Below are 248,658 nucleotides of genomic sequence, written 5' to 3'. Positions count from 1 at the left end.
GAATCAGGGAACGTTTGAGATTGAAAAGTTGTTCTGGCTACTTTCATCCAAATGCCTAATTTTCAAGGCAAGGAACCCGATGTCCAGGGAGATTTAAGTGGTTGGCTAGAACCGGATACGGGCAGAGCTGGAATGAGACCTGAATCCCTGTTAGGTGAAAAAGGTGCCTGTGAATAACCACCCCATGTGGTCTAACCTCAGATTTAGCAGAGTAGCTCAGGTTCTAAGATAACCAACCTCCAGCCGTTTCCTTAGAGGAGTGACCACTGCCGATGGACTGGAGTGGGGAAGAGAAACAAAGCTCCTTCTGAGAGGTTAGTTTATTCACTGGTGTCCATACAAAACTTTGACGCCTTAAACCAAAGTTCAACACAGAATCCACTTTTTAAATTATCACGCAGTTAAGTTAGAATCTTTTGTCAACTAGATAAGGCAAGAGACTGCTGCCATGAAAACATACGTTAAGCAATAATCATGCTGCCTGTTGTGCCAAATGGCAAGAAGAAAGGGGAAAAAGTGCATAGTTAAATAACATCTGCATCGATTATTTTCACCATGCAGGTTTATAAAAACCACGTTAAAGTTTTAATCCAAGTCAACATGGAGAACACTACAGTATTACGTGAACAGCTTTTTCAGATCTGGAATAACATACCTAGGAATAAACGTAAGCAAGGAGGCAAAAGCCCTGTACGCGGAAACTGTAAGAGATGGACGAAAGAAACCAAAGGCACAAAGACTGGAAAGATGTTCTGTGCTCACGGACTGGAAGAATAAATATTGTTAGAATGTGCATCCTATCCAAAGCAATCTACAGATTCAGTGCAATCCTATCAAAATTCTGATGGCAATTTTCGTAGAAACAGAACCTATAATCCTTAAATTTGGGTGGAACCACAAAAGACCCCCAAAGCAGTCTTAAGACAGAACAAAGCTGGGGGCGCCCCAGGTGGGCCAGTCAGTTAAAGCTTCTGACTTCAGCTCAGGTCACGATCTCATGGTTTGTGAGTTTGAGCCCCGCGTTGGGCCTGCTTGGGATTCTATGTGTCCGTCTCTCTGTCTCTGTTCCTTCCCTGCTTGTGCTCTCTCTCTCTTTCTCAGAAATGAGTAAACATTAAAAAAAATTTTTTTTAAATCAGTTGAGCAAATTTGAAAAAAAAAAAAAAAGAACAAAGCTGGAGGCATCACGGTTCCTGATTTCAAGCAATATTACAAAGCTATACTAATCAAAACTCTTTCAGATCTGCCTAATGCGTCTATAGTGTGCATTCATTGATGCTCTCCAGCATTTCTTGATCTCCTCCCAGACAAGCTGCTAGGTGCTAGAAAGACAAAGGCAAATCGGTTCCTGTCCTCAAAGAGCTCTTAGTCCAGGGGAGGAGGCAGACAAGAAAAGCAATGATCAGGGTACCATGATGAGTGAAATGATAAAATGATGCTCTATGGGAGCACAGAGAAGGGCAACTCAGCTAAAGGAAAGGGTTGGTGAAAACAATCAAGAAAGGCTTCCCTGAGAAAGGGACTCAAAGCTGTGTCTTCAAGCAGCTGAGTGGGGAAGGTGGAGAGAGAAGAATGAGCCAGAGGCAACAGACAGGGCAAGGAGCTAGGTGGTGCTTGTCATAAGTCAGAGCAGATGCAGTCAGAATGTAAGAATGATGGCCTGAACCCACATAGTAACAACTGGCACAGAAAGGAAGGGGACGAACAGAGAGAGATTTGGGAAAGAGAAGTGATGGGGCCTGATTGGATGTGGGGGGGAGGGGGGGAGAGGAGCCCAGGTTACGAGTGCCACCAACTGAGAGTAGGAATGGAGGAGAAGCAGTTATGTGGAAAATGATGATGCACTTTGAATCGTTCAGAATCTGAGGGGCCTCTGGTACATGCTGGAAGACTTGTCTCAAAGGCCATCAACAGAGAGATCTGGAATTATCATCATTTAGGTGGTGGTATGGATGAGCTCACCAAGAGCTGAGATCACCCACAAAAGGTAGCATGCTGTGGGGAAGCAAAGGCTTTGGACCCATCCAAACTCCATTGCCCACTCATTACTGGGTAACCTTAAACAAGTTTTAACATACCCCAAACTCAGTTTTCTCTCTCATCTATAAAAGAGGAATGATGATATTCATCTCCTAGGTTGTTATGAGGGTAAACAAGGGGTTTGTAAAGTAGCTAGCACAATGCCTGCTGACACCACCCAAGTCTTGGGGGCAGTGAATGTCACCTCCTGGAATTGTGCAGTACACAACCTGTTCAGCTGTACAGCATGGCCCTGTCCTGATACATAATAAGAGCTCGGTCAATGTTATTCATCTAAGGAAGGAAAATGGGAAGCAAAAAGAAAGGGATCAGAAGAGAACCCAAAGGAACACCAGGATTTAAAGGGTAGGTAAAAAAAAAAAAGAGCCCTCAAATAAGGGTGAGAAGGAACTACTTCTTTTAGACCACAAAAATAAATATCACATCTGAGAAGTAAAACCCAGCCACTACGATCTATAAAAATATTTTTTTCTGATCAGTAATGACACGATATTACAACCTGTCCACATGAGACAGCAGTCCTGTTGATATTCATAATAGAGAATCATTTCCTAGTCTGAATTACCTCCATAAAGAAAAAGCAAACAAAATGTTCACATTAACCGTAAGTAATCCAAACTGTGACAGGAACCTATTAGCTTGTCATATACCTGAAGTCATATAAAAGCAAAACCAAAATAAATTCAAAGCATATTCTCCCTACATATGACGCCAAAAATATATCTAGAAATAGAATGACTAGCTTTCTCAACATGTACATGTAAGATGCTACATAATAATATATACCATACTATATGTAGTATATAATAGATATATATTATATATTATAAAATGCACTGAGGTCCGACGTAAGAAGAGAATCAAATGGAATTTCTTTTCAAAAATTTCTTTAATTAATATAAAGAAAAATCGGGGTGCCTGGGTGGCTCAGTCGGTTGAGCGTCAGACTTCGGTTCAGGTCATGATCTCTCAGTTGGTGAGTTCGAGCCCCACATCGGGCTCTGTGCTGACAGCTCAGAGCCTAGACCCTGCTTCATATTCTGTCTCTGTCTCTCTCTCTGCCCCTCCCCTGCTCACTCTCTCTCTCTTTCTCTCTCAAATATAAATAAACATTTAAAAATTTAAAAAAAAATCAAGATTCACTTATGCAGCTGAAATTACTCTTCTGATATACCTTAGTAGGTAAATTAGTAACACATACCTTAGATGTGACACCTTAATTACATCCTGTGTTAAAACCTAAATTAAAGGAAAAGATTTGTTCTGTTTCAAAAAGTCAGATGAAAGAACACAAGTATTGAGAAACCAGCTTCTGCAATAAAGTGCAATTCTGTCCACAGGAAAACATTTAAGGCAAAGGTCACGGTGTCCTGCTGACAATTTGGCCATTTCTCCTTTCCAAACAGCTATAATTTTATTTGCATTTTTCTGGTGCATCTAATGGTGCTCATTTATACATTCAATCAACATTTACTGAAAGTATTGAGCACAGAACTAAGAGTGAGACACAATACAAAATAAGACTTAAGAACACTACAAAACAATATGATAGAGACTATTCCAGAGATACGCCCAGGATGATGTCCAATTGCCTCAGCCTTAATAACAGAAGTTTTCAAAAAGCTATAGACATGTCATTTGGTTCTACTTCATCCATACAAGAGCATCTCAACATCTCACACGCAGGTCAAAAGTAGCTGAGCCCCAACAAGAAAAATCTGACCAGAATAATCTCAATCCCATTGCCATTATGCCACGCAAGAACCCATCATGACTCGAGATGGGAGAGCTCAACCAGACAGCAAGACTCCAAAGGATTCAGTCGTTCAAGACTCTTAAACATCCCACCTACAACAACCACTAGCAAGCTGGGGTTATGGGCCAATGAGAAAATGGAATTCAGCCCTCTTGTTCATCACCTAACTGCAGAAATAATTACTGCATTAGCCCTGACTTAAGATTCTGCACTAGACGGGCGCCTGGGTGGCTCAGTCAGTTAAGCGTCTGACTCTTGATTTCAGCTCAGGTCATATCTCACAGTTCCTGGGATCAAGCTCCACATCGGGCTCCATGCTGACAGCACAGAGCCTGTTTGGTATTCTCTCTCTCTCTTTCTCAAAATAAATAAATAAACTTAAAAAAAAAGATTCTCCACTAGAAAGTGACAAAATAGCCTTGAGGATCCTCATATTTGCAAAGATTGCATTAATCCTTCTGATACTAACATCTCTTTCAAATTCCTACATATCAGTCAATGAAAAAAAAAATGCCAAGCAAAGTTCCCATAAGTCATCATCCCAGCCATTGTACTAGTTCAATGCCCCCTTTCCTCTTCCGACAAAATGGTGAATCATAAAGTCTCCAGTGGAACCAGAAGCCAGGTTGAACTAACACATACTATCATCTGCAGTAGATCAAAGAAACCAAAATTAAGGTTGTAGAAGTCATGGCTAGATGAATGCTGGATTGGGACATGTGGGTACCTTGAGGCGGAGGGCTCCTATTCTGTATCCTGCAAGAGAAAAACATCCCCTACACTTGGGAAGCCTATTTCCTCTCCACATCTACCACCTTACACCTGAAGTTCTCCGGATCTTTTTCAGCATATCTTCAGGGGGTATAACTTCCCAGAGCCCAGGCCACAGTACCATCCTCAGGAGGAGCGAGAGGAGCAGAAGGAGCGTCTCAAGGACTCTGCTAGGTACTAACAATTGTAGCAAAAACCATAGACTCTGTGCAACAATGTTTGCATGGCCAAAAGAATGGAATCTGAGAGATCCTTCTTACAAACCCACGTTCCTTAGGTGGATCCTTCCCATTCCCCTTGGACTCTGCAGTGGCATCATTGATGATGAAATACACGAAGATCAGTTTAAATAAGCAATCATCACGGTCATGTGGCAGGTCTTTGCAAAATGCTTCTTACCAAGGGCCTCTCAATAATTTTTAGACTCATGTGATGCCTGACGTACGTAACTATACTGATCTCATGGAATTACTAGTTACAAGTAATTAACGATCTTGTAAGGCCAGCAGTGAAGAAAATAATATACTGCCCAGAGTCCTCTCTGTTCAGATACATATACATTTTCTCTTTATTTCTCTTTATTTCTCTAGGGCACCTAGGGAGCACTCAATGATTTCTTTGTCTGTCTTCCTCAGTAGTCTGTCAGAAGTGTGCCATAGCATCTTTTCTTTCACTTTCCACTCACATCAGCCCCTCACTCACCATGTACTAAAGCTAACAGACTATGGTGTCTTATAAGTATTTTTCTCGGTGCTCATTTAATCACACTGTGTATGCGCTCTCTCCCTCCCTCTCTCTCTCTCTCTTACACACACACACCATTTATCTCAGTTCTGTGAAATGTCTATTCATATTCTTTGTCCATTTTCCTTTAGAATAGTTAATATTTTTCCTGTTTGTAGGAGCTCTTTGTAAATTATAGGTTTTGCCTGAAATATATTTTACAAACACTTTTTCCAAAAACAAAGCTGATGTGTTGACTTATTTTATGTTGCTACTTCTGTAAAAATGCTTTTTGAAGAGAGCCAAAGCATAAGAGACTCTTAAAAACTGAGAACAAACTGAGGGCTGATGGGGGGTGGGAGGGTGGGTGATGGGTATTGAGGAGGGCACCTTTTGGGATGAGCACTGGGTGTTGTACGGAAACCAATTTGACAATAAACTTCATATATTGAAAACAAATGCTTTTTGATTGTACATATTCGGATATGCACCCTTTTTTCTTAAATAGCTTCTGGGGTTCTCAGGGTTTTTTTTAATTAATTGAAGTACGGTTGACACATATTAGTTTCAGGTGCACAGCACAGCGATCTGACAAGTATATGCACTACAAAAAGCTCACCACAGTAAGTGCAGTTACCCTCAGTTACCATATTACAGTATAATGTTATTACAGTATAATTGACTATGTTCATCCCTGTGACTTCTTTACTTTGCAACTGGGAGTTTGTAGCTCTTAATCCCCTTCGCCTACTTTGCCCATCCTCACCTACCGCCCTCCCCTCTGGCAACCACCCGGTTGTTCTCTGTATTTAAGAGTCTGAGTTTTTCATCTGTTCATTTGTTTTTTAGATTTCACACATAAGCGAAATCATATGGTATTTGTCTTTCTTGTCTGACTCATGTCACTTAGCATTGTGCTCTCTAGATCTATCCATGCCATTGCAGATGGCAAGATTCTGTTCTTTTTTATGGCTGAGTAATATTCCATTGTGTGTATACACCACATCTGCTGTATCCATTCATTTATCAATGGACACTTAGGTTGCTTCTATATATTGGCTATTATAAACAATGGTGCAGTAAACAGAGGGGTGCATATCTTTTCAAATTAATGTTTTTATTTTCTTCAGGTGAACATCCAGAAATGGGATTACTGGGTTGCATGATATTTCTATTTTTAATTTTTTGAGGAACCTCAATACTATTTTCCACAGTGGCTGCACCAATTTACATTCCCATCAACAGGGCACAAGGGTTCCCTTTTCACGACATCCTCAACAACACTTGTTACTTCTTGTCTTTTCGATACCAGCCATTCTGACCGGTGTGATGAATCTGAGATCTCATGACCTTGTCGTGGTTTTGATTTGCATTTCCCTGATGAGTGATGTTGAGAATCTTTCCATGCATTTCCCTGATGAGTGATGTTGAGAATCTGGATGTCTTCTTTGGAAAAATGTCTACTCAGGTCCTCTGCCCGTTTTTTTTGGTGCTGAGTTGAAGAATTCTTTATATATTATACCTAATATTAGTTAATTAAATTAATGTATTAATAAATTAAACACATTAAATTAATGTATAATGTAATAAATTAAGGTTTCCCACGCTTTAGGTTATACATGTGTGCTTTCCTAGATATCCCTGTGAGATGTTTATGGATTCATTTTTTAGATCTGTCTTTAATCCATTAAGGAATTATCTTTAAATGGTATCAGTTCTGTTATACTTTAACCAGATAGAGAACTACCTATACCAGAACAACATATTAAGTAATCCAGTATTTCTCCAAGGAATTGGACGGCAACATGCATCAGATATTAAGTATAATGTTTTCTGTATTTTGCATTATCTATTCTGAATGATCTATCTCTGAATCTATTCTGTTCCAGTGGTCTATTTGTCATTTGCTAGGCCAATATTGTCTTGATTATAGTGACTTTATAATATCCTTTTTTTTAAATGTTTATTTATTTTTGAGAGAGAGAGATGGCATGAGCAGGGGAGGGGCAGAGAGAGAGGAAGACACAGAATCCGAAGCAGGCTCCAGGCTCTGAGCTGTCAGCACAGAGCTCGATGTAGGGCTTGAACTCACGGATCACAAGATCATGGCCTGAGCCAAAGTCAGACGCTTAACCAACCAACTGAGCCACCCAGGCACCCCATGACTTAATAATATTCTTATATTTCATACTCTTCCTAGTTTTCAATAGGGTATAATCAATATAAAACTTTATGATCATTTTATGCAATTTTTAAAAGACCCCTGTAGCTATTCTATTTTTGAACTGTGGGAAATTTATATATTATGTATATTTTTATGTTTTTATTATTTAAGGGAATGATTTTTCCATTTCGTGTAACTCATTACTTAGAAAAAAGCTTTCAATTTCTACATTTATCTCTCATCCAGCCATCTCTCTGAGTAGCGTATTAATCCTACTAGAGTGGCTGTTCTGTTTCTGATTTGGTCTCACTTTTGGGGGTATAGACACAGTCATCTCAGCAACAAGAATATGTGTTTTTTTTCTCTCTTCCATTCCAGTACATATGTCAGCAATATAATTTGTTGTCTTGTCGCATTTCCTACAACATTAAAGATGATGTAAATAAAAATGCTGGTCATAGGCATTCAACACTAGATCCTTATTTAATTGGTTTTAGCATCTCACAATATAAAGTTCGTTGTTGGTTTTACACAAATAATCTTTATTATGTCTAATAGTTCCCTTCTATGCCTCCTTAAGAGTTACATTAGGAATATACTGAATTCTACTTAGCAGATTTCTCAACAGCTAATATGCTCGTATTACTTGTCTTTTAGATTTTTGATACAGTGGATTCAGTGCTGCTGGATTTTCTTAAATAGAACCAAATTTGTAACCTGGAATAACACCTTCTTAATCACATTGTATTGTCTTATACTGATATCACAGGTATGCTGGCTTCACAAAGTGAGTTGGGGAGATAACATCTTTTTCTATGATCTGGAAGAGTTTAAGTTAACAGAGCAATTACCTGACTCTTAAAGACAGAATTTCTCATTCAAGCCAGGACACTGTAAGAATGAAACAAGATGCTAATAAATAGTTGACATCATATAACTTTTAAAATATATAGTGATGGACAAAACAGTTGGTTTCATTATATCGGCGGGCTGACAGAACGGTTCCATTCAAAAAACTGTTTTCAGAAATAAAACCTTAAACAAATAAAACAGCATGCTTATGAATACAAGCATTTAAAACAATTTTTAAACTTCTTTATATTAATTTATCTTAATTTTTAAGATGCGGCAAAGAAAATTAGTCTTGGTGCATATTCAAGTTCTTTAATCAGCTTGTTAGTAACACTGCATCATTGCTATTTTTACGAAAGATGTTATATTTTCATATACAATCTTTTTTTATTTTCTTAACAAAAATTCCTGCAATCTTGTGGCACCTGGGTGGCTCAGCCAGCTGAGTGACTTCAGCTCAGGTCACGACCTCACGGTTCATGAGTTCAAGCCCTGCGTCGGACTCACTGCGGTCAGTGCAAAGCCTGCTTAGGATTCGCTGTCTTCCTCTGTCTCTGCTCCTCCCCTACTCACACTCTCTCAGTAATGAATCAACATTTATTTAAAAAAAATTACTACAGGGGCGCCTGGGTGGCGCAGTCGGTTAAGCGTCCGACTTCTGCCCACGTCACGATCTCGCGGTCCGTGAGTTCGAGCCCCGCGTCGGGCTCTGGGCTGATGGCTCGGAGCCTGGAGCCTGTTTCCGATTCTGTGTCTCCCTCTCTCTCTGCCCCTCCCCTGTTCATGCTCTGTCTCTCTCTGTCCCAAAAAAAATAAATAAACGTTGAAAAAAAAATTACTACAATCTTCTTTAAAGGTACATTTCATAGTTAATATATTTGAAATTATTGACCCCTTCAATTGATTCCTCTCTGTAGACCATAATATTCTTAATCGAGAAGATAACTCGTCTTCAGTGCTCAAATACCTGGTAAGCTCAGAGAAAACTCTACTACATGAAGTATACTCTTAATTTTTATTTTCATATTGAGACCTACAAATATTTAAGCCACGGTATTTTAAAAGACACTGTATTTTTTGTTTGTCATACCTTTCTTTGAGAAATACAAAAAAAAATTCATCAGAATGAATTGTATCTACTTACGATTCTTTTTACTGTTCCATCAAAGTTAGATACCTTGAAAACACAAACTTTCTAAAATTCAATCTATTTTGAATTCTTGAGGACAACACAAGTGTATCCTATAAGAATAGTATTTGCATCAAAAGGATCTTTCCATCCACAATTCTAGATATCCCAAGTGCCACTACAAAATTTCAAAATTAAATCCTGCATACTGTGTTTGACTTCTTATCATTGACTTGGCTCAGTTCCTACCTTGTAAGGATAGATTCTAGTACCTTCCTGTTTGTGACCTTTTTTCCCATAATTGCAATTTGCAAAACTTCAAAACCTGAATATTTATTTTGCTTGTTTCATTAACTAGTACTTTGATTAAAAATCTCTAGGAGCACCTGAGTGGCTCAGCCAGTTAAGTGTCCAGCTCTTGGTTTTGGCTCAGGTCATGATCTCACGGTTCCTGAGTTCAAGACCCACGTGGAGCTCTGAGCTAACAGCGTGGAGCCTGCTTGGAATTCTCTATGTCCCTCTTTCTCTGCCCCTCTCCTGTTCTCATTCACTCTCTCTCTCACACAAAAATAAATGAGTAAACTTAAAAAAAAAATTCTAACTGGTTTCAAACAAAACACAACCCAAACGATTTCAAACAAAATACAACCCAAATTTAGAGGACTCCTCTGCAAAAAAACAAATGTCAATACAATCAATTAGGGCTGATTTACAAAGTAGTTCTGCAAACTATTTGTAAAATCTGATCGATATTGGGCTGCAAGGACAGAAAACCCATACTCGGCTTTATGACAAAAATATTCTGGTTCAACAACTTAGCGTATGAAGAAAAATATTTGTAAAACTTGGCTATTTCTTCTATTTCCCTTGCAGTTTGTTCAAAAGAGATAATGACTTCTCTGTGCAATTATATGTGCAAATGTCTGTCCCTCAGACTTCTCATTCTAGCAATTCCATTGTGTATACTCTGACATTGTGCCCCACTAACATGCTTATTTGTGTTCTCGCTGAAAAATAAATCATTATCGGCACTCCCAGGGGCTGAACGTGAGTATGGGGATTGACTCCAAAGAGGCACCAAGGAGCTTTTGCAGGGATGACAGTGACAGAAGCATTCTAAAACTGAATGGCAGGGATGGATGCACAACTGTACAAATTTACTGAAAATCTTCCAACTGTGCACTTAAAATGGGTAAAACTTCTGGTTTATAAATTTTACCTCAGTAAAGCTGTTAAAAAGATAAATTTCATTTTTTAAGGTTTATTTCTTTATTTTGAGAGAGAGAGAGTACAAGCAGGGGATGGACAGAGAGAGAGGGACAGAGAGAATCCCAAGCAGGCTCCGTTAGCAGCGTGGAGACTGATGTGGGACTTGATCCCACAAACCGCGAGATCCTGACCTGAGCCAAGATCAGGAGTCGGACGCTTAACCAACAGAGCTACCCAGGCGCCCCTAAATTTCATTTTTTGATGGTAAACTTTTTCAACAAATTTATAATAGAATTCACGGTAATATTAAACATGTAAACTTCCATGGAATGATTTTCCTAAAAGCTTTTCTGAATTATATGAAAATAATGAAACCATTCAGGTAAAAAAATTAACCGATTTTCTTTGTGAAGCATGTGGTAACATTTACATGAAACTGGCACAGTTGGTGTGTTAAATTCTCTTCTGCTGTCGGAGCCAACAGATCAACAGCAGTGACTTCACCTTTCATGTATGTGTAAGCAACCAAAGTTGAAAATGACTGGAATAGATTTAGAAGAGCCATGCTTCACGGAATAAAATTTAAGGACACGGGCTGAGGCTGCAGGTGTTAAATCTTGATCTTCGGGCAAAGTATTCTTAAAATAATTGCAAACTTGGGGCACCTGGGTGGCTCACTTGGTTGAGCGTCTGGCTCTCAGTTTCAGCTCGGGTCATGATCTCGCAGCTCATGGGTTCGAGCCCTGAGTAGGGCTCCATGCTGATGGTGTGGGTTTTGTCTCTCTCTCTCTCTCTCTCTCTCTCTTCCTCTGTCCCTCCCATGCTCATGCTCACTTGCTCACTCTCAAAATAATTTAAAAAGTAATAATAACTGCAAATTTTTAAAGTAGATATGGATGTTGCTTCAGTAGGTGTGTGAATTACACATTCATCCTTACCTTTCTTAAGAAACAGAAACCCAAAACTCAACTTTTCTTTAAACTTTGCACTTCTTTAGCTCATTTTCTGCAACGGGGGATTCTTCCAAAGCAAATTTCCAAGTTAGTAAACAACAAAACAGAGAGTTTTCGAGTTACACCGCACAAAAATGACGAAATCACCACCCGGAGAACATTCAGACTTCCCACACTTCACGCTGACCGCACCCAGGCCCAACCTGGCAGCTTCGTGCTCCTGTAGGCCACGGGGGCAGAGGGGAGGGGAGGCCACGGCGTCGCCGACCGGTAGGCCACATAGCCGGCAGGGCCAGCAGCCTTGAGGACCTTTCCCGCCAGCAGCAGGACTGGGATGAGTCAGTTGTCCTTAGCCACCACTGTAGGAGCATGTTTCATCTTGTTAGCAGGGGCTCTGCAAGCTGCTCTTTACAGAAAGATGTAAGTGAACTTGCATTTGGAGAGAACTAGGTGGGGGCGGGGGCGGGGGGCGGGGGGGGGGACATAGGGTTGTACGTAAGCATGCGTTAAGGTAAAAACACTTCACCACACGCACCACAGAGATCATACGAAAACCCGTTCTCATGAGGTCGAGGACCACTACCCCGTCTTATTTTAGTGACTGGGAAAATAATAAAGTCCAGAACCAATGCCAGGTGGGACAGGCCGAGCAGGCACAAACTGAGACTTCTGGTGATCTGGTTGAATTTTCTACACGATCCAATTTGGGTCACTTACGTTCTACTTCCAACACTGTCCATTTCTTCTATATTTTCAAATTTGTTTCTACAGAGTTCTGCACAGTTTCCACGTGTATTTCTTATAATTCTTTCCGACTCTCCTGCCACTGTGGCTGTGTCTGTTTCCTTGTTCCTAATCTTGTATATTTTTACTTTTTCCAATTTTTTGTCTTATTTAGCCTTTCTGCTTTTTTTCTATTCCATTAATGCCACTTTTAACTTTATCAGTACCTCTTTTTTTTTCTTTTTGAGGGAAGCAGGGGTTTTGTCAGGGTTGGTTTTTTTTTTTAAGTTTATTTATTCTGAGAGCGAGAGAGTACATGTGAGAGCAGGGAAGGGGCGAAGAAAGAGGGAGAGAGAGAGTTTCAAGCAGGCTCAGTTCCATCAGCGCAGACCCTGACACAGGGCTTGAACTCATGAACTGTGAGATCGTGACCTGAGCTGAAAGCAAGTCGGTCACTTGACCAACTGAACCACCCAGGTGCCCTGTCAGTCTTTTCCTCATGAATAATAATATATATTTACTGTTTTACAGGTTTTCCTTTGAGTAAATTTTTGGGTAATATGCCTTAAAAATTGAGTATACAAGTATAATTTTTATTGCTTTCTAAAGAATCACCATTTATTAGTTTTATTTTTGAGAGACAGAGAGAAAGAGAGTGAGAATGAGCAAGGGAGGGGCAGAGGAAGAGGGAGAGAGAGAATCTTAAGCAGATTCCACACCCAGCATAGAGCCTGATGCAGGGTTCTCTCCAACAACCATGCGATCACGACCTGAGCAGAAATCAAAAGTTGGAGGCTGAACTGACTGAGCCACCAAGGCAGCCCTGTACAATTTCTCTTTGATTTACTCTTTGATCAAAGGTTTATCTAGGAGAGTATGTCTTAGTTTCAAGTGGCATTTCGGGGGGGGGGGTCATATCTTTATTATTAATTTCCAATTTAATTTTTTTAAGGTTTATTTTTGAGAGAGACAGAGTGTGAGCGAAGGAGGGGCAGAGAGAGAGAGGGAGACACAGAATCCGAAGCAGGCCCCGGGATCCGAGCTCTCAGCACAGAGCCCAATGCGGGGCTTGAACTCATGAACCGCGAGATCATGACCTGAGCCGAAGTCGGACGCTTAACCGACTAAGTCTCCCAGGTGCCCCTATTAATTTCCAATTTAATTGGATTATAATTAGAGAATGTGATCTTAAAAATCTCTACTTTTTGTATTTGGTATGCTTTTGCTTTGTTTTTATCCAAGTGGGTTAATAAGTGTACTACTTAGTACACTTAGTACTCTAGTAACTAGAGCTTGGAAAATCGCACATCTCCAAAGAAATGCTCCCTTATATGTGTCTTGGTGATGTGCCCTGGTAGCCTGCCCTGCTCACCTAAAGACTAAACCCCAGTGACAATGGTCACGTCCCAGTGTCCCACTGCAAAACCATTCTAACTTGCCAATCTGGAACCATCACACCTCTAAGTAGAAAACAAGGCAATTAGTTATCTTTAACAGCCAGACGATTGTATCACTTTGGAATTTAATCAAAACAAACCAAAGGCATGCAGTGCTCCTGGATGGTGCCCAGCAAACATCTAGTTCAAGTTTTCGTTTTCCAACCTGGGATCTCAACTCCTCCCCAGCATAAGTAGGCACTGGGAGACACCAGACAAACCCTCTGCCCGCCTACAGATCCAGGAGGAAAACATATTTGTACATGTCAAGATTGGCTCGGCATGATTCACAGAAACCCTGAGGTGCCAAGGGGCTAGAACTATTTTTAAATGTAAGCAACTGTTAAAACAGGTAGTCCCACCAAGGCTTTGAAATGTCTGTACTCACATCAGATCGGCCCTGGTGATCTAAGACTCATACAATGAACACACAGAATAGAGGAAATCTTGTTTAAAATCACCAAGGAAATTCCAAGCTCTCACCAAAGAATTAGCGGATATTTCAACAAATATACTCTTGGAGACAGGGTGTTGGTTTGTTTTTTTTGTTTTTTTTGTTTTTTTGTTTTACAGTTTCTCCCAAAAGTTCATAAAGTGGAAGCTTCCTGAGGTCTGGCACCACTGGGGGAAGAAACACATTATACTGTTGAGCGCCTACTGTGTGTGCCAGGCAAGCTACTTTGTACTAAGTATTTTGCGTATATTATCTTTTTAAATTTTTTTTTAATGTTTACTTTTGAGAGAGAGAGAGAGAGAGAGACAGAGAGCATGAGTGGGGGAGGGGTAGAGAGAGAGGGAGACACAGAATTCGAAGCAGGATCCAGGCTCTGAGCTGTCAGCACAGAGCCCGACACAGGGCTGGAATTTACGAACCACAAGATCATGACCTGAGCCGAAGTCGGATGCTTAACCGACTGAGCCACCCAGGTGCCCCTATTATCTTTTGTATTTTCACAGTAGTCATTATAGAAAAATGTCTAAATTTAATCACATTTTTTTGGGGGGTGGTAGTATATTCTTTTTTTTTTTTTGCTTTTAATTTAATTTTTTATTTTTTTAAATTTACATCCAAATTAGTTAGCATATAGTGCAACGATGATTTCAGGAGTAGATTCCTTAGTGCCCCTTACCCATTTAGCCCATCCCCTCTCCCACAACCCCTCCTGTAACCCTCAGTTTGTTCTCCATATTTATGAGTCTCTTCTGTTTTGTCCCCCTCTCTGTTTTTATATTATTTTTGTTTCCCTTCCCTTATGCTCATCTGTTTTGTCTCTTAAAGTCCTCATATGAGTGAAGTCATATGATTTTTGTCTTTCTCTGACTAATTTCACTTAGCATAATACCCTCCAGTTCCATCCACATAGTTGCAAATGGCAATATTTCATTCTTTTTGATTGCCAAGTAATACTCCCTTGTATATATATACCACATCTTCTTTATCCATTCATCCATCAGTGGACATTTGGACTCTTTGCATACTTTGGCTATTGTTGATAGTGCTGCTATAAACATGGGGGTGCATGTGTCCCTTCAAAACAGCACACCTGTGTCCCATGGATAAATGCCTAGTAGTGCAATGGCTGGGTCGTAGGGTAGTTCTATTTTTAGTTTTTTGAGGAACCTCCATACTGTTTTCCAGAGTGGCTGCACCAGCTTACACTGCCATAATCACATTTTTTAAACATTTTTTCAAGTTTATTTGAGAGACAGACAGAGAGAGAGACAGAGACAGAGCACGAGCAGGGGAGTGGCAGAGAGAGGCAGAGAAAGAGAGAATCCAAAGCAGGCTTCACACTGTCAGCGCAGAGCCCAATGCAGGGCTCGAACTCACCAAGTGTGAGATCGTGACCTGAGCCGAAACCAAGATTTGGATGTCTACCAACTGAGCCACCCAGGTGCCCCTACACTTTAAGTTTATTTATTTATTGGGGGTGGGGGGGTAGGTGTGGAGAGAGAGAATCCTAAGCAGGCTCTGCACTGGCAGCATGGAGCCCAACATGGGGCTCAAGCTCATGAACCATGAGATCATGACCTGAGCCAAAATCAAGAGTCAGATGCTTAACCAACTGAGCCACCAGGTGCCCCTGTTTAATCACATTTTTAAATGATTAGTAGCTGATGTATCAGAAAAGCCTTGTTAAAATACTGATTCAGCTACAAAGTCTTCTCATGATATAAACTATTTAGGGTTATATTATGACTCCAATATTTTGTCAGGTAGAATCCCCTAAAACTTTTAAGATCTGTTTGTGATTTCAGCAGACTTTCATTTCGAACAGCGACCAGTATAGCCACCCAATTTACTTTGAAGTCGTCATTACAAAAATTAATTAAGTAGTAACTCATCTAATCCTTATGAGATCCAATCCCAGCTGGTATTATACCATCCATCAGTGCATCACAGAAGTAATTCTGGCCAATGACCTACGTGATTTTTTTTATTGGGCACAAAAGTCAAAGGAACGTATAACCTGCCTACCTTTTTAGATTCATCTTCTGCCCCTTTCACTTTGCATCTGTGTCCCAGCCACACAAAACTATTTTCAGGTGCTCCAAATCTCACATTCACTAATTCCTCTGGCTCTCCATGTGCCCATTTTCCCCCACCTCTCCCACCTGATGAACAGCTCCTCCATCCCCAAAATGTGACTCAAGGTATAACTTTTCTGGGACACACCCTCTCCATTTCCACTTGCCTCCTCCCCCATGAGGAGAGCTGGCCTCCTCTGGTTTTCCGTCCTTAGTACACACAATGCTCTTACCCTGAATGAAGCAACTCATTCGGCAAACTTTTATTTAGCTCCTATTGTCTACGGAGATCTTTATTAGGCGCTGGGAACACAAAAATAAACAAAACATGCAGTGTAGGAAAAGTCAGACACGTATACCAGGCAGGGCAGTGCCCCAGTGTTGTGCCATCCGGATCCCGGAAGGCGGCTTTGTGAACCCCGCCCTGCAGAACCCGGAGAGCCTGGGCAGAAATGTGGGGAGCCAACAGAGAGGGGGCTGGGCAAAAGGAACTGCATGAGCGAAAAGAGAGAGATGGATGGCAGATAAGCTCTACTGATGGCAGAAAAAATTTCTCCAGCCAAGGCATTCCATTAAAAATTAAAAACATTAAAAAAAAAACTTTAAAACTACTCATTTATAAACTTTCCAAGGGATAATAAAAGCAGTTAATCATCAGAGAAAGTCACCTCTAGCTTTATTCCTGATTGTTCAGACCCAGTGCTTTCTTAAACACAATGAGGCTCATTAGTAATCTGTTAAAACTTTCAGATTTTCTCTAAAGACAAAAAGGTGATTTTATGACTGCCCTGAGAAGCAGGAATGAATAAAGATAAATAGTGCAGTTGTGTGAGACAGTAATGCGGCCGACCGAGGAACAGGGCGAGGAAAGAAGACTCCTTCACCTCCCCGTGTAAAGGGGAGAGAGAACAAATCAAGACAAATGATAGAAACTTTGGTGCAAGGATCCTAGATCATTCTACTGGGATCAGGGGTCCTCCGGTCAATTTGGCTTCTTTTCCTATGACCTAATCTGCAAACATAAAGGCTGAAGTTCTCCTCCTCGGTGGTTATGTGGAAAATCACCAATCCCAAATCGTACCCTCTTTGACCCACAGAAGACAAAACTTTTCAGAGTCACCCATATTATGTTGTTGTTACATAAATTCTGAAAAACAAAACAAACAAAACACTTCCGATCTTTCCAACCTTTAATTTTTACGCATCCTCGTACAGGATGTTGTGCTACCTACCTGTGGCTACTAAAATCGGAGATGGGGAAGCAGAAATCAGAGCTCAAAAGAACACGATAAACTTTAGTGGCCGCCTGTCCTTTCCATGCTCATTGTTTCCATTCAACAGTTCAGACCAGTCAAGATGTTCTGTTGATATCACATCAACTTAGGCCTCTCATCCAAAAACATAATAAATGATCCAAATGAGCAGGATGCACACGTTGTGATCTACACCATGCCCTGATTTATGCAGGGCCTGGTTCTATACTGCGTTCAGAAATTCAGATGAAGGCGGAAATGACAAAGGCGTGGACAACGTACACCTTTTCTGCAGGGACTGAGCGAAAGGCATTGAGTACAATGCTCCAGGTTTAGAATAAACAAGTCTTTAAGCAAATTACTGCATGCCCATTATAAACTGGGTATAGAGGAAGGATAGTTCCAACCCCTGAAAACAAATCAGAACCTGTTACTACAGCAATGTTACCGCATCGGACACTCTCACAAACATCATCCCACTGAATACTCACAGTACCCTTTCAGTTGGCTTTATCATCCCCCTTTCATAGATGAGGAAATTGAGCACTGAAAATTGAACAGACTTCCCTGGGGTCAAACAGGCAGGTACCGGCCCAACATGGACGAGCGCCTAATAACCCGGTCAAGTGACTCTCTGCCAGTGCTCCTGCTTCCCAAAATAAAGTTACAGGTGAAATCAACCCCCCTTGTTTTCATACCAGGAACTTTTTTGTAAGGAAGACAAAAATAGAAGGTTTGTATAAAACATTTTAATTCTACTTCTTAAACATCTACTCAGGGCAAAAGGCCAGGTGTTTTGCCCGAGCAAACCAGACAATATTCCTATCTCAGTGGAAGCCCCATCTTAACCAAGAAGAAAGATAGCAAACATACATTGGGAAGAGAGTCCAACAACTCTGAGTACATTAATTGTCAGCATTGGCCTCCTGCAAGGAGGAGGAGGCAGGTTTCCTGGAAAAGTGAACAGTCAAAGTGTATGACTCAAAGACTATTTCAGTACAAGATCCTATTTCAACCCTGTTGTCCATCTGTTTGCTGAGAATGTAAAGTTGTCTGGGTCCAAGTCAGAGAAGGAGATGAAATCATCTACTAAAAACACTTATGCAGGATCCCCATGAAGGCACGTTGTGATTACACAACAACCAGAGGCCGGTGCCTGCCTTCCTGTTACCTGTCAGGGCTTCCGTGCAGTCACGATGCCTCACCCCAGGGAGGTTAAGTTCAGAGATTCAGCTAAACAAATGGGGAATGCTGTAGAATTCATCATGAATTTTTTGTAGGCTACTCGAGGGGGAAAAAAAAACTCAAAGAAGTACATGCAAGAAAGAAAAAGTTAATAAATATTGTACACACAGGCACTCACAACAATACCTATTTATCAAATGTGGCAGTCAGTCACTCTTCTCTCCCTGGTCCTCCTCCCCTGACTCCCTTATCCTTTTGAGAGGAGTCACTAAGGACATTAAACTCTCTACTCTCTACTCCTATCCTTCCTTTTGTGACATCTAGTACACCTGCATCTTTCAATACGTGGAGCCACCCTCAAGCCATCACTTGCATGCCTCCATGGTTTCTCTCTACCTCGTTTAGAGTGAGAGGAAGTGAAGGTTCCAGAGAATATCGAATTTTAGAGAAGTTCAGGAGAACTAGTATTCGGGAAGCTAATGAAGTCAAGGCTTTAGACACAAAAGAGTCCAGACCCCAATTTTAAGAGCAAGTAAATTATGAGATAATAATCAGCATTTCAGCTATGTTGTAGACCAAATGATCATTTATGGTATGGCTAGAAATGTAAACTACCAAGTATAATATCGTTTCCATAGTAAAATGAGTTCTAAGTTCTAAACAACTGACCCACAAACAAACTTTTGGAACACTTAGCATTCATTAGTTTGGGTCACTTACCAGAAAATATAACAATAAATTTTTCCCCTTGAGTTTCTCCTCACAGCTGCAGAAGAATATAGAAAGTATAGGTGTTATAACTGGGTGATTCTATTTGACCTCCTTCCTTAGAAGCTCCTTCAGTTGAGAAACGACCTGGACCATTTGTTCCTAAGAGCCCCAGGTGAATTTCTTCCCACTGTGCCCAATGAAAGTAACTGGACCCATTTCTAGATAGGTAGTGACTATAGGGGAAAGGGCTCTCAACATTATCTTAAAGAGATAATAAGGACAACAGGTTGGGAGAGGGTTTTATTCACTTTATATTGGCAAAGAAAGTCAGTAGTTTGCTGTACTGTAGCCCAGGGCAAAAGGTGAACTCCGATGGCAGATGATTTCTTCTGAGCAGATACTGCAACGGTACTCCTGTGTGAGTGAGTTGTGTGTGTGTGTGTGTGTGTGTGCGCGTGTGTATGTGTGTGTGGAAAGGCAATTAAGGTATAAGGAACAAGACTGGAGGGACAATAATGACGTGATGTACTTCAAAAGGGGGAAAAATTGACATGACAACACATCAGCCAAGTCTGTCATAGACTTCTTTTCTCTTCAAAGAGCTATAACCTTGGGTCAAACCTAGAGTAGAGGGACTCTTAGACTTCTCCATGTAATAATTAGAGTACCCAGAATGGGCTGTAGTCAAACCAGATGAGTGAGAAAAGACAAGAGTTAAACATTCCTACCAGTAAAGGATGTTGCCTTCAAATCCCAAGGCAGTCATGTCTGGACGATGTAATTCTGCCTCCTTGGTTAAAGCTGACTGGACCCAGAATAGATGTCTGTCTGCAGCAGAGCCAATCAGATTCTCTCTGCCAGGAATTCAGAATTCGGATTTAGGAACAGCTAATCTCTGCACTTGGTTGAAGCCGTGCCACAGCCATATTCTATCATCTATATGAGCTACAGAAAAACCCAGAGAAAGCACAATAAAGGAGATGCAATAGAGGAGGTAACGTAAGAGTCAGAGAAAGAATGATGGCTTTCCACTTCTCAGTTCCAGTTCCTTCCAGAAGCCACTTGCATTCCTATCTTTGAATTCCTCAAGACACTCCTGGTCCTTAAAGCAAATTGCCCGTTTTTGTTAAAGCTAGTTCAAATTTACTTCAGTTATTTAAAATCAGAAACACCTTGAGTAAACCACATTACCATAAAGTAAGTCAGTATCATGCTATGAAAAGAACATAGACTTTTGAATCTGCCAATGCAGTGTTCAGATCTTGGCTCTACTAAATACAAGCTGTCTCGTCGAGACTACATTTTCTAACCTCTTTGAGCCTTGATCTCCTCACCCAAAAAATACAGATAATGACTGCCATGTGTAGTTGTAAAAATCAGAAAACACATCTAGAGGGGCACCTGGGTGGCTCAGTCGATTAAGTGTCCAACTTCAAGCTCAGGTCATGGATTAAGTGTCCAACTTCAAGCTCAGGTCATGATCTCATGGTTCGTGGATTTGAGCCCCGCACCGGGCTCTGTGCTGACATCTCAGAGCCTGGAGCCTGCTTCAGATTCTGTCCCCCTCTCTCTCCGCCCCTCCACTGCTTGTGTTTTCTCTCTCCTTCCTTCCCTCCCCCCCCCAAAAATAAATAAATAAAACATTTTTTAAAAATATCTAGAACCTCTGGCATGTGGTAAATACAAATGAAATGATAACTCTTAGAATTCCTTGGGACAGTAGTCATGGTGGCTGTAATGGCATCACCATGGATATCTCAATAAGAAGGTTATATATAGAACTTATGAATACAGAAAAATGTTTTCCTTAAATTTTTCAGTTTACAGAATAATTCGATCCAAGGTTTTTTTTGTTTTTTGTTTTTTACTGGGATACTCCAGTATAGGCAAGTATAGCTTGATTTTAAAATACTTTTTAATGTATCATCTATTACAGATAACTTCTGTATTTATGGGGAAAGTCCTAAGGAAATCCCTCCAGGAACTCTTAACCACAGGATCACTTTTTTTTCTTTTTAAGTAAACTCTCCACCCAACATAGTCTGGAACTCATGACCCTGAGATCAATAGTCGCATGCTCTACCCACTGAGCCAGCCAGATGCCCCCACAGGATCATTTCTTTACCAATTCATCTTCTCCATCAGTTTACACAATAGAGAAATGGTTCTAATCCCTGTGGAAATCATAGACCCTTTTGAGAAAGGAGAAAGCTATGAGTTCTCCCTTTAGAAGATTCATGTCCATATGGAAAATGCTGCACATTTCCCAGTGTGCATAGTTTTGTGAATATCATGCATGAATCCCTAAGAACTGAACATTCCAATAAACCTCTTTACCTGGAATTTCTTTAAACAAGTCTGCATGTAAGGAGTCAGCATGTATCCCTAGATATACCCCCAGAGACAAGAGATAACTTGTATTAAGTACCCCTTCCACAACTCCCATGCTAATACCCTTACTGAAATGCAATAGAGCAGGTCCCCACTTGTCTGGGAGGGGGACTTGGATATTCCAAGGTCGTCTTTACATACTCTACCACAGCACTTACTCACCGTATTTTAAGCACTGATTTGCATGTCTCCCATCCTAAGCTGTGAATGAAGGCAGAAAATGTCTTTCATTTCTAGGATTATACTTCATATAGTAAATATTCAATACATGTAAAATAAATAAGCATATGGTATCTTATAAATACAAACTATGATTTGTGCTGATCTTTGATATGACTCAAGAAATAGAAAATTCAAGATAGTGTGGGAGCGCTTTGGTGGCTCAGTCAGGTAAGTGTCCGACTTCATACTGGCTCAGGTCGTGATCTCGTGGTCGTGGGATCCAGCCTCGAGTCAAGCTCCATACTCACTGGGCATGATGCTGCTTAAGATTCTCTCTCTTCCTCTCCCTCGGATCCTCCCCTGCTCTTGTGCTCTTTCTCTCTCTCTCAAAATAAATCAAACTTAAAACAAAATTCGAGATAGTGTGCAAGCAGTAAAAGGACTTCAATCCAGTTCAGAACATTCCCCAAAACATCATTTCTACAACCCTACTGGGGCTGAAGAAAGTTTCTGCTTGGTCGATTCTAGAGAATTAAATTTTTGGCAGTGGAGCTCTATCCAAGGCACAATTTCTGGTCTTCTTTCTCTTCTACTCTAACTCATTTGTAAATTATATACCACCATACACACAAACATGTGAGCACACACATGTACACAGCACAATTAAGTGTCGGATATTCATGGAATTGTCCTGCACCCCAATCAGCCAAAATATATTCACTTGTTGTTTCTTATATCTGTTAAGAGTAATGTAGCGGTAGCAATAAGAAGGAGAATTAGAATAGGGGCACCTGAGTGCCTCAGTCGATGAAGCATCTGACTCATGCTTTTGGCTCAGATCATGCTCTCACGGTTAGTGAGTTCGAGCCACACATCAGGCACTGTGCTGACAGTGTGGAGCCTGCCTGGGATATATTCTCACTCACTCTCACTCTCTCTCTCTCTCTCTCTCTCTCTCTCTCTCTCTCTCCCCCCCCCCTTGTAAAATAAATGAATAAGCTTTTTAAGAAAGAAGAATTAGAATATAGACATCTCAAGGCACTGCCCTCAATAAGATTTTGGATGAAAACCAAAAATAAACTAGAAACAAGTTAAAGATAGGTAATAGAAAACGTCAGCTTTATCTCTATATTATTATTGCCTTGAGTTGTAGATCATCTAGATACCACCTTCTTACTCAAACATAGCCTTTTATTCATTCATTCAACAAATACTGAGCAAATCCTTGTGTGGCAGGCACACTGCTAGACCCTAGGGATACAAAGGTAAACAAGAAAGCCAGAGAGCTTCACTTCACAAAGAGAGAACTGTCTTTCCTTTCTAGCAGAAAAGGTCATTTCTTAAAAGTGATCATAATAAAACGTTTGAGTGCCATGCTAAGAGATGCACAGATACTACAGAGGCACTTGGCTGGAGCCCAAATTTAGTCTAATTTGGAGCAATGGTTTCCAAGTGTGGTTCTCATAAAGGCAGCATCAGAGCTACCTGGTGGTTTTAACAAGACCTCTAGGTAATTCTGATTCACACCCTATCCCAGCACAGGTAAAGCGGATCATTGGTATTTTAACATGTCCCCAGGTGATTCTATTGTGGAGCCACAGTTGAGATACTGGTCCATGAGGGTGAGGAGAGACCTCCCTATGGAAATGACCTTTAAACTGGGACCTAGATATAAATAAGATCCAGGAAATACATACTAAAGTAAATAGAGTTATAAAATGAAAAACTGTTTCAAGGCAGAGAAAACTGCATATTTGAAGGGCAGAGGGCAAAAAAAAACCCTGGTGCATTTGAAGAATGTATAGAATTATTCAATGGGGCTGGATTATAGAGAAGTTAAGGAAGAGTGCTTTGAGATTAGACCAGATGATCGAGAAGGAATTTCCAGGCTTAAACATTGAACTAAAAACCCATGGGAAGCCTTTGTAAACAGCTTCACTTCACCAGATCTTTACTTTTTAAATAGCACCCCGACTGCAGTGTAGAAATTGGTTGAACAGAAGCGAAATTTAATATAGGTGCTTCTAGGTAAGAATCTGTTTCAGTAGTCCAGGTGAGAAATGAGACTGGTGGTAGCAATGGGGTTGGAGAAAAGTAAACAGCTTCACCATTATTAAGAAATACGATTGACTGGGGTGCCCGGGTGGCTCAGTTGGTTAAGCATCTGACTTTGGCTCAGTTCATGATCTCATGGTTCATGAGTCCGAGCCCTGCATTAGGCTTTGTGCTGACAGTTCGGAGCCTGGAGCCTACTTCAGATTCTTTGTCTCCCTCTCTCTCTGCTCCTCCCCTGCTCGCTCGCTCTCTCTCTCTCTCTCTCCCTTTCAAAAATAAACATTTAAAAAAAGTAGAATTGACAGAACTAGGGGATTAATAGAACTGAAAGTTCTGAACTCAGTACTTGAACTTGTTGTTTCTTATATCTGTTAAGAGTAATGAAAAGTTCAAGAACTCAGTGCTGACCTCCATGTTTCTGATAAGAGCAATTGGGTGGATAAAGCCAAGTTCATATTTAAGCACAATGAATTCAAGGTAGGATATACAAGTGAAAACAACTAGTAGGCTCTTGACAAGAGGTGTATGAAAATACCAATTTAGGAGTGTCTGCTTATTTATTGAAGCCATGGATGGTAACGGTATAATCTACAGAGTAATTCAAGTCTGAGGTGAAAAGGACTTAGAACCTAACCCCTTGGGGGCACTAGTGAATAAAAGAGAAAGAGATAACAAAGAAAAAAAATAGAGAAAGATAAAAAAAGAAATAGCCAGAGAGGTAGGAGGAAAACCAAGGGACCAAGCAAATGTAGTACCTGAAAGCCACAGTAAGAGAAAGTCCTGAGAAACCAAGAGAAGACTACAGAATCAAATGCTGATAAAAGCCGAAGCAAGGAAAAGACCAGGTGGTTCCACTGGATCAGTAACATTAAAAGTCAATATTGACTTCAATAAGACAAGTTTCAGAAAGTGGAAGGAATGAATGCTGCTTGGAATCGGCTGGAAAGCAAGCAAGAGGTTAGGAAACGGAGGTAGCAAGCAGGCAGCATGGTCAAGGTATCTGATTATAAAGATGAGATAAATTGGTACCCAGAGGCATGTGGAATTCATCGAATACTTTTTTTAATGCATGTTCAAGAGCAAATGTGAAAGAGAAGATCCTGGAGAGTGTAGGATAAATTACAGAAAAAGGCCACAGAGGAGATAGGAAGGGACTGCACACAAGTCCAAGAGTAGAACTAGCCTTAGGTAAGAAGGGGCACCTGTTCCTTAAACTCTGACCACCAGGTGAGATTCTGCAGTGGGGCACGCACATCTGTCCTCACTTTGATTCCAGGTTCTCATCAGGAAAGCAATTACAAACCCCGGAGTATTAGCAAATACTATTGGTTACAATTATGATGGGAATTGCTGAGAACAGGTCTAATTTGGAACTCAGAGAGATGTCAGAGCCGGTCCCCGGGTCAGACCAGCCAGATAGTGATCGAATTGGCCCAAGTTTGCCCAGGACTTTCCCTGTTTTAGTACCGAAATTCCTGTGTCCCGGAAAACTTCCCAGTCCCAGCAAACTGGAACAAACGATCAAACTAGACCGGTTTGAATGTTAGCAATATGTTACTTCTCCATAATAAGTCAATAAGCCTCTCAAACAATAAATTATCAAACTTACCTATTTATATTTTTAACCCAAATTACATCTGAGTTTGCTGCTTACAGGGTAAAGAATACGTACTCCTTTTTACTCCCTTCGTAGACCCTGTAAGAGGCAATGCTAATGATATAATTCCTTCGCTCTATTTCTGATCTCATTCTGTAAGAATGTGCAATGCCCTGGAGTACAAGTCCAGCTTATGGATCTGCTGGGATTTTTTGCCCTTTTAAGAAAACTAAGTGATGATTCAATGCAAAGTAAAAAAAAAAAAAATTGATCCACAACAGAAAGAAAGTATTTTATTCAGCCCTTAATAATTCAAATGTTTGCTCGTTTTGCTAACTGGATAGACTCTGGAGGGATAAATTACATTAGATACATAAATACACAAATATGAGGATGATTCAGCATTTTTATTACAGTACACAATATAATCTTGAAGGAGCCATAAAGTTAGGCTACTAATAAACCTAATGATTGCTGGGTGATGGGATAAGATACCAGAGCATTTTAAATAAGAGAGCAGAGGGGCGCCTGGGTGGCTCAGTCGGTGAAGCGTCTGACTTCGGCTCAGGTCATGATCTCACGGTCCGTGAGTTCGAGCCCCGCGTCGGGCTCTGTGCTGACAGCTCAGAGCCTGGAGCCTGTTTCCGATTCTGTGTCTCCCTCTCTCTGACCCTCCCCCGTTCATGCTCTGTCTCTCTCTGTCTCAAAAATAAATAAACATTAAATAAATAAATAAATAAGAGAGCAGAACTACATTAGGATAATCCAGCCTAAAAATAATTAGCTAAAATTAGAATGCTTTTACCAATATAAATTGCTAAATTCATACATTTAAGATAAACTGCTAAATGACAATTCACCACAAAATAACAGTCTGAAGAGGAGAGACTATTATGTACAAAACGTAGTGCTTTTTGGAAGTACTAATGTAGTGAGATTTCTAAAGTAATATATTTCCATTTTTCCAGCTTTATTAAGTATATGACATATAATATTGTATAAGTTTAAGGTGCATAATGTGTTGATTTGATACACTTATATATTGCTAAATGATTACCATGTAGCTTCTGCTAACATCTCCTCTAATTTACATAACCATTCCTTTTTTTTTATGGCAAGAGCATTAAAGATCTACTCTCTTAACAACTTTCAAGTATATAATACAATATTATTAACTATAATCACCATACTGTATATCAGATCCCCCAAACACATTCATTATGTGTGTGTGTGTGTGCGCGCGCGCGCGTGCACCTCACATCTCTATTCATTTATCCATGAATAGGCCGTGAGGTTGTTTCCGTAGCTTGGCTATTGTCAATGATGCTACATGGCAATGCAAATATCTCTTTGATATACTGTTTTCATTCCTTTCAATAGGCACCCAAGAGTGGGATTGTGGAATTATACGGTAGTTCTATTTTTAATTTTTTGAGGAAACTCCATACTGTTTCCATAGTGCCTGCACCATTTATATTCCCACCAACAGGGCACGAGGGTTGCCTTTTCTCCACATCCTCACCAACACTTGTTACTTGTCTGTGTGAGGACAGCCCTTCTAACTAGTGTGAGGTGACATTCCTTGTGGTTCTGATTTGCATTTCCCTGACAATGAGTGACGTTGAGCGCCTTTTCATGTATCTGTTGCCCATTTGTACATCTTCTTTGGAGAAATGTCTATTCAGTTCCTCTGCCCATTTTTTAATCAGACTGTTTTTAGGGTTTTTTTTTTTTTTTGGTTTTTATATGAGCTCTTATCAGATGCCTCGTTTGCAAATATTTTCTCCCATAGGTTGCCTTTTTTTTTTTTTTTTTTTTTTTTGCCATGAAGAAGCAGCTTCCCAGTTTGGTACAGCTCCACTTACTAATTTTTGTGTTTGTTGCTTGTGCTTCTGGTATCATATCCAGAAAGTCATTGCCATGACCAGTGACAAAGAACTTTTCTCCTATGTTTTCTTCTAGGACTTTGCGGGTTTTAGGTCTTGGGTTTAAATCTTTAATCTATTTCAAGCATGTAAGACAGGGGTCCAATTTCATTCTTCTGCACATGGATATCCTGTTTTCCCAAGTCCCTTATTGAAAACCCTATTATTTTCCAATTGAGTATTATTGACTCCCTTGTCAAATGTTGGCTGTACATGTGAAGGTTTATTTCTGGGCTGTTCTCTTCCACTGATCGATGTGTCTGTTTTTATAAAGCCCAGACCACATGGTTTGTAGTAAAGGTGTGAAGCAAGGGGGTGTGATGCCAGCGGTCTTGTTCCGCTTTCTCAGGACTGCTTTGGCTATTCAGGTCTTTTGCAGTTTCATACAAATTTCAGGATCTTTTTTTTAATTTCAGTGAAAAATGTCATTGGAATTTTGATAGGGATTTGAATCTATAGATGGCTTTGAAGAGGATGGACATTTTAACAGTATTAATTCTTCTGATCCCTGAACATAGGATATCTTTCCAGTTAGCTGTGTCTTCTTCAATTTCTTTCATCGAAGTCTTAAAGTTTTCAGTGTGAAGATCTTTCACCTCTCAGTTAAATTTATTCCTAAGTATTTTATTGTTTTTGGTGCTCTTGAGAATGAGATTGTTTTATTTCTTTTCATAGTTTATGGTTAGTGTATAGAAATGCAACTGATTTCTGTATGCTGATTTTGTATCCAGCAACTTTACTGAATTTGTTGCTAGTCCTATTTTTTGATGGACTCTTTATGATTTTCTGCATAGATAATTTTATTTCTTCCTATCCAAGAATTTTTATTGATTTATTTTTATTTATTTATTTTTTTTTTGCCTGATTGCTCTGGCTAGGACTTCCAACTATGTTAAATAGAAGTGTTAAGAATGAATGTCATTGTTACATTACTGAGCTTAGAGGAAAAGCTATCAGCTTTTCACTATTGAGTATGATGTTACCTGTGAAGCCGTCATATATGGCCTTTATTATGTTGAAGCACATTCCTTCTATACCTAATTTGGTGAAAGTCTTTATAATGAAAGGATGTTGCATTTTGTCAATTTCTGTGCATTGAGATTATAACTGATTTTTGTCTTTCATTCTATTACTGTGGTGTATCACATTGATTGATTTCTGTATGTTGAAACATCCCTGCATCCCAGGAATAAATCCCACTTGTTCATGTGGCTTTTAATGCACTGCTGAATTCAGTCTGCTCATATTTTGTTGATGATTTATGCATCTATATTCATCAAGGATTTGGGCCTGTGTTTTTTTTTTCTTGTAGTGTCCTTACCTGCCTTTGGTAGCAGGGTAATACTGGCCTCATAAAATGAGTTTGGGACATGCCTGACTAGCTCAATCGGTAAAGCATGTGACTCTTGGTCTCAGGGTTGTGAGTTCGATCTCAACGGTGGGTGTACAAATGACTTAAAAATAAAATCTTTAAGGGGCCCCTGGGTGGCTCAGTCGGTTAAGCGTTTGACTTCAGCTCAGGTCATGATCTCGTGGTCTGTGGGTTTGAGCTTCACATGGGGCTCTGTGCTGACAGCTCAGAGCCTGGAACCTGCTTCGGATTCTCTTATCGCCCTCTCTCTCTGCCCCTCCCCTGCTCACACTCTGTCTCTCTCTCTCAAAAATAAACATAAAAAATTTCTTTAACACTTTCTCACACCATTCACAAAAATAAACTCAGAATGGATAAAGGACCTGAATGTGAGGCAGGAAACCATGAAAACCCTAGAGGAGAAAGCAGGAAAAGACCTCTCTGACCTCAGTCATAGCAATTTCTTACTTGACACATCCCCAAAGGCAAGGGAATTAAAAGCAAAAATGAACTACTGGGACCTTATGAAGATAAAAAGCTTCTGCACAGCAAAGGAAACAACCAACAAAACTAAAAGGCAACCAACAGAATGGGAAAAGATATTTGCAAATGACATATCGGACAAAGGGTCAGTATCCAAAATCTATAAAGAGCTCACCAAACTCCACACCCGAAAAACAAATAACCCAGAGAAGAAATGGGCAGAAAACATGAATAGACACTTCTCTAAAGAAGACATCCAGATGGCCAACAGGCACATGAAAAGATGCTCAACGTCGCTCCTCATCAGGGCAATACAAATCAAAACCATACTCAGATATCACCTCATGCCAGTCAGAGTGGCCAAAATGAACAAATCAGGAGACTATAGATGCTGGTGAGGATGTGGAGAAACGGGAACCCTCTTGCACTGTTGGTGGGAATGCAAATTGGTGCAGCCGCTCTGGAAAACAGTGTGGAGGTTCCTCAAAAAATTAAAAATAGACCTACCCTATGACCCAGCAATAGCACTGCTAGGAATTTACCCAAGGGATAAAGTACAGAACCTGCTTGGAATTCTCTCTCTCTCCCTCTCTCTCTCTGCCCCTCCCCCACTTGCTCTGTGTCTCTCTCTCTCTCACTCAAAGGAAATAAACTTAAAAAAAAGAATAAAACACAGTATGTTAACTTTCTTCATCATTGATCACACACATCAACAATTGATCACACACACTGCTTGGTTATTCACTTCTCACTCTTGAATTTCTTGTTGAAAATTTATAGCAAATAACTCAGAAGAAATTGGGAGGAAGGGGAGTTTTGACATCCTCTTCGCCCCTGAAACTTCTCTTACCACAAGACAAAAACTGATCTTGCTGCTGACAAACACAAAGTCAGGAATATCAGTGACCTATATAAATCACTATCTTTATGGTATGAATTGTGAAATAAAACTAGGGGTCAGCAGTCTTATGACCTTGTAAAAAGGATCGGAACTAAACACTATAACAAGGGAGAATTCATTGTCAAATAGTTGTAACTGATATTCTGAGAAATTAGGTTGGGATTTTATCCCCATTAATTCCCCTCAGAGACCTAAGCATCAATAGCATTAATGGAAAATAAAAATCGAAAGCTGCCCTTGTTCTCCCTCAATCCAGCTCAGCTTTAAAGGAATGTATTTACCTCCCTGCACTCTGTTGCCAAATTCCTCGTAATCCCCAGGGGAAGCATGGTTAGATTTGGTAAAAGGAAAGGAAGTGTGGAGGGCTACAGTTTCACTCTTTCCTCAGAAATAAAGGCACATTGTGTAGCCATCACAGATACTGCATTGTGATGATGCTTTATGGGCTCTCGGAGTATGTCCATATCTGCATTATCATCCCAGTCCCCAAAACTGTTTCAAATTAGTTCTCTTTCAGATTATCCCTAGTATTGTTCCTTTCCCTAACAGAGCTACAGAAATAGAACAACTGCCCCAGTGATATCAGAAATCACAATTCTTGGGGTGCCTGGGTGGCTCAGTCGGTGGCATGTCCAACTTCGGCTCAGGTCAAGATCTCACAGTTTGTGAGTTCAAGCCCCACATCAGCCTTGGATCCTCTGTCCCCCTCTCTCTCTGCCCCTCCCCACCTGGTGCTCTGTCTCTCAAAAATAAATAAACATTCAAAAAAAAAGAGAAAGAAATCACAATTCTTAAAACACAGTAGTTACTTAGAGAGACAGAGTGTAAGTGAAGACAGTGGTTCCCAACCCCAGGTCACACATTAGAATCACCTAAGGGCGCTTTTTAAGAACAACACTTGTCTGTCTTTTTTGCCAGACCAATAAAATCAGAATCTCAGGGGGTAGGGCCCAGGCAGTAGTATATTTAAATACATTCCCTAGACAACTTTAATGGGTACCCAAGCTTCATTAAGAATCAGGTTTGGGGCACCTGGGCAGCTCAGTCGGTTGAGCATCCAACTTCAACTCAGGTCATGATCTCGTGCAGGTTGTAAGTTCAAGTCCCACATTGGGCTTGCTGCTGTCAGCCTGTCAGCGCATAGCCCCTTTCAGATCCTCTGTCCCCCTCTCTCTGCCCCTCCCCCATTTGCGCTTCACCAAAAATAAATAAATATTTTTTAAAAAAAGAATTCAGTTTGACAGCATATAAAAGAAAAAAATAGCAATATCTTAAGACAGAAGTGCGGGGCGCCTGGGTGGCGCAGTCGGTTAAGCGTCCGACTTCAGCCAGGTCACGATCTCGCGGTCCGGGAGTTCGAGCCCCGCGTCAGGCTGTGGGCTGATGGCTCAGAGCCTGGAGCCTGTTTCTGATTCTGTGTCTCCCTTTCTCTCTGCCCCTCCCCTGTTCATGCTCTGTCTCTCTCTGTCCCAAAAATAAATAAACGTTGAAAAAAAAAAATTAAAAAAATAAAAAAAATAAAAAAAAAAAAAGACAGAAGTGCTTGTTTTCTTCTGTATTAAAAATGGGTTTTTTGAAAGTCTGCCCATACTAGTACATGTATAACAGCTCCCTGGGTTCTCCGGGGCCTGCGCTCAATCTGTCTTCTTGCTCTATAATCCTAGGTTGGGCTTCTGTTTTCAAGATCACTTCCTGGTCCAAGATGGCTGCTGGCACTCCAGCCATCACATTCAAGACTAGAAGGGGGAGGGAAGGAGAAAGAGCAAAAGAATGTGTGCCCCCCTTTTTGAATGGCCTTTCTGGAATTTTCCAAACACTTACACTCTATGGGTAGGATATCATCATCATGTGGCCACACTTGGCTGGAATGGAGGCAGGCAAGCATAGTTTTTTGTGGGGGTTTTTTGTTTGTTTGTTTTATGTTTATTTTTGAGACAGAGAGAAACAGAATGTGAGTGGGGGAGGGGCAGAGAGAGAGGGAGACACAGAATCTGAAGCAGGCTCCAGGCTCTGAGCGGTCAGTACAGAGCCCGATGCGGGGCTCGAACTCACAACTATGAGATCATGACCTGAGCCGAAGTTGGATGCCCAACTGACTGAGCCACCCCGGTGTCCCAAGTGTAATTTTTAACAGGACTAAAGGTGTTTTTATTTTATTTTATTTTATTTTATTTAAATCCAAATTAGTTAAGGACTAAAGATTCTGTTGCTAAAAAAGAAGTTGCAAATGGAATTTGGGAAGGCAACTTGTAGACTCTGGCACAGCTGAATAAATCAACAACACAGCTCAGGCTCCCTACATTCCATCTTGCTCCCTTTTGCTTGAATCAACCTCACTGTTGTATGGCACTCCAAATTGTTACCGGCCTCAGAAGATGAAAGCGACAGGAAACACGAAGCTCTAACACTCCATTATCTTCCACCATGGTTGAATCAACTGAAGACACCAAACCACATGCACCAGCGGGGTCTGTTGTCTACGATGTCACAATGGAATCAGTTAGCTTCAGAGACTGGGCTTAAGATCAAGGGACATACATTCAGTGCACAATACCCATCCCCTTCTGGGTAAGGTACACATCAAGTCAGGTTTTTTTAACCCAAGCCTAGGCTAAAAATAGACACCGAGGTTCTTTTACATCACATTGAATAGCAGGTATACAAAGACGCAGTCACTCTTGAAATATAAATCACCCAATTTTCTTACATATATTTGACCTTGAGGCCATTCTTATAGACTTTGTGTGTGATCGAGCAGCTAAAGCAAGATGCTTTTCAATAATGGGCAGAACCATGTTGCACAGAAAGTAGGTCACCGCAAACTTCCTATTTTAGTGTCCCACTACCTACTTTATGCAGCTTGCCCTGAACTTCTCTCCTTATCCCATAACCACCTAGGCCCCCCCGTGGCCTCATGCTGCCCACAGCCTAGGGTCCCAAATCATAGCATCCTCATTGCAAACCGGCTGACTCCAAATCCCCCACCCCCAACTGCCAATTTTTCAGACCATCCTAGAGGACGTACACTATTGCTTCATGGTGACAGTGGCAGTGTTAGTAAGACAAACTGGAGAGCATATCCAGTGATGCCCCTTCTAGGTGATGCCTGCAGGAAATGTGTATCTATTTGAGACTCCTTTAAGGAGTATAATGAGCTGAATTGTGCCCCCCCACCCCCAACTCATATGTTGGTGTCTTAACCCCCCCAGTACCTCGAATGTGACGTTTGAAGACAGGATCTTGAAAAAGGTAATTAAGTTGAAACGAGGTCATTAGGGTGGGCCCTAATTAAATATAACTAGTGTCCTTATAAGACAAGATTAAGGCATACATAGGTACAGACAGAAGACCACATAAAAACACAGGGAGAAGATGGCCATCCATGGACTGAGGAGAGAAGCTTCAAAAATAAATCAACCCTGCTGACACCTTAATTTCAGACTTCTAGCTTCCAGAACTAAGAAGATTAATTTCTGTTGTTTAAGCCATGAACTCTGTCGTGGCAGGTCTAGCAAACAAATATGAGGGTGACTAAGTTTTTCAAATGGCACCAATTTTTGGATTGGTGTTAAGACCCACTGAAATCATACCAGTTACCAGTTATCTCCTTTGCATGCAGGCAGGCCTATACTGTCAACTACAAAGTCTTATATTTCTAATGGACCTTAAAAAAAAAAAAAATGGAGCACCTGCCTGGCTCAGTTGGTAAAGCATGTAACTCTTGATCTCAGGGTAATGAGTTTAAGCCCCATATTGGGCAGTAGAGTTGACTTTAATTTATTTTTTATGTTATTCTTTTTTTTTTTAATTTTTTTTCTTAACATTTATTTATTATTGAGAGAGAGAAAGAGACAGAGTGTGAGCAGGGGAGCAGCCGAGAGAGAGGGAGACACGGAATCTGAAGCAGCTCCAGGCTCTGAGCTGTCAGCACAGAGCCCGACGCTGGGTCTGAACTCACAAACTGCGAGATCATGACCTGAGCCGAAGTCGGGCGCTCAACCGACTGAGCCACCCAGGCGCCCCTATGTTTATTCATTTTTGAGAGAGAGAAAGAGACAGAGTGTGAGCAGGGGAGGGGCAGAGAGAGAGGGAGACACAGAATCCGAAGCAGTATCCAGGCTCTGAGCTGTCAGCACAGAGCCCAATGTGGAACTCAAACTTGTGAACGACAAGAACATGACCTGAGCCGAAGTCGGGTGCTTAACAACTGAGCCACCCAGGTGCCCCTAGAGTTGACTTCAAAAAAAAAATCTATAATTCGAGGGGTGCCTGGCTGGCTCAGTCAGGTAAGTATCCAACTCTTGACTTCGGTTCAGGTCATGATCTTGTGGTTTGTGGGTTTAAGCCCCACGTCAGCTCCACGCAGTGGTGCAGAGCCTGCTTGGGATTCTCTCTCTCTCCCTTTACCTCTCTGAAAAATAAACAAATAAACTTTAAAACAATCTATAATTTGAACAACAAAAGAAAGCAGTACTATGTTCTAGCACAAAGCATAAAATAGTCACTCATGAGTTCATACAGAGAGAAATAAATGGCTGAATGAATGAATGACGGAGAATAGTCCAATCTCCCATACAGAAGAATTCGAGATAATTGAGGTAGATACTCTGCCCTCAAGGAAATGGAGCATGACCCTGTAGTCCTTAATCGTGGATACTGCATAATAACTTCCTTCCAAGAGTACTTTAGGGAAAGGGGAAGAAGAGAATAACTTCCAAGTGGAGAAACCTCGCAAACACTACCTCAGCCTGGTAATCAAGGCCCATGTCAACAGTGAAAGGTCATGTTTATCTTATGCACCACTGACAGGATATGATGAGAATGATACCTTACTTCTGTCATCATCCGCCTAAAAACCCATAATGCCAGTTGATGTATGAGAAAAATATCCAACAACCCCCAAATCCCAATTGAAGGGTGATGTAAAAATACCTGATAGACCTTGGGGCACCTGGGTAGCTCAGTAGATTAAACATCCGACTTCGGCTCAGGTCATGATCTCATGAGTTCAAGCCCCGTGTCGGGCTCTGTGCTGACAGCTCAGAGCCTGGAGCCTGCTTCGGATTCTGTGTCTCCCTCTCTCTCTGCCCCTCACCTGCTTGCACTGTGTCTCGTCTCACAAATAAACAAACATTTAAAAAAAAAATACCTGATAGTCTTCAAAATTGTCAAGGTCATCAAAACCAATGAAAGTCTGGGGCGCCCAGGTGGCTTAGTCAGTTGAGCATCTGACTCTTGATTTCAGCTCAGGTCATGATCTCACAATTCGTGAGTTCAAGCCCCACATCAGGCTCAGCGCTGACAGCACAAAGCCTGCTTGGGATTCTCACTCTCTGCCTCTCCCATGCTCGCTCTATCAAAAATTTAAAAATTAAAAAATTAACCTTAAAAACAAGATAAGTCTGAGAAACTGTGCCAAGAGGAGCCTAAGGAGAGGTGAACACAAAATATAATGTGTATCTTGGATGAGATCCTAGAACAGAAAAGAGGACGGTAGGTAAAAGCTAAGGAAGGCTGAATAAAGTATAAACTTCAGGTAATTAAAAAAAATAATAATAACCTATAGACAAATGTGCCCTATAGACTTTCCACAAGTCCGATTCCTTTCTTCACCATCATGGAGATCCTCAGGACCTGCTGGAGTCCTGGCTGACTGCAGAGCAGGTGGAGGAAGGCAGCTCAGGCAGTTATAAAGGAGGAGAGAGCACTGCAGTCTATGTGCCACAATGGAGATCAGCCCCACACGGTGATCCGAGGCAACAGCATGGTGGGCATCAGTGCTGAAATTAAACAACAGCATACAACACAAAGGCAGGTCACCCGAAGAAGGTCCACTGGCCACCCATTCAGCGCCATTCCCTCGGTGAATTCTCGTCTGCCCTGGGTCAGCTCTCAGCCTTACAGGTTCAGCAACTATTCCATCAGTATCTTGAAGTCAAACTCAGGGATGCTGACTCATCCCAACTAAACATCAGTGAATATGATATAGAAAAACAAAATGCCACGTTGTCAGGCAAACCCAACATGCTGGGCTTGATGGGGTGTGGCCTGGGAGTCTGCATTTTTTTAAACTTTATTTATTTTGAGAGATAGAGTGTGAGCGGGGGATGGGCAGAAAAAGAGAGGGAGAGGGAGAGACAGAATCCCAAGCAGGCTCCACATGGTCAGCACAGAGCCCAACACAGGGCTTGAGATCACAAACTGTGAGATAATGACGTGAGCCAAGATTAAGAGTCAGACACTCAACTGACTGAGCCACCCGGATGCCCCAACAGTCTGCGTTTCTAACAAGCTCCCAGGTATGTCAATTCTCTTGGCCCATGGACCACATTCTGAACAGCAAGGGTGTATACAAGCTACAGAGGAAACCAAAGCATCAGATTTTATTGGTGAGCTGAATGTGAATAAATCAGATCATGGGAGAAGTTGACCACTTGACTCCTTAACGCCATCAGGCTTCGGCTGCCTGATGTGTCCATGGTAGAGAGAAACCCACTGTGATGCCCAGGGGTTGTTCATTATCCTTGGCAATTCGGCCTTTCCCCTGATGGGGTCTGCATAAGTACCACCTATTTACAGCTCCAGAGACCCTCCACACTTAATCCTCTCCTCCTACCTCCGGTGGGAGCAACAGATTCTTGACAGACGCAAATGACATGCCTGCCATTCATTTCTCAGCTGGTTTTGCAGACCTAGGAGCCATTCCCTCCAAAGGAACTTGATAAATCTTTGCACTGACCTCGTGTGTATCAATTTCCTAGTTCTCTCTCTAAAGAAATGTTACTTCTCTTCGTCTTGATGGAAAAGGGGAAACACCACACTTATCCTGTGGCCACAATAGAAAGGATTCTCATTCCTCAGCTATTTATGGAACCACAACTGCGTGCCAAGCACACGTTAGGCCCCAGGGACACAGTGGTGAGCAAAAGCAGACCAGATTCCAGCCCTCATGCCAGGTGGCCCTCTGAGGAAAGCAGTGGGCTTTCTGTCATCAGAACAGCTACACCAAACGTTTCACCTTACAAACTTCTACTTTCCCCTTTTGGCCAGCTTCAATCTCTTCAGACCCTCGGTTTTAACAGGCACTCCATGCCATACTACAAACCGCATTCAACAGCATCTTCCCTGGTTCCGTGGTCTGGCCTGTTACATCCACGTGGCCGTGCAAAAACCCCAAAATAACCTCCCATCAATTTCTGCCAGGTCAAAGCAAAGCATATTGGAAGAGACAACCATCCGGAAACCCTATCCCAGCCAAAGGAGAGCAGGCAATGAAAACTCATGGAACCACTTACAGTTTATGAATAAGCAAGTTTCTAACAGATTGCTCTAGCAAGGAAGTAATGATTCCATTTCGTTCATTCAGCCACTTCGACACATGCCTACCAAGGGAAAACCCTGCTCAGTGGGTGGTTCTCAAAGTCCAGCATGCAAAAGAATCATCTGGAAGGTCTGTTTCTAATGCAAATCCCAGGGTCTCACTCCCCCTATTCCCCTCTCACCCCACCTCCTCCTACTAGAGTCCCATGGTCGGATTCAGCAGGCTGGGCTAAGGCTTATAAATCTGCATTTTGAGAGCACCTAGGTGGCTCAGTCGGTTAACTGTGTGACTTTGGCTTAAGTCATGATCTCGCTGTTCGGGAGTTTGAGCTCCGCAGCGGTCTCTGTGCTGAGAGCTTGGAGCTTGGAGCCTGCTTCGGCTTCTGTCCCCATCTCTCTGCCCCTCCTCTGCTCATGCTCTGTCTCTCTTTCTCTTTCAAGTATAAAACATAAAAAACAAATTTAATAAAAAAATAAATCCACATCTTCAACACACACCCCAAAGATTCTGAGAAATAGTGACTTAAGTTTGATTCTCGATGTTAGTGGATTTCAACCGTGGTTCACATTCGATTTCTGTGAGAGGATTTAAAAGGAAAAAAGAAGAGTCCTCATGCCTGTACACCAAGACCCCAAAACAATCAAATCAGAAAGTCAAGCGTATGAGACACAGCCATCAATGTTTCCTCAAACTTTGGGGGTGATTATTTAGTGTTTCCAGGTGATACTGTATGTCTGGGCTGTTTGATATCAGATTCCAAGTCCCTCCCTGAAGATTCTGATTCAGCAGGTCTGTCTGGGGCAAGACCCTGAGTCTGTATGTCTAACAAGTGCCCTCCGGGTGATTTTTATACTGGGGTTTGAGAAATGAATCTATCTTAGCTGAGTCAGAAACTCTCAGCTCCCGGGAAGGCTGCTCCAATGGAGCTTTTGAGTACGGTTTTGGAGCCCTCATTCCATGCATCTATTGGCCTGGGTTTTCCCAAAGGTAGAGAGAGAGGAATTCATCTTACTTGATGCTTCCTAGCAATGAAAGCCCACTGCTTTGTACCACAGTGACCTCGTTAGCCTCACTTCTTACTAATATAGCACGATGTTTCTCCCACTTATTTAGACTATGTACCAGGAACGTGGTCTTAACAGCACCTAATATAGTAACTAATTTAATGTTCATGACAACGTCACGAAAAGGAACTCTTCTTAGTGCTAATCTACGAGTAAGGAAATTGAGGCATAGAGGTTAAGCAGATCACGTAAGCTCCCATATTCACCTGGAGGAGGAGTTTGGACCCAAATAGCTGAGAACCAAGGTCCACTCTCCCACCCATAATGCTGTAATGGCGCTCACCAAACAAGAGTTGAAGAGCCTACTTGCACATCACTTGCTGCCAGAAAGAGAGCACAGAAAGGATCAAATCAGGGAAGCTAATGTTGATTGAATCCCCACCTGTGTTCCAAGGGCTAGGCTAAGAGCTTCATGCATATCACTGCATCTAGTCCAAGACTCAGATATCATCCCTACTGTCACGGGCACACTAGGTATACTACCTTCCTCAATAGCGGGAAGTTAACACTTGAAGAGCATTGTGCAAAAACAACAACAACAACAACAACAAAAAAAACACATAAAGCAGCCAAAGAACGCTTCGAAGGGATTTGGCAGCCTGGACACCGAAGAATGAGCCATGGGAGGGAGTGGGAGGTGTTGGGCTAGAGGAAGCTGAGCGCAGGGTGACCAGGACTGGCTGTGGAAGGAGGAGGCGTGGGGAGCTTTGGCTCAGAGAAAGGACGGGGCTGCCTGAGGTCCTGGGAAGGGAGAAGAGTTTCATTCAGACATTCTGCTTCTCAGGGCAGATCTTAACAAGTCAGGACAAACGGTGAGGTCCATCCACTCAGAAATAACATGACACAACACTGCCTTTAAAGAGGAGCCGATGCCTCCAACTACTGCGAGGAAACACAGAGGCGATTTCTTCTGTCCTGCCTGAGACTTCTCCCTGCGTAGCAAGCGGTCCCGGAGGGAGAAAGGGGTGCAAATCCAGCGCCTTTAACCCTGAGAACTTTAAGGATTTGGCAAGTGGCACACGTTGCGTGTTTCTTGAGGGAAAACAGTGGCAAGGGGCTGCGAAGCACCACCTTTTTCCGACCTCTGTTCGGGGATATCACGTGATGCCAGTCCCAAGCAGCACATCTAAGAAGAGCCACGAGGAAATCTGCCTGGCCTCCTGGGTTCCAGACATCCAGTGCTACCTGCCAGGTCACAGGGCACACACTGAGGGAGGTCTTGGAACTCTGTGCTGAACAGCGGAACAGAAAGGGTCTAAAAGACACCGGGGCTCAGACACACAGACAAATTCCAGTGAGAGGTCCAGGAGGTCTGGTAAAGAACGTACCCAATGGCATGAGCATTCCAGATACACAGCTCGGATTCTAGAATATGAGCTAGTCAGTCTTTTTATGTGGGCTATGGACAGCCCTGACCTCACAGACATTAACTGGAGCTGAAAAAGGCAGGCAAACTTCTGCAGGTGAATGAATCCCACCCTTAACTGCAGCAGGGATGGAAATGCTAGGGTTTCCATGAAAGATGTGTTCCCATCAAGGCCAAGAACAAGCGAGTTAGGTACAAGACAGTCACAGAATCCCAGGAGTGAGGAGAGTAGATAAGGAGACAAAGTGTAATAAAGTCTACAAGAAGGTCCAAAGGACAAAAAAAGCAATGCAATGATTTTCATTGAAGGCAATAAACCACACGAATAAATGAACATTTAAGCAATGCTATCCTTCATTCCTGCTTCATTGAGCTCCCACCATGATTTGTCAGCAAGTTTGCAAAACAAGCATTACCAATAGGAAAAGAAAAAAGGAAAAAAAAAGCCTGATTGACTGACTGATTGAGGAGCTTATCATTTTTGGAAACTTCCACTATGTGTTTTATTTGCCCTGGGCAAGTAAAGCTGAGCAGACCACATGTGTCACGCAAACCAGAATTAATGGTTCAAGTTTTCTTGTATTTTTACTTCCCGGATCCAAGAAATAGTAGCTGAGGACATCTATAATTTAACATTGTTTCAAGGCAGACTGCACTCACATTTCCCATCTTTAATATGTTCCATTTAAAATCCATACCTACTGGGGAGCCTGGGTGGCTCAGTCGGTTGAGCGTCTGACTTTGGCTCAGGTCATGATCTCACAGTTTGTGGGTTCGAGCCCCACGTCGGGCTCTGCGCTGACGGCTCAGAGCCTGGAGCCTGCTTCGGATTCTCTGTCTCCTCTCTCTGTCCCTCTCCTGCTTGCTCTCTCTCTCTCTCTCTCAAAAATAAATAAACATTAAAAAAATTTAAAGGGGTGCCTGGGTGGCTCAGTCGGTTAAGCATCTGACTTCAGCTCAGGTCATGATCTCGCAGTTTGCGAGTTCGAGCCCCACGTCGGGCTCCGTGCTGACAGCTCGGAGCCTGGAGCCGGCTTCAGCTTCTGTGTCTCCCTCTTTCTCTGTCCCTCCCCCATTCATGATTTGTCTCTCTCTGTCAAAAATAAATAAAGATTAAAAAAATAGTAGTAAAATAAAATCCATACCTATTGTTTTCTCTTTGTGCATCGTAAGGTCATAATCTCCTTTATGCGCTGTCCTGAGAATGACTTCTTTATGGGCAAACCACGTACGGCCTGCTTGCAACCCACAAAGCCTTCGAAGCTGACCACACCACCAAATGTGTAGCACGTTCTCAGACACACCCAATGAAAGCCAGGCCTGTTGTTTCTAAGAATTATTTGTGCATGCCCATGAGCACAAATGAAGTGAATTCCCCCCGCCCCCGCCAAAAAATGTTTCGTAAACACCTATCAGCGTAAGGAAACGGCACACTGGACAAAAGCCTACGAGAGCAAACTGCACCGGCTATCATGGGGGCGGGGGGACTCTGTCTAGTGTTCTCACCCGCTATGCCTCATGTTCTGCATGGAATATCACAAAGCCTCCGCAAACGCTGGTGAGAAGAACGGAAGTCGCCTGAAGTAAAAACAGGATTTATGTGCATTTGTGAACCGTCCTTGCCTAAAACCGCAAATGAAGATTCGACTTTGATGAGGCTGTCAAGCAAACACTTACATGTCCCTCTACATTCACATTCACCTGGCACTGACCCCGTACTTGGCCGAAAGGAAGACACGTAGACAGCCATCTGACTTAACGAAACTGACGCTCATCTAGGAAGCTCTGCGGCCCAGCGTGGTGTTGGAACTCCCACCCAGTATCACGGAGTCATAAGGCACAGTCTCCTAGGAAATGTCTTGGTCTTTCTAAGACTCGTTTCTCTCATCAATGTGACAGGATTACCTTAAAAACTTCGTATGGAGGGGCAGGCTCAGTCGGTTGAGTGACTGACTTCTGCTCAGGTCATGATCTCACAGCTCGTGAGTTCGAGCCCCGAGTGGGGCTCTGTGCTGACAGCTCGGAGCCTGGAGCCTGCTTCGGATTCTGTGTCTCCCTCTCTCTCTACCCTTCCCTCACTCATGCCCTCTGTCTCTCAAAAATGAATAAATGTTAAAAAAAAATTTTTTTGGGGGGCGCGCCTGGGTGGCTCGGTCGGTTAAGCGTCCGACTTCAGCTCAGGTCATGATCTCACAGACCGTGAGTTCGAGCCCCGCGTCGGGCTCTGGGCTGATGATGGCTCAGAGCCTGGAGCCTGCTTCCGATTGATTCTGTGTCTCCCTCTCTGTCTGCCCCTCCCGCGTTCATGCTCTGTCTCTCTCTGTCTCAAAAATAAACGTAAAAAAAAAAAAAAAAAAAATTTTTTTTTAATTCCTATGGAAACTAAATATGGTTGACAGTAGCTAACGCTTATTGTTTATTTATTATTTGCCAGAACTGCACTAAATGATATGTACATCTTTCCTATATTTATGTCATATACATAGATAGTCTCATCTAATCCGCCCAACAACCCTGTGGTTATTGATTCCATTCTACGGATGAAGACATCTAGACAATTAGCTAGTTGGTCCAGGTCACATGTAGCAACCAGCAAAACCAGGATGGAAATGTAGGTAGTCTGGCCCCAAAGCCAGCGCCCCCAACCACTCTGCCATACGTGCATATGGGCCTGGATGTTCTCTAGGCCCAGAAGATAAAGTGACAATATCCGTTCTCACCCCTCAGGAGATGAGCTGGGTGTCTGGAGTACTAAAGGGATAATTTTTTTTTTAATGTTCATTTTTGAGAGAGAAAGTGTGAGCAGGGGAGGGGGAGAGAGGGGGACAGAGGATCCAAAGCAGGCTCCATGCTGACAGCAGACAGCCCAACGTGGGCCTCGAACTCACAATGAGATCGTGACCTGAGCCAAGGTCAGATGCTTAACTGACTGAGTCACTCAGGAGCCCCAAAGATAATTTTTAAGTTATATACCCTTATGTGTTCCTTGAACTTTACGAATATATTCCCTGTTCAGAAAAATAATATACTAAAAAGAGGTTTTTTGAACACTAAAATTGGTACAAGAGTCGACAAAAATCAGTAATAATACTATCCCTCATGTAAAGAGGGGAGTGTCCTTTCCACAATTTAAAACTTAAAGCACTATGAAGTCTTACAATCACACAAAGGCCCACCCAGGAGCCTGCTTAAAACACGCTGAAGTTTCTAAAATAATCATTGCGTTGATTCTTCAGGCCTCTTGTTTTCCACTCACAAAGGTTTCACTGACTGTGCCAGGAGGGCATCCCACGCAGGGCCTTTGCACTTGCCATTTTCCCTGCCAGGACCCTTCCTCTCCTGTTTATTCAGAGGCTCCTCCCTCACCTGCCTCCTTCAGGTCCACGCTCAAATATCATCTCAATCACACTCTTTAAAAAACTGCAATCCCTTTATCTGGTCCCCATAGCACAGATCCCCATCTGATGACACATTCTGTGTTTACGTATTTATTCTATTGTCTGTCTCCCAACCCAGACCCTTAGAAGGTCTTAGAAGGTCAGCTCCCTGAGAGTCGGGATTTTTGTCTCCTCAGTTCATTGCTATTTCCCCTGCTCTGAGAAGAGTAAGATAGGTAGACCTTCATTTAATTGTTTTAAAAATTTTTTTTCAACGTTTATCTATTTTGGGGACAGAGAGAGACAGAGCATGAACGGGGGAGGGGCAGAGAGAGAGGGAGACACAGAATCGGAAACAGGCTCCAGGCTCTGAGCCATCAGCCCAGAGCCCGACGCGGGGCTCGAACTCACGGAGTGCGAGATTGTGACCTGGCTGAAGTCGGACGCTTAACCGACTGCACCACCCAGGCACCCCTCATTTAATTGTTAAATGAAAAAATTGACTGCGGCCCATGGACTCTTCCTGTGTTGAACATTTTGAAATTCCTTTTTTTTTTTTTTTTAAGTTTATTTGCTTTGAGAGGGAAAGGGAAAGCACAAGCAGGAGATACACAGAGAGAGAGGGAGACAGAGAGAATTCCAAGCAGGCTCCACACTGTGAGTGCAGAGACCTATATGGGGCTCGATCCCACAAACTGTGAGATCATGACCTGAGCCCAAATCCAAAGTCAGATGCTTAACCAAATGAGCCACCCAGGCACCCCTAACATTTTGAAATTCTTAATTTAAGTACATATCACATTTATTTTACGGGGCTAGCTTCAACAAAGAGTGAGGACTGACCTACATAGAATTTTAAGAAAGTCCAAAGTGTCACAACGTCTACAAATTCATTCTTTGGGGTTTCTCTTCCAAAGCTCTTTTAAACTGGAAAAAGGGGTGTGTCACAGCAAGTTTGCTGATTTGAAGGGAGCTGGCAGAAGGGGAAATCCACAGAAGCTGAATTCAGACTGTGGGTCTCCGTGCCAACCTGTCCGGCAAGTTCCTTAACCATCCCACACCCAAGCTTCTTAACCAATAAAAAGTTGGTAATTGTAACAGTGCTTAACTTATAAACATGCTGTGAGGCTTACATTGGTTTCAGTGAGGGTAAGTTTAGGTATGAGCTAAGCCCTTGGTAAACTTAAAATGTAATATATGGGCTCAGAAAATTGGTAAACTGTTAAAATGTATTATATGTGCTAAGTAAATGTAACATAAAGAAACGTTCCTCTCCACCTTACCACCAAAACAGTAAAAATTAAGTGAAATTTAAAGAATAGAACAGAAAGTCAAATTTGATAGAAAATATAAACTTAAAATGTCACTTAAACAACTAATGTCAAGTCCCTGGGCTTTGCATTTTTAAGGATTCCAAAGCAAAGTAACAAAATCTAAAGAAAATAGTGCAGTGTGGCTGCCAAAGGGCACAAATTAAGAATTTGCAGATGAGAGAGAGGTGCCTGGGTGGCTCAGTGGGTTAAATATCTGACTCTTGATCTCAGCTCAGGTCTTGACCTCAGGGTCGTGAGTTCAAGCCCCGTGTTGGGGTCTGCACTGGGCATGAAGCCTACTTAAAAAAAAAAAAAAAAAAAACCGAGGGGCACCTGGGTAGCTCAGTCGATTAAGCGTCTGACTTTGTTTGGCTCAGATCATGATCTCATGGTTCATGAGTTCAAGCCCAGCGTCGGGCTCTGTACTGACAGCTCAGAGCCTGGAGCCTGCTTTGGATTCTGTGTCTCCCTTTGTCTCTAATCCCTACCCACTTGTGCTCTGTCTGTCTCTCTCTCTTTCTCTCAAAAGTAAACAAACATAAAAAAAATTTTTTTTAATTCCAGCAAGGGGAAAAAAAGAAGTTTTTAACATAGCACATTTTTTTTTTAACAGAGCACATTCTATCTGGTGTCCATTTGTAAGGAATGAACATGGGAGCCAACAAAACCATTTAACTTGCTTGTAACAACCTCCAGAAGCCACTCAGACAAAAACCCAGTGGAAACAAGCATTTACTGAACTTCAGTGAAGAAGCATCACTTGTTTGTTGATAAAATAAAAATGAATGAAAAATCTAAATTCTCAGGGCACCTGGGTAGGTTGAGCTCTGGAATAGTGATTTCAGCTCAGGTCGTGATCTCACTGTTCATGGGATCAAGCCCAGCATTGGGCTCTGCACCAACAGCAAAGAGCCTGCTTGGGATTCTCTCTCTCTGCCCTTCCCCCACTAGCGCACACATGCACTCTCTCTCTCAAACAAATAAACTTTAAAAAAATCAAAGTTTTCTTGCTGCCTTTTTTACCCTTGGAATGTTAAAAGTATACAATCTTGGGACGGGTACCTGGCTGGCTCAATTGGTGTAGTATGTGGCTTGTGATCTCAGGGTCGTGAGTTCTAGCCCCACATTGGTCTCAGAGATTATTTAAGGAACTTTTAAAAATAATAATAAGTATACGAGGGGTGCCTGGGTGCCTCGGTCGGTTAAGCGTCCGACTTCGGCTCAGGTCACAATCTCACGCTCCGTGAGTTCGAGCCCCGCGTCGGGCTCTGTGCTGACAGCTCAGAGCCTGGAGCCTGTTTCAGGTTCTGTGTCTCCCTCTCTCTCTGCCCCTCCCCTGGTCATGCTCTGTCTCTCTCTGTCTCAAAAATAAATAAACATTAAAAAAATAATAATAATAAGTATACGATCTTCTAGAAGCCAGTCAACCTTCCTTTAAAGGGTATGGAGGAACTGACAGATGTTCAACCATCATTAAATCCTTTATATTTTGCCTTACAAAAGCAGGGGCCTGTGAGACTGAGATCTGTGTGCCTGCACAACTCCCTCACTTTATAGAGACAGAAACTGATACAAGCAAGTTAAATGGTTTTGTTGGCTCCCATGTTCATTCCTTACAAATGGACACCAGACTCTGTTTCATTTAATGTGGAAATTACGTTCTTGAGGAGAAAATCACTTTCCTCTTTAGCCCAAAGGAATTAAAACACTGGATTAAAGGGTTAAATAAATAACCTGGATTACCTTCTTAGGGTTTTTCATCAGAGGCTTCTAAAGCTCCTTACTATTTCAGTCAGGGTTTTTCATTCTGAGGGGAAGGAATAGACTTTTTCTCCCTCACAAGTTGAAAATCCAGAGGCTTCTACTTTAACATATATTCAAGTTATGATTGTACATCTCCTTTGGGGTTGCCACTAGACCCTGTATATGTAAATGTAAGAGACTCATCCGAAACAATATTTTCTTACCTTTATTGTGACCGTACATAAAACCATCCCCATCTTGAAATGGCAAACTTTGACCCTCTTTTGGAGAGACATTCCTGCTTCAAAACTGAATGCATTATCCCTTTAACCTTCAAATCATTCAGTGATCGGCATCACATATACTGGAAGAAACGCCAATAAATTCAAAGCAAGATGATTTAACAGTAGTAAAACAACCATGGGGCACCTGGGTGGCTCAGCTGATTGGGCATCTGACTTCAGCTCAGGTCATGATCTCACCGTCTGTGGGTTCGAGCCCTGCATTGGGCTCTGTGCTGACAGCCCAGAGCCTGGAGCCTGCTTCCGATTCTGTGCCTTCCTCTCTCTCTGCACCTCCTCCGCTCGCTCTCTCTCTCTCTCTCTCAAAAATAAACATTAACAGGGGCGCCTGGGTGGCGCAGTCGGTTAAGCGTCTGACTTCAGCCAGGTCACGATCTCGCGGTCCGTGAGTTCGAGCCCCGCGTTGGGCTCTGGGCTGGTGGCTCAGAGCCTGGAGCCTGTTTCCGATTCTGTGTCTCCCTCTGTCTCTGCCCCTCCCCCGTTCATGCTCTGTCTCTCTCTGTCCCAAAAATAAATAAACGTTGAAAAAAAAATTAAAAAAAAAATAAATAAATAAACATTAACAAAAAAAATTTTTTAAGGAAAATTCCAGGGACACCTGGATGGCTCAGTCAATTGAGCATCTGACTTCGGCTCAGGTCATGATCTCACAGTTCATGGGTTCAAGCCCCACGTTGGGCTCTGTGCTGACAGCAAGGAGCCCGGAGCCTGGAGCCTGCTTCGGATTCTCTGTCTCCCTCTCTCTCTGCCCCTCCCCCACGCACACTCTGTCTCTCTTGCTCTATCAAAAATTTTAAAAAAATAAACATAAAAAATTAAAAAGAAAAAAAGAATAATAAAACAACCTACAGGAAGCAAATGATAAAACTAACATCCAGAGTGATAATTCCCAAGTGTTCATGTACCATTTTCAATTAAGAGTTTTCCTACTGACTCTGAGGAAAACCAGTGCTCTGTACCAGTTCTCCGGGAAGAAACTCACCCATAGGACGAGGCTTCAGAGAGGCCTAAACTGGCCCCAACTATCACAATGACACCTGCCAATGAACACAGCCTAGTATGTGCTAAGCATCCTACCATTTGTTATCCCACCAATCCAAATGCTAACCCTGCCAACTGCAATTATCATCCCCCCCACTTTTGAGATGACAGAGTCTCGAAGAGGTCACTCATTTGCCCCAAATCACCCAGATAATAGATTAAGGAGCCAGGATTTATATACCCTGCTCTTTCTGATGCTGAAGCCAGAATTCCTTCTCCTCTCCAGAAACATCATGTGACTTTTCTCCCCCACTAGCCTGAAACTTACGACTTTGGGCTCAGCAAACATCTCCAGAAAATGTCTTTGTTTTTATCTGAGGCAATGATACACTCTCTGGCTAATGCATTCACTCAGATGAGCATATCTGACCAACAACTGCTATCATCCAACAGAAAGTAGACCTGTAAGATGACGCCACAGGACAGGGAGGTTTTGCCTGTGCCGAAGAAAACAGGGAAATTTAAAGTTTTGGGGAGCTGGCTGGCCTCCAACAGCACGACCACGATTTCCAGATGGCAAGCCACCCCATCATAGGTGTCTTTTTCGTATTTGAATTAACAGAATGAATTACGGAGAGGTTTGGTCCAAGCCATTCTATGAAAAGAACTCTTCTGTAAATACATTTGGGGAAACTCACAAGTGAATATATCCAAGGCTATGGATGTGAAGAGACCCACAGAAGTTGCTGCTGATCCTTAAGGATTAGTTAAGGAACATTCAGAAGTTCCTGGTTGAGTTTTAACATTAAGTCTGAGGAGCTCATTCATTTCAGCAATATATTCAAGCGCATATTATGTGCCTGTGGCCAGATATGATTCCATCTACCATGTCCCCGGACTCCATCAGGTAAACCGGAAACGTCTTCCTCTTTGGCCGGAATAGTTCATGGACTGTCTTTGGGAGGGAACTTCTTGCTGTTTTGGTTCAAGCTGGGTAAGATGATGGATGGCCTGTGACTTCAGGGTTAAGGGAAGCGGAGTCTTTAAGCCCAGAGAGGACCCATGAGGCTGACGCAAAGTTGTTTCAGGGCTGGGAGGAGGAGCTGTCTCTCTTAGTCTGAGCGAGAAGTAGGGTGGGTGAGAAAAGCATCTAATGTTTTTGCTCAGAACACAGAATATTCCTTCAGAGCTGCTTCCCGCTTTGTTGTTTTTTTTTTTTTTTTTTCAACGTTTATTTATTTTTGGGACAGAGAGAGACAGAGCATGAACGGGCGAGGGGCAGAGAGAGAGGGAGACACAGAATCGGAAACAGGCTCCAGGCTCTGAGCCATCAGCCCAGAGCCCGACGCGGGGCTCGAACTCACGGACCGCGAGATCGTGACCTGGCTGAAGTCGGATGCTTAACCGACTGTGCCACCCAGGCGCCCCCCCGCTTTGTTTTTAAGAGTAAAAAAAGAAAACATGTAAATGGGGTATAGAAGCATGCTGGGAAAAAAATGGATAACATGTACATTTGAAAGAACAGATGTTTAATATCTCAGTTTCCCAAAGATTATGATTTCATACGGGCTTTTCAAGAAAGTATTGTTATACAGAAGCAGGACACGCTTATTTAACCAAGTACAAAGAAAATTCTTATCAGAGATGGTAAAGTTTAGGTGGAAAATTATCGCGGAAGCAATGACATACCTAGCAGATTTGACCAGGAGTAAATCACCCACCACCACCTTTCTCTATAGGACAAAACTATTTTCAGTAATAATTGTGAAAGGAAGCAAAAAAGGGGATGGCCAGAAAAGAGGCATACGCAGGAACACTCTTAGTGTACTTCACTCAATGTGTGTAATCATGCCCCCCAAAAATAAAGAATAAAAAGGAAAAGAAAGATAAGGGAGAAAAGTAATGGACCAATGCCCTTTAATTATTTTAATGTAGTTTGGAATAAAAAGGGAAAAGCTTATATTTATACATACGTCTATCTTTATATATGAAAAATAATGAATATTAATTTACCTATGCATAATATTACAGCAACCAAACAAGCTAATTTCAATAAAAATGAAGTGTCCAGGGCCACCTGGGTGGCATAGTCAGTTAAGCATCCAACTGTTGATCTCAGCTCAGGTCATGATCTCATGGTTTGTGCGTTTGAGGCCCACTGGGGGCTCTGCACTGACAGCATGGAGCCTGCTTGGGACTCTCTCTCTCCCTCTCTCTGCCCCTCCCCCACTTGTGCACGTGCACATGCTCTCTCTCTCTCTCTCCCTCTCTCAAAATAAGTAAACATTAAAAAAAATCTCCAGGGGCGCCTGGGTGGCGCAGTCGGTTAAGCGTCCGACTTCAGCCAGGTCACGATCTTGCGGTCCGTGAGTTCGAGCCCCGCATCAGGCTCTGGGCTGATGGCTCAGAGCCTGGAGCCTGTTTCTGATTCTGTGTCTCCCTCTCTCTCTGCCCCTCCCCCGTTCATGCTCTGTCTCTCTCTGTCCCAAAAATAAATAAACGTTGAAAAAAAAATTAAAAAAAAAAAAAAATCTCCAAAAAAAAAAAAAAAAGTGACGCGGATGCAGGTAGCTCAGTGTTTAAGTAGGAGTTCTCCAAATTAACTTCTACATAGAGACAATGTTTATTAAAAAAATAATACAAATACACTAATTTTCAGTTTACATAAATATTATTCAAATTCAATGATAACCACAGTGATTGTTTACAACTTAGGCCCACGGGGGCGCCTGGTGGCTCAGTTGGTTGAGCATCTGACTTCAGCCCAGATCATGATCTTGCGGCTCCTGAGTTCAAGCCCCACACCCTGCTTCAAATTTGGTCTCCCTCTCTCCTGCCCCTTCCCCCTCACCCTCTGTCTCTCTTTGTCTCTCTTTCTCTCTCTCTCTCATAAATAAATTTCAAAAAATTTAGAAAGAAGAACTTAGGCTAATAAAAGAGCTTTGTCAGGAAAGTATATTTTATCACTGACATTTAGAATTGCCATTACATGCGGATATTAAAAAGCAGACCAACTTTTAGTTGGTCTTTTTATTCTTTTCTAATTTTATAGAAAATGCATTCAATCCTTTCAGACACTATCCTCAGGAACACAGTTCCTGAGCTTGTACTGGACTCTTTACTCCCTATTATCACACTGGCCATCTTTTCTTAATTCCAGTAGACTGACCTGTATGACTGCCCCATCCTAAAGAAGACCCAATCCACTGTAAAGCTTCAAGAAACCTGACATCTGCTGGCAGCTGGATCATGCCACACTGTCTGTCTGCTCTCACACTCGTAGACCTGAGTGCCATCAAATGTGAGGTGCTAAGCTAAGACTGGGATCCTAGAATCAAAAGCAAGACTGTAAAAGAAGACACCTCACAGACTTAGGTAGTAGTCTTGTGAGCCCCAAGTATTTTTGCATGGCCCTGTTTCCTAGACAGGTATTTGATTTAATGACATTCAATCCATTGAACCTGAGTAACAGTTACCTCTGTGCAGGTCCTGTGCTAGATAGTAGGGGGGCTGGGCTGGGGCCTAAATATGAATGAAACAATCCCTGTTTAAAATGTTCACAGCCCAAAAGGGGAGACCGTAGGAACCCTGAGATAAAGATGACAACAGACAAGCGCCTGAGTGGCTCAGTCAGTTGGGCGTCTGGCTTCCGCTCAGGTCATGATCTCGCGGTTTGTGAGTTCGAGCCCCACGTCGGGCTCTGTGCTGACAGCTCGGAGCCTGGAGCCTGCTTCGGATTCTGTGTCTCCTTCTCTCTCTGCCCCTCCCCCACTTGCGCTCTGTCTCTCTCTATCAAAAATAAATAAATGTAAAAAAAATTAACAACAAAAAATGATGACAACAGAATAGTGGCTCTTGTACAATGGAAACACAAAGGAACGGGAGCTTGTCCTCTCGAGGGTCAGGGAAGGTGATGAAGAGCAGGGCTTAGAGGCCCTTGTTTCTTTATCTAAGAACATGACATGGTTTTGTTCTCTGTTTGCCATGCTGTGGGACTGGAGCTGATTCCTTCTCATGACTGCTTAAGCCAGAGCCCCTCCTTCGATAAGGCAAATGCTAGAATTCAATGGGGAAGTTGTCTGGTTTACAGGACTTGGAATCGCAGTAGAGATTTTGTGGCTTGGGGAGTCCCACATCGAGTCCCACCCGAAGTTCTCTAAGCAGCAAAAGGAAGAGAAACTACAGCTGAAATGACTCAAGAAGGAACCTGAGATAATTTAATCCTTTTCTGTGCTTCACTCTACTTCAGGTTTTTCTGATAACACAGTATGAAAACAGAGAACTGAATGGGCCCAACGGACTGAACCCAAAGAAAATGTCTCTCCAAAGTTCAGAGTGCACCCAAACATTACCAAATTAAAGAAAAAAAGTTTGTATAAAGAAAAAATGGGGAGGAAATGGGGTAGGAGGAAGAGACCATATAAAAGCCAAGATCCAAGGAAATGCTCATATCAAAGATGGCGGATCCCGCTCTTGCCAACTCTTCCTCTACGTTGACTGAGACTCAGCCCTCAGGTCCCAGCCCTGCTTCTCTCCACCGTGGATAAAAGGAAATTGTATATGGCGGGCCACTTCATTTCTCCCACCATCAGAAATGGCCCCTAAACAACTAAGTCTGGGATCTGGGAAGGTGGCACAACTTCCTTGCTTTTTAAGGAAAGTATCTCAAATTGTGGTTGGAGAAAAAAAAAATGGCTAAGCATTCTTTTTAAAGTTCAGAACAGTCTAAATTAAGGATTTGGGTGCACAAGAATTTAATCTGATTTTAAACTAAATTAGTCAAAGCTACTGCAAACCAGTTAACGGAGTTCCAGCAGAGGGAAACAGAGTGAAGGACAGAGACCTGAAAGCTTTTCTCTGCTTTCTCCACTAATGCCATTTTTCTCTTTGCCAACAGGAAGAGAAAACATAAATACTATATTGCACATTTAATATGCAAACCTGTCATTAGTTTTAAAATTACATTTCTTACCAGATGTAAATGTTATCACTCATTGCAAAATAAATTTACCCTCTTTAGGGGAGAAGGAAAATTGTTCCTTAGAGTGTTATGAAATGAAGTGATTTACATTCAACAGAGGTTTCACACACATAAACCAATCACAGTCACAGGACATGTAACAGGGAGGAATTCTTAAGACTGATTTAAGAGTCAACTTTTTTAAATGTCCTGACCTTTTCAAATAATTATTAAGTAACGATGTCTTCCTTATTAAACATTTTTAAAAGCCATGCTTAATCCAATTACTATCTCCACTAAGTTTTTCGGTCTGAAAAGAATCGCAAGTTTACAAAGGAGCAAGGTGGAGGGTACAAAAATCACATACACATAACACGAGAGTCTTTCTCGCAGGTCATACCAGCAGAAATTGGGCATACCTGAGCAAGTTTTAGAAACAAGAAAGTCCTGATGCCCGTGAGTTTGAATTCAAACTTAGAACATCTCTCCAATACTCAAACTAACGTCAAGATAACACAAGAGTCACTGTTTCAGGGGCACCTGGGTGGCCCAGCTGGTTAAGAGCCCAATTCTTGACTTCGGCTCAGGTCACGATCTCACGGTTCATGGTCTCCAGGCTGGAGTCAGACTCTGCTGTGCTGTCAGCACAGAGCCTGCTTGGGACTCTCTCTCGCCTTCTCTGCCCCTCCCCCACTCGCTCTGTCTCTCAAAATAAATAAATAAAAACAAATCATTGTTTCAAAATATGAAGAGAACATATATTTTTTAAAGTGATTTGTTTTCATGTTCTCATCAAAATCAAGACACAAGGGGTGCCTGGGTGGCTCAGTCTGTTGAGCGTCCGACTTCGACCTAGAAACCTCCTTCCTGTCTCCCCACATCCCTCAGGTCGTGATCTTATGTTTCAGGAGTTTGAGCCCCGCGTCGGGCTCTGTGCTGACAGCTCAGAGCCTGGAGCCTGCTTCGGATTCTGTGTCTCCCTCTCTCTCTCTCTGCCCCTCCCCTGCTCGGGCTCTGTCTCTTTCTCTCTCTCTCTCAAAAATAAACACTAAAAAAATTTTTTTTTAAAAATCGAAACACAAAAAGCAATGCCAATAATTACAGTACACGGTGAATACAACTTAAGGGAACAACTAACTTGTTTAACAAGAAACCAGTGAAAGGAAGGCTCTAGTGACACATACTTAATCACTCAAGGAAGATTCCATTGGTACACTAAATACTAAAACGCTACCCCAAGAACACAGTTCTTTCAAAGCCTTGACAATAAATAGTAACTTATGCCTCATACAAATTACGGGTAAGACCAGGGTGTTTGTAATAGCAACAGCAATTCTGCTGTTCAAAAATTTACAGGGACTATTGGTCCTGCAGGGTTAAAAAGAATGAGAAAGAGCTTAAGAAGGGGATTTTCAAGTGCATATAAAATGTGGTAAGGAACTGGAAGTTGGGACATGGAAAAACTGAAAGCGGTGAAGGTAATTCACTTACCAGGAAATGATAGAAAAATAATCAGCTCATTCAATGAAAACATAATGCAGAATTAGGTCAGCGACACAGACCTAGAAACCTCCTTCCTGTCTCCCTACATCCCTCAGTCAATGCTGGCTACCTTTTCACTTGCCAACCCAGTGCTAAAAAGCTAAGAAAGAACCACACCGAGGGGAGAGGAGGTCCCCCACTCCTACAAGAGTGTCCAAGTACGTAGGGGTGCCTGAGTGGCCCAGTCGGTTGAGTGTCCGACTCCGGCTCAGGTCACGATTTCATAGTTTGTGAGTTCGAGACCCGCATCGGGCTCTGTGCTGACAGCTCAGAGCCTGGAGCCTGCTTCAGATTCTGTGTCTCCTTCTCTCTCTCTGCCCCTCCCCAGCTTGCACTCTGTCTCTCAAAAATAAATAAACATTAAAAAAAAAACTGTCCAAGTACGTAACCTCTGCAGGAGCCTTTTCAAAGTCACGGCTGTAGAAATTTCGAGCCGGCAGTGAGCATGTGAGTACAGCTGAACAGAACGTCAACGTCCCCACAAAGACCTTCTGTTCTGCATTGCCCGTGACCCAGAGCCAGCCTTGGAAATTCTTCCATGTCTCCATCACCAGAGAGTCTGTGGAGGAGGGAGGGAGGTTGAAAACTCCAGCTCTTCCCGGGCCCTTTCAGGACTCCAGGTGGCCCAGGGACATCTGCTGCTTTGTGTGACAGCTACCGAGGGGATGGGGCCGTGTCCCATCTGGTCCTGGTTAAGACTAGCAAGAGTAAGGCTTGTTCTTCCCAAGTCCAGGTTCCTCTTCTCTAGCTTCCTTCCCTCCAGGGGCCCAAGGCTTTGATGGTGCGGGAACAAAGCTGCCATCCACATGCTCCCCAACGTCGGTCTTACTCTTCTCCCCACCAACTCCCCTCTGCAGACTTCAGTGGGGGTGACGCTGCTCTGCATTGGTTTTCCCCACCTTGACTGCCAGCTCTCTCTCTCTCGGTCAAATTGAGTCAATCTACTGGACTCTGGCTTCTAGGCAGTAAAGAGAAGGATTTGGGGGACAGGTGGGGGTGCGACTTGTGTCCCTGATGCCGGATCAATCTCACCACTTGCTGGCCTCAGGACATGGCAAGGAAGCACCGGATGAGGGCTTGGAACTTCGTGAAGGGCAAGTGCCCCTTTGCTCTGCTGTCTTCCACGGCCACCCAGGGTGGGCAAGCTCAGACCCCCTCATGCCACCTCCTTGTCAGGCTTCTACTTGTAACAAAGAAATGCAGTTCTGACACAGCCTTCCACAAGGATGAACCTTGAGCACACGACGCTAAATGTAAGAAGCCAAGTGCAAAAGGGCAAATATGGTACGGTCCCACCTCTGCGAGGTACCCGAAACAGGCAAATCCATGAGAAAGTAGAACAGAAGTTTCTACCAGGGGCTGGGGAGAAGAGGGGATGAGGAGTTTCTATTTGGGATGATTGAAAAGTTCTGGAAACAGGGGCACCTGGGTGGATCAGTCGGTTAAGCGTCCAACTCTTGGTTTGGGCTCACGGTTCATGGGATCGAGCCCCACGTTGGGCTCTGCACTGAGTATGAAGCCTGCTTAAGATTCTCTCTCTTCCCCTCCCCTGCCCCTCCACCCACTCTCTCTGTCTCTAAAATAAAAAAAAAAAATTAAAATTAAATGTTTTTAAAGGTCTGGAAATGGTGAATATACCTAATGCCATCAAATTTTGCACTTAAAAATGGTCAATCTGATGTTACGCATGCCTAATCACACCAAAAATTTAGAACAAAAAAAGGAAGAAGATTAACAAAGGGAGACAAGACAACCTCACACATACCTCCCCCCACTGCCCACCTCACCCATCCCTCACTGAAACCGGTGTCAGTCCGTTTGTCTTCTCTGGCTCCACTAGGGGTGGTCACATGTGTCAATCCAAGGAGGTTGGGCTGCAGAACAACACGCAGAGAGACGCGGAGAGGCTCTACTGTTTCCTGACTTGGTGTCAGGGCAGAGCTGTGCCGGGAGTTCAAGCAGTGTCTCCTATGTGCAGTGCAGTGGACCCCATTCTGGTTCCCCATGCTCCTTGATCCCAACCCTGAGCCAAATTCCCGAGGACTAAGTTAGTGGGTAACCTGGAACCCACATTCACATTTTCAGGTAAGCCTTGACGGGACCCAGGAAAACCCATCCTCAACCCTGAGTGTACTCCACTAGACTTGGGGGTCAGGGTTGGGACTCCCTTGGGCTAGGGACGCCTGGGTAACTCAGCTGACTAAGCATCCAACTCTTGGTTTTGGCTCAGTTTCGTGAGATCAAGCCCCACAACAGGCTCTGTGCTAACAGCATGGAACCTGCTTGGGATTCTCTCTCCCTCCCTCTCTGCCCCTCCCCAACTCACGTGCACACACGCTCTCTGTCTCTCTTGCTTGCTCAAAATAAACTAACTCAAAAAAAATTGGGCTAGGTGCTGAGAAAAAGTAGGAAGTGAGTTTTCCTCTTTCCTTCTTTACCATGTGCTTGTTATCTTTGTAACACAGTATTTAATCGCTTGTGAGACATTACTCACTAATTACTACGCTATGTAGCTGTAATGGTTAAGACAACATGTCCAAAGATTAAGCTCCTAGGCACTAAACGTGTGACCCTGGGCAGTCTCCTCAACTTCCGGAGCCTCAGTTTCCCCATCCATGCAGTGGAGATGATAATCTTGACTATGTCACAGCACTGTGATCATTAAATGTGCTACACATAAAAGGATGAGGAAGAATACCTAGCACACATCAAGCAAAGTAAGTCACTGTTCCGGTTATCTGAATCACTTTCTCACCCTCAATTCTCATTGCTCATTGCTGACGCGTGACAAGTTTTATTCCCAACATTAAACACCTTTCTCTTCTACAAAAGTAGAGGAACAGGATGCAAGAGGATGAACTGACACTGAATCCATTTCTCTAAGGTGTTTTCGTCACTGGTACTGTCGTGGCCAAAACTTCAGCCAGCCATCTGGCCCGTCATATTTAACTGAACTCGGCCATTTCTCTAAGTTCTCCAGAAAGACCCTTATTTTTAAATAAATGGGGGGGGCGGGGGAGTGGCGCCTGGGTGGCTCAGTCCCTTAAGCGTCCAACTCTTGAGTTCAGCTCAGGTCGTGATCTGACGGTTCGTGGGCTTGAGCCCCACGTCGGTCTCCATGCTGGGCGTGGGGCCTGCTTGAGAGTCTCTCTCTCCCTCTCTGCTCCCATCCCCCTACTTGTGCTCTAAAGTAAAATTCAAAAACAAATTTTTAATTAAAAAAAAAAAAAACCCTGGGGCGCCTGGGTGGCACAGTCGGTTAAGCGTCCGACTTCAGCCAGGTCACGATCTCGCGGTCCGTGAGTTCGAGCCCCGCGTCAGGCTCTGGGCTGATGGCTCGGAGCCTGGAGCCTGTTTCCGATTCTGTGTCTCCCTCTCTCTCTGCCCCTCCCCCGTTCATGCTCTGTCTCTCTCTGTCCCAAAAATAAATAAAAACGTTGAAAAAAAAAATTAAAAAAAAAAAAACAAAAAACCCTGTTGTGCTGTTTCAAAGGGACACATGCACCCGCATGTTTAGAGCAGCACTATCAACAATAGCCAAAGTATGCAAAGAGCCCAAATGTCCATCAATGGATGAATGGATAAAGAAGATGTGGTGTGTATATATATATATATATACACATACAATGGAGTATTACTGGGCAATCAAAAAGAATGAAATCTTGACATCTGCAACTAGGTGGATGGAACTGGAGGGTATTATGCTAAGTGAAATTAGTCAGAGAAGGACAAAAATCATATGACTTCACTCATGTGAGGACTTTAAGAGACGAAACAGATGAACATAAGGGAAGGGAAACAAAAATAATATAAAAACAGGGAGGGGGACAAAACAGAAGAGACTCATAAATATGGAGAACAAACTGAGGGTTACCAGAGGGGTTGTGGGAGGGGGGCTGGGCTAAATGGGTAAGGGACACTAAGGAATCTACTCCTGAAATTATTGTTGCACTCTATGCTAACAAATTTAGATGTAAATTAAAAAAAAAAAAAAAAAGACAAACCATCAGAAGAGATGTACCATGCAGTAAAGCAGTATCTGCTGATCACCAATAAAAGCTTGGGCTCCACTGTTAAAAAAAAAAAAAAAAAAAAAAACCTGTAGGATCCAAAACCGTAAGCAGAGGTGAGTGGAGATGAGGGCCACAGAGGAAGTGTTCTGTGGCAACATTTGAAACTCTGGCCCAGCTATTTCTGTCTCCACCCCGTTACACTTCCCAGTTCTGTGAGCTTCGAAATTCTCTTTTCTGCATACAGTTTGGACAAAAATGATCCTATTAAACATGACAGTGGAGGGGCACCTGGGTGGCTCAGTCAGTTAAGCATCCCAATCCTGATTTCGGCTCAGGTCATGATCTCGTGGTTCGTGGGTTCAAACAAGCCCCTTGTCAGAGATTCTATCTCTCTCTCTGCCCCCTCCCTCTCACATGTGTGTTCTCTCTCTCTCAAAATAAACTTAAAAAAAAAATGACAGTGGAAATACTGATATCCATTTGATTTCTCTCTTCCCCTGACATATTTATTTATTATTATTATTTCTGACATATTTTCCATGAAGAGCAACATGGTTAACTTGGGGATAAATGCCAAGGAAATAGTTGCACTCCTTCGAAAGCACATCTTGAGGGGCACCTGGCTGGCTCTGTCAGTAGAGCATGTGACTCTTGATGTCAGGGTTGTGAGCTCAAGCCCTACTTTGGGTATATAGAGCCTACCAAAAAGTTTTAAAAATATATTTTAAAAAATGGAAAGAAGGCATAGCTTGAACTGAAGCCAGCATGTTCATCAGACTATGAAATGTTAGAAGAACTAAGAGCTTTGCCCCCTACAGAGACTTCAGCCATTCCTTAACGTGTACCCTTCCCTCGGCCACCCTGCACAAAGGGGCTCAGGCTGCCTCCACTCACACCTGGGAAAGACTGCTGTCCATCTGGGGTACCTGTCTTTCCTTGGAAGACATCAGGCATGACCTCTTCGGTGAGGTCTTCTCCCGCTCATAGCCCAAACTCCCGGGGTTCCCACGGCATCCTCTTAGCATTTCTGATTTTCATCGTGGTTGATTTGTATGCCTGTTCTACCCACTATTCCTTAACGTGCTTGAGGGAAGAAACTTCCCCATTCATTCCCCTGTTCGCAGCACTGGGCACAAACCAGGTGCTCCAGACAGGGCTGATGAACGGATGGGCTGAGGCTTCCTGACACTGACCTCGTCAGCTTCCTCTGGTGGCCTCCCCGAACAGTCCGACACTTATTCACCTACCTTCCCCAGGTCTGTGGAGGGACACCACCACGGCCCCGCCTTGCCCCGCTCTCTGGTTCAGCCTCTCTGTCCTTTCCTCCCCCACTCTGCTTTTGCTCCCAAGGCGTTCACACATTGCGAGTCATCAAGAAATTGTCCAGCGATGCGAGTTCCCTTTGGAATCTCCTTAATTTTGCGTTCACCATCCCAGAACCATGAAAGGTAGGGAAACTTTGAAGATCTAAAACGAGTTATCATCCAGGAGTTACTGATGGTAAATGACCGTACACGTGAAGCATGAGCCCACAGACACACACCAACACATGCAAAAGATTACTGACAATTGTACAAATTTAGAAACATGCTAGGGGTCGCTTTTTTCTTTCCGTATAAGACAGGAGTGGTACTACTCCACCCACCAAATTATTTTCCTGCCAACAGAGATGCACATTGCTAACATTTCATCTTTCCATGCAAAGAGGACACCATTCAACATGTTTTAACTTTCTTATATTTTGTATTATTTATTAGAGAGAGAACAAGCTGGGAGGGGCAGAAAGATAAGGGGACAGAGGATCCATCTGGCACCTGATTGGCTCAGTCAGTAAAGCATCTGACTCTTGGTTTTGATTCAGGTCATGATCTTAAGGTTTAGGAGTTTGAGCCCCACATTGGGTTCTGTGCTGACAGCACAGAGCCTGCTTGGGATTCTCTCTCTCTCTCTCTCTCTCTCTCTCTCTCTCTGCCCCCTCTCCCACTTGTGCACCATTTCTCTCTCAAATAAAAAAGAAAACATTTTTTTAATCATTAAATAAAATTTTAAAAAGAAAGAAAGAGGCTTGGGAGTTATTTAGTTCAAGCCCATCACTTTACTAAGAAACAGACCCAGAAAGATTGTAAAATTTGCCCAAAGTCACAGACATGGGGACAGACCCCCAGGCTTGAGACCAGATGTCAGGTCAAATATTTTCTGTTTTCACTGTTTCCCTGAAGACCACAGGATTTGCCTTAATAATCCACCCTCACTTATCAACACTTATGATTAGAACAATGGGTGCCCCGTGTATCTCAGACAGTCACATTAGGTTCATCCATAAAGAAGGACAATGCTATAGCTGTTTTCAATAGCTATGTACCACTTCCTTTCCTACCCCGCCCCAAGAAAAAACAAACTCTCAGTTCGCGAGGGCAAACTGCAACCCTATCTTTAACCTTGATTTTCTTTTAAAGAACATTCTGGAGGAAAAAAAAAAAAAGAATATTCTGAAGTAAAACAAAAATCCTATGCACAACCACCAGCATCCAGGGAAGGGAGAAAACATACCATAACGTTTGTAATGAGTTTGTTTATGTTTTTGGAATATCAAAACTGCCTCATATTGATTTATCTAAGTTTTTACACATCATTCACTACTGAAATATATAACCTCATTCTGGAAGAGTGCTTCCTTGCGTAAATTAAAGCAAGATTCTTAATTAGTCTAAAGCGCCCTCTAGTGTTCCTATGTAAAAATTTCTTTTCAGATAAGGTGCCAATCTACCTAATAACGCCTAGGGTCCCTTTTTGGGAAGGGGTGGGAGAGGGGATCCTGGTTTAGGCCTATTTATTGTCCTGCCATCCTGTTTGGATATTTTTACTTTAATAGAGAATTACTATTAATAGCTACATTAAAAGAAGCTGAAATTGGCTGAGTAGCCCTCAACTTTGTATTTCCAAGCTTCCTCATGGTCTTGGCCAGTACTGTGTGGGGCACACGAGTATTGCTTTGAACTGAATGTTTGTGTCCTCCCAAAAGTCTTATGTTGAAGTCCTAATCCCCAGTGTGATGGTATTTGGAGGTGGGCCTTGAGGGAGGGAATCAGGTTTAGATGACGTCATGAGAGTAGAGCCCTCACGATGGGATTAGTGCCCTTACAGAAGGAGATCAGAGCACGCTCCGGCTCTCCTCTCACCCCCTCTCCTTCTCCCTGCTTCCACACATCAAGGAAAGGCCATGCGAGGACATCACGAGAAGATGGCCATCTGCAAACCAGGAAATGAGCTCTCACCAGATGCGGAATCTGCTGGCACATTGGTTTCGGACTTCCCAGTCTTTTGAACTGTGAGAAATACGTTTTTTATTGTTTAAGCCACCAGGTCTAGGGTATTGCGTTGTGGCACCCCGAGCTGCCTGAGACCAGCAGCGAACAGAGAGGTCAGTCTGACATGGGGTTAGACCAGCAATGACCCATCTCCATTTTCCCCAATCTCTCCCAAACACAGCGGAACAAACACTTCCTTTTCAGAACACGAGGCATTTGCTTACAAAAGAAAACACATTCAAAATGGACCAGCCGGGGACCGCTAACCCGGCTGGTCTCTGGCAGCAGCAAGAAAAGTGTGATCACTGCTTTCCCGTGCTGTTTGGGTCTGGCAGGCGGGTGTGACATGCCCACGCTGACGTGTGCAAGACGCATGAACTGCCAGGGCACGGCTGGCGGGGCCCGCGTGAAGGCGGGAAATTACGGTTTACGGGTGTGTGAGATGCTTGCAGGGAAAAGAGGACGAGCACGCTGCCTTAGAGCACAGAGACCAATCTGGACGCTTCTGCCGTGACGATGTGGTCATTTCTTAGGTGATGCAGGTCTACAAGTAATTGTGTTGTTTGGTGATGCTTTATGTTGCAACCAGCTCTTTGAGAAGCATTAAGCTCAAAAACGGAAGCTTATATTTAGTAAAATATTAAGTGTTAAGCTTCTTATTCTCAAGTAAGTTAATGATGGATGCAAAATTGCACAAAACTCGAAACAGTATGGTACCGGCACAAAAACAGACACACAGATCAATGGAACAGCATAGAGATGCTGGAAATGAACCTACTATATGGTCAATTCATCTTCAACAAAGGAACAAAGTATATCCAATGGAAAGAAGACAGTCTCTTCAACAAATGGTGTTAGGAAAACCGGACAGCGACATGCAGAAGCATGAAACTGGACTATTTTCTTATACCATACACAAAAATAAACTCAAAAGGGGTGAAAGGCCTAAATATGAAGCAGGAAACTATCAAAATCCTAGAAGAGAACACAGGCAGCAACCTCCGTGACCTTGGCCAGAGCAACTTCTTACTAGACACATCTCCAGAGGCAAAGGAAACACAAAAGCAAACATGAACTACTGGAACGTCATCAAGATAAAAAAGCTTCTGCACAGCAAAAGAAACAATCAACACAACTAAGAGGCAGCCTACGGAATGGGAGAAGATATTTGCAAATGACATATTGGATAAAGGGCTGGAATGCAAAATCTATGAAGACCTTATCAAACTTAACACCCCCAAATATATAATCCAGTTAAGAAACAGGTAGAAGACATGAACAGACATTTCTCCAAAGACGACATACAAATGGCTAACAGACACATGAAAAAAATACATCACTCATCATCAGGGAAATACAAATCAAAACCACAGTGAGATACCACCTCACACCTGTCAGAATGGCTAAAATTAACAACTCAGGCAACAACAGGTGTTGTCGAGGATGCGGAGAAAGAGGATCTCTTTTGCATTGTTGGTGGGAACGCAAGCTGGTGCAGCCACTCTGGAAAACAGTGTGGAGGTTCCCCCCAAAATTAAAAATAGAACTACCCTACGACCCAGCAACTGCACTACTAGGTATTTATCCAAGGGATACAGGTGTGCTGTTTCGAAGGGACACATGCACCCCAATGTTTATAGCAGTGCTATAAACATTTGGAAAGAGCCCAAATGTCCATCAATGGATGAATGGATAAAGAAGATGTGGGGTGTGTGTGTGTGTGTGTGTGTGTGTGTATACATACATACAATGGAGTATTACTCAGCCATCAAAAAGAATGAAATCTTGGGGCGCCTGGGTGGCTCAGTCGGTTGAGCGTCCGACTTCAGTTCAGGTCACGATCTCACGGTTCGTGAGTTCGAGCCCCACGTCAGGCTCTGGGCTGATGGCTCAGAGCCTGGAGCCTGCTTCCCATTCTGTGTCTCCCTCTCTCTCTGCCCCTCCCCCATTCATGCTCTGTCTCTCTCTGTCTCAAAAATAAATAAACATTAAAAAAAATAAAAAAAAATAAAAAGAATGAAATCTTGCCATTGGCAATGATGTGGTTGGAACTAGAGAGTACTACGCTAAGCGAAATATGTCCATTAGAGAAAGACAAATACCAAATGATTTCACTCATTTGTGGAGTTTAAGAAACAAAACAGATGAACATAGGGGAAGGGAAGGAAAAAATAAAATAAGATAAAGACAGAGAGGGAAGCAAACCATAAGGGACTCTTAAATACAGAGAACAAACTGAGGGTTGCTGGAGGGGTGTTGGGTGGAGGGAACGGGCTAGATGGGGGATGGGCATTAAGGGGGGCACTTGTTGGGCTGAGCACTGGGTGTTACACGTAAGCGAGGAATCACTAAATTCTACTCTTGAAACCAGTAGTACACTATATGTTAACTTGAATTTAAATAAAATATTGGAAGAAAAAAAGGGATGAAGAAAAAGAAACTGAACAAAATATCATCATGGACACCCCATACAGCATGGGGACAAAGTACAATCAATAACTGGGTGAAAACCCAAAAACGTAAATCTGAAGAAGCATTATACTGGACATCAAAAGTTAGTAGCCATCTTAAGAACCTTGTTCTTGTAGTTTATGATTTATCACATACAGCTATAAAAGGTGCTTGCATAACATACAGATCCAGGGAATGTTCTGCTAAATTGACTTTGCCAATAATTTCTTTGTGTGTTTACTTTTGAGAGAGAGAGAGAGAGGGAGAGAGAGAGAGAGAAAGCATGGGAGAGGGGGCAGAGAGAGGACAGAGGATCTGAAGGGGGCTTTGTGCTGACAGCAGAGAGCCCAATGCAGAGTTCAAACTCACAAACTGCGAGATCATGACTTGATCCAAAGTCAGATGCTTAACCAACTGAGTCACCCGGGCGCCCCAACTATGCTAACACTTTTATTTCAAGTTTTTGTGTTCATGTACAAAAAGGAAGCAAAAGCTATAATGTGTTGATAGTGAAAACAGAAGATTTTTATCAACAGTTCAATGTTGCTAACTTTATTATCAGTGTCATCAGGGTGGCTTCGCCTAGAAAGATCAATTAATTTTAACGGTTTGAATTTTTTGTCATGAAATCGAAGTAAAGCTTTTAGAAATTTAGTGTGTTTAAGGTGAAACATCTGACATTGTGAATCTTCCTGTAGATTTGTTTTAAAAGTTCAACATTAAGGGGCGCCTGGGTGGCGCAGTCGGTTAAGCGTCCGACTTCAGCCAGGTCACAATCTCGCGGTCCGTGAGTTCGAGCCCCGCGTCAGGCTCTGGGCTGATGGCTCGGAGCCTGGAGCCTGTTTCCGATTCTGTGTCTCCCTCTCTCTCTGCCTCTCGCCCGTTCGTGCTCTGTCTCTCTCTGTCCCAAAAATAAATAAACATTGAAAAAAAATTAAAAAAAAAATTATAAAAGTTCAACATTAAAAAATAAAAGTGTTGGGGCGCCTGGGGGGCTCAGTCGGTTAAGTGTCCGACTTCGGCTCAGGTCACGATCTCGCGGTTTGTGGGTTCAAGTCCCGTGTCGGGCTCTGTGCTGACAGCTCAGAGCCTAGAGCCTTCTTCAGATTCTGTGTCTGTCTCTCTCTGCCCCTTCCCCACTTGTGCTCTACCTCTATCAAAAATAAATAAATGGGGGCGCCTGGGTGGCGCAGTCGGTTAAGCGTCCGACTTCAGCCAGGTCACGATCTCGCGGTCCGGGAGTTCGAGCCCCGCGTCGGGCTCTGGGCTGATGGCTCAGAGCCTGGAGCCTGTTTCCGATTCTGTGTCTCCCTCTCTCTCTGCCCCTCCCCTGTTCATGCTCTGTCTCTCTCTGTCTCAGAAATAAACGTTAAAATTAAAAAAAAAAATAAATAAATAAATAAATAAATAAATGTAAAAAAAATTTTAAAAATTAAAGTGTTTTTTGGGGCACCTGAGTGGCTAAGTCGGTTGAGTGCCCGACTGTGGCTCAAGTCATGATCCTGCAGTTTGTGAGTTCAAGCCCCGCATCGGGCTCACTGCTGTCAGCGTGGAGCCCACTTTGGATCCTCTGTCCCCCTCTCTCTTCCTCCCCCACTCACACTTGCTCTCTCAAAAATAAAAAAATAAATAAAAATAAAAGTGTTTCTGAAGTGATAACAAATAATTTTAGTGGAGAATGTTGTCCATGGTAAAATCAATATTTTACTAAATTATCTCATTTAAAAAATTAAGATATGGAGAATTATAATTGGAATTGGCTACCATTGTAAACCTAAGTCATAATTTCACCCAAAGAAGTTGCAAATAGAAACTCTACTTGTCAAAATTTACAAGTTTTGAATATGCTGAGTAATTAAACTACATAATTTTTGTGATGAAGTGGCTGTCAAATTAAAAAAACAAAAAACAAAAACAGTACCATATGATCCAGCAATTCCACCTCCCAGAATATAACCAAAGAAAATGAAAATGCTAACTTGAAAAGATATCTGCACCCCTATGTTCACAGCAGCGTCATTTACAAGAGCCAAGACAGGGAAACAACCTAAGTGTCCATCAGACGACGGATGAATAAAGAAGATGTGGTATACATGTGCAAGAGAATATTATTTAGCCATGAAAAGAGGAAATCCTGTCATTTGTGAAAACATGTATAGACCCTGAGAGCATTATGCTAAATGAAATAAGTCAGTCAGAGAAAGACAAATACTGTATGATATCACTTAAGTGTGGAATCTTGGAAGGAAGGAAGGAAGGAAGGAAGGAAGGAAGGAAGGAAGGAAGGAAGGAAGGAAGACAGGGAGGGAGGGAGAGAGGAAGGAAGGAAGGAAAGAAGGAAAGGAGGGAGGGAGGGAGGGAGGGAGGGAGGAAGAAAGAAACTCATAGAAAAAGAGATCAGACCTGTGTTTACCAGAGGCAGATGGTAGGAGGAAAACAAAACATGGAGGGAAGTGGTCAAAGATACAAACTTCCAGTTATAAGATAAAGAAGTACTAGGGATGTAACATACAACATGATGACTAACATAACTGCTGTATGGCATACGGAAGATAAGAAAATAAATTGTGTTCTCATCAAAGGAGACATGTTTTTCCTTTTTTTTTTCTTTCTTTTTATTGTACCTATATTAGAAGATGGATGTTAGCTGGAACTGCTGTAATCATTTCACAACATACGGCAAATCAAACCTCCTGCTGTACACTTTAAGTTTATACTGTGATGTACGTCGATCGTCTCTCAGTAAAAGCGGGGGACAAACAAACACTTCACCACAGCAGTAACGAGACTTCTCTCCTTGCTGCTATCATCAAGTGGAATTCGGCAGTAAATCCATCTGCAATGTCCTGATGGTATTGAATTTTTTTTGTAAATGAACCCTCCAGTTTTGGGGTGCACTTTGTTCAAGATCAGCTAGAACTTTTCATCAAAGAATTCAAGGAGTACCCAAAATCTTTGGCTTCTTAAGCTTTTGGAGAATTATAATTATGGAAGAACAAAATGGGCCAAAAACAAAAAAGAGGGTGGCTCAGTCGGTTAAGCAGCCGACTTCATCTCAGGTCATGATCTCGCGGTCCGTGAGTTGGAGCCCCGCGTCAGGCTCTGTGCTGACAGCTCAGAGCCTGGAGCCTGTTTCAGATTCTGTGTCTCCCTCTCTCTGACCCTCCCCTGTTCATGCTCTGTCTCTCCCTGTCTCAGAAATAAATAAAAAAATGTTTAAAAAAAAAAAAAAAAAAAGACTCTGAAACCTCTCAATCCCAGGAAAGAAATAAGTGAAGAGATTAAATGATGAGCATTCAAATTATGCCCAAGATGTTATGTTAAAACTCCATCATTGCTCTTTGGAATAAATCCACTTGTGGAGAGAAATTTTTATAACGTCCACTGGAATGGAACAAAATCAAGAGGGCCTATGATTTCATACGATTTTATAGCATCTCAGTTTGGGGAAACATTAAAAGAAATCATATCTGCACACAACTTACTTGATGATTTTGTCTTCTAGAAATATTTGCCAAGGGACTCTAGAGAGGTGGGTGGGGGGATGGGCGAAATAGGTGACCGGGATTAAGAGTACACTTACAACGAGCCCTGAGTTAACATACCAAATTATTGAATCACTGTATTGTACACGTTGAAACTAATACAACACTGTAGGTTAACTATATAAGGATTAAAATTAAAAACTTAATAAAAAACGTACTCCAAGTGGAGGCCAAAAAATCAGTATCAAAAATCACATTTTATCTGATTACTTACACATTTTAATACAAAAATCTTACAAATGGGAGTACTCTCCATTTAGTAGAATTCACTTAGTTTTTACCAGATAACTCAGTTCTCCTAGAGAGATTATGGGTTTTTTTAAGATTGTTTTTAAGTAATCTCTATACCCAACATGGGACTTGAACCCACAGCCCCAAGATCAAGAATCACTCACTCCTCCAACTGAGCCAGCCAGGTGCCCAAGAGATTATGTTGCTTAAATAAAAACGTTATGGTTTACAGGTAAGAGTGAAATGAAGGTGTCAACAATTTTCAACTTTATTAACAACGTACTTCAAGAAATATTGCAGACATTAAGAATAATTAAAAACAGTATGTCCATAGTAAAAAATGATCATTCTTCACAAAAATGCCAGTGACCTGCACATTAAAGCCAGATAGGACTAAAAAACTGTTTAAGTAAGTGAATACGTAACAAAAATAATCATTCCACTTATTTTTCATGTTCAAATAAGATCATATGAAGGTTTTATTTTTTTATTTTGCTTTACTGCACCTGGATATTTATTTTTATTTTTTGGAAAGAATTGCATTTTAAAAAGTTTATAAATAGAACTATTCTAGAGGCCTATCCATATAAGACTAATTTATTGGTCAGTATATAAAAAACTTGTAAACTACATACAATATATACATCAATTATACAATATGTATCGTTTTAGCACCTCCTTTCATATTGTACTGATTTGAACAATAAGCTACCCTAAACACAGCTAGCATTAACCAAGAGCTTATTATTTATCAGTCACCGTGCTTTATCAGTTTATCACTTTAATCTTTACAAACACTGAAGGAGAGAGATTACTGCATTTTACCTGCATTCTTAAGTCTCCACTATGTTTTGCCCTGGACCTCCAGGTACCTCGTTCTACTGCCTGTCTCCCCACATTATGGGACACAGTGCTGGCCCACACAGAACATGCTTCCAACCAGTGAGTATGAACTGGGTTCCACTTTGACCTCTGAACCCATCAGCCATGTGGCCAAGGCTATGCATTTTCAGCATAGCAGCAACATTGAGGAGCCCAGACTCCAGCTGAAAACCCAAGCAATTAACTGTTCCCTAGGAACCTAGGAGAGTCACTTACCCCATGTCTTTCAAGGTGCTAGTGACTTCTGCATGTATGATCCTCAGTTCTGCCTTCAGTGATATCCTAGACACTAAAGGGGAAAACTATAATGTAAGACTCTTATATTAATGTGAATTAAATGGTATTTGACCTCAGACTTTACGGTCACTAAAATTACAAATTCTTTTTTTTTTTTTTTTAACGTTTATTTATTTCTGAGACAGGGAGAGACAGAGCATGAACAGGGGAGGGTCAGAGAGAGGGAGACACAGAATCTGAAACAGGCTCCAGGCTCTGAGCTGTCAGCACAGAGCCCGACGCGGGGCTCGAACTCACGGACCGCAAGATCATGACCTGAGCCGAAGTCGGACGCTTAACCGACTGAGCCACCCAGGCGCCCCTCTTTTTTTTTTTTAAGTTTATTTTTTTAATTTATTTTGAGAGAGAAATAGAGAGCAAGTGGGGGAGGGGCACAGAGAGAGGGGGAGAGAGAGAATCTCATGCGCGGTTCAACCCACAAACTGTGAGATCATGACCTGAACTGAAATCAAGAGGCGGACACTTAAGGACAGAGGCTGTCAGTTCACTTCCAGATTCCAACTCCCAGGGGTATATACGGATCCTGTATGTGGAAAATTTGAACAGATATTTACTGAATGAAGCACTAATATTTTAAAATTGTAGTAAGTGAGGAGGTGAAAATGGTATCTCACTTGTTTCACTTTGCATTTATTCAATAACTAATTAAAATGAATTGTTTTCATTAAAAAAAAAAGTCAGGTATTTAACCAACTGAGCCACCCAGGTGTCCCCAAATTACAAATTCTTTATAAGACCCTAGCTATCCTATAATATTGAAGATGCTATGAAAAGCAATAAAAGTTTAATTATGAGTTTAGTCATTCAATTTATCGCGTGTTACATATTCTACTCTCTTTAAGGGTCACTATTGAGACTGGAAAACTCTTCAAATAGGATTGTGTTTAACCAGGGTACTTATTTTTCTGATGCTTTCATTGTGTTTTAATTGTCTTAATCATGTTTTAGAGGTACAAAAGCTTTCTCTTTACAAAGAAAAAATAATAATAAAGACATCATTTAGTAGACAGTTAACAATATGTGCTACCAGATAATGAAAATATAGAAAGTACCTATTGAGTGGATTAAGCTAAGAATTTTTTTTAACCTACCAAGGATAATAGATTAAAATGTTGCCTAAAGCAAGAGATTTGATGTAGATTAGGTATACCCCAAAGTAGGGATGTGGTCAAACCTGAGACAAAGGTTTGATTGCAAATAGTTTATTAGGGAGGTACAGAATTGTAGAGCAGCAGAAAACATAAGATGAGTAATAACGGCAGGTTAAATCACGACTAGACGTTTACTCCACCAGGAAACTCAGAGACAAACACAGTCTCACAACCATCTCACTCAAAGGGTGAAGGAGCTGTACCCTAACTGCCATCAGCTATTGGTTCAGGGTTTCTCGGGGTTGGTATAAATTCCTCAGCATTTCCAGATACCTGCAGGTGAAAGTCTGAAGCCAGTGAAGTAAATGATAAGGTCTTAAAGGAAGTGGGCAGGGTGCTGACAATGTCTGCCATAGCCTTGTCAACATAAAATATATTCTCACATCAAGTAATTAGGCAAATACAAACACGCTAACTGCCTGCCCCCTCCCCACACCAAAACAAACATTCAAAATCTAACAGTGATGGGTTTTGTAAGCATTTATAGCCAAGGAAAATACCATAGTTCTAATTTTAAACACCTTTTCCCAAACAAAAATTCTTAGATTATCAAATAATTTAATATTATTATGTGAAAGGAACAGAAATAAAGATTTAATTTAAACTTCTATTGGGCTTTGTAGTTGCAAAAGATTTTCAGAAAATCCAGGAATTGGCCCTACCAGTATAGAACAAGGATTTCTCAGCCTAGTCAAATCCCAAACTAGTGTCAATGAATCACTTATTGATTGAGCTGGAGGTGAGTATAAACAACTAGAAACACAACTCAGCTGTGTATTTCAATGCTGTAAAGAAGGGAAGGACTTGCCCATGTGTTTTTTTTTAATCTCTTTTTTAAAGAGAAAAATCAGGGTTTTTCATTTGGTTTGTTGGTTGGTTGGTAATTTACAACAGTGCTCTACTCAAACACACACACACACACACACACACACACACACACACACACACACAGTAGTGAACAGAGTATGTTTCTCTGGGAAGCACACTGATATTAACGGTCTCTAAAGCATCCACATCTAGGCAGATGAACATTCTGAGTGCCACTTGAAGGAATGTACTTGTCTCTAGATACCAGATGGCAAGTCTACAATGCGTTGAAGAATTTCTCACCTAATTTTCACCGCTGCATATCACTCACCATTTTACATCCTTCCCCCCAACCCCCTGCAAAAAAACGACAAGCATTCCCATGGTCACATCCTGGGTGGATCTCAAAGAGTATTGCAAATAGCACATGCAGCTGTTAGCTTCTCCAAATACACAGTCCAAGGCATTTAAATGCCCAGTCTGCAGTGCTGGCAGTGAAAGACAAGAATAACAGTTACTTTTTTTTTAACCAAAGATAAATGCCATATTATGCCTGAAAAAGCCAGGGTCAGCCTAACTCTTCGGCAGAGAATAGCACCAATGTCAACGGAAGGAACCAGTTTCTGGGAAGGATGCACAGATTTGACTAATTGAAGGCCTTTTAAAGGGGAAACAACGTGGTTCTGTTAACATTTTGGAAAGAAAAGTATTGATTTCAACTTCTTTTTAAAATTCAGAACTAGGGGGCGCCTGGCTGGCTCAGTCAGTTAAGTGTCTGACTCTTGATTTCGGCTCAGGTCATGATCTCACAGTTTGTGACATCGAGCCCTGAATAGGGCTCTATGCTGTGCATGGAGCCTGCTTGGGATTCTCTCTCTCCCTCTCCCTCTGCCCCTCCGCTGTTCGTTCGTTCTCTCTCTCTCAAAATAAATAAATTGAAAAAAAATAAAATTAAGAACTAGATTTTAAGTGTATACAATAAAATGTTAGCTCTGGGTTTTCCCTGGTGATGGAATTACAGTGGTTTTCATGTTCTTCCTTGCATACTTAGGTATCACTTAATTTTTTGACTTTTACAGTCAGGAAAAAATTGTGTAAGCTATACTGACTTTGAAAAAAATGAGGAAAAGACAAAATAAGTAGAGACAAGAGGTGGGAGAAGAGAAAAAAGGAGGAGAAGGGATGTGAATTCCTCCTCCATTCATTCGACAAAGAATTCTTTAGTCAGACGCCTTGCTAGGGCACGGCAACTACAGATTGCGGTTGTGGTCGTTAGGAAACAAGTCAGGTGCTAAGACCAGGGGCAGACCGTGCTACACGTGGAACAGTGAAAGAAAGCCTGTCTGAAGAAATATAAGGGGTTGGTTGAGCATCCAACTTTGGCTCAGGTCACCATGTCACAGTTTGTTGAGTTCAAGCCCCACATCAGGACCTCTGGGGTCAGTGCAGAGCCTGCTTCGGATCCTCTGTCCCTCTCTCTGCCCCTTCCCCACTTGGACTCTCTCTCAAAAAATAAACAAACATTAAAAAAAAAGAAGAAGAAAGAAAAGAAAAGAAAACGCTTAAGCTAAGCTCCCAAAGAATCAAAGCTAACCCTGTGAAAAATAGTGGGGAAATAGGTTTCTGGTGCAGGAAAACCTTGGTGACCCCTGGCTGACGGGTGGGGCTGAAATTCAGAAGAGGCACAGCGAATGGAGGGGGCAGATGAGAGAAAGAAGCAAGCACCAATCCCCTCAGGCACCTGAAAGCCCAAGATAAGGAATTTGTATTTTAATGTCAGTACAGAGAAAGCCATTAAAGGATGTGAAGCAGGGGAGAGAAGGCTTCCGGTCACATTTTATCTTCAGCCCACTCACAACCCTGAGGTAAGACCTGAGCTGAGATCAAGAGTCAGGTGCTTAACTGACTGAGCCACCCAGGGGCCCCTGGTTTACATTTGAAATTGGCTGTTCTCACTGCCCCGTGGATTGGATGGGAGACAAGAGGCCCGTTGCTGTTGTACTGGGAGGACTAATGCCACTTTCACCCCTGCATTTGCCCCCTACCAAAATTCCCGGCAGCCTTAGACACTACCCACCAGGCAACCCTGCCCCCCAAAAGTGTAATAATCCTATTCACAGCTCCCAGACATCCCCGCAATAGTCAGCCCAAACCCATGAACCCATCCAAATCAATGGCCCCAGTTTCTAGGGGTCCAGACACACGGGCCTCTCCTACCTCCTGCCCTGTAGCAACCATGTGCTCTCCTCCAGCAGGATGAAGCCCAACTCCCCCGTAATCACTATCCTCCTTTTCTTTTTTAATTTTATTTTGAGAGAGAGAGAGAGAGAGAGAGAGAATCCCAAGCAGGTTCCATACTCAGCACAGAGCCAGATGTGGGGCTTGATCCCGCAAACTTGAGATCAGGACCTGAGCTGAAATCCGAGGTCAGACACTTAACCGATGGAGCCACCCAGGTGCCCCCATAATCACTACCTTCTTTATTCCTCTACTCACCTCCTAGTCCAAACTCATGCCACATTCCGTATTCCCGGCACTAGGTGTGCCACAGTGTTTTCTCTGCAAATAATCTTATTTCATGGATTATAAAATACTGGGGTTGAAAAGGACTTTAGAAATACTCAATTTCAACCTGCAGGTTTTTAGGACAAGGAAATAAGCCTGCTATGATTGAAAGACTTTTCCAAGGTCTCAAAGGTTAGGATTTCTGGGTTTTTTTTAATGTTTATTTATTTTTTGAGACAGAATATGAGCGAGGGTGGGGGGGTGGAGGGGGAGGCAGAGAAAGAGGGGTACAGAGGATCCCAAGCAGGCTCCAGGCTCTGCGCTGAAAGCAGTGAGCCCGATGTGGGGCTTGAACTCACGAACCATGAGATCATGACCTGAGCCAAAGTCAGACACTCAACCGACGGAGCCAGCCAGATGCCCCTAGGATTTCTGGCTTCTTACTTAGAGTTCCTTACAGGATTTCAAAGCATTTTTTTACAAAAGGAACACTTGGCAAGTGCTTCATGTTTCACGGAATGCTTCCATACACCCACCTTATAGAATCATTAGTAATAGAAATAAACGGTCATCCGAGTGTGAATACTGTATATCCAAGTAATAGATACAAATGGTAATCCAGGGGTGCCTGCCTGGCTCAGTCAGAAAAGCACGTGACCCTTGATGTCGGGGTCCTGTGTTCTAGCCCCATATTGGGCATAGAGAATACTAAAAGAAAAATAAATAAACTTTAAAACATAAAAAGAGGGGCATGTGGGTGGCTCAGTCGGTTAAGCATCCGACTTCGGTTCAGGTCATGATCTCACAGTCCGTGGGTCCGAGCCCCACAGAGGGCTCTGTGCTGAAAGCTTAGAGCTCGGAGCCTGCTTCATATTCTCTGTCTCCCTCTCTCTCTGCCCTCTCCCGCTCACACTCTCTCTCAAAAATAAACATTAAAAAAAATTTAAAGAAAAAGAAAATAAATGGTAATCCAAGTTCAAGTATATATGAAAATAATAGACACAAATTGGAGGCGGAGAAAGATGAAGGGCTGAGAGAGAAACTCAGCCAGGCTCAGACACAGGACTTCTGGCTCCAGGCACAGCAGAAGCTACAAAAAATGTCCCCATTGTTTGATACAATTAGTCCCGGGGCAAAGTTAGAGGTTTCCTATTTCTGCTCATTTTTATTGGTTCATTATACTTTTGTGTGCATTAGTTTTACAGGTCTTCTGAAGATCAGACTTGCTTACTGTTTAAGGAGGGACTTTGTCCAATATTGGGAGTTTATTTGCAATGAGGGTAAGGGCTTCCAAGAAGAGGTAAGGTTTAAAGAACAAAGAAAAGGAAGAAAAGAGATGCGAACTTTGCCAACTTACGATTTAGGCTAGGGTTAGATGTGAACGCAGACCCCATGCCCTTACGGCAAATACCATCGCCAAAAGATGCTCTCTAAAATTAGCCTTATGTTAAGTGAAGCTTACCACAATTCCAACATAGTAAAAGAACGTGGATGGTTTCATAAAGTTCGTTACTAAAGGATCTGGACGATATACAAGTTGGATTATGTGTACTAGGTTTTTTCAGTATTTGAGGTTTAGAATTTCAAATCCGATGTCAAAAAAAAAAAAATTCTGAGTGACAAAAAAAATACGTCCTTGATGGCTCTGCGGGACGTGGAAGAGATCACTGGTTCAGGGTAAATGTATTTTGGAATGCCTTGCATCCTGATGCTACAATTAGTTCTATTCTTGTTCTGAAAGTGGAAAGGGGGTCAGGGGCCCCACATAACTGACACTTCGCGGCAGCAGCTGATTCGAGCTGGGCACCCGACGCTCACCCAGGAGGAACGGCTCACTCTTGACCTCAGAACTCAACAGAGACACGTTTTTTACAGATCACGCATGCAACAATTACTGCTTCCTTGCTCTTCGAATTTGCTTCCATTTTGAGGAGCCCAAACATTTTTCTCCCAAGTATCAAACCTTATTATCAACCTCCCCTGAGGGTACGGAGGTACAGTTACTTAAGTGCGTTGCAGAACCTCTCAGGTGTGAATGAAAAATAAATCCGCACTTAACCTCAGACGCTAAATGCTGTAAGAATATAGCTCATTCCCTTGTGAAGAGTTGGTGAGCTAAGAGAAATCACAGAGGTCTATTAACTGGAAGTCCAGAGTAATGTAATTGTTAGGATTTTCCTTTTTTCCACATTTTATAGAGAAGTAGCTGACATACCTCACTGAATAAGTTGAAGGTAGACAGCATCATGGTTTGATTTACATATATTATGAAATGATTACCCCAGTAGATTCAGTTACATCCATCACCTCCTAATATTATCCACTGGACTTGGAGAACATGGCTGATCACAAGTCAAGCAAACAACAGTACTTGCTTTCAGAAGGCTAAGAAAGCACGTCTAAAACAGCAAGTGTTCCACCAAAAATAATGGTGCAAAATGCACATATCTCTCATGCCATCAAATCTGAACATATTTCAGGACATCTTCTGTGTATTGCATTCCATCCAGTTTACTCTCCTCTCCAGTTAAGCCACCCAAGTTGTGACATGTGGATTCTGGCTTAGCTGAGTTGAGTGCTGTGAGCCCGGTGGCAGAGAAGAGTCAGTAAAATACCTCACCCTTGCATACTTTTCATACTTATGGAGAGACCCCAAGATTGTGGCTCATAAACATACAGAAAACTTACAGTGCATTGCCTTGGACTTGGGGGCTGATGCATTCCTCAGAGTCCACTGAAATCTGAAGGCACTGAATCACCTTGCTGACACTGCACCTCACTGTATCTAACGGTTAAGGTCAGGTAAGAGGACTGACCAACGATGATACCATGCTACTAAAATCGGTCTTCTCCAGCTTTTAAAAGCACTGAATGGTGCTTTTGTACATGAGACTTAAAGCTCAGTATGCGTTCTTGTGACTGAGTAATGTTTGTATATGTGTTCTTTTTATTTCTTTGAGTAAATGCACGGAGCTAAGATATTTAATGCGCTGAGCTACACATTTAAGATTCAGATAAAAGCAAAAAATGAAAGTGGTTTAGGGGCGCCTGGGTGGCGCAGTCGGTTAAGCGTCCGACTTCAGCCAGGTCACGATCTCGCGGTCCGGGAGTTCGAGCCCCGCGTCAGGCTCTGGGCTGATGGCTCAGAGCCTGGAGCCTGTTTCCGATTCTGTGTCTCCCTCTCTCTCTGCCCCTCCCCCGTTCATGCTCTGTCTCTCTCTGTCCCAAAAATAAATAAACGTTGAAAAAAAAATTAAAAAAAAAAAAAAGAAAGTGGTTTAGGAATACAAAACAGGTAACACTAGTCAAAACGTCACACCTCTGCTTTCTTCAAAATTGAGTTTTGCGTAAAGAGCATTTTATTTGCCATTGAATTGAAAAAAGTGCCAGGAGCTCTGTGCCATTCCGTTGGCTTACATTTTTAGGCAATTTCTGATTCTTAGAAGTATATTTTACAACCAAAAGAATGACAGTCATTGTGAGTAACTTTCTTCGTTATTATATGTCCCTGAGATCAAAGAATATCATGTGACAATACTAAGTGTATTCACTTGCAACACACACAAAAATAATAAATAAAAATGAACAAACCAGAACGTTGCGTATATGAAAGAAAACCGCAAACTGCCTTTCATAGATCCCTTCGACCCTTTACCAATCCAGAAGTACAGCAACGAAATCAACATATCTTGGGCACCTCCCAGAGGCCAGCGGCTATGGCTTTATGGTTCTGTGACCCACCTACTTTCGGCTCTGGGAAAACAAAAGTCAAAAGTGAGCGCAAGAAACCAGGGACGGTTTCCGTCATTAAGGAGCCTGGCAACCGATCCTGAAGGCTTTGTCATGTGAGCCTTCCAACCAAACTGACTGCAGAGCAACCTGAAGATTTGAGAGCTGAACCTTTAGATGGACCCACTGTTGCACTCCCATCAAAATGAGAGGGTAATGCTCACCTACCAATAATTTCCCAAAGTCCTAGAACTAAGGGAAAACAAGGCAAATCGGATAAAGTTGACAGATCTCATGCCGTCTCTGTAAGAAATTGGAGAGACTGAGAAAACGCATCAGGCCAGATAGACATATAGTTGCATTATACCCTGGGAAACGTTTTCTTGAGTGTCAAAGAAGAAAAAAGTTCTTAAATACAAGGAAAGTAATTTAAATATCAGAAAAACCTGGAAAATGCATTTTTGAAAACACATGGGTGGCACTTACAAAAGAAGGAAGTAGGGCTCTGAGAACACAATATAGCATATTCCAAAATGGTTCAAGATTTGGATGATCTAAGCATCATTTACTCCTTGAATTGTTGTTATTTTTGAGATATACTTAGATCTCATTCTTATGTTTTAAAATTGTGTTTAAGATTCCCAGCCCAAGGGACACCTGGGTGGCTCAGTCGGTTTAGCATCTGACTCTTGATTTCGGCTCAGGTCATGCTCTCACGGTTTGTGAGTTCCAGTCCCTCATCAGGCTCTGTGCTGACTGTGCAGAGCCTACTTAGGATTCTCTCTCTCCCTCTCTCCGCCCCTTCCCCACATGTGCCTTTGCTCTCTCAAAATAAATAAACTTTAAGAAAATTTTTTTAAAAAATCCCTAACCCAAAATAGTTAGCCAGCATGTTACTGATTTCCTGGAATCACAGATCAACAGAGCTAGAAAGTTGTTCAGGATGATATAGTTCAACGTCTATTTATAGATGAGTGTCCAGAGACCCAAACAAGATAAAGGTCATGCAGTGACAATATGAAAACTAGGACCCAGCTTTCCTGATTCTTGGTTTAATTTACTGAATCTTCGTTGTGATTTAAAGTGACAATTATTCAAAAAATTTTGAGATTGGTTGCAGCTGTCATTCCCTGCATAGATTGCTACCCAAGTGATTCAAAAAACCAAAGTGGTGAATCAAGATAATGCTACAGAAACATCCATCCATGAAAGAAAGAAAGAAAGAAAGAAAGAAAGAAAGAAAGAAAGAAAGAAAGAAAGAAAGAAAGAAAGAAAGAAAGAAAAAAGAAAAGAATCCCTTGATAAGCAAAAAAATCATGTCGCTGTTTTTGCCCTAAATTGTCACATGTGTTGCCTAAATTCTTCATTCCCCTTTAATGCTATATCCTAAATTAGAAGCATTGTCTTCCTTAAAAGAAGACACCCCTTAGGAGGTTTGTACCCAGGGTTTCCAAATAAGCCCCCAAGCTCAGTGGCTTAAAACAAAAAGGGTTTTTACATTAGGTCACAGGAATAAAAGGTACAGCACAGAGAACACAGTCAGCAAGGGTCTTGTAATCCTGTTGTATGGTGACAGAGGGTAGCTACAGCGTGGTGAGCAATGCATAATGTGTTGACTTGCGGAATCACTATGTTGCATTCTTCAAACTAATGTAACCTTGTGTGCCAATTATCCTCAGATAAAAGTAATTTTTTTAAAAGGTTTTCCCACTCATGCGAAATGACCACTCCCGTTCAGCAGTGGGGTGCTGCACATCGTTATCACTCAGGGACACAGACCAATGGGACTGCTACCACAGACCCATTTCCACAGGGTTTTATACCACGGATTAAATGCTCCCTCTCAGAAGCAATATGCAATTCTGCTGGCAAATCATTGGTGACACTGGTCACATGAACGCACCCAACCACGAGGGGGGGCCGGGGGAGGGCTCAGGAAATGCAATATTGAAGGCAGAAAGCCAGAAATATTTGGAGAAGAGCATGACTACCACACTCCATTTTTTTTATGTTTGTTTATTTTTGAGAAAGAGGGAGCACCATGGGGGGGAGGGACAGAGAGACAGGGGGACAGAGGATCTGAAGCGGCCTCTGCACTGACAAGAGAGAAGCCGATGCGGGGCTCAAACTCACAAACCATGAGATCATGACCTGAGCCAGAGTCGGACACTTAACCGACTGAACCACCCAGGTGCCCCCACATTCTGTATTTCTGAAAAGTGAAAAACTGGAGACTGATCTTCTCTGAATATACGAATTTATTAAGTACCTAAACTTTTTAATCAAAAGCAGAAAGAAGCTACAAAGAATGTCACTAAGCATCACAAACCTTCAGCAATGGCCTTTGTTCAACACCCGCCCCGCCCCCCCCAACCAATGACCCTGGAAAGCCACATCAGTTTGCTGACTTGTAAAATAAGCAGATGGGAAAAGGTGATTTCAGAGGTCTCATCCAGCCTTATGCAACCCACAACGCTGATTAAGTTAGTGAGGATGTACAGGAAGACTGTTCACTGGTTGCATTAGCAATACTAAAATCAAGATCTATTCTCCTGAAGATCCAACATTCAAACACAGAAGCCTGTTTCAAAAAACCATACAAAAACGGTGATCACTTGGTTGCTTTTCCTTTTTTTTTTTTTTTTTTTTTGGTTTTGTTTTGTTGTCTTTTTCAAATAGTCACAAAAGTAGAAAATCTCACTTTGCTCAAGGAATTATGGCATGTACCTTGCGTAGCATTTGCCCCAAGGATCCTACACCAACATTTAGGAATAGTTTCAGTAACCAAAGCAAAAATTTTCTGTTCATTTGAGAGCTGACTATACTATGCTTAAATGCACTTTCTTCTTGTTACTTCTCCCTGCTTATATCTGTGCCTTTTCCTACAGGGTCGAGAAAATTCTAAATTCTACAAGGCAACAATGTAGCATTATACTTCAGCTGGCAACATTTTACCTGAACCAAGGTCACTCTGTTCAACGAGTTGAGGAGATAGACATTCATATTTACTCCCTGTCATTAAGAATATTAACAGAAAAAAAAATTCGTTTTACATAATACAGAAAGAGGAGTATAAACTCCTCTTTGTGAAAGGAAAATGTAAAATCAGAAATATAACTCCCTTTAGAAAGTGAATCTGTTTTAATAAAAGGCAGATTATAAAGCAAGCCACTGAAACCATAATACTTCATTTGAATCCCACATTATTAAATATCTTGATCTCTGCCGTTAAGAAAGCTGGGTTTGGGGGGCGCCTGGGTGACTCGGTCAGTGAAGCATCCGACTTCGGCTCAGATCATGATCTTGGGGTTGGTGGGTTCAAGCCCTGCATCAGGCTCTGTGCTGACAGCTCAGAGCCTGGAGCTTTCTTCAGATTCTGTGTCTCCCTCCCTTTCTGTCTGTCTTTCTCTCAAAAACAAACATTAAAAAAAAAAAATTAAGAAAGCTGGATTTGCAGCCTAATGAATGAAAACAGAGCCCTGGTAAGCTACTGATCAACTAAGGAGGATGGTCTCAACGAACATTATAATCAGCTATGCTCTTTTCTCTTCCACAAATGATAGACTCTTCCATGTGCTTTTTTCCACCTATCCAATGTAAGCAAAAGATATCCTTGCTTCCCCTTTGTCTCCAGGAGCCTGCTTTATCTACCAGCAAAAATAAACTTTTATATTCCCATAAACCTCAAGATTTGTGAAATCATGTTTCACAGTCACTAAAGATGACCACAGGGGGACATGATGGCAAGTCATAAATCGTACATGCTGGTAATCACTTGGGACATATATGAATGTAACATAAATATAGAGGGTCTAAAGAAATTCTCTTCCTGCTGGAGCAAAGTCTTGGTCCCACAGACACCATACAGACTTCAGTGTGCCTCCCGGCATTGAACCCTGCAGTTCGCTCTGTCTCCCCCTCCTGCAGCTGTTTGCAACCAACTTGAATTATTATCATTAAAGCGCTTCTCACGATTTCTGAACCCAAAGCACAGTGCGCAGCATTGTTCATTCATCTACGTTACGGAAAAAGAGATTTGTTTTGAAAATAAAAGTCTACCTAAAGACCCAGGTCATTAAATCAGAATTGCAAGTTGTTAGTGGTGAAATAGGAACTCAGAAAGAACTGGAGAAATCAGTGAGGCTCACATTTTCTAACTACCTACATTAACCGAGACAATCTTAAATTAGAAGCATTTGTCTCCCTTCCAAGAAAACTCTCTCATCGCCACAATTAAGGGGTTAGACCAGAGAAAGGATTTCTTAACCAGAAAAGTACATCAGATTACCCCAGGAAACGCTCCAAACACACAAACCCATCCACAACTCAGACCTACGAAATCAGAAGGCAGCACGTAGGTTTTGAAAATGTTCCACAAAAGGATTCAGTTATACGCCTTTGGTCTGTAAATTCTAACCTCCACAGTCCCTTGCAGCTAGCTCTAAACTCTATGTGAATAAGCGGAGCCAATGAGGAGAGAGCTCCACAGAGTTGAATCAATAAGGCTCTGCAAGCAATCATGATTTATTGATTACCTGGTGGCATCGCTGGGAAAGAGAAACTCCACCTGTCTCCATGTTGAGCTGCCCTTACAGCAAAGGTTCTGATGCTAGATTTGCATTTCACTGATAGTCTGAGTAGACAAGGGGAATACACTCTGGCCCAAGTGCAAATTCTTGCTTCTTCATTAGTAGCTGGGCAACTACCCCTGCACTGGTTAGTAAACTTAAACCTCAGGGCACCTGGTCAGCTGAGCTGAAGGGGAGTGTGACTCTTGCTCTGGGGTTGTGAGTTCGAGTTCCCTGTCAGGTGTGGGGATTACTTTAATAAATAAAACTTTAGAAAAATAATAAAAATTTATGGGGCACCTCAATTGGTTAAGCATCCAACTTCGGCTCAGGTCATGATCTCACAGCTCGTGAGTTTGAGCCCTGTGTCGGGCTCTGTGCTGACAGTTGGGCGCCTGGAACCTGCTTCGGATGCTGTCTGTCTCTGTCTCTCAAAAATATAAAAGCATTAAAAAATTGTTTTAAAAAGAAAAATAATAAAAATTTAAAAAATAAACTTAAACCTTTTTGAGCCTCAGTTTTGTGGTATATAAAATAGGAACAAGGGGGCGCCTGGGTGGCGCAGTCGGTTAAGCGCCCGACTTCAGCCAGGTCACGATCTCACGGTCCGTGGGTTCGAGCCCCGCGTCGGGCTCTGGGCTGATGGCTCGGAGCCTGGAGCCTGTTTCCGATTCTGTGTCTCCCTCTCTCTCTGCCCCTCCCCCGTTCATGCTCTGTCTCGCTCTGTCCCAAAAATAAATAAAAAACGTTGAAAAAAAAAATTTTAAAAAAAAAAAAAAATAAAAAAAAAAAAATAAAATAGGAACAAGAATATCTCTCACTTGCTTGAGCTCTGCATCGGGCTCTGTGCTGATGGCTCGGAGCCTGGAGCCTGCTTCGGATTCTGTGTCTCCTCCTCTCTCTGCCCCTCCCCTGCTCATATTCTGTCTCTCTTGAAAAATAAACAAACATTTAAAAAAAAATTTTTTTAAGAATATCTCTCACTTGTGCACAGGGCCTCACACACAGCTTGACATAGAACAGGTTCTGGCTGAATGTAATTTTTTTTAAGTATTTTTAATGTTTATTTTTGAGAGACACACACACACAGAGTGTGAACAGGGGAGGGGCAGAGAGAGGGGGAGACATAGAATCCGAAGGAGGATCCAGGCTCTGAGCTGTCAGCACAGAGCCCGACACGGGGCTCGAACTCACGGACCGTGAGATCATGACCTGAGCCGAAATCGGACGCTTAACCGACTGAGCCACCCAGGCACCCTGATTTTTTTTTAAATAAGTGGGTTTTAAAAAATTTGTTTTAATGTTTATTTATTTTTGAGAGAGTCAGAGACAGAATGTGATGCGAGTGGGTTAGGGGCAGAGAGAGAGGAAGACACAGAATCCGAAGCAGGTTCCAGGCTCCGAACTGTCAGCACAAAGCCCGACGCGGGCCTCCATCTCAAGAACCACAAGATTGTGACCTGAGCCGAAGACGGACGCTTAACCGACTGAGCCACATTCAGTGTGGCTGAATGTAATTTCTAAAGGTAACACACCTCCTACTTGTGGCTCATTTTGCTAAAACTAAGCCTTTTCTCCATTGTAAAGCCAACGGAAACATTCTGACTTGAAGAGAAAAAGCTGTAAAGTCTTAATTATTACCAAGGACAGAAAGGTGTATTACAGGGAGATGAAATACTACACTCAATAATCCACAAGCCTCAGTTTACTATTTCCCAAACCCCACACCTCACTTCAGTCACTTCTCTTTTGGGTCAAACCCTCCAGTTTTCTAAATAGAAGGCCTCGGGCAAGACACTTTTCTCAGGGGCTTTCATTGCACCAAGTAGGAGGGCTAATATTGTCCACATCTGCCTCAGAGCATCTGCGGGAGCCCAGTGAGATCCTGTGTATCAAAGTGATTTAAGGCACATTTAACATTACGAAAATATAAACGGGGGCTATTACATAGCAGGTCTTACCAGCTTTCGGCCAGGCTTTTCAGATACGACAGAGGCAACTTGTTTGACTTGTTTTCTCTCTTCTTCCATCCCCGTATTACAAGGGAATCAGTAAAAAACCAAACCAACCAACGTAATGTGAAGAAAGTATATTTATCCAAGGAATCGTTGATCTGTGACCATGATACCGTATACAAGTTCCAGCCTCAATAATGCATATCCGATGTGCTTTTCATGTACATATATTTTGCTTTAGTGTATCAGGTACTGAGGCTTTTTTATTTCCCACTACACCCTAATGCTGCTCTCAGAATAGTTTTGTAGAATCACAATTAAATATGCCTATTTAAGATTCTATATTTTAAATGTTTTCCAGTAACTTGAAAACAATAATAAAACTAAATAGCAAAGGTACAATTTTCTAAAATGAGCAAATTTTAATATAGGGTGCTATATCGGCATGCCAGAATATCTAAAGATAACAGAGAATATTGCAGCACAGAAATCCCTACTGTAGTTTACAATTTGCCCATTTAGTCCCAGTTGATTTGGGGGTGCCTCCTTAGGATCTTAGATCCCCTGACCTGTAGTGCCCTACATCTGTTCTTTAATTAAAAGAAATGATAAATTTTCACAACAATTTTGCAGAAGGCTTTATTTTATTTTATTTGAGAGAGTGAGAGAGAGAGCAGTAGCAGGGGAGAGGGGCGGGGGGGGCAGGGCAGGGAGAGAGAGACAGAGAGAGAGAGAGAGAGACAGAGAGAGAGAGAGAGAATGAATCTTAAGCAGACTCCACGCTCAGCACAGAGCCTGACACGGAGCTCGATCCCACAACCCTGGGATCATGACCTGAGCTGAAATCAAGAGTTGGATGCTCAACTGACTGAGCCACCCAGGCAGGTGCCCCACAAAATCCTTTAAAACTGAAGGTCACTGAAACCACGGCAGACAGTTATAAACCTGCCAACAGAGAGGGCTGTCCCAGAGTTAGCACTGATGACTGTAAGAGGCGTCTCTAGGACCGTAACATTCCTCTTGTGTCTGAGCTGCCTTTTACCACATCCTAGCAACAAAGACCACACCACTCACTTACTGTCTGATGCCGAGAGCCGAAAGCCGAGCTCCCCAATCTAGCAACAGAGCCGGCCTCCACAATTTCCATCTTTCAGCCAATGGTTTTACAAATCCTGACTCTGGCATGCATTAAGTAACAAAACCACACATATTCATTTAGTTGACTGACTGCTGGTAGTTTCTAGCTTTACTTACACGTCAAAAAGTTTTACTTACAGATATTCTGAGTGATTTTGATAAATACATATTTACAGTCTCTGAACTACAACATAGTAAGACTAAACTCATGAATGAAAACGTTAAACTGAATTATCCCGTAGATTTGTCACTTTATATTCAGTAAGTGTCTGAGTTAAATAAGAGCAACCAAACCGTTCAAACCAAATTAAAACTATAATGATTAGATGATTTGCTTGTGGTTATTCAACAAGCCAGGAATAATACCTAGGAACAAAGCATAAAATCTAGAATTCAATTTAACAATATGTATATAATACTCATTTTTTTAATTGCATAATTTCAGCAGGACATTAAAGAGAAGTCTCAAATGAATGATGAGGTATAAACCAGATTCATAGGCGGAAGGACTCAATATTGTAAATACATAAATTCTCTCCAAATTAATCTATAGATTCAGTGTAATTCCAGTAAAAAGTAGAATGGAATTTGGGGGAGGCAGGTCACAAGATGCATGTCAGGACCAGTCTCTAGGGCACGCCAAGGTGACTTGAGAAGCCCACTCCACCCCCCAACTCTTATCCGTCTCCCATCCCAATTCCTTTTCCGCTAACACTTCTATGTTCTGGATAAAGTATAACAAATTATTTTTTTTTAATTTTTTTTAACATTTTTATTTAGTTTTGAGACAGAGAGAGACAGAGCATGAACGGGGGAGGGGCAGACAGAGATGGAGACACAGAATCGGAAGCAGGCTCCAGGCTCTGAGCCATCAGCCCAGAGCCCGACGCGGGGCTCGAACTCATGGACCGCAAGATCGTGACCTGAGCCGAAGTCAGACACTCAACCGACTGAGCCACCCAGGCGCCCCTAACAAATTATTTTTAAGTGAGTAGCTGGGTAGAAAGCAAGAAAGGGAAATCTTCCAGAAACGAAAAAGAAATTCAAACCCCACAAACGTGATTGAGAAATGAAGACCCAGGAGGAGAGCGAGAACAGACATTCACCTTGGAGTATGGGGCCTCCCTACGCTGCGGAGCTGGAGGTGAGCCCCTCCCATCGAGTCAGGAGGGTGGAGGACTACAAAACTCCATCCTCCCTGTGGGGAGGCAGTACAAAAGCAGGGCACTGGCCCAGGGCTACAGATGGGAGAAGGATCGGCAGTGAGAAATCAGAGATGTTAGCCTGCTCAAGGCACAAGGAAGGAGTTCAAGTGCCCCGTCACGACACAGGCCTGGAAACCAGATCCCAGACTGAGGAAGCATGCAGACCTCAACAGAAGAAATGGAAAGCTGGCTCAGAGGAACACCTCCATCACCCAGGGCACGTGGAACTCATGTGACGCACTCACCGTCAAAGCTGAGAAGGCACACGGCGAGCACGCCACCGCGAGACAGGGAACTGACGGAGGAATCAGGACAATTTACTCCACCAAAGGTACAGGCAGGAGGGCACCCTAGGAATGTGAAAGTTTTTAAAAGGTTTGACCAGATCAAGGCTGGCATAGCCAGCACGTGTAAGTCAAGACCAAGATATCATGAAGTAAAGGAATGAGACTTAAAAAAGAACCACGTAGAGATCTAGAATTTAAAATACGGTGAAGGGAAAGATCAAAGTACACCATTTTCAGATGTGGTAGTGTTTACAGTTTTTCTTTTCATCTTCCCCTGGGGAAGGGTCTAGTTCTCCATGTCAGTCACGGGCTTGGCCACTGACTTGTTTCGGTCGACGGGCTAAGTGACGCTGCAAGTTGTGGGCAGAGACTTTCGGGGACGCTGCAAGCCCACCAGCCCTCATGCCCAGCACGAGAAACTCACCCTGCGTGGTCTCACAATGGGGTGGGCTGAACCTGCCCCTCTGTCTGGAGCAAAGATGGTGCCCCCGACTTGACACCACGTGCCATGCGGTTTGAAGGTTGTCTGTTCTACTGTGTTATTAAAGCAAAGCCAGTCAATACGGCCAGCTGAAGAGAGAATCAGTGAAATTCAAGACAAATCCGAAGAAAGCCCGGGACACAATACAGAGAAATTTAATGGAAAATACAGGAAGTTGAGAGACACGAGAATAGACGAAGAATTTCCAGCCTGTGCTCGTATTAACTCCCAGAGGACAGACTAGAAAAAATTGGGGGGGGGGGGGAGTGTTAGTTTTCTGTAGCCATGAAACAACTCACCACAAACTTAGCAGCTGTTCGAGAGTCCTAGTCACATGGCCCTTTCACAACATGGCAGCTTGCTTCCTCAAAGCCAGCAGGTGAACCTGTCTCCAGTCTTTTTTTTCTTTTAATTCCATAGTTAACACACAGTGTTATATTAGTTTCAGGTATACAATACCTACAGTTCTCTCCAGTCTTGATAATGTGGATAATGGAACATAATCATGGAAGCAACTAGATCATCCTCATGGGCTCCAACCACACTCGAGGGGAAGGGATTTACAGGGGTGTACAAAGATCTTGGGAGACAGCTTAAAATTGTGCCTATCGCAGCAAAATAGCAATACTAGGACATGTAATATGCCCAAGTCATGCTACCACTAGTCCTTTTGCCCTTACCACTGAGCTAAAAGAGCTGCACATAGCATTTAGCAGAGCACTGGAACAATGTGGCATTGCCCTCAGAACCCTAAGGGCACAGCACGGTTTCCTCCAGACCCACAGGACACTGACTCACATCGCTGTGCTAAGTCAGGTCAATCCACTATCCAACTTCTGGATCCAAAATTCCACTTCTACGGAATAAACTACACTCGTTCTCGGTCAGTGTAAGTACTTTACGGGGGACTCCTATGCATTTTTCAAGTCGTCTTTTCCACTTTTAGGAACACATTAATAGAAACGTTATTTAGATTGTTCCCTTGGCACTCCTTTACAATTACAGACTTCGACTGAGGGGCACCTGGGTGGCTCAATCAGTGAAGCGTCTGACTTCGGCTCAGGTCATGATCCCGGGGTTCATGAGTTCGAGCCCTGCATTGGGCTCTGTGATGACAGCTTAAGAGCCTGGAGCCTGCTTTGGATTCTGTGTCTCATGCGTGCGCACGCTCTCTCTCTCTCTCTCTCTCTCTCTCAAAAATAAACATAAAAAAAATGTAAAGATTTCGATTGAATAACTTTGCAAATTCAGGGAAGATAATATGGAGGCTAATAGTTTAAAGCCCTTTTAAAATTCCCAAAAGCTGAAAAGAGACATCCATTAGCATTTTTGTTTATTCTGGAGTTTATTGGTTTATGGGCATCATCTTTATTGTTTTACAGGAAAACACGCTTTTTTTTTAATTGATCAATGGCAGAATGCAAATAGTGAACAATTAATCTTAGCCATTTATGGCTTCTGTGATTCTTTGGAAACAGAAAGGAGCAAATGTCTTATGGGCCTGTTTCACAAAGGCAATAACTCAGATCACTTCCCCAGCTGTGGAACAGATTGCAAACCTTATTCTTAAATTACCTGATATACATTTTTACCAACTAATTAAAATTCTCCTAGCATCCTTTTAAGAAATGAAAATAGTTATCATGACATTTCTGTTTAATCCTTGTAATAACCTGCATTTCCTTTCCATCCTCTTGTCAATTACGTATCCTTTAAAAACTGCAGACGGTTTTGTCTGTATGACCCTTACAGTCAATAAGCAGGACTCATGGGATATAATCAGAAGATGACTTTATCTGTTTTCTCCATTGCCTCTTTTAGTATGTGAGGCTTGTTCTTCCCTTGTCCTTGGGTGAAATTCAGGACAGTTGTCATGACTTTTCCAGGTCCTCATAAATAATGAAGACACTTCAAGTCACTCTAAATCCAAAAAAAAAAAAAAATCGATCACCATTCTGTAATTAATACACCCAATCATATGCAGCATGCCAAGTCTTCCAACTTCATGCAAAGTTAAACTTCTTCCTTCGGCTCTGGCCCCACTGAACACCTTCAATGAACATTTTCCCCTCGTACCAGAGAAGGTGGACAGGGAAAGATTCTTCTCTCTTGAGCCAGATCACTAATACATATAGGTTATGCCACTTTCTGATACCAAAGTAGGGGTGGGATGGGCGGGGGGAGGGGGAAAGAGAGGCAGAAGGAAAGGTCTCCCTTGAATAATAATCTAATGCTGGTGATGTGTCAGCTTAGTGGATATTTAAAGCTTACTTTTTCCTCTTGAGCCAGCGTTGGGATGATGGTGAGAGGAACAAGAGGCTGTGAGGCAGAGAACCCCAACTCTACCTTCATCACTGGGTGGGGGGGGGTTCTTTCACCTACAACCTACAGATCCCCTGGTGAAAATGGTTACTGAGGGCCATTTCCTCAGTTTACCTTGCTAGGGTCCAGGTGGCCCTCTTGCACATGACCTGAGATGACTCCAGGCTAGGCTAGCTAACTCTCCAGAATAGTCTACCCTAAGTCCTTGGGGAACAACCCGACTGCTAGTGCTCTATCAAATTATAGCACAATGCAGCTACATCTCTTTCATCTACCAGTAGTGGAACTAGCCAGTCTCTTGCCTTTTAGATCTCTCATCTACTATGCCTCCCAATCATTAAACACTCCACATGGGGGCACCTGGGTGGCTCAGTTGGTTAAGTGTCTCTTGATTTCAGTTCAGGTCATGTTCCCAGGGTTGTGGGTTCGAGGCCTAAAAGAGATTCTCGGGGCGCCTGGGTGGCTCAGTCGGTTGAGCGTCCGGCTTCGGCTCAGGTCGTGATCTCGCGGTCTGTGAGTTCGAGCCCCGCGTCGGGCTCTGTGCTGACAGCTCAGAGCCTGGAGCCTGCTTTGGATTCTGTGTCTCCCTCTCTCTCTGGCCCTTCCCCTCTCAAGCTCTGTCTCTCTCTCTCAAAAATAAATAAACATTTAAAAAAAGAGATTCTCTCTCAAAATACATAAACAAACATTAAAAAAAAAATAACAACCCTTTCTCTAGACTTGAGTTGCAGAGGCATTACCTCACACTCCTCTCTCAGGAGCGGGGACTCAAACTCACTACAAACTCTCTAAAAACTATCTTCTGATCATTATTTCCATAGCCTCTCCAGCCTGTTTTATCAGCTGCAAGTGGCCAGTGAGCTAACCACAAAGTCTGCCCTGTAGTCTTAGACCTGACTTTGGAATACGGCCTTAATGGTCTGGAGTCGCAGCTTAAAACTGAAAACTCAAAAGGTTCCATCTTGGCATCCTGTTACAGGGGACTTCTATTTCTATCATCTGGTTCACTTTTACTTTTTTATGCAGAAAATACGCGTAGTCTGTTAGCTTGCAAACTCCTGCATGCAGGGTTTGAACTCCCAAGAGTTAAATAATTGTAGACGCCAAGGTTTAGGCACCAACCGATGAAGGATGAAAAGACAATGGCAGAGGTGGGGTGGCTGGGTGAGGTGGGGCCTAGTTGGAGGATACAGGGGAAGAGTCAAAGATACAGAGTTCCCAACTTGTACAGCCTACTGTATACTGCACTGAGCCCATGAGTTTTTGTCGTCCCAGCCCTCTTCCTCCTTTATGACAGCACCATGTAGCACAGCCATTCTGCAAGCTGGACGTCATGTTAGGTTCCTCTCACTCTCCCACCTGCCGCCTCCAATCAGTCACCAAGTCCTACTAATGCTATTTATAAGACCTCCCTCCTGTCTGGCCTCTCAGCCCATCCTCTCTGCCACTGTTTCCGTGTAGGTCCTCCCATGTTTTCATGTAGGTCATGTTTGTTTTAAGATGGAATGGAACGCACTCATATGATCATGGAAAAGAGTCAACAGAGAAGAGACTGAAAATATTTGAGAGAGACCACTGGTGAAGCCAGATCTCTAAAGAAGAGATAGAACCTTGAACCCAGGGAGAAAAGCCTAAGTTGGACAGGAAAAGAAAAACTTTACCAACGGAGATACTTTCTCACAAAGCTAAATTTATTCCATGTTTTCACATTAGTATTTTCTCTCTTTTCGGAAATAAGTTAATAGTAGATGGTACCATATTTAATGTCCTTGCTTGAAAAAAAATTTTTTTTTACTTGGCAAACATTCAGTTCCTAATTTTTTCTTCACCTCTGAAATTGTGATATTCCTTCAAATCCAAATCTGCAGTCTTGAGTATCTGTCTAGCTACTGACTTCTCTCTCTTCTTTCCTAGCTTATCCCTTTCTTCTAAGGGAGAAACATCTTCTCACTGGCTGCTTCCACTTCCTATCTTCTTTTCTACACGTGTTAACTCTCTCCCTGCATCTCTACTCACAGGGTCTGTGGCTGAGGTCACGCTAGCCAACCGCCAAACCCAATGTTCAGGATGCTGATGAGAGTTCTTTTCATCTGGAATTTCTAAATTCCCTTTGATTCCCGGACTCCACTCTCTTCTGATCTTTGTTCTTGGCTCTGGCCACTCCTGCCTGGTCTCCTTTGTTGGCTTTTTCCTCTGTGCCCTCAGGGGCCTCTTCTTGTTCTGTGCCCTCCGGGGGCCATCTCATTCATGCCTTCTACCACAAACTATATTCTGGCAATTCCTATATAAGTATTCCCTGTACCCTGTGCCACTCTCTGAGGTAAACATTACTTCTTCTAGGTGAAGAAATGAGGCTAAGAAAACTAATATGCAAAGCTTCCATTACTAATGTTAAGGAATGAATTCAACCCACAATCTCCAAAGGCCATGGCGCTGGGACTCTGTAACAACTGTTTTAAGGATAAAACAAGATAATGTCGAAAAGTGTTTGAAAACCGAGACAAACGTTTCTATCTTATTTTTCTTTAAGTAATCTCTACATCCAATACTGGACTCAAACTCATGACCCCGAGCTCAAGAATCCCATGCTCCACTGACTAAGCCAGCCAGGCATCCCCAAAGGGTTCCATTTTAATCAAGTTCAGGCACTGTATAATAAAAAACATTTAGTGAAGAGCTAAATTTCTTTTCTTTAATACCATCTGTCTCTTGCTGTCTCCCATCTCTCTGAGGAGCTCAAGTAAATCACAGTACATTTCAACTTCTTCTTCTCCTTTTGCTGTGCATGCAGTCAGCCAGGGCTCTACTCTGGATGTACAGGACCCATCTTAACTCCTGATTCTCAAGCAAGAGAGAATACTTCTCCCAGGCAGAGCAAACAGAAAATACTAGGTGTCTGGAAAGACTGTATTTCTTATTTTTAATGTTTTATTTATTTTTGAGAGAGAGTGAGCAGAGGAGGGGCAGAGAGAGGGGGAGAGGATCCTAAGTGGACTGGGCTGACAGCAGCGAGCCCGATGTGGGGAGTCGAACTCACAAACCGTGAGATCATGACCTAAGGCGAAGTCAGATAACCAACTGAGCCACCCAGGCATCTGTGAAAAGACTATTTCAAAAGAAGACTCTTCTTTTTTTTTTTTAATTTTTTTTTTCAACATTTATTTATTTTTGGGACAGAGACAGACAGAGCACGAACGGGGGAGGGGCAGAGAGAGAGGGAGACAAAGAATCGGAAACAGGCTCCAGGCTCTGAGCCGTCAGCCCAGAGCCTGACGTGAGCCTGACGCGGGGCTCGAACTCACGGACCGCGAGATCGTGACCTGAGCTGAAGTCGGACGCTTAACCAACTGCGCCACCCAGGCGCCCTGAAAGAAGACTCTTCTAAAAAATCACCATAAATGGTATGAGCTGGAATAAAGTTGCTGTACAGTAGAAATTTGGATAGGTCTTCTGTGTAATGGACCCAGTAAGAAGCAAAGGGCATCTCAGCTATGAAGCCAAGGTAAAAAACCACAAAGCAGGAAGGATCGGAGATTAGAAAAGACAACCAAAAATACTACGGCCAAATCAAAAGTTGCAACGGACACAGTAACATACTGGAAATAACCGATCATCTCAACAGAGTAGATGATAGGCTTGAGAAATTCTGCCAGTATTCAGAGAAAAAAACAAAAAGATCACATTTATTAAATAAACAATGATATGAGAGATGAATACATAAATGTATGCATAACTCCAAAAAGAAAAAGATCAATAAAGAAATCAGAAGAAAATAATTGAATACTGAGACGAAACACAGATTTTAAGTCTTCAAATCAATACTAGCCAAAGAGTACCAGGAAAAAATAAAACAGACTATCATTATGATATAGTCTGGTAAAAAAAAAAATCTTTTTTAGTATTAGAGAAATGAAAACAATGCTTTAAGCATCCAGACAGAAAAACAGATTACCTATAAAAGAACAGCAATCAGACAGACCTCAGACTTCCACAACCCTCCTTGCTATAATTCAGTCTAGAGAGCCTTGAGATAAAGACTATGACCCAAGTATTTTTTTAAGAAAATTTTTATGTTTATTTACTTTTGAGAGAGAGAGAGAGAGAGAGACAGAACACGAATGGGGGAGGGGCAGAGAGAGACAGAGACACAGAATCCAAAGCAGGCTCCAGGCTCTGAGCTGTCAGCACAGAGCCCAACATGGGGCTTGAACTCACGAGCCATGAGATCATGACCTGAGCCAAAGTCAGACGTTTAACCAACCAACTGAGTCACCGATGTGCTGCCCTCCCTCCCCCACCAAGCGTTTTCTATGAAGAAAAACAGAAAGTAGTCTCATCTGTACCAGGCTTTCTGAAAGCAATTTCTTAAAAACATCCTCAGCTACACACAGCCTCCTAAAAAATTTACTGGGTCTATACTTAAATTTGTCATCATATGAATTTAAGAGTGGAGGAACAGTAATAACTTTAAGTGGGTATAAGCATTAATTAAACAGAATGAAGTCTAAATAAACGTGGTCAATGTGGGCATAAACCTTAAATAAAATGTTAAAAACAATTCTTCAAATAAAAAAATAATTTAGCATTTATGAATAATTTGATTTTAATAACCCTAAATTATGTCAACAAAAAACTAGAACATAGAGGAGTTGGAGAAAGAGAAATAGTATATGTGTCCTATTCCTCACCTTACAGAAATAAAACTGTCAAATATCATTTCTTCCTGGCATTAAGAAAAATGAGATCATGCTTATATTAAAAAACAAGCAAAAGCCTTAAAGGCATCAATAGTTGGGGTTTTTTAAAGAGATAATCTATACCTTTTAAGTTACCAAAGAAAAATGAGCAAATAAAGTATAGTTCAGACAGCCAAAGGAAAAATGTTAAGTAGCTCAGGCAATTCTTATATTGTTAATTAAAAAAAAGTAAACAGTGCATAGAAAAAAAATCTTAATTAGGGGCCCCTGGGTGGCTCAGTCAGTTAAGCATCTGACTTCGGCTCAGGTCATGATCTCACAGCTCGTGGGTTTGAGCCCCACGTCTGGCTCTGTGCTGACAGCTCAGAGCCTAGAACCTGCTTCGGATTCTCTGTCTCCCTCTCTCTCTCTCTGCCCCTCCCCTGCTCACACTCTCTCCTTCAAAAATAAATGAAACATTAAAAAAAATTTTTTTAAAGGAACAAATCTTAATTCTATAACAACATTCATACACACACACACTCACACACATAGTTAAAAAACTGGGAAGTTACGCCAAAATGTTAGATGTGGTTGTCTCTGGGTAGTGGGATTACACGTGGTTCTGATAGTCATCTCCATACTCCTCTTGGTTTTCCGAAACCAAAATGTAAAATTAGTCAATTGTCTGACACGCTCCTTAGCCTTTTTCACAAGCCTACTTGTAAACTTACATACATTTACACACAAATTTATACACAATCTTCTAAATACTCTTACCTCTTTCTGCTCACATGCTTTCCCAGAAAACAGTGATAAAGTACCAACGAATGCTAATACAGAATTTGAAAAAGAAAGAGTCTGCACTAATTAAGTATTATGGGAAAGAGCTATTAAGTTACAAGAACTTACTTGAAAACTTAAAGCAAAACTTGAGAAGGCCCTTCTACACTCTGGAAGAGCAGGCAGGGTGAGGAGGGGGTAAACACTCCCCCTGACCTGCGCATGGCAACCCTCCCCCATGCAGACCCGGAAGCTGGGCTGTGCCAAGAGTAAGGCCAAGGTGTAAGGACTGGGCCTTGCAGTGGAGCTTTCAAAGGGTTTACAGAGGTTTTCTATGAGCCTCTACTTTGGAGGATATGGAAGAAACTACAAAAGAAAAATGGTGGCGAAAGAGGAAGAAACATTCTACAGGTGCAAAGACTCTCCTGGGATAGAAGCTTCGATCAAACTATAAGGGGGTGCCTGGCTGACTCAGTCAATAGAGCATGAGACTCTTAATCTCAGGGTCCTCAGTTCAAGCCCCACATTGGGCATGGAGCCTACTGTTAAAAAAAAAAAATTAAACTTCAAGGAGGCAACTCTTCTTTGGAAAGCTAAATGTTAATCAAGAAGAATAAGTAATAAAAGCCAAAAGAAGCCAGTTGAAATATATAGACTCATGAAACTAATGGTAAAACTTTTCTGGCTAAGTAGCTGTATTTGTGTCAGATTCAGTAAGAAATATTCTTTATAGGGCAATGACTCAACCCTATCCAACCAATGCTCATTTTTATAATGTTCTGTAAGTCTCCCCTTTACTGGAGCCCCCGGGTGGCTCAGTCAGTTGAGCATCCGATCTTGATTTCACTCAGGTCATGATGTCTCAGTTTGTGAGTCTGAGCCCTGCATCAGGCTCCACATTGACAGAGAGGAAACTGCTTAGGATTCTCTCTCTCTCTCTCTCTCTCTCTCTCTCTCTCTCTCTCTCCACCTTTCCCCCACTCATGTGCTCGTTCTCTCCCCCCCATCAAAACAAATAAATAAACCTTTAAAAATAAATATAACAAAAAGTTTCCCCTTATACTGTCTTGACATGAAATTCATAGAAATGTAGCCAAATTACATATCAAAGTCAAACAAATGTACTGCCCTAATGAGAATATAAAGGAGGGAGAAAAAAAATTAATAAATAACTGCTCCATCAGAATGACATAAGAAGACAAAATTTCTAAAACACCTCGAAAGAAACAATGTCATATGATAGTGAATCACTTGCAGAGAGCAATGGAGATGTGATACAGTGGTCATATCATAGGTATCTTGTAAATCCCCAAAATTTCATGAAATTATAAAGAAAACATATCTTTAAAGACATTTTTTTAAGTAGGCTTCACACCCAGTGCAGAGCCCAAAATGGGGCTTGAACTCAGGACCCCAAGATCGAGACCTGAGCTGAGATAAAGAGTTGGATGCTTAACTGAGTGAGCCACACAGGCATCCCTATTTTTTTTTTAATGTTTATTTTGAAAGAGAGAAAGAGAGGCAGAAGAGTGAGAGAAAGAAGGGAGAATAACAAGCATACTCCACACCATCAGCGCAGAGCCCAAGTCTCACAGGACAAACCGTGAGATCATGACCTGAGCCAAAATCAAGAGCTGGACACTTAACTGACTGAGCCACCCAGGCACCCTCGCACCCTTATTTTTAAAGACATCTTGATTGTTGACTGTTGATTAATTCCACTTTGGAACACATGAGTTGCCTTTAATCATTAAATCAATGTAAGAATGTCGAGCTCCCCACACCGAAACATTAAACACATATGAAGACTTTATAAAATCTTTTCAGGATTAGGAAATTTGGTGGCGCCTGCATCGCTCAGTCAGTCGAACGTCCAACTTCGGCTCAGGTCATGATCTCGCATTCCGCGGTTCAAGCCCTGCATTGGGTTCGGTGCTGACAGCTCAGAGCCTGGAGCCTGCTTTGGATTCTGTTTGTGTATGTCTCTTTGTCCCTCCCCTGCTCACACACTGTCTCTCTCTGTCTCTCAAAGAATGAAAAATTTAAAAAAAAAGAATTAGGAAATTCCAAATGAAATGCCAAAATGAGCATACTACCATCTATAGATTCAATCAACAGCTTGGACTCATTAGGGGAAGCAGTGTGGGTGTTGATAGTGATAGGTGTCCTGGATCAAGATACTTAACTTCTCTGAATCACAGATCTATATAAAGGGGATAAAAACAACTACCTCTGAAGGCTGTGGAATTTTTTTAATGTGGGTAAAGCAACTCAATAAATAACTGGCAGTGAGATACAGCCCTTGTAAGAATGCTTCCCCAGATTCCATAGGATTTCTTAAGATTGGTGCCTACGTATCAGGACAAATTCTTTTACAAGTCACAAAAGAAAAATGTCTCAACACTAGGAGCGTGGGAAGATAGATTTTTAAGACAGATGATCTTGAAAGACACAGACATCAAGAAGTGGGAACTCTGAAAACCAAGCCTTAATTAAGTAGGGTTTTGAAGTCTAGAAACTCCAGTGGTTGATTCCATTATTTCAGACTGCAATCTCTGGGGAGGGGTCTGAAGGCTAACCATTCCTGAATGATACACTGACTCAGTAAGCCCCCACCACGTGCACCACCACCGTACTCTTCTATCTATACACTCATCCTTTTTCGGATACTCCTTTCCTTTCCATCTGCCAGTGGAAGCAGTCCCCACCCAGCACCATGAAAAACCTAGGATGCTACTTTAAAGTACTTCACCGCCTTTGTAAATGACCGACAATTGCCTTTAAGGTCACACTTTAAGGGGCACCTCAGTGGCTCAGTCAGTTAAGCGTCCCACTTCGGCTCAGGTCATGATCTCGCATTTCATGAGTTCGAGCCCTGCATCGGGCTCTGTGCTGACAGCTCAGAGCCTGGAGCCTGCTTCGGATTCTGTGTCTCCCTGTTTCTGCCCCCTCCCTGCTCATGCTCTGTCTCTCTCAAAAATAAATAAACATTTTTTTAAATGCCGTTTAAGGTCACACTTTGAGATTCATTGGAAATCTAGCTGAGGTTTGCAACTTACTTTGCTGCCATTCCTACTTTAGTGAACTCATGTATAAATTCATTTCAAATGAGCAAATTCCTCATTACTAGAAGAACTGGAAAGAATATAAAATTTAATGTCTTCTTTCAAAGTCTGGATTATGGCTAGGAGTGCTTTAATATTCATCTGTAGAAAGAAATTATTAGAAACTAGATGATTTCTAAAATGCCTTCCAATTTTAATACTCCAGGACTCTATTATTTCTACATCGTTGAATCAAGGGAAATTAATATAGCATGACTAAATAAGGCAATTTGTGATCTAGGCTACACGGAGGTTACCCTCTTTGTGGCTAAAGGTATTTCTTAGAATACAGTGCTAAACATGTAACTGCATTCTGCAACCGATGTAAACATGTTCTAATTGATCGGAGGGAGAAGAAAAAAAAAAATTCAACCCGGGGTATCTGTGTGGCTGAGTCGGTTAAGCTTCGACTTCAGCTCAGGTCATGATCTCACACTTTATGGGTCAAGCTCTGCATCATGCTCTGTGCTGACCGCTCAGAGCCTGGAGCCTGCTTGGGATTCTTGTCTCCCTCTCTCTCTGCCCCTCCCCCGTGCGCGTGCTCTCTCTCTCTCAAAAATAAATACTTAGAAAAAAAAATTTTTTTTAATTCAGTCCAGAGCGCCAGCAATTCCTCTGTGAGCTAGCGTGGCAGGGAGTGTGTGGGGTCAGTGAAGCATCAAGTTACAGAGCAAATTAAAGGTCTGAAAGAGAGTGGCAGGGTCTAATCATCTACTGTCTGAGGCGACCCATCACCCTTCCTCACTCACAAAGGACTGTTCCACGTATGCTAAGCATACAGCTAAGGGCTCCAACCATCTTTTATTAAAAAGGCCTTCAGTTCCAAATAGATCTTTATGGAATTATTTCCTTCAAGTTTTTAGTTCTGTCATATTAAAAATTTCCATGAAAAAGTAATCAAAACCTAATGCTTACAGTGTTCTGCCACAAAGAAAAATATTGTGGGTTTTTGTTCCTATTAAAAACATGTGTTACATATATATACATAATTATGTAAGTCCCAGACCCATTGTACACATATCTATACAAAAACCTTAGGAAAATAATGATAGTAGTTTTGCCTAAGCCAACACAAGTCATAACATCACATTGTACTCTGTCCATAACACCCCTCATTAAGCCAATGCTTTGAAAAGGTCAGCAAGCGATGACTATTTCTGCATATTTTGTGGCATAGGTTGCAAACACGAGATCCATAGGGATGAATTAAGGTCACTTTTAAAATTCAAATAGTACTTTCTCGGCTTGGTTGGCTGAATCGTGTGAATCTGCACTATTTTTCCTAGGGGAAAGTTAATTTTAGAAAGGAGAAAAACTTTGCCAGGAAAACAATCACATTGGCTCAATACCTAGACAGTGACTGTTTTCTTAAAAGTTCAAAACGCTTCAAGTCTCCTACTTGTCCTTAATATCCTTGAAAGCAGGTACCCAATTCCAGCCCCATTTCATAATGAGCATCTCATTCCATGAAAAGTTGGAGGATTTCATAGGATACCTACTGAATGGTATTTTTAAAAAATTAGCCCTTTACCTCAATTTTCCAAAGACAGACAAAATAAAAATATTTTCCCTGGGAGGTAACTCTGAGTGTTTGGTTAGTATTTAGAATGGCTCAGATGCAGATATATATGAAAAGCAATAGAGGTACAGCTATGACAAAGTGCAAGGCAGAGAAACATTTAGTATTTTGTGCAAGTTCAAATACAATATAACTTACAGACAATCAATTCAGGGTAGAAGAGCTTGGTTCAAATAATTAGGAATGTAAACAGAATCTAAATTAACATACATGATAATTCTTCCTTCCGGTTCCTAGAGATAGAGTGCACTTGGATGTTCAGCTTTAAAGGAACCAACATGTAAAAATTCCAGGGGTCACTGGCAGAAAGTCAGGCAATGTAAGCACAGTAGGGGAAGATTTTCTGATTTCCACGGAATAGGCCTCAGTCCTTTCTAATCGCCAGAGTACTTTTGAAGGAATTCTTACATTTAAAAATGTGAGGTTTCAAAGCTAACTCTTTAACAAGGGCCCTCAGAAGTATGGTATTTCTCTCCACCCTCTATTTGAATTTCAAATGCACGTTAACCCTCCCTTCCCAAAATTGCCAACTCAAAACCCACCACCCCACCAAATTCATCAACTTGAAGGAAACCAGCCTTCACGGTTTTTATTCTCCGGGCACGCTACCATTTCCAGGTGATGCTTATCATCAATTGGGTGCCCCCTGTCCCTCGTGTGCCGACCTTTCGGACACTTTGAAGTGATTACGGGTGGGGGGGGAAGAGCACGTCTCCATCACCTGGATTGATTTTTCAAGACACAGAAGCTCGCGGGCGCGCGCGCACACAGCCTTCCTCCCATTTCGGAATCAGGATCTCCGCGCTCCAGCGGGACCTACTGCTTTAGGCTGCGATCAAGTTCTAGGGGCACCGCAGTCACCCAGAAAACCTTGTAAACTCATCACAGTATTTAATTTTCGGGGAAAATAACCCCCAAAGCGCCTCCACCTATTGTTTAGTGCAGACAGGGACGATAAGACGGTTCACCTACCTCGACCGAGGGTTATTACCACCCCCACCCCCACCTCAAAGTTAGGAATAGAAACAGAAGGTGGGGGCGGGGGGGGGTTATGTTTTGGAAGGACAGCAGCTGCGATATTTCAACCTGGAAATTACTGCGGAGTCCAGGGGAGAACGGCGCGCCGGAGCTTGCGCCATACACCTGGAGAGGGTGGACGACCTCCCGCCTGCGAGCCCACCCGGTCCCCCACCCCACCCCCCGCCGCCGAGCCCGGGTGCGGGGTTTCGGGGGCTGCCCCGGGGAAGGCGGACGAGGGTCCCGCGGGCCGCGGGGTAGCAGCGCAGCAGGCGGAGGATCCCGTATCTCTCCCCCCGCCCCCCCCCCCCACTCCCCAGCCCGGGGCTGGCGCGGTGCGCAGGAGACCGCGGAGGGCGCAACGAGGGGGTCCGACCGGCACCTGGTGCGGCCGGCCCGGCTGCGCTCCGGGGAGGGCGCACCCCTCGCCCCTGCTTACCTTGCGCGCGAGGTCCGAGTCCGGAGCAGGGACACGGGGAGGGTCCGCTGTCAGCTCCTGCGGGCGACGCTTCAGGTATCAGAGGCGCGCGGGTCTGCCGGCTCCCAGCCGCCCCGCGCGCCCCGGGGCCCCCTCCTCCGGCCCGCGCCCCCGGCGCCCGCCCGCACGTCGCCCTCCGCCGCGCTCCCCTTCTCCCCCTGCTGTTTATTCCGGAGAGCGGTGGCCCCTCTCCCGAGCCCTCCCTCCCCCCGGCGCGTGCACGCACACACCTCCCCCAGAAATGCGCTCTCTTTCGGAAGGGGCAGCGACTGTGGTCCTTGAAATTCTGGGGCTGGGCGACTTCGGAAAACCCCTTTTAAAACCTTCCATCTACCCAGCGAGGTTCAGGGCAGGCACCGCTTCCATTCGTCCCTGCCTCCTCCGTCCTCCCTAGCCTTAACCACATCACTTAACGCTTGATTGTGCTCTGAGAATCGCCTGCCAGTCATTTTAATTTTTCCAAAATAACTCCTTCCATCTTACTGTTTTAAAAATGTATCGCTTCCCGGCCTTTTGGCTAAGATCAAGTGTAGTATCTGTTCTTATCAGTTTAAAAATGTAGACGTCCCCACTACTTAAACTTGGGTTGCCAGGACTTTAGATTGGCCTCGAGAAGGGTACGTTCAGCTGTGCAAGACAAGACAGGTCAGGTCTCTTTTGCCAGCACTGTCCACACCTGCCACCTGTCAGGGCCCCAAGTCGAGGCGAAAGCATTTAATTATACCTGGCTTTGCTGACTGAGCATGTCTGGAGCCTCCGTTTCTCAGGAGAGAGGCACTTCTGAAGCCAAACTTCTGGGAGGGAGCAGGTGGATGTATTGAAGGAGAGTTCTAAGGCCAACGAAGCAGCAATGGGCAGAGCATACTGAATAATATAAAAGATAAGAACGACGGGAAGGGATCTGTGGAAACATCACTGTATCATTAACATGCAGAAGCTGGGAGTGGTGACATAATCCCTACTGGGAATGTGGAAGGTGATTTGTTAACTGGCACTCCATTTATTCATTCATTCATTTACCTATCAATGTGATGTATATTTATGGAATAGGTTAGAGGCATCGCAACATTATTCATTCAAAGCCAGTCATGTCTCTCATAACTTTAAGGATGCCAGGAACCAACTGAAGAAACAACAAGTTTGTAACAGAGCCCTGGACAATGCAAATGGCTATTAAAGAGACTCCAGCTTTTTTTTTTTTTTTAATTCTGCCAATATTTATTGAAAGCTTGCTAGTTCAAGACACTGCTGGGTGCTAGGGGTAGAAGAATTAATAAGAACAGCAACATGGTGTGCCTGAGTGGCTCAGTCGGTTGAGTCACCAACTTCGGCTCAGGTCATGATCTCACAGTCCGTGACTTCAAGCCCTGTGTGGGGCTCTGTGCTGACAGCTTGGAGCCTGGAGCCAGCTTTGGATTCTGTGTCTCCTTCTATCTCTGCCCCTGCTCTGTCTGCACTCTCTCTCAAAAATGAATAACCATTAAAAAATTAAAAAAAATAAAAGAACAGCAACATCCCTAACGTCACAGAGCTGAATAGAGGGATACACAGTGAACAGCTGTTAAAATTAGATGCTCGGGGTGCCTGGGTGGCTCAGTTAAGCATCCGACTTCAGCTCAGGTCATGATCTCATGGTTCCTGCATTCAAGCCCCGCATCGGGCTCTATGCTTGAAGGTGCAGAGCCTGCCTGGGATTCTCTCTCTTCCTGCACCTCCCCCGCATTCTCTCTCTCTCTCTCTCAAAATAAATAAGTACACAAAACAAAACAAAAAACTAAGTAGATGCTCCGATGCTGATGCATGATGCTGGTGCACCTGGAGGGTAGTCTACAACAAGCCCAGAGGCAGTGGCTTTTAAGCTGAGACCTGAAGAATGAATGTAACTTGGCCAGGGACAGGAGAGTAGCAGGAGAAAGAGTTTTCCAGTAGCGGAAAAGCGTGGAGAGAAAGCCAAAGGTATGAAAGAACAGGGCAATTCAATGGATTTCAAGAGGCTCATGATGGCTGTTGGATTCTTTCTTGGGTGAGGGAGTGCCAGTGGTTCGGAGGAAGAATGGAGAGACACGACTAGAGAGGTAAGCAGAGGCCAGATTATGTAGAGTCTGCTAGGCCATGTTTTAAAAAAAAATTTTTTTTTAGATTTATTTTCTGAGAGAGAGAGAGAGGGAGGGAGGGAGAGAGAGGGAGAATCCCAAGCAGGCTCCACACTGTCAGGACAGAACCTGACGCAAGGCTCAAACTCACAAACTGTGAGATCGTGACCTGAGCCGAAACAGCCTGGCTGCTTAACCAACTGAGCTACCCAGGCGCCCCTGCTGGCTGTGCTTTAAAATTGCACTTGATTCCACAGATAATGGGGAAGCATTGAAATGTCACAGGCAAGGTAACAAGATCAGATTTTTGCTGGAGAAAGACTGCTGGCTGCAAGCAGAAAACAAATGAGGAGGGGAGGTAGGGATGAGAAGGACGCGGAGAACTCTAGAATGGGCACTACTCGGTGCATACCAGCGTGCAGATCCTCCTGCCTTTGTGGCATCTAGTTCAGTCCTATGACAAGTCCCTAGAGAGACAAAATTTCCTGAAGGGACGCGTGGAGGCAGAGGAGGGTCAGTGGTGGTAAACACTGAGAAACAATGGAAGTAAATAGAAATTAGAGAGAAAGTGTTGTTTACCAACAGTTATTGACGTGCTTCAATCTGAACCCATCTGTCTGAAATCCAAGTTCACTGTACTTCCATGATGCCATGCTTGCAGACATGTATGGCTGGGAGCTCAGCTACCTTGCTGCAACCACTGTGGGCTGTAATCAGATCTAAAGGAAAGCATGAGTGCCAGGGCTGGGGTGCTGGGAGGCACCGGGGCTCTTGCTGGGTCCTCTCACCAGACTCTGAGAGCAAATGGGCACAGGTGAAAGCAGTGGGGGGTGGGGGAAGCAGGCTGACCTTAGGACAGGAGAGCAGAGCACAGCCAAACGTTCTTATTTTAAGTAATCTCTGCCCCCAAACGTGGGGCCAGAACTCACAACCCTGAGATCAAGAGTTGCATGCTCTTGCAACTGAGCCAGCCAGGTGCCCCAAGACAGCCAAATATTTTACCCCTAGAGCACTCTCTTCATTTTTCTTTGTTGTTGTTGTTTCAAGGTGATTTACTGCCTTCTCTCTCTCTCATTAGAATTGTATTCTCCTCAATTTTCCGTCATATTTTTTCATTTGTTTCTCCTTTTACTTTCTCTTCATTTCTTTCTGCTTTCTTCCTTTCCTCCTTGCTTCCTTCCTTGATTCATTCCACAGATATTTTTGTAGCTACTGTGTTTTGTATCTTGATAGTAAATACTGGATATACAAAGATAACCAAGGGTGAGTCCTTGTCCTTGAATTTCACAGTAGGTAGATATATGAATTAGCATACTATGGTTGCCAGTAACAGAAATGCAGTGGAGACAACAAAGGGGGAAAAGGGAATTGCTTAGAAGGTAGCAGGGTTCTCACCTGGAAACTGCATGCATGGATACAGACGGGCTTTCTCAGCAATCTGGAACTGCAAATTGAATATAATCATGATTCTTTGTTCCTCCTTTATCCTAATTCACTTCCATCTTCATATTCTCTCTCTCTCTCTCTCTCTCTCTCTCTCTCTCTCTCTCTCCTTCCCTCTCTCTCTCTCTCTCTCTCAATTCCAAATTTCCAGGGAGGGGATTAACCAGCCTTACCTGGGTCAGATGCCCAGGTCAAGGAAGAGAAGGTGTCAGGGTCATGATGTAAACACATGCCCACAAGAGTTCTTCGTGTAACTATGGAGATGGTGGCCAACACAGAACTGGGGATGAAGAGGGAAGGGTATTTGTGGAGTTGGGGGTAAGGCAGCTCTTCAGAAAAAGCTCTAGGCAGACAACTTAATAAAAGTTTATTATAAAGGTAGGCACATAAGTAATTACAATGTAATTTCATAAGTACTGTAATAATGATAGGAAGGAAGCAGTAGAGGAACATACAGCAGGGGGAGGAGGAATCTCAACTTCACAGAGACACAAGGAATGTTTCCCGGAGAAGGCAATGTTTTGAGTTTTGAAAGCTTAACCTCTGTTTGCTAAACAAACACAATAGTTAGTCTGTAGAACTTGCAAGATTACTCCTTGTTTGGTTTTCAGTAAGGATGAGGCTTCAGGCAGAGATCAGGAAGGATTCTATTACAGCATTTAGGGAGAAAGCTAATATGGCCTGAAAGATAAGGTGTGTTAGAAAGATCTAGAGATTTAGAATCCAGAAAACTTGATGTGGGGAGTAGGGGAAAAGGGAAAAGCCAAAGATAACTTCCAATATTCCAGTCTGAGCAACAAGGTGGACAACAAAGAGATGAGATGAATCAGTAGAAAGGGGAGAGATTTGCTGGAGAAGAGAATGGGTTTCGTTTTTGATTTATTGAGTTTCAGATATCGACAGGATACTGAGTGAAGAAATCTAATAGTGGATGAGAGTAGGATACTCAAAGAGAAAGTTGCTAAATGCATTGATTTGGATTTTATCAACCCAGAGATCATTCATACTATGGATGTGGAAGAGAGCACCCAGAAAAATCACGTGTAAAATAAGAACCAAGAGCCTATGGGGATCCCTGAAGGACATCAACATCAACAGATGCAGGATAGCTAACAGAGGAGGAGAACCAAGAGAAAGCAATGCCATGTGAGACACTGTCATGCAAGAGAAAGGGGTTTTGAAAGAAGGGGATGATGGGGTGCCTGCCCAGCTCAGTCAGTAGAGCATGAGACTCTGGATCTCTGGCTCATGAGTGCAAGCCCCCATACTGGGTGTAGAGATTATTAACATAAATGAAATAAACTTTGAAAGACAGAAGAGGATGGTAAAGAGTGTCAAGTGCTGTAGAGAAGCTAAATACTATTATAGGAGCACGCAGAAGAAGCCTTTCAATTGCCTATTTGGGGATGATTGTTAGGTCTTCATGAGAGCAGTTTTGGGGAGCACGAGTTAAAGAAAGTACGTTGCATTTTATCAGGGTTTCTCAGTCTCAGCAATACTGCTGTTTTGAACCAGATAATTCTTGTTGAGAGGGCTGGCTATCTTGTGTGTTAGAGGACATTTAGCAGCATCCTGGGCCTGCACTCACTAGACGCCAATAGCACCTCCCCAAGTTGTGACAACCGGAAATGTCTCCAGACAATGTGAAATCCCTTGGGGGCAAAATTCCCACACCCATCCCACTTGAGAACAACTGCATTAACTTGAGATGTGGACGGGACAGTTTTCTTTTCCTAATTTGCAAACATGTGTTTATTCTAAATTTAATTTTATAAACCCAAAATGCCTACGGGATAAATACTCACCCAAGCCTTCTCTAGTTCACTTAGAGAATAAGTTCATAAAAGGCTATACTCAAAACAAAATTTATAGGACTATTTTAGAGTTAGGTGTATTTTTTTCTATAGTGGCAGAAAGAAGATCAGTCATTATCCAGGGGTAGGGATTGGACAGGTGAGAGGAAGGATAACAAAGGGGCACAAAAAAACTTGGAGGTGGTGGATATGTTCCCAGTCTTGACTGTGGTCATGGTTCTGTGCTGTAAACATATGTCAAAACTCATCTGATAGGATACCTTCTTTTTATTATTATTTTTTTAAGTAAACCCTGCCCCTTGATCTCACAACCCTGAGATCAAGAGACTCATGTTGTACCAACTGAGCCGGCCAGGTTCCCCTAGGATATTTTATGTAATTTTATTTCATGCCAATTATATCTCATATAAAATGTAAGGAGAGAGACAGAGAGAGAGAGAGAGAGAGAGGAAAGAAGGAAGGAAGGAAGGAATGAGGGAGGAAAGAAGGAGAAAAAAAGATAGGTTGCCTGTATGAATAGCAAGGAAGAGTAGGTGATAAAACTGGACAAGTAAAGGCTCGGAGTGTCATACATTTTGTTGCAGGTTTGAATTCTGTCCTGTAATATGGGAAGCCAACAGAATGGTAAACATGGGTGTGATCTAGATATATCTATTGCCTAAGACAACACCCCATTTGGATACTCTTGTGACAATCTTGATGATTTCTAGCCAATTTGTAGTAGAAAACACTTCACTGCCTCTGATGTTATGACCTGGCCAACAGAGATGGCACTAAATATAATCTAAGCACTGAATATTAGTCCATAGGTACAAAAGCCCCCTTCGCCACAGATGATCTTAGTTGACAGTCAACAAGGGAAATAATACCAAAGCTCCATGCTTCTCTATTTCTTTGGTTTCATTCAATGGAACAGCTGATAAGGATATACTCATGAACTATGTTACAAACAATACTTGCTAAATATAGAGCAAAATTACATACCAGAGCCAAAATCTGGTAACCACTTATCCTTGGTCCTCCAGCTTTTATGATCACACCACCATTGCCCTCGACTTCTCCTACTGCTTACCTTGAACAGCCTTCCCTGGCCATTGTCACAGCAAGAATATCCAGTTTATCAACCAACTGGATATTGTTGCAGTCACATATTTTCAAACCTAATCTCAAATTACTAAACTGTGTACTTTGGCCAGCTTCTTTCTACCAAAATAGAGTATGATATCTTGTTTTTAGAAGACCAAATGGGTCACTATATTTATATTTATGATGAGGTTTAAATAAGAATCTGGTCATCAGTTTATTCAAGCCATGTTAATTTACTGAGTTGATATATTGCTGGAAGGTCTTTAAATAGCATCCAAACAATAGACTCACGCCACTAAGAACCAAGAGGGTTCATTTCAATTAAACAAATATTTTTAAAGTATCTACTATGAGTCAGGCACTGATCCAGGAACTGGGAGAGAATAATAAATAGCATGGACATGTCTCTGCCCGTGAAGCTTATGGTCTGGGAAAGATAGATATGTGCATGTAAGAGTTAGATATGTGTATGAGAAAGATAGATATATGTGTGCAGTGTATGTGAAAACTTTCTGAAGCCAAAATGAGAAAAAAAAGTTTTAAGAATCAGCGTTGTTAGTATTTCCAAAATAAAACCAACACACAAGCACTGTTCATCTCAACTGTGCCTTATCTGGTTGCAATTATCAGACCCTTATGTGCAGAGACAGCAACGCTCACCAATTATTCCACATGTGCCCCCATGTTGCCTGGATTCCTTGCAGTTCAGTGGGGTCTTATGACTAATCTGGCCACTGGCCAGTGAGCAGAACCCTAGAAGAGCAGGAATGAGTCCTCCTCCTGTTCTATTCCCCTAGCACCGTGAACTCCAAGCACTTGTGCAGAGATGGCGGCTCTACAAGATCAAAGTAGCCTAGACCAATGAGTAAACCACTTGAATAGAAGCCCTGGGAGTTGCCTCAACTGACGGAAAGCTTTATAGAATAAGAAATAAACTTTTGAGGTTAAACAAAGCCGCTAAACTGCTGTAAAGTGAACTTTTGCCAAATTAACCTGCTCAGTCCTAACACATCATCTCGTCACGTTAAACAAAAAGTGTTCTGAATCTTCGTGATGAGCGAGTAATAAGAATTAGGTGTGCATTCCTTTGGCAAATATTCATTAACCGCTAACTATGCACGGCGGGGGGGGGGGGCTGCTTCAGAGGGTGATAATACTGCGATGAATAACCCAAAGTGCCTGCAGCTACAAGGAGCTTACGTTTTAGTGGGGAAGACAGACAGTAAAACTTTTGGGTAGTGAAATTCTGGATCTTGACCCATTTTCACTAAGTCTCACCCCTTTCGTTGCCTGACCTTCTTCCCTGCTCAGCTCAGATTCTGTGCTCCATCATTATATCCAGTGTCCTGTCCATACCCTCAACTCGCTCCTCCCTCTCTCCTTTCTTCGTACTTGCCTGGCAAAATCCCAACCTGGTTGTACCCAAACCTTTGCCATATTCCCAGCTACTCCCAAGTAGATGAATATAGCTGGAGGAAAACCATAAGCCTAACTGGTGCTTTGACCTCATGAACACCAATGTCACTGGGTCCTTCTTGAAGCATCCTGGCAACCACACTACCTTCCCTAATCCACTCATCCCCATTCTCCAGGACTAGCTCGCATTTCCTCTCTCCTGAAACCTCCCACGATCTCCTCCCACGCTCGCTGTCAGTGATTCTGCTCCTGCTTTCACTGAGAAACGTAAAGGAATAACTTCTAAAACTCCCACTTCGTGTGCCAAACCCCACCCAGCGCCTGGACCCATAGGCTCTACTTTCTCTCGTTACTGTGTAGAAAATGTCCACTGTCCCATCCAAGGACAACCTCTCATTTGTGGTCTACACGGAGATGTGCCACCCAGATCCCCCGTCAAGGCAGGACCTGCTGCGCAGCCGCAGAGAGCCCATCTATCAGCTCCCTCCGGGTCTGCTGCAGCCATGGAGTCACTTGGCCTGAAGTCATGCCCTTTCTGGGGTGGCGTGCACGCAGTGGCTAAGCAAGACGGGGTTCTGAAAGTCCGACCAGGAAGGACACTCTGAAGAGCCCTCCTCGAGAGCTCCCCACGGGATTGGCGGAGGCTTCATCAGTTCTGCCTAGGTTTGACCTCTTCTTCTGCCCAATCTTGCATCCCTCCCTTCCTTTCACAGGTATTGATCTCCCATAACTATCTGGCACCCCAACTTCTGCTTCAGTATCCACTTACAGAGAAGCCAACTTGATATCCCTACCGTACCTACCTTAGATCAGCTCCAGCTCCTGTCCCCTCCCTCTCTTTCACCATGAACTTTCCCCCCTCTACTGATTCATTCCTATCATCATATGAACATTCAGTAATCTCCTCCTCCTCCTCCTCCTCTTCCTCCTCCTCCTCCTTCTTCTTCTCCTTCTTCGAGAAAGAGAGCACACATGAGCAGGGGAGAGGGGCAGAGGGAGAGGGAAGAAGAGAATTCCAAGCAGTCTCCGTGCCCAGTGCAGAGCCCAACGTAGGGCTCAATCTCACCACCATGACATCATGACCTGAGATGAAATCAAGAGTGGGATGCTCAATGGACTGAGCCACCCAGGCGCCCCTCTCCCTTCTTAAAAGCCAAACTCCTTTTGAGCTCCTGCTCCATTTCTATGCTCCACTGAACAGGAAAATTCCTAGAAAGTGTCTAAATCCATTTCTTGCCTACCTGTCTCACTATAGCCTCACTCCTGGCAACTTCACGAATATCAGCCCTACAGAAACAGCTGTTGTCACTGATAACGCATCATCGTGATAGCCAATGGACAATGCCCAGTTCTCTTGTCACCTGATCGTTTAGCAGCTTCTGACCCAAGTGATCACATTCTCCCTCTTAGACAATCATCTGGCTTCGTTCTGAGACACAGCTTTCCACGATTTTCCTCCTCCTTTCCTGGCTGCAGTAGCTCCCTCTCCTTTGCTGGTTCTTCTTTCTCTCCTGAATTTCTAAACACTGGAGAGCTCCAGGGTACAATCCTGACCCTCTCCTCATCTTTACCATATTCACTCTGTTAATAATATCAGCCAGTCCCGGGGCTTTGAATACCATCTACATGTTGACAAGTGCTAAATTTATATCTTGACTAGAGCTTCTTCCCCTGAATGCCAGACTCTCACATCCAACTGCCTATTCTGAATCTCCATTTAGATTAATAAGAATCTCAAACCTAGTAGGTCCAAAACAAAACAACTGATTCCCCTCCCCACCTCCCCCATCAAAGAAAAAGGAAGCCCTGTCCCCCACCCCTCAACCAGAGGTCTTCCTCATCTAGGTAACTAGCTACTCCATTCTTCTAGTTATTGAACCAGAAAACAAAAGTCATCATCGACTCCTCTCTGCTTCTTATACCCTACATTCAATATGTGAGAGGATTCTTTAGAATCTCCAGTCTTTCTCCAGCACTCTCATTTATTTAAGGTCTCTTTTCACATGTCATCTTATTAACAGTTATCAAATATGCAAAATAAAGTCCCGTCCACCTTACTGGTACTTCCTATCTTCTTTAGCCTGCTTTACCTTTAACAAAATTAGTCACTCAATACAGTCACTTATTTGTTCATTGTCTCAACCAGAATGCAAGCTTGAAGACTGCAGGGGCTTAGTCCTGATCCCTAGCTCCCAGTGATGGGCAGGAGGCAGGTGCTCAGCAAATACTTCTGAATGATACATGAATGAATGGAAAAGGATGGAAAGGGAACAGTGATGGTGTAGGAGTAGCAGAAGCACATGGGCATAAAGCTAAATGATGTGAAGGTGCAAACCATTTGAAGATGGAGGGAGAAACGATCCTGGCAGGAAAAAAAGTAGAAAGCTCAAAGGTAGGAATGAGCCAGGCTTGAGCCAGGAATGAGCCAGGAACATCAAAGAAGGCTTGTGTGGTTGCAACAGCCAAAGGTCTCAGAGAGGTGAAATGTCAACAACTAGATTACATAGGACTTTGTGAACCGTAAGTATATTTTTAAGTTTATTTATTTTGAGAGAGACAGAGCAAGCAGGGGAGGGACAGAGAGAGAGAGAGAGAGAGGGGGAGGGAGAGATCCCAAGCAGGATCTGCATTGTCAGCACACAGCCCCATGTGGGGCTTGAACTCATGAACCATGAGATCATGACCTGAGCTGAAACCAAGAGTTGGTCACTTAACCAGCTGAGCCACCCAGGTGCCCCCCACCCCCTGCCCCGAACCATAAGTATTTTGAATTTTCTTCCAAGTATGGTAAGAAACCACTGAAGAGTTTTAAGCAAGGGAGTACCCAACCTGAGATTAAAAAAAAAAAAAAAGTCACCTTGGCTGCTGTGTGACTAGCGGGGGGTGGGGGGGGGGGTGGTAATGTGGAAGCCACCTGAACAGTGAGGCTGTGTGGAAATCCCAGCAAAAGAGTGAACAGAATTTGAGTGGCATCAGTAAAGTGGGGAAAATAGTATAAGATTTGAGGGTAGAAACGACTGAATTGGTTTGTTCTCGTTAGGGGCACAAAAGGAAAAGATAGGATTCCAAGAAAATGTCTCATTTATGCCCTGCAATCTGGAGTCCATTCAGGCAAATTTAACTCATCCTATTTCCATGAAGTCCATTGAGTAATAGGATCCTTTGGACAGCTGTGGTTGAGTAGGGGGAAGAAACGAAGGGCATCACATACAGAAAGGGGCAGAAATATTACATTCGGTTTTGGTAACGATGAGTTTTCTTTTTTTTTTTTAATTTTTTTTTTTTCAACGTTTATTTATTTTTGGGACAGAGAGAGACAGAGCATGAACGGGGGAGGGGCAGAGAGAGAGGGAGACACAGAATCGGAAACAGGCTCCAGGCTCTGAGCCATCAGCCCAGAGCCTGACGCGGGGCTCGAACTCACAGACCGCGAGATCGTGACCTGGCTGAAGTCAGACGCTTAACCGACTGCGCCACCCAGGCGCCCCACGATGAGTTTTCAAAGGTGTCTGCCGAGCCGGCCTAGAACTCTGGGAGGAGGGTCTGGAGTGGCCGATACCGTATTTCCTGTTATCTCCCTCTCTCTCTCTCTCTCTCTCTCTCTCTCTCTCTCACACACACACACACACACGCACACACACACACACACACGCACACACACACACACGCACACACACACACACGCACACACACACATACTTTTAGGGGCCTAGAATGGGCAACACCGTACTTCCTGTATTATCTCACACACAATTCCCCTACATTTACGAGCGTGGATTGGGCAATACCGTATGTCCTCTATTATCTCCCCCATATTTATGGGTCTGGACTGGGCAATCCTGGACATCCTCTATTATCTCTCTCACACACACCCCCTACATTCACGGGTATTACTGGGCAATACCGTATTTCCTCTAGTATCTCTCTCTCTCTCTCTCTCTCTCTCTCTCTCTCTCTCTCTCTCTCACACACACACACACACACACACACACACACACACACACACACACCCCTACATTTACAGGTCTGGAAATCGCGCGCACAAACACACTCGCTACATTTACAGATCTGGAAATCGACTTGTCTCTGGTGACGTGAACTTCGAACTTGGTTGGGTCTTTTTCCCTAGGGCGCAACTTAAACAAGGCATGGGGTCTTCCGAAATACAGCGGTTTCAGGGCTCACCCCCAGCACGATCTCGGACCCTAATGGAGATCACTCATTTAGTAATCCCTTCAACCTCTGTGAAATACTGCAGGTGGCGACTTCCTGAGATGGAAACTTCTCTACCACCAGCCGCCCGCCCCTCCCGGGCGCAGGCTGCCCCCCTTTTCCGGGCAGGAACCGAGGAGACAATGCCCTGGCAGGCCCCCTAGCGTTCTCGCGGCCAGCCCCGCCAGGTCGGCCGGCCGGCCGGCCGGGACGCGGCCCGCACGCCTCCCCAGCGGAGAGCCCAAGCGCCGGCCCGCGCGGCCCGGGAGCGCGCCGTCCCTCCGCCCGCCACCGGGGCGACCCCTCGCGGCCCCGCCCCACCCCGGCCCGGGCTCCCCGCGGAGGCGCCCGGCTGCCCCGCCTCCCCCACCCGCGCGCGCCAACTCCCAGCTCGCGGCCCTGATTGGCCGCCGCATTCCCGCTTTCCTTCCCGAACCGCCATTTTGAAAATCTTGTTGATTCGGGGGAGCCGAGAGCGCGGCGCGAGCGTCACGCCAGAGAGCGGCCCGCGCGCCTCCTCCTCGGCGCTCGCCGCCGCCTCCCGGAGCCTCTTCGTGCCTTCGCGCGCCAGGCCCGCGGCGGCCGGCACCGGCGGTGAGGGCTGCGTCGGGGCAGAGGAGGCCGAGAGGGCGCCGCGGGCCCGCCCGCACCGCCGCGGCCATTTGGACGGCGGCCTGGGGCGGGGGGAGGGGACGCGGGGCGGCCGGCGGCGGCGGCGGCGGCGGCGCGGGCCGGCGCGAGCGGGCGGGGGGCGGCGCGGGCCCGGCGGAGGGAGGGGCGGCTCGGCGCCCGCGGTTTCCCGCCTCGGGAATGCCCGCAGCCGGAGGGAAGCCGTCCCCGGGGAGTAAGCGCTGCTGTCCCGGCCGCGGGAGGAGGCAACTTTGAGGTCGGGTTTCCCGCGGCCCCCGGCGTCCTGGGGCCGTGAAGGGTCGGGCAGGTCTCGGTGGCCGCCCCGTCCCTGCCGCCGGGGCCGAGGGGACCGAGACGTGTGGCTTTCTGCCCGCCCGCAGGTCGACAGCATGTCCTCCTCGGGCCCAGCTGCAGAGGGAGAGGGAACCCCCGCCCAGCCCGCGTCCGAGAAAGAGCCCGAAATGCCCGGCCCGAGAGAGGAAAGTGAAGAGGAGGACGAGGACGACGAGGAGGAGGAAGAGGAGGAGGAGGAAGAAAAAGGTGGGAGAAAGTCGCGTCTCTGGTGATGGATTTCTCAGAAAACCGTTTTCTTGCCTCCTTTTTTTGCGCCTGGAGACGGTGAATCGGAGGGATCTCTGGCGAGAATGTTGGCGAGATTTATCCCTTTTTGGTGTTGAGCAGTGGCAGAGAATTGGTGAATTCCGGTTGGTAGAAAATAGCTGTTAGCGTTGTTATTTACGCATTTGGGAGTTGCGGTTGACTTGTGGCCAGCAATCTGCGTTTGTAACGTTTTCGTCATTTGACAGGACGTTTCTAAGTTTCAGATCTGTTTTTAAGACTTGTTTGTTGGCTTTTGAAGTCGCTAGGGTTGCTGTTTTTAATTTCATCTTCTGCTAATTTAAGTACAGGTGTTTTGCCTTTTGAAGTTCTTGCGAGGTCTTTCCTGAAACCACACATGCAGACGTGAAGACGTTATTCATGCTAGTCCTGGAGATATTTTGACAACTTTTCATGCATCTGCTGAACTTCAGCAGAGGCCCTTTGCAGAGGCTTGGGGGAGTTCACTCTCACGGGGAAACACCAGTGAAAGCTGTTGCTGCTCGAGAAAGTAGTTAAATACGAAAGCGGTGAACTGTGAAAGAGCTCCGAAACTGGTCTCAGTTTTAGAGTTGCAGGAGTGCACTATTAACCATTATTTGCCTGAAGCAGGAGGACCTTACCGGATGCGGGACTGATAGAGCATCACTTTCTCCAACATGCGCGGGGCACTACCACTTCCGGGTATGCCAGGTTCCTAAAATGTTTTCCAGTCACTTAAAAAAATCTGTATCACAGTTCTCTTAGCGTCCTCTGATGATATTAGACCAATCCAGGTTTGTTTAATATGTGGCTCCAGCCAAACTTGGGAAGAAGTTTGAAGTGTTCGTTCCAAACCCGGGTTTAAGTGTCCCATTTCTTTTAAGCCTCAACCAGCCCCAGGTCAGCATTTTATACCTACGATCTGGGTTGAGATTACACGGCATGCCTTTTTGTTTGTTAGAAGTGGTAGGTGCTCTGAGATCGGAGCATTTCCACATTTAAGTACTGAAGCGGTTGGAGAAAATTATAAATTATTTTTAAGTTATTCACAGTACAATAACTAAAAATTGGCTGCAGTATCTCTCAACTATTAGTCCAAAATTTTCTGAGTGTTTTTACCTCCGATTTTTTGTTTGTTGTTTAGTCTCTTTTTAAAGACCAAGTTTCTATACCACAGGGATGATGGATTCCTCTGTCAGGAAAATAATTATAGAAATCATGTAAAAATACTACCTGTGGCTGATACAGTAATGCTTAGGGGCCAGATGATCGTTCAGAATGCGATTTTTTTTTTTTTCTCCAGAATTACCCCCAAGCAATTCTGTAGTTGTTCTAATTGAGGATTCTGTTTCCTTCTTTTGACATGTTTGTGGAGCAACTAAAATTGTGAAGGTTTTTATCCCAGTTAGCCCTGAAAATTTGATTGTACTCCTGGGGCATCTCAGAAACAGGACAGCACAGTCTGCCAAAGAAGGGTGGACTTGACTTGGGTGGGGAGGGACTAGTATAAAAGATGACTCTTAGGTTTGTGTCTTTGGCAGCTGAGCTGACAATATTACCATTTTCTGGAAAACATAATTCACAAAGGTGAGCAAGTGTGGAGAGGATTCCGAGTTCTGTTTGAGCGCACTGAGTGAGGTGCCTGGAGGACGTGAAGTGGAGCTGTCCACTGGCGGCTCTGACAGTTGATGTGAAGCTTAGAAAGCTCTTGACTGGATGCAGATCGGGAGAGCCATTAGCTCATAGATGGTAATCAGAGGCAAGCAAAATGGTTTAAGTCAGTCAGGGTTTCAGCAGCAGGGTAACAGGGATTGCTTTAGAGTGTGTTTTCTTCCCTCTGCACACCATTGCCAGAATATACCTGCCGGAATCCCTTAATCCTTACTCATTTTTTCTGCGCAAATCCTTATGTCTCCAAATCTTTCAAAGCCACCTCCAAATGTTTTGATCGTTTTTCCTTAATCCAAAAATAATTACTGTCTTCAACTCGGAGAACTTTTATTTGTATCTTTCCTAAGGTGTGTATCACCTTCTCCTTGGAGTATATTTGTGACTAAACACCACCAGTAGACGTGATGTCTTTCAGGATATTCAGTATCTTCATCATCTGTTCATCCCCCCCCCCCCTTAGTATCTAGTGAGGCTTTGCACAAAACAAGCATTCCGCTGAATGAATGAAAGGACGTTCGGTGATAGAGTGTTCTCTTTTTTATCTGAATTTGTGTCAGTGGGTGTAAATCATTTTAGAAATTTAAGTTTAAAGGTTTAAGTTTTGAAGTGTATGTTATATGTCTTTTTTAATGTTTTTAAATGTTTATGCATTTTTTTTAATGTTTATTTTGAGAGAGAGAATGCATGCACAAAGAGAAAGGGTGAGAGAGAATCGCAAGCAGGCCCTCTGCTGATGAGCCCTACTTGGGGTTCGATCCCAGGAACCATGAGATCATGACCTGAGCCAAAATCAAGAGTCAGACGCTTAACCAACTGAGCCACCCAAGTGCCTCTCTAGCCTTTTTTTTTTTTTTAAAGCAGTCCACACCATAAACAGTTTAACTTTTTTTAGAATGATTTATGACCACTGTTATAAACATTTACTGAACTACAAAATAATGTCCTCCCAGTCAGTTGCAGTAAATGTGAACTTGTAGAATTTTGCCCCATTTATAGCAACATTAGGCTGCTCTGCCTTAGCTAAGGTCCTTGTTTTTCTTTCGTCAGCTTGCTGAATTATTGCTTTCTTTGTATGTTTTTTGAAGTTCTTATAATCTCAGCCCAAGCTAGCTATTTGATGATGTACCATAAACTAAATTGCGATCAACAGAATTAGGTCTAATTAAAGAGTCGGCCTTGGTGATAGTTCACAAAGTGACTGGACTTTCATTAGCAATAATTGTAGTTGAATAAAAGTTTTTTGCTTTCTGATTTTTTTTTTTTAAACTGGATCCCTTTGTGACTTGCCAGGCAAATAAAATGTTACTCTAAAAAAAGATTTCAGTGATGTTGTTAACTTACTATTTTTCATCTCTCATTTGCTTCTCAAAACCATGCTCAGGAGAAGAGTAAAGTATTAGAGATTTCTGCAGTTTTTCCTTATATGTTTATCCGATAAAATTAATATGTTCTTTAAGCTTCTGGTTATTTAAGAAGTATTAAATTAATTTCTAGAAAAGAGTCTGATCGTGGAAGGCAAGAGGGAAAAGAAAAAAGTGGAGAGATTGACCATGCAAGTCTCTTCCTTACAGAGAGAGCCATTTACAATTGCACAAGGTAAGTTTATTCTGTTCTTTTCACTTTACACTAAAAATGTTTAAATATCAAACTTATGGTCAGCAGTACTCAGTTTTTAGTGTTTACTAAGTAGTTATATATTAATGGTATAATTTCATTTAGTTTGCCCTATTGAGCAAAAGCTATAAATAAATTATGCTGTAAAAATAACCATCATTAAAATAACTGTAAATCTATTAACACATAATAGTGCTTAACTTTAATTATTACGGTGTGTTTTTTCCTAGGAAAAGGACAGAAACTTTGTGAAATTGAAAGGATACATTTCTTCCTGAGTAAAAAGAAAACGGATGAACTTAGAAATCTACATAAACTACTTTACAACAGACCTGGCACAGTTAAGACCTTTTTTATGTCTTTAATCTAGTAACATATTTATGTATTTGTGCAATAGAAGCATATAATTTTAGTTCTGGAAAGGACTTCAGCAATCAACTAGTTCAGTTTCTGTACCATACAAATGAACAAACTGAAACACACATTTATTAAATGATTTATCACAGAATACATAGTTGGATATTAGCAGTTAGGATTGTAATATCCAGGCTTTGTAGTATAGTTTTTATGCCAAACTGAATTTTTTTTAATTGTGGTGATTTTAGTGATCTTTAAATGTATTAGAAGAAATTTATTTGGGGAAGGTTTCCAGCTATTCAGAAAAAATGATAAAGTATAATTGTATCTCATTTTGAGCAAATATCTGATAAATTAGGTGGTAATTCTTTGGGGACTTGTTAAAACAAATCTATTTCATATAATTGAGGAAACTTTGGGTTTTGCAAGGACAAAGTGAAGTTTGATGTTAGAATCTTGTGTGTTATCTCATTTGATCTCACTACAATCTAATTTACACAAGTCTCATTACTGTTAAATCGTATAACTTTTGGATATTGGAGGTCTTCTGTTCTTTTCAAAAAATAAAATCCATGATTCTCTCATATAAGAAATAAATATTACTAGTAATGTGTATTACTTGGGGAAAGGATCTTTTTTTAAGAAGTGACTTTCCACATCCCCTAATACTGTCAGATAACATTTAGTTGTAGTTCTCTAATTGTCAGTAAAAATTCCCAGATGGAAATTTGTTCAATTCAAATTGTTATTTTTAAAGAATTAAATTTTTAAGCCTTTTATAACGTTAATATTTGAGTGACAAATACTATTTTCCGTTGTGAGTTAAGAAATGTTGAATAAACCAATACTATAACTGGGAAACAGATTTGAAAATACAAATGTTGGCTTTGAATTTTTCTTATGTACATTACTGGGTAATAAATAGCATTAATAATAAAGGAAACATTTTCAGGTGTCCTCATTAAAGAAGAATGTGGGTCAGTTCAGTGGCTTTCCATTTGAAAAAGGAAGTGTCCAATATAAAAAGAAGGAAGAAATGTTGAAAAAGTAAGTTATTTTTACATGTATTGTGTTTTGATCAATGTATTTTGAGTTAATTTTTAAACATTTAAATAAGACCATCCAAACATTTTTAGTGGACTGCTAATTTTTTGCTTTTAATGCCAAGATCTTAACATTATTTGTTAAGATCTTGGGATCTTTGTTAACTTGGGATATTCATTAGTTTCCCATAAGTAGTTACTGTTAAGATTATTGAAAACTCACATTAAAAAATGCTTCTATTTCTTAGAAGCATACGCAAATAAGTCATTCAGACAGTTCAAAATTCAAGTCTTGGGAATAGAGTGAAAAATCCACCACCCTCCTTTATCTCCTGCCAGCCTTTCTGTTCCCCCAACTCGCAGGTACCATTTAAACTATTTTGAAAATAATCAATTTGATGAAAACGTGTTCTTTACCACAATGCAAGCAAGATGATATATTCTTAAGAGCTTTTGTTTATTAAATCCTTTATAGTTTAAAAATAGTAAATAATAGAGATGATTGTTCCTTCATCACAGTAGGAGTGCTGAGGGGAAAATCTAGTATTTAATCACTATGTTTGGCTCCATAGCTCAGGGGTTAGAGCACTGGTCTTATAATCACCAACTAGAAAAATTAAGTCCATGAATTTTATAGTATTGAAAACTTCTTACGTTATTTTCTAGCGAATTAGTTTATTCCTTTACTACCTTTACAACTTAATTAGTAGGGGCACCTGGGTGGCTCATTCGGTTAAGTGTCCCAACTCTTGATTTCATCTCAGGTCATGAACTCCTGGTTCATGGGTTTGAGCCCTGAGTTGGGCTCTGCACTGGTATCTTGGAGCCTACTTGAGGCTCTCTCCTCTCCCTCTCTCTGTCTCTGCCCCTCCCCTGCTTGCAAGCACGTGCTCATTCTCTCTGTCTCTTAATAAATAAACTTTAAAGGGGTGCCTGGGTGGCTCAGCCAGTTAAGCATCTGACTTCAGCTCAGGTCATGATCTCACAGTTTGTCGTTCAAGCCCCATGTCAGGCTCTGTGCTGACAGCTCGGAGCCTGGAACCTGCTTCAGATTCTGTGTCTCCTCTCTCTGCCCCTCCCCCCGCTCGTGCTCTGTCTCTCTCTGTCTCTCAAAAATAAATAGAAATGTTTAAAAAAAAATTTTTTTTTAATTTAAAAAGCTTAACTGGTAAATAGTGTTTTCAATTTATTAATAATCCTATCTGGTTGTATTTTATACATTAATCAAGATTATTAGGAAAGTGCTTTTTATTGTTTTCTGGAAAGTACTTCTCATATTCAGAGAAACATTAGATGCTTTTTTTTTTTTTTAAAGGAAGGACTTATTTTTAACTTATTTATTTTGATAGAGAGCATGGGAGGGGCAGACAGAATGAGAGAGAATCCCAAGCAGTCTCCGTACTGTCAGTGCAGATATCAGGACCATGAGATCATGACCTGAGCTGAAGTCAAGAGTCAGATGCTTAACCAACTGAGCCACCCAGGTGCCCCTGGGTTGGATGCCCTTTTTTTTTTTGTTTTGTTTTGTTTTGTTTTTAGTGTTTGAGAGAGAGCATAAGTGGGTGAGAGACAGAGAGAGAGGGAGACAGAATCTGAAGCAGGCTCCACGCTCTGAGCTGTCAGCACAGGGCCCGATGGTGGGGCTTGAACCCACAACCGTAAGATCATGACGGGAGCTGAAGTCTGACTTGACTGGCTGAGCCACCCAGGCGCCTACCCCCTGCCCCCATGCTTTTTTTAATGTTTGTACCTGAGCAACTGTGGTTAGCTATTGCCTTTATGTTGTGGAGAATGTTTATAAACTTTGCTACATAACAAACTTGGTTTCTTTCATTTTCTGTTTTAGGTTTAGAAATGCCATGTTAAAGAGCATCTGCGAGGTTCTTGATTTGGAGAGATCAGGTGTAAATAGCGAACTGGTGAAGAGGATCTTGAATTTCTTAATGCATCCAAAGCCTTCTGGCAAAGTGAGGACCAATTTTTACTATTTCAGTAATGAATCAGTTATAGTCTGTCCTTCCTTTCTCTTTTTATGGAACAGTTTAGTTTGTTAGCAGCATTGCTTCTCAACATTCAGTAGTGTCTTCTGCTTTCAAACATTCAGTAGTTGCATGATAGAAATAGCATAGGAGGCATATAGATTTGTCTTCTTATCAGATACAGAAGATAGAAGATTAAGAAAAATAATTATTAACTAAGTTAATGTCAAATGGACAGAAATGCAAACTAAGTATTCAGGGTTTTATATCTAGAAGGAACTGGAAGAACAGAAACAGGTTGAATTGAGGGTGAGGTGTTAGGCTGGATGGGGAACGTATGCAACCTTCAACCAGGTGAGGAAAGATAAGATGGGCATATAGAACTGGGTATTTTCTAGACACTGGAATAATGGTTGGAAGTAAAATGGCCTTATACTTTCCCCCACTCTTCCTAAAATTCAGATTAGGTTTGCCTTAATTGTTTAACATAGGACTCGTTACTGACTTCAAATGCCTATTAAAGTTATTACTTACCTGACTTTGCACTTTCAGTTTAAGTCTGTCAGTAAATGTTTTCATAATCTTCCTCATTTTGTTAGCAAAGAAATTGCGGAAAATTCTAGAGGACCTAGGAGTTCAGGGGAAAACCATCGGTAAGGGAGGGGAGAGGGCATAAGGATTAGGAACCAGAAAATAGCTCTGGAACTTTGGTTTTATTTGCTCTTGGTATGATTTACCATTAGCTGGAGAAAGACAGATAAAGAATATTTTTGTCATATAGCTATAAATCCAAGGGCTGTGGTAGGGGTTTTTTTGATTTGGTTTTGGGGTTTTTTTATGTGTTTTGAGTTTGCTTAAAAATGAGAGATTCCCTATTTTTTAAACTTTTACTATGGACAGACCTGTACTTCTTAAGAATTTCATGTGACAAATTGAATACCATTTTCCCAGAAGCCATTCAGAAGTTGTTTAGGTTTTGAGGGATATGTTTACATTCTTTTAATCAGTGATTTTGAATGTGTTGGTTTTAAGACCCAATTACCCTCTTAAAAATTCATGAGGACTCCAGAAGCTTTTGCTTATGTGGGTTATTTTGATATTTACTATGTTATAAAGTAAAACTGAAAAAATTTTATTTATTTTTTTGAAAAAATTTTAAATACCAGTAAGCCCACTACATGTTAACAAAAGTAATGTAGTATATGAAAAATATACTTCCAACAAAAACTAGAAGAATGGCATTGTTTTATATTTTTCCAAGTCTCTTCATGTCTGTCTTAAAAGACCGCTATATTGTTATTTGCTCTGGATTTCAATCTATCGCACATTGTTTTGCTTGAAGTATGTAAAGAAAATCCAGTCTTACCCAGTATGTAGTTAGAAAAAAAGAGTGTCTTTAAAAACTTTTACATAATTATGGATATTCTCTGATAGACCACCAGAACTCCACAGTGGTAGTTTATTAAAGGTTAGTTGTAATGTGGTCTCTGAAACCTACATTCACCAGGTGGAAATTATTGGTTTTTTCAATTGTGCAGATCTTCCAAATGTTGGCACGTTTCCATTAAACACTGTCAAAAAGTCATTAATTAATAAAATCACTGTCTCCTCAGAAAAACCTTTAGGTATTAGGAGGCTGTTAAGTTCATGGTTATGGACGTGAATTTTCCATATGAAGTTTTGAAATTTATTATTGGCAATAAATACCATCAGTTATTTTCTTTAAAGTGACAGGCTCACGTTCATTTTGAGAACATGTCTTTTAAATACCTAAGTCTGAAAAGGCATACTTTGACGGTTCTTTTACAAATGGTGTTTCATGAAAAAGGTGGCTGGCTCAGCTCCCAGCTCAATTGTGCAAGTGCTTTTTCTTGAGAAAACCAGTGAAGTTCAGTATGTGGCAAACGTGTTTGAGGTGTACCTCCCATTTTGTTACCCAGATGTCATAAAGTCACGTACTTAGAGGTTGAGAGTTAACATCACTAGTATTTATTGATTCATCAAGGACATTCTAAAACACCTTTTTCTTTTCACTTCTAGTGTGTGGTTATGAGGAATATAATGACTCCTAGCAGTTTGCTGCCTCTGCCTTGATTAGTACTAAAGTGCCAGCAATTTTACAACCATCTTTGCTTTTGCAGTCAGTACAAAACACAGTGAAGAGAGAAAATAATGTCTTGATGTTATCATGAAAATAATTTTGATACTGTGGGCTTCTAAAAGGGTCTCAGGAAACCCTACGATCCATGAACCATATTTTGAGAACCACTCTTTCAGTCTTTCTTATGGAATCTAACTCTTGTATCCACTTTTCATATCTGCTTCTGTGATGATTACTTCTTAATCTATTGATATCAATCTCAAGTTATTTTCTGTACTACCTACATTTTTGTCATTTAAGAAAAACACTACAAACTCATTAGTAACTAATTTTTGTCCCCATAGTGATAAAATTATTGAATTAACATTGTTTTACTATCTTTTTTTTGTTATACTTCTAGTTTGATTATTTTTCAGATTTTGTTTCCAACAAGTGATGATGCTGTTGACACTGGGTTCTGGTTAAGGTTTAACTGTTTTTAGGACCAGTACAGGAAGGCTCTAAAATATTTATATATTGCTGCTTCTTTATTTATCTTTGGAAGTTGCATTTTCTTGATTGGTTACTTGAACAGTTTAACATTCTTTCACTTTCCTGTGTAGATTATCCTGCACCCATCCAGTCTTCTCCTTTACTAATTCCTTATATAGATTATATTCTTACTGCCTGTATCTGGTTCCTGAACTGAGATAGTAAGGGATACCACACTTTTCTAATATATTTGAGTCCTGGATTTCATATATTGATTGAATAGGGAGTTTGGACAATCACAGTCACCTTTTCTCCAGAATTTATCCAATTGGATTTGGTTCCTGGTACTAGCTGGTAATTGTAACAGGTTGCATAACAAGGATATCCATATACGTTCAAGGAAGTTTTTTTATAGAAACTTACAGAGAACCCCTCTGAGAAATATCAATGGTCTACTAACTTAATTTTTTTTTTAATTTTTTTTAATGTGTATTTATTTTTGAGAGAGAGAGAGAGTGTGATTTAGGGGAGAGGCAGAGAGAGAGCGAGACACAGAATCTGAAGCAGCTCTAGGCTCTGAGCTGTCAGCACCTGAGCCGAAGTCAGATGCTTAACCAACTGAGACACATAATCACCCCATACTAACTTAAAATTTCTGAACTCACGTAGATTGGCTGTAGGCCAGTCAGCCTTTAGGAAGAATAGGTTGTTTGGGCAGCTAGAGGCTATCTTATGGATTGTACATAACCTGAGAACAGAACATACACAAAACAGCCACCTTATTCTTAATTTTTGTGTAGGTGACAGTGACCCCTAGACTGGAAGTTTCTAGGAGAGAAAGAACCTGCGGTTCTGCCAACTTCATGAAAGATAGTGCCTACAGTTACCACTAACATTTATATAACTGTATATCATAAGGTTATGTTCTGGGATTTTCCTTACAATTTCTGCTTATTGCAGAAAATAACAGGAAAAAATAAAAATAGTAGATACCTATAATTTCGGAAATAATTTTAATTCCTCAGTGTATATATTTTCAGATCTTTTATGCAAGATTTTATGGTTTTCAATTTCAGAAGTTAGCAAATACTCCCCTAAGAAAGCATTTAAGAATTAAATTTGCTGGTTAATATGATCAAATTGTTTCTTCACATGGTCTCTGCTTTTTAAATATGCATGCTTTAATTGAATATCAAAGTAATAGCAGTACATGTATTTTGTGTTTCTTAATTAGTTTCATAATTAACATACCCAACACTAATTGCATATTTAGAGTCAATGAGAATATAAACCTGACATTAGCAAAAGTAGAGCCCAGAGGTAATATGAATACAAACTATATAGTTCATAAATTCAGGATGTGTAAAGTGAGGTTTTATTTCCTTTATGGATGGTTCTAGTCTTTGATTAGAGCATCCCCTAAAGCAAGAAGCTCCTCTGGCATGGCCATTAATGCTTACAAGGAATGAAATGAATTGTAAGTCTAACTCAAGATATTGCCCTTGACCACATGTAAGTAACTCTCTGAGCTTAATCTAGTGTGTACTTGGGCATCTAATCCTAGTCAGAACACAGAGTATGTATTTCAGCATTTGGAAAGAGTCTTGCCTAGGTGTGAGAACACAAATGAAGGGGTATTGGTAGTTCAGACAGAAAGATTTACTTGATACATTAAAGATGAATTGTTGTCTGTAAAGCTGCTAAGTTTGGCAATATCCCCTGAGATGGAACAAGAAGAATAATTGAGTTGAGAAGTAGTTACCAAAAATGATTCACTTGGAAATACAATAGCCCATTGTTGTTATCTTTATTGTACACAGCCATTGCCAAAATCTAAGAAAACTTCTAGCAAAGGCAACAAAAAGGAACGGAACAGTTCTGGAATGGCAAGGAAAGCTAAGCGAACCAAATGTCCTGAAATTCTGTCAGATGAATCCAGCAGCGATGAAGACGAAAAGAAAAACAAGGAAGAGTCTTCAGATGAAGAAGATAAAGAAAGCGAAGAAGAGGTAAAATGTTGGGTGTTTGTGGGTTTTCTCATTTCTTTCCATGGGAGAGTTAAATATTCCTGTCTTATGATAGGTATAGCCAGAAAACAGATTCTAGAAACTATCTACCGTATTGGTTGTTTTTAGTTACAAAGACAGAGAAATAGTTAAGTATAAATTCTTTCCCTCATGGAGCTTTTGGTTTTATGGCCATGTGAGAGCTTGGGAGTTGGAAGAGTGAGGTTGGTGTGGCCTGGACTTGAACTGGACCTTGAAGATTAGAGTAGATCAGTGGGAAGTGGAAGAGTGTGTGCACGGAGCCATTTTATTCTGTTTTATGTAGAAAGCAAGAGGTTTAAGAACCACCAGTTTTTCTCAACTCATTGGGGATGATTTAATGATCATAATAGCATTTGAGTTTTATTTGGTGGGTGGGCAAGTTTTGTACCACTTAGGAATCCCTGCCATTTTCTTTTACTTGGGAATATCAGTAAAATTTTGAGAGCATTAAGTTTCCCAAGTGAAACTTTAGGAAAAGGAGAGCTCTGAACCATTTAAAGAGTTAGCTTATACCCTTTCCTTGATATGTAGCTTCAGTCAAGGAAGTGACTTCTTATTATTGCTAATAATGTTTTGATAGAGACTCTTTTTTACTTTGTTTTGGTGTCCCCTTCAGTGGTCAGAATTTGCTCTGTAAGTTGGGTCATCTCCTTTGTCTTATTTAGGGACTTGATTAATTGGCTTGACTTTTTGGACCAAGATGATTCTTTGTTGTGGAGGGCTGTCTGGTGCATTATAGTATGTTTGCCCACTAGAGGACAGTAGCACCCCCCCCCAACTTCTAGTTATGAAAATCAGAAATATCTGTAGACATTGCCAAATGTCCCGGTGGGGCGGGACAACCTCCAGGTGATAACTACTGGATTAGAAGGAATAAAGATGTGATGAACTGAGTGTGTATTTGTTTTTAGGTACTTAAATCCATGATTATTTTAATGTCAAATTTTTAAAGATTTCTATAAAGCTAAGTATAAAGTGCTTCATAACTTAAAAAAGAATATTACAAATCTAGCAGGTGTTTCATAATATATTTTTGGTGTGAAGGAAGATGAATAATCTTAGCCCTAAGGTTTTTATGGAATAGATTTTAAGGACATTAGGAGGGAAGCATGTTTGTTTATATGTGGATGTATAATAATAGCAATTTTGCAGTAATATTCTTCAACAAATTTTGGGTTACAACTACATGTATTCACTATGCTTCCTAAAACCTTTAAAAAAAATTTTTTTTAGTTTTTTTATGTTTATTTAGTTTTTGAGAGAGAGCACAAGTGACAGAGGGGCAGAGAGAGAGGGAGACACAGACTCCAAAGCAGGCTCCAGGCTCTGAGCAGTCAGCATGAGCATGAGCTTTGGAAACAATCTAGGTACAAATTCCAGCTCTACCTTCAAGAATGATTTTGGGCAGATTACTTATAAAGTCTATACCTCAGCTTCTCATTTATAATATGGGGTTTATGGCAGTACCAGTCTTAAAGGGCTGTATTAAATGACTTTATTTAAAGCACTTAAGAGCAGTGCTTGGCAAAGGTACTGTATGTAAGTATTAGCTGCTACTATTACTTTTGTCATATGTAATATTCCTAAATTTAATTTTCCTGCCATTTAATGACTAAGGTATAGGTTAAAAAGTGAGGGTATTTTATACTCATTTTCACTTGTTTTCCAGATTACTGTCCCATTGTTCCAAATAGAATTCTTTGAATCTTGTGAATATAAATGACCCCTGATTGATTTGTAATCATATTGGTTCCTGGATAATGATCACAAGTGGAACTTGTCCTAATTTTAAATCAAAGCCTTTCTACAATGTCATTAAAAAAGGATTTTGTGCTAGAAACCCAGGTTAAATGGTGAAAAGCCATGTAGGAGAAAAAGAAAACTAACAAACTTCATAAAATACAATCCAATAGAATCTGGACTGAGAATTGCTTTCTTTTAAATTTTTTTCTTTTTCTGATAAGTCTCCCTCCAGCAACCATACAATTATTCATTGCTCTAAAGGATATTTCAAATTTAGGACTATACTCCTCAAAAACTTTATTCAAAAACTGATTCTGTTCCTGCGAAAGGCTCTGATTGCCTTTGAAAGGTAAGTACTAGCAACAGGAGCAGTATTTCTCTGGTAACTGTGTTTTCCCTTACTCTTTCATTTTTTCGAGGACTGAGATAAGTGGCAACCTTGTTAGGGACTTCATAAGTGGCAGTATTTTTGATTATTATGATGAAAGGGCCTCTTTTTTAAGAGGTCATAAAGAAGATTGATAGGTTGATTGGAAAAGTTGTGGACTACCTGTAGATAGAATTATTTTGCAGATTCTTTTCATAGAAGATTACTAAATTAATATTACTTATTCTGCTTATTTTTTGAGACAGATTTTTCTTTTATAAATAAAAGATTTCTCCCCCATTAACATTAGATTCTTGGAATAAGTAACTATGAATGTGGGTAGATTAATCTTTTGTTTCCTCTGTAAATTGAGGGCTTTGGACTATTTATAATCTAGATCATATTGCTAAAGTCAGAACTCTTACTCAAGCAGAAATCCAGTTCAAGTTACAGTTGTCTATTGACCAGTTATGTGAGGTTGAGTGTTAGTCACCTGCTCGTGACTCATAGTTAGCTGTGTGGAAGACTAGGATATTTAAAAGTAAATTTATTATTTCTTCACTGTAGGATTGAAGTCACTGAAAACCACATGGTTGAAACAGAATTGGCAGGTTTTTTAAAAAGTCTTCTATAGGAAAACGTGTCACACTTAATCATGTTAGCCAATAATTGCTAAAAAATTTTGTTGGAAGTTCTCTGTACCTACCTGTAGCTCTATTTTTGTGATAGGTAGTTCATGGTTCACAGCGGTTTTTAATCCTCCTTTTCTTGAGAAGTAATTCAAATAAGTTGCTCTTTCTTTCCAAGAGTGACTTGGGTAGTAATTCGTTTATAAAAGGGCCACTTTAAACTTCTTTATCATTTTGGTTCTTGGAAATTTGCTTAATTAGGTCAGTAGAAGGAGAGTTGCTTAATTCTAGAATTAGGAAATTTGTAGATGAAGTTTCTTAAAAATGAGGGAATAAGAAAAATGACAGGTTTAGTTATTTTCTATAAACTTACTCTGAAAATCATGTGGCTCCCATACTGGATTAGCTACTTTCAGGGAAGATTGCTAAAATGAGCCAGTGAGCTTAAACCATGCTTAGGTATGCCGTTTACCATAAGCGTTAGACCTTAGGCACAGAGAAGTTATTGGAGAGTACAGAAAAAGAAGCAATGCTTCCCATTGGAGAAAACAGTTCTCATGACCTCTTAGACCCTTAAAAGCATACTTGATTTTTTAAAGTTTTATTGTAATACCTCTTCAGTTTTGGCTTGTGTTTTTATAACACCTTCTTATCGCTAGAAATGTATACAACAAACTGAATTATTACTTAGTATTTAGAATTTATCTGAACCTTCCCATACATATCAGGAATGTCTCCAGTTGCGAACACTTAAAAACCTTACTAGTAATGTCCAAAACAGGAATTCCTTTTTCTTCCATGACAAGAAATCCACAGACGGGCAATTTGGGGCCAGTACAACAGCTCAAGAAAGGTTGTCAAGAATTTGAGTATCCTCTTTATTCCTGAGCCACCATCTTCATAAGGGGCACTTAACCTCATGATCACAAGATGGTACTTTTACCTTAAGGCACTGAATCCCTGTGGCAGAGAGAAGAGCAAAGAGCTTTCTTCCAGTAATGTTTCACTTTGTTGTTTTTTGCCCCAGAAGGGATTCCTTTTATCAGACATCTCCGTGTACATTGCCTTGGCCAGAACTTTGTTACTTCTCTACCTCTAACTGCAGGGGAAGCTGTGAGATCCATGTGTTAGCTTTCCTGAGTCTGTGGGGGAAGGAGGCATCCTGCAGTGTCAGCCAGATCAGAGACACTTTGAATTCTAGTGTTTGGTAAACTTCTATATTTGTACCATTCAGGGAATTATTTGGTGGTAGTGGGAGGGTGAATGCAAAAGTTTTGTTAGTCCTTAATTATGTTCTAAAATATAAGAACCCCCCCCCATAATAATTTGATCAGAGGAATTACAAAACCATATAAACTATTGAAATCTTTCATTGGAAGGCAAAGTTAATAATCATCATAATAAAATCTTGAACTTGCTTTCATAATCTTTTGTGAACTATATTAAGGCTTGCACATTCTTTACTCTTGGCACTCTTGAGTTTTCTCAGCCAAGTTGTTAAAAGAATAGTGTATTTTAAGCTAATTTTTATTTTGTTCATCTGTTCACCCAGTACAACCTTTCTGCTGTGAGGACAGGATTCTGGCTCTGTGACAGGCGTCTTTTTTGGAGACCCTCCTTCAAGAGCCCTGCTGCCTATAAAAGATAGGTAAGCCTTTTCTCCCAAGATTTTTTTTTTTTTTTTTTGCCTTCCTTCAAAAAGTGCTTGTGTCATTCCTCTGATTCTATACCTTCATGGTTACCAGAGATCATGGAAAATCCTCTTCAGATTTTTAAAAATTTATATTATTAATCTTTTACAAATTTAGATTATAGTAAATGGTACTATCTGAAATTAATGGCAGCTGTCAATTTTTATGTTTCCCATTAGCACATCGAAACTTCCTACAATGCTAGATGGCTCTGATTGAACTACTCACAGCAGATTCAAAATAGCAAGCCAGAATCTTAATAAATCCCGTGACAACTTGGACACTAGCCTTCATTTTTTTTTAAATTTAACCACCTAATTTTTTCCCATATATTTTGAATAAAAAATTCAAGTTTTGGCTCCTATTTGATTAAATAACTAAATGTTAACTCTGAGTACCTCCAACATTTTTCCTTTGTAATGACATATAATGTGTTTTGTTATAATTACTAAAATTTTCAAAAAAACTTTGTTTATTCATTTTTGGAAGACAGAGACAGAGCCCAAGCAGGGGTGGGGTGGAGAGAGAGGGGGACATAGAATCTGAAGCAGGCTCCAGGCTCTGAGCTGTCAGCACAGAGCCCTATGCGGGACTCGAACTCATAAACTGTGAGATGGTGACCTGAGCCAAAGTCGGACACTCAACCGACTGAGCCACCCAGGTGCCCCTTATTTTCAAAATATTTTAAGAGAGATTTCAAAGTAAGGGTTTCTCATGTTATCACTTATATTATTCAATTTAATAAATTGGGAGTGCACTAAGTGCTGTTGAGGTTCCAGAAAGTATTTTCTACCCAAATGCCATTTGAATGGTACATGATATAGGATTCCAAAAGAAAGTGTCCCTGTCTATTGCCGAGGGAAAGCTTTGGAGAGAAATGGCAGAAATACCTGTTGAAATTGACCTTTGGGAATAGAAAGGAAAGTTGTGAACAAAGATGGGGTGCAAGAAGGTCCAGGGTACCTGTGACATACACACTTGTTTGTGGTTGGGTGGTGTGTCCAGAAGTAGAGCAATGAGAGCAGAAGCCAGAGCAGGGCACACAGAAGCCAGACTGTGGAGAGCCTGTGAGCTTGGGCGTTTTCGTATGAGTAATTGATGACTCATTCTCGCTCATTCAAAATGATTGCCTTATTCTACCTGAATTTTGCCAAGTGTTTGGCTGAGTAGGGGGGAAGAAAGAGACCTGGCCTCTGTCTTCCAGAACAGTCTGCCTGAGGAGAGGTACCCCTTGTTCAATAAATGTTTATTGGCAAATATAAGGAAACTTACTGAGAGTCAGCTGTGTGCCGTGTACTTCACGTCGTGCATCTACGTGAGTCTTGACTCCAAGAGAGAGGATGATATATCCTCATTTTTGTATACCTCAGGGTTAGAATAAACATGTCCATATGTATTTTGTTAGTATTCAGGTACTCCTGACACACAGTATTACGTTCGTTTCAGGTGTACTCTTAAGGTTTTTTAATGTATTGTCCATATTACTCTTTCCAGGGCTGCTAGTTTATATGCGTCTGTCTTCAGAGTTGTCTGTAAAGAACTACTGATTTAGATTCAAATTTGAATTTAAGCAATAGCTTTAGATAAGTATATATCCACTTCTGCTTATAAAAACTGAACTAAAAACCATTGACATAAATATAGAACTTGAGAAATTATCCTCTTGATTAATTTATGTAGTTCCTGCCTTTTCCCTACATATCTCCAGTCATATATAATCTAGACTAGGAATGGCAAATTATGTATGGCCTATACACCAGATCCAGCCTGTGGCCTGGTTTTGTACAGCCTAGAAACTGAGGATGGTTTTTTCCATTTTTGAAATTTGTTAAAACAAAAAATGAAAGTTGGAACAGTAAGCACATTTAGCCAGCAAAGCCTAAATTACTTATTCTCTGGCACTTTATAGAGAAAGCTTGGTGGATTCAGACTATAAATGTATCTTTTATCGTAGAAATTTGTAACTAGGGGCGCCTGGGTGGCTCAGTTGGTCAAGTACCCGACTTTGGCTCAAGTCAGATCTTGCAGTTTGTGAGTTCGAGTCCCACACCAGGCTCTGTGCAGACGGCCTGGAGCCTGCTTCAGATTTTGTGTCCCTCCCTTTCTCTCTGCCCCTCCTCTACTCATGTTCTAGCTCTCTCTTTTTCTCTCAAAAATAAACATTTAAAAAAAAACTAAAAAAATAAACATCACTAGGTGAGTCTGCTGAGAGGCTTTCAGAAAACATAGGTGCATAGGCCTCACCCTCGATGAGTTTATCTATTGGTCTCTTTTCCTCTCTTTCATATACAACCTGTATACGTAAATAGTGCCGGAAGACCGTTATATTAAAAAAATCAAGAAGTTTGGCTAACTGCTATTAGTAGCAGCGTGTGGCAGGCATAGCAATGCTAGTGAAACAGTCTCAGGGCTGGAATAGATCTTTAACAGTTACCTAATTTCCAGAGACCTTTTCCCATCTTAATCTTCCAAGTAAATTGTGTAGTACCTACTAAGTGCCAGTCCTAAGCCCCGCGCTGGAGATCAAGAAACAAATAAGACAGGGTCTCTGTTCATCAGCTGGTAGAAAGGGAGAGGTCAAAGATGAGGAGGAAAGAAGTCCATAGAGTATAACTTAAGAGCCAGGAAAGAGAGATGGACAAGATCATGTGGAAGCTCAGAAGATTTTAAAAGAGTATTTACCTCTTTGTAGGGACATGTGGGGAGCAAAGATCCAGACAGGAAAGCTTCACAGGAGGTAACAATTTGATCTGACCCTTTAAAGGATGAACAAGAGAGGTTGGCAGAGTTCAAGAAAGATTTGGTAGAAACTATTTACACAACATCGGATTATACCAAGACCCATCTTAGCTTTGAAACAATCTAAAGAAATGATCCTGCCCCCACTAAGTTTGGAGGGTAAAGGCCAGAGAAAGCCCTAGTACAGATTCGGTGAGCCTTTGTTGTCATTTTGCATTTTCTGCCAACATTTCTTACTCTTTGTTCTCATTGGTAACATTTGTATGTAATGGAAAAAGTTAAATTTAACAGTATAAATAGGTTATGATCTCGCCGGCTTATTTTTGTCATATCAACTCTGGCTTAGATGCATAGGTACATTACCCGTTTCTGTAAGCAAGTAATCTAGTAGGAGGCACACTGGGCTTAATGTGCCTCTTGCTCCTTAACTAGTTATAAGGCACTGGCTCTCTTAATTGCTCAGATACATTTTCCTCATTTGTAATAAAATAAACTGTTTTGTATTTGAATTTTTTTTTTTGCTTTTTTTTTTTAAGCTCATATAAGACCGTGTATGTGGAGCAATACTATACAAATTTTTCTTTTTCTTTTTCCTTTTAATTATGTTTTAACCACATCCTGGGTTCAGAGTAGAAGTAGTAAACTAGATCCTATAAACAATACAGAGATGAATGTGACAAATACTTAAATGGCTGCTTTATGTCAAACTTTTTTTAAGTTTATTTATTTATTTTGAGAGAGGGAGAAAAAATCCCAAACAGGCTCTGTGCTATCAGCACAGAGCTCCATGTGGGGCTTGATCCCGTGAACCATGAGATAGTGACCTGAGCCAAAATTAAGAGTCGGATGCTTAAATGACTGAGCGCCCCTGCACCAAACATTTTTAAGGTAGCCAGGTGTCTTTTCTCATGGAAATTGTCAAATACAACTTTAAGAAACTTGTGATGTGGTGGGAAAAGACTGTAAGTAACTAGGTTAATAAATCTGTATATTAAATGTTTTCTCTGCTACCTTATATTTGTTTACTTACTTGATCTTTAGAACAATTCTACAGATATAGCCACAGTTCATCAAATCCCCGATGCCTATAAGGCATCATTTTAATGTAAATTACAAAATGCACCCCAATATCTGAGATGAGAAAATGTGAAAAAAAAAAAAAGTGGTAAATTCAGCAAAGTCTGGTATTATTACCTCCATTTTACAGATGAGGAAACAGGCACAGGGAAGGAAGGTAAGTGATTTGTTTGAGAATACAAAATTGGTCAGTAGTGGAGTCCAGATTTGAACCAGGAAGTTTGACTCTGAAACCTGTGTACTGCTTCACATGAAGTAGGGATACATGAACTATAGGCCAAGTAGTGTGGGACCACAGATGAATCAATTGGTGGTGGTGCAGTGAGAGATTCAGAGGGGACTGTTAAGCTGGATTTAGACTCATAGGTGAGAGTTTCCTGTGGAGAGGAGGGGGTGAAAGTAATGAGGACTTGAAGCTTCCTGTAAGGTGTAAATGGGCACGCTCTCACTCTCCTTTCCTCTCAGCTCACCCAGGGCCTCTTTCCTTTACCTCCAAAATACCAGGTTATCCACAGTTAACCTTACCTGCCAAAAATCACCCATTGTGTCCCCGTACCCAGGTCCTCTGAGATACCCCTTTTAAAAAAAAAAATTTTTTTTTTTTTTTTAATTTTATTTTTGAGAGAGAGACAGAGTGCAAGTGGGGGAGGGGCAGAGAGAGAGGGAGGCACAGAATCCGAAACAGGCTCCAGGCTCCGAGCTGTCAGCACAGAGCCCGACGCAGGGCTCGAACCCACGGACCGTGAAATCATGACCTGACTCGAAGTCGGATGCTTAACCAACTGAGCCACCCAGGCGCCCCTAAGATGCCCCATTTTTAAAAGTTAACTTCCTCCTATTCATACCTAAAACTTACCAGAGCAGCTGAGGTGAATGATTGTTAACATCTGCAAGGCTAACATACACATGTGAGTTTCTCTGCTTCCGCTGTTTCCCCATGTCAACATTTACTGGTCTAAGGAAGATGTTTTACTGAATTCCTACCTTCAGTTCGCCACAGAAAAACTTGTAACTGGTTACTAAAGATAAGTGAAATCCGTTGTAAATAACATAGTTTGTTATTACAGGGATGGGTGTTTGTGGGGTCCAGTCATGTCTACCAGAATGCAATGAAATAAGCATGATGCATCATGGTTAGTTAACACGGGTGTCATTGAGACTGTCTTACTGCTTTTGTTCTATTTATTCTTTGTATTGACCTTTTAAAGAAAACTTTAAAACTTCCAAGTTACTGCATTTACTTAATGAAAGAATTTCCTTACAAAAGGAAGCTCTCATAATAGCAATAATAGCTAATATTTATTATCCATTTCCTGTGAGCCTGGTACATTAAAAGTGTTCTACATGTATTAATACATTTACTCCCCCAAAGACATGAAGTAATGATATTTCCCTTATTTTGTAAATGAGGAAACTAGGGCCCAAAGATACATTGGGGCCAGAATTTGAAATCAGGATGCTCGCCCTCAGAGCCCACACTCTCCTGTTAGGTTTCTGTAGTGCTTGTGACAGTATGTTTGCAGTTTTTCTCTTAACTTAATAGGCTAGGTGTCCACTTAACTGTGGACACCATCCCTGCTAGATGATGATGTTAAATATAGAAAGAAGCATTGTTTTAATCATGTTTGTCCAGTGGTAACATCTTGTGGAGATGGCTTGATTACCCTTTATTTATCACTCTAAATTCTCATGCTTTTCAAACTGTCACTACTCCAAGGTTGCAGGTTTTAAAATGGTGCCATATTATCTAAAAGTATTTGAAGTTGTAATGATAGCTGTAAATCCTGGCCTGAAAAGGCTCTGGAAGTTTTTTTTTTTTTTTTTTTTAACGTTTATTTACTTTTGAGACAGAGAGAGACAGAGCATGAACGGGGGAGGGGCAGAGAGAGAGGGAGACACAGAATCCGAAGCAGGCTCCAGGCTCCGAGCTGTCAGCACAGAGCCCGACGTGGGGCTCGAACTCACGGACCACGAGATCGTGACCTGAGCTGAAGTCGGACGCTTAACCGACTGAGCCACCCAGGCGCCCCGCTCTGGAAGTATTTTAAGTACCTGCTTCTAATTATCTGATTTGGATGAGGATGAAGTAATAATGCTTCTAACGTGGTTATCCCTTGCTCATTTTCCTCAACCCTTTCTGTAATAACTTTCTTATAAAATCTTTTAGTCACCTACAGATCCAGATTTTATTAAATTTTGACTAAAGAGTGATACATCACAGTGACGATTCTTTTATTCTGTGTATTAAGTGTATCACCAGATCTTACAAAGTTTTAGTATTCCCTTTCAGAGCCTAGTGTGGTTCTTATGAATTGGGTAGACGCTGAATAAAACTTGGTTTAAGTTAGAGAATTGATGACCTAGTGATAACTTTCCAGCAACCTCCACTAATTCTTAATTCCTCGAAGAATTAGGAAGTAAGCAAAAATGGCCTTAAGTAGCAAACATCCATAGGTAGAACTTACATACTTTACTTACATAAAGCATTTCAGGGGCGCCTAGGTGATTCAGTCAGTTAAGCATCAGACTCTTGATTTTGGCTCAGGTCATGATCTCCCAGCTCATGAGATTGAACCCCGTGTCAAGCTCTGTGCTGACCGCACAGAGCCTTCTTGGACTTCTTTCTCCCTCTCTCTGTCCCTCCCCTACTTGTTCTCTCTCAAAATAATGAGCTTTAAAAAAGAAAAAAAAAAAGGCATTTTAGCCCCTTGTCACCTCCCAGATGCATTTTTTAAGTGGTACTTAAACCAGACAGATTGGCAAGGTCCCAGCCCCAGCCAACAGTATGTTATTGAGGTGGGACAGGGCGATAATGATGGTGGGCCGATACTAATATGTAGTAATGGCAGTGTGGCAAGAGGAAAGACAAATACTCAAATCCAAACTGCACTTAGAAATAGCTTGAGCCCACTTTAATCTTAGATTGGTCTATACACTTTATCGTTTTTTTTAAAAGGAATTATAATCAAATTGTAAAACATTTGGAGAGACATTCTGTCAAAAGTGATTTGCAGTATTTTGGGTATGTAAAGATGAGATTTTAGGTTATCTTGAGGCATGTGCTTTATATAAGTTGCTTTTACTTTGGGAAAGTTAATTAAATGACTTAATGTTCCCTAATTTCAAAGACCCTGTTTGAGACAAAGCATAAATTATAATTGTGTCATTTTAATCTATCCATGTGTATATACTTTGCTTTTGTTTTATCAGCTGTGAGTTAGTGTATAAGAAAACAGGTTCTGGAGTTAGATCTATTTGAATCTCACTATTTTGTTATGTGGCTGAACAGAATACCTTTTGAGCCTTAGTTTCCTCATATATTCATGAAATAGTTAACTGAGCAACAACTGTGCACAGTGATATTTAGGGGTTAGGGATATTAACAGTGCATTTAAGAGTGTCAAAAAAAAAAGTTCTGTCCTCATGGAACTTCCATTCTAGCTGGGAGAGACAATAAAATAATAACATTTATATTCTAAAGGTTTTTTGTTTTGTTTTGTTTTTTAAGATTAAGGCAATGCATATAAAGTTTCCTATCTATACTGTGTGATAAATCAGGGCATCTTAAATTTGGTGTTTGATTCTTCTCGTGACTGGTTTCATGTTGGGATACAGTGAAGTTTGTTGAGTGTATTGGTTATCTTAAAAATTGATAATTAGTAATTTTTCATTGGAGATGTTGAGTACATTAATTTTGTCTAATTTTGCTGGGTACAGAGGATTTAGAGAGATGGCATCAATATATGTTCTTTGTTTTCCTTCCTAACAGCCACCAAAAAAGACCTCTAAAAGAGAAAAACCTAAACAGAAAGCCACTTCCAAAAGTAAGAAAACTGTAAAAAGCGCTAATGTTAAGAAGGCAGATAGCAGCACCACCAAGAAGAATCAAAACAGTTCCAAAAAAGGTAGGTTAGAAATGACACCTTTTCAACAGCTCTAAAGATCTAATTCATATGATATAAGCGTTTTGAAGTGTGTTTGGAAATTAGATAAACTGCAAAGAAAATTTGGAGAAAGTGGTATACCAGTTTTTTATGGTTACAGTTTTTCAGAATTGACAGAAATTTCAATGCATGTTTTATAAGTAATTTATTGAGTAGTGATTTATAATTTTATGTAATACTCCTTTGAAAATCTAATGAATGCTTGTCTTTCAGAAAGTGAATCTGAGGACAGTTCAGATGATGAACCTTTAATTAAAAAATTGAAGAAACCTCCTACAGATGAAGAGTTAAAGGAAACAGTGAAGAAATTACTGGCCAGTGCCAACTTGGAGGAAGTCACAATGAAGCAGATTTGCAAGGAGGTAATTGGACAAATACTTGGATCATTTTGCTTTTATTTGAAAAATTCTTTCACTCTTCCCTCAGTTCAGTGCGAGATTTGTATGTGCATTCATTAGCGAACAAATGTCTGTGGAACTGTTCTGCGGGTGCTGGGATACTGCTTTAAATGAGTCAGTCTCTGCCCTGTTGGACCTGCTTCGTAAACAACAGTGGGATGTATCCAGTGAATACAGTGAAGGCGATAGATTCCAGACTTGAGGGAGAACACTCTCTTCCTGATCGGGACACTTTTTATTGATGGATCCTTAGATTGCGTTAGTTGTAAAAAGCAGAATCTCATGGACCACCGTATTTTCAGCATTACTGTTGTACTAAGATGCTGTTATCAGGTACTTAGTTCAGACTTCTGTGAAGTTTTCCTGATACTCAGAAAATAAAATGACCTAGTCTTGAAGAGGATTCCTTAGAGATTCTATACCCGAAATCAAAATTGGGAGATTTTACAATCTGGTTTCTGATGGTAAAACCAAATTAAAATTTCAAATGTACCTAAGGTGACATAGTCTGTACTTTTGTTAAGACCTTGATTATTGTTTTGTTTATTCATTCAGCATTCACTGAGCCTCTCCTGTGTACCAGATTCCGGGATAGATTTGGGGGTAGAGCTGGGGATCTGTTAACTTGGCTGTTGGGGGCTTACTGATCAGTGAGATGGGAGGAGATGGCTATTGTAGTGAGTTGGGGACAGTCGGTGGGGGGTGGGCTGGAAGTGCGGAGGGCGCCGCACCACCAGGGAAGGAGCCTGGGAGGAGGGAAGACGTCCTGGAGCCTCAGCTGCTCCATACAGGGGAGCGGTACTGACACATGCCTGTCAGATGGGACAGTGACTGCGAGGAATAGTAATTTCATTTGGGTGGAGACTAGAGTTGGAAGGAAGTCCTCATAGATGTTAGGTAGGAAAAGGAGAACTTTTGCAGATCTTGTATATGCCTTGTTGCAGAGTTTTTTCCCTGAAACTGATGGGAGAATTGGGAAGCTGGGTAGGATATTGGGAGCTGATTGATAGGGGCATACGCAGTCCAATTTTCAAGAGCCCTCATGGACACACTGAGAAGACAGGATGAAGAATGGGATGCGAGGCAAGAAAGCCAAGTTTGTCATAATCTAAGTTACAGGGTGGCCGTAATCCAAGGCGAGCCGGGAGAGCTTGGTCAGAGGTTGCTCAGTGTGGGTGTTCGGGCGCGGCAGCATTAACCTTCCGATGGAAAACAACAGAGGGTACCCTCTGAGGAAAAGAGGAGTTTCGTTCTAGACATCGTGAGATGAGGTGCTTAGAACATCCCAGTGGGAGAAACTGTGATCATTGTAATTCTCCCAAGTTTGGAGAGAGAGCCAAACTGGGCTACTGCTGGGAGTTAAAACCAAAAGTCTAGATAAGGTGGCCCAGGGAAGAAGAAAAAGGGTGAGAAAAGCAAAGGACAGAGAGTCCTGGAGACTCTGAGTTGAGAAGTAATTTCTACAAAATATAAAAAATCATAGAGAGAAAGGTGCTGTCAAAGCCAAGAGACGAGACAGTTTCCAGAATGGTCGGGAGGGGGTAGTGCCAGTTAAGAAAAGGTCATGACTTTACCTGAGACAATGGGCAATGGTTATGGAAAGCAGTTCACAGGGGCAATAACATAAAATGCCCTGTAAACATGAAGACACGCTTTCCCTACTAATGAGGAAGATAGAAATTGAAATATTTGTGCTTCTTAGCTTGACAGAATCTTTATAAAGATTAAGCGAGTCTTCATGCTTGGCAAAGGTATAGGGAGACATACTCATGCATGAAGTTGTAACAGCTTTGGAGAACAATTAAGTAGTAGCTTAAAATTTAAATTGCAAATGCCCTTTAACCTAGCAAATTCCATTTCTAGGTCTCTATGCTAAAGACATAGTCACATCTGCACAAAATGATTACAATAATGTTCAGCATGTCTGTAATATTGAAAAATCAGAAACAACCTAAATGGCCATCGATAGGGAAATGTTTAACATGGTACGTCTGTATTTTTGGAATGCTATGTAGCAGTTCAAAAGAACACGGAAAAACGTTCCAGGTATTGTCAACTTTTTGAAAAATCTAGAATATTATCCTATCTAAGTAAATACGGGAAAACCATATTGCCATTGATGTATCTATGAGTTTGTGTAGAAACTCATTTTTAAAGGTCTGGAAGAATGCACAGCAAACTGATAACTGGTTTCCTCTGAGGGGAGAGACGAGGGAAGAGTAAAGGGAGATGAGTCCTATGCGTTTGATTTTCGTGAATACACTTACATAATTTTTTAAGGGGATTATTTAACAGGGAGAGGTCCAGTGAGAAAGACTTGTGTGGTTTTTTGGACTCCGCAATTAGAAGATGATTGTTCACGTAATAAGAGCAGTTCCACGGATGATAAATGCAGGGATTAATTACCCTTGGATCAAGAATTAATAGTGAGGAAAGTGAATAAAGCTGTTTTAAACATCTTGCTGTAGAAGGGATCGTAGTTAAATGGGGGGTGAGGATACAAGTTGATAAAATACTTAAGGTCAGGGAGAGAAAGCACATGCTTATGTTAGGCTGAGGGACTAGTGCTGGGGAAGGAGGAGAAGCTGATGTACAGGAGAGTTCCAGAAAGGGTCCCTGCAGAGGTAACGGAAATGGGAATATTGATGGATCCACATTCAGTAAACTGGAGGGGAAGATAGGTCAACATTGAAGGAATTCTTGGCCAAGAGCAAGAGGGAGGAAGGGATGAAAATGCCATTGATAGCACAGGAGGACCTGCTGAGAGAGAGTCGGGTTAACCCCGGGAAGGCTCGGACATCGGATACCATGAACTTGGCATGGGACCGGTCTTTTAAAAGTTCTGTGTTCCCACAGCAGTCTTTCCTCTGGATCAATCATAGAAAAAGTGGTGTTAGACCAGTTGAGGGACAGAGTTTTGCAGGGAAGTAACAAGGGGTGAATGACAGGAGTGATGTAAATGATCGACTCTGTTTGCAGGACTTGGCAGACCGCAGCCTGTGGGCCAAATCCCTCTTACCATCTGGTTTTGTAAATAGTTTAATGTGACAACAGCCACATCCATTCATTCAAGTGTTGTCTGTGGCAGCTTTCACGCTACAGTGGCACAGTTGAGTAGTTGTGACAAACTGTGTTCCTGGAAAAGCTGAAACCACTTACTGTCTGGCCCTTAACTGAAAAAGTTTGCTTACCTTAACTAGTCCTTAGGAGCGAAGCAGGCAGGCTTGTGTGGAGTCAGGCCGGGGAGTGATTGTGAAGTCAAGCAGGTGGCAAGTTGACCAAAGAGAGGGGCCGTTTAGAGAGTAAAGCTGTAGGGGTAGAGGACCCCTGAGACCACCTGGATCTCAGTGATTTAACTTAGGGGACGGGGTGGAGCAGTGCAGCGGAGGCTGAAGTTCATTCGAGTTCAGGTCAAGGAACTGTCAGTGTTGGATGACGGAAGGAAGAACGTAAGGATACCTCCACGGAACATCTGGCCGACAGCCTGCCGGTATAATGAATTCAGTCCACTTACCTACCATCTCTGTGTAGGTGTTTTCCTCACCTGTGTGTGTTAATTCAGCTGATACTCCCAGTAGTAGAGATGACACTGAGAATGGCTGCGTCCTAGTTTAGTTTCTGCTCGTTTGCAGTAGTTGTATATGGTGAACCAGAATTCTTAGACGTGCTGCTATTTGTACATGGCCTACATTTCTTCTGTATCCAAAGGTAAACTGTGTTACTACTGTATTTTTAAATCTACTTTTAATTTTCACTATAGGTATATGAAAATTATCCTGCTTATGATTTAACTGAAAGAAAAGATTTCATAAAAACAACTGTTAAAGAGGTAAATACATCCACCTTTTCTGATTTTGGTCATTTTGAATGTATAAGACAAATTATATATCAAATACTGTATGTTTTTCAAAATGTTCATGTCACTATATCACATTTGACCCTCAGATTTTCTCAAAATAGATGGGCAAAATATTTTTCATTCTCATTATAGAGTTTAAAAAAATAAAGTCTGAATATTAGTGACAAAACTTGACCTCCAGCTCACAACATACATGGGCAGCCAGGCTCAACACAGGTGCTCACACAACTACTGGAGCGTAATTCCTTTCCACCGAAGTCAGAAGATCAGCAGTAGCTATATTTTTGTATCGGTCCCAACAGATTTCCCAAGGTCACAGTAGTAAAACAGAAGTTTTAAAGGGAAGGTGGGGTATGATTTTTGTGTTCTTAATACTGTATTTTGGGTAGAGGAAAATGACATTTCTCTCTCGTTGCAGCTGATTTCTTGAGGCAGAGGAGATAACTTGTCCCGTGGACGTCAGGATCTGATTTATACCGTTATACCAGCAAAGAGAATGTATTTCCTTTTCTACCCCTTGCAAGCGTTGTGTTAGTAGGACCACCTGTCGCTGATCTTTTTAAGTAAATTTGAGTTTGTTGTTTTAAATTGCATTTCTATGCAGTTTTTAGTTTAAAATTTTGCATGGCAGTAATTGTTCCTTGCTTTTATAGCTGTATTTTGTACATTTTGGATTTCTTTATATGAGATCGTAGTTTTAGCGTGCTTAGTATTCGCTTGTTTCAGACATACTTTTAACGAAGTAGAAGAAACTATTATTGACATTTATACATGCAGAGACTATGGCAGTATTTAGTAGATGAAATATTTTGAATACACATCTGACAGTGGCAGTGTGTTCATCATATTAAAAATATACAGGCTTCAGCTATCCAGATGATTAAATTGGAAAATTTCTGCTGCATGTGTATATATGTCAAATCGTCAGCATGACAAAAGTGACAGATGTTATTTTTGTATTTTTAAAAACAACTTTGTTGTATATAAAGTTTTTTTATTTCTTTTGTGCAGATCAATTTTTAAACTCCTATAGGTAGGTATCTTTACAGTTATAAACTATGAAATGTCAGTGTTCGGCCAGATGGTATGTGACGGAGCAGCGAAATCAGAATTCAGTGGAGAAAACACTGAAGGAACAGGTCGTTCTCTGCTTTGCCTCAGAAGTGTCAATTTGTAGTTTTAGTGTTAACTCTGCAAGTGTCTGTAGATAACATTTTATGTTAAGGGTAGACCAAATCAACACATCAGAACTTCAAAATTGGGGGAAGGGGATTAAGTACAAGCACATTTGGCTTCTAATGAACTGATTTTTATTAACTGCTTTTGCCCATGTAAAATGCGGATATTTCCAGGAAACCTGGCCACCTTTATAATTATGGTAAATGTACCAAGTATAATGCTAGAAGATAACGTGTAGGCAATAGTGGGTATCTCCGACAAAGTATTTCTCAAAAGTGATAAAAAGACTTATTTTTAACATTAAAGAAGTTTAATGTATTCGTGGAATCAGGACTTTTAGGTTTTAAATTTTGGCCAATCAGGATTCTGGGTGATCAATACACAGACCACTCCTGAATTAGATTGTTTCATCTTTTACATTGTTGTAATCAGTTTATTAAATAATTTCTGAATTTTAAAAACATAACTGCTTATGAGAGAATTAGGCCTTTGATAAACCAGTTGAGTGTTTAAACGGAGAACATGAAATACATAAAAATGATAAATGTTGGCCGTTAGCAGGTACTTTCACAGGTCTGACGTGTTTCTTGATAAATACAAATGAATAAACAACTAAATGAGACCTAAAAATTGGCCGTTGATTTTAAATATTTAATTTGTTCCTATAAACCTTGTCAATAAAACTAATAAATCCATGCTCTTGTCTCTTGTATTAATGTCTTCCATTTCTGTAGCATTTCCCCCCTAGCTGAGGATTTCAGAACAGGGATTTTTGTTGTTGATTTTGAGAGAGAAAAAGCACACAGTGGCAGGGCAGGAAGAGAGAGAATCCCAGGCAGGTTCTGCACTGTCAGCGCAGAGCCTGACGCGGGGCTCAAACTCACGAACCCGTGAGATAGATCATGACCTGAGCCGAAACCAAGAGTCAGACTCTTAAGCGACTGAGCCATCCAGGCGCCCCTGGATGGGGATTTTAATGGATTTAGCCCCATGACCCATTTAATTTGGAGTCGTTCAGTGATTGCTGAACACAAACTCTGAAGAAATCCCGAAGGAAAACTTGAAAGTGACCTCACAAAACTAAGTGATTACGGTTCACAACTGTTTATTTTATGACCATTTACTTGAAAGGGTGTAAGACCCAGGAGCTAAACAAGTCTGAAGGCGGCTTGCAGGAGAGGAGACGGGTGGTGTGCATGAAAGGTCGTGGGGAAGGTGTACCCAGTGCTCACCACTACAGTGCACGGTATTTGAAAAACAAGTCTAGTTTTTATTAAGCAGTTTTACACAACCAGCTGTTCACAATCTGCAGTTAAAACATTGTGTAGTCACTGCTCTTCAATTACAAAATCTTCAAACTGTGAAAAACAGTCAAAAACTCAAAAGTACCGTGGTTCCTTAACAAAATGTCAAATGATGTCACTTGGGACAGGAAACTTTTTAAATACACATGTACTGCGCTTGAGCTAACTAGGGTTTTCCTTAGTTTGCTTGTGGCACAGTACAAGTTTAAGAGCCCAGAGACTAACCGTGAACCATTTCAAACTTAAAATATTTTGCATTTATCACTAAATACATGCTATTGTTTAAACAGTTTAACACATAACATTTTTAAAGCAGAATACTTCCCAGTCAGTACCAATGAGTCTCATCAGATAGTCTATCAACATTTTCCTATGTTAACCCAACTTTGAAACCAGTTTACTGCTGTTTGCCTTCTTGTGTTTGTATCATACTTTGCTGAGGAGGGGGGTGTCTAAACCGTCTAACGTTTCCATAAAATTCTATTTCTACTTACAAGCTGACTTTAAATTTTAAAAATACCTAATATTCTGAAAAATGTCCTTTTGAGTCCTTTTTTCAGTGCAGACTAACATAATTGAAAGAACTGTTCAGACTTTTTAAAACAAAAGCATTTAAGTTACCATCCGCTTTTCTAACTTCTTGGCAAGATAAGCATCCTGAAGTCCCTGAAACCAGAGTTTAATTGAATTCTTTTGTCAGGAGGAGAAAAAAGGAAAAAGTGAATATGTGCCATGTTCTCCAGCTTTTAAGATATGGCTTTAAATGTGAAATATTTACCAGGAAATCTCACATTTTCTGCAGTTTTCCGGTGGACCTGCCTATGGAATACTGAAAACATCAGGCTGCAAAAAACAGACTGGATCAGTTATTTTAAAAAGAGGCAGTAGAGGGAGTTTTATTAAAGTATTCTGACAAGATCTTTTTGCCAGCGGTTGCCAAAATTAAGGCTAAAGTGTGCCATTGGACCAAACTTGGCTCTAAGAAAAATAGCCCTATTCTAAATGGTCTCAAGTATGAAGACTACTATCTCTACCCCATCGAAAACCACAGAATGCCTATACTGTTTGAGGAACTGAAAATTTTGCTGTTTGCCAATGAGTGCACAAATCTGAAGTGTTTTATCACAAAAGAGACCCGAATTTAAATTTCTTTTGAATACCCAATGGAAAGAAATATGTACAATATAAAATAGTCTAGAAGCTTCATTTACTTTTAACTGAAGAGTTTGTGCTGTATCTGAAAGGGAAAGATTTCTATCTAAATTTTAAGTAAAAGCTCAATTTTGGAGCTATATAAAAATCTTAAGGCTCATTGGCAAAGATACTGATGAACTGTGACAGAAGAAAAACACATGGCTTTATCTGCCTTTTTAATGATTGCTGCTTGGTTTCTTGATGTTTGAAAACAATGGTTTCTCAATGCTTGAAAACTGATGAGCCCAACAAGATGTCAAAATTCAAAGGGAATCTCCAACCGTGGAAGAAATCCTGTCTTAATGTAAGGTTATATTCTGCTTTGTTCTGAAATACAGAAGACAGCCCTAGTCACACCTGTGGAAAATGCAATTAAATATAAGTGCTTACAAAAGGATTCTTGGGGCTAATGCTCTCAGGAGGAGGTTTTTTTGTCTTGATTTTATGAAAGTGAGGTTTAACATGTGTTTCAAACTTTACCATTTGGAGCACAGAAGAAAGCTGGGTCCAGACAAATTCTATTCAGAATGCTGCAATCTTACTTGCTTCTCGAACACCACTCAAATATGCCCCTGTAACAGTTTGTGGGAAATGCCTGTTTGTTGCCTGTAAGAAAAAAATTGCATAATTTGAAATCACATAGAAGGAACTCAGGCGATCACCGAAACATAATACAAGCATACACTCTCTGATCCTCGAATCAAGACTGCCGGCAGGCGCTCCTCTGTGCTCATGTTAACACTCTACCTCCCCCCACCCCCACCCTGCACCTGCTGTTCTCTGGCTGTGCCACCCTGCTTCACCACTCCCGTGAAGGACTGAGTGGCACTCCTTAGGATATTACTCACATACACACCGTGTCCCGGAATTAAGAATAACGAAGACGATACAATCCCTGCCCGCCCCCGCCGCTGCCCCCCAGACAAGTAGTCTCGCTGTCAGAATCAGTGATGAGCACAGAAAGCGAACCAATTCACCCATGGCTGGAGTTTTGCTAGAGGACTGCCACAGGACAGAGAGGAGTCCGTCAACGGGGAGGGGACAGAAAGGTGAGGACTGTCCGTGGGAGAAGACCGCTCTCCAGGAGGTTGGAGTGGGAACAGAATCCGCAAACCAGGGCAAGCAGCAGATTGATCTGTGGCTTGGGGGTTGGTGGGGACGGCGACAAGGTCTGGGATGTAGCTATGGGAAAGAGTCACTGAAGCGGGGGTGAGCCGATCTCAGAAGATGGAGGAGGATAGGAAATGCAGGAAGTTCCACGTGAACTGAAGTATGTTCCATGTCACCTAGATTTACGGCTGGATGCAAGGGACAACAGCCAGTGCCAAACACTTCAGTAAACGGAGAGGAATGGTCAGGAGGTAAGAATACAATTACTGGGGTGCCGGAGTGGTTCCAGTCGGTTAAGCGTCTGACTCTTGGTCTTGGCTCAGGTTACAATCTCATGGTTCGTGGGTTCAAGCCCCGTGCTGGGCTCTGTGCTGATGGCACAGAGCCTGCTTGGGATTCTGTCTCCCTCTCTCTGTCCCTCCCCCTGGCTCTCTCTCAAAATAAACTTAAAAAATAAATACATAACATTAGAAAAAATACAATTACTAGTAGGGGGTAAAAAATGGCAGAAACCTCAGAGAAACGGCTTTAAAAATTTTTTAGGGGCGCCTGGGTGGCTCAGTCAGTTAAGCGTCCGACTTCGACTCACACTTCATGGGTTCGAGCCCCATGTCGGGCTCTGGGCTGACAGCTCAGGGCCTAGAGCCGGCTTCAGATTCTGTGTCTCCCTCTCTCTCTGCCCCTCCCCCACTCATGTGGTCTCGGTCTCAAAAATAAACATTAAAAAAAATTTTTTTTAATAAAAAATGTTTTCTTTAATGTTTTCAGTGTGAAGTAACAACTGTATCACATGAGCCTAATGCAGCTTCTCTTGGAAGCAGCGGACAGTTGCTGCCTGGCGTGCAGTCACGCTCTGTTCCCACAAAGCTTTGCAGGCCAAGGACAAACCACACAGCCAGTTTTTAAATGACGTTCTTTTGTAATCATCCAAAAATCAGAGAGAGAAAAGATAACTCTATTTTAGATGGCACTAGAAGACCTGGGCGGTCCCAAACTATAATCCACAAAGGATGAAAGCAGATGAAAGAGCTCTGAGGATTCTCTTCACTGGGTGAAGTTTGGGGAGGGTGGCGGGGAGGTGATCCAAAGCCAGCCGATTCACCCCAAAGAACCTTTTAACCATCTCGGCCACTGGAGGCATCGGGAAGGACGGAGGCGGAGGCAGAGGCGGGGCACCGGTGAAAACAGGCCCGAAGAGCAAGCAATCGGGTTCCTCACCAGCTTCCCCACCCCCATGGCCGCACCCCCCTGGAGACCAGAGGCAGAGGTGGGGGTGAGGCACCAAAGAACATGGGGATTAAGTCAGGTCTTCATAACTAAAAGCAAGGCTGCCGGCACCCAGAATGTTCCCAAAGAGCTGTAGATAGACTGGGGATCCAACCACCCCTTGGCAAGCTCGTGGGCGTTCTCAACAGGCTTCTGTAAAAATGCCTCCCTCCAGTCTGAGCAGTCAACGATGGGATATCTGGACGTGTGGGAAGCGGAGGCTGACGGAAACAAACTAGAACTCTGAGGAGTCACTAAGCAAGAAGAGGATGCTACCAAAAGAAGAACCTGAGGGCAAGAAAGTGCTCGTAAAAGAGCCAAAATTCCCAAAGTCAATTCAAGGAGAGAAACAGAAACAAGATAAGACACACGAGTAACAGCAAAGAAAAGAAAATCAGTTTAGAAGTTCCAATTTATATAATGGAAGATGTAGAAATAAGAGAAATAAAAAACGTGAGGAGAAAATGGTCAGAAGTAAGAAATCAAGGACGGAAGGATATGAGCTTCCAGATGACAAGCCAGCGAAAAACAGGCACCGAAAAAAATCAGTAATCAAAACAGCAAAACATTTCTCAACAGAAGTAAACCAAGAAAGGAGCCAGGCTACTTCCTACCCATTAGGATGGCTATTACCAAAAGCCAGAAAACAGCACACTGCTGGTGAGGATGTGCAGAAACTGGAACCTTTGTGGGGCGCCTGGGTGGCTCAGTCGGTTGAACATCTGACTCTTGCTTTCGGCTCAGGTCACGATCTCACAGGTTCACGAGTTCAAGCCCCAGGTCAGGCTCTTTGTTGAGAATGCAGAGCCTGCTTGGGATTTTCTCTCCCCCATTCTCTCTCTGTCCCTCCCCCACCCGTACACACTCTCTCTCTCTCAAAACAAACATTTTAAAAATAATTTTAAAAATTAAAAAAATAAAAGCTATTTTGAAGATTATGATTCTGACTTTGGAGGAACTCCGGTGATCGATTGGCAGTGGAAGGAATCACATGTGAAATTCCTTAAATATTTAAAAACTTAAAAAAATAGTTAAGGTGCTAAATGATATGTATAGTTTACCACAATTTAAAAAATACACATTAAAAAAAAAAGGAGAAAGGTATCTAGAAAACAAAAACCTGGAAAATGGTGAGGAGGAGTCCCAGAGATCAGCCAGTATAGACCAGAACATAGGCAAGAGGACCCCAGGAAGGGGGTTTCAAAAATGGAGCTAACACACCAGCTCACAGGGATTGAGGGAAGCCTGTGGGATTCCCCTGAGGATTGAGGGAATCACAGGGATTGAGTGACTGAGGGAAGCCTGAAGGGCGGAGGGGCCCGAGGAGAAGCACAGAAAGAATTAAGCTAATGAAAAAAGGGGCCAGTGAGACTGTCAAGAAAACAGGAAGCTGTGTAAAAACGAAGTCAATGAAGGGGCGCCCGGGTGGCTCAGTCGGTTAAGCGTCCGACTTCGGCTCAGGTCACGATCTCACGGTCCGTGGGTTCGAGCCCCGCGTCGGGCTCTGGGCTGATGATGGCCCAGAGCCTGGAGCCTGCTTCCGATTCTGTGTCTCCCTCTCTCTCTGACCCTCCCCCGTTCATTCTCTGTCTCTGTCTCAAAAATAAATAAATGTTAAAAAAAAAAATTTTTTTTAAATAAATAAATAAAAACGAAGTCAATGAAGAGCTTCGTGGCTCAGCAGGAAGCACATTTCACAGGAGCACCATTTCAAGTGTGAAATAACCACACTAAATAGGCTAAGTCTTTCACCTGATAAGTCAGCAATGTCTACTTTTTTTTTAATTGCTTTAAGTTTATTTTGAGAAAGAGAGCGAGAGAGGAAGAGGCAGAGAGAGGTAGTGAGAGAATCCCAGGCAGTCTCCTCGCCCACAGCACAGAACCCGACGTGGGGCTCGAACCCACAAACCGTGAGATCGTGACCTGAGCTAAAACCAAGAGACGCTTAACCGACTGAGCGACCCAGGTGCTCCAATGTCTACTTTGTTGAACCAGAAGTCAACAATACAAATATTTGAAAACACGAAGTAAATTCCTGAAGAAACAACAGAAAGCGTTAAAAACGGCCGCCCTGGGGGTGGGAGGAGGATGCTGAGGGGGCATCTGTCTGCTGTCTCGGGGTCCTAATACTTTTGACCGTATCTGACTCTGCTTTTAAACACCGGACGTACATCACTCCCATTAAAAGTCACGAAAACAACAGTGAGCGGGTTCAGGATGGCCACACGCACCTCGCCAGCAAAGAAGACCATTCCCTGTATCTCCTCAGCGAGGATATCGTAGGCTTCTCCGCTCCCGCCCGTCTTCACGAAGCTGTACGCCATCTGGATCCAGGGGTCCGTGCTCCACCGAGTGACGAAATACTTCGTGGGGTCGGGGACCTCCTGTGTGGGGCGGAGGGAACCAGGAGCCGGGATCAAAGGGGGGCCTAGACGTGCGCAGCCAGAGCACAAATCTACACTCCCGCCTCCTCTGGAGACGGAGTTAATCCTCTTAGACTCTGCTGTGGCCCCTCTGCCCCCTGCAGCTCCCCCCGGGCCCCCACCCCCACCCCCATTTGTGCAGCTTCCTCCATCTCCCGCCCCAACCCTGCAGCCCCCCCCACGGCTCACTTCCACCCTTCATCCTGCCGGAGACCCGATCGTCGCCAGAGACTGGCGTGTGCCCAGGGGACGGTGGCGGAGGGGTGTCTGGGCCAGAGTGGAGGGGGCGGTGCTGGGACCTCAGCTTGCGGTTCTCAGCAGGCTGCTCCAAAGGAACGGCCAGACGAGGCCATGTTTCACGTCACTAAGTTTTGAGTCAGGTGAGCCCTGACGAGCACCACCATGAAAAACAGTTCCACGGAGGGCGCCTGGGTGGCTCAGTGGGTTCAGTGTCCGACTTGGGCTCAGGTCACGATCTCACGGTTTGAGACAGGTTCTCTGCTGTCAGTGCAGAGCCCGCTTCGGATCCTCTATCCCCCTCTCTGCCCCTTCCTGCTCGTGTGCTCTCCTCTCTCAAAAAGAAACAAAAATAGTTCTATGGAAACTACCCACTAAATTCCAAACAACGAATGTGAAAATGAGTTTTTGGACAAAAACCCACAAACTAGGGACTACTGTGAGATGTAATCACATCACGTAAAATAACACCCCCGGGTGTCTCTTTCTCTGCTTTATGTAACTTTTCTCTCATTTCATTTCTTTCTATTTCCATTCCTTTATTTGAAAAAGATGACAGCTACGCCATTTCCCAATCTGCAGAGACTGTGAGACGTACTCAACTGGCAAATATGAAGTACCCTGAGCCCCTCTGGAAAAAGACAGAAATGAGACTAGCTGCATCTGTAGGGTACGAGAATATTCTGGACAACATCCCTTTGAAAGGAAGGTTGCTCTCAAAGCTCGCTAGGGTTTGGGTTAATACAGGATGTAGGGAAAATGCTGAGCCTGTTACATCCTTAGGAAAGGAAGGGGATGTGGTGCTCGCTTCAGCAGCACGTGTACTAAAATAGGAACGGTACACGGAAGCTCCACGTCGCCCCTGAGCAAACGTGACATGCAGATTCCTGAAGCCTGTCTGTGCCCCAGCGCACTGCCACCCTTTGCAGATTAGCACGAAAGGAAGGGGGTGGAGGGAGGAAAAGAAGGAAGAAGGGAAGGGAAGGGGAATGGGAAAGGAAAAGGAAAAGGAAAAGAAAGAGGTGTGCGGATGATGTGAGCAAAAGGAAGACAATGGCGTGAAAGGTGGTATGGAATATTGCTATAGACTCAATTGCGGCCCCCTCAAATTCGTGTGTCAGAACCCTAAACCCCCCGAACCTCATAATGTCACCATATCTGAGAAAGGGCCTCTCACAAGGTAATTCAGATCCCATGAGGTCCCGAAGGTGGGCTTTAATCCAGTCTGACTGGTGTCCTTCTAAGAAGAGGCAATTAGGACACAGCCAAGCACAACGGGAAGACCACGTGAGGTCGCGGGGGAAGGCGGTCATCTGCAGACCAAGGAGAGAGGCCTGGGAAGAAGCCAAACCTGCCTGCACCTTCATCTCGGACCTTCCAGCCTCAGAACTGCGAGAACGGAAATGTCCATCGTTGAAACCACCCAGATTGGGGTGTTCTGTTACGGGAGCCCTGGCAGGCCAGCCCGGGGACTTAGCGGGCGGCCGGACAACGGGAGAGGGACCGACGTGGCCGTCCGCCTTCTCCCCCGTCCCGGAGGCGGCTCTGACCTGCTCCTTGAACAGCTCCCGGAGGGCGGCCATGCACTGCTGGAGCACCTGCTTGTCATCCAGGGTCCTGACGGACGCCACGGCCTCCCCGGCGACCACCGACATCAGCACGCTCTGCTTCTTCTGCAGACGCGGGAGGGACAGTTCACACTTCCTGCTTCCAGTACAGAGGCCCCTGAATGCACGGCTCCGACTGGGTAAGGCCCTCGTCCTACACATCTCAGGATTTCCCCCTGCCCCTCAGCCCCGTTTCAACCACCAGTCTGTTTCCCTCACAAAACTCCATATTCATCTCTACATTTTATTGTTCGTGGCTGAACAACTCAGGAAGAAGTGTAAATATCAAATTCAGGGTTCTCTTGGCTTTTTCCCTTACTTGTTCTAGAAGAAATAGAAGAAGGTGGAGAAGGGAGATCAGCAGATAAAATAAGGGGAAAAAAATCTTTCTCAAACAGTAAAGAAATTTTGCCCAAGTGCAACCTTTTAACAAAGTTTCTTGGGATGGGGCGCCAGGGTGGCTCAGTCAGTTAAGCCTCTGACTTTGGCTCAGGTCATGATCTCAGTTCATGAGTTCAAGGCCCACATTGGGCTCTGTGCTGACAGCATGGAGCCAGCTTCAGATCCTCTGTCTGACCCTTCTTTCTCTGCCCCTCCCCTACTTGTTCTCTCTCTCTCAAAAATAAACATTAAAAAAAAATTAAGGGGCCTGGATGGCTCAGTCAGTTAAGTATCTGACACTTGATTTCAGCTCAGATCATGATCTCATGGTTCGTGAGATCAAGCCTCACATCGGGCTCTGCGCTGACAGCGCGGAGCCTGCTTGGGATTCTTCCTCTGTCTCTCTCTGCCCCTGTGCTGCTCACTCTCTCTCAAAATAAACAAACATACGTTACAAAAAAATTAAGAAAGTTTCTTGGAAGGGAGAAGAAGGGGAAACAAAACACCAAAGGTGATTCTTTTGCGTGACATTAGTATTACCAAGTCCCAGGGACGCCCCTCCCTCCCTCTGCTCCCCGACCAGTCACATCTGCCAACACGGAGCCTGCCCTCGTCCTCCTCGGGGCCAACCATACCCTGCCCTTCGTCCGTGCTCACAGGACCCGGGAGAGCAGTGTTCAGGCACCAGTCATTACTGTCCTGTGCTGAGCTGACTCTCCCTAAGAGGACCCCCCATCAGCCCGAAATATCTGTTTCCACAAAGAACGAATCCCCTTCCCAGGGAGCAACATTAGTACCTGAAGAGAACATGGCAGATGTCGGGCTTTTCCTGTAGAAAAATATCCCAAAGTACCCTGCCAGCATGTAAGTACGTATCTACAGCATCCGCCACGTCCATTAGCTCCTGAGCTTGACGCCGGAGTCATTACCAATCCAAATTCTAAACTGCAGTAAGGGAGTTCAAACCGCATGTCACCACCGATTTTACCTGGGGATCCATGTCATAGAACACAGCAAAAAGCCCCCGCTTGCCGGCACTAGGCGGAACGTGACCGAAAAAGTCAGCCCCTTGAACTTTACTGTCCCAAAATCTGTATGGAAACTGCAAGGCAATCTGGAAAACGAGCAAGAGAAAGATGGTTAAGAGTTTCTAGAATCAGAAGTAATCTCTAAGACGCAACCTACGGTTCTTAGCTAAAGCGATACACAAAAAAATCCTAAAATGCTCCCCTTCCGTGCTCCTGTCTCGTCTGTTCTCTCATGAGCATCTGGCTTTGGGGGCCATTCAGTCCCATCCCCCCACCGATATCATGGGTGGGGTGGGCGGGACCCACTGACAAACCCTGGGCTAATCCGAAGATGCCAAGCAGTCCCGACACCTGGTCCTGAAGCAGATGTTCTGAAGATAAAGTCTCACCTACCCCTAGGACCACCAGCACTGGCACGTTCTGCTTAGAGAAGATTTTATTTAAAGGCAGAGGAAGTGAAACATTCTCCTCACTGGGACCAATTAATTAATGGAGGGTAGGCTTGGAAGGCAGCCAAAAAAAAAAAAAAACCCACTTTATTTATATATTTATATGCCAAGTTCAAATCTTGAATAACAACACTCATTTTCCAAACGTCAAGCAAAACTGAGATCTCAGCCAGCTCTCCTCCTTCTGTTCCGATAATAGCCTTTTGTATTCTTCATCAACAATCACTCAAATGAAAAGAAAATCTTTGAATTTTATTTGGATGAAAAAATGATCCGCTACTCAGCCAGTACCAGAAGGTAAGGAACCCTTGGCACCCAACATTCATCTCTTTGGTTTTGAGGCTACAGTAACTTGGTCACCTTTTCAATGATGCCCGCGCCTAAGCTGTTGATAGCCTTCATCTTCTTGTCCGACAGCGGTGGGTTGAAGTGAATGGCACCTTTCTGCAGTAAGGCCAGGGGTACAGTGACCAACACCTGGGGGGAAAACGAACAGTTCACACACAAAAGCAAAACCACCCAGTGGGTTCATGACCAGGAAAATCTCAGCGCCCAAAGGACGTTCCTCTCTATCGCCAATCACGAGACTGTCAACGTCCCATGGCGAAGAGCCAGAGCCGCCATGGCGCTTCGGTGCACAAGGGCGCCTGGCTGAGCAGAAGCGGCATCCACGTGGAAGAACTCGCAGAAAAGTCTAGATGGTTTACAATAACCCTGGGTGAGAAGAGTCAGTGGATGCCAATTATGAAAAGCAGTACTGTAAGAGGAAATGGCCCTAAATATGGAATCAGAAGAACTACACTTGTGTATTGTTACTAACACTTTCTAATACGTGGCCAAGGTAAAACCTGCCCTACAAACCCCAAAGAATCAGGATAATGCTTAAAAGTCATACAATACACATCAATACGCTTCATAAATGGTAAAGTCCATCAAAAATATTGTGGACTACTGGAGTGCCCGGGTGGCTCAGTTGGTTGAGTGTCCAACTCTTGATTTTGGCTCAGGTCATGATCTCACAAACCGTGAGACAGCATGGGGCCTGCTTCTGATTCTCTCTCTCCCTCTCTCTCTGATCCTCCCCTGCTCATGCTCTCTCTCAAAATAAATAAACTTAAAAACATTTTCTTCAAAACATTATGGGCTATTAAGAAGGAAGCAACTTTTTTTTTAATTAGTTTATTATTTTTATTTTTTTAATGTTTTATTTATTTTTGAGTGAGCGAGAGGGAGGGAGAGAGACAGCACTAGCAGGGGAAGGGCAGAGAGAGAGGGAGACACAGAATCTGAAGCAGGCTCCAGGCTCTGAGCGGTCAGCACAGAGCCCGACGCGGGGCTCAAACTCATGGACTGTGAGATCATGACCTGAGCCGAAGTCAGGCACTTAACCGACTGAGCCACCCAGGTGCCCCAAGAAGGAAGCAACTTATTGCAGGGTCTCCCAACGGCTTACACAATCCTTTAGAGAGGTGAAGGTGCCGATGCTAAGAGCCTTCAAGAACGACTCTCGAGGTCCCATCACAAAACCCTGCCATCAAAGACAGCTGCTGTCTCTCCACACAATCAGAAAACTTCTGGCTCCAGAACCCTGTTACCACAGTCACAATGAGGAGCCTTTACCACTGCTACCAGCTCCAGAAGCACACCACTTCTAGAACAAACTGTGAAATGGGTTCCTCGTGCTTGCCTCACGACTCCCTTGTAGTTAATGAGCGGACCCTGGACCCTCTACTGGCCCCTCTGCGGAAAAACCTAACACCTTGACCACGATGCTGGTCAGAAGTGAAGGAAAAGCCATGCCATACCTTCCAAATCTCACGCCAGTGCATCTGAGTGGCTGCAACATTTCCTGTTTAGAACCTCAGCTTCAAGGGAGTCTAGGAAGCGTGTGTGTGTGTGTGTGTATGTGTGTGTGTGTGTGTGTCCATTTCCGTCCACACTGCAGGCAGCGTGGACGGAGGAGCGTCCCATGGAACTGGATGCCGAGCACCACATCCACCACAGCCCTCAGCAAAGATGTAGCGTATGTGGCTTGAACCCCAACTCCAGGAGCACAGAAAGGCCAGAGTTGTTCTTGTGATTTTGTCGCTATTTTCTGCCACATGGAACTTTTTATAAAATATAAAACATTTTCTCGGTCATCATCAAGCAAGCCCAAAAAAAAAAAAAAAAGAGAACAATTATTCTCTTGGATGCAGAAGAACTTCAAGGAAACAAGATCTAGATATCTTCTTAACAACAAAAACGCTCTCAAAAGCCCATGAAGCTGGGCGCCTGGGTGGTTCAGTCGGTTAAGGGTCTGACTTCGGCTCAGATCATGATCTTGAGGCTCGTGGGTTCGAGCCCTGCATCAGGCTCTCTGCTGTCAGCATGGAGCCTGCTTCGGATCCTCTGATCCTCTCTCTCTCTCTCTCTCTCTCTGCCCCTCTCCATCTCACTCTCCTCTCTCCCTCAAAAATAAACATTAAAAAAAAAAAAAAGCAAAAAGTAAAAAAAAAAAAGCACACGAACTTAGGTAAACAAACAGGCCAAAGGGACGAACCCGCTCTGGTCAGGGACTGAGGCCAGACCTGGGTGGAACCAGCCTAAAGTGCATTACAGTGTGTCAGATGTTTACTGGTAGATCACGCTGGGGTGCAAATCTTTCACTTCTAAGTCCGGGAAACTTCCAACTCAAACCATGCCATCTTTGCAGACTACTATAAAAATACTTCCTGTAAACATTCCAGAAGAGACTTGAGAACACAGCCTGCAGCTATGCCCTAATAACCCCGGAGAGCTGGACATAAAGAGAGAAGAGCAAAGGTGCTTGGTTAGGGTCAGGCAGAGGGGGACCCAGCGAGAGCCGTCGACAGGCAGAGTCACAAAATACCAGAGCTTGAGCCATCAGCTGACTGGCAATTTAAAAATTTTTTTAAATGTTTATGTGTATTACAGAGGGAGAGAGAGAGAGAGAGAGAGACACAATGTGGGAGCGAGGGAGGGGCAGAGAAACAGGATCCGAAGCAGGCTCCAGGCTCCAAGCTGTCAGTGCAGAACCTGACGCGGGGCTTGAACTCACGCACCGCGAGGTCATGACCTGAGCCCAAGTTGGCCACCCAACCAACCGAGCCACCCAGGCGTTCCGGCTGACTTACAGTTTTAAAGAGAGGTATTTAAAAACAATTTTTACCACCACGAGGAGCTTTAAATTTAAATTCTCAGCTTGGGGCTCCCACATAAGGGCAGGGCTGCTCAGTGGTCTGACACTGGCCACACATCGGACTCACCTGAGCAGTTTCACAAACATGACCAGACTGAATCCCGGAGAATCTCGGGGTGGGGGTGCTGCAGCCTTTCTTTTTAGGCCCCTCCCAGGTGATTCTAACATGAGCCAGGATTGAGAACCACTACCAGTCCATGGGGTCCCTGGGTGGCTCAGTCGGTTAAGTGTCTGACTTCGGCTCAGGTCATGATCTCACGGTCTATGAGTTCGAGCCCTGCATCGGGCTCTGTGCTGACAGCTCAGAGCCTGGGGACTGTTTTGGATTCTGTGTTTCCCTCTCTCTCTGCCCCTCCCCCACTCATGCTCTCTCTTGCTCTCAAAAATAAATAAAACCTAAAAAAGAAATTTTTAAAGACCCACTCTGAGTCCAAAGGCTACACTACCATTCCTAACTACCCTGCTAGCCAATGGCAGGAATAATATGAGGACCCACCCCCTGGGCTCGTACACCAGACCCTGTCTCTTCATTTGACATGAGATCCTTTAGTTCAGTAGGAGTATCATGCACTCTGAAATACTTCTAGGTAACTGAAACGGGCAGAGCACAGCTAATCTAGGAATCCAGTGATGGTCTGTCATTTATACATTCTGGTCATGTCAGAAATAACTAAACTGAAATAAACTTACAGGATTTATTACTTCCCCTCCACCCCAAGTAAGCATCTTTGCTCTCCAACACCTCAGAAATCTCTGTGTGACTTCGCATATTACAGCACTCTTCCAGTGGCCACCTACTAACGTGGTTTACAAACACTTCCAGTAACATAAAAGTACTTCTGCCAGTTTCAAAATGAAAACATGGAGCTGTCTTGGACTGAAAAATGATTCCATGGCAAAAGAAACCTACTAAACAAACAAACCAACCCACCACCTTTGTATGTACTGAATTAAGCAAACTAAGTTTTCTGGAATGCGTGACTTCTCAGAGCCTTTAATACACGCGTATTTAACTCAAAAAGTAGACTGCAATATACAACACTTTCAAACTTATTTGCCCAAAGGATTTCTCTTCTTGTTCAACTCTCAGGACTGATGTACCACAGAACCTACTTTAAGAAACACTACTCGGGGCACCTGGGTGGCCCAGTTGGTTAAGGGTCTGACTTCGGCTCAGATCATGATCTCATGATTCGTGGGTTCGAGCCCTGCATTGGGCTCTGTGCTCATAGCTCAGAGCCTGGAGCCTGCTTCGGATTCTGTGTCTCCCCCTCCCTCTGCCCCTCCCTCACCCCGACTCTGTCTCTGTCAAAAATAACCATTAAAAGTAAATAAATAAGCACTATTCAGAATTGTGTCTTCCATGAATGCATACAGCGTTAGATCAGGTCAATCAGACTTGCGCATCCACACAGAACTGAGTGGAGACAGGGAACTCTTCAGGAATCAAACAAGGCTCCGGGCAGACTGCCAAAGGCCAACTTCCAGGTGGAAAACACTGTTTTCCCACACCCCCAGGCCCCTGGCTGCACCTAGTGAAATGTTAGCACTTACCTTCTGTGCTGTACATCCTGTCCCATCCGTCATGGTAACCTGCACCTCATCTCCAGAATAATCAATGCTCTGCACCTGCGCAAGAAAAACAACCATGAAAACCACGAGGGGCGGACCCATACGATCCAGGATCCTCCCCGATTCTATCACGTGAGTTTAGACCTCCAAGACTCCAGAGAATCACTTCCCGGCATTCAGAGATCTAAGTGACATTTACAGCTGACTTCAGGGAACTATCGCTCAGTCATTACAACTTATAAACACTTTGTCAGAAAGTGGAAAATCTTTACAACACAGTCTAGAGTGAAGTATACAGGTAAACGGGGGCCTCTATGATTAGAGCAATGCACAATACAAATGCAGCAGGACAAAGACTCGAAGCGAACACTCGAGAGTGAAAATGGCTGCATTGTGTCAGGGAGGTCATGAGACACTTGAACACTTCATTAGCAATGAAAATGCATCCGAGCCACTGTTGCTTCCAGACGGTGGAGCTGCCTGACGAACAGGCTCACAGCAAGCACCTGTCTCCTGTGTAATCCACGTGTCCCACACTTGACATCCTCCAAACCCAAGGCCAAACCAGAGCCGCCCCTCCCGGCCGCTGTGGAGACTCACTGGAGACTCCAGCCGAATGTCTAGTCCTTCTGCCAGTTTTTCAATGATTACAGAGTAGCCAGGCGTTAGCAGAGTGTGGTCACCAGCAAACTGAGCAAAGAATTCGTTGTGGTCCCAGGAGCGAGCAGACACCTGGGAAACGATAATGTGCAGGAAAGCTTATGTTATTCTTTTTTTTTTTTTTTTTAAAGTCAACTCTACTCCCAACATAGGGCTTGAACTCATGACCCCAAGATCAAGAGTGGCACACTCCACCGACTGAGCCGGCCACGCGCCCCAGGAAAGCGGATCTTAGAACAAAAGGTAGACATGACTTGGGCACGGGCACCACTCCTTGATAAACACACTCGGTGTATTACATATCAGTAATTCTGGAAAAGGAGAACTCTATGAGTAAAACTGCGTTTGAGCAACTCCAGCTATAAATATGCCATCCACGTGTCTTCAACGTGGCATCTGTGCAGAGGCTGAAACCCGGCACAGTTTTGGAAAACAGGGTTACTCCAACCACAATGGAGTCGAATGCAGGGAGGTGCGGAGTTGGACAAGAGGTCGGGGTCAGCCGTGGAGCCTCTGTTCAAAACACAGAGGGTCTGAGTATCAAGACCACAGTGGTCAAGTGACTGACGGAGGCAAGTTTAAATTTATTCCAGCGAGACAGGCAGACCGTAACTGCAAGGCTACTCTATTTTGGTCTCCCAAGAGCAGTGTTCTCAGACCACGACGGTTCCACAGAAATGCCTTCAGGGACTCCGTGGAGCACAAGGGAAGACCGGCAGTGAACAGACAAGGCTCTGGGCCCCTCCCGGGTCCAGCCCCGTGGCCGTCCTGCACTTGGTTCACATACGGAGTCTTCGCACCCATTATCGGAAGGAAGGTTTCTCTCACTTAAAAAAAAAAAAAAAAAGTCTAAACCACTGTGGGGTTAATATGCTCTGAAGTCATGGTTTTTGACCTTTTCAACAGCAGAACCATTGTTTCCTGTTTACCCAAACCGGTCGGGAGTTCAGTGCTTAGATGCGAGGTGTGGGTGAGCACACACGCACACGCACGCACACACATGCACGCACACACACGCTTCACAAAAGCCAGCCACACCTGATGGAGGCTGCTCCCGCAGGCGTACTCCAGGTTACTCAGGTGGAAGTGAAGCACCTGTTGTTCAAGTTCACTGAACTGGATCCCCGACTCCTGAATAAAGGCTTTGTAGATCTCCTCGATCTTTTCTGTAAGGGGAAGGGGGCAAAGCAGAAAAAGAACGGCTGTCACATTATTGTCTAATTCCTTATCCTATGTTCCCAAACTCCTGCTACCTGCAAAATCTGCTAAACTCAGGTCCCTTCCCAAGCCAACTCGGGGCATGAGGATATGTTGAGAACGTTGGTTTTGCTCACAAAGGAAAAGCTTATCTCAACTGGAAACAAGGTCAGGAGGCTACTTTCAACCAGGTTTCATTTCTGCCCAGTTGAAAAAACTTTCCTTTTTGGCTCAAGATGAAGAAAAAAGTACCCCCGCCCCCCCCCCCGTCCACCCCCCGCATATATAAAGACACACACCCAGAGAAAAATCCTCTTCCCTTTCTGGTCCTAGTGTGAATCACCTGAAGTCACGTTCTGAGGACCTCCCACCTTAACTAAGAGACCTACAACAGACTATCAGCTGTATTCTCTCCGAAACAAGAATACTCCGTTATGGCCTTTCATCACCTCAGTCTGCTGCCTTGATACCTTCCAATTACCGGTGTTTCACCGCCTACGTAATAAATTCCAAAACCCACAGCCAGACGCTTGCTAGCACCTTTCCAGCCTTTCCAAAGACAGCAACTACTACCCGCCCGCTCTCACGCTCTGCTAAGTTGCAGCCTGGTCTCTTCCCGGTAAATTCCGACCCCGGGAGGCAGCTGCCCCCACTGGCCTCCCTGCCAGCAGCCCCCAGCCCGGCCCATCGCCCCTGCGGGCCAGCGTCACCCGGCCGCCATGCACCTCGGGAATCCTGCTCGCTAGCAACCCCAGCATTCAGCCACGTCACACGACCGGAACTTTAACTACACATACACAGCCCTGTGGAATCGTTCCAATTCTGCTCTTCGACTCCCTTTATTGTGGGGATGTGGGGGCGAGGGAGGCTCACGCCCGACACATGGTAAGAACCTTAGCACGGGCCCTTCTTCATCACCTTTCCAGTGAGGACCACCACCCTACAGGTACAGCACAGACTCCAGGCTTCTTTCTATCAAGTCCTGTGCACTGGCTTAGCTAGACACGAACTGAGAGGGAATTTAAAAAAAATTTGTTTTGGCAACTCCGGGTTCTCATCAACATTTTCCACCCTCGTGCTAGATGGTGAATCCGGGGATGCCCGCAGCTCCTCTGGATCTGTGCCGGCCCTTCCCCCCCCAGACCCCAGGGCTTTCCTGCCACTTTCACTACCATCCTGCACTCCCATTCCTGCATCCTGCCGTGTACTTTCTATCTTCCTTTAGGTTTTGTAGAGGTTCGGGGAGAACCGAGACTGCTGGAACAGTATGTGAAATTAAGTATGAACAGATTGGGAGAAGGCTTAATGTGATTTTTATGTAAATTACATTTAAAAGCTTTAGTACATATGCTTTGTGAAATTAACTCTAGCTTCTCACTATTTATATTTGGGTGTTTTGGGCTAAGTGCTAATTAGGTGAAATCTCAGCTCAGATACTACCAGGCAGGATGTAACCGCAACCTTCCCCAAGTGGAGATGTGTGCGCCATTATCCAAGCTTTTCAAAAAAATATTTATAAGACGAAACACCAACTCACACAGCGTTGCTGATCCTGCCCTGGTAACTTTTCTTAAGTAAGGCCAAGACAAAGCAGTACTATTAATGTTTTTATCTGGTAGTCCTGAAAGGAGGGTGAAGAAAACCCCGTCCAGTGACTACCACACACGTGCAGAATGCTAACCAAACTCTGAGAACATTCCGCACAATGTCAGCTTAGTAACTGTCCCCAGTTTCAGAAAATTCAACGGCCCACTACTGGGTCTGGACACTACCTACATTTGATTAAATGATCCCCGTGCATCTCAGGAAATTTCTGAAAATGTTCTGCTGGACTCTGCCAGTGAACACGTAACTAGTTAGGGCGGCTCAACATGGTGGGTCTCAGGGCAGGAGAGGAAAAGGGGAGTAAAGAGAAGGGACGGTCCCTGTCACGGAGACGTTTACTCCAAACAGTGATGCAGCATCTATCAAGATGAAGAAGTAAAAACCCTTATAAGGGAACATACAGTTGAAACAAATTAACATCTTGCGAACAGAATCATACTTTAAGAAACCCAGACATTCGCCGAGAACTACAAGTCAATACATTCAGGGCATAAAAATTGTAGGTTAAATAAATATCAATTTAAGAAGCAGTATGGTAAAATCTCCGCTGGCACCCTCACGGAAATGAGTTCTTGCAGACAGTCAAGTTTTCGAAAAGAGTACATTTAGTACGTTTTGGTCCATTTAGTACCAAAGCCTAACGATTCTGAATTTAAAATTTTAAACTGTAATACACATTCTTGAATTCTTAAAACGTACTGAAAAAAAAAAAACTCAACCTACTGCCCAAAACAGGGAAAGGAAATCCTGGCATACAGAAACTCTCTCATCTAGAAAGGGCGTTATGTCATTGACCATTCACAAGGGGCTTACCACAGTTTCCTTAAAAGTAAGCTCCTAGGGGCAAATGCAAATTAAACATTTAAATGATCATTTTAAACACCAGCTATTTTATGCAACATAAGATCCATGAGTGCTCATGGACACGGGCATCTAAAGGTCCCTGAGGAAGATCTGCTTTCCAGAGTGGGACAGTCTGGGGAATTCACCAGTCCAAAACGAAGGTTCAAAGGACTCCACTTTTTTTTTTTTTTTTTAAGTAGGCTCTGTGCCCAATGTGGGGGCCTGAACTCACGACTCCGAGATCAAGAGTCACATGTTTCACTGACCGAGGTAGCCGGGCACCCCTTCAGAGGACTCCTCTGCTCCTGCTAATCCAGCTTTGGGTTACAGAGAGACTCCCACGGAACAGTCAGAACCCCATTCTCCCATACCTCCTAAGGGAACATCTTGGAGCTGAGTCTTATCCTTTCTCCACTCAGAGACAACATCCAAGAGAGCATTAAAATGAAAATCCATGCGCTTGTCAATAGTGGGGTCAGTTATTCTTCCACCTTCCTGAATTAAGTCACATCTCTCTCCAAATTTATGCATGCTGATGCCAAGCTTCAAAATAATAAGAATAAGAAGGTGAAAATTTTCCCTGGAAAAAACACTTACAGGTTCTAAGCTGAAATCAGACAGAGCTCTCTCATGGAGAAAATGGTCTAACAGATCCCGAAAGTAAAGCTACACGTGCCTCCTGGGGAGTGGCAGCCAAGTCAGGCAGTGAGGAAAGAGCAGGAAATCGAGCGCTTCTCTCAGGAAAACGTGAGGTAACAGCAGGCAGCTTCTATGCCACGCACCCTACAGCTCTGTGGCCAGGGTCTGTTAATGCTTCAGGTGCTACAGCTGCACATGGCCTCCCCTCGCTCTGACGTCCTGTCCCCTGCGTGGACCCTCACAGGAATGAGCACGCAACCACACCAACACTCACAGAAACTGATGCCGAATTTACGGCAAATAAGTAGTTCAGAGAAAAACCTTGGGCCTACCAGGTCTTCAAAGAAACTATGTAGGGTTGCCCGATAAAAGACAGCATGCCCTCTTAAAACTGGACTCTCAGATAAATAACGAGTGGTTTGGGTTTTGGGGGGGGTGGGGGGTTGTTTTTTGTTATTGTTTTTTAGTATAAGTATATCCCAAACATCGCATGCAAAATAGCCCACGTGGTACTTGGGATATACTTATCCTTAAAAAATTTACTTATTTATCCAAAAGGTCAAATTTAGCTGGGCATGCTGTATTTTTATTTGCTTCACCCAGCAAACCTTAAAATGACAAGCTCATCAAGTGGCCTGCAAAAAACACACAAATAGAATTATAGATCTCAGGAAAAAATCCTCTCTGTGCTCTCGCTCCACTATCTCAGAAAGGAAGAATTGTAACTGTTTTTATCGGGGATGAGGGGCAAGAAACCATTTGGGGGTTGTTATTTATCATCCAGAAGCATATTAATACTATACGAAAACAAAATGAGACAGTTTTTTCTTCTGCTTATCTACGAGACGAATCATCAAGAAACCCACTTGTTCACACATGAGTGCTACCGGGTTGTTGATACAGCCATTGACAATCTGCGCCCCTCTTCCCACTGTGACGCCTTTGAAAGATTTATCATCCCATACTCGGCCTCCGATTCTGTCTTTGGCTTCCAGGACAGTCACCTAAAAAGATAGGCAATCAGGGAAGCTACACAGGAATAGAGTAGCCATTTAAATACAGTACTACAAACGCAAAATGACACAGTTAGGTAAGTTCCATACGTAGTTAATTATTAGCTCGCTTGTGAACAAAAGTTTAAAAAGAGGGTGGTGTGAACAGAAGCCAAAGTAAATGTTAAAACACACAATCCCGCTTTTAGCAAGGAGTGAGTAGCCTGCTGGAGGAATGCCTTAAACTGTCCCTCCTCCAACCCCACAATGAGAAGATTTGATGAGCCAGCACGTGAGATGCACTAAGAGCTTTTATGAAATACTATACCACAAATTAAAAAGCACTAAAAGAAACTAGGTTAATGCAGTGATTTTGTCCTATGAAACATCTATGTATGTAGCAAAATTCCTTTAGCATTGCAAATGGGCTTTAATGTCCCTAAGATGTGACTATTAAAAAAAAAAAAAAAAAAACAAGGGCACCAGGGTGGCTCAGTAGGTTAAGCGTCTGATTTCAGCTCAGGCCACGATCTCATGGTTCGTGAGTGGAAGCCCCGCATCGGGATCAGAGCCTGAAGCCTGCCTGCTTCAGATTCTGTGTCTCCCTCTCTCTCTCTCTCTCTGCCCTTCCCTCCTTGTATTCTCTCTCAAAATATAAACATTATTATTATTTTTTTTTTATCAAATGTCATTCTACCCAACGGTGACCTCGTGGGATTGATCTAAGCAGGCTGGCCCCATACCCAGACGATTTTACCTCCCCCCAGATTTCTTTCTTTTTTTCTTCTTTTTAAGGGCTTAGATGAATCTGCGTTTTTTAACATTTTTTTTAAAAATTATTTTTAAGGGGCGCCTGGGTGGCGCAGTCGGTTAAGCGTCCGACTTCAGCCAGGTCACGATCTCGCGGTCCGTGAGTTCGAGCCCCGCGTCGGGCTCTGGGCTGATGGCTCAGAGCCTGGAGCCTGTTTCCGATTCTGTGTCTCCCTCTCTCTCTGCCCCTCCCCCGTTCATGCTCTCTCTCTGTCCCAAAAATAAATAAACGTTGAAAAAAAAAAATTAAAAAATAAATAAATAAATAAATAAAACCCAGTTACCCTTTTAAAAAAAAAAAAAATTATTTTTAAGTAATCTTTAGACCCAATGTGGGGCTTGAACTTACAATTCTGAGATTAAGAGTCGTGTGCTCTACTGACTGAGCCAGCCAGGTGCCTCTACTTCCCCCAAATTTCTGAGGGCAGGAGGGGCTGTGGGTGACAGACAGCCCTGTGGCTATAAGTGCTACACATCTCTGGGCTGCAGTGACTCAGGGCAAATGGGAATCCTATGCAGTTCAAGGCCACCCATTCCACTTCTGGATCCCGGAAAGCACTCTTTCAAATTGCTCAAGGAGGTTCCCCAAGTTAGCCATCTCCTAGGTTACTCAGGAGACTCTCTTTCCTGACCATGAGAAGGATGGGTGGTCTCTGTAGAGTCTGTCTTATCACCCGGCAAAAGAAAGGAGAGAACAGGTGGAGTCCTCTGAATATTTTATTCCTCATTTTCTTCAACAAGCAAGGCTATAGCCAAATTTCTACTCTCCCCACCCTCTTTCTTGGATTTTATTCAGATTAACACAGACCCACCCATTTCTAGATTCTTTTTCAGTATAAGAGGAAGGCAGGACATTAAAGACGGCACCCTAGACTTTCGATGTTAATAATCTCCCCTGTAACATGATCTGTAAGTTTTCTAAGTTAAAAACAAGAAATCTTGGCCCTAATATCTGATGCTGGAATAAATGATCAATTAAAACACTTCCTAGCTTAACGCCATTAAGAAAATATTTTCAGGGGCGCCTGGGTGGCTCAGTCTGTTGACCGTCCAACTTCGGCTCAGGTAATGATCTCACAGTTTGTGAGTTCAAGCCCTGCATCTGGCTGTCTGCTCTCAGCTCAGAGATTGCTTTGGATCCTCTGTCGCCCCTACTCTCTGCACCTCCCCAGTTCATGTTCCGTCTCTCTCAAAACTAAATAAAACATTTAAAAAAAAAAAAGATTTTTGAAATGCAAACACACTTCGGGGCGCCTGGGTGGCGCAGTCGGTTAAGCGTCCGACTTCAGCCAGGTCACGATCTCGCGGTCTGGGAGTTCGAGCCCCGCGTCAGGCTCTGGGCTGATGGCTCGGAGCCTGGAGCCTGTTTCCGATTCTGTGTCTGCCTCTCTCTCTGCCCCTCCCCCGTTCATGCTCTGTCTCTCTCTGTCCCAAAAATAAATAAACGTTGAAAAAAAAAAATTAAAAAAAAAAAAAAAAAAGAAATGCAAACACACTTCCTATAAATCCAACTCAGGTTCTTCTGTTTCGTTAGCAACATAATGTAATCCAAGACTTAACGTCTTCCATTCAACTGAGGGAAACGGCTCTTAGACATGGCTACTGAAACCTTTTCTCATCTCAGAAACTCTTCCAGCAGAAGAGACACCATGGAAAAGAAGCTGTCATTTCTTGGGGTGCCTGGGTAGCTCAGTTGGTTGAGCATCTGACTTCAGCTCAGGTTATGACCTCACGGTTCGTGAGTTCGAGCCCCGTGTCGGGCTCTGTGCTGACAGCTCGGAGCCTGGAGCTTGCTTTGGATTCTGTGTCTCCCTCTCTCTCTGCTCCTCCCCCTCTGACACTCTCTCTCTGTCTCTCAAAAATAAATAAACATTAAAAAAAAAATTAAAAAAAAAAAAGCTGTCATTTCTTTCAGCCAGAGAAAAGTGAAGATTAATTCAATTCTACCAAGATGATTTTCACATCTGGTTTACTGAAAACCAAAGTCCTTGAAAAATAAGTGTTTAAAAAGGGGAAATGTGTCAGACCTAAAAAGTCACAAAAATCAAGGGGATGGCTAATTTGAATGAACCTAATAGAAATTAGATTCTAAATTGCACAATTTTTTTTCTAATAGTCTCTATTTTGGCTAATTTTGAACTGGAATATGGCCACATACTAGGTAAAAACTACCCTTAGAGAAGCAAGCTGCCTCAAACAGGTGGAGCACACTTTAAAGTCATGCAATTCTGTCTCAACAACAGATTAATTCAATCTTGCTTCCAAAAGCAGAGATTTTTGTTTCTCAGAGTGAGAGTCAAAGTGTGCCTTTGAGGGGCACCTGGCTGGCTGTTGGTAGAGCATGCAACTCTCCATTCTCAGGGTTGTGGGTTCAAGCCCCATGTTGGGCACAGAGGACAGAGGTCACTCGAAAAATATGTATATATATGCAAATTTCACTGTGTGTTTCAGAAACTTTTATACAAGAAATGGTGAACTTCTAAGCTGCTATTAGCTGTCTCAAGCTATTGCAAAAACAAAAGACTTTTTCCCAATGTCCCCTCTATAGTGTCAACAACACCTAGGAAAAACTTCTGCTTTCATACCTGCACAGAATCTCTTCTGACTTGCTCATTAGGAGTCTAAAACCCTGTGTAAAGCTGTCTAAACTCTTTCTTTTATTAAACCAATTCTAAAAAAAGTTTTTTTTATCTTTTCTAGAACCAACTGCAAAGATTTTAAAGATACAATGCCTTTAGAACTGCCCACTAAAATCAGAAACTGGTTTCTAAATCTTAGAAAATCTGGACCAAAGGAATGGTTAACCATCTGTTATCAACTTCATGTCCCAAAATCTTACCTTAATTCCAAAGTTATGCAGTTGCCTAGCAGCTGCTAATCCTGCTGGACCAGCCCCGATAATGATGACTGATTTCTTTAAAAACAAAAAAAAATAAAAAAAATTTTTAAAAAGGGGGAGGGGGAAGGATCCAATTAGAGAAATGAAAACAATAAAACAATATACCGTGTTAGTTGTTCTAGAAGGTACTAACCACCAAGCCATGTTAGCTCATCTACATTTCTTTGATGTTCGCAGAAAGCTATTTTCCTAAAGAACACGGAAGTACTGGTCTTAAGGAGTCCCCTCCTCCTTACAGTTCCTGACACTCTTCCCCAGAGCAACACACGTTCTACAAACGTCTTGCTTTATAATTTCTGTGGTGATAATGTGGCTGTTACTAGTATTATTAACTAGTATTCACTAGTATCTGCATGCTAGCACTGATCATGGTGGTGATGGTGTCCCCGTTAGAGCAACAGTCACCTACGTTGTGGTAATCTTTAGGAAGAAGATGTTGGTCGGTGCCGACGTTAAGAACCCCTGTGTTGATGAGACCTTTTCTCGTCATAAAATAAAGTATCCTCTCCACTTCCTGAACGCATCGGATGCGCACGAGACCCCGAACGATGATGTGAGGAATACATTTCTGAGGTGTAAGAGCTTCCTGTGTTTGAAAACAAAACCAAACTGTTAAAACAAATACAACACGTAACTCTTGGTTCCTCCAAAAGTTAAACAGAATGACTATATGACCCAGCAATTCCACTCATATACACTGAAAAGAACTGACAACGTAGGTTCCAACAAAACTCACAGCAGCACTATTCAAACTGCCAAAATGGTGGAAACTATCCAAGTGTCCGTCAACGGATGAATGGATAAGCCAAAGGGGTATACCCACACATGGAATATTATCTGGCCATAAAAAGAAATGAAAGTTCTGGGGTGCCTGAGTGGCTCAGTCGGTTAAACCTCTGATCTCGGCTCAGGTCATAATCTTACAGTTTGTGAGTTCAAGTCTCATGTTGGGCTCACTGCTGTCAGCAACGAGCCTGCTTCGGATCCTCTGTCTTCCTCGCTTTCTGCCCCTCCCCCTCTCATGCACCCTCTCTCAAAAATAAATAAAACATTAAAAAAAAAATGATATGAAGTTCTGATGACTGCTACCACATGGATGAACCCTGAAAACGTGATGTTAAATGAAGAAGCAACTGACAGAAGGCCACATGTTGCATGATTCCATTTATATAAACTACCGCACTGGGCAAGTCTACAGAGACAGGAAGTAGACTAGTGGTTGCCAGACTAGTACTGGGGGAAGGGAGGAATGGAGAGTCACTGCTTAATGGGTGTGGGGTTTCCTCTTGGGGTAACAAAAAAGTTCTAGAACTAGATATGGAGACAATCATATAACACTATTTACTTAATGCCACTGAACTGTACATTTTACAAAGGTAAAAATGGTAAATTTTACATTGCATTTTACAATTAAAAAAAAAAAAAAAACCACCTTTCAGGGTATATGAGTCCATCAGGTATCACTAAAATATAGTAAGATCAGAGGGAGGTTTGCCTTGTGAAGGACAAAAAGAAGAAAGGGACAAAAGGAAGATACAGCAATTTGCATCTTCTCTCCTAATCCTCTCCCATCCCAGAGAAGGACAGCTAGAGGGAGCATCGTAAATACATTCTTGACTCAATAAACCACACAGCAAGGGCCACTGCTGAAGCCCACACTGCCACTGGTACTGGCAGAAAAGCTGGATTCTCATCACTGATATGAGGAGACAGATTTAGGAACTTGTTTAAAAAGGGGAGAGTGGCGCCTGGATGACTCAGTAGGTTGAGCGTCTGACTCATGATCTTGGCTCAGATCATGATCTCAAGGTTCGTAAGATCGAGCCTTATGTCAGGCTCTGTGCTGACGGCCTGGAGCCTGCTTCGGATTCTTTCTCTCTCCCCCTCTGCCCCTCCCCCGCACACGTGCCCCCTTTCTCTCCCTCAAAATAAATAAACAAGAACAAAAGACAGTGCCTTTCCCTACTCATCCCAACTTTGGCAAGGTCTCGGAACATTTCAAAGATTCAAGATTAACGTAGCCTTGACCCAGTGTCATGACACACAGAGAGAGCGAGTGGGGGAAGGGGCGGAGAGAGCGAGAATCCCAAGCAGGCACCACACTGTCAGCACAGAGCCAGATTCGGGGCTCAACCTCACAAACCACAAGATCGTGACTTGAGCTGAAATCAAGAGTCAGACACTTAACGGACTGAGCCACCCAGGCGTCCCCTTACGATTTTCTTAATAATATTTTTTATAGCTGACTTTAAGAATATACTATGCAATACACACAACATACAAAACGTGTGTGAATCAACTGCTTACGTTACTGGTAAGGCTTCCAGTCAACAGTAGGCTATTAGAAGTTTTAGGGGACCCAAAAGTTGTATGTGGATTTTTGACTGGGTAGGGGATGGAGTCAATGCCTCTAACCCTCAGACTGTTCAAGGGTCAAGTACATGCGCAAAGTATTCAAGAAATAACATTGGCTTGCAATGCTGCAGAAAGTAATTTGTTTTCATGAAAATAAAAATAATTTCAAAATCTTTGACTCATAGCCTCTATATATGTGTTTTCCCACTAAAATATTAAACATAGGTAATACATACTATTTTATTAAATATTAAAATAGATCCAGGCTGATAAGTTCAGGATTTTTTTCTGTAAGCTTCTTCACCTGTATCAATCGATTTTCAAAGTCAAATGAAAAGAAACGTGAAGAAAAATGAATCCAAGACTGTTTTTCTGAAAAGTGTATCTTTGCAACTTATTTACAGGAAATTCTGACCACAATTTTGTTCAGTTCAGCAAATGTTTATTGAGCATCTACCTCAGGCCTGCTGGGGAGGAAATGAACAAGTCTGCCTTGTCTAACCCACTTACATAATTCATATAAGTTGTAGTAACAGCCATAACCTAATCAGGCCATCTCATACTGGATTCTAACCCAGTGAGATACCAGGGTGGAATTGGAGTATCTATCCTTTTAAATATTTATTTGCGAGAGAGAGACAGACAGACAGACAGGGAGGGAGGGAGGGTGAATGAGCGGGAGAGGGGCAGAGAGAGAGGGAGACAGAGGATCCAAAGCAAGCTCTGAGCTGTCAGCACAGAGTTGGACGTGGGACTCGAATTCACCAACAGTGAGATCATGACCTGAGCCGAAGTCGGACACTTAACCGACTGAGCCACCCAGGTGCCCCTGGAATATCTTTCTTTAATCAAGATTAATTTGGCAGTCTTGCCAAAGGTTCTGGATTCAGCAGTTCCTCAAACAATTGAAGAAATTAATCAGAAAAATATTAGGGTTAGGAAATCCTTTGTTGTTGTTGTTGTTGCTGTTTTGAAGCTCATATTCCCTTCTCATTTAGCCTCGCCCCTTTCCAGGTAGGTGCTGCGTGAGGCCCCTGACATCTCTTCAGTCCCAGCAAACAGCAAAGCACTCACTAGTCTCCACGTTGGAGGATAATACGATGTTAAGACTCTCTGCCTCCGGGGGGTTTATGATACAATCTTTAATGTTTTACTTCTCTTCCTCTTGGCATTCACAGCAGAACGCGCTCGGAACCAACTCTGTGCCATACACGCACTCACTAGAGTCAAGAGTTCTGATATGATCTGAAGTGGTGGTTCTCAGGATACAGAGACTTCGCACCCCTTGGGTAATACTTGGAGACACCTCTGATGGTCACGACCAGGGCTGAGCTAGTGGCATCTAGAAGGCAGAGGCCAGGGATGCCGCGCAACATCCTACGGTGCCCGGGACAGCCCCCCCCCACAAAGACTATCCACCCAAATGTCCGCAGTGCGCAGGTGGAGAATCCCCGATCTAGAGGGCCCCCCCCCCGCCCCGCCCCACGGCTATCGCAGCCCCTCTCTTCCCAGGGCGGCCTCCGCCCGCACGCGTCAGCTCACGTCCCTTCACTTACTTTGCAGTTAGTGTACCACAGCGCGAGGATGAGGTTCCTCAGAGCCAGGTACATGGTGGGGTCTCGGGAATACTCCGGGAACTCATAGAGCTCGTCCAGCTCCATCACGTCTGGCCTCACGCACAGGGCTTTACCGCACTCGTTGGGCTGATAGAAAGGCTGGAAGTACCGGTTCATGCCTGGAGCTACAGAAGACACAGACAGGCAAATCCCACGGCCGTAACTTCCAAACCCAAACCAGGGAAACGCCAGGGCAAGACCAAACCGCAAGCGCCATGGTCTGTCCTACAATAAATTTCCTGCTTCCTCTGTCCAGCCGATGAAATACACACGAACTACCTATTTTCCCCATTCTTTCCTCACAAATTTCCATGGCATGGAAAATTTTTTTTAAGTTTTAACTGGGGTAACGACACCTGCCATAAAATCGACCACCTTCACCGAGTTCAGGTGTTGTGTGCAGCCAGGTTGAGCACGTCCACATTGCTGTGCAACAAATCCCCCGAAATTCTGTATCTTGTAAGACTGAAACTCTGTGAACGTGAACTCCCCATGGAAATAGATGTTAACTCATTGGAATTTTTCTGATTAAAAAATGGGGCGCCTGGGTGCCTCAGGCGGTTGAACGGCTCAAGTCATGATCTCACGGCTTGTAAGTTCGAGCCCCACGTCAGGTATTGGGCTGATGGCTGAGAGCCTGAAACTGCTTTGGCTTCTGTCTCCCCCTCTCTCTCTCTGCCCCTCCCCCACTCTCTCTCTCTGAAAAATAAATAAAACATTAAAAAATTTTAAAACAATGAATAGTTTCATAGAGGTACGTATCAATCCCTGACTCCTCTGAGAATCCTTGAACAGTGGGGTAACATTTAAGGGGATAATCTATCCTCAGTGCTGTTTCTATGAACAGAGACTATTAATATAACAGGTACTTAGTTTTTTCTAAAATCAGAAAAAAAATGCTTTTTCCTAACCTGCCTTTCAAGAACATTGTCCCTGTGTCATTAAACATGACTTCAATGGACAGAGAGTATTTTCCCATGATTTAACCACTCCCCCATTGCTGCACATTGAATTTTCATCTAATTATTTCACTATTATCAACAATGCAATATAAATCTTTGGACTCACATTTGATAATTTACTTCGATAATTAATTTAGGATAAATTCCTAGAATAAAGGGTGTCTATCTACTTTAAGGTTTTCAATTCACAAACTGTCCCTCACAAATGCCCATACCCACATATAGCATTTGCAAGCCTGTTTCATTGTACCTTCATTAACCCTGGGATTTATCACTTCAGCTTCGATTCTGACCACCTCCACATTTTTAGAGGGCCCAGTGTTATTTGGTTAAAAACCTTAAAAAAATGCTTCCAGGTCAAAATCTATTTGCACCACCAAACATGAAGTTTGTTAGTGTCCAGACAGAGGAAGGCCTAAAATTGTTCCTTGTACACTAAGAATTCCAGTAGAGAATTTTAAAGATCCATTTAAAGTAAACGCTCAACAGCAGGTCTGGCCTGACCTGCTGTTTTGGATTATTTTCAAGAGTGGATCACTTAGCTGAGATTTTCAATGGCTTCATTAGAAGCAGAGAGACTGGGGAGAAAGAAAAAAAAAAAAAAAAGAAGGGCGACTCATACAGTCAAAACTATCTTCCAGTATGTCCGAGTTTGCATTATCTTCAAATTATGTAGCCACCTAAGTTTCAAATAAAAAACTCCTTGGAGTGACTGGGTGGCTCAGTCAGTTAAGCAGCTGACTTTGGCACAGGTCATGATCTCACAGTTCATGAGGTTGGGCCCCACATCGGGCTCTGTGCTGACAGCACAGAGACTGCTTGGGATTCTCTGTCTCTCCCCGACTCGTTCTCTCTCTGTCAAAAATAAATAAACGTTAAAAAAAAAAAAAAAGATGGGGCGCCTGGGTGGCTCAGTCGGTTAAGCGTCCGACTAAGGCTCAGGTCATGATCTCACAGTTTGTGGGTTCGAGCCCCTCATCAGGCTCTGTGCTGACAGCTCAGAACCTGGAGCCTGCTTCAGATTCTGTGTCTCCTTCTCTCTCTGCCCCTCCCCCGCTCACGCTTTGTTCACTCTGTTTCTCAAAAACAAATAAATGTAAAAAAGGGAAAAAAAAATAAAAAGAAAGTGTTGTTAAAAAAATAAATAAAAATTACTCCTTCAACTCCGTAGACACAATTCCTGGACGGGTGTTACGGACTTCACACTATGGAGGGGAAGTTAACTGCACGATCTACACAAATGATACAACTGAGCCACGGCATAACTAAATGCATGAAATAACGAGGGGCCTTCTATCAGGCCACACACATCAAGAAAATGTCTTTTGCATTCTGCTCGCCCACACGTGCCCGGGGAAAGAGGGGAAGGGGAAGCAGGGAGGGCCACGACCGGCTCTCACCCAGCGCAGTGGGGGCCGCCTTGGAGGGCTCCAGCTTCCCGGGGCTGGTGCTGCCGGCCGCGCGGTGCGTGCTGGCGCAGGAGGGGCTCATGCCCACGCAGTCGGGGTAGTAGGCAGAGAGCAGGGGTGCCGCCACGCTGTCTTTCAGCAGAGGAGGGAGGATGAGCATGGAGTACCACCAGTGGTTGGAAACTTCCGACACCCTCTGAAACGGGGCAGACAAGACAGAGAGGCGCAATGGCAGACAAGAACCGACGTGCAGACCCAGCCAAGGACAGAGGACGCTGTGCGTCATTCACCCACGGCCCTCTCACACTCAACCACCCTACACCAGAGTTCCGCACACTCCGATTTAGAAACAAAAAGAGCCGAGGGTCGGGGCGCCTGGGTGGCTTAGTCACTTGGGCATCCGACCTCAGCTCAGGTCATGACCTCACAGCTTGTGAGTTCGAGCCCCACATCAGCTGGCTGCTGTCGGCACAGAGCCTGCTTTGGATCCTCAGTCCCCTCTCTCTCTGCCCCTCCCCGGCTCACACTCTCTCTCAAAAACAAACATTAAAAAGAAAAGAAAAAATAGCCAAGGGTCCGCGGAGAGAGCGTTTCCTAACAGAATTCTTTCAGAAGCACAGCAACAGCCTCCTCCTGTGCCCCTCAAACACCAACACCCCCAACCGCCAACACCAAATAAAGCTGCGTCCAGTACGTTATTATCTGTGCAGCATAATTACACGTAACGTAAGAGTCAGTACAATCCACTACGCTGCAAGCTGGGGTTTCAGTCTGACACAAGAAACTTCTCTCTGGTCACTAATCATTCATGATCTATCCCCCCCCCCCCGCCCCGCCCTCTTTTACTTAGGATCGAAAGATAATGGAAATTACGAAACTAGGCAGAAAAAAACAGCTCTCCTGAGAAGCAGCCAAGCATTACTCCTTTTTGCTAGAAGGTACTAAAAACTTTCAGAGGGAGGAGTACACTACAACTATCAAAATAAGATGCTAAATGTAGAAATGAAAAAAGCAGCTATTTTGGGCCTTAAAATATGTGATCGCATTCCAGAGCTGATTTAACATATGGAGTCATCGGATCGAAGCATCTGCAGGATGACTATTGCACTAAAAATCACATTTACTTGGCTTCTAAAGTGACACTGCCTCCAATCCTGTGTCAGACGGCCTTTTCTAAACATGATCTTGAATGTATGTTCCAAGAATTCTAAGAATCTGACACAGGAGAACCTTGAGCTCAGGGACCCTCTGCTGTCAGCTCTCCAGGCTCTGAGCAGATGCAACCTGCCATCAAGTGGGGGTTTGTGAACTCGAGGTCCAGAGGGCGAACGCGGTCCGCGGATGCCTTTTGCTTGCCCCTCACCTTTCACAGGGTCCAAGCGTGGGACAAGCATTTTTCAGTTTACTAAGGGCCCCAACACCCCCTATAAATTATTCCCAGCTGCTTCACACATTCGCTGTACCAGCTCAGCCCCTGCAGGCATTTCAATTTGCAATCTGTTCTCAAGGCTACCCTTGCGGCCTGCCTGTGCTGCACTGAAAAAGCACAGAAACTTCAGTTCCCTCCCCGACACACCAGGGCTGCCTCTGGGGACTCCTTCCCAGCGTAACCCCAAGGAGAAAGGACACGGAGCGTTCAGACCCTGACAGTCCATCCACATGGACTGCACAGAGGTCAGAATGGAAGTGCCCCAGCAAACATGAACCCAAGCTCTTCCCAATCTCTTCTGCTTCCTGGGTCTTGCAGCTGTTGGTGAACTGAGGACCCAAGAGAGGCCCTGCCACCCTGATACCTGCTCCCAATCCTTCTTCCCCCTGAGGCTGACTTGAAGGTGCTCCAACCAGCCTCTGCCCTGGGATGTGAGCAGCTCCAACAGCAACTGATGCACCAGCACTCCATCCTGCCGTTCCGAGAGCATCCACTCGGCACAGTGGCCACTCCCGGACATGCGGCAAGAATTCGGCTGATGCACCATCAAGTACCCAGCTCTCACCTTCACTACACATGCCATAGAAGAAATCATACTTGATATAGTCAATCGATTAGCACAGTTAATGAAGTAGCCACTACACTGGGTTAAATGGTGCTCCCCCAAAGTCTGTGTCCACCCAGAACCTCAGGATGTGACCTTATTTGGAAACAGGGTCTTGACAAGTGTAATCAGTCACACTAGAGGAGAGTGAGCCCTAAACTCACTGCAACTAACGGCCACATAAGAGGAGGAGAAGAGGGGTGCGTGGGTTGCTCAGTTAAGCTTCCGACTCTTAATTTTGGCTCAGGTCTTGATCTCACTGTTCATGAGTTAGAGCCCCGCACTGGGCTCTGTGCTGACGGTGCAGAGCCTGCTTGGGATTCTCTCTCTCACCTCCTCTCTCTGCCTGTCCTGTTCTCTCTCTCTCTCTCAAAATAAATAAACTTAAAAAAAAAAAGTTTAAAAAAAAAGGGGGGGAGGAAAAGAGACACAGGGATGGGGAGACACACAGGAAGAGGGTCACAAGGCAGAGACTGCAGTGATACTTGGACAAGCCAAGGAACGCCCAGGGTGGCTCGTAACATTGGAAGCTGGAAGATGCAGGATGAACGCTCCCCTGGAGCCTTCAGGGGGACAGCGGCCTTCATCTCAGACTCATAGCCTCTGAAACTAGGAGACAAGAAGCTTCTATGGCCATCAGCCACTCAGGTTATGATCATTTGTTACAGCAGCTCTCAGAAGCTTATACAGCACTCAAAGTTCACAGCCTACTTTCAAAGTGACCCTAAAATCCACAGGAATAGAACTGGGGTCAAGCAGCTGCTCCTGACTCTCTCTTAGCCAAACACAAGTAACTGGCAGGTCAAATCTGGGAACTCTTCCCAACTTTTATTTTTAAATTTATTTTTATTTATTTTGAGAAAGAGACAGAGAGCAAGCAGGGGAGGGGGAGGGAGAGAGGGGAGGAAGAGACAGGGAGACGGAAAGGGGGAGGGAGAGAGGGAGAGAGGCAGGGAGGGAGAATCCCAAGCAGGCTCCACACTCAGCACAGAGCCTAACGTGGGGCTCAAACTCACAAACCCTGAGATCATGACCTGAGCTGAAGAGGCAGATGTTTAACTGAGCCACCCAGGTGGCCCGATCTCTTCCAAACTTTTTAAAGTTCTTACATCCCAAGAATATCACCTCTGTCCTAAAGTTTCAGATTGTTCTGCATGCAAAAGGGTCTGATGTCAGGAGACAGATCCATAAGGTACTGCAACTATATTTACAGTCATTTTTTCCTTTCTATCTATAATCTCATCCTGTCTACCTTGAATCCAGAAAATATTTGGGCTACTGCTCTCCTATGGAAATGCTTGAGGGTAAAATTAATTATTAAAAATAGGCGTGTGTTTCACACACCCCTTTATATAACAGAATGGATTTCAAGTAGATTTAAGAGATGTCAATCCTCCCTTGGTGTAAAAATCAGTCACAGTTCCTGAGTTTCAGACATGTAGAAAAACTGCAAAGTAACACCCCTGTATTACTGAAATGCAGAATAACTCAGAATCTCAGAATTTTAGGAACTCAGAAATGTAAAAAGTCATTTTCTGAAACAGCCATAGGACCGGGCTGTATGGGCCACAGAGACTGCCAACTCGGGTAGCAAGGATCCATAATTGAAACATGAGGAGGCTTCGCCTGCAGGAAATGCTGCTTCCCTCCCCTGTGTGGGCAGGGACAGGACAGAGCAGTTACACAGAGGTCAGAACACACAAGAATACTCTCGTGGCTGAATGTGGGCCAAGACCATCAAATTACGGGCCTCTTGTTCTTTCCCTGGAAGGAGTCACATGGAGATAAGGTCACAAAGTCACCCACAAGAAACCAGTATAACAAGGCTGATGCTTGTATTAAGGCAAGCCTTCAGCTCCTTCCCTTTTAACTCGGAGCAAGAGAATTACTTCTCTTTCTTTAAGGTGGTGGGGGGGTTACCCATGATACCACTACTGCTGACATGTCCATCATACAGGTGTCATGTCAGATCAAAAGCCTTTGATCGGCACCCAAAGAGAAACTCATAAAACCGTTATTGTCACTGACTTATTCAGTACTTATCATCGAAGGCACACTGAACTGTAGTCTAGGATGTGCACAGATACTCACTAGATCCTCTGGAAGGCAACAATGATCTGAGGTCTCAGGCTGCAAAAGAGAAAACCAAGTGTTAACTAGATTTGCTTACAAAATACAGGTATGTCAATGTGCCCTCCGTAGGACACCCCTTTTCACCTACTCCATTAGCAAAAGCAAAAAGTGTGATAAAACACCGCAGGAGTGAGAGTGCGGGAGACCCAGCCACTCCCGTAAACATGCCCCAGGTGGAAAGGTAAAGGAAGAGAATGATCTAGAGAGCGATTTGACAAAATAGGCAACACTTAAATGCGTGATAACTGGGCACCCTCTCTCACAGCTTAAGACATACAAGCTGCATGCCCAGCGATTCAAACTCCGCCAGATTTTCGAGAGGCACCTTCACACATGTGCACCAACAGACGCAGCAGAAATGTTCAAAGGAGCACTGTCCGTAATAGGAAAAAGCTAAACACAACGCAGAAGTCCATCGAGAGTAGAATAAAGTGTGTTACGTTCAAAGAGCAGACCACTACACGGCGATCAGAAGGAACGAGCCACAAAGCACACGCTACAACATGGACGCGCTCCCAAACGTAACAGGGACCAAGAAGCCAGGCCCAGAAGAGCACATACCGTAGGAGTCCATCTACATAAGGCTCAGAAGCCAGCAAAACAGGTCCAGTGTTCTAAGCCAGGACTGTGAATTGGGATGGAGGGTATGAGCGAAAGGGGGTGCAGGGGAGCTTCCGAGGGGTTGAGAAGTGTTGGATTTCTTCACTGGGAGCTGGCTAAAGGGGGACTCTGAGAAAGTTCAGTGAACTATGCATTTGGATTTGGGCATTGCCTGTTTGCATGGTATACTTCAATAAGAAAGTTACCCAAATAAACTGAAGACTGGCATCCCATATGGCCCGGCAAATCTGGCCCCTGGAATATAGTCCAGAGAAACTCTTGCACATGTGCAAGAATGCTCACTGTATCTAACAGACCCAAAACGAGAAACAATCCTCACATCCACAAACAGGAGAACAGATCCACTGTGGTAGGTAGATTTATGCAAGGCAAGACTGCACAGCAGGGAAAATTAATGAACCAGAGCTTAAGCATCAACATGGATGCATGTGAAAAAGCAAGTTGCAGAGGAATACAAACCATACGACATAATTTATAACCAGTACAGAAACACAGAACACTTTACATGTTGTTTTAGTTTCATAAATACGAATTAACTCTGCAACAAAAAGCAGAGGAATAATAAATGCAGAATTCAGAATACTGCAGGATACTTGCAGGGGAAGAAGAGAAAGGTAACTACCGAGGGGCACCCAGGGAGTTACAGAGGCCTTGGTAGAGCTCTGTTTCTAAAACTGGATGCTGGGTACCTGAGTGCTTGCTTTGCTTCTTTGTTCCTTACATAACATTATAAATCCTCTTTCATATCTATGCATTAGCTCACAATAAAATGACCGTATATACTTTGACACAGAAATTTCACTTCTAGAGACACTTGGCTCAGTCGGTTAAGCTTCCGACTTCGGCTCAGGTCATGATCTCACAGTTCTCGAGTTCAAGCCCCAAGTTGGGCTCTGTGCTGACAGCTCAGAGTCTGGAACCTGCTTCAGATTCTGTGTCTCTCTCTCTCTCTCTGGCCGCCCCCCCCCCCCCCAGACCCTCATGCTCTGTCTCTTTCAAAAATAAACATTAAAAAAAAACACACACACACACACACAAAACTTGGGACGCTTGGGTGGCTCAGTCGGTTGAGCGTCCAACTTCAGCACCGGTCATGATCTCGCAGTTTGTGGGTTCCAGCCCCGTGTCGGACTCTGGGCTGCTGACAGCTCGGAGCCTGGAGCCTACTTCAGATTCTGTGTCTCCCTCTCTCTCTGACCCTTCCTCACACACTCTCTCGCTCTCTCAAATAAACAAACATTAAAAAAAGAAAAAAAAAAACTTCATTTCTGGGAAATGATTCTACAAATATACTGAAAACAGCATAGATACAAAGCTATTCACTGTAGCATGTCAGTAACAGTAAACATTTAAAAGTCACCCACATACCCTTTCATCAGACTAAATTCATCAGGATCCATCCATTCAGTGGACTGTATTATGCCGTCTTTAAGAAAAAAGAGATCTTTATCCACTGATACAGAAGCATCTTTAAGAGATATAAACCGACAAAAGCAAGCTCCAAAACAGCATGTGGCACTCGCTACCATTCTGTTTAATGTTGTTTTACAAATAAACCCTTCCAGACTTTGTCCTTGACAGAATACTGAGCTGAAGACCAAAGTGACTCTGGGTCAATAAACACCATTTAAATAAATATTTCAAAAGATCAGGCTATGGATGGCAATCAATTGAGACTACAGCAATGGGTCTCAAAGGAAGATCTCTGGAGAGAAAAAGGAGATTGGGAAAATGCGATACCATAGTTAGAAGCTGGAATTTAAGAAGACCATAAAACCTTGAACTTTAAGACGGTGGGAAGCAGGAGGAGAGAAAGACAATTACATTTTCAAAAACGTAAGGGATCTGACACCTCTGAGCTCCACTGAGAAAAAGGACTTGGTGTTAAAATATTTCCAACCATGTGATGAATCAAAATAAAGATGTGGGGGGAGAAGGAACCGTGCTAAAAGAAATCATGGAGAGCAGTAAAGCCACAGAAACACAGGACCAAGAGCAAACAGCAGAGGAATCACGGTTACAGAAAATAACACAACAGCTACTCCAGCAAGGCAAACTAGAAAATAAAACCAAACAAGAAAACACTAACAAGAATTAGGAGCAAGGAAAAGGTGAGGTGGACTGAAGTGTGATGTAACTTGCTTTTCTCCCCTTTCATGGCCAGGTGTCAACTTGTAACATCTAAGATTAAAATATGCCATTTAATGACATTTATGATTAAAATGGCAAGCCTGGGTGGCTCAGGTGGTTAAGAAGAGGGGTGCCTGGGTGGCTCAGTTGGTTAAGTGTCTGACTTCGGCTCAGGCCATGAGCTCACAGTTTGTGAGTTCAAGCCCCACACTGGGTTATGTGCTGACAGCTCAGAGCCTGGAGCCTGCTTGGGATTCTGTCTCTCTCTCTCTCTCTCTCTCTCTCTCTCTCTCTCTCTGTCCCTCCCCCACTCATGCTCATGGGTGCTCTCTCTTTCTCAAAAATAAACAAACAAACAGCGATTCCAACCTCCTAACATTCTCATTGTATGTTATCTCAACCTTTTAGGGGGTTTCTAGAAACTACTATCCCTTGTGATGAAGAAATAATCATCCCATGTTCAGCAATTTCCTTCACTTTGGCTTGTTCTTTTTTTAAGTTTTGTTGTATTAAACGCAATCACTTAGGGGTGCCTGGCTGGCTCAGTCAGTGAAACGTCTAACTCTTGATCTTGGGGTGTTGAGTCTGAGCCCCACACTGGGTGTAGAGATTATCTAAAATTTTTTTCAAAAGCTAAAAAAATAAAGACTAAAGAATAAATAAATGCAATCATTTAACATAAAACCAGCAAGAGTACTTTTCCTCAGTATAAAGGTATCTGTCAACCAGGCCTTCTCCTCGCACAGATGTGGGAACACTCTTGAATAAACCTCATCTAACAATGGTTATTTCATGATGGTGACTCAATGAATTTGTTTTTTGCTATCATCTTTGTTCTCTTCTATACGGCTTCAATTTTTCAATGACAAATATACTATTTTTCTAAAAACAAGCTCATTCTAAAGAAAACCTTAGACTTTTCAAAGTGGCTTAAATTTAAGAAAGTGAAAATGACATGGACCACCCGAAGAAAAATCAAGTTCAATGAGAAAAGGGACACAAATGACCTGAACCATCAGTAGAAATGAAGTCAAGATTGTATTTTCCATCGTCACGTGTAAAAGATAAGAGGGGTCATGGGTAACTCCAAACCACAGTTAAACCACAGCCAAACAACAGCCAGTTGAAGGACAGGACGAAGTGATTTTCACATAAATTTTGCGTGTAAAACACACCTAGCATTTAGTAAGTAACATTATTATGCAAGTTATCCAAAATATATATATTTTTAAGATTTTTATTTATTTAAATACGAAATTTATTGTCAAATTGGTTTCCATACAACAAAATATTTTTTTTAATCGTTTAGAACAACTGTTTAGAAACTTCACAAAAATAGGCTGGGTGAAAATGGTCCAAAGGCTAGCGTCTATTAAAATAGCTGGGGCGCGCCTGGGTGGCTCAATCAGTTAAGCATCTGACTCTGATCTCAGCTCAGGTCTTGTTCTCAGGGTTGAGAGTTCGAGCCCCACATTAGGCTCTGCACTGGGCACGAAGCCTAAAAAAATAGTCTATTTTTGACTGATCTCTGGCTTGAGCTCTACTTTAAATATTATAATGAAACGTGACTGAGGCGACTTTTCACTTGAGAAGTCATCTGGGGCACAGGTGCTAGTTAAGTTCAGTGCAGCCATGTTACTGTTTTGCTGACTGGACAGGCTCCCCTTTGCCATACAAGCTCCTCATGCCTTCACTACTCAAACCCCAATTCCTGTCCGTGTCCCCACTCAGCCTAAAAAATGAACATCAGCCCCCTCCCATATTTTTCTCTCCTATCCCACCAAGAGACTTTCTAGTCTGAAGGTTCAGCTTGTGCACCAATTTAGGGCTAAATCGAAAGGTTTCAGAACAAGACTGGCTACTTCCAGGGCCCTGATCCCAGGCTTACATGTGTACTTTCCACCCTTCACTCCCACATACCAACATCAATAAAACAGGGATACCACCACAGATCCCACTGACATTAAAAGGGGAACGAGGGAACAGTACAAACAACTCTAACACATTTGACAATGTAGATGAAATAAACAAATTTCTTCAAAACCACAACCACCTAGGGGCATCTGGCAGGCTCAGGCAGTGGAGCGTGCGACTCTTGATCTCAGGGTTGTGAGACTGAGCCCTACATTGGGTGTAGAGATTACTTAAAAATAAAAATAAATAAATACAACTGTGTAAAACATGTAGAATAAACCATGCATCTGTTAAAAACATTGAATTTGTAATTTCAAAACTTCTCACAAAGAAAACTGGCCTAATGTCCTCACAACCGATCACACCAAACAGTAAGAAAGAAATCATATCAATCTTACACAAACTCTTTAGAGGAGGAGGATATACTTCTCAATTGTCTTATGGAGCCAGCATAACTTGGATACCAGAACTAACTTGACAAGGATATTATAAGAAAATGACAGATAGTATTCATCATGAACACAGGTGCAGAATTCCAAAACAAGGCATCAGCAAACCGAATCCAACAATACGTTAAAAGGATAACATAGTAAGCACAAGTGGGATTTTTTCCCCCAGGAACACAAGGCTGTTTCAACATGCCAGAATCTGTGTGATTCACCTACATTAACAGATTAAAGGTGAAAAACCAATATGATCATCATAAAAAATGCAGAGAAAGTTTTTCACAAAATCCAACATCTGTGGGGCTCCTGGGTGGCTCAGTCGGCTAAGTGTCTGACTTTAGCTCCGGTCATGATCTCCCAGTTCTTGGGTTCAAGCCCCACATCGGGCTCCGTGCTGACAGCTCAGAGTCTGGAGCCCGTTTTGGATTCTGTGTGTGTCTCTCTCTCTCTCTGCCCCTTCCGCGCTCGTGCTTCTCTATCTCTCAAAAATTAATAAACATTAAAAAAAATTAAAAACAAATCCAACATCTGTTCATAATAAAAAGTTCTCAGAAACCTAGGAATAGAAAGGAACCTTCTCAGTCTGATAAAAGACATCCAAGAAAAACTACACCCAACGCTATACATAATGAAAAAAATACCGAACACATTCCTTCTCAGGTCAGTAACAAGACAAAGATGTCTGTTTTCCAACTTCTACTCAACCCTGTACTGGTGGTCCTGACCAATGTAATAAGACAAGAAGAAAGAGCAAACAACCGAGATTTTATATATATATATATATGTTTGTTTTTTTGAGAGAGAGAGAGCATGCGTGCATAAGCAGGGAAGGGGTGGAGGGAGGGAGGATCTCAAGCAGGCTCCACACCCTGCGTGGAGTGTGAGGAGGGGCTCGATCTCATGATAGCGAGATCATGACCTGAGCCAAAATCAAGAGTCAGACACGTAATTGACTGAGCCCCCCAGGTGTCCCAAAACATTGTATTTTTAATTTTTTTTTAATTTATTTATTTTGAGAGAGAGACAGAGCAAGTGAGGGAGGAGCAGAGAGAGAGGGAGAGACAGGATCCCAAGCAGGCTCCACACCGCCAGCAATGCAGAGCCCAACAAGTGGCTCCAGCCCATGTGTGAGATCATGACCTGAGCCAAAACCAAGAGTTGGACGCTTAATCGACTGAGCCACCCAGGTGCCCCAAACACTGAGTTTTTAATTTTTTTTTTTTAACGTTTATTTATTTTTGAGACAGAGAGAGATAGAGCGTGAACAGGATGGGTCAGAGAGAGAGGGAGACACAGAATCTGAAACAGGTTCCAGGCTCTGAACTGTCAGCACAGAGCCCGACGCGGGGCTCGAACGCATGAACTGCGAGATTGTGACCTGAGCTGAAGTCGGACGCTTAGCCGACTGAGCCACCCAGGCGCCCCAAACATTGAGTTTTTAAAAAACAGTAAAACGGGCTCCTGGGTGGCTCAGTCAGTTGGGCGTCCGACTTCTGCTCAGGTCATGATCTCACAGTTGGTGGGTTCGAGCCCCATGTCGGGCTCTGTGCTGAGACAGCTCAGAGTCTGAAGCCTGCTTCAAATTCTGTGTCTCCTCCTCTCTCTGCCCCTCCCACACTCATGCTCTGTCTCGTTCTCTCAATAATAAACATTAAAAAAAAAGAGTAAAACAGTCTTTATTCACAGTTGATGTGATTGTAGAAAACCCAAAGGAACCTATAAACGATCTTTGAAATTTAATAAGTGAATTCAAGAAAGTCTCTAGGTATAAAATCAACATATGAAGTAAATAGCATTTCTATATAATTTTAACAAAGAACTTGACAATGAAATTAAAAATAAATCCTACATATAATTAGAAAAAGCAGAATATCTAGAAATAAATTTTTTTTAATTTTTTTTTTTAACGTTTATTTATTTTTGAGACAGAGAGAGACAAAGCATGAATGGGGGAGGGTCAGAGAGAGGGAGACACAGAATCTGAAACAGACTCCAGGCTCTGAGCTGTGAGCACAGAGCCCGACGCGGGGCTCGAACTCACGGACCGCGAGATCATGACCTGGGCCGAAGTCAGCCGCTTAACCAACTGAGCCACCCAGGCGCCCCTAGAAATAAATTTAACAAAAGACACCCTCAGTGGAAATGAGAAAAACACTTTTTTTTTTCTCAACAATTTTTTGTTTCTCAACAAATTTCTCAACGATTTCTTGAGAGAAATTAAAGACCCTGAAGAGACGGAGAGATATACCATGCTCATGGGTCAGAACAGAGATCAGGAAACATTTTCTGTAAAGGGCCAGATAGTAAGTATTTTAAATTCTGTGTATCATATTTTCTACATCACAATCCCTCTGCCATCGTAGCATGAAAGCAACCATAGCCGATAATGAATGAGCATGGCTGTGTCCAATAAAACTTTATTTTCAGAGGGGAAGATGGAGGTGGAGTAGAAGGACCCTAGGCTGGGGCGCCTGGGTGGCTCAGTCGGTTAAGCGTCCGACTTCGGTTAAGCGTCCGACTTCGGTTAAGCGTCCGACTTTGGCTCAGGTCACGATCTCGCGGTCCGTGAGTTTGAGCCCCGCGTCGGGCTCTGGGCTGATGGCTCAGAGCCTGGAGCCTGCTTCCGATTCTGTGTCTCCCTCTCTCTCTGCCCCTCCCCCATTCATGCTCTGTCTCTCTCTGTCTCAAAAAGAAATAAAACGTTAAAAAAAAAAAATTAAAAAAAAAAAAAAAAAAGGACCCTAGGCTTGCCTTGTCCCACGAATAAAACTAGGTGAACTATCAAATCACCCTAACTACCTGAGAAATTGATCTGAAGACTGGCAGAAGAAACTCCACAACTAAAGATGGAGAAAAGGCCACATTAAAGAAGGTATGAGTGCTGAGATGAAGCTTGGGAAAGAAATGGATCCTGGCCGCTGTGGTAGGGAGGGAGAAACTATAGTGGGGAAGGAAAAAGACAGACTGGCACACGGGAGTGCACGGGGAAAACATATCCCCACAGTAAATGGCTTGGAAAGTAAGAAGGGACAAATTCTGTGAGTTCTTGCAACCAACAAGAGTTAAAGCCTAGAGTTCGAAAGGTCAGTGGGCTTGGCAGGGATAGAGCCCAGAGGGCATCGGGGCTACTCTTGGAGAGAAGGCAGGGCAAACAGCCCTCAGACATACAGCATGAAAACTGCAATCTGAAGAGCACCCAGGGCACAAAGTGGGGAGGTTAGTTGCTCATCTCAGAGCACGTCCCAGAGAGACAGCCATCGCAGAGAGACCCCTCTGGGAACAAAGGAACTGTCAGGCATCACTTCTCTCCTACCCCTCAGCATAAACACAGAGCCACCTGCAGGAACCAACCCAGTGCCAACACCTGCCACCTAACTTGCTTACGCCAAGCCTCCCCCACCCATGTTCATGCTTGCCCTCCGCAGTCACGCTTGCCTCGATCCCAGCATGGCAGGCCCTGTCTCCCAGAAGACGGGTGCAAACCTTTATCCATATCACGTCTCCCCACCTGGGAGTTTTGCAAAGCCTCAGTTTCAGTGGCAGTGGTGACAGGTCCCATTTCACAAGCAAACTAGAGCACACACAGGCCATGAACCAAACACAGCCCACAAAAGGCAAAGAGAGCCCCTGCAGATGACTAGCCTAAAGGATAAAATGGCCAGGACACAACAGCAGAGCACTCACAACACACATTGGAGATATTCCCAGAAGTTCCAGGCCCTGGGGTACAGGAGGAGCTACATGGCAGGGCACTACGGGACCTCCTCTTCATAAGACCATTACCCTCAAGAACAGATGTAGCTGGCTTTCCTAATACACAGAAACAGGAATACAGACTTACATAAGATGAGAAGACAGAGGAATTTGCCCCAAATGAAAGAACAGGACAATGCCACAGTCAGAGATCTAAGCAAAACAGATACAAGCAACATGTCTGATGGAGAATTTATTTTTTTTATTTTAATTTAAAAAAAAAAATTTTTTTTAACGTTTATTTATTTTTGAGACAGAGAGAGACAGAGCATGAACGGGGGAGGGGCAGAGAGAGAGGGAGACACAGAATTGGAAGCAGGCTCCAGGCTCTGAGCCATCAGCCCAGAGCCCGACGCGGGGCTCAAACTCACGGACTGTGAGATCGTGACCTGAGCTGAAGTCGGACGCTTAACTGACTGAGCCACCCAGGCGCTCCTCTGATGGAGAATTTAAAGCAATGATCATAAGGATACTCAACAGACTTGAGAAAGAGTAGAGAACAACAGTGAGATCCTTAACACTAAGAAAAGGAATAACATAGCAGAGATAAAGGGCTCAATAAATAAAATGAGAAACACACTTGATGGAATGAACAGCACTGTGGAAGAGGCAGAGGAACGAATTAACAGAGTAATGGAAAGTAACCAAGCTGAACAAAAGAGACAAAAAGGAATTATGCAAAGTGAGAATAGATTTAAGGAACTCAGTGATTCCATCAAACATAGTAAAATTTTGGGGCGCCTGGGTGGCGCAGTCGGTTAAGCGTCCGACTTCAGCCAGGTCACGATCTCGCGGTCCGTGAGTTCCAGCCCCACGTCGGGCTCTGGGCTGATGGCTCAGAGCCTGGAGCCTGTTTCAGATTCTGTGTCTCCCTCTCTCTCTGCCCCTCCCCCGTTCATGCTCTGTCTCTCTCTGTCCCAAAAATAAATAAACGTTGAAAAAAAAAAATTTAAAAAAAAAACATAGTAAAATATTATTATAGGAGTCCCAGAAGAAGGAGTGAGAGAAAAGGGGGAAGAGCATTTACTTGAAGAAATGATAGCTGAAAACTTCCCTTATCTAGGCAAGGAAGCAGATATTCAGATCCAGGAGACACAGAGAACCTCCAATAAAATCAACAAAAGCAGATCCACACTAAAACACACTGTAATTAACATAGCAAAATATAGTGATAAGGAAAAAATATTAAAAGTAGCAATACAAAAGAAGACTGTTACATACAAAAGAAATCCCAGAGGTGCCTTGGTGGCTTAGTCCGTTGAGCATCTGACTCTTGATTTCAGCTCAGGTTCATGATCCCAGGGTCATGGGATATAGCCAGGCGTCCAGCTCTGCACTAGGCATAGAGTCTACTTGGGATTCTCTCTCTTCCTTCCTCTGCCCCTTCCCTAATTTGCACTATCTAGAAATTTTTTTTAATTAAAAAAAAAAAAAGAAAGAAAAAAAGAAACTCCATAAGGCTATCCGCTGAAACTTTCCAAGGCAGAAAGGAATGGCACGTTATATTCAAAGTGCTGAATGGGAAACACCTGTAGCCAAGAATCCTCTATCCAGAAAGACTATCATCAAGAATGGAAGGAAAGATAGAAAGTTTCCCAGACAAAAACCAAAATAGTACATGACCACTAATCCAGTCCTGCAAATAATATTAAAGGGGACTCTTTAAGTGGAAAGGAGGGTCCAAAAATGACTGTATGAGGGTAGAAAACAGAAATGCAGTTAAAATGAGTATTTCTATTTAAAAAAAAAAAACAAACATCCAAGAAACACACAAAAGGATATAAAATATAACACACTATACCTAAAACATGGGGAAGATAGGAAAAAAGAATGGTTCAAACCTAAATGAACCAGCTTAATGAATGAATGAATGAACCTAATGAATCAGCTTAATACAGACTGCTATATGCAGAAGAGGTTATACACAAACCTGATAGTAACAATTCAAAAATCACTAACAAATACACAAAGGATAAAAAGAAATCCAAATAGAGAGCTAAAGAAAACCAGCAAACCATGAAAGAGAGAAAGACAAGAAAGGATCAGAGAACATCTTCAGCAACAGTCACAAAACAAATAATAAAATGACAATAAATATATGGCCATCAATAACAACATTGAATGTAAATGAACTAAACGCTCTAAGCAAAAGACATAGGTTGGGGCGCCTGGGTGGCTATGTCAGCCAAGCAGTTGACTGGGGCTCAGATCATGATCTCCTAGTTCGAGAGATCAAGCCCCGCATCCGGCTCTATGCTGAAAGCATGGAGCCTGCTTGGGATTCTCTCTCCCTCTCTCTCTCTCTGCCCCTCTCACACATGCATGCACACTCTCTCAAAACAAATAAATTAAAAAAAAAAAAAAAGACACGAGTTTACAAAATGGATTAAAAAACGAGACCCATGTATATGCTGCCCACAAGATACTCATTTTAGACCTAAAAACACCTGCAGATTTAAAGTGAGGGGATGAAGAAACATCACGCAAATGGATGTCAAAAGAAAGCCAGAGTAGCAACACTTAGACGAAATAGACTTTAACAGAAAAGAGACAAAGAAGGACACTATAGCAAAGCAAATAATCCAACAAGAAAATCTAACAATTATAAATATTTATGCACTCAACATAGAAGCACCCAAATACATAAAATACTTAACAAATAGAAAGGAACTGATCAATAATACAAAAATAATAGGGGACTTTAACACCTGACTTACACCAAAGGACAGATTATCTAAACAGAAAATCAACAAGGAAACAATGGCTTTGAATGACACACTGAACAGATGGGTTTGAGAGGTATATTCAGAACATTCCATCCTAAAACAGAATACACATTCAGGGTGCTGGGGTGGCTTAGTCAGTTAAGTGTCTGACTTTGGCTCAGGTCATGATCTCATCATTGGTGGGTAGAAGCCCCACGTTGGGCTCTGTGCTGACAGCTTCAGATTCTCTGTTTTCCTCTCTCTGCCCCTCTCCCACTCACGCACACACTTGCGTGCTTTCTCTCTCTAAAAGAAATAAACATTAAAAAAAAAAACTTTTTAAACAAAAGCCGAATACATGTTCAAGTACACATTGAGCTCTCCCCAGAAGAGATCACATATTGGGCCACAAAACAAGCCTCAACAAATTTAAAATGATCAAAGTCCTATACCATGCATCTTTTCGGACCAGAACACTATGAACCTTGAAGTCAACCACAAGAAAAATCTGGAAAGAGCACAAATACATGAAGGTTAAATAACATGCTATTACACAATGAAAAAGTACATGGAAACAAATGAAAATGAACATACAATGGTTCAAAACCTTTGGGACACAACAAAAGCAATTCTAAAAGGGAAGTTTATAGCAATGCAGACTTACTTCAAAAAGCAAGAAAAATCTCAACTAAACAACCTAACCTTGCACCTAAGACAGCTAGAAAAGGAACAACAAATGAAGCCCAAAGACAGCAAAAGGAAGGGGAAAAAAAAAAAAAGATCAGAGCAGAAATAAATGCTACAGAAACTAAAAAACACTGTAACAGATCAACGAAACCAGGAGCTGGTTCTTTGAAAAAAACAAAAAACAATACAATTGATAAACCTCCAGCCAAACTCATCAAGAAAAAAAGAGAAAGGACTTGAAGAAATAAATCATAAATGAGAGAGGGGAAACAACCAACATCTTAGAAATATCAACAATTGCAAAATATATTATGGAAAACTACATGCCAACAAATTGGACAACCTCAAAGAAATGGATAAATTCCTAGAAACATATAACCTACCAAAACAGAAACCAGGAAGAAATACAAAATTTGAACAGACTGGTTGAATCAGTAATCAAGCAAAGAAATTTAATCAGTAATCAAAAAACTCCCAATAAATAAAAGTCTAGGACTAGATGGCTTCACAGAGGAATTCTACCAACATTTAAAGAAAAGTTAACACCTATTCTTCTCAAATTATTCCAAAAAATAGAAGAGGAAGGAAAGCTTCCAAATTCATTCTATGAGGCCAGCTTTACCTGGATTGCAAAACCAGATAAAGACACTAGAAAAAAAGACAACTACAGACCAGTACCTGTGATGAACAAAGATGCAAAAATCCTCAACAAAATGCTAGCAAACCAAATACAACAATACATTTAAAAAATCATTCAGTGCACCTGGGTGGCTCAGTCAGTTAAGCATCCGAATTTGGCTCAGGTCATGATCTCACAGCTTGTGGGTTCAAGCCCTGCATCGGGCTCTGTGCTGATAGCTCAGAGCCTGGAGCCTACTTCAGATTCTGTGTCTCCCTCTCTCTCTGCCCCTCCCCCACTCATGCTTGGTCTTTCTCTCTCTCAAAAATAAAACATTAAAAAAAAACCAAACCATTCACCATGATTAAGTGGGATCTATTCCTGGGTTGCAAGGGTGGTTCAGTATGTGTAAACTAGTCAACACAATAAATCACACCAGTAAGAAAAAGGGTAAGAACTATATTATCATTTCAACAGATGCAGAAAAATCATTTGACAAAGTACAACATCAACTCATGATAAAAACCCATAACAAAGCTGGTTTAGAGGGAACACATCACAACATAACAAAGGCCATGTATGAAAAACCCACAGCTAACATCATCCTCAATGGGAAAAAACAGAACTTTTCCCCTAACGTCAGAAACAAGACAAGGATGTCCACTCTCACCACTTTTGTTCAACATAGTACTCAAAGTCCTAGCCTCAGCAATCAGACAACAAAAAGAAATGGCATCCAAATCAGTAAGGAAGAAGTAAAACTTTCACTACTGGCAGACGACATGATACTATACACAGGAAACTCAAAATAGTCTACCAAAAAACTGCTATAACTGATAAATTCATTAGAATCATAGGATACAAAATCAATCTACAGAAACCTGTTACATTTCTATGTATCAACAATGAAGCAGCAGAAAATAAAATTAAGAAAACAATCCCATTTACAACTGCACCAAAAAACAATAAGATGCCTAGGAATAAACCTAAGAAGAAAAAGACCTGTACTCTGAAAATATAAACTACTGATGAAAGAAATTGAAGATGACATAAAGAAATGGAAAGACATCCCATGCCCATGGATTAGAAAACCAAATATTGGGGGCACCCTGGGAGGCTCAGTTGGTTGAATGTCCGACTTCAGCTCAGGTCATGATCTCATGGCTCAGGAGTTCCAGCCCTGCGTCAGGCTCTGTGCTGACAGCTCAAAGCCTGGAACCTGCTTCGGATTCTGTGACTCCCTTTCTCTCTGCCCCTCCCCAACTCACATTCTGTCTCTCAAAAATAAAAAAAAATATTAAAAAGAAAAACAAAATTGTTAAAATGTCCATACCACCAAAAGCAATCTACAGATTTAATCAATCTCTACCAAAATACCACCAGCATTTTTTACAGAGCTAGAACAAACAACCCTAAATTTGCATGGAACCACAAAAGACCCCAAACAGCCAAAGCGATCTTGAAAAAGTAAAGCAAAGCTGGAGGCATCATAATTCCAGACTTCAAATTACACTACAAAGCTGTAGTGATCCAGGCAGTATGGTACTGGCACAAAAACAGACACATGGATCAACAGAACAGAATATAAAAGCCAGAAACGAACCCACAATTATATGGTCAATTAATCTTTGACAAAGCAGTTAAGAATATCCAATAGGAAAAAGACAATCTCTTCAACAAATGGTGCTTAAAAAAAAAGTGGACAGCTACATGCAAAAGAAAGAAACTAGACCACTTTCTTACATCATATACACACACACACACACACACACACACACACACACACACTTCAAAGTGCATTAAAAACCTAAATGTAACACCACAAGCCATAAAAATCCTTGAAGAGAACGCAGGCAGTAACTTCTTTGACACTGGCAAAAGCAACATTTTTCTAGATAGGTCTCCAGAGGCAAGAGAAACAAAAGCAAAAATAAACTATTGGGACTACATCAAAATAAAAAGCTTCTGCACGATAAAGGAAACAATCAACGAAACTACAAAGCCACCTAATGAATGGGAGATCATATTTGCAAATGACATATCTGATAAACAGCTAGATCCCAAAATATATAAATAACTGATACAACTCAACTCCCAAAAAATGAATAATCCAATCAAAAATGGGGAAGACGCGAATAGACGTTTTTCTAAAGACGACATACACATGGCCAACAGGCACATGACAAGATGCCCAACATCACTCATCCTCAGGGAAATGCAATTCAAAACTACAATGAGGTACTCTTGCCAGAATGGCTAAAATCAACAACACAAGAAACAAGTGTTGGCAATGATGTGGAGAAAAAGGACCCTCTTGTACTGTTGGTGGGAATGCAAACTGGTGCAACCACTGTGGAAAACAGTATGGAGGTTCCTCAAAAAGTTAAAAATAGAAGTGCCCTATCATCCAGTAATTGCACTACTGGGTATTCACCCAGAAAATACCATAACACTAATGCAGAGGGATACATGCACCCATATGTTTATTGCAGTATTATTTACAACAGCCAAAGAATGGAAGCAGCCCAGTGTCCATCAATAGATGAATGGATAAAGAAGCAGTGGTATGTATATGCATACACACACACACACACACACACACACAATGGATTAGTACTCAGCCATTAAAAAATGAACTCTTGCCATGTGCACAACACAGATGGAGCTTTAGCATATAACGCTAAGCAAAATAAGTCAGAGAAAGACAGATACCATATGATGCCACACATATGTGAAATTTAAGAAACAATCAAGGAAAGGAAAAAAAGACACAAACCAAGAAACAGACTCTTAAATGTAAAGAATAGATGATCACCAAAGGGGAGGTAAGTGGGGGGATGGGGATTAAGAGTACATTTATCACGATGAACACTGAGTACTGTATAGAATTACTGAATCACTATATTATATACCTGAAACTAACATAGAAAATAAATAAAACACTAACAAAAATAACACTTTTAAACATTAATTGCCACTTGTCAAAAAACAAAAACAAACAAAAAGACCCTGTACCAACTACATCAGATTCCTAATTGCCCAAACCTATCCATCCATCCCTTCTACCTTGCTAAAAGGATCCTGCTTTTGTTTGCTATTTCAACATGCTCAGTTTTATTTATTTTTTTTATTTATTTATTTTTTTAATTTTTTTTTTAAATTTTTTTTTTCAACGTTTATTTATTTTTGGGACAGAGAGAGACAGAGCATGAACGAGGGAGGGGCAGAGAGAGAGGGAGACACAGAATCGGAAACAGGCTCCAGGCTCTGAGCCATCAGCCCAGAGCCTGACGCGGGGCTCGAACTCCCGGACCGCGAGATCGTGACCTGGCTGAAGTCGGACGCTTAACCGACTGCGCCACCCAGGCGCCCCAACATGCTCAGTTTTAAAATACTTTCTTCTCTTATCTCTAGTGTTGTTCAGAGTAGCTGCATGATCCTGTTCCAGCCAATGAAATGTAAAGAGAAATCTACTGTTGGAACTTTCTGGAAAGCCACTATTACACCAGTAAAAAAGGGTGAAGCTCAGCTGGCACACCCCTCTTGCTCTTTGCCTTCCTCATCTTCTCTGCTTAGAATTTGGATACAATGGCTGATGGTACCACAACCATCTCCTGATGGGACTAGAAACTAGAAGGGAGACCGAACCTGGACAGCCACACCAAGCCTGGGCACACTGTTTCCGAACTGATTATAATGAGAAAAAAATAAAATCCTCAGTTAAGCCATTGTAGCTAGGGTTCTGTTATTCATGGACCAATACGATCATCAATACAATAAATGAAAAACTGGGGCACCAGGGTGGCTCGCTCAGTTAAGCGTCTGACTTTGGCTCAGGTCATGATCAGGTCATGGGATAGAGCCCTGTTTGGGATTCTCTCTCTCTGCCCCGCCCCCACTCACTCTTTCTCTCTCAAAATAAACTTTCAAAAAAAAAAAGAAAAAAATACAGTAAATGAAAAATACACACCATCACTACTTACAACTAAATTAACCCATCCATTAATTCAAAAGGAAAACCAACAGAGATCATACCTTAACAGTAGTAGAATTCAATTTCATACCACATCGGTAGGTCCTTGCTATCTGTGGAGTAAGATGGATTTCCTTGGTAAGTTGTCTCCATTTTCTACACTCAGGTTTTGTACATTGAACCTACATGGAAAGTAACATGTCAAGGTCAATGAGTTGGCTAATCTTATGCTAGCATTTCCATCCTCTACCACTCAGTCTGCCATCTTTTCCACCCGATCTGACCAACCTTTTTGCACTAAGTACTTTTTCTCCTCCTTGCGTGACCAGCACCCATATAATCCGCTTTTACCGCATAAAGTAAATACTGATTCAATACCAGCTCAGGCACGAAGAAAGCACAAAGGAGATCTAAGTACTGTTGTAATAAAGGCTTTACAGCTTTAACCCAAAGAAATAATCAGAGCTAAATTTAGTCAAAAAGTATGGACATTAAACAGAACTGGATCCTGGAACAGCTTTAAAAAAAAAAAAAGGAAAAAAAGACACTAGTGAAAAAAAAAACAATGAAATCCAAATAAATTCTGTAATATAGTTATTAGTACTATACCAATGTTATTTTCTGAGCTCAATATCATGGCTGTTGGGTGATAACATCAGGAGAAACTGGATAAAGGACACACTGGAATTCTGTTACTATTCTTGCAACTTTTCCATAAATTTAAAATTATTCCAAAGTAAAAAGTTTATTTTTTGAGTGTGCAGCTATCCATAAAGTCGAACACCTCCTTCACATACATACAAAAATTAATTCAAAATGGATCAAATACCTAAATGAAGAGCTAAAGTGATAAAACTCTTAGAAGAAAACACAGAAGTCAATCTTAATGACCTCAGATTTGGCAATGGATTCTTGGATATGACACCAGGAACACAAGCAACAAAAGAAAAAATGGATAAACTGAACTTCAAAATTAAAAATGTTTATGCATCAAAAGACACTATCAAGAAGTGAAAAGGCAACCTATAGGAGAAAATATTTGCAAGTCATATATCATGAGGGCTTAGGATCCAAAATATATAAAGAACTCTTACAATTCAACAACAAAAGATAAACAACCCAATTAAAAATGGGAAAAAGATGCCTTTCATTTTTTTTTTTTTTTTTGTCTGCTGCATAAAGAAATAAAAAGCATGGGGGAGACTAAGTGGCTCAGTCGGTTAAGCGTCTGCCTTCAGCTCAGGTCATGATCTTGCAATTTGAGAGGTCAAGTCCCGTGTTGGGTTCTGTGCTGGCAGCACAGAGCCTGGAGCCTGCTTTGGATCCTATGTCTCCATCTCGCTCTGCCCCTCCCCCGCTTGTGCTCGCTCTCGCTCTCACTCTTGCTCTCTCTCTCTCAAAAAAGTAAATAAGCATTTAAAAGAAGAAATAAAAGGCATCCAAATTGGTAAGGGAGAAGTAAAACTGTTACTACTGGCAGATGACATGATACCATATATAGAAAACTCTAAAGACTCCACCAAAAAACTATTAGAATAAATTCAGTAAAGTTGCAAAATATAAGATTAACATACAGAAATCTGTTGCCTTTCTATATGCTAATTAACGAAGCAGCAGAGAAATTAAAAAAAAACAATCCCAATTTACAATTACACCAAAAATAAAAATACCTAGGAATAAAGTTAACCAAGGAAGTGAAAGATCTGTACTCTGAAAACTAAGATATTAATGGAAAAAACTGAAGATGACACAAATGGAAATATATATCATGCTCACGGATTGAAAGAATATTGTCAAAATGTCCATACTACCCAAAGCAATCTACAGATTTAGTGGAATCTCTACCAAAATACCAACAGCATTTTTCACAGAACTAGAATAATCCTAAAATTTGTATGAAGCCACAAAAGACCTTGAATCCAAAGCAATCTTGAGAAAGAAAAGAACTGGAGGTATCACAATCCCAGATTTCAAGATATATCACAAAGCTGTAGTAATCAAAACACTACGGTACTGGCACAAAAACAGACACACAGGTCAATGGAACAAGATAGAGCCCAGAAATAAACCCATGTTTATATGATCAATTCATCTACAATAGAGAATATACAATGGGGGAAACACAGTCTCTTCAATAAATGTGCTGAGAAAACTGGACAGCTACCTACAAAAGAATGAAACCAGACCACTTTCTCTCACCATACACAAAAATAAACTCAAAATGGGTTAGAGATCTAAATGTGAGACCTGAAACCATAAAACTACTAAAAGAAAACATAGGCAGTAATTTCATGGACATTGGCCTTAGTAACATTATTTATGGATAGGTCTCCTAAGGCAAGGGAAACAAAAGCAAAAATAAACTACTGGGAACACATCAAAATAAAAAGTTTGCACAGTGAAGAAACCATCAACAAAACCCAAAGGCAATCCAGTGAATAGGAGAAGACGTGCAAGTGATACGTCTAATAAAGAGTTAATATCCAAACTATATATAAAGAACTTTTACGACTCAACACCAAGAAAACAAATAACCTGATTAAAAATGGGCAGAGATAGGGGCGCCTGGGTGGCTCGGTCAGTTAAGCATCCGACTTCGGCTCAGGTCATGATCTCACAGTCTGTGAGTTCGAGCCCCGCGTCGGGCTCTGTGCTGACAGCTCAGAGGCTGGAGCCTGTTTCAGATTCTGTGTCTCCCTCTCTCTCTGCCCCTCCCCTGTTCATGCTCTGTCTCTCTCTGTCTCAAAAATAAATAAACGTTAAAAACAAAAAATTAAAAAAAAAATGGGCAGAGAACCTGAACATTTTTCCACAGATGACATACAGATGACCAACAGACCCATGAAATGATGCTCAACATCACTCATCATCAGGGAAATACAAATCCAAACCACAATGATATCACCTTAAGCCTATAAGGAGGACTAGTATTAAAAAGTCAAGAAATAGGGGCACCTGGGTGGCTCAGTCAATTAAGCATCCAGCTCTTGATCTGGGCTCAGGTCATGATCTCATGGTTTGTGAGTTCGAGCCCCACATCAGGCTCTATGCTGACAGTGTGGAGCCTGCCTGGGATTCTCTCTCTGCCCCTTCCACTCCCACTCCCTCAAAAGAAATTAAAAAAAAAAAAACATCAAAAATAATGTAAATAGTAAGTGTTGGTGAGGATGTGGAGAAAAGGGAACACTCATGCACTGTTGGTAGGAATGTATATTGGGGCAACCACTGTGGAAAATATATGAAGTTTCCTCAAAAAATAAAAAATCAAAATACCATATGATCCAATAATTCCACTACTAGGTATTTACCCAAAGAAAATGAAAACATTAATTTGAAAAGATACATGCACCCCTATGTTTACTGCAGCCTTGTTTACAATAACCAAATTATGACAGCAACCCAAGTGTCAATCAATAGATGAATGGAGAAAGAAGATGTGGTGTAGGGGGTGCTCAGGTGGCTCAGTTGGTTAAGCGTCTGACTCTTGATTTCAGCTTAGGTCATGATCTCACGGTTCATGAGATCAAGCCCCACATCAGGCTTTGCAGTGGCAGCGTGGAGCCTGCTTGGGATTCTCTCTCTCTCTCTCTCTCTCTCTCTCTCTCTCTCTCTCTGCCCCTCCCCCACTCTCACATGCTTGCACACTCTCAAAATAAAAAAGATGACGACGTGGGATATATATATACAATAGAACACAGCCATAGAAAACAATGAGTCTCTGCTATTTGTAACAACATGGATGAACTCAGTGTTGTGCTAAGTGAAATAAGTCAGAGAAAGACAAATACCGTATGATCTTGCTTATATGTGGAACCTAAAAAATAAATGAATCACAACAACAACAAAAAGAGATTCAAATACAGAGAACTGCTGGTCGCCAGAGGGAGGTGGATAGAGGGATGGGCAAAATAGGTGAAGGCAACTAAGACCTACAAACTTCCAATTATTAGTTAAGTCACAGAAACGAAATGTACAGCATAGGGAATATTTCAAAATGGACAGAAGACTTACAGTTATTTCTCCAAAGATGATAAACAAATGACCAACAAGCACACACACACAAAATGCATTAGTTGTTACAGAAATCAAAACCACAGCAAGACACCCCGCGAGTGGTATCTGTCACTCACACCCACTACGATACGTAGAATCAAATTAATGGAAAACGAGAGTTAGTGAGGATATGGTGAAATCTGAAGCCTCATGCACTACCGCTGGGAACGAAGACAGTACAGCAATCTGCTACGGAGAACAGTCTACAGGTCCCTCTAAGAGTAAAACATAGAATTACCATATGACCCAGCAATTTTATTCCAAGGTGTATATGTACCAAACAGAACTGAAAGCAGATAATTCAAATATTCACACACAAATGTCCACAGCAGCAACTACTTGCAATAACAAAAAGGTGACAACAACCCAAATGTCATCAGATAAACGGATAAATAGAATCTGACCACCCCACACTATGGAACATTACCCATTGAAAGGAATGAAGTACAACAGAGATAAACCTCAAAAACGTTATGCTCTGAGAAAGAAGCCAGTCACGAAAGGTCACATGCTGCATGATTCCTTTACGTAAAACATCCTAAAGAGGTAATCCATAAAGATCAGGGGCTGTCAGGAGCTGGGGGAGCGGAAATGGAAGGGGACTGCTTGATGGGCACAGGTTTCTTCTGTGAACGATGAAGAGGCTTTGCAATTAGTATTTGGTTGCACAGCACTGTCAGTGTAATAGATGCCTCTACACTGTGCACTTTAAAATAGTTTTGGGACGCCTGCTTGGCTCAGTGGAACACCATGCAACTCCCGGTTCCAGGGTTGTGAGTTCGAGCCGCATGTTGGGTATAGAGATTACTTAAATAAAACTTAATGAAAGAATAGTTAAGTTTGTTACGTGAGCTTTGCGTCAATAAAAAAACTTTTAGGGGTGGCTGAGTCAGTTGAGCATCCAGCTCTTGATCTTGGTTCAGGTCATCATCTCATGGCTCGTGGGTTGGAGCCCCACATCAAGGCTCTGTGCTGACAGAGCCTGCTTGGGATTCTCTCTCTCTCCCTCTCTCTCAAAATAAATAAATAAACGTAAAAAAGTAATTAATAAATTTTAAGTGTACAAGAAAAACTCAGAATTACCTATATTTTAAAAATTAGCCATTTATTAAATGATGGTGTATTTACCTAATAATATACATAATCATTAAAATAGATCTTCACGCATGGCTACATGGAAAAGTAATATAAAGTTAATAAACTAAATACTACAAAAAATTATACACAAAGTATGATTTTCAACCTAATTAGGATTTGTGTATAAAAGCATGCAACTGTGCTTCAACATACACATAAAAATATGAACAGAAAAAAAGATTTGACAGATGTGTATCAACTGGTGGCAGTTTTAGTTTAGTTTCTTCTTTACAGTAAGTGAATTATCTAAGTTTTCTACAAAAACAAAAAATGTGATATGCTTAAGACACAGAAAGAAGAGTAAGTGTAATAATAGAAAGATTTCCTAAAAAATCAGTATTTTCATCCATTCTTCCCTTTGGCTCCACAAACGTTTTCCAGCACAATAAAGCATTATATTTTTTTTTTACCCAGTACGGGAGCTGCTGGTCTGCCATGAAAGCTTTGGGGCTAGGTTCGGTTTTCCCATTGCTAGTCCATATTTTTTTCCAGGTAGTATATTTGTCATATCCATCCTTATGGCTGAAAAAATAAATAAAAATAAATATATCAAGCTAGAAGTTCACCAGGTTTTCAAAAACAGGAAGCAGGTTAGGAAGTCTTACGTAAAGGATTTAACTAGCCCTGTCATTAAGAAGGGGGAAAGTTACCTTGGTGCCCTTCAAACAGGCTGTCGGGAAGGGTGAGGTCCTTCCAGTTTAGTATCGAAAACTATTAAGAAGGGATGACTGTCCAGCACCCTGTAGTCATCTGCATCCTCCCCAAAATCTCTGCACCCATGCCCAGTCACAGAATAGCAAAGCAGTGCCCACATTTTTCACAACTTGCAGAGTAAAAACAATGACTATCTCACAGCATATACTTTCTGAGCCCTGAGTGTGCACGCACATAAGCACGCACACAGCAAACTACTGCATCGAAATTCTGGCATGGCTGTAGTTGGCATGGTTGGAACGGGGGAGTAACTCAGTAAGCCTGTGGGCTCTGTCTTAACTGCCTGACCCCTTCCGCCTCCCCCACCACTCCCACCACTGTGCCCTCCACCATGGAAACCTCCAACAATTACTGAACAAACCTTCTGTAGTAATGGTCAAAGCATTCGTTACAGAAATGCTCCCCACAGGAGAGGTGATACCATCGGGACGTGTAGCCATTTTTGGCACATCTGAAAATAGCAAAGACGGGCAGCTTTGGTGATGAGTAAGCATTTCTTCTCCCTTTTTAAACACATGTATCAAGCACATTCTACAAGCCCATTTTGTGCGATCTCCACTTAGAATCCTAACAACCAAGAGTTGATGACAGGGGAAACTGAAAGGATGTTTGATCCATAATGATACACGGTGAGGGCATAGGGGCTCAGATTCACAGTACCTAACCCAGACCCCAGAAGGACCCGGGGCTTCGAAGTTTTACCAAGACTCCCCGGAGCAATGATAGAGTTTTATGACATGATACAAGCGGTGTCACTGTGCTTCCTGCAAGCTTCACGTGTATGAAGGAGACAAGTGCAGTCTCTGGCAATAACATATGGCCCCAATACTGAGTAGTGAACAAATCCGGCCAGCTGGAATCTGACCATCAAGCAAACGTATCTGGCAAACGTAACCTGTCAAACAGCCAATAATGTTGCCAAAGAATGAAATACAATGCTGCAGTGAACGCTAACACCAGCACCTCTGTGTGACTAGAAAATAAAAATGGGGATTTGTTTGCCAGGTTTTATGGAATCTGAAGCCTTATCTGAAGACTCTTCTCTGGAAGTAAAAGGTCATGCTTGGGTCATCCCAATAAAAATGGCAAGAGTACTGGTGGCTTCATGGTTTCAGTGAGACCCGTATATGTCCGCTGGAAGAGGAGACAGGTTATCTGAGGAGGAGAGGAAGCACAGGGAAAGTAACCATGTGCTGGGCTCCCAGGGGAGCCCATGGTCTGCCCTCCAGTGTCCCCACCCCACCCTCAACCCCCAGGAGCAATACGGCCATGGTGCACGGGACCTGAGGACACTGGCCACTGTGTAGAGCTTCTACATCTAGGTCGAGCAGAGGAAGTGTACAGGGGGACTGTCTCTATTCTTAAAGGACTTATGCTACCTATCTCTATCTTTAGGAAAACCATCTTGGAAGATGATGTTCCCACCAAGAATGCAGGAATTCTGAGCAGGAATGGGAGGCTGACACACCCCATCCACACCGACCTTTCAGAAGCACTTGCAAAGCACACGGGACACGCTACTGTGCAGCCTGACTTTTCACATCTCCTGTATTTCTTCTCTGAACTGCCGTCTTCATCCTCATCTGTTGTCTCTGTTGCTTTCTTCTTGGCCTGAAGAAGAACCAGCTGTGAGGTTACAATTTCCCCAGAAGGGCAAGGAGTGAAGGAGGTAGAAGGTTTTTATTACTGAAATAACTTCCATCTTATGAAAATCAACAACGTCCTGGCAGCAGGGGAAGGGCTGATAAGACAGCAACTTCCCTGAGACAGCAGAGTGCAAGTAATTCACGGACAGGCTACAAATACACAAGGAGCACTTGAATGACAGGTCTCTGAGGAGAAAACTAAAACACACGCGAGCCGGAGCACCTGGGTGGCTCAGTGGGTTAAGCGACCAAGTCTTGATTTGGGCTCAGGTCGTGATCTCGAGGTTCATGAGATTGAGCCCCGTGTTGGGCAGAGCCTGCTTGGGATTCTCACTCTCCCTCTATCTGCCCCTCCCCTGCTCTCTTTTTTTCTTGCTCAAAATAAATAAATATTTTAAGAAAATAAGACAATAAATAAAACACGTGAGCCTTTCTCAGGAAAAGCTGTACTGGTCAAAATAAAAGCCACTCTCAGGCTTTCTTTAATTAGAGCAGTAATATACTCTCAGCACTGCCAATAAAAAAAAATTGAATAACTGTATTATCTTTAAGTTTTTGTATTTAAGCAATCTCTACACCTAACATAGGGCTTGAACTCACAACCCCGAGATCGAGTCACATGCTCCTCCAACTGAGCCAGCCCCCCAAAATTGAGTAATTTTAGAAAAAGAATTGTATCATTCAATATTTTTCTTTAAAGACAAAACAAAACCGTAGAAAAGAGATGGCTGCAAGGAACCCGCCAACGGCACCCAACCAGCTCCAAGCTGAAGTCCAAGTTCCTGTGAACGACACCACGCCAAGCATGATCTGGCCGCAGCTCATATCCTGGGAGCAACCACACAGCTGTGATTCTCTGAACAGCCCATGCTGATTCACACTCTACCCCTTTGTCTTTGCAGTTCCTCCGCCAGATGTACCATTTTTCTACACGCTAGCCCTTTATCACACTGTGCTGTGATCGTTCCGAGGGGAATTTCTCCACTAGGCTTCAAGTTCCTTGAGGACTGAAAAGATATCTTTTCATCTCTAATACTTCAGCCCAAATCGTCACAATCTCGTGTGCTCAAAACAGGTGCATCGTGGGGTGCCAGGATGGCTCAGTTGGCGGAGCGTGCAGCTGTGACTTTAAGCCCCACGCCGGGTGTGGAGAGTACTTACAACAAAACAGGTGCACTGAGTGAACAAGTGAGCAGTACCTGCCTACCGGAGCTCCTCAAAGGCAGGCTATCTGGAGAATGATCAAAAGATGCCTTTTTCTTTGTCCTCCTCCGAGGGGTCGCCATTGTTTCAGAAAATCTTCAAAAAAAAAAAAAATTAAATGAGTAAATAGTAACGCTTTTGACCCTCCGGAGCGAATTTATTATCCAGTTTACTAGGTAAGAGCATACGCTCCGCAGTTAGACTGCCCTGGTGTGAAGCCACTGCTTTCAAACTACTTAATCTAAGACCTAGCCTCGGTGTTCCCGTATATAAAATGGGCACAGCAAGAGTGTACCCCACAGAAGTGATGCGAGCAGTTAAGATAATCTATTAAAGCACCTGACCTGGCATATTGTAAGTACTGTACTCAATAAATGTTGTCCGTTACTAACATATACATTTCAAAGTATAAAAATAAGAAACACACCAATGACCAATAAACCAATTACACTACTGTTTGTAAAATTCAGTGAGTAAAACCACCTGCATTTTGTCTGTTCCATTCCTCTCTCCCTTACTATATCTTCTTAGTAGTTCCTGAATTTTGATCTTATACTTCACAAAGAAAACTCATTGGTTCCCTCTCAGTAAAATCTCAGGCACGCTGTCCAGTCATTACTGCATTTAGGAATCTGGGTTAGACAGTCACTGGTATCTTCTACTAGAAAAATTTATGAAGCTCTCAAACTAGTCTAATAACAGCATGGTTAAACAAGCACTAAGAACAAAAGTCTCTAAGAAAAACAATGCGTAGTCATCATGAAAGATTAAGAATTACCAAATTAGTATTTTTTAATTAAATTAATGAAAAATGCTTAAAGTACTCAATAACATATTCACAATTAACACACAATTCCTTCCCTGATCCATCATATTACTACACACACATACACACACAATAATAGTATGAAAAATAGGACATATCTATGGGTAAGAAATTTGAAAGTGGAAAAGTGTTATCATAAGATACAAATTCCTCAAACATAATCTTCATCTTGGATAAAAGCTTTGAGAGCCTTGTAATCCTACTGTTTTGTATCCGTGAATTATACTAACATTCATAAGAGCATTTTTCACAGATTACTAACATCATGTGTGACAACTTCATCTGCGATCTACACCAACTCTCAGGAATCTTGACATCAGTGTTACAGATGACTTTCCTCTGACTCAGTCTTCACTTTCTCAAAACCATTATGTTAGTTATGAACACATAATCTCTATACATATTCTGAAATGCATTACAGTTAAGCATCAAATAAGTTGCCTTTTGGTTCTACACCACTCGTTATACCACTGGATAATGCCCTAATAATGTTAGAAGAACTACTGTCTACCTGTAATTCTTATACCCAAAAGCTTTCTGGATCACGTTTATATTTTCAAAAGGCTGTCCACTCTAATAAATCTCTTTATGTAATACGTACATCCTATGTTATTCATAAAAAAAAGCCACAGATAAAGCACTTGTAAATATGTATATAGAATATATAAATGTATGCTACATGTAAGGATTACAGCAAAAATATTGGAGTCTAATGTCGGGTTTAGGAACATCAGTATCATCAGCCTAGTTCCATGCAACATTTGGCTCTATCACCTAGAAATACCAGCATTCTCCAAAGTAAGTATAGTTTCTGGAAACTTCAACAAACATTTTAATCCAACTGTGTACTGGAAAATATGTATTTAGTTGCAATGAAAAATTATACAATTCAAGAAATGGTTAAGAGGAAATGAAAACACTGGCTATAAAAGCCATTGTTAAGTCTGTTGTCGAGAAAAAAACATAAGTGATGATTTTTTAGTGTTACTACATTTTCAACTTTAATTACAGAATTAACAGTGATACACCCTCGTCCTTTTCTGACATTGTCAGCTCTGTGTCTTCAGTTACTGGATTCTTGAGGCTTAAGATGAAGGGAAAATTTTTTAAGTTGGAAAGGCTACAGCTTTTGTGCTTTAAATATAATGTTAGAAATACTGATCGCAAGTGCTAACAAATTAGTATGCTGAAAGTGCTCTCACCTGGTTTTTCAAACTGATAAACACATCTAATTTTATCAATTTGTTTCATGTTCAATATAATTACATAAGCATATATTTCTAAATTTAAATTTATCGCTTTGGTTTTCTTTTAACATGACAAAAGGATGAAAAAAGTGAGGGGCTTTTGCGGGGATAAATAAATGGATATATCAGTGTCTAGATTTCTATTTTAATAATTCCCAAGGTTTTTTTCTGAAGTAGTCTATTGAATATTTAAAAAAAAAAACCCACAGGATTCACAAAAATCTGAATCCAAAAGACTTCTGATTGAAATAAAAATTTACAGCGGCATCAGCACAATTTCTAAAAATAAGATAAACTACCAGAAACTTCTTCAGAGGCAACAGAAACAAGAACTCTCCTCAGGGTCATTTAAAACAAGGTAGGCCTAGCAACTTACTGCACCCACGCCAATCAAATTTTCCGAAATATGGATCCAGTCCAGTTGCCTGAATGCTTTAGGGACTACTTTCACCGCCTGAAAGACCATCTAATTACTGGTAGTCATTTTCTCGTGTACCTCCTGAAGATACCTTCTTCCCGCCCCCTTTCTTCCACTACAATAGAGTTTTGGTTTTTGTTTTTTTTTAAAGCAACCAAACAAAACGCAGAAGCCCTGGGTCGTGTGCATACCTGTGGAGTGACGGAGCTCCCCAAATGGAGTGGTCTGGGGACTCCCGCACCCCACCCCGGGGAGGGCTGGGCCTCCAGCTGGCTAGATTCCATAGTACGGAACCCTAACTTTCTACAGCTGGGCCTGCCTCTCTTCCTTCCTCTTTCACCTGCCAGCTGCCAGGCTGTTGACTAACAGCTACCCCAACCCCGGCCGCCCCCACCGGGTCCCCCGGCCCGGAGCAGTTACCCCAGCAACCTGGCAATGCCGCTCGTGTCTGAACGCGTGGTGGCTGCGCCGGGAAGATTCCTACAACACCTGCAGGGCTGTGAGGGCGCCCCGCCGCCACACCTCGGCTGGGAAGGTCGAGCCAGGGAGTTCCTACCCCCGGAGTGTGGGCTCGCCGCCGGCGGCAGACGCTCCCCAGGTGACAGGGCTCTGACAGTCCCCAGGAGAGACCCCCAACGTTCCCGGCGCCAGCTGCAGCCGCCTCGCTTTCCGAAAAGCTTTCTCGTCTCTTCTCCAAAGTCGGAGAAGCAACAGCCTCCGGGGCTCACCTTTGCGCCGGAAAGGTGCAAGGAGTCGGGGGGAGAAGGCACCGCTGCACAGAAAGGAAGCGTTGTAGGGGGGGATTAGGTGAGACCCTCAACCCCGCGACGGATCCGGGAACCCGGTCGCTGCAACACTCCAGCCCGGGAATCCCCCCCCCCACCCCGTCCTCGGACCCCGCACGCCCTTTCCAATCCGGGGAGGGCGCGGGCAGCCCCCGGCGCACCCGTCCACCTCCCACCGGGGCCAGGGGCGCTGCACGAGGGGAGAAAGGCAGCTTGCACCCCAGCCAAAACGCTTTGTGCGGAGCTGTCACCCGAAATCCGCCGCCGCCCCCGCGTCCGCCCCCGGAGCCGCGTGCCCCACACCTGGGAGCGCAGGCGAGACGCCGCACGCCGGCCCGGGCTGCCGGCGCCTCTCCGGAGCCGCGCGCTGCGCGCACAGGACAGCACGATCCGCGCCGCGAGCCGCAGCCCCCGCTCGGCCGCCGCCGCCGCCGCCGCTTCCGCCCCTGTCACGGCGTGACCCGGAGTGGGAGGAGCCGGCGGGACCAGGGAGGAGTAGGGTCCCCGCCTTCGCCTTTGCCGCGGCGCTGGCCCCGCCCTGGCCATTTCCGCCGCTGCGCAAGCCGGGGCGCCTGGGGCGGGGGGCGGGGTCTGGACTCCGGGGAGGGGGCGGGCCCGGGGGCGGGGCGCGGAGTCCGGGCCCTTCGGGCACGAGGCGGCGCGGGAGCCAGCCGCGGGGTCCCGGCTGCGAGCTGCGCGCGAGGTAGGCTCTGTTGCGCGCGGAGAGGGTGCGGGAGAAATGGCTAGCCTTGCTGGGTGCGAGCCTGTGGTCGGATTCCGGAATGGGGCATCCTGACGACCGTGGGCAGCCCAGCAATGTACGCCCTGAAACGGGATCAGGAAGCAGAGTGGGATCTGGGAATAACGAGGTCGCGCCGTGAATGACCTTTCTGAGTCCAGGATTTAAAGTGCCCCTAAAGCATCGTCCTCTATTAGTAGTTTTTAAGAAAAGAGAAATACTCGTTTAATGGTCAGTGATGCTCTGGGGGCGAGGGCAGGGGTGAGGGTAGGGGTAGGGGGGTGGGAACTGGGGTGCCGTAAAGATTTTGTCTTGCTCCAAGGCTGTTATACAGTTGTATGCATGTTTTAAGAGCCATACTCTTGAAATTTTGCACCTTAGAGAAGTTATTCTTCAACTTAGCAACATTTAAAAATAAATCTAGGGGGCGCCCGTGTGGTTCAGTGGGTTGAGTGGCCCACTTTTGATTAGCGCTCAGGTCATGATCCCAGGGTTGTGAGATGAAACCTGGCATCCGGCTCAGGAGCCTGGAGCCTGCTTAAGATTCTCTCCGCCTCTGCCCCCTCTCCCCTGCTCATATGCGAGCTCTCTCTGTAAAAATGATAAATAAAAATAAATCGAAAGTAGAAACATTTTTTTTTGAAGAGGTTAGAGAGGAAACCAGACTTGAGAGTCCACCCATGGAGGACTTGGGGGCCAAACTAGCACATCTGTTTCTGTGTATGGGCAGGAGTAATTGTGACTTTTGCCTTTCCTGACTGTTATAATTTGCACTTTTCTTAAAAAAATTTTTTGAGGGGCGCCTGGGTGGCTCAGTTGGTTGAACAGCCGACTTCGGCTCAGGTCATGATCTTGCGGTCCATGAGTTCGAGCCCCGCGTCGGGCGTTGTGCTGACCACTCGGAGCCTGGAGCCTGTTTCAGATTCTGGGTCTCCCTCTCTCTCTGACCCTCCCCGGTTCATGCTCTGTCTCTGTCTCAAAAATAAATAAACGTTAAAAAAAAATTTTTTTTTTTAAATTTTTTGAGAGAGCGTACCTGGGCACGTGGGGGAGGGGTAGAGGGAGAGAATCTTAAGCAGGCTCCACACCCAGCACACAGACCGCCCCCCCCCAGGGGCTCTCACGACAGAGAGATCAAGACCTGACCCAAAATCAAGACTCTGGATGCTTAACTGACTGAGTCACCCAGGCAACCCTATAATTCACACTTTTATCTTGTTATAAAAAGAAACGTTTTATTTCTCTAAAAATAAGAGGTGGTTAAGTTATATACATGATGTTAACTTTTGTTTCAAGTTTGTGTGAAAGGAATAGAAGTGTACAATTCCAGATTGCCCTGGTTTTATGATAAAATTCTGTTTCCTTTTTGTTTTAAATAGAGAACTGCATTATAAGAGCTCAAGCTGAGGTTCCAGAGTTTCTTGCTGAAAATGTAGATGGCAACACTGCTCCTCTTTTTTGCTTTTCTGTACCCAATGTAATCAGATACTTCCCCTGACCTCTCAGAAAACTGAAAGTCACCTCCTGACATCAGCAGGACCTTGCAAAAGCATTTGTTAACAAATGTTGGCTGAGAAGTGAATTTATGTTCCCAGTTGCAAGGGAGGTGCCTTCTCCTTAAATCCTAAGCACACTAGAACCAAACTTTGCAGTAAAGGGAACTTTTCCAGAAACACCTGCTCTTATGTAATGTTTACTATTCTCATTGATAAATCATTAAATTAAACCCGCCAATAGTAGCATGTGAGTATACTCCAAACTAAAATAGTTTCACTAATGGTTCAAATAATTATGTTAGAATGTTAGAATTATTGTCCTTAGTATAACAACGTTCACATTGAAAGGACAGGCATTTTTCTCATATGTTCAGAGGGACTTGCAGTTATATTTAAGTGTCTTTTTTTCCCCCCAGTTCCATTGTGTGCCTTTTCCCATGCAAAAAAAGAAACTACAAGAAAAATTATTTGAAAACACCAACTTATGGAATAGAGATGGGATATCAAACCCACATATCTAATTTTGCGCCTTCCTAAAACCCCACCAAAACAGCAATAGGGTAGGGAGGACAGGTGAGACAAAAAACCATAAAACTGCAGATGGACAAGTGGTAAAGGATTCTGCAGACTGAGGAAAGCTAAATTCTTTTTTTTTTTTTTTTTAAAGTAAGCTCCATGCCCAACATGGGGCTTGAACTCATGACCCTTGATCTCATGACCCTAAGATCAAGAGTCACATGTTCTACCAGCTGAACCAGCCACGCACCCCTCAAGAAAGCTAAGCTATAAACCAGTGTTGGGGAAAGCCAATAAGCAACCCCATTCGCATTATAGAATCCCCCAAATGCTCAGGAATTAGCAGCACCAGGTTCCTCTGGGACGTGGAAGGGTGTGGTTGAAACTAGGAGCATTACTTGAAATTCTGGCTCAGAAAAGGCTAAATCCCCAGATCCCTTTACCAACTCCCTGCAACAAGGTGTCTGTCTCTTGCCACACCAGCAGACTTGGGGAGTTTATTCCCTGCAGAAGGTAAGGAGTCTCTGGACTAGGGAGATACAAATACACAGTTGGGGATTTGAGTGCCATATTGAGAATGGAGATTAATTGAACACAAGCAAACTGAATGCTGGGGCCCTCTCACTTCTGTCCTTTTCTTATGTGAGTATAGAACCATGGCTTCCAAGAACTTGATCCTTATCACAGGGACTGAGAGATCCATCTATGAAAAGTCTGCCCAGTCAAAAGAAGACAAAGATAGTGACATCTAGGTTTCCAAATGAAATCCACTCACATCATCCTTAAGGTGCAGCTTACAGTCAGTGAACCCACCCACATACTTAAACATCTAATCAGCTTTTTGGTACTGCTCTTAAATATGAGCAGATAAAAAGAATTGCTAGGCATTTAAGGAAAGTCACTAGTTGGAAAGACAGAAGACAAAAAAAACAGAAAAAGTGACTCATAAGCAGCAGACTATGCAGATAAATAAGAGAAAATATTACATCTATTCTATATATGAAATAACTAATATAAAAAGAACATCAGAAACAAAAAATGAGCTCTTGAAAATTAAAGACTTGATAGGAAAGAAAAACCAAATAAAAAATTTTGTTTAAAAACTAAATAGAAAGGTAGAAGGATAAAAATTAAGGCAGTCTCTCAGAAAATAGAGCAAAAAGATGAACAGCTGGAAAATGGGAACAAAAATGCTAGAAATTTACAATACTAGGTCAGGAGGCTCTACGGCCAAATAAAAGAGGTCTGAGAAAGAGAAAGAGAAACAAAAGAGGGACATAAATTATTATCTGAATAATTCAAGAATGTTTCCAGCATTGAGGGATATGACATTTCCAGATTAAAAAACTCAGCCAAATTGTTGAAAGCAGATTCAAAAGAAGGCACAGAATTATGAAATGGGAAAAACTAGGGTCAAAGAAGAGCCTTGAGAGAGAGCAAAACATTGACCTTTTGGAAAATATCAGGATCAGAATGTCTTTGAACTTAAGCAATACCCCTGGAAGCTAGAAGACAATGGAACTACTTTTTTCAAAATTGTGAGAGGAAAAGATTTCTAACCAAGAATTCTATACCCAGCAAAACTATACATCAAGGATCTGGAATAGTATGAAGACATGTCGTACATGCAGAATCACAAAAACCTTTTCTCCTGTGCACCCTTTCTTAGAAAGCTGTTGAAAGTTGTGCTTCACCCTTTTGGGTGAATAACCAAAAAAAGAGTAAAAGAAAGGGAATCATTAAAAGAGAAGGAGATCTTCAGGGTGATGAACAAGAGTGATCCCAGAATGCTAGCTATGCAGTGGGAACAGGGAACATCCAGGCCAGAAGGCTCCCAGAGAGTCCCCTCCAAGATGATGCTATTGGTAGAGTATCTGATAAGAGATTGAGAGTGTACTGATAGGAGATTGGGACAATTGGTAGAGCTTAGAGTTGAACTAGTAACAGGTACATAGGGATTTTATATAAATGAAAAAGTAAGACAGCTATTAACTAGAAAATAAAAAGTTGTACAGAAAAGTAATCATAGAATACTATGTGGTTCAGCTGTGAATAGTATTTAACTGGTCATAATAATGTGTACTCCAAATGTTTGATCAAAAATAGGCCATGTCTATTGGGGCATCTGGGTAGCTTAGTCGATTAAGCATCCAGCTCCCAGTTTGGGTTTAGGTCATGATCTCATGTTTCGTGGGTTTGAGCCCTGCATCTGGCTCTGTGCTGACAGTGCAGAGCCTACTTGGGATTCTCTCTCTCTCTACCTCTGTCCCTCCCCTGCATGCGTGTGGTTGCATGCATGCTCTCTCTCTCTCTCTCTCTCTCTCTCTCTCTCTCTCTCAAAAATAAATAAGCATTTTTTTAAAGATGTAAGTCAGTTTATTTAAAGATCCTTCCTAATAAGCAATATGAGGTATGCTTCTACAATTAGGCTCACTGAGAAGTAATCTTTTGGATGGCTTTTCCTTGGATGTTGAAATATTTTTAAAAGCCATATTGCTAACGATAATAGGTTTTCTTTTTTTAAGTTTATTTTGAGAGAGAGAACACTGCCATGTGCTTGTGAGTTGGGGAGGGGCAGAGAGAGAGAGACAGAGAATAAGGATAATGGGTTTTTATTTCATTTATCGATAGAATTGCGATGCCCTTAAATGACAACATTGTGAATATTTTCCTTGCAGGTATTTAAGGCATCTGTTTGTAAGGCAAAGGTGTGCATGAAACTATGGATGATACAAGCACTTTAATTGATGTTAAAGAGTACCCCGATACCGAGGTACAGAAAAACCGAGTACTAACTCTGGAAGAATGGCGAGAAAAGTGGGTGGACGGCAAAATTGGATTTCATCAAGAACAAGGACATCAGTAAGAAATGTTTGGTATATATAACAGAGAAATGCTCCATCAGAAACTGACTTTGGAAATAGAAATAATAATATAGGTACACAATATATGACTGATTATAAAGTGAACGTTTTTAGTTTTTCACCTTTTATCGTCTCTGAAATACAGCGCATCTCTGGCATGTCTTAGGTTTATCAGCAATGTTAGCTCTTCCCAGGGGGTATAGATAATGGTGTCTTACAATTGAAGGCATCTGAGATTTATGAAATATGTCTTGTTTTAAGCCCCTGTAGCATCCGCATGTTGGTCATACACATTTATATATATGGCAGATGCCCACATTAATGCGTGTATCTCTTTATACTGAAAGGTGGCGATGTTCTGACTTTGCTTTCCAATAGCGTGTGTTCAAATGTAAAGTGTTATCTATATAATACTTTTTCTTCCTGTATGTAGGAAAAGAAGCTGAGAAAAATTAATACATGAAATAGGATGCTGAGCAATGTGTTAGTAGTGGTGTGTTAGTAGTGGTAAGCTTTGAAGCAGTAGCAATGTATCATGGGCCAGTGCTAAGTAAAGTGGTCAGACTTGTTCTAGGCAGCTACTCTTACTTCCCAGGGGATGACGACATCATCATCATCATCACTATCACTGTATTTGCCCACTGAGTGGTAGTTGGGGCATCTTCCCAGAGCCATTATATGGGTTATCTTTGTCATGTGGGTGGCCTTAGAAGAGCCACATCTCTACAGAGGGAATTAACTACAGAATTAAACTTTCCAGAGTCTAAGATGTGAGTACACATTTAGATAGCTTCTCATAAAATGAATGTTGAAAATTCAGTGGGTCCAGCGGCTCCCCATCTCTCTCTCTCTCTCTCTCTCTCTTTCTCTCTCTCTCTCTCTCACTCTCTCACTCACACACACACACACACACACACATGCATACATTGGGGAATTAATAAAGAATTTTTAAAACCTATCAACCAAGGGGCGCCTGGGTGGCGCAGTCGGTTAAGCGTCCGACTTCAGCCAGGTCCGTGAGTTCGAGCCCCGTGTCGGGCTCTGGGCTGATGGCTCAGAGCCTGGAGCCTGTTTCCGATTCTGTGTCTCCCTCTCTCTCTGCCCCTCCCCTGTTCATGCTCTGTCTCTCTCTGTCCCAAAAATAAATAAACGTTGAAAAAAAAAATTTAAAAAAAAAAAAAAACCTATCAACCAAGAAAAATAACTTTTAATTACAAATGAGGAAAGTTCCAGGGTTAAGTCAGATGTCAGATGACTTACTATCTGTTGACTAAGCAAGTTATTTAACCTTCTTTTTCTTCTTATGTAAACTGGAGAGTGTAATAATGAATGTTATCTATTTTGTAAAGTTGTAGGGGATATTAAGTGAGAAAGTGCATGAAAAGTACTTAGCATCATGTGATTGTAATCCTTTCCTCTGTGCATTAGGCTAAAGAGAACAAATCTTTTTTTTTCTCCCCAGATTATTAAAGAAACATTTGGATACTTTCCTTAAAGGCGAGAATGTTCTGAGAGTATTTTTTCCTCTTTGTGGAAAAGCAGTTGAGATGAAATGGTAAGAGCAGATGAGCATTAACACACTTTCTTGACATGATGACAAATACTTTAGGTGAATATTTTAAAAGATACAGGTTTAAAAGCTCCACTCTCAGGAAATATACAGGGATCCTTTATTTTTGGTAGATTATTACTGCTGGGTTCGTAGAGATAATATTCTCAGTAAGACACAGCAGAAACAGAGGTGTGGCCTTTCTTTATTGGGTTTCTAAGAAAAATTATCATTTATTTATAATCCTATAAATATAATTATAATTTGGAACCAGTGGTGGGGTCTCAAGGCATGCAGGCAGCTAGGCTTTACTCTTAGGTCTGCGACATCTTTGTGCAGTTTCATTTTTGTAGGTGGTTTAGGAATTTGGATGAGTTAATTTTAGATAGTTTGATTAGAGGTGGTCAGAAAAATTCAAAACAAATTACAACTCTTGGGCAATAAAACATGTAGCCCACGGTTCAACTCAGCTCTCCCCTCCCACTACAAGCACATAGGCAATTGTTTTCAAGAATCATTGTTACAAAACTGTTGATGAGGAAAGTATTTCTTGTAAGTAATTCTCTGTGGAGAGAATTCACTTTAATTAGCAAGCCACTATTACTGTAGATTATCCTAAAATCACAAACCTGGCAATCGTCTTCTATATATGACTCAGTTGCGGTAATCATGCACAGACCTGCTAAGAAGTACCACTAATTTATTACCTTGAGGGGTGCCTGGGTGGCTAAGTCGGTTGAGTGTCTGACTTCAGCTCGGGTCACGGTCTCACGGTTTGTGGGTTCGAGCCCCAGGTCGGGTTCTGCGCTGACAGCTCAGAGCCTGGAGCCTACTTCAGATTCTATGTCTCCCTCTCTCTCTGCCCCTCCCCTGCTTACACTCTGCTCTCTCTCTCTCAAAAATAAATAAACATTTAAAAAAAATTTTTTTAAATTTATAACCTTGAATGTTGAGAATTTTGATCATTAGGCAGGAAAGAAAATTTTAAAGTATTAAAAAGATTAGTAAATGAAAAATTTAGCGACTTGAAGATGCTCCATTTCCTGTAAAAATGTAGGTGGCTGACCCACAAAACATGAATGCATTTGGAGCTGATTTTCAAGTACCGATGTGGCGTTCTTGCAGCCAGCACACCCACAGGCTCAACTTGTAGTAGCTGAGCACCTGTGACATGGCTGACATGGCTTACGATTCTAGTGTGGCCATGACATTGAGAATATTTAAACTGTATTACTAGACATATCCCTAACCAAGTCACTAAACCAGAAGAGTTGCTTTGGAAACTCCTTACAAGAAAAGCATTAACTCTAGAAACAGACGGTCTTATTGCCCTGTGGTTAAGTACTAACCATCTAGCACTAGCAGAGGTTTTGAGACAAGATTAGGAAATGGAATGAGTAAATAGACAATTAAATGTGATTGTCAGATATTTGGATCCAAAGTCATGTGTAACAAAAATACCAGAACTGGGGCGCCTGGGTGGCTCAGTCAGTTAAGCATCTGACTCTTGATCTTGGCTCAGGTCATGATCTCACGATCTGTGAGTTCAAGCCCCATGTGAGGTTCTGCACTGACCGCGTGGAGCCTGCTTGGGATTCCGTCCTCTTCTCTCTCTGCCCCTCCCCCCACTCGTGTTAGCACACACCCCCCCAAAATAAATAAATAAACATTAAAAAAAAAATACCACAACTAAGCTGTTAGAATTGTAAGTTATTATATTAGAAGATTTTTCATTTATGTATCTAATTTGTGTATTAGGGTCTGTACAGATACCAGATGTGAATAGATAACTATGAGGCGAGGCCCAAAAGTGTTAAAATAAAATGTTTAAGACATTTTCTTAGGTTTTTTTAAGGATGGTATATTCCAATATAATCCAGCCTATGCCAGTCTATAATAGGCTATATTTTGTTTTCCATATGTCAAATATAAATAAAAATCTTCACAGCCAGTTTGGATAACTTTGTAGGAAGAATTAAAAAAAAAAAAAAAATTCCCTGGAGACACCTGGGAATTCTCTGGCTCAGTTAGTAGAGCATGCACCTCTTGATCTCAGGGTGGTGAGTCCAAGCCCACATTGGTCATGGAACCTACTTAATAAAAGTAAAAAAACTTTTTTTTTTTTCAATTGTTTAATATATAAATAAATAATAAAATAAAATATTCCCTGTATGTTAACTTATGAATTTAGGAGGAAATAAAAAACTTTTTTTTTCAATTGTTTAATATATAAATAAATAATAAAATAAAATATTTCCTGTATATTAACTTATGAATTTAGGAGGAAATATGAAAGACCAGTTATTCATATGTTTATTTTAGGGCTGTAAAACAGTTCACGCTCTGACCTCATTGAAAGTGGTAGTCTTGTGTGGACGATAGGTACAATCCGTTCTGCTATACCTCGTTTCAAAAATGCTGTTTTCACTCTAACTCCACTGATAAATCAGGGGACGATTTGAGCGTGACGTGAATTTCACCTTCACTTACGTGCAATTTCATCTACAAGAAACATGAAGGAAGAGCAGAAAACTACAGGCAGCTGTGTGTGAAGGGACAAAACACACCCATGCACACACCCCACACAGTTCCCCGACACCTCAGTTCACCTGTGTGCTGTGAGCCACTCCTATCCACAGCTGTTGTTAGAACTTTCCAGTCACCCCCATTCTATCAGTGCACAATAACTTACAAGTTGCTTCCCTTCCAACATTCACTTCTAAGAGTAAGCTTCAGGTCTTTCTCAATGTCACATTGCCACACGCTAGTATTTATATATTTTGTAACCATATAACAGGCGTAAAACTGTGCCACCGTTTCTATCAGGTTCCCGTCTTTCTTCTTTTTTTCTCTTTTTTGGTAAGATGTTATTTATTTTTTAGGAAATCTCTACACCCAACGTGGGGCTCAAACTCACAACCCCACGGTCAAGAGTCACATGCTCTACTGACTGAGACGGCCAGGCACCCTCTGTTTGTCTTCTTTTTAATAATGTGGCACTGACGAGAATTGTTTTTTTTCTTATGTATTATTTATGCAGTTTGTTTCTAAATTTTCACTGTATATTTTTGAGAAAATCCAGAGTCACAGAGTTAAGTTATGGCAAATGTGTAACCGCTTTCCAAAAAAAAAAAAAAAAATTAAGGTCTGATTGACATATAACATGGCATTAGTTTTAGGTGTATAATGATTTGATATTCGTATATATTGCAAAATGATCTCCACAATAAGTGTAGTTAACATCCCTCACCATACATAGTGGGAGAATTTTTTTTTCTTGTGATGAGGACTTTTAAGATCCACTCTTTCAGCAACTTTCAAATATTCAGTATGGTATTAACTATAATACTGTATAACATGCTGTGCATTACATCCCCATGGCTTACTTATTTTCTAACTGGGAATTTTGACCCTTTCACTCATTTCGACTACACTCTGCCCCTGCCTCTGGCAACCACCTGTCTGTTCCCTGAATCTATGAGCCTTTTTTTCTTTCTTTTTTTTTTAGATTCTACATATAAGTGAGGCCATACTGTATTTGTTTTTCTCTGTTAAACTTAATTCATTTAACACAATGCCCTTAAGGTCCATTCATGTAGTCACAAATGGCAAGATTTCATTTTTTTTTTAAGTTTATTTATTTATTTTTAAGAGAGGCAGAGACAGCATGAGCAGGGGAAGGGCAGAGAGAGAATCCCAAGCAGGCTCCGTGCCAAATGGCTGAATAATGTTCCACTGTGACAAAGTTTTTTTATTTGTGCCCCAACCCCCACTTTCCCCATAAGCCTTTCGATTTTTATTGCATAATTTTGCATTACACAGTGATTTTTAGGGATGCCTATGTTGCATTATAGCAGAACTGACTGTATGTGTTTGTTTAATTTGACATGAATCAGTACTGTGCCTAGATATTTGTGCTACTAGGGCTATTTCCCCCGGAGTCAAGATCCCGCAGCTGTGAATTCTGTAATTACACAACTTAGAAGGAAAACACTAGTTATTTGTATATGGCAATTCGATACGTTTCTGGATAGTGTTGATGGTAAGTAAATGGAAGTTGTAAGATTATAGAAATGGATGCTAACGTCATAGAGCCCTGTGCCCAGTACCATGGCTCTTAGCCACGTGTGACGATTTGAATTTAAATCACACTAGCCACATCTCCAATGCCCAGTAGCCAATGTGCTTAGTGGCCAGTGGTTTGGACAATACAGGTACAGACCCCTCTGTCATCACAGAAAGTTTTAATGGACAGGGCTAATTTAGAGAAATTAAAAAGCATTTCTAATCCACAGAATGCTTTTAAATAAGAAACTCTTCTAATCAGATCCATTTGTGACAGACCCATGTTTTAAGGTATAGGTTTTCAAATTTTTAATTTTTTCCTAAGGTCACGTAAATCAATTTTTCAGAATTCCAGGTACCACTAAGCTTGAGAATACATAGATGCACTTCCCTACAAGTTCTGTGAAACCCTGTGAACCTGAGTTTGTGCTAATCCCTTAAAATTAAGGGAACTGAATGTTTATTGGCGTATGCTCTTTTATTTAGTAATGTATCCGAAATAAAAATTTTAAGTGTGAATAACATGATTTCATGCAGGTTTGCGGACCGAGGACACTGTGTAGTGGGTGTGGAAATCAGCGAGCTTGGGATTCGGGAATTTTTTACAGAGCAGAATCTTTCTTACTCGGAAGAGCCCATCATGGAAATTCCTGGAGCCAAAGTATTCAAGGTATATTTTGTTTTTGGTAAATAAGTATTTCCATACCGCCCCACCCCCAGGAAAAGGTTTCTCTTAGAGAAAGTTAAGTTACTGTACAGATGTCACGTGACCCCACTTTATCAGATTCACCAGGACACTATAGCGTTTAAAGAACTAGGGCTTGAAAGGTGATAGCTAGATGTGCACAAATGTATTAAAGAGCTGATGTTGGGGTGCCTGGGTGGCTCAGTTGGTTAAGTGACCAACTTTGGCTCAGGTCGTGACATCACAGTTTGTGAGTTTGAGCCCCACATCAGGCTCTGTGCTGACAGCTCAGAGCCTGGAGCCTGCTTTGGATTCTGTGTCTCCCTCTCTCTCTGCCCCTCCCCGCTTGTGCTCTGTTTCTCTCTTTCAAGAAAACAAACACACACAAAAAAATTTTTTTTTTAATAGCTGATGTCAAAGCCCATCTATAATCATGATTTTGATTTGGGTTTGTTAGTTTTATTTATAAACAGGCATTCCTGAGAATTTCTTGTGCCACTCCCTGCAAAGGACATTGAAGAGATCAAAGCATAGTCCCTGCCCTAAAGAATCTGTTAGCTGAGAAGAGAAACACAGAGGAAGCTGTTTGTCACACACAGAGCTAAGTGTAACGACACAGGGTATAAAGGGAATAGACAGGAGAGTCCCCTAACCCAGCCTCGCAGGGCTCGCTGAAGCGTGGTGACGGTCAGGCAGTCTAGTACACATTCTCAGATGCCCCGTGACGCTGGTCCTTCATCCTGTGCAGGAAGGGTTTTAAGTTGGAGCCTGATGCGGCCAGATTTTCTTTTGAGACGAACCACCCTTGTGGCGTCAGGGAAGCGGCCTCCCGGCAGAGAGACCAGCTGGGAGGCCGCGTGCGGAGGGCCAGGGAAGAGCTCCTGAAGGCTGGCGCCGGGAAAGCCACAGGGCATATAGAGGAACAGGCGGCTCAAAGCAGTGTTTAGGATGTTACACTGGCAGGATTTAAGATTAACTGAGTGGGAATCGGGGGGGAGCTGAGTTTGCCCTTTCAGCCCAGATGACTGGAATGGATGGCAGAGAATAAACGAGAAACAAGCTCAAAGGGCAGAGCAAATGAGTTTTCCTCTCGGGATGATGAGTTTGGGGCCCCTGCCTGGCTCAGTTGGTAGAACGTTCGACTCTTAATCTCCGGGTTGTTACAGATTACTTTTTTTAAAAAAGTGAGTTTAAGAGGCCTGTGTGATGGTGAAGGTGTAGCTGGCAAATGGCTCTATGTCTCCGGGAGACGTTTGGGCTGGAAATGACGGATTTGGGAGTGGTCTTCGTCCTCTGACCACAGTGAGCCAGGTAGACAGCTTCGTCTGCTTGGGATAATAATGTGGGAATAAAAGACCACCCAAATGGGAATGAGTGAGGCTGTTTTTTGTTTTTTGTTTTTTTTTTTTTTTCAATTTTTTAATGTTTATTCTTGAGAGAGAGAGAGACAGAGTGCAAGTGGGGAGGGGCAGAGAGAGAGGAAGACACAGAATCTGAAGCAGGCTCCAGGCTCTGAGTTGTCAGTACAGAGCCCGATGTGGGGCTTGAACCCACGGACCATAAGATCATGACCTGAGCTGAAGTCGGATGCTTAAGCAACTGAGGCACCCAGGCACCCCTGTTTTACTTTTTTAGAGAGAGAGAGAAAGCATGTAAGGAAGGAAGGGCTGAGGGAGAAAAAGAGACACACAGAATCCCGAGCAGGCTCCGTGCTTTCAGCACAGAGCCTGACACAGGGCTCCATCCCACGACCCTGAGATCACGACCTGAGCCAAAATCAAGAGTCAGACACTTAACTGACTGAGCCACCCAGGCACCCCTAGAACCCAATGACACATCGTCGCAGCGAAGGCTGTGCTTTGGTTTCCCAGGCTAGCGGCCACAGAAGTCACGGGTCCAAGTTCTCTAGTCCTACATGGTCTGGCCATTGTCCACTGGTACATTCAGTCTCTCACAAAATACTCTTTTCTAAATATCTGAAACTAATTGTGGGTTAGTAGGAGGCTTGATAGTACTTCATTTTACAGCTTCCTCCCCACTCCCTGCCCCCCACCCCCATTCTCAAATCATCTAAGAATCCCAGGGTTTACTCAGTTCAGAGACTAGTCTTGGAGCAAACAATGGTTCTCAGCCCCGGGGGCACATTTGCAAAGGTCTGTGGATCTTTCAAAATTCCCCATCTGAGGGTTCAGCCCAGCTCAGTTAAATCCGAAACTCTAAGGGTGGGGCTGGGGATCAGTACTATTCAAAGCTTCCCAAAGTTGAGACTCACTGGCTGTCCTCCCTGCTGACACGCCCACCCCTCTGGGTTGCCCCCCCACGGTGCTTCCAGACTGGTCTTTAGAGACCCTTGTCTATTTGTAAGCCTCCGTTGGTGCGTCATTTAAGAATAAAATCCGACAGTTGCCTGTGGACCCCTGGTTTTGCTCTCTTTCATTCATCAGCTCATTGCCTGAGCACCTTGTGGACAGAACTATCCTGGGTTCTAGAGAGCGGGTGTGAATTTGGCACAGACTCTGACCGCAGTGAGGACAGGCTGGTGGAGCAGAGCCGCGCGGGTATAAACACTGAATACAGGATGGCCTGTTCTGTTCTGGTTGTGTGCCTGAGAACGTGAGAACCCAGAAGACACAACAGGGAGCTGCCTGACAGCCCCGGGGAAAGGCCAATGAGAGGCAGCCTCTGAAACGGTGTCTGGATGTCTCTGCTAACATTACAGGGGAGCGGGCTGGGGGCGTGGCCCAGAGGGGAGTAACGTGATATGGACTCCGCTGTCCAGGGATGTGAGAAGCCTGGGGGGTGGGGGTGAGGGTGAAGGGCGAGGAAGGAGAGGTCAGTCCACACAACTGCACTTTGCATGAAATGATGTTAAAAATACCTGACCTGGGCACCTGGGTGGCTCAGTCAGTGAAGCATCCAACTTCGGCTCAGGTCATGATCTCACAGGCCGCAAGTTCGAGCCCCGCGTCGGGCTCTGTGCTGGCAGCTCGGAGCCCGGAGCCTGCTTTGGATTCTGTGTCTCCCTCTCTCTCTCTCTCTGCCCCTCCCCTGCTCATACTCTGTCTCTCCCTCTCTCTCCCTCAAAAATAAATAAACATTAAAAAAATTTTTTTTTAATCTGGCCTTTCTCTATCTGCCTGCCTGGTAGTTGGTTGGCCTGTTTACTTATCTTTACCAGTGTCAAAATATCAGGGGTCTGCTAAAGTAAATACTGTTTAGATTGAACAAGCTCTGAAAAGTATAATAGCTAACTAATTCTTCAGGGTTAACTTCTCTCTGATTTTTCTCTTAGAGTTGATCCAAAAGAACCCATATAGGTCTTTAAAAAAAAACAAAAGCACCATTAAAAAAATTATTTGCAGTACAATTCCATTCTTCATGTTTATTATTTTTTAATGTTTATTTCTGAGAGAGAGAGAGAGATAGAGACACAGAGTGTGAGTGGGGGAGGGGCAGAGAGAGAGGGAGACACAGAATCCAAAGCAGGTTCCAGGCTCTGAGCTGTAGGCACAGAGCCCAACACAGGGCTCGAACTCACGAGCTATGAGATCATGACCTGAGCTGAAGTCAGTCACTTAACCAACTGAGCCACCCAGGCGCCCCTCATGTTTATTTTTTTAATGTTTATTTATTTATTGAGAGAGAGAGCTTGAGCACAAGCAGGGGAAGGGTGGGGGGGAGAGAGTCCCAAGCAGGCTTTGCACTATAAGTGCAGAGCCCAATGAGGGGTTCAATCCCACAAACCCTGAGATCATGACCTGAGCCAAAATCAAGAGTTGGATGCTTAACTCACGGAGCCACCCAGGAGCCCCACATTCTTCATGTTTTTTTTTTAATGTTTATTTACTTTTGGGGGGGGGACAGAGGGAAAGGGGGAGAGGGAGAGTGGGGGAGGGGCAGAGAGAGAGAAGGGGACAGCGGATCTGAAGCAGGCTCTATACTGACAGCAGTGAGCCTGATATAGGGCTTATACTCAGGAACCGTGAGATCATGACCCAAGCCAAAGGCAGACAGACATCCAACTGACTGAGCCACCCAGGCTCCCCACATTCTTGTTTAACTACATAGTCTCTCCCTACCACTTTTACTTTGCCCCTCTTGTCTTCCTTCACCATTCAGTTATCCTAACTAAACCGATTTTTTTTTCCTTGACTTTCATTACAGAGTTCTTCAGGGAACATTTCACTGTACTGTTGCAACCTTTTTGATCTTCCCAGGTAGGGCCGAATACCACCTCTGCACTTTTTTTTCTAAATTTCTTTTTTAATGTTTATTTACTTTTGGGAGAGCATGAACAGGGGAGGGTCAGAGAGAGAGGGAGACACAGAATCTGAAGCACACACTCCAGGCTCCGAGCTGTCAGCACAGAGCCTGATGCGGGGCTTGAACTCGTGAACCGTGAGATCATGACCCGAGCCAAAGTCAGACGCTCAACCCACTGAGCCACCCAGGCGCCCCAGCACCTCTGCACCTTTAGTAACTTGAGTGCTTGCCAGGCAGCACTGGGTGAGGGAAGGTCTTTGTATTCCTCCCGTTTACTTGCGGTAGCATTGATTTGAATCTGTGCTCTGCCGTTCTTTTTGCTACAGCCTACGTGTCTGCACACTTGATCATCTTTGTCCCTGGATAGCTTCCAGAACATAGAAAACAGTCTTACAACTCTAGGCAGGTAGGGGAAAAGGAAGGGAGAGCAAGACAATGTCTCCGCTTCACACCTGGTCTGTAACAGAAAGGAATTTCGAAGTGCAGAAGGTGGTGACATCCCATCTCCGGAAAGTCCCGGATATTTGTTGTCACACATAGTTCTTGGGGCCTCCTTCGTGCTCCCAGGTCAGAGTGGAAGGGGGAGGCTCCTGCCGCCGGCCCCTACGACTGGAAGGAGCTCCCCATACCCGCATCAACACGTCCCTGGAGGCTCTGAAAAAGCAGACAGGAGATCCTTAACAGCCGGCGAAATACCAGCATGCACCACGGGGGGCGCTGTTCATCTTGTTCAAGATTTGATTTTTCTTATTTAAGCTGTTGTATTCTTTCTTTTTCTTCCTGACAGAGTGAACATTGGCAAATTCGACAGGATCTGGGATAGAGGAGCATTAGTTGCTGTTAACCCAGGCGATCGTAAATGGTTAGTAATTTGGTTTCTTTAATTATGTTGGCGTTTCCTTTTTGGCCTTCTTAATTTAATACGCTGTACTTTTTCTGAGCTCCAGAAAATTAGACTTTTACTATTTTGAAATAGCTTACTGTGTCCGGCATCAGAAGACCTACGTCCAAAACCCCCTTTGTGTGAAAGGGTAGGATTTGGCCATGCAGACCTGGGACAAGGCTTGTGGCACCGTCCCTTCTGAGCTGTGTTGCCTTGATCAAAGGACTCACCTTCACCAGGTTTCAGTTTACTCTGCACAACAGCAGCTCACCTGCTGACACCACCCCGTCCGCCTCCACTGACATCACCAGGTGGCCGCTGTCTGGCACTTGCTGCGCCAGCCATTGCTGGAAATGTTCTATCAACACTTGGAATCTACCAAACAACCCTGTGGGGTATATGCTACCATTATTCCCATTTTACAGATGAGATTATGGTCAAAGAGATTAACTTGCTTGGGGCGCCTGGGTGGCTCCGTCGGTTAAGCAACTGACTTCAGCTCAGGTCATGATCTCACAGTTTGTGGGTTCAAACCCCACATCAGGCTCTGTGCTGACAGCTCGGAGCCCGGAGCCTGCTTCGGATTCTGTGTCTCCCTCTCTCTGCCCCTCCCCCACTCATGCTCGCTTGCTCGCTCTCGCTCTCTCTCTCCCTCTCTCTCTCAAAAATGGAAAAAATAAACATTACAAAAAATTAAAAAAAACAAACAAAGAGATTAAGTTGCTTGGGCAAAGTTAGGCAGCTAAAACACAACAGAATTGAAATTCTGACCGAGGGAGTTTGGTCAAAGCCCACACTCGTGATCCCTACGTTATTCTATCTGCAAGGGTGCTTGTAGGGATTAAAAGGAAAGACATATGTGGGAAGTGCCTGTCTGCTCTCCATAACTGCTAAATATTAGCTGCTATTATGTCAGAGATTTTGTTATTGACCATTCTTATCGCACCTCGTCTTATTAGAAAATAAAATATGAGAAAGCACACTATGTAATGGCCTCTCCCATGTACTTTCCAATTCAAATATCATTCACATGCTTACTTGGAGATAGCATATAAATGTTGAATTATTTAGTCCTATAGAGGCAGACTCTTTTTTTTTTTTTTTAAGTTTATTTATTTTGAGAGAGACAGAGCGTAAAGAGAAGAGGGGCAGAGAGAGAAGGAGAGAGAAAATCCCAAGCAGGCTCTGTCAACAGGAAGCCCCGTGCCAGGGCTGGGTACCAGGAGCCGTGAGATCACAACCCTAGCTGAAATCAAGAGTCGAACACCCAACCGACTGAGCCCCCCAGGTGCCCCTAGAGGCAGACTAGGATTGCATGCACATCAGTGAAATAAAATAATTTATTAAAAAAATTTTTTTTGGGGCGCCTGGGTGGCGCAGTCGGTTAAGCGTCCGACTTCAGCCAGGTCACGAACTCGCGGTCCGTGAGTTCGAGCCCCGCGTCAGGCTCTGGGCGGATGGCTCAGAGCCTGGAGCCTGTTTCCGATTCTGTGTCTCCCTCTCTCTCTGCCCCTCCCCCGTTCATGCTCTGTCTCTCTCTGTCCCAAAAATAAATAAACGTTGAAAAAAAAAATTTTTTTTTAAAATAAAAAATAAAAAAAATAAAAAATTTTTTTAACGTTTATTTATTTTTGAGACAGAGAGAGACAGAGCATGAACGGGGGAGGGTCAGAGAGAGGGAGACACAGAATCTGAAACAGGCTCCAGCCTCTGAGCTGTCAGCACAGAGCCCGACGCTGGGCTCGAACTCACGGACCGTGAGATCATGACCTGAGCCGAAGTCAGACACTTAACCGACTGAGCCACCCAGGCACCCCAAAATAATTTATTTTAAAGAAATTGTTTCAGGAGTAAGGCTTATTGCCAAACCTAATCTTCTTTTTTTTTTTTTTTAATTTTTTTTTAACGTTTATTTATTTTTGAGACAGAGAGAGACAGAGCATGAGCAGCGGAGAGTCAGAGAGAGAGGGAGACACAGAATCCGAAACAGGCTCCAGGCTCTGAGTGGTCAGCACAGAGCCCGACGCTGGGCTCGAACTCACGGACCGTGAGATCATGACCTGAGCCGAAGTCGGACGTTTAACTGACTGAGCCACCCAGGCGCCCCAAACCTAATCTTCTTTAAGTAGACCATGCCACGTTTTCTTTTTTTTTTTAATTATTTATTTTTTTATTAATTTTTTTTTTAATTTACATCCAAATTAGTTAGCATATTGTGCAACAATGATTTCAGGAGTAGATTCCTTACTGCCCCTTACCCATTTAGCCCACCCCCCTCCCACACCTCCTCCAGTAGTCCTCTGTTTGTTCTCCATAGTTAAGAGCCTGTGAGGTTTTGTCCCCCTCCCTGTTTTTATATTATTTTTGCTTCCCTTCCCTTATGTGCCTCTGTTTTGTCTCTTAAAGTCCTCATATGAGTGAGGTCATATGATATTTGTCTTTCTCTGACTAATTTCACTTAGCATAATACCCTCCAGTTCCATCCACGTAACTGCAAAGATTTTATTTTCAAGTAATCTCTATACCCATCATGGGGTTCAAACTCACAATCTCGAGATCAAGAGTCACATGCTCCACTGACTGAGCCAGCCAGCCCCCCCACCATGCCACATTTTCTTAATATATATTTTCCTTCAGTGATAATGTTTATTTACAGAGACAGAGCATGACTGAGGGAGGGGCAGAGAGAGAGGGAAACACAGAATCTGAAGCAGGCTTGAGGCTCTGAACTGTCAGCACAGAGCCCGATGCAGGGTTTGAACTCACGCACTGCGAAATCATGGCATGAACCAATTGAGCCACCCAGGCGCCCCATTAGGCGATAATTCTCGCTTCTGTTCTCTCTCTTTCTTTGCCACTCCTTCTCCTTCACCTCTTTTCTGGAACCTTCCCCTTCCTCATGTACCTAAAAGTTGTCATTCCCTAAGGGACCATCGTTAGCATTTGCTTGTGGCTGCCTATCTCTTACCCTTGGTCTTTACTAAGCACATCAGTTCTTTTACTGTCATTCAGTTATTCAACAAATGCGCAGAGTTCCTACTGTGTTCTAAATATATATAGGGAAATCACGGAAAAAATCATACATGGTATTTGCCCTCACCGTTTTTATATTCCTAGCTCTGTTCTTTCTCTCAAACATCTGCATCTCATTCCAGTGTTTGCATTGCATTTCTTGTGGGACATCAGTGTGCTTTATCAACTTAAAGTACCACATGAAGCCTCTTTGTTTATAATACACCACATATGTATACTGACCCCGATTCTGCTAAGCATCTGCCTTTGTAGGTGTTTCCTATGCCCTGAGGATGTTCATCCTCTCTGAGGTTAGTCCTTCTCGGGGCTTTGGTTTGTGTGGTTAAAATCCATAAGGCAGTGGGGAGCGAACTGGGAGTCACAGAGCTCACTATGAGGGCACAGATGATGCACATTGTGTTATTTTCCCGCTGGCTGGCAGAGTATATATTTAGCACATAGTCAGAGCTTAATAAATACTTGTAAGATAAACAAATGAAAGCAAACTAGATGCAGAGCAAAGAAAATACACTGTTTCCTACCAGCCACTATCACCTCCTCTGTGCTAGATATAAAGACCATCTAAGTGGCCTCTGGACTGTTATTTCATGGTTAATAAAGAGTAGTGAGATCCCCATCTAGAAGTCTTGAGTAGGGAATCCAGTCCTAGCTTGGGTTCCCTGATTCCCCTGCTGTCTTTCCTCAAGCCCAGCCGTGTGTGTGTGTGTGTGTGTGTGTGTGTGTGTGTGTGAGAGAGAGAGAGAGAGAGAGAGAGAGAGAGAGAGAGATCACAGCTCCAAGTACACCTGAGAACATGTTGGCCTCTCTTACCAGAATAACAACTTACTTTAAGCCAAAAGAAAGATCTTTTTCTTTATCTTGGTCCTGGTACTTAACATGTTAATACCTTATCGCATTCTTGTCATTAACACTGGGCATCTTTCTGCTTTGACCGCATACAGGCAAGTCCTGAGATGTTGGCTGCTCCCAGGTCTCCTGCCTAACATGAATCAGCGGGGTGTACCTCTCTCTCATTTTTCTGAATTTCTTGAAAGTGGCCGAGAAAGTCCACATTCCAAAAGGAATGAAGTATGTCAGTCCTAAGAAACCCTGCCAAACCAGTCTGACTGATCCCCTTCTTGGGGATGACAAGTTAAGTCTTCCTTCTTAAGACCAAGAATCAGAAAGTTAAGTAAAGATCTGTTAGTGGGGCACATGGGTGGCTCAGTTAAGTGTCCGACTTGGGCTCAGGTCATGATCTCAGTTTGTGAGTTTGAGCCCCATGTCAGGCTCTGTGCTGACAGCTAGGAGCCTGGAGCCTGCTTCGGATTCTGTGTCTCCCTCTCTCTGCCCTGCTCGCTTTCTCTCTCTCTCTTTCTCTCTTTCTCTCTCTCTCTCTCTCTCTCTCTCTGTCTCAAAAATAAATAAAAACCTTAAAAAATTTTAAAAGAAAAAAGTTTGCTTTGGTCCCATGCTTTCTCTTACAAGGACATACAACCCACTCAAGCCAGCCCTAACTGGGGGAGTCTACTAAAGAGAATAACAGAAGCTAACCTGGGTGCTTACCACACCCCAGGCAATGTTCCAAGCATTTCATGTGTATAAACTCACTGACTACTCGGAAAACCCTGAGTCAGTTACTAGTCTTATCCCCATTTTACTGAGGACAAAACTGAGGCATAGGGAGATTGAGAGCTTGTCAAGCCTTCCTAGCCACTAAGTGCAGGAACTGGGCTTCATGCTCACACACCTGGCAAAGTGCATGCTCCTAATCCCCATGCTGATCCCCTCCCCAGATACTCCCAGAACTGTGCACAGGGATTACAGTATATCCAAGCCCAGTAGAAACCGCTGTACCAAGAGTCAGGGGGCCTCTCTCAGAGCTGCACAGTCTGTCTCTGCCTGCCTGTCCCTCACAGTGTCTCTACCTCCCTGTGCCCGTCTCCTCTGTGCTCCTAACCTGACCTCAGCTTCCTCTGCTTCCTCCATTTCTGCTCCCACGTGTCTGACTTCCCACAACCACCAGCACCCCAGTACAGCCCCCCAAAGCTCCAGCTTTCCGTACAATGATGACAGCTAACCAGCACCTCCTTTTTGGGTGTCTCGATTCCGGTCCCCAGTGCAGTCACATGATGGCCCAACTCAGCATGCTCTACTGGGGTCACTCTGCCGATGGGGCCCGTCCAAGTCAGGCCCCCTTTCTGAACCGACCAGACGCGGCTGGGTAGTGGCATCCCCTGCTCCCCGGGCGGGACACGTATGGCAAGGACTGTGCCCATAGCACCTATCATTCGTGCTGTACCTGCAGGGCTCTGATTTCACCCTCCCTTGAATTTTTGCCTCTTTGTGAGTCTTGTCCCTCTCCAACTCAGTAGAGGAAAGGGATTGTCTTGTCTTGTACACAGTCTTACATATATGCCCCTGGAGAGGACCCAGTCACCTGGAATATTGTTAAACTACAGCTTTCCCGGCCCCCACTAGCCCACCCCTACTGGATCAGGCTCCGAGGATGGAGTGCAAGCATCCTTTCTTTCAGCAAGTGCTCAGGTGACTGACACCCAGCTGGTCTGGGAGGCCCTGCCTCCCAGTGCTGACAGTGCTTCCGTAGTATGTGTTCCAAGTCGACAGGCCTCCGAGTACCCCATCAGGCCAGAAAGAGCCTCTGCTCACTTCTATGTGACATCTTCTGATCGGGTGAGCCCTGGAAGCCGACCTCCTTTTGATTCCTAGCTTCACTGTTTCCCAGCTTAGGTGGGTGACGTAATTTGCAGACCCGGTTTCTGACATTCAGAATGCGAATCGACTGCAGATAGTCCTTACAAGAATTTAACTCAGTAATGTAGGTGAAAGTGAACCTGATTTCTCTCCCTGCCTCTCACCCGCCTGCAGGCTTTGCCTTTGTAGAGAAATGTGGCTCAGTCAGTTGAGTGTCTGACTCTTGATTTTGGCTCAGGTCGTGATCTTGTGGTTCATGGGATCGAGCCCCGCATTGGGCTCTATGCTGACAGTTCAGAGCCTGCTTGGGATTCTCTCTCCCTCTCTCTCTCTCTGCCTCTCGCCTGCTGATTCATTCTCTCTCTCTCTCTCTCTCAAAATAAATAAATAAACTTGAAAAAAAACCAAGAGAAATGTAACACCTTACTCTGCTGTGTTCTTTTTAGCTATACAGACATAATGCTGTCCCTAACGAGGAAAGGGTTTCGCTACCTCTTGGCTGTTCTTTCTTATGATCCCACTAAACATCCAGGTAAAGTTTTTTGTTGTTTTTCTTTTTTTCAAAGATGTTGCCTCTTTTCCTGATTTAATTCTATGACATGGATAGCATTATGTGCTCCTGATTTAGATCACAGGAAGAATACTGTCTTTTATACATGAAGAAAAGTCTGCTTTGGGCTAATGGAAACAGTAAATGTTTTTTTCCACTTCCCACAAGTTTTCTCGCTCATATTCCATTTTGTTTGCCATTCACAGCTCAGACTGTAGAGGAGAGGAGGAACGGATGGCCCTAATGTAAAAGAAATCTCATGAGCTCTGGAGTAGAAGGAAGAGAGACTGGTTGCCCTGCTTTGGGTAGAGCATATGTGGGTCATCCCTCGTGGTAGGGATGGGTTAGGGGCCCAGACGCATCCTCACAGGAAGATGGGCAGGATGAGGATACTGGGGGGGGGGAGGGGGGGAGGGCCGGAGGTGTGCAGAAAAATCTCTAAACTATTTTTTTTAATTTCTAAAATTTTATAACTTATTGCATTCTTGAATAACAATCTTTGTTTTAAACTTAGAAAAGTGATGTTTTAAGTGTGACGTTTTATAAATATTTACATATGCTAGTCTTCTTTTCTATTTGAGTAAATCAGATCTTAAAACCTCATTTAAAAAATGAGACCTGGGGGGCGCCTGGGGGGCTCAGTCAGTTAAGCATCCGACTTTGGCTCAGGTCATGATCTCATGGTTTGTGAGCTCGAGCCCCGCATCGGCCTCTGTGCTGACAGCTCAGAGCCTGGAACCTGCTTCGGATTCTGTGTCTCATTCTCTCTCTGCCCCTCCCCCACTTGTGCTCTGTCTCTCAAAAATAAATAAATGTAAAATAATAATAATAATATAAAAAATGAGACCTAGGGTCCATAATTAAGTCTGGAGCAATCAGATAGAAATAGAAATTATTGGAGACAGACCTCAGCGCTACTAATCTGATTTAAATTCCATTCCTGAATAGGAGGCTTAAGGCCAGGCCTCTGGGCACAGAACACCACAGGCTCTATCTGAGGGTGGGACTCACAACACCTCAGAAAGGGGCAGCAGCTCAATTTCCTTAAAAGTAAATGGCCTGCAGCAAAGTGGAAGGGATGTGTACAGTGTGAGTGAGTGTTGGAGTCAAGGAAAATCAATACTCAGAAGATGAAGGAAACACTAAGGAATTTGTTCATCAGCTTCATTCTGATTTAAAAGTTCTCAATTCCCGAAAACTGGACGACAGGATGCAAAAGAATGAAACTGGACCACAGAGAAGGAAACAATCAACAAAACCAAAAGGCGGCTTATGGAATGGGAGAAAATATTTGCAAATGACCTACTGGATAAAACGTTAGTATACAAAATAAAGAACTGATACAACTTAATACCCAAAATACGTAAATCCAATTAAGAAATGGGCAGAAGACATGAATAGACACTTTGCCAAAGACATCCAGATGGCCAACAGACACATGAAAAGGTGCTCAACATCACTCTTCATCAGAGAAATACAAGTCAAAACCACGATGCGATATCGCCTCACACCTGTCAGAAATGGCTAAAATTAATAAAAAGAAACAACCGGTGTCAGCGAGGATGCAGAGGAAGGGGAACCCTCTTGCGCTGTTGATGAGAGTGGTGCAGCCACTCTGGAAAAGAGTATGGAGGTTCCTTAAAAAACTAAAAATAGCCCTGTCATCCAGCAATTGCACAACTAGGTATTTACCCAAAGGATACAAAAATACAGATTCGAAGGGATACGTGCACGGTGTTGTTTATAGCAGCATTATCAACAACAGCCAAATTACAGAAATAGCCCAAATGTTCATTGACTAATGAATGGATAAAGAAGATGTGGAATATGCACACACACATGGAATATTAATCAGCTGTGAAAAAGAATGAAATCTTGCCATTTGCATCAACATGGATGGAGCCAGAGAGTATTATGCTAAGTGAAATAAGTCAGTAAGAGAAAGATAAATACCATATGATTTCACTTATATATGAATTTAAGAAACAAAACAGATGAACATATGGGGGAAAAAAAGAGAGAGGCAAGCCAGGAAACAGACTCTTAACTATAGAGAACAAACTGAGGGTTGTTGGATGGGGGGTAGGTGGGGGAATGGGTTTAATTGGTGGTAGGGAGTAAGGAGTACAATCGTAGTGATGAGCACTGGGTGTTAATATGTAGGGGAAATTATGTTGTGTATAGAATGAGTGTACCTAGGTCACTGGAAGCAGACTGAGAAGCGGGCCCTGAGAATTTCTCTTTAGAATTAGATCTATGGAAATTATTCTTCACCATGTTTCTCTTTCACCTAGGCCCACCGTTTTATGTTCCAGATGCTGAAATTAAAAACTTGTTTGGTAAGTTACTTATATTTTAAATAAAATCAATTCTCTGTTTTGACCTGGTAACTATTAGTGTCTAGCAATTTTTTAAATATTTATTTATTTATTTATTTTGTGAGAGCATGCGAGCAGAGGGAGGGGCAGAGAGCAACAGGCAAAGAGAGAATCCCAAGCAGGCTCTGGGTCGTCAGCACAGAGCCCGATGTGGGGCTCCATCTCACAACTGTGTGATCATGACCTGAGCCAAAATTAAGAGTCAGACGCTTCACCCACTGAGCCACCCAGGCTCCCCAAATTAGTGTCTAGAAGTGTATAAAATCAAAGTCAAACCATTTTATTGAAGACTATTTTATCCTAGAAAAGGGACAGATCTCTGTGATATGCCTTTTTAGCTAAGCGGCGTGTTATGTTAAAGGCATCGAATTCTTTCAGAGAGATGGTATGTTTAGTTTAGGTCTTAGGAGTTGTAAGTAGTGATGGTGATTCAGAGTCCAGAGTTTGCTCTTAGCATTTCCCCATTGTCATTCAAAGGCAAAGAAACATCTTCAGTACTTCTTTTAAATCATTTGATGTGTTTTTAGAAGATTCCCTATCGCATTCTTCATCAACTTAGAAACTCATTCCCCTTTCTTGTTTCAGGTTCAACATGCAACATTCATTGCCTTGAGAAGGTTGATGTTTTTGAAGAACGACATAAAAGTTGGGGAATTGACTACATTGTTGAAAAGTTGTATCTACTTACGGAAAAGTAAATGAGACCAGTAAAAACAAGTAATATCAACATGTTTTTGGGCAATTGATAGTTATGCTAAGGCACGAAAATATACTGGATGACTCTTGAGAAAAAGTTGTTCACAAATCACAGAAATATGTATAACTTATACATATGCTCAGAAATATGTATAACTTTATAGAAAAAAGTCATATAAATAAGCTGGTCAAGTAGCTATACAGGAGAGTGTGATGGGATGGTGAAAGAATATACCTGTTTTGCTTAGATATTACAAGAATTTTTTACAATCGGCATGTCTTATATAATTTTAAAAATTAGAAGTTTTAAAGGGGTACCTGCTGCTCAGTCAGTGGAGCACACGACTCTTGATCTTGGGGTTGTAAATTTGAGCCCCACGTTGGGCGTGGAGATTACTTAAAAATAAAATCTTTAAAAAAATAAATTAATTAAAATTAAAAAATAATTCTATAAACATAAAATTAAAAATAACAAGTAATTTTTAAATAAATGCAATGCATGTTAGCTTAAATAGAATAAGGATATATAGATTATTTTAGAGCAATTGAATTATTTCCAGAGTTTTCTAAAAATTGACCCTCTTTATGAAAATTTAGAACCATTGAGGCCATGTGACACTTTAATGGGGTTCAAGGTAAAAGATAGTGGCCCAAGAAATTCTATGAAATGTAGCTTTACTGGAAGCCCTCATATTATCCTCAATCCTAGCAGCCCTTTTCACATTTTTTTTCTCCTTCTACAATTTTATATATATAACAGAATCAAGAAGCATAGTTTATGGGGTGCCTGGGTGGCTGTCGGTTGAATGTCCGACTTGGCCCAGGTCATGATCTTGTAGTCTGTGGGTTTGAGCCCCGTGTCGGACTCTGTGTTGCCACATAGGAGCCTGGAGCCTCCTTCAGATTCTGTGTCTCGCTCTCTCTCTGCCCCTCCCCAACTCGTGCTCTCTCTCTCTGTCAAAAATAAATAAACATTTAAAGAAAATTAAGCATATTTTGGGGTGCCTGGGTGGCTCAGTCGGTTAAGCGTCCGACCGGCTCAGGTCATGATCTCGCGGTCCGTGAGTTCGAGCCCCGCGTCGGGCTCTGTGCTGACCGCTCAGAGCCTGGAGCCTGCCTCCGATTCTGTGTCTCCCTCTCTCTCTGCCCCTCCCCCGTTCATGCTCTGTCTCTCTCTGTCTCAAAAATAAATAAACGTTAAAAAAAAAAAACTTTTTTTAATAAAAAAAAATTAAGCATATTTTAAAATTTATTAAATAAGCCAACTTACATGGAAAAGGACATTTTTCTCAAACTGTGAAAATAAATTTAAGAAGATTTTTCTCTGAGTTTGGCAGTTTTTTGTTTCTCTTAATTTAATCTTACTTAAATGATAACTCTTACGAACACAGTGTACTTTAGGGCTGGATTCCTGGCTGTTCATTATGATTCACAGCCTCTCAGTTTTTCATATGCAACCGCACTTTGTTAAGTCAGACTTTCCTCCCTGACCATACAACCTAATACCTAAATGATTTGGAGTGGTCAGCTCATGCTAATAGGATAGTGTATATTATAAAAAGTAAATTGTGTGATTCTGTGTGTGACAGTACGTGTGTATATGCAGGATTAAAGGATGTTAATGCAGAAGTTTATAAACCCCTTCAGTATTGATGAAATCTATAGATACTCTCCCCTGAAATATGTCATAGGCAGAACACTGAAAACTTACTTGGACTTCAGAATTGACCTCCCCACATGTTTTGCTCCATGTAGGAACTGCTACCCTAGATGCTCTCGGGCACTGGTCTTATTCTAGTACTTATCAGGCTATTGATTTGGAGCCTGCTGGCCCACAGTGGTCCTTGCTTCTCTGAGACCTGCCCCAGTCCCGAGTGTGGGCTTCCAGAGGCCATGCCTACCTGACTCCACCCCTGTAGCTGGTGGAATGAACCAAGGATGGACAACTGACCTGAATGGGGCCAATCCGGTTCTCTTCAGGGACTTTTAGGACTGTGGCAAGAAAAGCAAGTTAGATACTTAGAGTATCTAAGTGAACTGTGACCCCAAGAACTGTGGAGCGGCCACATTCCATCATGCAGGTATGAGAACCAGAGACTGCTGATCTGCAAAATCGAAGCAGAGATGGGAGCTGGAGAGAGGCCCCAGGTGTTCTGGGTGTCCTGAAACCCAGCTGCACGCGGGCGGAGAACGCCTGTGTCCCTGTGATACCTCTTTTCTCTGGCTAGGGTTGATTTCTATAACTCGCACACAAAGAATCTAAACAGTAAAATTGAGATATCCTCAGGTAGTTGATTTTCTTACATATTCTGTACTGACTTTTTAAAAAGTCTCAAGGGACACCTGGGTGGCTTAGTCGGTTAAGTGTCTGACTTTGGCTCAGATCGTGATCTCATGGTTCGTGGGTTCAAGCCCTGAGTGGGGCTCTGACCTGACAGCTCGAAGCCTGGAGCCTGCTTCAGATTCTGTGTCTCTCCTCTCTCTGCCCCTCCCCTACTCACGCTCTCTCTCTCTTTCAAAAATAAAATATTTTTTTAAATAAATAAAAAGTCTCGAGATGGGAGATAAATGACATATAGATTATTTTAGAGCTATTGAATTGTTCTCAGAGTTTTCTAAAAATGCCTTTAATTTTGTATTTAAAAAAATTTTTTTTATGAGAGAAAGATTGCGAGCGGGGGAAGGGCAGAGAGAGAGGGGGACACAGAATCGGAAGCAGGCTCCTGGCCCCGAGCTGTCAGCACAGAGCCAGATGCAGGGCTCAAACTCACCAACCGCAAGATCATGACCTGAGCCAAAGTCGGACACTTAACTGACTGAGCCACCCAGGTGCCCCATAATTTTGTGTTTTAAATAATAGATTTCCTGAACCTCTATAAAACAGTGATTTATGAAATGCCCTGCCCTGCCTAAGTAGCAGGCATGAATGCAGGAGTATACACGCTCCGTGTTCTCAGTGGCAGGCAGGCCGAAACAAGAAAAGTGTGTAATAGTCCATTTGGGTGGATGTGGAAAAAAAAAACACAAAGGCATATAACCAAAGCTTTTACACTCCTGTGGCCAGCTGGAGATCTGGTTCTCTAAAGGGTTAATGGTACAGGGACCACAGAAGGTTGCCTGAAAGATGTATGTTGTGAGAGATACTATCACATAAGGGGGATTTCTGGAAAAAGAACGAGGGACAAATAAAAAAAAACGACCCATAGAAAACGTAATCCAAATAATTTTCCTCCTACTCCATTGTAGTGTGTACCTGTCACTTATTTTAATAAGAAGGAGAATTTAAAAGTATGTTTATGCAAACATGTATTATGTATATGGCACACACCTTTTAAAGGTCTTTTTAAAAAAACAACCGCTTAAAAAAATTTTTTTAATTGTCTTTCATCCTTACACCTCTGGACTTTCCCTCACTTCTTAGCCAATGTGATTTATTTCTTATCAAACATTACATTACAAATTCACCAGAGTGGCTAAGTTGATGGGGACAGGATAGAATGCCATATGTGCCTTAAGGCAGTTATCCTGCTGGTTTGCAGCAAATAATCACATCCCAGATTTGTTTATTGGGTGTAGCTTTAATGCGTGAATTGAAAATACGTATCTTAAAACCCATGATCCTTAACCACTGAATATTAACAGAAACTTGTTTCAATACTGGTGTTAACTCTAGGAGATAGAAGAAAAATAGTCAAGGGAAGGATTTAGAAATAAAATACACCATAAAATATTAACACTTATTTATATTGAAATAATAATAAAATAATACTTTCACACTGCAAACTCAGAAAGCATAAGAGAGTCTAAAGAGAAAAACCAGAACAACCAAATCCTATCTCTAGAGAGAGTGCTACAACAGTAATGTGTTTTCTCTGTCTACTAGTCACGTACGAAACATGTGTATGTTTCTGCAAATTGAGATCGATTAAGGAGACATTCTTGTATCTTTACTATCTTCTCTGGTATTTCATCAGCCGTTTCTCATGTCACTAAGTATTCTTTAAAAACAAGATGTTTTCGTAGCTACATAAATGTTCTCCCATATGGTGGTACCATGGTTATGTAATCTTTTCCATTATTAGATTTAGTCAGCAAATGTAAGTACCCTTGAAAACTCTTGAAAGTGCTAGGAGATGAAATCCACTGACAATTGAAGGCAGTCCTGTTCTGAGGAATCATAGACTCCAGGTGAAGAGACAGCACATTGAATGTTACTACAGAGTGTGGTAAGGCTGCATGAGGGCTGTGAAATGGCCACTCACACCAAGAGCAAGGATGACACTGCTCAGGGAAAGCAGGTGGGAGGAGAAGAGAAACACATTTTCACCCTGAGAAACACATTTTCAAATTGAGAATTAAAATCTCCAGATTTTCATTTCCAAGCATACATCCCCCAGCTCATTTCTCTGCAGCTGCTCAAAGATACCCAACCCTTTCCCCTCTTCGCCAAATCCCTCACCCCTGGGAAGCCACGCACATGGGACATGAGTTGCAAAATTAGACAGGTGCTCAGAGTGGGTGCTCGAAGACAAGATGCCCTGGGGAAGGGCAAAGCCAGAGCCCTTCACCACAACCCAGGATAGAGTCCAGGGAATCACAGACTGGCCTGAAACTCAAACCTGACCAGCGCAGAAGAGATTCAGGTTGGCAAAGGGAGCATGTTTTCGCTCTTGTGGGCTCACGAGCCCTTGCTAAAAGGTCCCACTGTCTTTGCTCCTCTTTTATTTTTTAATTTTTTAAATTTATTTATTTTTGAGAGAGAGAGACACACACACACAGAGCATGAAGAGGGGAGAGGCAGAGAGAGAGGGAGACATGGACTCTGAAGGAGGCTCCGGGCTCTGAGCTGTCAGCACAGAGCCCGATGCAGGGCTTGAACCCATGAACCGCGAGATCATGACCTGAGCTGAAGTCAGACACTCAACCGACTGAGCCATTCAGGTGCCCAGAGATGCTTCTTTTCAATGGGCTCTCCTCTCTTCCTGTCTCTCGAATCACTGTCAGTACATTCTGGGATGTAGCAGTGTCATTGGAATCATTCTGGGATTCCTTCAAAATCACGTGGGGGGTGCCTGGGTGGCTCGGTCGGTTAAGCATCCGACTTCGGCTCAGGTCACGATCTCGAGGTCTGTGGGTTCGAGCCCCGCATCGGGCTCTGTGCTGACAGCTCAGAGCCTGGAGCCTGTTTCCGATTCTGTGTCTCCCTCTCTCTCTGCCCCTCCCCTGTTCATGCTCTGTCTCTCTCTGTCTCAGAAATAAACGTTAAAATTAAAAAAAAAAAAAAAACGCGTGGAAGTGTCCAGGAGTCCACATGCCTGGGCACTAACTCCCCCTCCTCAGGTTCCTCAGCCCCATCTCTTCGGTAACCACCCGGACGGAGCTGGGTCTCTGTTTCCCCTCCTCTGCCATGTGGTACTTTGCACGTAGGTCACCTACTGACCACAAGTTCTTCTCTTCAAATCGTTTGCCCCCCACAACCCTCAAGGCTTGTTCTAGGTGGAAGCAGGAAGGTGCCGGCAGGCTATTCCAGGACCTTGTAAGTGAGGAGTGTCAGAGAGAAGCACAGAGGAAATCCACGGAGACTCAGCCACAGGGGAGGCCACATCCATCAGAGCAAGCTCAAAATGTCAGAGCCGGACTCAGGGCATTTCTTTTATTAATCAACCTGTGTATGTATGTACGACGATTATACCCGATAAGGTATTTGAGAAACCTATCAGCATTGCCTCTAGAGATAAGCAAAATGCTCAGCCTGGGTCCTGGATAAATGCTACCTTTTAAACAACGCTTCCTGTAATACTAGAGAATTATGAACGAATAGAACATCTGGGTTGAATCCCTGTAAGTTGTATCCTTTTAAGTATTCATCCAATCATCCATCCGAAAAAAACATTTGTTGGGCTCCTCCTGTGTGTCAGGTGTATGCTGCACATGGGGGGATAATAGTGTCTAGCCAAAAAAAAAAAAAAAAAAGATGTGCTTCCCGCCCTCCTGGAGCTTATAGTTTTTCTTTTCCAGAAATAAGAGCAGAAGAAAGAGGGGATGAAGATAAAGAGTAACTCTGAGACCGTACAAAAAGCAAAATTGGACTCCATGTACTGGGTGAAGCAGAAAAGGGACAGGTGGGGAGGGAGGGATGCCTGGGTTAGGTCGGTAGGGATGCTGGAATAGTTGGTGATTCTTTCCATGGAGAGCCAGAGAACAATGAAGAAAACGATGTCTAGGGATGCCCAGCTAGAATGGGGAGAGCCTCAATTCTTAGTTCAGAAGCCTTGTATCATTGAGAAAACCCTCTCAATCAAACGCCACAAACTTAGGTTTCCATACTTTAAATTTACCATTAAAGACTTGATGGTATGAGTCGCTGGGATGGGTGGTCTGTGTGTGCGCCCCGGTGTTTTCCAGAACCGCCACGCTGCCTAACCACCAAGTGGAGAGCGACTACTGTTCACATTCTCAAATATGTCACATGGTGTTGAAGCTTTCTCTGGTTTACCTCACCCAACACCTCGGCCTCTTGGTGCAGTTTGACTGGTTGCCCCGCAGGGGCAGCAAAGGATAAAAAGATAAGAAAGTAGGATTATAAGGCAGCCTGAGAGTCCCACACAGTCTGGCAGAATATCACTGAAGGGTCCGTCGAAGCTTTGAAATGAGTTGGGGTCTTTGGGTCCATCTTAAAACAACGTTGGAGTAGAGACAAGCTAGAAGAAAGTCACAGATCAATGAAATCAGTCCGGAAAGCATCTTGGGAAGGCAATCTATTGCAGCATAGACTTCATCTACATCTGTACTGTTCCATGAAGTAGCCACCAGTCATGTGTGGATCCCGAGCATTTGACATTGTCTGTTTTTTTCTTTGTTTTTTGTTTTGTTCTGTTTTGTAAGAGAGAGGGAGACAGAGGATCCGAAGCGGGCTCTGTGCTGACAACAGAGAGCCCGATGTGGGGCTCAAATTCACGAATGTATGATCATGACCTGAGTCAAGGTCAGAGGCTTAACTGACTGAGCCACCCAGGTGCCCCCCATCTTGGGGTTAGTCTGAATTAGGATGTGCTGTGAGTGTAAAATATATACTAGATTTTATGTAGTACTGAAGATAATGGGTGTAAAATATTTCAGTAATTTTTATAGTGATTTCATGTCAAAATGGTATTTGGGGTTAAACAAAATATGTATTAAATAATTTTCAGTCATTTCTTTTTACTTTTTAAAAATGTGGTTCCTAGAAATTTTAATTAATAATTAATAATTCTATTATATATGTAGCTCTTGTATTTCTATTAGACAATATTAGTTCTAAAAATATTCCATTTTTGGTGTCCGGAGTGTATTTCTTCCTTTTTTGTTTCTTTTTCCCTTTTTTAGTGGGCTCCATGCCCAACATGGGGCCTACAACTCACCACCCTGAAATGTAGAGTCACATGCTGTACGGAGTGAGCCAGCCAGGAACCCCCTGAATGTATTTCTTAACTCAAAGATTACTTCAGGAAATAATTTCTATTTGATATGACTTCAATTACATTAAAGCTCCCTTCAGGGGTTTTAACAGGGGATAAAAATCCCATTTTTGCAAAAGTCTAGCAAATAAGAGGATGAATGACCATAATAATGATCTAAATGGCAAAAAAAAAATGATGATTTAAGTGAAGGGAAGTGATCTGATATATGGTCTTACGAAGACAATGTCCATGTAAGACATTGGGGGGAGGGGGGAGGGGGTGAGGAGGACTCCTAAAAATGAGAAACTGTAGTAGCACAATGGATTCCTGAGAGAGGTGGTGTTATCTCCTGTTTGAAAAATTTCAAACATATGGTACATGGTCTTTGTTTTCAGTTTTGACTGAAGTTGGAAGAATTGAACCTGGTGATGATGTGAAGGGATTGTAATGCAGTGGTTTTCAAACTTGACTGTACATTATAATCACCTGGAGCATTAAAAAAAAAAAAAAAAACCAGCTGCCCAGACCACACTCTGAATGAAAGAAACCTCCAGATGAGACTCAGGTGTTTACCATGTGCCAAATTTATCAAGTTTGAGAATTTCTGGGATAGTTAAGAGCGTGGGCTGTGCAAACTGGCTTCAAATCCCAGCACAGACATTAGCTAGCCATGTGTCCCTGGGCAAGATACTTAGCCTTTATGAACTCTATTGCAGAGAAGGGGGGAGGGGGGCTGGAAAACATGCCCTTATGGGATTGTCATGTGGTTTAAATAAGATAATCTATGTAAACCACTTAAAAGAAGGTAGGCGTTGATCAGGTTCTCTAGTGATTATGACTAACAGCTATTTCCTTTTTCTTTTTTTTTTTTAGTTTGCCTACTTATTAAAAAAAAATTTTTTTTAATGTTTATTTATTCTTGAGACAGAGACAGAGCGTGAACAGGGGAGGGACAGAGAGAGAGGGAGACACAGAATCTGAAACAGACTCCAGGCTCTGAGCTGTCAGCACAGAGCCCGACGCGGGGCTCAAACTCACGGAGTGTGAGATCATGACTTGCGTCTCAGTCCGACGCTTAACCCACTGAGCCACCCAGGCGGCCCTGACTTATTTTTAAAGCGAGAGCGCACGCGCACAGGCAAGCAAAGGTGGGGGCAGAGAGTGAATCCCAAGCAGGCTGCGCTGTCAGTGCAGACCCTACCCAGGGCTCGAACTCACCCACCGGCAGATCACCACCTGAACCAAAATCAAAGTCCCTTGCTTACCAACTGAACCACCCAGGCGCCCCTCATTAGCAGCTTTCTTATTTCGTATTCCTCTGGAAGACATTCCCAGCCATCGTTCCCCGATCTGAAACTCGCCGATCGGGTTTCTTGTATTTTCCTATAACATTCCTTTGTTCATACAGGAATTCACTTTTACAAGTATTCACTAAGCTTCTACTTCACTACAGGTGTGATGGAAGAAACAGGCACACCGGCCTCACCCCCTTGAAGTTTAAATGCCCTCATGCGTGTGTCCCAGTCAGATCTCAAGCGCCCGGAGCTGTGGGACCCGCGTCATGCCTGGCCAGCCCCGGGATCCAGCGCCCCGCGCTGCGGATTGGAAAGTGCAGGGTGCCAGGATGGAAGGCTATGTTCCACTTGCTCTGCCACCTACAGCCTGGGTCATCGGGAGCCACCCGCTCGTGCCTCTTCAATAGCTGTGCTTCCTCGTGCGTAAAGTGGGGATGACCCACCCACGACTGTCGTGAAGGCGACAGGTCGGCCCACGCGCGGTGGTTACAGCTAAATAGTTAAGCGTCCACGATAGGGCCCTCCCGAGTCAGTGCCGCGCGCGCCCACCAGGGGGAACAGCAGGCGGCGGCCCGGCGGCTGCGCGCTGGACCGGCGACGTCAGGACCAGCGCCCCGCCCCGTGACCGTGACCGAGCGCGGCGCCGCGGCAGCGTCGGTCCCCGCCGGCTGGCCGCGCAGCCGGAACGCGATGGGGACCGAGGCGTCGGGGAGCGGGCCGGCGCTGCAGGAGCTCGTGCGCGAGGCCGAGATCAGCCTGCTCGAGTGCAAGGTGTGCTTTGAGAGGTTCGGCCACCGCCAGCAGCGGCGCCCGCGCAACCTGCCCTGCGGCCACGTGGTGTGCCTGGCCTGCGTGGCTGCGCTGGCGCACCCGCGGACGCTGGCCCTCGAGTGCCCCTTCTGCCGCCGAGCCTGCCGGGGCTGCGACACCAGCGACTGCCTGCCGGTGCTTCACCTCCTGGAGCTCCTGGGCTCGGCGCTCCGCCCAGCCCCCGCCGCCCACCGCGCCGCCCCCAGCGCCCCCGGGGCCTTCACCTGCCACCACGTTTTCGGAGGTTGGGGGACCCTGGTCAACCCCACGGGGCTGGCGCTGTGTCCCAAGACCGGGCGGGTCGTGGTGGCGCACGACGGCAGGAGGCGGGTCAAGATCTTTGATTCCGGGGGAGGATGTGCTCATCAGTTTGGAGAGAAGGGGGAGGGCGCTCAGGACATTAGGTACCCACTTGATGTCACCGTCACCAACGACTGTCATGTGGTTGTCACCGACGCCGGCGACCGCTCCATCAAAGTGTTTGATTTTTTTGGCCAGGTCAAGCTTGTCATTGGAGGCCAGTTCTCCTTACCTTGGGGTGTGGAGACCACCCCTCAGAATGGGGTCGTGGTAACTGATGCGGAGGCAGGGTCCCTGCACCTGCTGGAAGTCGACTTTCCAGAAGGGGTCCTCAGGAGGACCGAGAAATTGCAAGTTCATCTGAGCAATCCCAGAGGGGTGGCCGTGTCGTGGCTCACCGGGGCCATTGCAGTCCTAGAGCACCCTCCCGGCCTGGGGACCGGAGCCTGCGGCACCACGGTGAAGGTGTTCAGCCCAAGCATGCAGCTCGTGGGCCAGGTGGATACCTTTGGGCTGAGCCTCTTTTTCCCCTCGAGAATAACTGCCTCCGCGGTGACCTTTGATCACCAGGGGAATGTGATTGTTGCAGATACTTCTAGTCAGGCTGTCCTATGCTTAGGAAAACCTGAGGAGTTTCCAGTCCTGAAGCCCATGATCACCCATGGTCTTTCCCATCCTGTGGCACTGACCTTCACCAAGGAGAACTCTCTTCTTGTGCTGGACAGTGCAACCCATTCTATAAAAGTCTACAAGGCTGACTGGGGGTAATAGGGTATGGGGGGGAGGGGGGGCGCTCTGGGACCTGGAATCTGAAGGCCTGGAACTTCCGCTAATGAATTGCTGAACCCTGGATAAGTTAATCTCATCTATCCAGCAGGGATAATTATAACTGCCTGGCAAACTTATAAAGGTTGAGGTAATTATTAAAGAATAAAAGTTAAATCTACCATTTATCGACTTTGTACTCCCTGTGCTAAGAAATTTGCAAATATTAGCTCATTTTATCCTTACAGCTCTACCCGGGGAGGTAATGTCTACTATTAATCCCATTTTAGAGATGAGAAAACTGAGACCCAGAGAGTTTAAAGACTTTCCCAAGGTCACATTTAGTTACTGTGATAGTCACAATGGGAACTGAGTTCTGACTCCCAAATCCCTTGCTCCTAAATAAGATAACAGATGGGGGGGGTGGATATGTGAATGCATACTGTCACTATGTGTACTCTATTTACAGGTAGCTATTTCTTTTGGTTGGATGTGCAGAGAAAGGAGACTTTTTTTAGAGAGTTCAAGAGAAAAAGGACTGTGTGATGTGCATCGGTGTCGTTCAACATGCAGCTTCTTTGATGGCACGTTAGATGGGATAACTATAGATCCTGAGTTACTTGAGCAAGAAGAACAGTTGAACTGCCCGTTTAAAAGGCAAGCGTGTCTGTTAATATCTGTGTCTCCCCCACCACAGGCACTCAGGAAATACCAGTTGGCTGGTGGAGAAAAGCCTGTGTGGGCCTAAGTTTTGTGGGGTTTTTTTTGTTTTTTGTTTTTTGTTTTTTTGAAAGAGAGAGTGTAAGTGGGGAAGGGCAGAGAGAGAGGGAGACAGAGGGATCTGAAGCAGGCTCTGTGCTGACAGCAGAGAACCTGATGCAGGGCTCGAACTCTTAAATCCATGACCCGAGTTGAAGTCAGATGCTTAACCGATAGCCACGCAGGCACCCCTGGGCGTAAGTTCTAAAGGACCACAGAACACTCTACATTCATACCAGTGGTTGGAAGGCTAAAGGGCAGTCTTGCTACCTGTTTGTGTTAATGAAGAGATAAGTCACCACAGCCGGTTGGTGGCAGAAATGAATTTGCCTTCCTTTTCCTAATCAGTGGTAACCTGGTCACTTTTGTGATAGAGATTTTATCTGTGCCATTTAAATTTGTCCCATTGCACACACTGTATACTCAGGAACCAGCTCCCTTGAGGCTCCAACAGCCTTCAGGCCACTGGTCAACGCTTAAATACTTCTTGAATTAGCTTTGACCAAGATAACACCTGCTTTCGTGGCACGATTGAGCACACAGGAGGAAATTTCAGGTGAGGCAGCCGGTTCATTATAAACCATGTGTTTTAAGCTAGTGTAAACATTTCAGGGTTTAGGGCTGCTGGAATAGTACCAAATCAGTGGCATCTTAGAAGCAGCAGCAAAATACATTTTTTCACGGGGAGGAAGTATTGGTTCTGAAAGGTGAGGGTTTGCTTCAGGTTATAGCTGATGTTATCAACAGTAGGTTTCTATTATACAAACAGTGTTGGTTTTGTTTTGTTTTTGAGAGAGAGAGAGTAGGGGAGGAACAGAGGGGAAGAGAGAGAGAAAAAGAGAGAGAATCCTAAGCAGGCTCCACATTCAGCACAGAGCCCAGTGCAGGGCTGGATCTCAGGACTCTGAGGTCATGACCTGACCCCAAATCAAGAGTCGGACGCTTAAACGACTGAGCCACCCAGGTGCCCTTATTATAGTTTTAATAGATACAACGTAGATACCGGAGATAGCTCCTAAATTGTTCCAGGAGGTTCAATTTGTCCGTTGGAGCTAAAAGAGAGAGCCTGGTCCGTGCCAGTCCACAAAAGCCCATTGTGTTTTCACTGCTTCCGATGCACCACACTAAGATTTCAGGCACACTGGACCACCGTTCGCAAGTGCATTCCAAGCAGGGATTCTCATAACAATCCCTTCCCCCCACATTTGGAAGTCATCTTTAGGTCAGTGACCTCACTGATGCCCTCAGTTGTGTAGCAGGAAAAGCTGTCTCAGGCAGAGATAAATGTTCGGTCTTGATCATTTGCAAGTGGGACAACTGTGGATTGACCTTTAAAAAGTTTTCCTCAGGAACGATGATTTTTGTTAAGGTGTAGTTATCCATTTTTGAAAGAGAAAGAGAGAGGAAGGAGAGGGGCAGAGAGAGAGGGAGACCGAGAATTCCAAGCAAGCTCTGCCCTGTCAGCACAGAGTCCAATGTGAGGCTCGAACCCACAAACTGTGAGATCATGCCCTGAGGTGAAATCAAGAGTTAGACCCTCAACCGACTGAGCCATCCAGGCACCCCAGGAACAATGACATTTTAATGACCTCAGGGTCAGTGGAGACAATTCAAGGGATTTTCTCCTATTTGGAATTATTGGTGGCATCATCTTTGACTAGAGAGCTGTGCTTATGTCTGGTTTAGACAGCACTGGTAGGACAGGTGTAGGATGTGCAGCAGGTGTGGAGGTATGTGGTCAAGGTATTACTTGTTACCTTGTCATTACGCTACCGGAAGTATGGGGTGTGAGTGCTTGAGATGGTGTGGGAGCGAATCACACCACAAGGTGATAGTGAGTGACCTTGGTAATACCTCTACTTGGTAGATTACCAAGTAGTCTTAAAGACAAAGGCGCTCTTCCCAGGAGTGGCATCATGGGGGAGCAGGGTTTCCCTGGGGAAGACACAAAGCTTGCTGTTCTTGGGTCTCCAGGCTGCACCTGCTAAGGGAACAGCCTCAGTGACCTGCAACGCAGCAGCTATATTCATCTTCAGGACTGCATTCCTTAAAGCAAGCTGGTTAAAAGGCTTGCCATATTGCCCCACCCAACTCCAGGCTATTAAAGAGATTGGAGCCTCTGAGACCGGCAGGAAGAAATGATTGCAGCAAGAAGTAAAAGGTTCAGAGGTGATGGAGGAGAACTGGAATGACCCTCCAGAGACCGGAGACAAAAGAATGTGACCAGGAGTAAATGTAGGAGCTAACAGTCTCTTCCTGAATGTCCCCCTCCGCCGTGTGCCTTTAGGCCAGCCCCACGCCCTCTGTGCCACCTGGTGAGTCCCTAAAAGCAAGCACAGACACTTTGGCTCTGGTCTCAGCGGTTGTGACACCATCTTCCATCTGTTCTAGTTTTGCCCAGTTCCTGATCCTTGAATTGTCTCCTGTTTTTGACCTTGCTCTGACTTACCACCTGGACTTGTTTTCTCAGTCTTTTTCCTTGGCATTTTCTAAGAACTTGAGTTCAGATGTATAAACCTCCTCCCTAGTGGGTCTCACTCGGGACCCCAGAACCCAAGCCATCACCCATTTGCTAGTGCCTTACGTAGCCCTTTCCCAGCTCCTCACCAAGTTGGGGTCTGCACCCCGCTTAGTGAATGATGCCTCTTTTGTGGAAGAAGCAGTACTCTGTATATCTCAGAAAAGCGAGGAAAACCCCTGGTGAATGAAGATTTAATCATCCTTACACCACCAGCCACAGGGAGAAGAAGAAATGCATACTGGTGCTCAGTGTTCCACTAATACTGAGCCACTATGGTGGTGAACCATGGTTACAAGGGACATGAACTCTTTTCTCGAAGAATATGTAGGGGAAAAAGGGGGGGCACCTGGGCTCAGTCAGTTAAGCATCTGACTCTTGGTTTCGGCTCAGGTCATGATCTCATCGTTCATGGGTTCTAGCCCCACGTCAGGCTCTGTACTGACAGTGCAGAACCTGCTTGGGATTCTCTTTCTCCCTCTCTCTCTGCCCCTCCCCATCTTGTGCTGTGTCTGTCTCTCTCAAAATAAAGAAACTTAAAAAAAAAAAAAAGAATATGTAGAAAATATGATAGGCAGGGGACACCTGGGTGGCTC

At 42.9% G+C, this 248,658-nt stretch overlaps 4 protein-coding genes, 1 long non-coding RNA gene, 1 other non-coding gene and 1 pseudogene across 15 annotated transcripts; 5 read left to right on the top strand and 2 right to left on the bottom strand.

Annotated features, from left to right (window-relative positions):
- The first annotated feature begins 40,758 nt into the window (after positions 1 to 40,758).
- On the top strand, positions 40,759 to 40,843 carry TRNAQ-UUG (transfer RNA glutamine (anticodon UUG)). The gene has a single exon. It is a non-coding gene; the product is annotated as a tRNA-Gln (tRNA).
- A 47,321-nt stretch (positions 40,844 to 88,164) lies between these two features.
- On the bottom strand, positions 88,165 to 106,431 carry LOC124529337 (uncharacterized). Its single transcript, XR_006966308.1, has 5 exons — positions 104,489 to 106,431; positions 104,268 to 104,316; positions 101,504 to 101,643; positions 100,741 to 100,797; positions 88,165 to 88,740 (listed from the first exon to the last, which is right to left on the bottom strand). It is a non-coding gene; the product is annotated as an uncharacterized LOC124529337 (long non-coding RNA).
- Positions 101,277 to 101,380, top strand: LOC124529542 (uncharacterized; annotated as a pseudogene).
- Positions 106,432 to 113,349: 6,918 nt separating the features above from the next.
- Positions 113,350 to 143,657, top strand: DEK (DEK proto-oncogene). Of its 4 annotated transcripts, XM_047101710.1 has the most exons (11): positions 113,350 to 113,437; positions 113,854 to 114,013; positions 117,218 to 117,319; positions 117,568 to 117,677; positions 118,647 to 118,741; positions 120,584 to 120,704; positions 125,109 to 125,297; positions 137,352 to 137,487; positions 137,740 to 137,888; positions 141,685 to 141,753; positions 142,202 to 143,657. In XM_047101710.1, exons 2-11 carry the CDS (start codon positions 113,863 to 113,865, stop codon positions 142,211 to 142,213), a joined length of 1,134 nt encoding a protein of 377 aa, XP_046957666.1. In that variant the 5' UTR covers positions 113,350 to 113,437; positions 113,854 to 113,862; the 3' UTR covers positions 142,214 to 143,657. The 4 variants fall into 4 exon arrangements, 3 of the variants coding, with proteins under 3 accessions (XP_046957666.1, XP_046957667.1, XP_046957668.1); XR_006966123.1 differs by lacking the exons at positions 141,685 to 141,753; positions 142,202 to 143,657 and adding an exon at positions 127,301 to 127,428 and having other exon boundaries at positions 137,740 to 137,765; XM_047101711.1 differs by lacking the exons at positions 141,685 to 141,753; positions 142,202 to 143,657 and adding an exon at positions 139,788 to 139,966.
- A 554-nt stretch (positions 143,658 to 144,211) lies between these two features.
- KDM1B (lysine demethylase 1B) lies at positions 144,212 to 208,141 on the bottom strand. Of its 6 annotated transcripts, none has more exons than XM_047101553.1 (23): positions 208,069 to 208,138; positions 207,401 to 207,752; positions 204,486 to 204,585; positions 203,124 to 203,251; positions 202,002 to 202,091; positions 201,337 to 201,448; positions 195,799 to 195,918; positions 178,847 to 178,885; positions 174,714 to 174,918; positions 172,292 to 172,476; positions 168,790 to 168,966; positions 168,321 to 168,395; positions 164,546 to 164,683; positions 163,412 to 163,583; positions 160,434 to 160,561; positions 159,336 to 159,467; positions 158,718 to 158,792; positions 154,322 to 154,438; positions 153,473 to 153,598; positions 152,047 to 152,169; positions 150,068 to 150,220; positions 145,941 to 146,066; positions 144,212 to 145,817 (listed from the first exon to the last, which is right to left on the bottom strand). In XM_047101553.1, exons 3-22 carry the CDS (start codon positions 204,570 to 204,572, stop codon positions 145,983 to 145,985), a joined length of 2,466 nt encoding a protein of 821 aa, XP_046957509.1. In that variant the 5' UTR covers positions 204,573 to 204,585; positions 207,401 to 207,752; positions 208,069 to 208,138; the 3' UTR covers positions 144,212 to 145,817; positions 145,941 to 145,982. The 6 variants fall into 6 exon arrangements, with proteins under 6 accessions (XP_046957509.1, XP_046957510.1, XP_046957506.1 ...); XM_047101554.1 differs by having other exon boundaries at positions 144,212 to 145,787; XM_047101550.1 differs by having other exon boundaries at positions 144,212 to 146,066; positions 207,709 to 207,752.
- A 259-nt stretch (positions 208,142 to 208,400) lies between these two features.
- TPMT (thiopurine S-methyltransferase) lies at positions 208,401 to 234,531 on the top strand. 2 transcript variants are annotated; one of them, XM_047102859.1, is made up of 9 exons: positions 208,401 to 208,468; positions 213,195 to 213,378; positions 214,843 to 214,935; positions 219,532 to 219,664; positions 223,844 to 223,896; positions 224,730 to 224,804; positions 230,999 to 231,084; positions 233,397 to 233,441; positions 234,066 to 234,531. In XM_047102859.1, exons 2-9 carry the CDS (start codon positions 213,239 to 213,241, stop codon positions 234,176 to 234,178), a joined length of 738 nt encoding a protein of 245 aa, XP_046958815.1. In that variant the 5' UTR covers positions 208,401 to 208,468; positions 213,195 to 213,238; the 3' UTR covers positions 234,179 to 234,531. The 2 variants fall into 2 exon arrangements, with proteins under 2 accessions (XP_046958815.1, XP_046958816.1); XM_047102860.1 differs by lacking the exons at positions 233,397 to 233,441; positions 234,066 to 234,531 and adding an exon at positions 231,309 to 231,487.
- A 9,069-nt stretch (positions 234,532 to 243,600) lies between these two features.
- NHLRC1 (NHL repeat containing E3 ubiquitin protein ligase 1) lies at positions 243,601 to 244,789 on the top strand. Its single transcript, XM_047102592.1, has one exon. It carries the CDS (start codon positions 243,601 to 243,603, stop codon positions 244,786 to 244,788), a length of 1,188 nt encoding a protein of 395 aa, XP_046958548.1. The 3' UTR covers position 244,789.
- Positions 244,790 to 248,658: the final 3,869 nt, after the last annotated feature.

The sequence above is a fragment of the Lynx rufus genome, unplaced genomic scaffold, assembly GCF_022079265.1.
Source record: "Lynx rufus isolate CCGP_SWC_20201006 ecotype Redwood Valley unplaced genomic scaffold, mLynRuf1.p SCAF_6, whole genome shotgun sequence".
In the NCBI taxonomy this organism is placed as follows: domain Eukaryota; kingdom Metazoa; phylum Chordata; class Mammalia; order Carnivora; family Felidae; genus Lynx; species Lynx rufus.
This window is presented reverse-complemented; position numbering and strand designations above follow the sequence as displayed.

What these genes read in the sequence shown, in the direction of transcription:
- DEK (XM_047101710.1), top strand. Translation starts at nt 113,863, where the DNA reads ATGTCCTCCTCGGGCCCAGCTGCAGAGGGAGAGGGAACCCCCGCCCAG. An exon ending in ATCCAAAGCCTTCTGGCAAA is followed by an intron (nt 120,705 to 125,108) that starts GTGAGGACCAAT and finishes TATTGTACACAG; the next exon opens with CCATTGCCAAAATCTAAGAA. An exon ending in TGAAGCAGATTTGCAAGGAG is followed by an intron (nt 137,889 to 141,684) that starts GTAATTGGACAA and finishes TTTTCACTATAG; the next exon opens with GTATATGAAAATTATCCTGC.
- NHLRC1 (XM_047102592.1), top strand. Translation starts at nt 243,601, where the DNA reads ATGGGGACCGAGGCGTCGGGGAGCGGGCCGGCGCTGCAGGAGCTCGTG.
- KDM1B (XM_047101552.1), bottom strand. Translation starts at nt 204,572, where the DNA reads ATGGCGACCCCTCGGAGGAGGACAAAGAAAAAGGCATCTTTTGATCAT. An exon ending in TTTGACCATTACTACAGAAG is followed by an intron (nt 201,449 to 202,001) that starts GTTTGTTCAGTA and finishes TTATTTTTTCAG; the next exon opens with CCATAAGGATGGATATGACA. An exon ending in GCGGGAGCAGCCTCCATCAG is followed by an intron (nt 159,468 to 160,433) that starts GTGTGGCTGGCT and finishes ATCGTTTCCCAG; the next exon opens with GTGTCTGCTCGCTCCTGGGA.
- TPMT (XM_047102859.1), top strand. Translation starts at nt 213,239, where the DNA reads ATGGATGATACAAGCACTTTAATTGATGTTAAAGAGTACCCCGATACC. An exon ending in AAAGCAGTTGAGATGAAATG is followed by an intron (nt 214,936 to 219,531) that starts GTAAGAGCAGAT and finishes GATTTCATGCAG; the next exon opens with GTTTGCGGACCGAGGACACT. An exon ending in TGATCCCACTAAACATCCAG is followed by an intron (nt 231,085 to 233,396) that starts GTAAAGTTTTTT and finishes TCTTTCACCTAG; the next exon opens with GCCCACCGTTTTATGTTCCA.